At 39.8% G+C, this 288,358-nt stretch overlaps 12 protein-coding genes across 12 annotated transcripts; 7 read left to right on the forward strand and 5 right to left on the reverse strand.

The window, feature by feature from the left end:
- Positions 1-1,058: 1,058 nt before the first annotated feature.
- LOC146616433 (uncharacterized) lies at positions 1,059-6,780 on the forward strand. Its single transcript, XM_085374308.1, has 6 exons — positions 1,059-1,205; positions 1,713-1,772; positions 2,328-2,405; positions 2,586-2,696; positions 4,703-5,258; positions 6,302-6,780. The coding sequence occupies exons 1-6, from the start codon at positions 1,059-1,061 to the stop codon at positions 6,778-6,780; spliced, it is 1,431 nt and encodes a 476-aa protein (XP_085230434.1).
- A 1,813-nt stretch (positions 6,781-8,593) lies between these two features.
- On the forward strand, positions 8,594-9,538 carry LOC146616434 (olfactory receptor 10Z1-like). The gene has a single exon (XM_085374609.1). It carries the CDS (start codon positions 8,594-8,596, stop codon positions 9,536-9,538), a length of 945 nt encoding a protein of 314 aa, XP_085230735.1.
- Positions 9,539-15,131: 5,593 nt separating this feature from the next.
- LOC146616435 (olfactory receptor 11A1-like) lies at positions 15,132-16,073 on the forward strand. Its single transcript, XM_085374634.1, has one exon. It carries the CDS (start codon positions 15,132-15,134, stop codon positions 16,071-16,073), a length of 942 nt encoding a protein of 313 aa, XP_085230760.1.
- Positions 16,074-19,737: 3,664 nt separating this feature from the next.
- On the forward strand, positions 19,738-20,676 carry LOC146616436 (olfactory receptor 4B13-like). Its single transcript, XM_085374608.1, has one exon. It carries the CDS (start codon positions 19,747-19,749, stop codon positions 20,674-20,676), a length of 930 nt encoding a protein of 309 aa, XP_085230734.1. The 5' UTR covers positions 19,738-19,746.
- A 13,658-nt stretch (positions 20,677-34,334) lies between these two features.
- On the forward strand, positions 34,335-35,332 carry LOC146616437 (olfactory receptor 6N1-like). The gene has a single exon (XM_085374201.1). It carries the CDS (start codon positions 34,403-34,405, stop codon positions 35,330-35,332), a length of 930 nt encoding a protein of 309 aa, XP_085230327.1. The 5' UTR covers positions 34,335-34,402.
- Positions 35,333-41,303: 5,971 nt separating this feature from the next.
- Positions 41,304-42,289, forward strand: LOC146616438 (olfactory receptor 4B13-like). The gene has a single exon (XM_085374213.1). It carries the CDS (start codon positions 41,360-41,362, stop codon positions 42,287-42,289), a length of 930 nt encoding a protein of 309 aa, XP_085230339.1. The 5' UTR covers positions 41,304-41,359.
- Positions 42,290-42,658: 369 nt separating this feature from the next.
- Positions 42,659-43,054, reverse strand: LOC146616439 (GTPase IMAP family member 4-like). The gene has a single exon (XM_085374309.1). The coding sequence runs from the start codon at positions 43,052-43,054 to the stop codon at positions 42,659-42,661; it is 396 nt and encodes a 131-aa protein (XP_085230435.1).
- Positions 43,055-45,700: 2,646 nt separating this feature from the next.
- On the reverse strand, positions 45,701-46,735 carry LOC146616440 (olfactory receptor 6N1-like). The gene has a single exon (XM_085374876.1). The coding sequence runs from the start codon at positions 46,727-46,729 to the stop codon at positions 45,701-45,703; it is 1,029 nt and encodes a 342-aa protein (XP_085231002.1). The 5' UTR covers positions 46,730-46,735.
- A 5,568-nt stretch (positions 46,736-52,303) lies between these two features.
- Positions 52,304-74,234, reverse strand: agpat3 (1-acylglycerol-3-phosphate O-acyltransferase 3). The gene is made up of 10 exons (XM_085373832.1): positions 73,986-74,234; positions 59,949-60,006; positions 59,543-59,773; positions 58,720-58,889; positions 58,451-58,612; positions 56,874-57,027; positions 56,677-56,779; positions 55,499-55,574; positions 54,483-54,681; positions 52,304-54,187 (listed from the first exon to the last, which is right to left on the reverse strand). Exons 3-10 carry the CDS (start codon positions 59,718-59,720, stop codon positions 54,096-54,098), a joined length of 1,134 nt encoding a protein of 377 aa, XP_085229958.1. The 5' UTR covers positions 59,721-59,773; positions 59,949-60,006; positions 73,986-74,234; the 3' UTR covers positions 52,304-54,095.
- Positions 74,235-78,188: 3,954 nt separating this feature from the next.
- pdxkb (pyridoxal (pyridoxine, vitamin B6) kinase b) lies at positions 78,189-91,224 on the reverse strand. The gene is made up of 11 exons (XM_085374472.1): positions 91,045-91,224; positions 90,020-90,074; positions 83,338-83,442; positions 79,779-79,862; positions 79,666-79,700; positions 79,382-79,467; positions 79,170-79,215; positions 78,959-79,070; positions 78,700-78,836; positions 78,555-78,621; positions 78,189-78,316 (listed from the first exon to the last, which is right to left on the reverse strand). Exons 1-11 carry the CDS (start codon positions 91,123-91,125, stop codon positions 78,189-78,191), a joined length of 936 nt encoding a protein of 311 aa, XP_085230598.1. The 5' UTR covers positions 91,126-91,224.
- A 6,218-nt stretch (positions 91,225-97,442) lies between these two features.
- LOC146616443 (chondroitin polymerizing factor, non-catalytic subunit-like) lies at positions 97,443-107,051 on the forward strand. Its single transcript, XM_085374038.1, has 4 exons — positions 97,443-97,880; positions 102,770-103,334; positions 104,883-105,065; positions 105,222-107,051. The coding sequence occupies exons 1-4, from the start codon at positions 97,591-97,593 to the stop codon at positions 106,482-106,484; spliced, it is 2,301 nt and encodes a 766-aa protein (XP_085230164.1). The 5' UTR covers positions 97,443-97,590; the 3' UTR covers positions 106,485-107,051.
- A 6,327-nt stretch (positions 107,052-113,378) lies between these two features.
- asic4a (acid-sensing (proton-gated) ion channel family member 4a) lies at positions 113,379-210,711 on the reverse strand. The gene is made up of 10 exons (XM_085374055.1): positions 210,136-210,711; positions 128,796-128,940; positions 128,281-128,408; positions 127,997-128,150; positions 123,966-124,019; positions 120,706-120,859; positions 119,324-119,415; positions 119,060-119,139; positions 118,356-118,466; positions 113,379-113,528 (listed from the first exon to the last, which is right to left on the reverse strand). The coding sequence occupies exons 1-10, from the start codon at positions 210,709-210,711 to the stop codon at positions 113,379-113,381; spliced, it is 1,644 nt and encodes a 547-aa protein (XP_085230181.1).
- Between the last annotated feature and the right edge of the window lie 77,647 nt (positions 210,712-288,358).

Genomic DNA, 288,358 nt, shown 5'->3' on the forward strand with positions numbered 1-288,358 from the left:
GACGGGACAGGGGAAACGTAAACTGAACACACTCACATCAGACAGAGACCTTCACAATAAGACAGGAAACTCAGACACAGAGAACCAAACACGACACAGAACTAAACAGACAGATTCGCAAACAGTGGGGGGGGGGGCACCATAGACAGACAGAGACAGACCGAATATAACACATAGAACTCGAACAATAATAATCATCATCATAATAAACTAAAAGCGCTGGGTCACCGACCCAGGACCATGACAGTACCCCCCCCCCCCCCCCCCCCCTCAAGGGCTGGCACCAGACAGCCCAACACAAGAAAATGAAAGAAAAACACAAAAACCGCCCAAAACAGAAAACAACCCGACCAGGGCGGGCAGCGGGGGTCCATGAAGGAGGGCTCGAAACAAAACACCGAAGCACAAGAAAGTCCCAAAACAAAACAGGAGTCCAAAAAAGAACAGTTCAGGGGGCCGGCCGTGCGGAAGGCAACGGCGGCGATGTGGAAACAGTTCAGGTGGCCGGCCGTGCGGACGGCAACGGTGGCGACGTGGAAACAGTTCAGGGGGCTGGCCGTGCGGAAGGCAGCGGCGGCGACTCAGGCGAAAGGGGTCCGGAGGCCGGCCGTGCGGAATGCAGCGGCGGCGATTCAGGCGAAGGGGGTCTGGGGGCCGCCCACGACGGAGATGACGCCCGACCAGTGGCCTGGAAGGCGGCCAATAAACCACAGACCCAGACGAGGCTGGACCAGGCGACGCCGAAGGCGAAGACACGGAGGCTGGGCCAGACGAGGATGAAGCAGCTGAAGCGGAGGCTGGGCCAGACGAAGGCGAAGCAGCTGAAGCGGAGGCTGGGCCAGCCGAAGGCGAAGCAGCTGAAGCGGGGGCCGGGCCAGACGATGGCGAAGCGGGAGAAGCTGAGGCGGAGGCCGGACCGAGCGAAGCGGGCGAAGCTGAGGCGGAGGCCGGACCGGGCGAAGCTGAGGCCGGACCAGGCGAAGCTGAGGCCGGACCAGGCGAAGCTGAGGCCGGAGCTGGACCAGGCGAGGATGAAGCCGGAGCTGGACCAGGCGAGGATGCAGCCGGAGCTGGCGACGCTGACGATGCTGATGAGGAGGCTGCTGCAGGCGACGCTGATGCTGATGAGGAGGCTGATGCTGATGAGGAGGCTGCTGCAGGCGGCGCTGAAGCTGATGAGGAGGCTGCTGGTGGAGCAGGCGGCGGCAAGGATGAAACTGCTGCTGCAAGCGTGGATGAGGCTGCTGGTGGAGCAGCTGGTGGCTGGACGGGCTCCTCGGGCCCCCCAGCTGACGAGGCAGGAGGCTGGACGGGCTCCTCGGGCCCTCCAGCAAGAACAGTCTCAGGACCAGTGGGCTCTGGCAGGCATAGAACAGAACCAGCAGGCGCACGGGCCTCTGGCAGGGACAGAACAGAACCAGCAGGCACACGGGCCTCTGGCAAGCACATAGCAGGCTGCAGCTGCACAGAGTATTGACTCTGCTCAGGCAGCGACAGCCGGGTGCAGTCCTCAGCTGGCTTCTTAACCTCCAGGGGTCCAGAGTCAGCTGGGGGCTGAAACCCAGCCTCAGGGGAGGCCCTGGAGTGCATCTCAGTCTCAGAACTGGCCAGCCTTTGAGGAATGCTGACATTATTAAATTTGTCTCTCTGCTTGGAATGGATGGGCGAAGAACAGTGTTTTTCAGGTTGAATTGACTTGTATTGTTGTACAGGTGGAGAAACTGACACAGGATGCAGGGCTGGTGGCTGCTGAACAGGAGGCTGAACTGAGGGTGACTGACATAATGGTTGTGATGACAATGGTGGTGGAGTGGGAGACTGAACGGATGATAAGGCTGATGATTCTTCTGCCAACTGGGCTTCTGACTGGGCTAGGGATTGCAACATAGTTTGCAGTAAGTCTGGCTGTGACTGTAACTGAGCTACGGGTGGTGAGGCTGAATGTGGTGGAGGTGGCGACTGAGCTTCTGGCCAGGCGGCTAACCGAGCTTCTGGCCGGGCGGCTAACCGAGCTTCTGGCCGGGCGGCTAACCGAGCTTCTAGTAGATAGTCTTTTTTATTTTCAGATTCCGGATTAAAAGTCCTGGTTAGCATAACACAGGACTCGGAAGAGGCAGAATGAAAGCAGTCCTTTAAATCCTCAGAGCATGTGTTAACGGACCTTGGAGTATCTGACAAAGAATTAACAGTTTCTGAATTAATCTTTTCACATTTGAATAAACCTGAGTTGACTGGCATTGAATTACTAGACTCAGGATCAACTGACAGAGTGGTCATGAATGCAAGCTCAGATGGAACAGAAAAAACACTGTGTTCCTGACTCACAGAATCTGCCGGTAACTGACGGCCGCGTGGACGTCGCTTCCACCTGGGAGAAGGGGCTAGAGCGGCAGGGGAAGCGGGCGGTGATATGAGGCAGCTCTGAAGTGGCTGCTCCTGCTGTGGGGTGGATAGGCTGGGTGGAATGAGGATGATTCCCAGTGCTTTGTAAAAAGCCTGGGCTGGTGTGAGCTGGCCACTGGGGGGCTGCATGTACATGAAACAGTCACTCTAGCTGACCCCGAGGGCTTGCTTGGCGAGCGAAGGATGACGACGGCGTGACCGCCGTTTTGCCCAGAAGGAGGGAGAAGCCGAATGAACGGGCGGCATTTTGTCTGGCTGAGAGTCCTCTGGTGGACTGGGGAGAGGATCTTCCGGTAAGCCAGGCAGGTCAGCTGTCGCAGTTGGGGGGTGAAGATGAAGCGTGTTGAGGATGAAGTCCTGTACGAGTGGGTTAAGTGAGTCCAGCAACCAGGAGTGATTGGAAACTAGCCGCTGTAGTCGGGCCTCCAGAGCATGACGAAGTTCCTCCCCCTCATGCTCTAGCCACAGATTAGTCCATCTTGAAACTGAATCGGTTAATTCCTCCCGAAGCTCCTTGGAAGGTGCGAATGCCGCTGGGTCCATGTTTGGCTGGTTCATACTGTCACGGCTGCCGAGGCGAGCCGTGTGGTATTGACGGGAGAAAGGACCCAAATCGCAGGCAGTAGATGATAATGCTGGTGATGTTATATTTACACAGTGGTGAGATGACAAAACAGGCAAGAGGGAAGACAAAACTAAAGACCTAAACTGGGAAAGCTAAATGACAAACCTGAGAGGGTACCAGAATGGGGTGAGAGGCAGAGAGACACGGACGAGGAACAGGACACCGTGGACCACAGAGTAACGCAGACTGACACGGCGTAACGCAGAGTGACACGGCGTAACGCAGAGTGACACGGCGTAACGCAGACTGACACGGCGTAACGCAGACGAACCAGCAACAGGCAGGAGAACACACAGGGCTTAAATACACACACCAGTAATCAGGGGATGAGAGACAGAAGGGCAACACAGCTGGGAGAAATCAGAGCTGACGGGACAGAGGAAACGTAAACTGAACACACTCACATCAGACAGAGACCTTCACAATAAGACAGGAAACTCAGACACAGGGAACCAAACAAGACACAGAACTAAACAGACAGATTCGCAAACAGTGGGGGTGACACCATAGACAGACAGAGACACAGACCGGATATAACACATAGAACTCGAACAATAATAATCATCATCATAATAAACTAAAAGCGCTGGGTCACCGACCCAGGACCATGACACATTCAGAGAGTCTTGTATCTAAACTGGTTAATAATTAAACTTGCTTGTCCTGATGTTGACATCTTTAGAAAAAACATCAGTGCAAATGTAACACTTATTGTTTATCTGTGTCATTGGCTTTTTATAATTTGGACTTACATATATCTTATTAAAACATGTGTGAGGTCCAGAGAGGACAGGTTAAAGTTTACGTAGACCTGTGTGCCCCACCTGATCTCTTTGATGACTTTCCTGTTTTTTCTTGATCCAGTGTACATGATATCTGGCTCTACACGTTTACCTCAAAGCCTCCAAAACTTCATCACTATTGAATTTCTCATCATCCCTCCAGTTATGAATCCTCTCATATATGGATTTAAACTCACCAAAATACGAAACAGGATATTGGGTTCATTTTATTTTAAAAGAACTTCGAAATTAAGAGCTCCTTGTTCACCAAATAAAAATAGAGCAAAATAAAATTTCAAAAATGTACATTATTCTCTTGTACATGACAGCAAATGAAGGCCTCATAACATTAACTATAAATGCACCAAGACAACCAAGTCTCAGTAAAAAGCGTTATTGTTTACTTAAATTTGACCTTTAGACTATCAAAGATCTGAAGACAACTAACACATATTTTACCTTTTGAAAATTTATTATTATTGTTTCTTGTTTTTACATTTTTTCAGATGTAAACTAAAATGCATTTCCACTTCTGGTTTTAGCTTTAATCCAGGTCATCTTATCGTTTGAACTTAAGGTGTCATAATGCCATATCTCTAACACGTTCCATTAAGATGTAAATTGGTCAATTTATTGTCATTTACAGTAAATAGGTTTATGTTTCTCAAGTAACAGACTCATATTTATATCCTTTTTTCAATTATAAAATGTTTGAGTCTCATGAGTGACGTGTTTACTGTGGCTCAAAGTTTAGCCAGTTTTCCGGGTGCCTCTGTAGTCTCGCTCATTGTACACTTATATCACAAGGCTAATTCAGAAAATATAACTGACATGATGTCTATATTTAAGAGAATATCAGCATTATAATGTGAATGTATAATATTGTTGTCAGGCCTTTGACAGGTATATGGCTATATGTCGACCTCTGCACTACCACTCTTTCATGACTAAGAGGAGGCTTTCACAGCTGGTGTGTTTCTCCTGGCTGACACCTTTCTGCATTTTTGCCATCCATGTCCTGCTTACAGCAAGACTCAAGTTATGTGGTATAAAGATTCAGAGAGTCTTATGTCTAAACTGGTTAATTGTTAAACTTGCTTGTCCTGAAGCTGACACTTTTTCAAATAACATAAGTGCATATGTGATACTTGTCATTAATGTGTCTCATTGGCTTTTCATAATTTGGACTTACTTATATCTTATTAAAACATGTGTGAGGTCCAGAGAGGACAGAGTAAAGTTTATGCAGACCTGTGTGCCCCATCTGACTTCTTTGATCATAAATGTCACTTTAATAGCTTTTGATTCGATGTACTTGCGCTTTGGCTCCATAGATTTACCCCAAAGCCTCCAAAACTTCATCACTCTTGAATTTGTCATCATCCGTCCAGTTATTAATCCTCTCATGTATGGATTTAATCTCACCAAAATACGAAACAGAATCTTGAGTTTAATTTATTTGAAAGGGAAATGATTTGAATTCAAAAATATTCAAAACAGATGCAGCAATATAAATACAAGTCTTTCTGAAGGCACTTGATTCAGAAACATTTAGTCATGTTTGCCTTGTCTAAGGCAAACATATATTTGGACTAGACTAATTTTACTAATATTCTTTGTTATATTTGTCATAATATGACATATATTTGTCAAATGTGTCATATTTGCTCAATCCAGCACAAACATTAAATGAAAACAACATTTTTTTCATGTTTTTGACTAAGAATTTCATTTTTAAAAGGATTCTGCGTGGTTTTTTAAGTACTGTTGTAAAATTCATCTATATACCATTCAGAAATCATCACAAATTGACATTTCATTTCTTTGCCTTGCTGTGTCTTGATGTTCAAGGTATATTAGCTGATATATGTGCAAGTTGATTAAAAAGGTTTATTTCAAAGTGTTTTAGGTTTAAAGTAAACAAAATATTGTATGAAATATTCTGTTGTAAAGGGCTGGTTAGTGCAGGCATCCCTGTGTGTTACATCTCAGTTTATCACAAAGGTCAGTTAACAATGCTTAATGTTTCTTTTTTTTCAATAAACACGTTACATGTATAAATATAAGGATCAATGTTATTAGTTTGTATTTTTTCAGTAGTATTTATGTATTTATATAGGGTTTTTTATTATTATTATTTTGGAAAAAGTAGTAATACTAATTGAACTGTTACCTACTTTTATTTGGCTTTTTTTTTTGTTTTTAAATTTATATGTAAATTTCTCTCTGTACATTAATTAATGACACCATAATTCTGTACTTTTTGAAATCTGATCATATATCCCCATTGCTTGACATACTTTAGTACTTACTACTTTAAAAATTAAAGTTTTGTTTAGCATATCAAGCATAAAATTGTGCTGTTGTTGTTTGAAGTTTTTCAATCCCATAGCATAAAATTAAAAAATAAAAAAAAACAACAAAAAACAATGCAATAATAGTATTTTAACAGTAACTCCCTTCTCTTCTACTCCTTCCTCGCCTTAACTAGGAAGGAGGCTCTCTCAGCTGGTGTGTTTCTCCAGGCTAACGCCCTTCTGCCTTTTTTCCATCAATGTCCTGCTAACATCAAGACTCAAGTTGTGTGATATAAACATTCAGAGAGTCTTGTATCTAAACTGGTTAATAATTAAACTTGCTTGTCCTGATGTTGACATCTTTAGAAAAAACATCAGTGCAAATGTAACAGTTATTGTTTATCTGTGTCATTGGCTTTTTATAATTTGGATTTACATATATCTTATTAAAACATGTGTGAGGTCCAGAGAGGACAGGTTAAAGTTTACGCAGACCTGTGTGCCCCACCTGATCTCTTTGATGACTTTCCTGTTTTTTCTTGATCCAGTGTACATGATATCTGGCTCTACACGTTTACCTCAAAGCCTCCAAAACTTCATCACTATTGAATTTCTCATCATCCCTCCAGTTATGAATCCTCTCATATATGGATTTAAACTCACCAAAATATGAAACAGGATATTGGGTTTATTTTATTTTAAAAGAACTTCGAAATTAAGAGCTCCTTGTTCACCAAATAAAAATAGAGCAAAATAAAATTTCAAAAAATGTACATTATTCTCTTGTACATGACAGCAAATGAAGGCCTCATAACATTAACTATAAATGCACCAAGACAACCAAGTCTCAGTAAAAAGCATTATTGTTTACTTAAATTTGACCTTTAGACTATCAAAGATCTAAAGACAGCTAACACATATTTTACCTTTTGAAAATTTATTATTATTGTTTCTTGTTTTTACATTTTTTCAGATGTAAACTAAAATGCATTTCCACTTCTGGTTTTAGGTTTAATCCAGGTCATCTTATCGTTTGAACTTAAGGTGTCATAATGCCATATCTCTAACACGTTCCATTAAGATGTAAATTGGTCAATTTATTGTCATTTACAGTAAATAGGTTTATGTTTCTCAAATAACAGACTCATATTTATATCCTTTTTTCAAGCATAAAATGTTTGAGTCTCATGAGTGACGTGTTTACTGTGGCTCAAAGTTTAGCCAGTTTTTCGGGTGCCTCTGTAGTCTCGCTCATTGTACACTTATATCACAAGGCTAATTCAGAAAATATAATATATACGACATGATGATGTCTATATTTAAGAGAATATCAGTTTCACAGTTTGCAAATTAATTCAAAGACAGGGGAAGAAAGAAGTGATTGCTTAGTAGGTTATAGATTCATGCTGCTTTAAAACTACCTTCTTTCCACAGAGCTGCTGTTAAAAAATAAAGGCCTGACAGTACTATATATACAGCAAGTGTGTTTTTGTTTATGAGTTGGCACCACAGATTGTACAAGGTTCATGTTAGCACAGAATTCTGGGCCCTATGTATAAACAGTCTCTATATATGTGACACAATGTGATGCGTGGAAGGAAGAGAGGACTCAAACACAGGACTCGCAGGCTGGTGAAGGATGTGGATGATGTTTGTTGTGAAGCCAGGATGAACGGAACATGAGAAGACGGACTGACTATACCAATTGAATAAATGAATGAATGAGTGAGGAAGTGAGTGAATTAATAAATTAATGGTTGGCTGGCTGACTGGATGGACTGAACTGAAAACACACATGAGGAATGGACGGAATGACAAGACTGGGAACTGAGGGCTTAGATACACAGTGTGGAGTTGTGATATGATGTGATAACATTAGGTGGCTGCATTATAATGTGAATGTATAATATTGTTGTCAGGCCTCTGTGTAACTGTAGGAGAAAAATAGTTTGATAGAAACAGCATTAGAATAGAATAGAATAATCCTTTAATTGTCCCACAAGGGGAAATTTGGTTGTAATAGCAGCCAGAAAGACACATATAGAAACAAACAGGACACAGAACAGAAACATACACTCATCCCTGCTGGACAACATCTCCCACCCCATGCAGGAGACTGTGACAGCACTGAGCAGCTCCTTCAGTGGCAGGCTGCGGCACACACGGTGTGGGACGGAGAGCTTTCGCAGGTCTTTCCTCCTCACTGCTGTCAGACTCCACAACAAAGACTTTAACTGATCAAACACACACATCCACACACTCTGAGTGCAATACTCTTTTTCTGACAAAGTTGTATTTTTACTCAGTTGTATAAAGCATTTGCATTCTATTTCTATCCTATTGTATATTTTATTCTATTTATTGTACTGTATATAGTATTTTATTTTATTCTATAATTAATGGGAGGTGAAGAGGGACAGCAGACATTAGTCAGGTACAGACGCAGCAGCTCAGTGCTCTGTTATGTTGTTATTTTAAAAAGGTAGATGTGCCCTCTGATCATGGATAATCAGTCTAATGAAAGAAGTTTCATTCTGTCAGGATTTAATGAGACGATGAATTTCAGAGTACCCCTCTTCTCAGTTACTTTACTGTATTACTGTGTGATTTTGTTCTTCAATATTTCTCTTGTGCTGCTCATTGTCTTGGATGAAAGCCTCCATGAACCTATGTACATTTTCCTGAGTAGCCTTTGCATTAATGCACTTTATGGAACCACAGGTTTCTACCCCAAATTCCTTTCAGATTTACTGTCGTCTTCTCACAGAATCTCCTATGAAGGGTGCCTTTTACAAGCTTTTATCATGTATTCATGTGTGTGCTGTAATTTGTCTGTTGTAGCTGTCATGGCCTTTGACAGGTATATGGCTATATGTCGACCTCTGCACTACCACTCTTTCATGACTAAGAGGAGGCTTTCACAGCTGGTGTGTTTCTCCTGGCTGACACCTTTCTGCATTTTTGCCATCAATGTCCTGCTTACAGCAAGACTCAAGTTATGTGGTATAAACATTCAGAGAGTCTTATGTCTAAACTGGTTAATTGTTAAACTTGCTTGTCCTGAAGCTGACACTTTTTCAAATAACATAAGTGCATATGTGATACTTGTCATTATTGTGTCTCATTGGCTTTTCATAATTTGGACTTACTTATATCTTATTAAAACATGTGTGAGGTCCAGAGAGGACAGAGTAAAGTTTATGCAGACCTGTGTGCCCCATCTGACTTCTGTGATCATAAATTTCACTGTAATGGTTTTTGATGCGATGTACTTGCGCTTTGGCTCCAGAGATTTATCCCAAAGCCTCCAAAACTTCATCACTCTTGAATTTGTCATCATCCGTCCAGTTATGAATCCTCTCATGTATGGATTTAAACTCACCAAAATACGAAACAGAATCTTGAGTTTAATTTATTTGAAAGGGAAATGATTTCCATTAAGGTTAGATTTCCTTATTTAAAATAATTCAAAAATATTCAAAACAGATGCAGCAATATAAATACAAGTCTTTCTGAAGGCACTTGATTCAGAAACATTTAGTCATGTTTGCCTTGTCTAAGGCAAACATATATTTGGACTAGACTAATTTTACTAATATTCTTTGTTATATTTGTCATAATATGACACATATTTGTCATATATGTCATATTTGTTCAATCCAGCACGAACGTTAAATGAAAACAACATTTTTTTCATGTTTTTGACTAAGAATTTCATTTTCAAAAGGATTCTGCATGATTGTTTAAGTACTGTTGTAAAATTTCTGATGATTTCTGAATATACCATTCAGAAATCATCACAAATTGATATTTCATTTCTTTGCCTTGCTGTGTCGTGATGATCAAGGTATATTAGCTGATATATAACACGTTACATGTATAAATATAAGGATCAGTGTTATTAGGTTGTAATTTTTTCAGTAGTATTTATTTATTTATATAGGGGTTTTTATTATTTTGGAAAAATAGTAATAGTAATTGAACTGTTACCTACTTTTATTTTGGCAGTTTTTTGTTGTTTTTAAATTTATATGTAAATTTCTGTCTGTACATTAATTAATGACACCATAATTCTGTACTTTTTGAAATCTGATCATATATCCCCATTGCTTGACATACTGTAGTATTTACTACTTTAACAATTAAAGTTTTGTTTAGCATATCAAGTATAAAATTGTATTTTTCAATCCCATAGCATTAAATTAAAAAAAAAACAAAACAAAACAATGCAATAATAGTATTTTAACAGTAACTCCCTTCTCTTCTACTCCTTCCTCGCCTTATCCTTCCAACCAACCCTCAGCTCTATCATATCTTCTTTCTAATAGCAGATCCTCTAAATTCAAAGTGAAATATATTTCTAAAGCACGTTTAAAACAATAGCTTTTGACTAATGTGCTATCATGTAATAATAATAATCAAATGACAAAAAAAAACACGGGACAAAATGACAGAATTTAAGGAAGGAAAAATAAAAAGAGAAAACATGAGTAAGAAATACCACAAAAAAGTAATCAAATCTTCTGATTTAAAAGACAAAAAATAAAAGTGGCTTTTCAAATGGGTTTTAAAAATGTCTAATGTTGGGGTGATCCTGATGTGAAAGGGCATTTTGTTCCACAGTTTAGGAGCAGCCACAGCAAAGGCCCGATCTCCTCTGTGCCTTAATCTGGACCTCAGGAAATGTAGGAGCATGTGGTCTGCAGACCTCAGTGATCTTGAAGAATTGTACAAATTAAAAATATCAGAAAGGTACGAAAGGGCGATAATCCATGAAATACCTTAGAAACAATTAATGAGCTAAATAAAGCTTCTACAAGGATAAAGATCTGATATGATCCATTCATCTCACCTGCTGTATTATACTATTTCCAAACTGTTTGGTACAAAGATAAATCAGAGGTCAAACCAGATCATCAAGGAACTATTATTTGTAAATATAGTTTCATTTTAAAAATGTAATAATTTTAATCATTTTGAACAATTAAAACGCTTAAAATGTAAGACTTCCCTCAAAAAGAATGAAACCATCACTACCGCTACTCCTTCCATCTTCACAGTCATATCTATCTCCTGCTCCTTCACACACATGTATTCTATACATGCTATACATATGCATACTATACATTGCATCTAAAGTGCTCTTTCTTGTCATGAAGCCTGAAGTCATACTACTGCTCACACATCACTCTTCCACCTTTACAGTGCACCTGTTTTATTGTTTATTGCAAAAACCTGACTTGTTGCCTGCAAAACGCAAGTAAGTACAGGGTACTGCACCTTAGTCACTCCATAACAAGACCCGCACCCCAGAAAAGTACAGGGTACTTACAGTGTACTTGTTTCATTGTTTGTTGCAAAAGCCTGACTTGATGTCCTCAAATTGAACTTAAATACAGGGTACTTTCACCTTTGTGGCAGGTTGTGTTATAATGTGTTACCTTTCATTAGTTTACATAAATTCATTACATATGTTTGTGACACACGCTAGGCACAGATACACCCACACACAGGTCGTTGTCATCAGATCCCACATTTATTAAGAGTGTGCACTGAATTACAACAGAACACCGTCTGACAGCGGTCGGTTTCCCCAGCGTCTCTCTCCTCCGCTCCTCTCCACCTCACTATATAAAGGAAAGGAAAACCACCATCAGTCCAAAATCGCCATCAGCTGTTCTTACCAGCACCGCCCCGTTGAGCTCACTGCACCACTCCTCCCCTGCAGCCGCGCCCCGGACCACACCTCCGCCACAATGTTAAACTATAAACACTTAAAATCATATAGAGATCAGTCTCAATAAGCATATGCATCAGCGCGTTCTTCTGGTTTTTACACATTAAATAAAAAATGAGTGAAACTAAGCACATTTCCTGCACATTTTTTTAGGTTTGTGGTGGCAGATTTCTTTTCTCATGTATTAGTCACATATTTAATCATATCACATTAGTTACAGTAATATCACTTTCTCACTTTATTATAGTAAGAGCACTCCTGTCACCAGGTGCATGTGGAATGTTAGCACAATGAGGCCATTGTAATGGGAGACATTAAATATATAGAGGGACTCTATATCTAGAGTATCAGGGATGTAAATCCGGCTGCAAATCCTTAGGTGACAGCCAAGTAGAAAACAAGGTTATAATTCTCTCTGTGAGGGAGAAGGTATACACCCCCGTCCTTGGGAAGGACTCTTCTGTCCTTGGGTTTATTGTTTTTAGCACTTTGTACCAAAGCAAAGGCTGCAATGCCACTCTGTCTGTCTCTCTCATCATGGTCACCTAAATGCAGCGCACAGTAATGGCAGGTTTTGTAATATGCACTGTTAGTTGATTATTTACCTGCTGCATTAACGGGAGAGGACGTGCAAACGTTACCGCTGCTGCTGGGTTGAGTTTCATGAGTTCGGAGCGGAATTAAAAACACAACATTCATTTAAGGTTATCGCGTGTTTTGTGAACAAATGCTTTTGCATATTCGTAGTGTTTCCTCCCTTAAATGAAATATCTACTTTGCAAATATTGCAAGTTGCCCTGTTGTCATCCGTTCTCGTAAAGTATAACCAAACTTTTGAGTGTTTGAGCCACTTAGGCGCCGTGTTTCCTGCCAGGTAAATGAAGCTCCGCAACGTGGTGACATCATTCGGGGCGACTGGAATCGATAAGGGAATCGTTTGTTAAAATGGCCAACAATTCCAAGGAATTGAAACAGTGGGAACCGGTTCTCAACAAGAACAGGGTTTCGATACCCATCCCTAGATGTAAGCATCAGTTATTAATTAAAGCCAGAAGCAGTGACTGCAGCACTGCGTGGCAAGTTCTAATCCCTATAGCATGTTGTTTCACCTAAAAGCAAAACTTTTCCTGTGATGTTTCTGGCTGATTTTAGGGTTTTGTTTTAGTACCAGGCTGATTCTGCCAGTTAGGTTTGTTTTCTTTTTCTAAGAGAAAGACTGTTTTGTTTTGTTTTTTACACTCAGACATGTCTGGAACTGTGCCTAATATGTTTTTGGGGTTTTTTTTGCAACAGTGCACTTAGGAAAAAACCTGCCAGGTATTATCCCTCTGGTGGTGATATTTTGTGTGCTGATGATTTAAAAGCAGGCTTGCAAGATTGGGAGTAAAAGCGCTATAAAACACTTTAATTGAGAGCAAATATATGGTGAGCTTCTCTTTAAATTACAATGGGCTTCTGAGGAAATTCACCTAAAGGGGCGCTGACCATATTAGATGGTAAGACCTGTGTTTAAAAGGATTGTAGCAATTCAATCCATTTCAAAAGCAAAAAGAATTGATTTTATTTTTGGAATGACGTAATATTGCTGTCAGTGGATACTTAAATTAGGGCGTGGTTTTCCACTATCAGCAACGATTGGTAAAAACTAAGTCAACTAAGAGTGACCTAGACAACGCTAGGATGCAGCTGAACAGCTGAGGCAGTGGGGAGGTGGAAACTGGCCGGGGCACTGTAATGAGAGGAGAGCACAGTCAACTGGATCTGGCAGACAATCAGTGATCCTCCACAGTTAAACTGAGTTGCCTTACTTGGTTTTAGGTGGAGGTGACAGGTGGGGCGGAAGGCCCGGATACAGTCGAGGCGTGGGGAGGCAGGCAAGTGAGTGGCGGGCCAGTTGGCAACGTCGTACCAGCAGCAGGTGGCCCAGGTCCAGGAAAGCGGGGATGAGGGAGCCAAGACCCCCACTCCAGGAGCTACCTCTGAGGACAAGAAAAACAGGTAAGTCTTCACACGGGTTCTGGACAAAGCACTCAAACACCACTTGACTAACATGGGATAGCAGATACTCAGGCGATGAACGGTTGAGTGCGCAGGTCTTATATGCTGCCGGAATAATTGCCCACAGGTGGTCAGCCAGGGAGGAGCAACCAATCTCCGCCTAAAGGAGGAGGAGCCGCTGTTGGAGACCTGCAGGTACCCACCCAGACCATGACAATAACAGGTGCAGTGGCCAGAGTATTGCTGGAAAAAAATCATCCCAAGGGTGGAATCTCCAGACTGAGATTGAGACTGGGTGCTGATCAGAAGTCTTCAGAGACCCAGCGAGAAGTAGGAAATATTCATGGCATAGCTGACAGCCCAAGCAGTGGTTGAGGTCAAAGGTCCTACTAGTGATCATGAGAAGATTCAGGAACCACAGCAATAACCATAAAGCTGTGCTGGAACGAGAGAGTGAGGGGTGAAAAGAGCACCCTCCTCCAACAAGGGCGTGCTAAGCTCCAACTAAGCGACTGCAGAGCGAGTCTCTGTGCCAACCAAGAGGGATCAGCGAATGAATACAGATGACAACTGATTAATCAGTCAGGCAGTTACATATGTTAAACTATAAACACTTAAAATCATAGAGACATCAGTCTCAACAAGCATATGCATCAGTGCGTTCTTCTGGTTTTTACACATTAAAATAAAAACTAAGCACATTTCCTGCACATTTTTCTTAAGGTTATTGTTGAAAATTTCAGGGAATAAGTCATTTTTTCTGCTTCTTTTAGGGTTAAACATTATACAGAGGCCAGGTTGTTAGTGTGAAATACATTCTCATTTACAAAATATTTAAATATTCTTATCTTTTACAATCTAAAAACCAAAGGAAGACTCATTATAACACAGCTATATTGTGTATTTTTGAAGGAAGGGAAAAGTATGTTGCTTATCAAACATATAATAACCTTAGTCACTGTGCTGATGTTTTACACTCAAAACAAAGGTCCTAATAGACAATCTATTAAAGCTCTATAGAGAGCAGTTACATAAGACACAAAGAACTTTATTCGTAAAAGTGAATTTCATTTTTTTTTTATTATTCAGCTCAACAAGTGAAAGCACCACTTACATCATGCTGACCACGTAATTGTGGCTGACACACAGAGTATATAAACCTCTGGTGACATACTTTGTCACTTAGACAGTACACAGAGAGATTTCATTTCACCCTGACTTTAACTTGTAAAAATGTCATTTGCTCTCAGTTTGAAATGACACCTAGTAAGGTAAACTAATATTTTATTATGGATAATGTTTCAGTAATTACTGTTTTTACTCTCTCAGGTTTAAGTGATATTGCAAACTACAGGGTCATTCTCTTTGTTCTCACTTTACTGTGTTACTGTGTGATTTGGCTGGTAAATTTGACGATAATTGTCACAGTCATTGTGGATAAAAGCCTTCATGAACCCATGTACATCTTCCTCTGCAATCTGTGCTTCAATGGACTCTATGGGACAGCTGCATTTTATCCCAAGTTTCTCTATGATCTTCTGTCCACCACTCATGTCATCTCTTATGCAGGATGCCTTTTACAGGGTTTTGTATTGCACTCTTCAGTTTGTGCTGACTTCTCTCTTCTAGTTCTCATGGCCTATGACAGATACGTGGCTATATGTCGACCTCTTGTGTACCACTCTCTGATGACTACACAAAAAATTTGTATTTTAGTATTTTTTGCTTGGCTTATTCCCATTTACCTTCTCTTCATGAGCACAATAACAACAGCAGTGTTGAGGTTATGTGGCTCACACATACCAAGAATCTACTGTGTAAACTGGTTAATTAATAATCTGGCTTGCTCTGCCTCTGTAGCAAGAATTGTTATTCCTGCTTTTAATTACACCTTTTATATCGGCCATGTCCTTTTGGTTTTCTGGTCTTATGTACATCTGATCAAAACATGTCAGTCATCCAAAGACAACTGGAACAAATTCATGCAGACATGTGTACCACATTTATTCTCTTTAGCAGTTGTTGTTCTGTCTTTTCTTTTTGATATGTTATACATGCGATTTGGCTCAAAGGAAATACCACAAAGTTTTGAGAATTTCATGGCAATGGAAATTTTCCTCATCCCACCAATTATTAATCCCCTCATGTATGGATTTAAATTGACACAAATAAGAAACAGAGTTTTGAATTTTATATGTGGTAAAAGTTCAGCTTTGAGACTAAAGTCATGAGTGTTTCCGCAGAGAGGGGCAAAGAAATCTGTTGATATATGTACATATGTGATTTAAGCGAAATGTGATCTGTAGTGTAAATGAATAGATACTATGACAGATACACATTTCCAGACTGTTTTCATTAATTGAAATATAAGTAGAATTTCCTTTTGGTTCTGAAATTTAAAAAAAGAAAACAACACACATTGAAATTAAACACATTTCCTGTACATTATTAGTTTCTGTCTTGTATGGACAAAAAAAGGTTTCATGTGGTTACATCTTTTTCTGATGTTTAGCTTCTTTTTCTGGTTGACTACAATGTTTTTACTCACCTAGTTTTGTTACACTTAATTATAGTATCCTTGGGTCTAAAATTTTATTCTCAGGTAAGTATCAAAATGGTACTAAAGCTCTGCCAGAGGTGGGAGTTGAAAAACTCTCTGACCTAGGCCTCTGCACACCTTTACTTTGAAAACAGTCTTTTGGGTTTTCTTTACATCCCAAATTAAGTGGCTGTCATCACACCAGGCTACAAACCACTGTACAGGGAGTGCAGAATTATTAGGCAAGTTGTATTTTTGAGGAATAATTTTATTATTGAACAACAACCATGTTCTCAATATCAAAGCTGAATGTTTCTGGAAATAGTTTTTAGTTTGTTTTTAGTTTTAGCTATTTTAGGGGGATATCTGTGTGTGCAGGTGACTATTACTGTGCATAATTATTAGGCAACTTAACAAAAAACAAATATATATCCATTTCAATTATTTATTTTTACCAGTGAAACCAATATAACATCTCCACATTCACAAATATACATTTCTGACATTCAAAAACAAAACAAAAACAAATCAGCGACCAATATAGCCACCTTTCTTTGCAAGGACACTCAAAAGCCTGCCATCCATGGATTCTGTCAGTGTTTTGATCTGTTCACCATCAACATTGCGTGCAGCAGCAACCACAGCCTCCCAGACACTGTTCAGAGAGGTGTACTGTTTTCCCTCCTTGTAAATCTCACATTTGATGATGGACCACAGGTTCTCAATGTGGTTCAGATCAGGTGAACAAGGAGGCCATGTCATTAGTTTTTCTTCTTTTACACCCTTTCTTGCCAGCCACGCTGTGGAGTACTTGGACGCGTGTGATGGAGCACTGTCCTGCATGAAAATCATGTTTTTCTTGAAGGATGCAGACTTCTTCCTGTACCACTGCTTGAAGAAGGTGTCTTCCAGAAACTGGCAGTAGGACTGGGAGTTGAGCTTGACTCCATCCTCAACCCGAAAGGGCCCCACAAGCTCATCTTTGATGATACCAGCCCAAACCAGTACTCCACCTCCACCTTGCTGGCGTCTGAGTCGGACTGGAGCTCTCTGCCCTTTACCAATCCAGCCACGGGCCCATCCATCTGGCCCATCAAGACTCACTCTCATTTCATCAGTCCATAAAACCTTAGAAAAATCAGTCTTGAGATATTTCTTGGCCCAGTCTTGACGTTTCAGCTTGTGTGTCTTGTTCAGTGGTGGTCGTCTTTCAGCCTTTCTTACCTTGGCCATGTCTCTGAGTATTGCACACCTTGTGCTTTTGGGCACTCCAGTGATGTTGCAGCTCTGAAATATGGCCAAACTGGTGGCAAGTGGCATCTTGGCAGCTGCACGCTTGACTTTTCTCAGTTCATGGGCAGTTATTTTGCGCCTTGGTTTTTCCACACGCTTCTTGCGACCCTGTTGACTATTTTGAATGAAACGCTTGATTGTTCGATGATCACGCTTCAGAAGCTTTGCAATTTTGAGACTGCTGCATCCCTCTGCAAGATATCTCACTATTTTTGACTTTTCTGAGCCTGTCAAGTCCTTCTTTTGACCCATTTTGCCAAAGGAAAGGACGTTGCCTAATAATTATGCACACCTGATATAGGGTGTTGATGTCATTAGACCACACCCCTTCTCATTACAGAGATGCACATCACCTAATATGCTTAATTGGTAGTAGGCTTTCGAGCCTATATAGCTTGGAGTAAGACAACATGCATGAAGAGGATGATGTGGACAGAATACTCATTTGCCTAATAATTCTGCACTCCCTGTATATCAAAAAAGTAAATGGTTATGTTCTCTTCTTTGTGAAACAAATTGTGAAAAGGAGTAACCTGCCCTGTCCCTGGCACGACCTTAAGGAGCACTGGTACTTAATCAATTAAAATTAATAATACTGTTCCAGCTGATGATTTGTACAAATGATACCATTTATTTGAAATGTCTCCACTCAATTTGATTTGCTTTTGAATAAAAATAAATTAATTAATAAATAAAGACTGGAACGTCCTAACCACAGAGCAAAGATCAACAAAAAGCAGCCAAGCATAACTTGTGGGTCTTCAAGGTAATTTAAAAACAAAAATGTCATGCTATTTATAACATCAGCTGTACCCTATCCTTGTAAACTATAATGGATCTTGCCTTCTGTATACATTTTCCTTTAAGACACCTAAAACACATTTATTAAAACATTTTATAACTAAAGGTGTTACTGTTGGTACGAGTCTAGAGTCATTTCTAAGAGTCAATGGAATTTGCACTGAGTAGCCACATAGCCACCAGTAGCTTTCCCTCACTCTCACGTTCTTGTGTGACGGATTGTTATCATCCTCATCTAAACTACATACTGGTTGACTATTTTCATCCTCTCTCTCGGCTTGCTCTGGTTCAAACTGGAAAGGTTGAAAAGAAGCCATTTCCAGTGCACTGCTAACTGTGAACTCGATGCGGTACAACCGTGTGACGTCACTACCCAGAATGCATTGAGAAGTAAATGACAATGGCGGCCTACTGGTAAATCGGTTTTATATAAAATGTGCGTAAAAGGAAAACATTTGACGTATTTTAATGCCACATATATGTTGTTGAAAGCACAGTGCATATTTTAGCGCAAACATGTGTTAATAGGGTTCCCTTTAAGGGTGTCCTACTCCCTACCTTTACAGGGACTTCATTCTTCTATGTAGCGTCATATAAAATAATTTATTAACAACAGTCTGTGGTTCTCTCATGAGGCTGGATGAAGTGGGCAGGATGGAGGATCTAAAGTGCAGACTCTCATACGAAAAATAAATTAAAAAGCGGCTTCATTGCTGGACTTAAGAAATACAAAAAATAAACTGGAATGAACTGGAAATTAATCAAACAGTAAAACAGTGTTTTCCAAAACAGAAAGCACTGGATACAAGACCCAGGAACATGAGAGAATTTTATTTCTCTGCTTATTGAAATAATGAAAAGCTTCACCCCTTAATACTTATGGTTGAAGTAAAATGCAGCACTTTAAGCATTTCACATGGTGAAGAGCAACTGCGTATTATTCAATCTAACCAGTAAGTAAAGTCTATAGAGTAAGGCGTGTGCTGCTGTCATCACCATGGCACCATGAACAACTACAAAATTGAACTTAAATCCATCTTGTCTTGTCCTTTAGTCATTTTTTTTCTTGTTCCATAGACCAACAGAGGCTGAATTCCCAGGTGTGTGTTTTGTTGTTGAGCCAAAGGCAGTAATTAACAGGAGGTGTAGAGGAAGAGCAGATAGTGTTAGGGATGTAGCTACAGCAGCTCTTTCCTCTGTACACTCACAAGTTGTTACTTGTGAGTGTACATCAGAAAGTCTACATCAGAAAGTACGTGGTTTTTCATATCATGGATAATGTGCATAATGTAAGAAGTTTCATTCTATTAGGATTTAATGAGACGATTAATTTCAGAGTACCCCTCTTCTCGGTTACTTTACTGTATTACTGTGTGATTTTGTTTTTCAATGTCTCTCTTGTGCTGCTTATTGTCTTGGATGTAAACCTGCATGAACCTATGTACATTTTTCTAAGTAGCTTTTGCATTAATGCACTTTATGGGTCCACAGGTTTCTACCCAAAATTCCTTTCAGATTTACTGTCGCCTTCTCAGACAATCTCCCATGAAGGGTGCCTTTTACAAGCTTTTATCATGTACTCATCTGTCTGCTGCAATTCATCCATTTTAGCTGTCATGGCCTTTGACAGGTATCTGGCTATATGTCGACCTCTGCACTACCACTCTTTCATGACTAAGAGGAGGCTCTCTCAGCTGGTGTGTTTCTCCTGGCTGACACCTTTCTGCATTTTTGCCATCAATGTTGTGCTTACAGCAAGACTCAAGTTATGTGGTACGAAGATTCAGAGAGTCTTATGTCTAAACTGGTTAATTGTTAAACTTGCTTGTCCTGAAGCTGACACCTTTTCAAACAACATCACAGCATATGCAACAGTTATCATTTATGTGTCTCATGGCTTTTTTATCATTTGGACTTACACCCATCTTATTAAAACATGCGCAAAGTCCAGAGAGGACAGGGCAAAGTTTATGCAGACCTGTGTGCCACATCTGACCTCTTTGATCACATTCCTGTCTGTAGTTGTTTTTCAGTTTGTGTACATGCGATTCGATTCCACAGATTTGCCTCAAAGCCTCCAAAATTTCATCGCTACTGAATTTGTGATCATCCCTCCACTTATGAATCCTCTCATATATGGATTCAAACTCACCAAAATACGAAATAGGATTTTGGGTTTAGTTTGTTTTAAAAGAAAATGAAACACCTTCAGAGTTAAGAGTTTCAAAAATAAAAAGACAGCAAAATCACAAAAATGTACATTATTTTGTTGAATATGACTGATAAGAGCGGGCCTCGCAAAACCAGCTAACAATGCAACATCTTATAGAACTGTTTTACATGTTATATGTGTGAATACAATAGACTTTTGTATATTAAAAGCTTAGGTTTAGTGTGGTCAATTCTTTCAGTGTTAGCGTTTGTATTAATATTATTTTGTAAAGGTTTTTATCAAGAGGAGAGATGCAACACCATTTGACCTTAGAACTGAAGAAGCTTTTCGGATGAGAGGTGAAACGTCTTCAAGCAACTTAAAGAAGTCCAGACGCTTTTCTTTCCAAGCTCCTTAGACTACGATGACCTGGATGACTGAGAACCTTCACAGACAAACCAGGGTTTATAGGGTAACTCTAGGGTTTATCTATATATTCCCTTATTTAAAAAGTGTCTGTGTGTGTTTTATTGCTCTCATTTTATATAAAATGGAGATGTGATGTATTAGACACAGAAAGGGTTCATGTTCATATTTGTTTACCGTAGGTAGTTTAAAAATAAACTATAAACTGAGATAATTGACAATTTAGTCAAAATTAATTGAACAGTAATGTTGTTGACTGAGAGTCTGTGTCTTCAGAAAGAGTTATATTTTTATTGTTGCATGTAGTTTAAACATTTTCCCCTTGAGAAACACCACCACTAATAATAATAGACCCAAGCTTTTAATTAGATAATAATAAAACTGGAGAAAGCAAACTGGAAATGAACCAAAAAATGGCATTTTAAAAAGTAAAAAAAAGAAAAAATGAAATGAATGAAACATACAAAGCATATAGCATACATTATCTGAGGTGGTATATTTACACATACAACATGCTAATAAAATGCTATAAGATGCTGCATTTTAGTGTATCTTATGAGGCCTGCTCTTATCACTCGTGCAACAGAGTAATGTAAATTTTTGACATTGAACCTTATTATCTTTTTTCAAATTTGAAAATAAAAAATCTATCCTCTTTAAGAATTTCCACCTTACTATGGTGAAGTGGATTGTGTGTCCCATTGACTTCAGGGGCTATGTGCCTGGCTGTGTTTTTGCCTGCTGGCTGTTTGAAGGGCCAGGCAAAGAACGATTCAGATGAAACCTTATAAGAGGAAAATCAAAGGAACAGTTTACAAATTCCCAGGTGTTTGTTTTATTCTTGAGCCTAAAGCAGTACTTAACAGGAGATGTAGAGGGAGGGCAAACATTGTTAGGGATGTAGATCCAGCAGATGTGTGCTCTGTACACTCACATTTTTATTCAACTAAGAAGATAGATGTGTTCTCTTGTCACGGATAATGTGTCTAATCTAAGCAGTTTCATTCTGTCAGGATTTAATGAAACAGTGAGAATATAATACCCCTCTTCTTATCCGTAAGGCCAGTTATGTTGTGGGGATGGAGCTGGACTCCCTCAAGGTGGTGTCGGAGAGGCGGATGCTGTCCAAGATAAAGACAATGTTGGATAACACCTCCCACCCACTCCATGACATGCTGGTCAGTCACAGGAGCACGTTCAGTGAGAGACTGAGATTACCGAAAAGCACCAGCCTGTGGCTATCTCCCTGTACAACACATCCACTTAACACACTGTTTACTGCTACAGCTACACATGTTTCTTTTTCAACAATTTATTAATAAGTGATTTTATGTATATATATATATATATATATATATATATATATATATAGATATATATATATATATATATATATATATATATATATATATATATATATATATATATATATATATATATATATATATATAGATATATATAGATAGATAGAACAATATTTTCTATGAATTTGGAATCCACACAGTGGGTGGCTGCTGCTTTAAAAGCTGCCTCCCTTTTTTCAGATAGGGTGCTGTTGCAGAAGGATATAGACGTATAGCACGAAATCCTATAACCAAGTAGCCAGTATAGTATACAGGAACATCTGCACTGAGTATGGCCTGAAGGTCCAAAAGTTAAACATGAATCCAGCAGGCAGAACAGTGTGTGGTAGGGGTGGGAGAGGTCACGTATGTGTTTGTTTGCTTTGGTCAGGCATCATCCCAGATGTGGGGAAGTGGAGTCCCATAAGTATTCTCTGCTGTCCCCACCACTATATTCAGGGATTGCCAGTCTAAAGCAAAGCAGGCTCTTGACCAATCAGAGATGCAAAGAGAGTAGTAGAGATGGGAAAGGGAAGGTGACCTTTTCTTAATTGGGGCAAAAGGCTCTCTTTTACAAGAGCTCCACTGTGCAGTGAACAGGACAGGTCTATCTGTACGCCCAGGAGTTTCGTGCTGCTGGCCATCTTCACTGTGGTGTTGTTGAAAAGAAGTGATATGTGACTGTGCTGGCTCATGCTGATCTCCTTTTTTTATTCAGTATTTAGTGTTAAGGTGTTATTACAGTTCTGCAGTTGGTTCACCTGCTAACTTATTCATTGATGTCCTGGATGAGACTCACAATAAATTATTATTCTATTCTATTTTATTCTATCAGCATTCTTCACAATTTTGTTAGTGGGCCTCGCCTCAGACCCACTAACAAAAATGCCGGACTGGTACTTGTGTTTTTACCTTTTTAATATTACACACTAAAAAAAAAAAAAAAGGTAAAAACACTCTGTGTGTATGACTGAGTGAATGAGATGAGTACAAAGTGTTTTGAGTGCTCAAATTGAGTAGAAAGCCACTATGTAAGTACCAGTCCATTTAAAAGTACCAGTCTGGGTCACCTGTATGGAGAAAAAAAAAAAAACAGAAGAGAAAGCAAACAACAAAGAGCAACATAATAAAAAAATAAATAAATAAATAAATATTAATATTACACACTAGGGCAGCACGGTGGCACGGTGGTTAGCACTGTTGCCGCACAGCAAGAAGGTCCTGAGTTCAATTCCACCATTTCTGTGTGGAGTTTGCATGTTCTCCCCGTGTTTGCATGGGTTTCCTCCGGGTACTCTGGCTTCCTCCCACCGTCCAAAGACATGCAACTTGTGGGGATAGGTTAATTGGATAATCCAAATTGTCACTAGGTGTGAATGTGCGAATGAATGTGAGTGCGAATGGTTGTCTGTCCCTGTGTGTTGGCCCTGCGACAGACTGGCGACCTGTCCAGGGTGTACCCTGCCTCTCGCCCTATGACACCTGGGATAGGCTCCAGCGCCCCCCGCGACCCTGAAAAGGATAAGCGGAAGCGAATGGATGGATGGATATTACACACTCTGATGGATCCATTGGGGGCAACTCGGGAGGAATCTGGGGGAATCAGGGAACAATCCATCGATCTTCCAATTGATAAACAATCCAGTTTAACAACAGAGCCCGAGAGCGCCTGAGCAACAGTATCTGCTAACCTCTGCTAACTAGTGTTGCTGAACTAGTATTTAGTCTAGTATTGAGCACTAAATGGCCTGAGGGGAGAAGGAAGCCAAGAGTGTACAACCTGGTCTTAGGGTATTTGCTGGTGTGGTAGCCTCAGCCTCTATGGATCTTGTACCTAGGGCTTGTTCCTGTGCTGCTATGATTAGTACCTTTGTGCTGTCTTTCAGTCTCGCTTTATAGGATTTCTTGATACCAGTCACCTCTTCTATCTTCCAGTGGTACATACCATTCAGGGACCTTTGCTTCCATGATGATTCCTCTTCTTTTATCTCGGGTTTCTGCTGCCTGAAGTATTCACTAAGCACTCTATAGGTCGTGATCATTTTCCTGATGTACTCCTGGATCTTTGTTGTTTCATCCTGGATAGTGGTCCTGTAATTCTCTAATTCCTTTCACTTAGTTTAGTCTCAGGGTTGGGGTGGACTTGTGGTGAAACCATTCATGCCTTGTTAGGAGCTTCGATGTTTTGGGGTCCGTGGCTTCTTTCTCCTCCTTTGTCTCACTGATTATCCCAACAGGGTATTTGATGAGATGTTGATTGCCTAAATCTTGCATTCTTCCCATTCAGCTGTCTCCTCAGGACTTGCCTTACTTTCTGCAGATATTTGGTGTTTGCTGCCTCCCAGGGACTTGTTACTTTCCAGCTCTTTATTCTTGAGACTATGCCTTGGATATCTGCCACTGTGATGGTTACTGGAGCCTGTTCAGGGAAGCTGGTGTGGTCTTCACTCCGATCTCTCTAGTATACCTCTTCAAACGGCAAGCCAAGGTTGTGAGTCTTTGCTTGGCAGTTACCAAGTAGGAATGGGTACTGGTATCCAGTGCCATGATGGCACAGGTTGTGACATAAACGGTAGTAACCAGACCGAAAAGTAGAACACATTTCGGTGCTTTATTTCAGTGCTTTTTTTTTCCTGAGATGTCATACACTTCAGATTCTAGCCAATCATTTTACCTTTCCAAGGATAGTAGGCGGGCCCAGGTACGTACGTTCTTTTAGAGCAGAGCTACAGATTAAAAATGCCCAAGGCGAAGCAGTCAAAAGTCTGGCTGTACTTCACAGCAAAATATGCAAACTCAGCAGCCTGCAACAAGTACTTTAAGGTGATACTGTGCAAAGGAGGTAACTCCTTGAATCTGACGACGAACCTGGCGACTTATAGTGTTTTGTTAAAAGCTGAGAAATGAACCGTATTTGATAGCTTGCTGCGAGACCTCACACCGAGCACATCTACTGCGGGTATGGTGCCTCGGACCCGGGGTTAGCAACATCCCCCAAGAACCCGCGGAGGAGAGTCCAGGCCCCTAGCCCTGCCGGTGTAGCAGAAATGATGACGGATGATGATGGCAGCAGCAGCCGTTCTCCTCTGGGTCAGTAGCTTAATGTAGTTCGTGTTTAATTTACGTTGAAGGAAAAAAATGTCCATCCCGGTTTTCCCTCCAAGGCACGAGCGATAAGCAGAGTTCTGTCCTTTCCTTCTAAGATTCCTAATTATTTAAAGTAACACTCAGGTATGCCATTCAGCGTGTTAGTACGAGCTCGGGAGCAGCTTGGGAGAACAAGAAAACAGAGACTGCTTTAGGTTGCCTTCCCAATCGACTCAAAGGTTTATTAAGTATACAACAGCTTATATAGAGGAAAAAAAGGTTCGTGTGTCAGCTTTCCCAGTTCAAACCGGTACAGACCAAATAAGGAAACGTCTTCCTGCCTTGTGAGCAAAGAAGTATCCTGTGTGTAGTTTATCAGTTCAGCTACAATTTATGATCATCCCAGCAAAATACACTCCTAGACATAGAATACAGAGTTCTTTCATTAGTGAATTCTGAAACAAACCACCTGGCCTTTAACTAGCCTTTTTCTAAGAGATAAAGAAAAAGGGAGGATGGGAGTAAGGAAGTGGTCTCGTCTCTGTGGTGTTTTTGACCTTGGGGTACCAGCCTGTGAGTCTTACACATTAATTCTTGGGTCAGAGAGAAAGAGAAAAACAACTATTAAATGGGCCTTATTGAGTAACTCTTTTCTGTCCTGTAAATGCTACCATGGTATCAAAATATCACAACATACGTTGTGTAGGCTAACCACGTTATTAAATCAATGCATGTAAGGTGAACTAGCAAACACTGTCGTAGTTACATGCGGCTGTCTTCTTGTTTGATGGCAGGTACTCCCTTCACCCTGGCCAAAAAGGCTAAAATGACCAAAGAAAAAGTGGGAAACAGCAACAACAACATGAGAGGTTTTTGGACAAAGTTTGTGTTTATTCCATTGTTTAAGCACTGCCTCCAGCCAAGAACGATACCATATATGCCCTATAGCTGCAGAAAGGGCTAACATTGTTATCTTTTTACAAAAAACAGCTAAACATGAGAGGTTTTTGGACAAAGTTTGTGTTCTCCATTCTTTAAGCACCGGTTCGAGCACCGGTTCGAGCACCGTTTAAACACCGGCACCATTTCAAAAGTACCGGTTTGGCACTGGTTTCGGATAAAACCTAATACCCATCCCTATTTCCAAGGCCTCAAGTATGATTTTATTTCTTCGTCACACCTTTTTGCAGCTCCGATGTTTGGCTCACTTCCCTCCATCTTGTCTTGGCTTCTAGTCTCCTTCTACAAGGAGGGTACTGCTCCTTGTAGCTGTTCATCTTGTAGCCAAGCACCTCACTGATCACTGCTGCCATAGTGTAGATCAGCTGGTTGGTTTCGATGATAGTCACAGTAGGGATTTTCCATAACCTTCAGATGGTTCTTCATATGGGCTTTGTAATCAGCCATAGAGGGTCCAGGTTTCCAGCTTAGCAATGATCATATCTGTCAAGTCAGGTGTTCTTACAATAAACACCTCACACACATCAGTTGGCCTTGGCACTTGATACCCAATCTCGGAGGGTCGAGATGATATCACCCCCCTGACCTGACGACCTTGTTCCCCCCTGGTGTAGCATTCGTGTTGTACCTTGTCGATCTTTAGTTGTGATAGCAGTTTTTTCTTCCAGATGTTGAAACACTGAGCAACCAGTTGTTTCGCCATTAGTCCAGATGTTATGTGTAGTGGAAGTGCAAAATAAGTTGCAGGTGCGGATAATCACCACATCATAGGAGGGAAAGTAGCACAAAACACAAGACAGGGCCTAAGTAAAATAGGAAGTTAGCAATAATAACTAAACTGAGAAACACAAAGTAAAAGTATAAACTATAAATAATAAACTGATCTAAATAGTAACTGGAACAATTAACTCAATACTTAAAATACTAATACAAGAAAAAATACAAGATGAAAATGTAAACAAACAAACTAGGCATTAAACAAAGAATATTTAATAATAACAGAACAAAATTCTATACACTGAACCCAGGACCAGAACACCTTAACCACTGTACACTGCAAAAATCAAATTTATAAAACACTACAGGCCAGACATCTAGAGTTAACATAATCTAATTTTTACAGCAATTTTTACATAATTCATAGTTAGAAAAAATATTACTTAACAAGTTAACAATTCACAAATTCTTAAAGTTTTCTAATATCAAAAACACTCATCTGTGAAGGTTCTTCAGTTCTAGGCTAGACCTGAAGAAGCTCTCGGATGAGAGGTGCAACGTCTTCAAGCAACTTAAAGAAGTCCAGAAGCTTTTCTTTCCAAGCTCCTTAGACAATCAAAAATACTCAATTACTGAAACTGAATGCAATTTTTTTTATACGTACGGAAACGAGTTATTAGAGGACCGGCAATACACTGTAAACCCGAATAAGTTACCAGAACTCAAAAAAATTGAGGCAATCGATTGCCTCAATTTTTTTGAGTTGATCAACTCAAAAGCCAAATTTTTCCAGAACATAAAAGTTTGGATTACATGGTACTTGTATCTTTTGAGAACGGTCAACTCAAATATTTGCAGTTAATATGACTTAAAGTTTCAAGTTTACAAATTCAAAGAAATAAGTTCACAGAACTTATAAAAAATAAGTACACAACTACAACATTTTTATGTTAACAAAACTCAAATGTTTATTAGTTTGTGTTGTCATTATTTTAAGTACACGTTAGTCAAATATGTTGACTACTTGATACTTAAAAACATGTGACCCAAAACTTAAAATTTTTGAGGCAATTGATTGCCTCAATTACACTGAGTATCGGTAACTTAATATGCAAAAGTCATAAACATCTGCCATTGAACAGTATCTTGCCTGCTCCCTTTTAGCACTATGTTGAAATTAAATACATTTTAAAAAAAAAATTACATAAATTAAAAATAATTAACAAAAACATTTATAAATTAAAATAAGTAGACCAAAAATTGTTTAGTCAGGAAAACTGTCAGAGTAATGAAAAATAATAATTAATAATATCAAAATGTGCTTTTGGCTCTCTGGCTAATATCTGAATAAGACAACAAGGCAGCAATTTGAGTGAATTACAATGCTATTTGTTTTACATTAACCAGTATCAAACAGTGAAATTTAGGTCATCTTGCGCAGCCCACAATGTTTTGGAAATAGTATTACGAAAAACATTAAAAACATACAAAACATTAGTGTTGCTTTGCATTATGTTAATGAGAACAAAGGCACGTTGTATAGTTTGGACCTATTGGCTGAACACCTGTAGAGTAATCTAATAATGTTTTGAGGCATTATTTAGATGAAAGGAGAGAACTTTGAACTAGCCTTTTATAATGCTTCACCCTGCATCCTTCTTTCAGATGAGTTCCTACATAACCAAGTCATTCTTGAGGGTCTGTAACCTGGGTGACAGTTTACCACTTTCTAGACCAAATAAAATCTTTTGAGTAAATTCTAAAGTGTTGGTCAGGGCTTTGGGGTAGCTGAGGTGAAGTGCATAGATCAGTCCAAACATTACTAGGAAGGCTTCACCAAATCTGGGGAGACTGAACACAGCATCACTTTCAATGACGACAGAGATTTTCACAGGTTGGTAGTGAACTGGACTTGTTGTGTGATGGTCACTGATGACAGTGAAGAGGGCCACTTCAACACCATCAAGCTCCAACTCATCAGATTCGTCCTGAATTAATGAAAAAGAGATACTAATCACAATCTAACCCAAGAAATACAACAGACGACATATAATTTCTCATTTTACCAACTCCCACTGAGATCCAATACCTCTTTTACAAGGGAGACCTGAGTCTCACTGTAAGAGGTGAAAAACAGAAGATCCATGTTCTGCACACATAAATCAGCTAATTCACCAGAGAATCAAGTGGTGTGAGATAGACTGAAACTAAGCTAAAGGAAATACACAGGAGTAGACTAAACAAAGGTAAGTCCAAACAGTGCATCAAAATACATGTTTGTACTTTGATGCACTGTTTATATACACAGTAGTATCTGTTAGATACTTAAGGACACTCACAGTGCAGGTTCTGAAAAATCCAGAGACATCCTCATGCAGATAGACAGGAAGGGCGTGGAGAACGGTAGTGCGCTTGGTGTGGATATCATGGATTTCCTATTTCCAGATAAAAACAGAATTTTATATACTGGTGAGTTTACTGAACAACAACAAAAACAACAGTCAAATCAGAACATATGTCCACAAATAACCTGTTCACATCTTTAATACAGTCAGACAAATAGCAAACACAAAGTGGAGTAATAGCAAAATTCAAAAAGCTCATTTAAATCATTGAACCTGTCCAATGTTCCACTGGTTCAACCTATGAAATGTGTAACAATCTATTATTACCTGTTCATTGTGAATTCTTAGAATTTCAACCAGGGCATCTGCTGTCTTCCCAGTTTTTGATGCCCTGGCTGAATAAGGTCATCAGTCGAGGAAGATGGCGGTCAAGTTCAGCGTAGAATGTATTGGGCAGGTTCTGATTTGTAATCCGCTGAAACTCTGCATACAACTACAGCAGAAGGACAATACAGTTCAATTTGAAGAATCTCGCACATCTTTATAAAGCAGCAAAAAGCTGCCACATGAGTAAGAATTACAATTTTCATTTTAAACAGAGCTGATCCATATTACCTCAGACTCCATTTTTAGAGCAGGCCAGAGGTCCAAGAGCTCCTTCACAACCCTAACCCTGCACATATAGTTTAAAATATAGCGTTTCTAACAAGAAAACTGCTTGAAAGCACTCTCACTGCAGACAGGCATCTCCGTTGTGTAACTGCAGGGACAACGGGCTTGTTTGGACCCAACTATTCTGAGTCATGAGAGGGGGTTTAAAAATTTAGAGAGATTAAAATACTTTGTTTCATACTAGGCGACCGGGCGCCACCTCTAGAACAAGTAGTATCTAACTTTTTAAACCGCCTGCTACCCTCATTACAACAACTTAATGCTAGCTCTGCAAGCGCAAAGTTTCCTTCGGGGAGAGCAGCAAAGCACATAAAAAACACGGACCGACATTTCTGCTATTCTTTTCGACACGCACCCAAAATACAACTAAATATTCGTATTTTAACAATAAACTAATATCAACATTGAAAACTTACTGTAAGTCCAGTGATGCTAGTTGCTGCCGTTAGGTCCAACTTTCTCCAGTCGTCCATGTTGCCTCTTTGGTGCTGTTCCCGCCCATATACCTTTACTTCTTCTGTGTTTCGTATTAATGCTCATTAGCGCCGCCTTCCGCTTCGGAGGGTGAATCAGAGATTAACTCGGAATAAAAATTGATTCCTGGGCCCTGTTTCAGGAAGCCGGTTTAGTGGAAAAACTGAGTAAGTATACCCTGAGTTAACGAAAACTCTGGGTTTTCGGTTTCACAAAGCGAGTTCAGCTGCAGCCTGAGTGAGTCACTATGACGACACACGCCGTGAAGCTAACCTGCCCCCTAGCAGGTTTACCACAACTAACCCTGACTGTCTCCGCCCCTTTGTCGGAAACCTGACAGTAGGAAGTGTCGGACATGGCGTGCCACTTCCTTGAAGAGCCAGTAGATCGTGAAGCCCAAATTCTCCGCAGAGCTCTCCGCCGGGAGAGAGTGATCAGAGCGCGTTTGGACATTTTATCATTTCCTGATGATTTTCTGTGCGAACGTTACCGTTTCTCAGCACAATCTATAATTTATTTGGATAACATCCTCAGGCCATATATTACGCATGTGACACATCGCGGACATGCTCTCAGTTCATTGCATATTATTTGTATTGCACTTCGGTTTCTTGCAAACGGGAGCTTTCTGTATAATATTGGTGACGCTGAGCACGTTTCCAAGGCTACCGTCTGTCGGGCAGTCAGGAATGTTACAGTTGCACTGAAACGTCTCCTGTACTCGTCTGTGGTGTTCCCCGGTCACAGACCCACAAGATTTATCAAAGAGGGATGCCACAAAATTGCAGGTATCAGGATGACCAAAACTTAATGTATGATGTGGTGATACTTGGACTACTACTTAAATTGCACATTTATTTTCAGGGTTCCCAGGCGTGATTGGCTGTACAGATGGCACTCACATTCCAGTCATTGCTCCTTCAGTAAATGAAGGAGACTATGTGAACAGGAAGTCTTTCCACAGCATTAATGTACAGGTACATAGTTCCCTGTAGCATGTCAAACTAACAAATTATTTCATTATAGTAATGGATGCTAATTTGTGTTCTCTGCACTGTGAAGATCATATGTGATGCTGCCAACATTATCACAAATGTGGAAGCCAAGTGGCCAGGCTCTGTCCATGACTCACAAATATTCCGTGAATGTACACTGAGCACAAAATTTGGACATGGTGAGTTGAGAATACTTTAAAATATATAAAGACCAATTGCTTCAGGGACATTTGAACTGAAGTGTACCCTTCTGTCTTAGGAGAGTTCACTGGCTACTTGCTTGGTGATAGGGGGTATCCATGTTTACCCTATTTGCTTACCCCTTACCCTGACCCTGAACCGGGCCCACAGCAGCGATATAATCTGGCTAATTGCAGGACAAGAGCCAGAATTGAAATGACTATCGGAATGCTTAAGGCCCGGTTCCAGTGCCTGCAAAGACTCAGGGTCACCCCAGAAAGGGCATGTGACATTATTGTGGCATGTGTGATTCTTCACAACATTGCCACAATTAGAGGAGAACACTGTCCTTCTGAACCAAACATCAGCAGTGATCCAAACCATGAACATCCTGACCCTCCCACGGACATACAAGATGGAAGAGCAGTCAGAGACACCATATGTCACAATCATTTCTTTTGACCCATCACCTCAACATGTTGAAAGAAGAATAAACAGATTTTTTGTTCAACTGGCTTTATTGGTCGCCTGTATTTCCTGTACACAAAGTATTAAAAGATGTAAACCTCATAAAGTGTCTCTGTTGCTTCCTCCTCCTTAACAGCTGTCAATGTTTCTTCATTATTTTCCTGTAGTAAAGAAATAGACAACATTGCTGTTCTACTGTAAACTCATATAATCTGTGGAGTATTACTCACAACTGCATGTTGGTCTGGCTCAACAGGAGGCTGCACCAGATGCAGTACACCATCAACTGATAGAATATGAGGTTTATACAGGTCACTTATAACTTACAAGGGACCAAATGGCAATTAACAAACATACCAAGCACCTTACACTTCATTGTCATTATGCTCTCAAAGACAACCAAGGCTGAGGGAAGGCAAGATCAGTCGGAAAATAACTTCACTACAAAATAATCCATTATGGTAAAGAGTTTATCAAATGAATGAGCAGCACTGCAAAGGTGACTGTGAAGAAAGGATGTATGCACATCATGTATTATTTTGAATTTACCCCTTATGTAGGCACTTGTGTCTTGCGGGGTTATTGACTCAGAGGATGTCCCCGCAGAGATGCCTTCGGCCACAGGGCGCCCACTGTTTTGGCTGAGGGCCAACTGCTCAGCCTCTGTGAGTGGTGGTGGTGGAGGACCCCCACCTGTTTTTCGGGCCTCCGCTTTTTTTCTGTTGGCTATAACGGGCCACATTTGAGCATACAGAGTAAGCAAATATGTACTTGTAATGTGCTCAGATAATTTCAATAAGTGCTTACAGAAAGAAAATTAATGTAGCCTCTAACTGCAATTGATTTACATCGGACAAACAGACCAAGCACTACGGCTCATAATACAATTACACCTTACCTGTTTGGACTATATTTTTATATTTCATTTTTACTTGCTGCCAGGCACGTTTGGGGCCTGTTGGGTTGCACCTGCGCTCACATCACATCACAAAATAAAATGTATAAAATAACAAATAAAATAACATATGATAAAATAACGTGTTAAATGGGTGGAAATCCCTAGATCAATGTTTATATTAACACTCACGCATTGACTCTGTCGGCTATGTTTTGCCATGCATGCTTTTGCAGCTGTGGCTGTGTTACTTTTTTCCGCGGAATTTGCATGTTATCGGCATATGCTGCCATCAGAATTTCGGCCTCAAGCGCTGTAAAATACATTGACCGCGCCTTCTTTCCCTCCGTCTCCATGGTGACTCGCTTAATCTGTGCTCCGCTTATCAGGGCTTTATGTATCCTCGTCCGCGCGCTTCACTTGGGGTTAAAGCAACTCCGCGTTGACTGAACTAATTGTTATCAGCCTTTCTGAAACGGAATATTCCGAGTTGGACAGTTCGGGGTTACTCAACCGTGAGTGTCGTTTTTCACTCTGAGTTTTCCAAACCGGCTTCCTGAAACAGGGCCCTGCAGCTGCTCAACACTTACGGAAAAAATTAAAAATATATATGTAGGACACAGTGATAAAACAATGAATATTAAAATAAATACATTTTGTCTTCCACTAATGCATTTAAGACAATTTGATTTTACTTATTTGGTGAAACACTTTGAGATTTTATTGTATTTTAGCATGTGCTACATAAATTAAGTTTATTATTAAATCCTACCTACTTGAAACAACAAAAATAACAGGACTTTACCATTCTTATATGTCCTAACTTAACTGTGTTACGTTGTGCTTAAGTTATTATTTTAAGTGATGCTTACTTAATATAGAAATAGTTAAATTCAATCAAATATTATTAGTTTCATTTACTCAAAAAGAAGAACATGTTATACGAACTTGACATATTTAAGTTAACAGAACTTTTTGAAGACTTTGAGTATACACTACTTAATCTGTTTAATTACTTTGAACATTCGGGTTTACAGTGTATGAGTTTGAATTCCCAGCTGTTGTGCTGTCATCATCAAAGCGTTTATTAATAGACGGTGCTGAATGAGAGCGGAGTGAGAATACACAGCACAGTGTAGCTGCTCACTCTGCATTTTGAACACTCGTCAGGTATAATCTGAACATTTGAAATTGTGAGTATTGCTCTCTGATTATGGATAATGTTTCTGTTGTGAGAATGTTCACTCTCTCTGGATTTAATGAGACAAGGAATATCAGACTTACCATCTTCTCACTCACATTAATGTATTACTGTATGATCATATTAATCAATGTGTCTCTGATTGTGCTCATTGTCTTGGATGAAAACCTCCATGAACCTATGTACATTTTACTGAGCAGTTTTTGCATTAATGCAATTTATGGGACCACAGGTTTCTACCCAAAATTCCTGTTAGATCTGCTGTCGTCTTCTCACAGAATCTCCTATGAAGGGTGCCTTTTACAAGCTTTTATCATGTACTCATTTGCTTGCTGTGATTTGTCCATTTTAGCTGTCATGGCCTTTGACAGGTATCTGGCTATATGTCGCCCTCTGCACTACCACTCTTTCATGACTAAGAGGAGGCTCTCTCAGCTGGTGTGTTTCTCCTGGCTGACTCCTTTATGCATTATTTCCATCGGTATTCTGCTAACATCAAGACTGACCTTATGCAGATCAAAAATTGAGAAGGTCTTCTGTGTGAACTGGGTAATTGTTAAACTTGCTTGCTCTGACACAGACACCCTTTTAAATAGTGTTGTTTCATATGCAACAATTATCATGTATATTTTGCATGGGTTTTTCATAATGTGGACGTACATGCATCTTATTAAAACATCTGTAAGGTCCAAAGAAGACAGGGCGAAGTTTATGCAGACCTGTGTGCCCCATCTGACTTCTTTAATCACATTTTTGATTGTAATACTTTTTGATTTGATGTATATGCGATTTGGCTCTGCAGATTTACCCCAAAGCCTCCAAAACTTCATCGCTATTGAATTTCTCGTCATCCCTCCAGTTATGAATCCCCTCATTTATGGATTTAAACTTACCAAAATACGAAATAAAATTCTGAGTTTTGTTTACCGTAAACAAAAATAACCACTTTAATAAAGTTTAATCACTCAATGTTTTTCTCATTATTTCTTTGTTCATAGACAGTGACAAAACAGGGTGCAAATTCATGTTTCAGTATTTTGTCAGGGATACATCCCTGAGCCCCATCATTTATCCAGGAAAATAATGGGGATTTGTTTCAGCTCATTGTTCATTTTTATTGAAATTATTTGTTGTTATATGAAGTACAAGATGTTTTTCTGCTGCTGTATGCAAATCAAATTGAAAATAGACACACAAATACACATGTGGAATGTAAGAGAATTAAAAACATTTGTCTTAAACTGAAGCTTTTTTGTGTCATAGCATAAATAGAACGGAAAAGGGTTTGAGGAACTATTTTACTATTTTATTTTAAAATGTTCTTGGAAAAACATTTTTTCCATCAATAGGATTTTTGTCAGGCATGTGTCAGGTCAGAGATCAGGTTTCCTTATTAGAAGCATACAATCATACAATTGAATCAGTAAGACTAAGGAAAATTTCAGGCTTTTATCTTTAATAGTTTTTGAGATATTCATATTAATTCAAACTTTGCTTTAGATTTCCATGTGTGAAAAAAGACCTTGTATAAGTCAAACTTTGGAACGTACAATTTTCAGGCACAGAGTTGGGTGAGCAGAAAATCTTCTAAAAGTCTGATAGTTTAAGATGCCCCAACATTTCTGCCATATCCTGTACAATATATATTTTATTTTACCATCTATTTCCATACAGAGGACTTATGTTCAAACTACCAGTTATTCAAAGCCAAAATAAAGCACAAAAACTGTTGTGATGTGAGTATAATTTTGGCATCTGCATCTAGTTACTCAGTTGCTGTTAACATTCAGCAGATCAAAGTGTACAGCTGACATTATTTCCAATGTGGCATTAAAAAAATCAAATAAATGCACTTTGGGTTACTGAGTTTCACGTACAGAAAACAAAAGCAGTAGAAGCCAAGACCATATTTCGTCTGTACACTGAACATGGTCATATAATAGATCTTAGGTCTCTTGAATCAGGTATCTAATTTATTGGACCAATAAGCTGCCCAGGAGAGCCCCAGCTGCAGCCCAGCCACACTGATATTAAAAAGCTAGTTTAGATAAATATAGAATACCTGACATCTATATATAACAGTTCACAAAATAGATATAGATAATAGAACCAAAGATAGAACAATATTTTCTATGAATTTGGAATCCACACAGTGGGTGGCTGCTGCTTTAAAAGCTGCCTCCCTTTTTTCAGATAGGGTGCTGTTGCAGAAGGATATAGACGTATAGCACAAAATCCTATAACCAAGTAGCCAGTATAGTATACAGGAACATCTGCACTGAGTATGGCCTGAAGGTCCAAAAGTTAAACATGAATCCAGCAGGCAGAACAGTGTGTGGTAGGGGTGGGAGAGGTCACGTATGTGTTTGTTTGCTTTGGTCAGGCATCATCCCAGATGTGGGGAAGTGGAGTCCCATAAGTATTCTCTGCTGTCCCCACCACTATATTCAGGGATTGCCAGTCTAAAGCAAAGCAGGCTCTTGACCAATCAGAGATGCAAAGAGAGTAGTAGAGATGGGAAAGGGAAGGTGACCTTTTCTTAATTGGGGCAAAAGGCTCTCTTTTACAAGAGCTCCACTGTGCAGTGAACAGGACAGGTCTATCTGTACGCCCAGGAGTTTCGTGCTGCTGGCCATCTTCACTGTGGTGTTGTTGAAAAGAAGTGATATGTGACTGTGCTGGCTCATGCTGATCTCCTTTTTTTATTCAGTATTTAGTGTTAAGGTGTTATTACAGTTCTGCAGTTGGTTCACCTGCTAACTTATTCATTGATGTCCTGGATGAGACTCACAATAAATTATTATTCTATTCTATTCTATTTTATTCTATCAGCATTCTTCACAATTTTGTTAGTGGGCCTCGCCTCAGACCCACTAACAAAAATGCCAGACTGGTACTTGTGTTTTTACCTTTTTAATATTACACATTAAAAAAAAAAAAAAAGGTAAAAACACTCTGTGTGTATGACTGAGTGAATGAGATGAGTACAAAGTGTTTTGAGTGCTCAAATTGAGTAGAAAGCCACTATGTAAGTACCAGTCCATTTAAAAGTACCAGTCTGGGTCACCTGTATGGAGAAAAAAAAAAAAAAAACAGAAGAGAAAGCAAACAACAAAGAGCAACATAATAAAAAAATAAATAAATAAATAAATATTAATATTACACACTAGGGCAGCACGGTGGCACGGTGGTTAGCACTGTTGCCGCACAGCAAGAAGGTCCTGAGTTCAATTCCACCATTTCTGTGTGGAGTTTGCATGTTCTCCCCGTGTTTGCGTGGGTTTCCTCCGGGTACTCTGGCTTCCTCCCACCGTCCAAAGACATGCAACTTGTGGGGATAGGTTAATTGGATAATCCAAATTGTCACTAGGTGTGAATGTGCGAATGAATGTGAGTGCGAATGGTTGTCTGTCCCTGTGTGTTGGCCCTGCGACAGACTGGCGACCTGTCCAGGGTGTACCCTGCCTCTCGCCCTATGACACCTGGGATAGGCTCCAGCGCCCCCCGCGACCCTGAAAAGGATAAGCGGAAGCGAATGGATGGATGGATATTACACACTCTGATGGATCCATTGGGGGCAACTCGGGAGGAATCTGGGGGAATCAGGGAACAATCCATCGATCTTCCAATTGATAAACAATCCAGTTTAACAACAGAGCCCGAGAGCGCCTGAGCAACAGTATCTGCTAACCTCTGCTAACTAGTGTTGCTGAACTAGTATTTAGTCTAGTATTGAGCACTAAATGGCCTGAGGGGAGAAGGAAGCCAAGAGTGTACAACCTGGTCTTAGGGTATTTGCTGGTGTGGTAGCCTCAGTCTCTATGGATCTTGTACCTAGGGCTTGTTCCTGTGCTGCTATGATTAGTACCTTTGTGCTGTCTTTCAGTCTCGCTTTATAGGATTTCTTGATACCAGTCACCTCTTCTATCTTCCAGTGGTACATACCATTCAGGGACCTTTGCTTCCATGATGATTCCTCTTCTTTTATCTCGGGTTTCTGCTGCCTGAAGTATTCACTAAGCACTCTATAGGTCGTGATCATTTTCCTGATGTACTCCTGGATCTTTGTTGTTTCATCCTGGATAGTGGTCCTGTAATTCTCTAATTCCTTTCACTTAGTTTAGTCTCAGGGTTGGGGTGGACTTGTGGTGAAACCATTCATGCCTTGTTAGGAGCTTCGATGTTTTGGGGTCCGTGGCTTCTTTCTCCTCCTTTGTCTCACTGATTATCCCAACAGGGTATTTGATGAGATGTTGATTGCCTAAATCTTGCATTCTTCCCATTCAGCTGTCTCCTCAGGACTTGCCTTACTTTCTGCAGATATTTGGTGTTTGCTGCCTCCCAGGGACTTGTTACTTTCCAGCTCTTTATTCTTGAGACTATGCCTTGGATATCTGCCACTGTGATGGTTACTGGAGCCTGTTCAGGGAAGCTGGTGTGGTCTTCACTCCGATCTCTCTAGTATACCTCTTCAAACGGCAAGCCAAGGTTGTGAGTCTTTGCTTGGCAGTTACCAAGTAGGAATGGGTACTGGTATCCAGTGCCATGATGGCACAGGTTGTGACATAAACGGTAGTAACCAGACCGAAAAGTAGAACACATTTCGGTGCTTTATTTCAGTGCTTTTTTTTTCCTGAGATGTCATACACTTCAGATTCTAGCCAATCATTTTACCTTTCCAAGGATAGTAGGCGGGCCCAGGTACGTACGTTCTTTTAGAGCAGAGCTACAGATTAAAAATGCCCAAGGCGAAGCAGTCAAAAGTCTGGCTGTACTTCACAGCAAAATATGCAAACTCAGCAGCCTGCAACAAGTACTTTAAGGTGATACTGTGCAAAGGAGGTAACTCCTTGAATCTGACGACGAACCTGGCGACTTATAGTGTTTTGTTAAAAGCTGAGAAATGAACCGTATTTGATAGCTTGCTGCGAGACCTCACACCGAGCACATCTACTGCGGGTATGGTGCCTCGGACCCGGGGTTAGCAACATCCCCCAAGAACCCGCGGAGGAGAGTCCAGGCCCCTAGCCCTGCCGGTGTAGCAGAAATGATGACGGATGATGATGGCAGCAGCAGCCGTTCTCCTCTGGGTCAGTAGCTTAATGTAGTTCGTGTTTAATTTACGTTGTGTAGGCTAACCACGTTATTAAATCAATGCATGTAAGGTGAACTAGCAAACACTGTCGTAGTTACATGCGGCTGTCTTCTTGTTTGATGGCAGGTACTCCCTTCACCCTGGCCAAAAAGGCTAAAATGACCAAAGAAAAAGTGGGAAACAGCAACAACAACATGAGAGGTTTTTGGACAAAGTTTGTGTTTATTCCATTGTTTAAGCACTGCCTCCAGCCAAGAACGATACCATATATGCCCTATAGCTGCAGAAAGGGCTAACATTGTTATCTTTTTACAAAAAACAGCTAAACATGAGAGGTTTTTGGACAAAGTTTGTGTTTTCCATTCTTTAAGCACCGGTTCGAGCACCGGTTCGAGCACCGTTTAAGCACCGGCACCATTTCAAAAGTACCGGTTTGGCACTGGTTTCGGGTAAAACCTAATACCCATCCCTATTTCCAAGGCCTCAAGTATGATTTTATTTCTTCGTCACACCTTTTTGCAGCTCCGATGTTTGGCTCACTTCCCTCCATCTTGTCTTGGCTTCTAGTCTCCTTCTACAAGGAGGGTACTGCTCCTTGTAGCTGTTCATCTTGTAGCCAAGCACCTCACTGATCACTGCTGCCATAGTGTAGATCAGCTGGTTGGTTTCGATGATAGTCACAGTAGGGATTTTCCATAACCTTCAGATGGTTCTTCATATGGGCTTTGTAATCAGCCATAGAGGGTCCAGGTTTCCAGCTTAGCAATGATCATATCTGTCAAGTCAGGTGTTCTTACAATAAACACCTCACACACATCAGTTGGCCTTGGCACTTGATACCCAATCTCGGAGGGTCGAGATGATATCACCCCCCTGACCTGACGACCTTGTTCCCCCCTGGTGTAGCATTCGTGTTGTACCTTGTCGATCTTTAGTTGTGATAGCAGTTTTTTCTTCCAGATGTTGAAACACTGAGCAACCAGTTGTTTCGCCATTAGTCCAGATGTTATGTGTAGTGGAAGTGCAAAATAAGTTGCAGGTGCGGATAATCACCACATCATAGGAGGGAAAGTAGCACAAAACACAAGACAGGGCCTAAGTAAAATAGGAAGTTAGCAATAATAACTAAACTGAGAAACACAAAGTAAAAGTATAAACTATAAATAATAAACTGATCTAAATAGTAACTGGAACAATTAACTCAATACTTAAAATACTAATACAAGAAAAAATACAAGATGAAAATGTAAACAAACAAACTAGGCATTAAACAAAGAATATTTAATAATAACAGAACAAAATTCTATACACTGAACCCAGGACCAGAACACCTTAACCACTGTACACTGCAAAAATCAAATTTATAAAACACTACAGGCCAGACATCTAGAGTTAACATAATCTAATTTTTACAGCAATTTTTACATAATTCATAGTTAGAAAAAATATTACTTAACAAGTTAACAATTCACAAATTCTTAAAGTTTTCTAATATCAAAAACACTCATCTGTGAAGGTTCTTCAGTTCTAGGCTAGACCTGAAGAAGCTCTCGGATGAGAGGTGCAACGTCTTCAAGCAACTTAAAGAAGTCCAGAAGCTTTTCTTTCCAAGCTCCTTAGACAATCAAAAATACTCAATTACTGAAACTGAATGCAATTTTTTTTATACGTACGGAAACGAGTTATTAGAGGACCGGCAATATGAGTTTGAATTCCCAGCTGTTGTGCTGTCATCATCAAAGCGTTTATTAATAGACGGTGCTGAATGAGAGCGGAGTGAGAATACACAGCACAGTGTAGCTGCTCACTCTGCATTTTGAACACTCGTCAGGTATAATCTGAACATTTGAAATTGTGAGTATTGCTCTCTGATTATGGATAATGTTTCTGTTGTGAGAATGTTCACTCTCTCTGGATTTAATGAGACAAGGAATATCAGACTTACCATCTTCTCACTCACATTAATGTGTTACTGTATGATCATATTAATCAATGTGTCTCTGATTGTGCTCATTGTCTTGGATGAAAACCTCCATGAACCTATGTACATTTTACTGAGCAGTTTTTGCATTAATGCAATTTATGGGACCACAGGTTTCTACCCAAAATTCCTGTTAGATCTGCTGTCGTCTTCTCACAGAATCTCCTATGAAGGGTGCCTTTTACAAGCTTTTATCATGTACTCATTTGCTTGCTGTGATTTGTCCATTTTAGCTGTCATGGCCTTTGACAGGTATCTGGCTATATGTCGCCCTCTGCACTACCACTCTTTCATGACTAAGAAGAGGCTCTCTCAGCTGGTGTGTTTCTCCTGGCTGACACCTTTCTGCATTATTTCCATCAGTATTCTGCTAACATCAAGACTGACCTTATGCAGATCAAAAATTGAGAAGGTCTTCTGTGTGAACTGGGTAATTGTTAAACTTGCTTGCTCTGACACAGACACCCTTTTAAATAGTGTTGTTTCATATGCAACAATTATCATGTATATTTCGCATGGGTTTTTCATAATGTGGACGTACATGCATCTTATTAAAACATCTGTAAGGTCCAAAGAAGACAGGGCGAAGTTTATGCAGACCTGTGTGCCCCATCTGACTTCTTTAATCACATTTTTGATTGTAATACTTTTTGATTTGATGTATATGCGATTTGGCTCTGCAGATTTACCCCAAAGCCTCCAAAACTTCATCGCTATTGAATTTCTCGTCATCCCTCCAGTTATGAATCCCCTCATTTATGGATTTAAACTTACCAAAATACGAAATAAAATTCTGAGTTTTGTTTACCGTAAACAAAAATAACCACTTTAATAAAGTTTAATCACTCAATGTTTTTCTCATTATTTCTTTGTTCATAGACAGTGACAAAACAGGGTGCAAATTCATGTTTCAGTATTTTGTCAGGGATACATCCCTGAGCCCCATCATTTATCCAGGAAAATAATGGGGATTTGTTTCAGCTCATTGTTCATTTTTATTGAAATTATTTGTTGTTATATGAAGTACAAGATGTTTTTCTGCTGCTGTATGCAAATCAAATTGAAAATAGACACACAAATACACATGTGGAATGTAAGAGAATTAAAAACATTTGTCTTAAACTGAAGCTTTTTTGTGTCATAGCATAAATAGAACGGAAAAGGGTTTGAGGAACTATTTTACTATTTTATTTTAAAATGTTCTTGGAAAAACATTTTTTCCATCAATAGGTCCCTCTACTGTCCATTCCCGACCTCTGTGCGAGCTGATCGGTATAACCATGAGGAAAGCATGAGGTCCCGGTGGGCACATGGCCACGCAGGCTGCTGTGTTCATATTTACCAGGCTGGGGTCTTGGACAGAATAGTGAATCCATCTTTCAGGGGTACTGACCACAACCACTTTAAGTCCTTCATCAAGAATAGTTTGTCTCTTAACACACATCTTCACATCTCTGCTGGTGTCAAACATCTGTCTGCTGAGGATAGTGTTTCCTGTCAAACTCTTCTCCAGCCAGTCGTGTCCCAAGAGCACAATCCTGAGCTCCTGGAGAATGTGTTTGTTCTCTGCCAGCAGAGAGGACAACATGTCACTGAATTACCACAACTCTGGCATGCAAGCAGCTGATGTGAGACAAAGCCCTCCCACTGGTTTCACAACTTTCCTCTGAACTATGCAAAATGCTGAAATTCTCTTAACTGCAATGAATTATGTACAGAATAAGAAAATAGAACAAATTGGATTTAATATACTAAAATCAATCAGCCTTGCAAATGTTGTATGGATACATTTAAGACATATAAAAGTATAAGTCGGGAACATACCTTTATGGTGTCTGTGAGCCATTAAAACTTTATCAGTCACTTTAAAGATGATTCACTACAGTTAAAAACCCTGTTTTCCCAAAAACAAAGCGAAGTGGAAAAATATCGTCCAGCCCAGTGTCAGCCTGAGCCTTAATGCTTGACTCAGCTCTCTGTCTGATGAAAGGTCAAAGTCCAGCCCGTACCACTCTGCTAGTGGAAGATATCATCTAATTAGCTCACACAGGTAACATTTCTGTAACAGTATAATTACATCAAGGAGCCAAGGAAGCCAAGGCCTAAGTTCAGTGAGTGTATTTGAGGATCTTTTCTGTGTTCTTACATAGTAGTTAAACATGCTGTTAGTCCTCCAAAAAAGGTCCAAACTACTGAGGGAGGAACTCTTTTAAGACATCTGTGTATGCAGAACCCCAACGTCCTGTATACATAATATATTGCATACAAAAGCCAATATGTGTGCAATTCCAGTAATCTAAAGTTTACTGAAGTATATTTTAGCATTTGATTGATTGCTGTGAGATAATCATTTCCGTAATTTAGCAAAATCAATACATTAAATAGATCGTTTAATTGTAATCTTGGTAAAGGGCAGTATTGTAGTGTCTCCTTGTATGTTTTCGGGTCAGTTCATTTTCATTGAGAAATCTGAAATCTAAAACTGTTAAAATGCATTAAACACCCTTGCTTCCTGATTAACACCAGATAAACCTAGTTTTCTTACATGTGCATTACTGATGATTGAGTGGATCAGCTCTTCTGACACAGCCGAACCCTGATATTCACATTAGATTAACAATGCTGTTAGGACCAGGGTGAATCATTTTGGGGCCCTAGTTAAGATTAAGATTTTGTTCTAAACTAAGAAACGTGAATTTTGTCATCTACTTACATCTTATGCTCTTTACTGCTTTCCATTTATGTATGCTGTATATTGCACTAAGTAGATTAGACAAGAATACTTCACTTTTTCCCTCTCCCTCACCTTCTGAGACCTTATGCCTTAGCCAATCCTCTCTCTCTCTGTCTGGCCTACCTGATCACTAGAAGACCGCTAAGGCCAAATGTTAGCTTAAAAAGTTGTCTAGCAACCACATCAGTAGCAGCTTGAAACTTAATGCAGCATTGTTTGATAAAAGTAAAATCCAAAATGTTCATGTTATCTAGTTTGGCTTACTGAGATGTTTTATTGGTATGTGATGTGTCTGAGGCTGAGAGACCACGGAGCCCGAAAAACATGATTATTAGGCTGCAAAAATATTTTAACATAATAATAATAATAATAATAATAATAATAATAATAATAATAATAATAACAATTGGATTTATATAGCGCTTTTCAAGGCACCCAAAGTGCTTTACAATGCCACTATTCATTCACTCTCACATTCACACACTGGTGGAGGCAAGCTACAGTTGTAGCCACAGCACACAATATAAGCTACTAAACAACAGTTAGCTATTGTAGTTCATGAGATTAGTGTCCAGAAAATCCATAGTTGACATGTGGACCCTCAATATACTTTTGGTTTTACTCTCAAGTTTTTGATAAAAATCAATGCTTCATATTTTGTTTTTCGGTAAACCTGAAAAACCCACTTGTTATCATAGTTTTGGATTTTTTATTTGTTTTTATTGTTTATGTTTTAAATATTTAATTTAAAGTGCACAACAACTTGATTATACAACCACCCAATGCAAGGTTTATGCAACAGCTGATTAGATTTTTGATATAAGTGTACAATGTAACAATGTACAGGTAACAATGTAGCTAAAATAGCTTTCACTTGAATAGCATTCTACTTCCTACCCCTCTACTGCAAACAGCAACGCAAATTTACATCGTAATGAATGTGATGATTAGAGTCAGACACAACGACACCTCAAGTTCAAATAATAAGACAGAAAGGATTAAAGAATTAAAGATGAAAAATAAATGAAGGCTCATCTATCAGTCCACTGGCCTATCTAGTTCAGGGTTGCGAGTGACTGGATTCCATGCTGTATAATAGATGATTGATCATTATTCAATAATAACATAATTAATTTGTAAATGTGCAGAGAATTATGGATGCAAGTTTTTAAAATTTTGCAAAAGAAGATATGTAAGCAACAAGAGATGATCTTTTAGCATGATTATAGTCTATAAGAGCATGTCAATGCTATTGCTCTGGGATGAGCCATAGGCTTTGCTGACTGAAACATGGAGGAAATATTAACCACAGACGCTGTTTTATATATCTATTACCATTTATCTACAAAGTGCATAAATTAAAAAAGAAGTAAAAGGTAGAATATAAAAACTAAAAATACAAAACTCGATGGCACATTTCCTGAGAAAACAGAACATGGAACATTATCAATTGATCTTTGTCAAAAACAGTAAAACATAGTGTGGCCTTGTCCCTATAAGTCATCTACAACAGAATGGCTCACATAGTAAATTCTTTACTCTAAGGAAAATGCTGCATTTTACGCTTGTTTTTTTAAGTAAACTAAACTTGATGTAAGTTAGTTTCTTGTAAGATTTAAGTAAAGTCAGGATTCTGTTTTGTATTTTGGTGAGTTTGAATCCATATATGAGAGGGTTCATAAAAGGTGGAATGATGAGAATTTCAACTGTAATGAAGTTTTTGAGACTTTCAGAAAAACCTGTGTACTCAAATTGCACATATATCGACTGAAAACCAATCACAACTATAAATGTGATCAAAGAGGTCAGGTGGGGCAGGCAGGTCTGCATAAACTTTTCTCTGTCCTCTCTGGACCTCGCACATGTTTTAATGAGATGTGTGTAAGTCCACATTATAAAAAAGCCATGAGACACATAAATGATAACTGTTGCACATGCTGTGATGTGGTTTATAAAGGTTTCAGCTTCAGGACAAGCAAGTTTAACAATTAACCAGTTTACACATAAGACTCTCCGAATGTTTATACCACATAACTTCAGTCTTGATGTTAGCAGGACATTAATGGCAAAAATACATAAAGGTGTCAGCCAGAAGAAACACACCAGCTGTGAAAGCCTCCTCTTAGTCATGAAAGAGTGGTAGTGCAGAGGTCGACATATAGCCAGATACCTGTCAAAGGCCATGACAGCTAAAATGGACAAATCACAGCAGACAAATGAATATATGACAAAAGCTTGTAAAAGGCACCCTTCATAGGAGATTGTTTGAGAAGACCTTAGTAAATCTGAAAGGAATTTTGGGTAGAAACCTGTGGTCCCATAAATTGTGTTAATGCAAAAGCTACTCAGGAAAATGTACATAGGTTCGTGCAGATTTTCATCCAAGAAAATAAGCAGCACAAGAGAGATATTGAAAAATAAAATCATGCAGTAATACAGTAAAGTGAATGCGAAGAGAGGCACTCTGAAATTCATCGTCTCATTAAATCCTGACAGAATGAAACTTCTTACATTAGACACATTATCCATGATCAGAGAAACATCTACCTTCTTAGTGTAACAACATGAGTGTACAGAGGAAAGAGCTGCTGTATCTACACCCCTAACAATATCTGCTCTTCCTCTACGCCTCCTGTTAATTACTGCCTTTGGCTCAACAACAAAAAACACACACCTGGGAATTCAACCTCTGTTGGTTGGGGGGGGGATACGTGACTGGCTATTAGTGGAAGTTTTCCTTCTCTTTGCTGTTTATATTTGTCCATGTAACTGGATTCTCTTTTGCCAGAAGCCGAAAATGTCCACAAATGACGAAAACCTGAGACAGTCGTGAACCTTTCAAGGAGTGCCCAGTTGACCAAAATTACCCCGAGGATGCAGCGAAGACCGCAAAAGACCCAAGAACAACATCCAAAGAACTGCAGGCCTCACTTGCTTCAGTTAATGTCAGTAAGAAAGAGTTTGGCCAAAAATGTGTTCCAAGATGAAAACCACTGCTGAGCAAAAGGAAAATGAAGGCTTGTCTCAGTTTTGCCAGAAAACATCATGATGATCCCCAAGACTTTTAGAAAAATAACTCTGTGGACTGATGGGACAGAAGCTGAACTTTTTGGAGTGTGCGTGTCTGATAACATTCAGTGTAAACGTCACACAGCACTTCAGAAAGACCATCACCAAAATATGGTGGTGGTGGTAGTGTGATGGTCTGGGGCTGTTTTGCTGCCTCAGGACCTAAATGAAGGTAAACTGAACAATAAATTCTGACGTCTACCAAAATATTCTGAAGGAGAATATCTGGCCATCTGTTTGTGACCTCAAACGGAACACAGTTGGGTTCTGCAGCAAGACAATAATCCAAAACACACCAGCAAGTTTACCTCCGAATGGCTTAAGATAAACTAAATGAAGAAATTCGAGTGACCTACTTTAAGTCCTGACCTGAATCTGACTGAGATGCTTGACGCATCAATAAATGAGTTGATCTGAGAGGACCTACAAAGTTATTTAAAGGGTTTATCCTTAAAAGTGACAGGTTAAATAATAAAAACAGTCGTATTTGTAATATTGAGGTAGGTAATTGATTAGTGTGATTAGTGCATGCAAATATAGACATGTGTAGTGCAGAGTGCTAATGATTGCAAATTATTTCCTTTACACTAATTTCATTATGATTCTCTTGTCAGCTGGTGACAATGGCAGTTATGGTCCTTGGGAGTGTTCTAATTTTAATCCTTCTTATTTTTTCCTTTTTTCCCACATTTGGAATGATTTTCATATTTTGTTTTGGTCTGTCCTGTGGGTGGAGGAAAGTTCAATTATAATCTCTAGGGGGTTAAAAGAAAATGGTAGGTACATTCAATGATTCTTACCCAGTAGAAATGTGAGGGTTCTTTTGACCATTTGCACATTCATTCGGCTTAAAATCACCCTCTCCACAATATTGCACAATATCCACAGCATTGTTTTCCTCCACAGGGTGTCATTTAATTCCTCCAGAGGTCCCTCTACTTCCATTCCCGACCTCTATGTGGGCTGATCAGTATAACCATGAGGTCCTAGGCTAGGAGGAGGAGTTGGCCGTCCGACTGCGGTCTGGAGTGTGGGGCCTCCCTGCTGCTGCGGAGTCGGGGCGGTCTGCCTCTCCCCACCGCAGGGAAAAGGGTAACACCACCTGGGTCTGGGTGCAGTTCCCCCCTCCAGGGGCAAGGGTACCTAGACCCGGTTCGTAGAGTACGCTTGGGGAGTGTGATCGTGTGTACAGCGTCTCTTTATGTTTGGTTGAGTGTGGAGTAAGTGCATATGAGAGCATGAGGGTGGGAATGGATGTTTGTATATGTGTGTGCCTGTATGTCTGTGTCTATATGTCAGGTTGGGTATCAGACGCCACCTCTCTGGGGACATCTCAGGCCCTCCAAGGTTTGGAGGCCTATCTCCCCCCACCACCACTTCCCCTGCCAGTGGCGGACTCCCTCAGACATCGGTGCATTGGTGGTTCTTTGTGTCCGGGGATGGGCGTCCAGGTACACACCGGCTCACTCCTTGGCGGCCGCTTATCGGGGCCTGGAGCCTGGGGCTCGCTCGGGCCACTCCGGAGGTGGGGTGCCCCCAGCCCCTCGGCCTGCGGCTCGTCACTCAGGCACAGCTGGCTGCCGGCGGAGCTCACGGGCGCGTCACTGCAACTCCCCCTGGCTTCTGCTCCGCGGCTGCTGAGTGAGCCCTCATCTGGGACTCTCCTCAGCTCTTTCTGGGACAGTGGCGCGGCTGCCCCTCTGTTGGTCTTCCTTGGTCTCTTGTGTTCTGGGGGCCTCTGGATGTCTGGAGTTTTGATCTCCTCCATACCTGCTTCATGCCCTGGAGGACGGGGCTGTGGCCCCCCCACACCCTCTAGCAGAGTATTACATGAAGGAACCTTTTAAAAAAAACAAGCGCGTCCATGCTCACAGGTGTACACACGGGTGATCACACCCACAAACTACACCCTTTTTGGCTCCTACCTCAAAGCACACTGTGTTCTGTTGATCTTATGTGCTGCACAATAATGTTTAACATTTAGTATTTACTGTCATATTCCCATATATCATTGTGATGTTGTTTATTCTATTACTCTTGTTCTCTTCTGCTTGTTTTCTTTTTTCTTTCTCAGCAGGTGACCCAGGTGATTGATATATGCATTTTTTTTCTCTGCCCGTTCTGTTGGTTTTTGTCTTTTGCCCTTCTCCCCCGTCCCTCTTCTCAGCTGTTTCTCTTTCCCTCTTTCTTTCTCACCTTCTTTCCCCCAGTCAAGTCTGTCCCGCATTCAGCAAGTGAAAATAAAATAAACAATAAAAGGTGAATCAAATGGACCATTACGGCAAGGCTGGGATGGTCAGTTTGGTAAAGTAAATCCGTTGGGCATCTTTCTTTGCCTTTAGACAATAATTCTGATGGCAAAAGAGCCAAACGGGACAGGCAAAAAAAAAAAAAAAAAGGAACCTTTTAAAAAGACAAGCGCGTCCATGCTCACAGGTGTACACACGGGTGATCACACCCACAAACTACACCCGTTTTGGCTCCTACCTCAAAGCACACTGTGTTCTGTTGATCTTATGTGCTGCACAATAATGTTTAACATTTAGTATTTACTGTCATATTCCCATATATCATTGTGATGTTGTTTATTCTATTACTCTTGTTCTCTTCTGCTTGTTTTCTTTTTTCTTTCTCAACAGGTGATCCAGGTGATTGATATATGCATTTTTTTCTTTCTTTTTTTTCTGATCATTCTGTTGGTTTTTGTCTTTTGCCCTTCTCCCCCGTCCCTCTTCTCAGCTGTTTCTCTTTCCCTCTTTCTTTCTCCCCTTCTTTCCCCCAGTCAAGTCTGTCCCGCATTCAGCAAGTGAAAATAAAATAAACAATAAAAGGTGAATCAAATGGACCATTACGGCAAGGCTGGGATGGTCAGTTTGGTAAAGTAAATCCGTTGGGCATCTTTCTTTGCCTTTAGACAATAATTCTGATGGCAAAAGAGCCAAACGGGACAGGCAAAAAAAATAAAATAAATAAATAACCATGAGGTCCTGGTGGGCACATGGCCACGCAGCCTGCTGTTTTCATATTTACCGGCCTGGGGTCTTGAACAGAATAGTGAACCCGTCTTTCAGGGGTACTGACCACAACCACTTTACCAAGTCCGTTATCAAGACTAGTTTGTCACATCTTCACATCTCTGCTGGTGTCAACCATCTTTCGGCCAAGGATGGTGTTCAATCATTTCCTAAGAGGACAATCCTAAGCTCCTGACTGTTTGTTCTCTACCAGCACAGAGCACATGTCATTCATGTTAACACGCATTTTCATGTCGCTGCTGGTGTCAAACATTTTTTTAATCAGATTTGTAAAATTGTAAAAACTATTTATTAGTCTTGCCTTCTCCGAGTTGTCTTCGAAATGTTTTAGGGGCTTTTGATCAAACAAGACAGCTTTTAACAAAAGCAAAAATGACACTTTTTCAGCTTTGCTTCCTCAGAAACCCATTTTTATTAATTATTCCGATGCAGAGTTAATGCCACAGCTGCTGTATTGCCAGTCTGTAAGAGTCCCTGAGTCAGAATTAACTCGATTCAGTGACTGTGCAATATCGTACATCATGCAAAAAGTAACTGACTACAGTAAGAAACAATGATTAATTACAAATTGTGAAAAATGCTTTGTAAGCATCCACTGTGAGTACAGCGTTCCATCTGTGGTTTAATTAGAAGTGAGGCATCGCTGATGCTATTTACAGCTCCAGAGTGTTGAGTGTGACCTTTGCAGATAATTTTGTAAACTGCACCCAGGACAGCTGGGTTTAAATCTTCATCTGCTGTAGCATTTTCTTCACAGTTTAGTAAGATAAACTTGTGGTGCATCTATACCTTTTCTAAAGCTGAGCATCTCATAGTCATCATTTACATAATGTACATATTTATACAGACTCGATATCCCGTCACACCTTGGACATCCGATTGTTAATGTGTCATTCAAAAGGTCTAAAGAGCAACTAAATACATCTCTACAATATCTAAAGGTGAGCATGACATTCATCATTTGTGTTATATACATATGTTCAGTTTACACAGTCCTCACATTATGTCACACTTGTGACTTAATACTGCATGTCAAATGAAAATTGTGGATGTGTTATGATGAATTACGGTGGATGGATGCCTGTGTGAAAGTTCTTATGGAGAAGTGATGGAAGGTGGAAATGGTTAAATCAGATCCCTGTGTTGACTCTAGTGGACCCCTCCCGTCGTCTATGGTGTCAAAACTGAGTTCCTTTCACCTGAAGTGCTGCATGCACAGAGAAACTCACACAAATCCAAATAAGTCAAAGGAGTAGGAGTTGCTTTGTGATCAAATTCTTTAATATTCTCAAGTGTTTAAAATTGAAGAAAACATAAAAACAGCTGTAGAAAACAAAACAAAAGCTGAGGCGAGAGGTTCCACTAACTGGATTATCTTTGAGATTTCAGAAAATCGTGCAGCTAATCTAGTGTTGTAAATTTTAACGTCACATTTGATCGCATTTAGGAATTAAGAAAATGGGGAGGGAAGAAAAGACATTTGTAATATTTCTTTACTGAATAATAAAAATAAAAAAAAAGCATCCAGTGTTAAACGTTTTTGCAAATACTGGTTTGCACTTCTCAGCAGCGTCTTCTGCTTAAGAAACTGATTCATACTAAATAAGAGGATTTGATGGGCTGAATTTCTATCCGGTTGTTGGTTTTGATTTGATGGAAAATAGAAGAGACAAGTGAGGATCCTAAAGCTTTTACAAATATTTAAAGTAATCTCAAAGTATCTCTGTGTACAAATGTGGATTAATTAAAAACAGGTTTCCTCACAAGAGCTGATTACATCCATGCCAACCTCCCAGCTCTACTAGTACATATGTTTATGTACTTAAACAAAAACTTTCAGTCCTTCACTACCACAGCGGTTAGCGTCTATGTTTTCACACAAAAACATAAGCAGCACTAATTAAGGCTTGCATGAAATCTGTAGTTAACTAAAGAAAAAGGGAGGTATAGGACATTTAGCTGCTGAGACATTATGATTATAAAAAAAAAAAAAAAAAAAAAAAAAAAAGTAGGATAAACACTACATGTGGCACGGGAAGGTAAGGAGAGCACACAACATAAAAATACCCCCTCCCCATCTTTTTCTACCATTAGCTTTTATGTTGGACCTCGAAACATGGCTCAAAAACTGTATTGTACTGTAGCAGCCAAAAGATAATCTGAGATATAACTACAAGCAGTCATGTTTGGGATGCTAAAATCCAGAACTGTATGTGCTTAAGCAGCTGTCTTTAACTGATGTACACAGGATGCCTTTAAAAAAAACCAAACAAACAAAAAAAACGAAAACTGGACTGTAAGTTGTTTACTCAGTTTGGGGGATCAAACCAAACAAATGCATGCTGCTCCACCATGCATCACTGTAATGGAGGGAGGGAGAGAGGGTGGAGACGCAAGTGAGATGTTGGTGCTTGTTTTAAAGGGGTGGCGGATAAGCAATCCCTTGCCTGAGCAAGCCTGACTTAAGGCAAAGGTTAAAATATCAATACTGCAGTCTAAATATCAGGAGAGCAAATCAATATGCTTTCAGATGTGTGGCTACATGTTGGTGACCTTTTCCTGGATTCTGGCTCCACTGACAGGTGAGTCATGACTGGTAATCGGCGTGGGTGGCATGTTGAACCTTGCCAGTGTTTGGTTCAATTAACATCACATTTAGGAGGTCAATTGAAAATGAATGAGAACATGTATGCAAGCTAGTAAATGTAAAAAGACAGAAAACAAAAACTGAAAAGTGTCTGTGGGTTTGGGTTCTGAGGGGTACAAATGAGACCTGTAACAGATGGTAGGTATCCTTGATAAGGACGGTTTTCACATTCAGAGCCCTTGATGTAAGTTTGACACCAGCCTTTCCAAACCAGGATGTAAAAGGGGTCAGACCATCATAATCACAGCAGTAAGATGGAACAGTGATTTTACCACATGTACACCACTAAAAATGATGTGGAATTTTGATTCTCCGCCCACGCACGTCTGTTGCTATCCCAGTACAATCAAGGTGAACTGTATCGCATTGTTTGTGTCAAAATAATTACAAATTACAAGAGGGGGGAAAAAAAACAACTTTTTCACCTTCACTGTACTGGTATAGTTGTGCTCAAAGGCATATAAGAACCTTAAGTATGTGGCTGGCTATATACAGCTAAAACTGGTCAATTCTGCATGATTTTGGGTGAAGTTGACCCTGTTAAGGAAAACCAGGCTGGGCCTCAAGGCACCGATTCCCATTACAAGTCCCACTCAGTGAGAAAAGGGAGGGAGACGTCCTGTATGTTACACACTGCTGTTGTGGAAATGCGCCTCCGCTGGGATGGAGGTTAGAGATTAGAAATATGTATCGACTCGTGTTCTGTGGACAAAAAAGAAACAGTGTGTCACCCACTACCCATTGGCTGATGACTGTGACAGGGAAACGAGGTAGGAAGTGGTAGTTCATGTGAGCTCAGACATGTTAGAAGCTTAATGTTGGGTGTTACTGAGATTTAATGGGATCTGGATTGAGGGGGAGGTGGTGGCTAACTGGATTTAGAAAGATGCAGGAGAATACAGTGCTGCATCTCCCCCTCGTTATAATCTGTGATACACCAGAGAACTTGGACCCCAGACCCTCTATACTCCCTCACTCTAGTGCCACTAGAAATGTTAGGTCTGGCTTCTATAATGTTTTCACAGCTGGGACTCCTCCCCAGCCTACCAACTGACTCGACAGTAGGAGGAGAATGGAGTTGGGATGGGGTGAGACACCGCAGGGTGGCCAACAGAAACGGCCATTCACAGGAGGGAGTGACACTTTAGTTTTGTTTCTTGGCCTCTTGGTTGCCGTAACTGGAACCTGTTTTCTTCACCTCAGTGACCCCTATGAGGCGGCGGATCGCTATAGAGGCTGCAGAGAGAACAAAGGAGAAGGGGGGGGGGGACACAACAGGTCAGGAAAAAACCTCACGAGCTTTAAATGAAACAAGCTACATCAGTTTTCATTCTGGGCAGGTGACTGGTTGAATTATACATCCATGACTGACCAACTTCAAAACAGTCAAATACCCAAAACCACAGGAGCTAAAGAACTCAGACTTTACTCTTTTTGCAAGTACAATTAGTGCCAAAAAAGAACCTTGAAAAGTGCAAAACACTAACAGGACATGAGCACCAAACTGTCTAAAAGGTAAGGTTTGACCTACCTACGATGAGGAAGAGTATAAAGCCAATAATGAGGAGAGGGGAGCCACTGACGACCACTCCGCAGGCAAAATTGATGAGTGGTGAAAGCAGCAGTGTTGCCCAAAACAGGAAGTTGAGCAGCGTCCACAGCCTGCGCGGTGGGATAATTGTGGGTCCCGGGAACTTGCCTTCCTTATTGTACATTTCCTGTAAAGCATCCTGGGAGTTGGGAAAGATAGTGGTTACCTTTGTGCTTAATTTGATTTGAAACGACAGGATTTGCTGATAAATTTGACATCTGATTAAAAATAAAATAAAGATCAGGATATGAATTCTAGGAGAAAATAAAAAAAACAAATTGACCCTAGTCATGCTGTGGGGGGCAGTGTGTTGATATGGTACATAGTTCTAAGGGTCGTCACCACCTTTATTTTCACATCCTGCATAAGAAACGTCTTTTTCAGGATAGCAATACTATCAACAGGCAAAATTATGGGATAATGAATGGTTTTGAGTGTAAACATGGCTTCAGTTATGTGGCCTTCAGAGTCACAAACTGTGTTTTTGACATACAAAGTAATAGAGCAGTTTTCCACCACGATCTTCAAAACACCTACTGAGGTAACGTCTCTTGGAAGGAATGAATTTACCACACTTTAGTCTGAGATGAGTTCTCATGACCCAACACCTAATTAAGATACTTTAGTTTATCCTTTAATTTGTCACCTGCTCAGTATCCACAGGTTATGGTGTCTGAGTGTACCTCCTGTAGCTTAATGACGTTAACAAGTTCAAGAGTTGGTAATGTTTGGGAGGGAAAATAGATTGGGCTTGATATCAAATTAGAGAAAAAAAACAAAAAACAAAAACAAAAAACTTGTCAGTGAATTCTTTCAGCAACAATGGGAAGTGGAAGGAAAATTTCCATGACACTGGGTACTAACCCCCCCCCTTCCCCCATATCCCCCAAACAACAAAGCTGTTAACCCAAATTAACAGTGATCTGGCATTTTAGGAGTCTTTAATGTGAGATTACCTTCTCCTGGTACAGCTTGTGTAGCCAGTTGGCACACTCCTGCTCATCGTCTGGTATATCCTCCACAGAAAACCGCCTGGATGTAAAACAGCAAATAACCATTGGAAGCAGATACAGTTTACCTTCAGTGTCTCAATATTTGGAAACAGGCAAATAATGAATAAAGTTATGAATGAGACGATATCCTGCAGCTAGAGTCGACCACTTCAAAAAGACCTTGCTAATTTACGCAGCATTTTGCAGAGGAATGGACAAAGCAAAAAGTATTAAATTGAACTGAAATAGAGAAGCAGGAGATAAAAATATGTAGATTGCTGTGACCTTTATAGTCCATCAGGTTTCATTGGAAAGATGCATTAGATTATTAATGGCACAAAAAATGTGTTTGTTTTCCAGTTTTGTTCCTTTTCCACCTGTTAATTATTTTGCTCGTGATTCTGGTTGATGGAATGACAGGCAGCTAATGTGTGTCTGAAGGCCACTACACATTCAGCACAACAAAAAGCAAACCACAATCATAGCCAGCCACACCAAAATAATCACTGTCGAGATAAATTCACATAAACAGCACTCAGGCACTTTTTAAACAACCCCATCAGGTTAATTCAAAAATGTAAACATATCTGCTGAGCAGTTTGCGCGCACGCACGCACGCACGCACGCACGCACGCACGCACGCACGCACGCACGCACGCGAAAGAGAGAAAAAAACTCAAAGACATTTGGTCTGTAGTAGCAGCTTCTTGCCACCAGGTGCCTCCCTCTTCCCAAACACAATTCCCTCTGATACATGAACATTATCATACTAAGTGATTTCAGGTCACTAAAACAGTATTTTTACCCGTCTTCAGTCAACCTGACCTTGAAACTAAAAACAAAGTGTCCACCACCCTCCTGCTTTCAGCTTTATTTAAGTAAAATCACACTAGTGCTCCAATCTGTCTGTCTATAACAAGCTCCGAGCTCAGGGGAGCACCCTGGCCATTAAAGCTAATGTCCTGGAGTCTAGCCAGTCTCAGTGCCTCTTTGATTATTACAGGACAAAATGCAGTTGGGAGGAGGCCAAAATGCTTAAAACTCATTTATTCTAGTTTACTTGAAGAAACAGCTGAGCGTGCAGTGCCATATTACAAAAAGTGATTGTTCAAAAGTAGAGAGCGGGCATCAGCGGTGCTTACCTTACAGACATATCAGCTTTGTACTTCTTGCCATTGACAATGCCCAGGAGGGTGGGAGTCTGGTTGTCTTTGAAATTCAGAGTCACATCATACACAGCAGTTACTGTTGAGAGAAAGAAGAGCAGGCTGTAAGCAAAATACAAAATAAAAGAAATGCTCTGAACATAGTTTTTGTGTGACTTGCGCGTGAATGCCACCTGTGCCCTTAAGACACTGCAGTGTGGTGGTGAATCCTTTGGTTCGGGGTAATAGGTGATATTTGAGTATGGGCAGGCCTTTACTCTCTGCAACCTGCATACTGATTTGGTGCTTTTTCTCTGTAAAGCGGGTGCCCTCGCAGTACAGCAGAAACTGCAGAGAGAAAGGAGGAAGAGTTGTGTTAACACACACACACACACACACACACACACACACCAAAATTAAAAAAAAAAAAAAATCTCCAGCTTAAGGTGACCTCTTATCCTGACCCATCCACTACCCTACTTCTGTTAGCTGGAGTACAAATCAAGGTCAACTCAATTTAACAGTACGCTAAAATACAGTCAACTCAGGATACCCGTTTGTGCCATCAACTTGTTGTGTCAGTCTGGGTTTTCTGAATCTGTCCATTAAAAACGTGCAGTTTTTGGCACAAGATAATCATCATAGCTAACAGCAAGGTGCAGCTATGTTACTGCAGCCAGTATTACAGTAGATGCAGTTGAAAACATTAGATCTTTACAAGTTTATAGACTTGTCATTAGCATTCCTCCTTAATGAAGGCAGGCGCAGATCTGACTGGAATTACTATATTGTGTAAGACAATTTTCTTTCAGCTACAACCCTGACAGTGTTAAACGGTGTGAAGAGCCAGGTAAAAAAACAAAGATAATTAATACTTATTGGCTGATTTGCAAATCTTATTTCACATCACCAAGTATTATGTAGCTATACAAAGCCATATCGAACAACAAAAGTAATTTGAAGATGAAACAAGGAAGGCATTTGTTTCCTCAACTGTATCGCTAATTTGTGGTCGTTAGGGAAGCCACAGAGTGGCTCTGCACAAGCAGGACCTTCTGCATTTACCAAAACCACCCAAACCATGGAAATACGAAAAAAAACCAACAAAAAAAAAAAAACCAACGTGGAATTCCTTGCTAAACCCAAATCCTGCTTTTTACTCTAGGCCTAAGCTGTCACCAGGTAAAACGTGATGGATGTAGAGAAAATGTACGTTTTATTTATTTATTTTAAAGACAAAAGAGGCATTTGTGGTCTGAAGCATAATGAATGTCTATTCAGTCTGTTTACGCACAGTGGATACTTGTGTTCATGATGTCTGACAGAAAAAAACAAACATACAAACTCATGTTGAGGCCCTTCAAATAACGCTGCTGTACTCAGAACTATTCGTGTATCACTGCCTAGATAAATTCAGTAGAAAGAGAAACTGGGGCAAAGGGCAGAAACTACAGCATCAGATAGATTATAGATCATTCCCTTTAAAAGTCTAGAAATGTTTTGTTATGTATGTTCCATCTTATCTTAGTTTGGCTGTGCAGTGATTACTCAATTTGCAGGTGACAGTTGATGCAACGACTGGTTTAACTTAAAAGAATTTACAACCTTGTCTGAACTGTTAGAATCACAACACTTATGTATCTTGAAGAGGATATTTCACAATCTTGATTGAGCAACTGGGTTGCAATTGAGACACAAGTAGTTGTCTGTAAGATGAACTTTTACACCTAAACCACAGTCCAGGCGACAGACAAACTGTGACTGTACCTACCCACATATATTCAGGATAGTCTTTGAGCCTGTCTAGGCCTTTGAAGACAGTGTTTCGGTCCTCTTCCCACTTTCTTTTGCAGAAAACAATTTCTAGAAAGTACCACGTCCAGCCAATTAGAGGGACCTTCAGGAGCTCATGTTTGGCTAGCACTTTTGAACTCTAAAGAAAGAGGAAAGACATTTTTATACAACTCTGACTTCACTCTTAAGAAAAAAGCAAATACTGTTGATAAATGTTAATCATTTAAAGTGTGGTGCTCAACTGACCCCTAAAACGCCATATCTTTCACACATGGTCCATCCACACAGAAAGTCAATCTCAAAGTTGTGGTTGAGGATGATGATGACATGCTCCTTGCCAAACTTGTCCACCGTAGCCTGATCGGTGTATAGGGTGCATTCTGTGCCCGACCACCACTCCAGCAGCATCACCAGCTCTGCACAGTGACGATGACGCAGCAGGAACATTAGAAAGTTAGAGGAGAAAATTCATCACTTGGAGCATTTTCAGTGTAAACCATACACAATGTACTAAATGGAAGTATATTTGTGTTACATTATATTTATATTAATCCCTCAAAACAGTCTACCAACACTGCAGAGAATTATCAGCAAATCTTTGTGCGTTTAGGATTCGTGTAATTTTAGATAATTACTCTGGAGCACATTTAATGTCTGTCATAGGGTTAATAAAAGCAGCTGAAGTCATTAACAGCAAAAAGCTGACTCTAGAAAGCAGCTGACAGACAATTTTAATGAGTAACTGGTGAAAATTGTGGAGGCTGTAGCTGCTTAGGACTCATTTAATTTAGCTAAAAGGAGACTGAATATAAAGCCCTTCTACACAGAAAGTGTTTCAAACATTCAAGTGGAAAATGCAGCTGAAACCCTTTCTATGTAGACAGCATAATATCCAACAGATGGCCCAAACACAGCTCATTGTATGTGACACCATTGCCAGATTTGTAATTATTTGCAATCTGTGAATTTCAGAATCGACACTTGACACCTTTTCTTGTTTACATATTTAAAAGACAATTAGCATTTCTACATAAACCTGCAGCAACACATGAGAATCATCTATACTCACGGCTCCAGAGGGAGTAGGAGAGCCGGCAGTTGATTCTGCGATAGAGCTGCCTGTTGATCGGCCAGAGGATGCAGGTGCACAGCTGAATGAAGTTTATAATGAGGCCGCTCACCACAAACACAAAGCCCATCAGCAACTGCAAGATGAACAGGCTCTTCAGGTAGGCCAGCAGAGCCATGGCTGAGGAGCCTGGAGGGCTGAGTGGGCTCCTCTCTATACACTACGACCAACCTGAGGAGGGAGCAGAAAAAGAAGGTGAGCACAGTGAGTGCAAAAGGAAAAAAGACATGCAGGGTACTAAATAAGGAACAGATCAGTGTAAACACAAGGTTATCAGGTGTTTGTGTCAGGTGATCCTCAGGCAAACATGCTTTAAGATGTTCAAAAGGGCAACAGTGACTCTTACCACGGTGGAGTCCTTTTACAAGCCCCGTTTACACGGCCCTTCTGCCAGCACCACAGACCTGTGAACAACAGCAGAGGATAGGCTCAGGCAACAGTGATGGGAGTCGGACTAGACTGCAGAGCCATTACAGCAGAATTTAATAAATGTATAATGCCCGTTTCAAACAGGATGAATTCTTTTAGCTAATAACATAAGGAGGCCAGAGACCGATATTGTTCTTCAGTGTGGGTGAAAGGCGAATCAAAAGGGGAAGGCTATGAAACCTGGCTGACCAACCCGGGTATTTACAGACAAGTTTCGACACTGAATGTAGCTTCAAAAATTGCATCTACGTGGATGTATGTATCTCAGAGCTTGCACAGTATGCCAATATTAGGGCTGCCACAAACGATTATTTTGATAGTCGACTAGTCACCGATTATTTTTGCGATTAGTCGACTAATCAGATCATCATCCATTGGACGTACAGCGTACAGCTTATTGCACCAGCAGCATCTGGTCTTATATAACTATCATTAGCTTACAGCTTGAAGTGTTTGTGCTAACTAAAAATAAAGACAAGATGGTAGTTAATTTTTAATGAAATTTGCAGATTGTTTCGGTGAAGTTTAATAAACTCCTTGCTTTCTAAAATATAACAGGACACCAGAGTATATTCTCCAGCGTCTCACACTTCTGATAATCAGCTGTCTGCTTGACAGTTTTAGCTGTGCAAAAAACTATAACTTTAATCTCAGCCAAACCGATTTACTCAGGAACAAATAAAATACTAAAGAAAGCCAAACAATAACATTTTTAAGTTATCTAAGTGACTTATATATATGTTTAACCTGACTAGTGAAAGACGGCGGTGGGTTTGAAAACGATTTGCCGGGAGTCCGGTGTTCTCACGGCTCTAGTTAGCCTTGCCCCCGCCTAGCTAACGAGCTAGTGGGTAACAGACGTCTCCGAAAACGTCGGAGCGCTTTTGAAAATATGTGGTGTCTTGATAAACTGAGCAGATATTTGAGGTTTACACAGCTACATTCTCGCCTGAAAATATGTTAAACGTTTATTTTGTGACCCAGAAAGAATAATAAGAGTAAAGTTAAAACTAACTAGCTGCCGCCATTGTTGACAGCTGCGCTATGAATTCTGGGACACAGCTTCTTCTTCGGGGTTTAACGGCAGCTGGCATCCTTGTACATGCAGTGCTGCCATCTTCTGTTTCAGTCCGTTATTACACTCTTAAATCCTACTACTCATTCCTGCGTCCTTTGTGATCTTACAAAGCTTCAAACGATGCGTCGACTATTAAATTAGTCGTCGACGATTTTAATAGTCGACATAATCGTGACTAGTCGACTAATCGTGGCAGCCCTAGCCAATATGCATGTGAACCACTTTAGGACAAGTCTTGCAAAGTAACGTGTCACTATTCATACATAATTGATGTCAAAGATGAGCTGATATCATCATCATCATCATCATCATGGATGAATTTTCAGCAATAGTCACAGGAGTACAAAGCTGCATAGCCCTCAAATTTCAAAGTTTTAGACAGGAACCTTAAATGCAAAACAAATATTTCAACAGAGAACATCTTAAAAAATGTTTTAAACAAATAAAACTGAACTGACAGTTTCAAATCTCTTCTTCTATGGTGAATCAAATAAAAATGATAAAGTAGTCAGCATTTTGAAGACATCATCAACCTTGAACATAATTTAAGTTTACGAGCCAGAAGCCCACACAGAGACCCGGGTTACTGAGTCCTGTCTGGGCTTGTAATTTTCTTGTAGCTTCTCCATTTTCCTCCAGTAGATGAAGTGGGAACATCTGATTGCCCTGAGGTTAGGGCACGATAGTTAGCTCTGAGCTGCTGTATGCAAGTCTTTATGAATACACATAACCAGTTGATTAAAATGAATTGAACTCAGTATTATTCACAGAAGATGTAAATACATTAATCTGTGTGCTACCAGATGTTGTTCTCTTACATAGTGCTTTTCTACTCTGAGCACTTAAAGCGCTTTACACAACTTGCCTCATTCACCTAGTCACACAAGCACTTTTGTGCTTTCTAACATTCACACAGTCACACTCTGAGAGCAACTTAGGGTTAGTATCTTGCACAAGGATATTTGGCATGCAGACTGGAGCAGAGATCAAACCACCAACCTTGCAATCCTCTACCTCCAGTGCTACCTCATATAAGCCAAGTTAAATTAAATGTAAACATATAGAACCAAATAAAACTAAAAAAACTTTCTAAAGATACAATGGAAAATAATTGAATAAATAATTTCAGTGTATAACTGAAGTTAATCAGGAATCAAGTAGTGAACTTGAAAGAATTAATTCAGCAGTAAAAGTAAAACTCTTCTCATTATCAAAACTAAAGTTGTTTTTCACAAACATAACTATTTGTGCCAGCAACATCCACATGAGTTTTCAACTGCATAAACTAACATAACTGTGTCAGAAAACAAGCAAAAAGGGAAGCCGTGTACTGTCTGCCTGCATGCTGAACAAGGGACAAGAAAACACTGTGTGCTTGGTGAGCGTCCAAATGACAACAGTCTTCAACCACAGTCTTCAACATGTTATCCGAAACGACTTGTTTCTTGTTCCCATTAAATATACAAAGCATGTGTAACCAGTAGAGATGGCACGATAACACTTTATGCCCTATACCGATATCATAAATTTGGATATCGGCCGATACCGATATGAATCTGATAGTGTTTTTTTAATCAATAAAACTGTTTTTTTTTTTTTATATCTTGCTGCATTTTGTATAAGTTCATACTCAAGTTTAAATAAACAACACTAAAGCTATTCTGTTATACCTGTATGTAAAAAAATACACTGCACCCAAAATATTTCATAGTTCAGCAATACTGATCAATCTAATAAACTTAAACCTACTCCATCCTTCCTATTCTGGTATTTTAAAGAGTACTTAGCAGAAATATTAAGCAACCTAACTAATAGGGTTGCAACTTCCCAGCAAAAAAATAAAATAAAATAAAATAGGGAACCACCCCCCACCTCATGATGCTTAATCGACTTAATCAACTTTAATTTGATGCAGCGTGAAAAAAAAATGCACAGAAAAAAAATTATTTTTCGAGAATAATTAAATAGATTCAACATCTTTGCAGACTGCACAGGTGGTGTCTTCCCAAAGGAAAAAGTACTATAGCTTACTAGGGTATATTAGACTTAACAGTTACTATATACAGTAATGGACTTCTATATATTTTACATCAGATTAAAACTTTGGTTTAAGATTCAGATAATTATTTATTAAAAGCTAGACACAAACTTTGCTAGATCCGCCCCTGCACAGTTACCAGCCGTCAGCTACATAGAAAAAGATCCTGGTGTAGAAAGTTATATTAAATAAATTCTAACAACAGATTATCAAGCTTAAACGTGCTGCTGTTATTCAGCCGCTGGTTTCCTCTTTCTGGTGCAAAGTGGGCCAAAAACAAAGACAGACGGACTCGCGACAGAAAAGCCGATCAGCTGATCATTAATCAGTTTCGTGATTGAAGTAGCAGCGGGAGAGGGAGGGAGAGAGAGGCAGTCGCTCCATATATCGGTTGTTAAGCTTAACGCGGGAATGCTTTACAAACATTCAGAGATGAACTTACACACTTGCTTTACTTCTCTCTGGGATAACTTCCTCGGAGATGATATGCTGGTTTGGTAGAGAGCCTCCAAATACACACAGCCGCTCTATCACGTGAGCACACTGCTCCTACGTGCTACGGTTATGAGCTGAGTTACGCCATGTCGCAAGTTTTGTGAGGTGCTTTTTTGATATTTAATGGATCGGATTACATTTTTTAAATTTCTCTCCGATATCCGATCCAGTCATTTACGTCAGTATAGGACCGATACCGATATGCAATATCGGATCGGTCCATCTCTAGTAACCAGTACCCATCCTTCACAAATAACGTAGACTGAAGACAATGTGTGAATCAGTTAAGAGGGCTAACAAACTATATTCTAAATTGAGTACTTTATCAATTACAACAAATTATACAACTGTACTAAAAGAGGCAAAATTATGAAGTAACCCAATCTACTGCATTAGCCCTTTTCCAAGACTGCAACAGACTTCTTCAACGACCATCACAGTGAAGAGCAATCCAACCAGTTTTTCATACAACCATATTGCGGACACAAACCTAGATTACAGTTGTAGGCAACAAGTCTTATCTGGTGTACTCACTATCTCACACACTGCAACCATATATATCAATTTAGCAGTCTGGGTGTAAAGAAAATTAAATCTTAAATGCACACCTGCAGAAGTTTGGTTCAGTCCCGTCAGACCATCAACATAAACGTGTTTACAAATCTCTGGACATGAAATCACCCTAAACTTTTCCAAGCATGCACTAACTCTGCATTATGTTACAGATGTGACCTTTGGTCATGCATACAGCATGATAGGGAGGGTGAAGTTAAATACTGCATATTTGTCTTATGGCTGAGATGGGTTAAGAAACACTGTGGTTAATGAGGAAGTCCAGAATAAGTCGCCACGAAGCATTAATAGCAACTACACAAGTAGTCTATAATAGGCTTACTGATAAACTGCAATTCAAGCTTGAAGTTTATACCTTACCTGTGACTGTCAGTCAAATTAGAAGCACGAAAGAGGATTTTTATACGATTATTTTTATTTCTCTGTTTTAACTTCTAACTGCTAATTTTATAATTGAACAAATGAAAGCACAGTGTTTTTTTATGTAAAATAGTGAGTCAATGTTAAAAAACAAAACAAAACAAAAAACCTAGGTTTACAAGCCAAATCAGTGAGACTTTTGTTAATGTTTTTACAGCTAAACGCCTTAACCTTTTCTTGGAAGATTTAACTCTGCACACTGATAGCAGCTGAGTGTAATGTTTGGCCACAAGCTGCCGATGGGAGAAGTTCCCCAACCTTAATTTGCGTTGGCAACCCGCAGCGACTATGAGTGTGTGTGCATGTTAGCTCAGGCGAGTTACTTCTACACACATCATGAACTTTGTCCCAGTTTTACTCACAGCATATGTTCCCCGTGCAGCGCTGGAATCAAACTGAGTCACCTCAAACTTTCACTCAACTCCAACTCGCGGCCATGATTCACAGGACAAACTCAATTTTACACACCAGCAATCAAAAGACACACAGCACATTTAAGAATTAACTGGCCAAAAAAAAAAAAAAAGAAAAAAAAAAGAAAAGGAAACTCATGGGGCAATCGTGGCTCAAGAGTTGGGTGTTCGTCTTGTAATCGGAAGGTTGCCGGTTTGAGCCCCGGCTCGGACAGTCTCGGTCGTTGTGTCCTTGGGCAAGACACTTCACCTACCGCCTACTGGTGTTGGCCAGAGGGGCCGATGGCGCGACATGGCAGCCTCGCTTCTGTCAGTCTGCCCCAGGGCAGCTGTGGCTACAACTGTAGCTCGCCTCCACCAGTGTATGAATGTGAGAGTGAATGAATAGTGGAATTGTAAAGCGCTTTGAGGGGTCCCGAAAAGCGCTATATAAATGCAATCCATTATTATTACTCCCTAACTTTTTCTCATAAGCAGATCTTTTTAAAGCTAAACATGTGAAACTGTATAATTTACACATTCACTTCCATGCAGTTTTTATTTAACATTTTTATGGAGCCAATTAATTGGTTTAACATTGGTAGCCACTAAGTGTTTTTCTATTGTGTTATTTTAATTTTGTTCCAGTTAAATGTTCAAAGATGGTTTAAGGGAGACTTTTTTAAACTTCATTAAATGTTATAAACTTGTATAGCCTTGATCATCACTAAAAATCTAACTTACCTTCTACAAATATGTTAAGGAGATGACTTGAAACATGCCAGTAAACAAGACATGTACTCTTGACACAGTAAATGGTTTCTACATTTTTTTCAAACATCTTTGTGCAGTGAACTTTATTTTTCAAACAACACAATGATCATACGGTGTTCTGTGGTAAGAAACCTGGTCTTCTAAGGCTGTATTCAGTGAGAAATCTACAGATGACGTGCACCTCACTGGAAATGTAACTACAAGTTAGATCAACACAGCTCACTTTTGTGAGCGGAACCACAATTCATTCTGTACATTTCTAGCTATTTTTGCACTGCAGATTTACATTAATTGGTGAAAATGTCTATATACAGTATAATAATCATGGCATCAATATAAGACCACAAAGGTCAGCATGATTCTTGGAGGGAGATTGCTAAAAGTAGTGGAACGGATGTGAAACAATGTATAAAGAAGTGGAAACATTTGAGACAAATACATTTGAAAGAGAAAGTCACATTTATTTATTTATCTATCACAGCTAGCACTGGATGTTAAACGCCGAGACACCGCCACAAGGTAATTAACATCAGCCACATAGGTTACATCGTAGGTTCTATAAAAGGCCTGAAGTCTAAATCAGGCATTACAGACAGGATGACTTCGAGTCCTCTACAACATATATGTTCACTCTATTTGGACTTTTTTTCTGTTGGCTACTGTAATGTATTGGTACTGCAATAAAACCATGGCAAGGCAACTCATTCTGTCAGGTGAGCCGGCCAAGTGCCTGATTGGATCAGTGTTCGATGTCAGCTATTTAGGTAAGTAGTTCAGTGTTAAGACTACTGCTTTAACCCTTTAAACCCTTTTATTTTGTTATCGTTTTTATGGTTAACTCTGTTTTCCTGGGTCTTCTTTTTTCGGTTACCGGTACTAGTTTTATTTTGTTGTATTTATCCACGATACCTTAAAGGCCGGTCTGTGAAAATATTGTCGGGCATAAACCGGTCCGTGGCGCAAAAAAGGTTGGGGACCGCTGAGCTAGCGCAATAATTTATTTTTTTTTTGCATATGAAACCGGAGGAGTTGTACTTGCATCTTATGCCATCAGCTTGTCCTAGGTCACGGTTTCCTTCCACATATAGCTTTGCAAAAATTGCATAAAAAGAGCTTGCAGGAACAAAAACATAATGTTCCAGAAACACGCTTTGCTTATCCAATCAGCTGTTCGTAACACTTCCCACATTGAAATAGACGTCAGTGCGAATGATCGCATGTCCGCCATTACCTGCCCGAAACCGGAAGTGATGTCATTTTCGTGGAAAATGTAGTTTTTTACTTGTAGGCCTTAAAAGCCTATACTGGTGTTTTTATAAGTCATGTTTGACTTTATGCTTTTCTGAATAGTTGCTGGGATGCTTACAACTCGAACTGCACTGCTTAAAATAGTTTATTTTGATGCACATGCTGTTTTCTTTGCAAATTTGCATCATAGGATTGTTTTTCGTTTTTTCTGTAGTATATAAAAATTGGTGTATCTCAAAAATAAAACTATGAAGACACTCAAAATAAATTTCTTGTTGTTGTAAACTATTTCTTGCAACTTTTTTGTATTAAAGTTTTGAGGGATAAACCTCTTAAATTTCTCCAAGTAGAAATATATGTAAAAAAAAAAAAACTAAAAAAAAACTAAAACGATTTTCAATTTTTTTGTAGTTTATTGCACTTTTTTTTGCAATTTATGTAGTTACTATGGACTTAATGCATACATATTAAAATTTGGGCTATAACAGTTGTATTGATGTATAGCAACTTGAAATGCTCCCAAAAATGGCACTACAGCATGTAAAAATATAAAGCAAGCTCTGGCAGCCTTGGTTCTATGGTAGGTCTTAAAGGGTTAATGCTCACATTCACCCTTTCCCTCAATAGGATGAGAATCTCAACAATACTGAGCTTAAAACACCAACATAGATTTAAGTCAAACAAAACGTTGTTGTGCAAAAACCAAACATACTAACATAGAAATACTCTGGAAATTGAAGTTGGTCTGTCATACAAGACATCCAGAAAAATAGAGGAAAAACAGCTGGTGGATGTCCAGCTCCCTGAAGGTAATGGGCCCACCTGTAAGCCCACACAACCTGAAGGAAAGATTAGTACTGCTGACTGTGTTAAAGCTGCTTAAGGCTGGACAGCTGCTGCTGCTCTACATTACCTGAATATAACTTCTATACCAGCTGCTTGCTATAAGTTTTTAAAATGAGAAATGTACATTTAGAGACACTAGTTAAATTATGGAAAAGTTCAACCACATCTTGGCAGGAACTGCTCCTCTATCAAAGCATTTTAATTATAAAAACTTACTTTGGCTTTCAAACGTCTGCGCTCCACTTACAGCAGGGAACAGCCGAATGATGCCTAGGCTGGACTTCAACAGCTACTAGTCTCTAGCAAACACCTGGGTTTTTCCTGGCACTAAATTTGCCTATGGTGGGTGAAGTAACCACAAGTAATCTGACCTGACAGAAGTCTGTGCACTGCCTGTTATTTTTTGGCTATCTGATAAACATTTTAAGCTTAAGGAAAAAAAGCCCCACATTTGCTAACAATATTCAATATTTGGTGGAAGGCCAAAACCTTTTTGGCGGTCATGAAAATATACCTAAAAATGGTAGGATGCATATTAAGTTGTACCATTGCAGCATATTAACGTCTTAATATGCTGGGGAAACAGGACACAACGCTTGTCTCACATTCAACTTACCAGTAGACATAGTAGGCCATTGCCATGAACACCATCGCCCCACAGATCCCAGTGAAGATCATGACAGCACTCTGGTTCAGCATTTTGGCTTCTGGTATTCCACCAGTTCACAGCCAGAAAAAATATATACTAAAAACAAAACAAAGAAAAGGCCTGCAGATAGCAGAGGATAGTCACAAGCTGCCCTGCTTTGTCGCCATAATAATCCCACAGAAGGGAAGAGGGAGATTATGATGATGACAGCGAGAACACAGTCAGATCCCAAGAACCTGTAGGAGGAACTACCTAATCAGCACACGAGTTTACCAGGGACCAATGAACTCGCCCATGAACTCGAGAGTTATTAAAAAGCATAAATCTTCATTTAAATCAGCATAAAGTAAACACCTCAATGAATTGTTATCAGATTTGGCTAAATAATATCAGAAGGAAGTCTAGAAAGACCGACAGCTCACTTCAGAAAGGAAGGAGTCACACATACTGTTTGCAGTGTCTTACAAGCATTCCCATCCTCTAATCCAGTGTATCAGATTAGTGCTGATTAGCAGGCTATGGGTACCCTGGATATGTCACATTCAATTAACATTAACAAAGAGAAGGCCTAGTCTCTGCCCAACCATAGTGAAGTAAAGAGAATAGCATTGTTACGCTAAAGTAACCAATCATAATTTACTGTATTGTGATTGACCTTGCCATAAGCTGCTTGTTACTAACATCTTGCATCATGAAAGTGATGGGTTCAAAGAAATGATCAGCAATATCCTTGAAAAATCTCTTCATGTGATATCTAGTCGTGTTTTCTTATTGGTTTTTTACTGGCTGAAGATGGACCCTTCAGAGGATGGCTATTTGCGTTACCACAATTTGTCAACGAGTCTGATTTACCTTACTTAACAGACGTCTATGAATTTTCTGGTATTTTTTTGGTAATTTTGTTAAAACAAATCAATATATATTTAATCTTGATTAACTGAAATTCCACTTAATAAAACCAGTCAACTAGTTAAGTATATTTATTACAGCCCTAGTGGGTATTCTTTGATGGAAGCACAAAATTCTTTGATGGGATCTGTAACAAATGACCACAAAGCCTGAATCAGAGTTCAGATTATTGCCATGCCTTGGGGATACAGGTCCCCCCCCCCCCCAAACAAATGCACATAATCACCTATTGCTTATGTTGTTTCAAACAGTGAAACATCAGCAATAACTTATTGCTGTAACAACCAATCTCAAGCTATTGAATCGGTTAACAGTAACAAGTTGGTAGTGACAACAGACAGTTTTCAAAGATGGATGCAGTTAACATCGCGACATGCTTAGTAGCTAAAAACCTGTTGATCACAAGTCATGTGAAAATAATGATATCATGGACAATCCTTCTTTCTGAGACTTAGCATGAAACACCTCTGTAAACTGCATTCATATAAAATAAAACATTTAGTCAATTCTGTCTACACAATGGCAAGTCTGTCCACCTGTCAAAGCTGGTTGCCCATTAATTTCATATGCAACTCTAACCTGAATATAGAGATATTATATGCCATGCCAGCATCCTCTTTCCTTGACAGTACCTTGGGTAAGGAAAGGATTTACTACAGATCTCCATTACTCACCCACACAAAGATAGCACACAGGGCTAGCGGGCAAGTTACCAAAGGCTTCGGATACTTGCACACAGTTAATGTGGTCCGGACAAACTAGCAGACAGAGGCATAAATAAACTGTCAAGTGATAGCTGAAGCGAGTAGGTTGACGTTACAGTACAGTTCTAGGGTCTTACCACCGGGTGTTAAAGCCAAATACCAACGGAGATAAAAATACATGGTGATAGCTGGACAATGAAGGTCATTCATATTTCAAAGCATGAAGAGCTCTAAATCCCTGCACAGCACTACTGAGTGTGTTTTAAAGCCACAACACTTACTACACAAGAGACAAATGTAATTCTTGGCAGGTAAAAGAACACTTAAAGTGCATTTAGTTTCTTTAATTATGATCATGCACGCACAGGAAAGAGCATATGCTGGAATAATGATAATAATAATAATACAGCAAGGAAGATTAAAAGGTGAACTCAACCTGCTGTATTTGCCAAAAATGTGGCTCCAAATGTGAACCTGCCGGTTGAGCTCATGATCATATTAGCATATTTATACTGGTTTGTTTATGTGTGGGGGGGAAAAAAAAAAAAAACAAAAAAACAAAAAAACTATGATCCTACTAACGTGTATTGGCTGTGTAGCCATCTGGGACCATTTAAAACTATGAAAATAAAGCAATCTCACCTTTGCATGGTGTCAGTATTACAATAATCACAGCAAGCATTATGGAAATCTAGTCAAACATTTTATGCAAAGCTTCTACATATGGGTTTATCACTGAGGTTAGGTGAAAAGCTGGCTGATGTAAAGAGCCTTGGATCATTTAAACATTAGGTCCTTCAACACAAGACCATTTAAAGGTGGGAATATTATACTGCTACTCCCCTCACTGTTCTGTATAAGACTACAAAGGTTAACAAAAAGAGGGTCAACTAGTAAGAGCAGGGAGAGTTATGTGAAATTCTTAGACAGTTTGAGTATGAATGCACCAGGCTGAATCTGAATGCAGGTAATGAATGCTACAAAAGTTTGACATTGTTCACCCCGATGACACTGCTTAGATAAAGTCTTAACACATGTCTCAAAGTCCAATAGGACAATACTATGCTTGATTACTAGATAAAGGAGATCAATAGGTTACAACTTGTAAATGAGCAAGTCACTGCACTTTGGATCAACAGCTGGTTCAATTATTAATAGCATATATACGTCAACGATGCCTTTAGGTATAGGGCTGTGCGATATGACCAAAATCTCATATCCCGATATAAGACATCTATCGTCCGATAACGATATAAATCACAAAAATTTAACATTTTCTGTAAATTCTGTGAATCTCGGGCAGCTCGACTTGCGTGAAGTGTTTCCAGCTGGGCGTCGTGTACCTGGAATCGAGTGTTTTAACCGATGCATGAAACTATATATATTTTTAGACATAAGTTGTAACGGCCGCCGTTGTCTTTTTGAGTATTTATTGCACAGCGTGCTGCAGGGAAAAGCGTAGCACTATTTTATTGAGCATCCCACTCTGTTTAAACTATGAAAAGGCTGATTTTATTTTTAACTTTAGTGAGAATACACCTAACAGGTAAATGTGCCGGATGCAGCCATTTTGGATATTAACCTGCCAGCTCCCTAGCACAAAGTCCGATCTGATGTCCAACGACTCTGATGTGGAGATATCGTTTTTTTGAGCATTGACTGTAGCAGTGGGCAGAGCTATATTTTACCTAGCTACCCCAGCCTTCTTTTATTGACTTACTGTCGTTATCTTTGGTAGGATTTATGAATTTCTCCCTTTTCTTTCTTTGTACCATTGTCTTAAATCCTAGGAACTAGTGTTTTTACCCTTTTTTAAAATCCACCTTTTCCCACACTGAAATCAAATCGAGTCTGGCATTCACCTCCTGCACCATCTAAACAACCCATATGGAAAAGATATATATAAATCTTATAAAGTTTGTATCTGTCTTGTGTGAAACTTGTATGAAAAGCATATAAGTGTGAAAACAGATATAAGATCCCTTGAAAAATTATATAATGAAACTTGTATGTTTTGGATACTTACTAAAACAATGTATGAAAGTAATGCGAAAGTGGCCACTTTCATGAGTAAATCATGTAAGCCTTATATGATTTACTCATGAAAGTGGCCACTTTCATGAGTAATCACATACAAGTTTTTACTATTTCTTTTCCGTATGGGAAAAAGCACCATTAAAAAGGAAGAAAATCCATTACATTTTAGTGCAGAACTAGTGATTCTTTTAAAATTTCTATAACATGACACTAGTGCTTGTAGAAGATACACTTTTACTGCATTGTCAGCGTGTTTGGGATCATTGGTCATGCTGACAAATTTTTTGTAGAATCAACTAAACAAGTGTAACTTGTTCTAGTAACAAAGTGCCTAAAGATACTATTTAAAATTGTTATACAAAACAACTTAGTAGAATAAACAACACTGGTTCTTCTCCAGCCTTAGGTTCCTCTTTTCCCCCCCATTCCTAAATGATTTGTGTCAGTGTTAAGAGACTTATAAAGCAAAAACAAAAAATATCATTTCTCTGAAAATCATCAGGTACAAGGACTGGACTGAGAATGAGGGGGGGGAGCAGTCAATGTCCAAAGAAAAACTTAAAGACCTGGAGCACTATTGCTCTTTAAAAACATAAATGGCAGCTCAAGACTTATACAGGATTCATTGATCTTGTAAAATTACTAAATAATGAATAGCAGCAGTGATCCAGTCCACATATCCTCCTCTCAAGGTCAATTAAAGGCATGCATAAACACCAACAAGTGGCCCTATATGGCAGTGTGAAGCAGTGGGTGCACACTTTACCATTCAATATTTAATATAAAAAAGTGAAGTTTTATTAACGGACTTCCCTTTTGCCCTTCTGGTTTTACTCTTAGTAGTATGAGACCAAGCTGTCTCTTGCACCAAGCAGTCACATTATCAACACTGGTTTATTTAAAAAAAGGAAAAAAAAATCCCCGTTCTGGTATAAAAATGCTGAGAGTTACTTGCCTGTCACGCACTGCTCGTCCAGCTGGTTAAAAGTGAGGCTCAAGAATAAAGTTAGCACGGGTTAAAACAGCCGCAGACTTCAATGAACTTTAGTAACCTCAAGAGTCGTACGAGATCTGTACGCAGGTCAACTCTGAGCCAGCTGGCGCATACGACGTAAAGCGTGACAGAGCGGGGGTGCAATATAGCAACATTTAACTACGAAAAATGAACCCAGTCATAGTTTACCATGAACTCTAGCATATCATACCTTAGTGTCAAAGTGTTGCAGCCCAACCTACTGTATCTGAATGCAAATGCTTAAGATGTCTGTATGCACCAAATGCGGCATGCCTGGGCTGATAGATTCTCAGAGACCAACTAGCCAGCAGGTCCCTTCAATCCTACCACTGACACGGCTTATCTTTTGTCACACATGGCTCGGCTGCGGCCGTTAAGCTAGCTGCTCTGTGAAGTCAAAGTTGCACGCGCACACACACACACACACACACACACACACACACAATTCCCTCAGAAGAAGACGACATTAAAGAAAAAGCCACCCCAACTGTCTTAGCTACTGCCAATAGAGATAGTAAATGTGTGAACACTGGTTCGACTAAATGAGCCGAGCGGCACAGGAAAGACAGGTGCTAACGGTACAAGCTAGCATGCTATATAAGCAACATCCACACAGCGAGGCTAAAAAATGTTTTCTGGCGACAGGATGGCGTCTATTAGATTGACTCTTTAGCTGCTAATCCCTGCCAACTTTTCCCCCATCCTTTGTTAATAGGTACCCGTTATTATCTTAGGCTAGTTAGCCAGTTCTCGTTAGCAGCCAGTGTCAGCCTTACCTGAAGATTATTCGCTGGGGACTCGGTGGGTTTAGTTACACTTTTTCGCCGCTTTCTGGCCTTCTGGGGGCGTAAAATGAGCCTGTCAACAAACGTTGCCCTACTCCGTCGGTTTCCAGAGACGCAATAAAAATGACTTGAGGCAATAGGATTTGCAGGAGCTCTATTGTTTGTCGGTTAAAGCCCCACATTTCCTCCAAACCCATCTGAAGGTGGCCTGTCCTACATCCGGTCCAGCCCCTCATTCATTTTCACAGAGATGCACAAAAATACACAAAAACATGCACAGACGTACTGCAGCGCACTCCCGCCGCTGCTGCAAGTTTGGTTACAGGTAAGAGCAGATAAAGGCATATAATGTCTGTTTTTATTGATTTTTTGCTACCATTTGCAAATATATGTTTACTCCATACAGCGCAGCAGACTAGTGCAGAGATTTCTTGGCCAATCAAATTTAGGTTTTACCCCCTTAAATTTTCTGTTTCGGGAAGAAAACCTGAATCTTCAGTTTTAAAAAAATGATATCATAATGTAACATCAAAATAAAAGAAAGTCACTGTTTTTAAACTAGTTGGTTTTTTTTTTAACATGACTACTATTACTAACTGCCTACATTATTACATATCAGCCCTATACTCTCAGTACATCTTAGTCGACTTTACAATTTTGTCCCATATCTAGCTTTTCTACACCTTTTATCTAAAATTCTACCATTTTCTTGGCCTTGCATTCAAAATACTACATGAAGCATTTTATTCACGTACAGATTCCCGCTTTGCAGTGTCATGTCACTGGTTTTTTTCATTTCCTCAGCAAGTGTGCATGCTCGATTAACTTTAAGCCTCTTTAGCCCTCTGCTGGTGCATACCCATACCTGCAGCTACTCCGCACTTCTGTGGGAATCTAAACCTTCTGTCTCAGTCATATCTGGAATATTATTTTCTTATTTTTAATTTTTCAGATTAATTTCAGTGTAAGTGTGCTCATAGCTGTTAAGTATTTTACAGTCATAGCTTCAGCATTAGTTTTAACTGTGGGGTCTTTGTCAGGACAAGCTTAATAAACACATGCACCAGAGTCCTTGTTGCATTGATAAAATGAATCAAATTCATCTACAAGCTGCCTTCTGTTGCATTTATGCCAGCTTCCCAAAAATGGTTATCACAGCTTGTTTTAGCCAGCTTTAGTCTGTACTTTCTCATTTCTCTAGTGTATACTGGCCCCGAATAAGAACTCCTTTTCTTTGTTGCTGTGATCAGGTTACAGACATGTTGGCCTGTCTGGTTATCTGGGCTAATGCTGGCTATTCATACTGTGGATTAGTGACAAAATACAGCCCTGTCACCCAGCCCTAATCACACAATATAGTAAGCACCTGCCAAGACGTGCTGACATCTTTGTCTTTGTTCTTCCTTTCATATTCCCTTATTTCTTTTCATATTAAAATGTGTTCTCATTGAAGCACATGGATAAGATCCAGTTCAACTGTGGTACCTGATTTAAGCTGGTGAGCAATTACCTCTCCACAATGGCTCCAGTGTCCTCCTTTACTTAGACTTAACAGAGAAAAACTACACTCACTGGCCACTTCATCAGGTACGTCTGTTTAATTGGTCATTAACATTAATAAGAAATCAGCCATTCAAATGGCACCTGCTTAATGCATTTAGCCATGTTGAAATGATCAAGACGACCTGCTGAAGTTCAGACTCGGCATCAGAAGGGGGACGAAAGGGTTTTAAGTGATTTTGAGCATAGCACAGTTGTTGGTTCCGGATGGGCTGGTCTAAGGATTTCAGAATATACTGATCTGCTGAGATTTACCGAAACAACCATCTCCAGAGTTCACAGAATGGTCTGAAAAATGAGTGGTTGTTCCCTGAGCTATAATATAATGCTTTGACTGCTTCGAGCTGATAGGAAGACAACAGTAAGTCAAATAACTACTCACTACAACAAAGGTATGAATGTAGAACATGTCCAACTTTAAAGCAGAAGGGCTACAGCAGCAGAAGGCCACACCTCTCCTGTCAGCCAGTTCACACAGGCTCATTAAAACTGGACAAGACTAGAAAAAAAAGTTGCCTGTTATGACAAGTCTTGATTTTCAACATTCAGATGGTCAAAATTTGTCAAAAACAAGATGAAAACACAGATCCTGGCTTCTATCACCTGCTTAGTCTGAGGGTGGTGGAGTACTTCAGCATCGTTCAAACACCACAGCCTACCTGAGTGTTGTTGCTGAGCATGTCCAGTCCTTTGTGACCATCTTCTGGCTGCATGTTACAAATCAAATCATTTCAAACTGGTTTCTTGAACACGACAGGGAGCTCACTTTACAGTAACCAGATCTCAGTTCTCTTAGAACACTTATCTTGAAACCCAACAGACAAAAAAATAAATTAACACAAATGAAATGACAATTTCAATAAAAATATTATTATTATTTTAATTGTTTATGTATTGCTCTATAACAGAGCAGCAGCTCAAGGTTTGGCACTTGACTTTCTAACATTATGTGCGAGAATCAGATATAAGCACACAAAAACATTCACAACCACTGTTTTGCTTTCCTAACCTTGTTAAGGCTACAGTATAACGTGGTCTCTCATAGACGCTCCTCTAGAGATATGACAACAGTCATAAAAGAAAACAGTGACCATTAGTAAATATATTAAAGATCATCTGTGCAAATACCTCAATTTGAGATGCTTAAGACATGAATCTACCATGTTACACACCTGCAAGAAAGCATTGCGTAATTAAAAAAAAGGACGTCAAAACGTCATTTTTAGGAAAATTGATTAAAAGAACATTTTTGACATCAGCTATTACGATTATCGTTAAAGTTGCAAGTTTTCTAAAATAGAGTTGGAATAAAATGAGAACAAGACTACAACCTACTGAAACACATTTCAGCACTTATCCACTCGATCTATAAGGTGGCAACACTTGTCTTGAAATGAAGTGCATTTTAAGCACATTGCATGCATTCTTAACAGTTAAAAATAATTTTATAGTGGATTAACCCAGCGTGTTTTAATGTTATCACAGAGTCTACTGATGTTCTAGTCTCAAAACAAGAAGACGAATGGCCATGCATGTAACGCTGGTTTTGTGCGTTTTCTGTTCAGCTTAATAAATTATTTTCACAAATGATTCTTTAATATAAACACGAGCCCCTTTCAGACATGCACGTCTTTCGATTAATCTGCTGCAATCGCTTCATGGCTAAACACAAATCTGTATCCCATTATCGATTCCATTTCTATAGCTTCCTGCATTTTGCCTATTTTAATATTGGTTGTTGTCACTTGTTGCACTTTTTACTTATATGAAGAAATTTGGGGTGAGGGCAAAGCTATTAAAACAGACTTTTTCTCCTCAATATTGCCAGTTGATCAAAGAAAGTCATTGGGTTTCTCTGTATAATTCTGAGGGTCTAATCGGTACAATACAGAGTGCTTTGCAGCAGTTACCTTTACAAATCGCTTTGAACTTGGCATAGTTATGAAGGTTTGCAGTCACATTAATGGACAGGTTTGTTAGACCAGAACTGTGCATGCATCTCAGTGGGTCTCTCAACTCACCAGAGGATGACATAAAAAGCAGCCATTTTAATCAACCATTTTAAATTTGTTATGAGATTAAAACATTTCCACATGATGCATTTTTGCTATGCCAGAAGAGAGATCTCTTTCATGTCTAAGAGGGGCAGCGTGAAGCCTTCTCACCAGACCCACAAATATCGTGTTTGTAGCGTAGCTGTGTCTGTCACAGTCCCGAGTATGTCTGAATTCAATTGTTAGTGACATTAACTTAAAATTAACCCATGCCAGAATGCCACAATGCAATCAGCCGAGAGGCTGATGAAGCCAGTAATGTTTCGCATCCCGTGTCTGGAAAGGGTTCAAAACTGCCTGATGTGTTGTTTTTGTTCTGAATCAAGGGCAGATGTTGCCTTTGCTAGCCACAGAACAGACACTTATGGCAGTTATTTCAGTGTCTGTGAGCAGAACAAACAGAAATCCTGCTGACCACTCACGAAAAAATTAAAAACAGTAGTAACGCCCCCCCCCCCCAGTGATTCTGTAAGGCAGAGACACGTGACAGTCTTTGATGTGAAAATCCTATGTTTGTCTGGCGGACTGCCCAGATTTCTACCAGCTTAAAGTGAAAAGTTCACAGAGAACATTACAGTCTTCACTGTGAAGACTTTTGTAAAACCTTGGCTTCCACTACAATGGCAGGATTCTCGATGTCTGCTTTGCTCTGAACCATCCTCAGCTCCAGTTGTGCAGGGGTAGGCCTTTTCCCGGGGCCAGCCATTTCTGAAAAAGAGGGAGACATTTAAGGGAAACAAACAGGTTTTTGCCCTGTGGTGAACTAAACAAACAAGAACTCAAAGGATAGGTTATACACAGTCACAAAGCTATTTGTTTCAAAATATAAAAAGCTTTTACTAAATATAAACAACAGAAGCAAAAAGTGCCCCAGTAAACAACTTGAAGACAAAGTAAAAAAACCTGATGACAAACTGAAGTCACTGGATACACGCACAAACCCTACCATTGGCATAAGTAATGGTCCTCTTAATGACATGGTGCATGACAGAAACAGTCTTCTCACAGGCAGTCTGTTAAAAAGGAAGATTAGTTTAGCTATGATTCATATATTATCTGCATTTGACTGAAAACACTTATGTGTTGCTGACCTTCAGGTCCTTGGGGTGTTGATGAGTCCAGGCTAACATCAGGGCAGCAAAAAGGTCTCCTGTTCCCACAAATACAGCATCGACTTTGGGGATATCCATGCAGATTTTCTGATCTGTGTTGGTCCCATCTGGTTTCTCTGCAGTGACGAGGACAAACGGAGCCGTTATCCTAATTTTATAGGTTACTCTGTTGATCCTACACGAGGACTGCATCCCCACAGTTTATAGCCATTTTGACAAAGTCAGCCTGATACTTTACTTATTTTTTGGCTTCCAAGAGCCACCAGGAACTGGTCCCCTTGTTTCGATGGAAGGTCTGTACTAGTGAGGACCACGGTCTCTGGACCCATTTTATGAAGCAGGTCCATCACCTGCAGAACAGATAAAAATCCCATTTTCTCAAACTTTGTCATTCGTGATGCCACAAATTAAATCTAAACACAGCCAAACAAAATATTTCTGATATTCACCTCAATAGCATCTTCCTCAGTGTTAATTTTCCTCCCAGTTAAGAGCCTATGAAAAATAATGTCACAAAAAAGCAACAATGCTTGCCATTTTGCATCTTTTAATTCGTTTTTACAGCGTATTTTTAAGCTTCTGTAAAAATAAAAAAATAAAAATAAAAAAAGATCATTATTCTTTTATTCTTCGATGTAAAAACTGTTTAAAATGCACTCACTCTGCTTCAAACTGGTTGGGAGTCAGGATGTCAGCCAAAGGCACTACTTTGTTCTTGTAGACTGGCAGCAGGTTCTCTGGAACATACTGAGCAAGCAACAACAACAAAATACATAAATCTGATTTCCCAACCTGTCTACAAGTAACAAATGGAAATTGTTATACAGTCCAAAATGACTAAACAAATCCTACACTGTAATTCAAGAGTGCGCTGAAGAGCACAAAAAGAACATGACACTGTTCATTAAACTGTCAGCAGCTGGATGTGTGTGGATAACTGCTTACCATAGCACCCTGGTCTCCCATAACAGGATCACAAACTGGAAAGAAGAAATTTTAAAAATGAGGCTTAAAAAAAAGTTCACTTTTTAAAATGGAAAATCCAATCTGACACTCACCGTACACCAAGCTGGGATTGGCCTTCTTCAGCTCCTTAATAATATCAACCACTGTCACCAGGAAGGAGATGTCCCTGCTGTATCCTTTGGGAAGAAATTTTGGGTTAACCTGAACTGCAGCATTGCCACACACACACACACACAAGTTCTAGTTTCTGAGCTTCCTAAAGTTTGGTATGAGATTTTTGGACCTCGGTCACACAGACAACAACCACTGGTCATAAGGTAAAAATGTGTTGTTGGTGACACCTGCTGTGTAACTGAACTGTAAGCTGATCTAAAGTCCCAGTAATGAAGGCCAAAGACCAAGTCTGTACTAATGAGGACCGCAGTCTCTGGAACCATTTTATGAAGCAAGTGCATCACCTGGAGAATAGAAAAAAAATCAAATTTTCTGAAGCTTTGTTAATCCTGATGACAAAATTAAATACAAGTGCAGCAAAATGTGAAAGTGAATCCAAATTTTTTCTGATATTCACCTCAGCAGAATCTACCTCTTTCTGGTGACTGCCAGGCACTAGAGAAAACTCGCATCCGGGTTGGCAAGTGATTGCTGGAGGTTGCTAGTGCAAAATTGGTCACAAAAAGGTATATGCTGTTGCACCAAAAAGGTTTGATTGATTGATTGATTGATTGATTGGTAATTTATTTCAACATGTGAACAATATACAAGTACATTTAGAAAAGAAATGAGAGAAAAAAAATATACTATACAAATTACATACAAAAAAAACATTCTGATTAATTTACATGTTGAAAGGGAGTGGGAAGAAGTATACACTTATTTAATCCCACCCCTGTCCCATAAATTATCAGTGAATATTTAGTCAGCTTCCTTACTGATATAATTTGTAATAAAAATAGTGAACAGATTTCTGATATACTATATACTATAATATCACATCATGAATTTTTTGTTTGTTTGTTTTTAAATAGAGACATTCACTTAATTTAAATATTTTCCTTTTCTTTATAGATCGAGAAGATCATATTTTTATAACTCTTTTTGAACAGTTTTATGTTTGGACATTGCTTTAATTCCATATTCAGTTTGTTCCATAGTTTCACTCCTTGAACAGAAACACAAAAGCCTTTTCTTGTAGTACGTACCTTCATTGTTTTGAAGTTACAAAAACCCCTTAAATTATAACTTCCTTCTTTCAAAAAAAACATACTCTGAATATTACCTGGCAGTTCTTTATTTTTTGCTTTGAATAGAATTTGTGCTGTTTGGAATTTCACTATATCGTCAATTTTCAATATTTCAGACTGCAAAAATAGTGAGTTTGTATGTTCCCTATAACCTGCATTGTGGATGATTCGAATTGCTTTCTTTTGAAGAGTAAAAAGTGAATGTAATGTGGTTTTATAGTTATTGCCCCAGACCTCTGCACAATAGCTTAAGTATGGTGAAACCAGTGAACAGTAGAGAATATGAAGTGATGTTCTGTCGAATACCTGTTTTGCCTTGTTTAGTACTGCAATGCTTCGTGATACTTTGGAATGAATATATCTTACGTGAGCTCTCCAGTTAAGTTTTTCATCTATTATTACCCCCAGAAATTTATTTTCACTGACTCTTTCAATATCAACACCATTTATTTGAATCTTTGCATTTGTATTTAAACTACTATTTCCAAATAACATAAGTTTAGATTTATTCAAATTTAATGATAATTTGTTTTTATCAAGCCAGAACTTCACTTTACTTATTTCATTAGTCATATCCTCCAATAAATTCTGCAGATCATCACCAGAGCAAAAAATGTTTGTATCGTCAGCAAAGAGAACCATTTTTAATACTTTGGACACTTTACAGATGTCGTTAATGTACAAGTTGAAGAATTTTGGACCCAAAACTGACCCTTGGGGTACACCACAAGCAATGTCCATACATAAGGAGCAACCACCATTTATTTTCACAAACTGCTTTCTGTCACTTAAATAACTCCGGACCCAATCTAAAACTACCCCTCTGACACCATAACGTTCCAGTTTTCTTATTAATATATCATGATCTATAGTGTCAAATGCCTTTGTCAAGTCTATGAATAACCCAGCCACATATTGCTTTTTGTCTATGGAATTTGTGATGTATTCTATTGAATCTAATAGTGCCGATGATGTTGATCTGCTTGATCTGAATCCGTACTGACTCTCAGTGAGTAGTTTATGTTTATCTATAAATTTTTCCAGTCTGTTTTTAAACAGTTTTTCAAGAACTTTTGAGAATTGAGGTAGTAAAGAGACAGGCCTGTAGTTTGTGAAATGGTGTTTGTTTCCAGATTTGTATAGAGGTATAACTTTTGCTATTTTCATTCTGTCTGGAAATCGACCAGTTTGAAATGATAAATTACAGATGTATGTAAATGGTTTTATAATAGCCTCAATGACTCTTTTAACCACTATCATATCAATATCATTACAATCCAAAGATTTGTGATTTTTACATTTTTTGACAATTTCAAGAACTTCATTTTCATCAACGGCTGTGAGAAACATAGAATATGGATTTCTGTCAATCAGTGTATCGGGTTTTTCCTGTGCTTTCCCAGGATGAGTGATTGTTCTTGCTAAATTTGGTCCAGCAGTTACAAAGAATTCATTGAGACTATTTGCCACAACATCCATATTGTATTCTTCATGGTCATTACAAATGAAATACTTGGGATAGTTCTTTTGTCCAGTCCCACATTTTATAACACTGTTCAGGATTTCCCATAATCTTTTATTATTATTTCTATTTATATCTAATTGCTTCTTATAGTATTCCTTTTTACTAAATCTAAGTATATTAGTTAACCTATTTTTATATCTTTTGTATCTGATTTCAGCATCTTTAGTTCTCGTTCTTAAGAACTCTCTGTATAGAGCATTTTTCTTTATACATGCATTTTGCAGACCTTTTGTTATCCATGGACAGTCCATATATTTCTGTTTCCTACTATATTGCTTTATTGGACAGTTGGTATTGTACAGTAATGTAAATATTCTAAGGAATTTATTATAAGCACTATTAACGTCCTGTTCCTGATATACTTCACCCCAGTTTTCCTTCAATAAATCTTTTTTAAATGCATTCATTCTTTCTTCTGTTCTTACTCGTCTGTACTCTTTTTTACTGTCCATTTTATTGATCTTGTAATTCCTATCATAGATTGTAAAAATTGGAAGATGGTCACTTATGTCGTTAATCAGGAGTCCACTTACAGTCTTATTTTCAATGCTTAGCTTTGATCGCTAGTAGACTGCTGTAGTTGCTAATAGCTTGCTTGGACGTCTGTAGTTTTCGCTATGACTGAATGCAAATGGGAAGTATTTGCAGACAAGACAGCATTTTTCCATGCAAACAGTGGGTGACCATGGCAATCTTCTAGCAACCAAAGCAATCACAAGGAGGCTCCTGGTACAGCACCCTCTCTGACCCCTCAGTGATAAAGCCTACCTCCATCAGGTGTGTTGTAACGTAATGTCCCACCCAGCCTTATCAGATCAATGCCGCCCACAATAAACTTATACTAATAAAATAATACTGAAAGGAGACACTCCTTAAACTCACCTGTGAGGATGTAGTCATAATGGTTCACATTGTTGAGCTTAATACCCTCATAGAGCACATTCAGTTCTTCTGCTGTCAGTACTTGCCCCTTCCAGTGGCCGTAGCCTGGGCAGAGATAAAAAATAAATAAATAAAACTGATGAAATTTTTCCATTGCTAAATCTGATCTGATTTGGTTAACTCTCTTATTTCAAGGATGTTTTGTGTTAAAGTCTAAAACCATGATTTTAGACCTTTTGAGGATAAATGAGGAAGGAGGACACACATTTGCACTACTTAACCTAATAGAAGGGCTCATATATTGCATTAGCCCTACTGTGCATAAATCAACTTAGCAGACATTGCCATCCTTTCTCTGTTTTTCCATCGACCTAATTCCCTCTGCTGAGGTCCCTCTCCCCTTTGTACTTAGCAGGGCCTCCGCAGCTACTGAATGGAAAGCTTGTATCCTGGCTGCCAGCTCGCCTTTCTTTGTCCCTCTTTCACTATTAAACTAGAATAAACCCTAAAAAGCTGTTCTGACTACAAATGACTGCACACAAAATGGACACACAAACACTCCTGTATACCAGAGGAAAAAATATAAGAGCTCACACAGAGCCCAAACTTGAACACGAGCCAGCGAGTTAGCCTCCTGCAGAGAGGACTTAACAGAAAGCTCACAGCAAAGCAGCAGTTTGTGCTGTGGTTGGGGGCGCTTCCACTGAAACTGGAACATTTCAGAATTTTAATCTTTAAACATACCGGAAATAAGATGAAGGGTCACATTCAAAGTATGATCGAATGTTCAAAACTCATCAGCTTCCCATTTGTATTGGTTCAAGTGATTTCTGTGTAGGCCTCCTGCTCCTGCAGAGAAAAGCGCATTCTTTGCATACTTCAACACATGAACCCCAACTAATAATCCCATCATCTCAGCAGGTGTGTTGATTAGGGGGGAGAAATGCCAACAAACTAAATGTGGGGCAAAGGTTATATCTGTATGGGGTAATTTACTAATGCTGAGGTGTAAACTGAAACCTTGAGAAATTTCACAAACAAAAAAACAAAAAAAACAAAAAAAAAAGTCATGTAGGTTACAGGTTTTGCAACTACTCTGGCTTGTTGTGATAGGATGCAACTGTCATCATAGGCTCATGTATCATATCTGTCCAAACTGTCTTCCGTCTCCTCCTGAGCCACATGATTCATGTGGAGAGTCACATGTGCCCTGTTTAACTTGCTTTATCCCTCATCGTTTTCCCTTCATGCATAATTGAAAATTAACTTGCATAACCTCTCTGAGCATCGGCTTCCACCAGTAACACACATTTCCTGCTCTTTTCCAGCATTTTCATTTCTTTGTGATAGCTTTCACTGTAATCTGCTGAAGTCTGCACAGCTTGTGACTTTATGGCTACTCCTGGTTCAGTGCATCTTAGGCAGCAAAAAATTGTGACAGGTTTTGCTGCTTTCTTAACAGCTAAGTGTTTGTCCTGCAGTGCTGACTTTAAAAAAAAAAAAAAAAAAAAAAGTAACTCTAGCCTTGAGCCCACTAGTGTAACTGCCATATTTCTTTTCTTAATGACATTTTCACTGTCTAATTGTGTGACTATTGCACAATATACTTGTGAGAACATGCATGTATTCACAAATAGATTTTTTTTTTTTTAAAGGTAAATGAAAAGACAGTGGTTGGGGAAAAAAAAACAAAAAAAAACAAAAAAAAAACCCACATCACTCGCTTGAAGTAATCTCCAAGATCAGTAGCGATTGCAAGCAAGTAAACATTGACTTGGGATGCCTGTGGCTCAGGAGGAAAAGTGGGTCATCCACTAATTGGAGGGTTAAAGGTTTGATCATTGGCTGCTTCAGTCTGCATGCCAAAGTATCCTTGGGCAAGATACCGAACCCCAAGTTGGTCTGATGCATCCACCAGAGTGCCAGTGTTTCACAAAAAACACTTAAGTGTATGAGTCAGCCATGTCATATAAAGTGCTTTGAGTGCTCCGGTAGAAAAGTGCTCAATAAGAATCAGTCCATTTACTTTCCATTGCTGAGATTTCAACCATAGCATCAGGAATGCTCACATTTTTGCTTTGGGGTCAAACAAGTAAAAATCATTATAATCTGTCAATCAAAAATATTTTTCAAATTGATTTTTTATTTCATCCAGCTGCTTAGAGGAGTCTTTGAAGACTCCACAGATACTATTTGAACAACAATACATCCTGATCTTTAGACAGTATCTCGAGATACAAAATATAAAGAAATTAGGGGTAAGGAAAATGAGATGTGGGTATTGAAATGTGCAAACATCCATGGAAATACAATATAGAAGGCAAAAAACAGAGTCTGTACAATTCTAACGAGCTTGAAAATCAGTCAATCACAGTTTGAACGCTCTTAGGCAACTTTCTTGTAATTTAACTAGTCTTCAGGAATAGTCTTCCAAGCGTCTTGAAGGACATTCAAAGCTCTTCTTTGGAGGTTTACTTGCTTTTGTTCTGAATTTTCATTCATCACACCATAAGACTCATTGCCACTGATCTTCAGTCTAGTTATTGGGTAATTTGGCAATTTGACAGCGACCATTGAGACCATTTCTGACGAGGCTTCAGTGAAGAGTACACGGATCAACTGAAGGTCCAGATGAATCTCTCGGGTCCTGTGTCAGGTTTTTTCCTGGGTGTTTTTTTATTTTTTAAGGCCATGGCTTTCAGATACTGTTCAGCTTTTTTGTTTTTCCAAGACCTGCAAGTTCTCAGATTTTTAAGGACATACTTTTCCTGTTGAACAGGAGTTTTTCCTTCCCACTGTCACCAAGTGCTTGCTCATACGGGGTTGTCTGATTGTTGGTGTTACAATATAAAGTGACTTGATGAGACTGTTGATGTGAACTAGCGCTAAATAAAAACAAAAATAATTGAATTAATATGTTCATCTCTTTATCTGTTTATTAAGTGGCTGAACAGACAAAACGGTCTGAAAATGGTCAGGTACACGGAATGAACATAAGTGAAAAACAGCCAGTGCCCTTTGAAAAACTTTTAAAAACTTCTTAAGAAACTTTAAAGAACTGCTGCTCAAAACCTATTTGTCAAAAAATGACAAGAAAGTCCGGCTCCTTCGAAGCAAAATATAAAGAAAAGAGAGTGTGCCTCAAGACATTTCCACAGTACTGCAAATGATATTAGCAGAACATATTTCTGGTTTAATATATAAGGGATACAGACTGGGGCTACCAGATATTAAGCCAATACAATGATTAGCTTTCTGGGAGAGTCCTGGTAGAAGTAAGGCCTGTGGGCAGTTATTTTGAACCTGCTCTCTAACTGAACAGTGGGAGAGACAGAAGACATTTTAAAGGTTTTCTGTTTTTGTCCCAAAATAAGGTTGAAAAGTTTCACCTGTGCACACTGTAAGTTGCACAACATTATAGCTTCACAAACGGCTTGTTGTTGAGTGCGAACTAGACTGAGAAGCACCATGTTTATTTACATGATGGATACAGTAATCCAAGAAAAACAATAAGTAAAAGATATGCCAGCCGTTAAAACTGCTGTGAATCTCTACAGTCTGCATTCACCAACATGTTCCCTGTTAGGACTGTCAATCAAGCCTCTTTGGCGAGAGGAGTGAAACAACCATCGTCTTTGCCTTTGTGAAATTCTCCCACAGACGTCTATTCAGGACTCAGAGTGCTGTGTGTCTCCTTTGTAATGCCTGCTGTGCTAACCAGCCGCAGTGATTCTTTTAAGCTCTTAGCTGTTACTTTGGGGATCCTTTTAGCGAATTGAACAGTGTCCATTTGGTCTCTGGACTGGAGATATCTGTATGATAATCAACATCGATATGGTCATCTTTACAATGATCTTCTAGATAATGCTAAACAGTCTGCAGGTACTTTAATTCCCTTCTATCCTAAATCTATTTCTGCCATCTAAATATAACATCTTTAAAGTTTGTATAGCGATACCCTGTGTCCACTGTCTGGACTACTGCGTGGACATAAAATTCCTGTCCTACAGTAATTTAACCAGAATACAAATAGTTGACAGCCAGTTGAATTGAGTCCCCTAAAGTTGTGGTCATTGACAAAGAGTTATTCAGACTGCTGGCAACATGCTGACAATTTATCTGCATTTACAAATGTTACAGCAATTATTTGCAGCCCTTCAACAATCTCTCTGAGAGTGACTACAGTCACTCCAAGTCAGACTTCAACTGTTTGCAGAAAGGTTGCCTCCCATCAGGAAACCTGTGCAATTCCCTTGTGATCGGATGTGGCTTTGCAACAAGCTCAAGCTCTGGGCAACCACTTAGTCACCCAAAGTTACAATCGGTTACATAATGTATAAATTCATTACAATCAAGGGGCAGACACAGATTTTACTTTTGCAGATGCAAGAAGTGTTCGTTTTATCAGCAAATTTTGGTTTTGTTTTAGTTAATGTTTAGACTAAAACATCGATTAGGTTTGGTAATTTATCTAAATTCTTTCAGTTTAGTTTATAAGTCACCTAAAAAGTATAAACTTACAGTATCCTAAATCTAATACCACATGTCAGCACTTCTCTTCCTCCTAAGCGTTGACATTTTGTTGCACTTTATGACGAACAGGAAGCATGAAGGTTACCGTATTTTTCGGACCATAAGGTGCACCGGATTATAAGGCGCACTGTCGATGAATGGGTCTTTTTTTCCATACAAAAGGCGCAAAAAGCAAAACAAAACAGTCAGATAAGTCAAACTTTACTCAGCTCATTCTTCTCTTTATGTTATGCTAACATAGCTGTGTCGCTAGCGATCACGTTGCATATCATAATATACCAGCTAGTTCAATTTCAGTAACCCTACAAATGTCACTGCTGTTTAGTTTTCTGTCTTCATTTAAGTTGGAAGTGATAGCCGAGCTGTACGTCTTAATTTTTCCAGAAATCTCTCAGTCAGAACATGGTATATCATGTTTAGGTGGAAACTAGCGAGCTAACTTCCTGCTAACTTCTAACTCCGTTGAATTTAATAAATTCTGTTTTCATGAATGCCTAGATGTTAAATTTAATTGTTACACCTGGTAAAGCAGCAATGCTGATCATTTTATTAAAGATGAAATAATTTAGACTGTTTTAATTCTCAGTGATGCCGCATTATTCGTTTGACTTTGAGACCTGAAGCTGACAGAGTTTTGGACCCAGATTACTCCACGAGGCTCCTGACTATGGTAGCCGTAATGCTCCGACAATCCATCAAGCGGTGCGGCTTCATAGCTTACCAAAGTCGTACTAAAACATTTTTTGACAGATTTTTGAGCGTGTACCACAAAATCGGTTCTAGATCAGTAAGCACAACCAGAATTCATACATAAGGTGCACTGGATTATAAGGCACACTGTCAATTTTTGAAGAAAATTAAAGGATTTTAAGTGCGCCATTTAGTGTGGTAAATACGGTAGGTGAACCCCCCCCCCTTTGCAATGCTGTTTGTTGGGCACAGATCAAATTGTGGATGTCCTTGTATATGAGCCAATAGTATGGGCTCAAATTCCTCAAAAAAGTTAATATTTTGTACTTCTAAATCAGAATCTGTATGTGTAAAAAGAATTTGTGTGTGTGTAAAAAAAAAGATTTGTGTGTGGACTTAGCCAAAAAATACGTGCTTTTGTCCTCGTGCGTTAGTTTTCATTTATACATAGTCTTGTTTTTGTAAGGAAAAAAAAAGCTTGCTGGCTAAAACTACTGGTGAACGAAATTAAAACTGGATGCAAGGAAGTTGCTGTTCTATTTTCACTCGTGTGACTGAGCCATTCACTTGTTTGGAATTAGGAGGTAGTTTTGCGAAGATAGGTGCGTTGGATGGTTTTTCGGTTGAGATGATTTAATGGAAGTTTACTCGCCAAATGTTATCTAAGGATAGTGGTGCATGAGATGAGCCCTGTTGTTTGTAGTATTCCCAGAGATTTAATAAAATATTGATATTTGTGTCTCTGTGCCAATACAATATCTCCAAACAGAATACTCACAACAATCTTGTGTCAATTTTTACCCCAACCTTACACAATATACAGGTAAAGTCATCAAATCACACAGCGCCGTCACATGGATATGCTCAGAGTTTGGATTTATCTGCTTTTTCACAGCTGAGTAACCTGAGAGCTGAAGAAGGCGATTCCTAGAAAAACATTAACTTCTCTAGTTCTCCCCCTCTAAACCTGGCTGATGGTCACAGTGACTGTCTTTCACTGAGTCGCATATAGCAATACTAACAAGCCAAAGTATACAGACAGAGATAACTCCCCTGTACAGCTAGCAAAATAGTCCCAATGCATGCGTGCAAAGAAGTCTTCTTTTAATCTTTTGACCAACCAAAAAAAGTTGCATGTATCCTTAAATGCCCCTAAAATGTACTTAAATCCATCTACTCTGTTAAACTTAAGCCGTTATATTTTAACCAACTATGGCAAACTGGATGCAAGAGACCTAACTGGATGAGAACGGACGATTGTTTTTCCGCCCTTACAAAAGCTTTCAATAAATGATTTCCATATCCGATCCATGTAATATAGCAGCAGTGACAAAAGTTAATGGTCCAACCAACCAGCATAAAAAGGCTGAGTTGTTACACAAGTAGAAAAAGGAGTCAATCGACTTTATGATAATGAATGAAAAGCACTTTGCTGCTCCATTAAAATCACTCAGCCAACCTGTGTGATTGGAGAACTGCACCGAGTTGATGGAGTCCACTTCAAAGCCCAGCACCTGGGAAGAGAGACATGAAGCAGCTGTTAAAACAGAGAACAATGGGCTCCGTCTTGCACTCTGTCTAAATGAATCACACTGCACTGCGGGAACAGCACGCTGAAGGTGAACCACTGTGAGAACAAGTCAACATTCAGAGTTTCAAAGTTTCAGCTCCCTCTTTCTGACAGCTTCAACAGTTTTTTCCATTTCACAAAATCGCATGTTTGACAAGAACTTTTGCATAATTTAGTTTCTAAATAGCTCCTTCTGTGGACTGTTGACTCCAGTTATCAAACTTGTTTGATAAGAAGAACAATAAAGTGGATTATAATGTAAGATGATATCACGCAACCACAATTAAATAAGTTACCAGGGAATTCTGATCATTTTTAAGGATGCACTATTGTAAGGGGCAAACACAGACATTAACCAGTGAAAGTGAAGAAGGAGATTATCTGTTTCTTCTTATCAGTTTTGTTAAGAAAGACTTTGATTTCAAATAATTCCTATATATTCATATTTCTATTAAATAACAAAAGTTAATTTATTTTCAAATATCAATATAGATCAGATACATTTCCCTAACGTGTTAAATTAGATTTTTTTTAAAAAGATGAAAATGGGAACGCTATAATGTGATGTAATCACTGACAATGAGTGGTATATTAGTAACAATGAGAATCATGCTGGAATATTTCAGCTCCAGTTTAACTAATATTAAACAGCATTTGTTGTTGTATTTTTAGGTTTACAGTCGTTTAGTGGGATTAGGGTTAGGGTTAGGGTGGAAAATGGAAAAAGGGCCTTTGATGTTTCTCAGAAAATGTTACAAAATCTCATAAATCAGGAAGTGTCGCTGTGGACCGGTGCTAGATTTTCTACGTTTTCGTTACAAGTTAGATGCTGTTTCCCTCCCCGTCTCTCTCTCTTTGGACTACAGAGGGTTGTTTGAAACTACCACCTGAACGTTAGATCCGGTTCTTCTTACCTGCAGCGGGAATGTTGCCGACTTGTTCCCAACGTATCCCCTGACAACGTGACTCTGAATGGACAACACGCGACACTCCATTATAGTCGACCTGCGTTTTAAAAAAAACACCTGACTGATTCACTTTACCCTAAAGCAGTATTAAAGACGAGGGCAGACTGAAGCAAGCAGAAACTTAGCATGTGGGGAATAAGTCCCGCTTTGAAGGACAGCAGCTGTGCTGCCGAGTCACATTTACGGCCTTTTTTCTTCAGGCAGCTAGGAGGACTCCTAAGTGGAGCATTCACAGACTCACCAGGAATGTGGGGGAACTGGGTTGCAAACACAAAGGGGGTTCCCGTTGTTGACTGAAGTTTATCAGTGATTATTTTTTGTATGTGATAGGAAAACACCTTTTCCACAAAATAAACGATCGACATAGACATAGATATATTTTAAGACAACTGAAACAGCCACATACAGGCAAAAACAATAAATTTATTTCACAATCTCCAGAGAACATTAATTATATTAATATATACTGATGATTGAAAGCCTACTTAAATTTTGTTCAAAAATTTCAAGAATACAAAAAGAGCCCAGAAAAATCTTGTTTAACATATGTAACATATATGTTCAACATATGGTTGATTGGGGCATATATGAGAAAAATGAATCGTTTTCACTGTCATTTCACTATATTATTATTGTAGGATGTATAATTTGAAAATAGGTTTTGGTTTGAATAATTATGGATAAACTGAGCATACTTTGAATTATTATTTTTATGGTTAAAATAACTAACTTGGTTAATCGGAGGAGGATTTTTAATGGGGGACTACTGGTCTGATTGAATCCTAAGAACAGTTGTAGGAGGATGGGCAGGCAGGTGAGTTGATGAGATCTCAGATGAAGGGGAAGACCAGCTTGACCAGCTCAGGTGGGTTATTCTGGAGAAGGAACCACCCCTCAGTGTGATGGGGAACACTGGAAAACAGAGAAATGTAGAAACGGGAACACTTAAATGAACATGAGGAAGTTAAGGGCCTGATTACCACACTGACATAAAAGACAAGCTGGACGAGAGTGGATGTTAGAGCTGATTTAAATACTGGGTGAAAATGAGCCTTGATGAGCAGCAGGTGTGATGACCAAGCGTTGGAAACAAGGACTCCACCTATAAGCAGACCTTCACCTGCCCAGCCCTATGTAGACTTTGGACAAAGGGAAAAACACAAAACAGCAAACAGACAGGTGGAGGATTATGATGCTAAACTCTGGGTACTAACGGAGGGATCAGAGACACAAACCGCAGAAATGAGCTTCTTCTAAATCGTACCTGGCCTCTCCCTTAAAGAAAGCGTGAGGAATTTGGTTACTCAGGAGGGATTAAGAACAGAGCTGCTACTCCTCCACATCAAAAGAACCAGTTGATGGGATTCAATTATTGGGCTAAGCCTCTTGGAACACCTCCTAAGTGAGGTGTTCCAGGCATGTCCTACCAAGAGGAGACCCCGGGGCATACATGTTGGGGAGATTATATCCTTCAGCTGCTTGGAAACACCTCAGTTTCACCCCGAAGGAGATTGGGGAGGTGGACAGGGAGAGGGCAGTCTGGGCATCTCTGGTTAAATTGCAGCCTCCTAACCTGGACACAGACAAGCAGAAGAAAATGGATAGAGTGATGTCCAACACATAATTGGGGCAATAGCTAAGGTTAAGGTTTGGTGTTTCTGATCCAGAAACAACACCAACACGATGATATCAAATCGTGCGATGGACGGATGGATAGATTTTTATCATTTAATATTCTGTACCATTTATCTAAACTGTGTTTGAGTAAATGAGACAATATCATCTGTGTGCAAGGCTTTGCTAACCATAAAAAAGCTCAATCTTGCAGCCGAAAGTATTCAGTGTGTTCTTTATACTCTATATCAGTGATTTCTAAGCGCAGATTCGAAATTAATGACAAAAATGTTCAAGGACAAGCTGGATTTGTGAGTGAGATACTGCTTTGGAGACTCAGTTTTGACTGGTGACACAATAACCTCAAACCTGGCGCTTCTATATTTCATACTGGCTCACTTTCCAATGTAGTTGTAACTAATGTAATCATGTAGCCTCCATTCTGGGCCATGACATGAGTCATCTAATAAAGCTGGGTACTTTAAACATGTGCAGCTGTGCCATGACAATATCAGCTACTTCCACAGCTGAGGGAGTTATTGTGACGGTGAGGAAGGTCAGGGTTATCGTGTACAGACTGTGAACTGATTATTAAAACCTTGAGTAATGAAGATTCTCAGGAATGAGCACACAATCTTAATTCTCAACGACAAAGCACTTCAGTTTGAGCATGAAAAAAAAAGTATGATATACGTGCTTACATCAGTGATCAAATGTTCTGTTCCAGTCACTGCTGATGCCAAACAATATGCCATTCCTCCCTAGAATATGATGTAACTTTCACTTAACCAGACAGTAGTTAACATCATCAGTATTGTGTAATGTTTTTTTTAAACTTTATGCCAAGAAATCGAACACAAAAAATGCTCTTATCACCCTTCATTTACTCGGTGGGCTACAATGATTGTCTAAAAAGAATCAGACTATCAGACTAGCAGTTAAAGGTCAAAGGTCAAATAAATATATTAACTAATGCAAAGTACCAATGGCTAAATGCTGTGATATAATGTCTTCTATTACCACTGATTTACTCTTATGATCTACAGTAGATTCCATATAACTGAAGTGATGAGAATATTTGCTACCACCAGGGGGCCCAAATCAGCAGAGCTCTGTTTGGTATTTAAATGAATGAACAGGAGATGTTACCTGAAAAATCACAGAAGATGTAAAGCATGTAGTACACTGAAAGAGGAGACTTTAAGTTTATGTATTTTACTTTAGTATATTATCAACACACCCACGCGGGACTCATGACTGAGTGTTTTCCTAGTTCTGGTCCCAAGCCCAGATAAAGAAAAAGAACGGTATGCAGCGTAAAATCTTTGCCAAATCAAATATGTGGATCAGAAAAGATACAAACAGCTGTGACGACAGAAAAAAAGAGTAATGACACGAGGTAAAGACACAAGATTCAGTCACCGAAATCAGGCCTTATATAATCAAACAAGTCTCACTTTTTAAAGGGATACCTGGGTTTTTGGTCTGTCTTTACCTATTAATGTCTGTTCAAACAACGTACGCCCACAGCTATGACTCCAAGAGATGATAACACACAAAGAAAGCATTGCATGCTTCCGTGCAAGCAGTGGCACAAAGACCATATTGAATCATGTCAGGCTTTTAATGTCTTTTAAACTCCCCCATTAAAAATTAATCAGCAGATGTCAGAGGAGGAGAGAATGGAAGTCTCAGTGAGGAGGGTGAAATCAGGAGGCAGCTGAAGGGTGGACTGCACAGACCACAGAGCACGGAGCGTCCGACATCTGGACGAGGAGCACAGAAGCCAACAGAGAATAGCAGAACCAGGTGGATGAGCGGAAATTGTTAATAAAACGCACACGGGGCAGCGGCAGAGAGAAACTTAAGATACAGCTGGTAATGTTTTTCACTGTTACAGCGAAAAACAGGCGAGCCCATATCTGTAGCATCTGATATGGGTCCTTTGTCCCACACGCCATCAAACTGTTTAACTCCTCTCTGGAGGGGAGAGGGAGGGGAAACAGGAGGACAAAGGAGGGGGGAACAACTAAGCTGTAGTGCCTCTTCACCTCACTGTACAATACCTTGTGCAATACTTTTTGTAAATAGTCAACAGTGCAATAGACTCAATACTTGAAATGTGCAATTCACTTGTATTTTTATTTTTTATTCCTATTTATTCTATTTATCCCCTTTGTATATTTTATTTATATTTGTCTCTGTATTTATATATGTGTGTGTGTGTGTGTGTGTGTGTGTGTGTGTGTGTGTGTATATATATATATATATATATATATATATATATATATATATAACAATTCTGTAACTGTAACTTCGGTCGTTGCTGTGCTTTTTGGAAGTCGAATTTCCCAGAGGAACCCACCCGAGGGATTAATAAAGTTCTATCTTATCTCTTATCTTATCTTATATAAAATGAGGATTTAACGCCTGAATTTGAGGTTGAAAATCCTTGTTGGTGTCCAGCAGTTAATGAGTGGTTAGTGTGCAGCTTTTAGTGAGAAGAAAAAAGGGCCTGCAGTGGCATGTAGTGATACACCTGGGTGGTATCAGTGTGCTAATGAAGGTGTTCCTGTGTTTGGAGGGAAAGGCATGAAGTTGCATGTCGTGTAAACAGCAGTGGAGGAAGTTTGCCCTTTGAAGTGGAAAAATATTACATTGCAAAAATTCTCCATACAACTAAGTTTTGCATGACGACTTCTAGAAAATAAAGGTACATCAGTATAATAAAGGTATACTTCAGTATTATTATTATATTATTATTAGATGCAGAAAAATGCCTCTTGTAAGTGTTACATTTCAGCTTATTATATATATTCTAAGGCTACTTTACCTAAATATCTAATCAGCCAATTACATGGCAGCAACTCAGTGCATATTGTGGACCTGCTGAAGCTCAACCGAGCATCAGAATGAGGAACAAAAGGCAATTCACGTGACTTTGGATGCAGACTCGTTGTTGGAGCCAGACAAGCTGGTCTGGTTATAACAGAAGCTGTTGATCTGCAGGGATTTTCAAACACAAACATCTCCAGAAGTTACAGAGAATGGTCCAAAAGAAGAGAAAATATCCAGTGAGCGCCAGTCCAATGTGTGAGAATACCTGTTGATTCCAGACATCAGGAGAGAATGTACAAACTGCTTTGAGCTGACAGGAAGGCAACAGCAACGTGAATAATCACTCATCTCTGAAACTATAACAGGTCAAACCTTGAAGCAGATGGGCTCCAGCAGCAGAAAACCACACCGGGTGACACTCCTGTCTGATAAGAACAGGAAAGTGAAGCTACAGTTCACACGGTTTCAACAAAATTGGACAAAATAAGACTGGAAACATGTTGTTTGTTTATTTGATGAGTCTTGATTTCTGCTAAAGCATTCAGATAGTTAGGTAGGAACTCGGCGTAAACAACCTGAAACAACCATGTTGTTTTTATTAACATTAATAATAATAATTAATATATATTTTGGCACACTTTCCACCCAGTATCACCAACTGAGCATTGCCATCCAGAAGGAGAAAGCTCACGCTGGTTTCTTGAACATGACAGTGAGTTTTGCTGTGCTCAAATGGCCTCCACAGTCACCAGATCACAATCCAGCAGAGCAGCACTGGAATGTGGTAAAGATTGGCATCATCGTGCAGCTGATGTTATCGTGTCAATATGCACCAAAATCTCAGAGGAATCTTTCCAGGATTTGTGCCACAAATACTTACGGCAGTTTCAATTTATTTCAGAAAATTGGAACACTATATGAATTAGCAAAGGTATGCTGTAAAAGTAAAAAGGTCAGAAAACTGCAAAACTGTTATCTATTAACACAGCAAGGTTAACTGTTCTTTATTGTAATAATATCTAATCATTAATTAGATTGAATAAAATAAAAACAATCATTGTTTTCTCATTCTTATGCCCTTAATTTCAGCTATTAAGGTTACCTGTTTGTTACTTCGGTGTAAGCTGAATTTGAAAAAGGAAGGAAAGGGAGGGGGGCAGTGAAACGATGACAGCAGCTGCTGAAGTTCTTTAATTTGAGCTTGTGAAAAGAGGCCATCACCTGGTCCAGGTAGACAGGACCTTTGGCTGTGTTTCAGCTCTCCCTCACCTGCGTCTTATACCTGTCGTCAGTCGTAACTCATCGTGTCATGCTGGATGTCCAAGGCCATGAAAGGTGATCTAGCCCCCCCCCCCCCCCCAAAGAAAATCTGTACGTGCACCTGAACACAAATGGCCCTATTTCAGCATGTTTCCTGTCTGCAGCCCCTGTAGCAGGTTATCTAGAGTCTTTACCTGGAGAAGGGTCACCCTGGCAACCACTAAAAGGATACCCAGTTCTTAAAAATAAAAATAGCTTTAATCCTAAACTTTAATTTAATTTAGTTTCTTTGGTGTTTAACATGTAGCTAAGGAGGAGGCGTCGTTCCCACCTTCCCAAGGCGAACTCGTAATCGGATATCAGGAGTGGGTGTCATTATTTTGAAGTGGAAAATATCTATTAGGCGCTCATGGGCACGGAGATTAAAATTGTGTTCAGAGACACTAAAACAAGCGGGGTAAATCCGTGTCCCAAAACACGAATCGATAAATACGATTGGCCAATATCCCTCCGCCCCGCTCAGCACGCACACACACACATAAATGTGCAAGTAGTCCCGCCTGTGACACGCCAAGCAGGAGGGGGCGGAGCCAAGCATGAGCTAGACTGACACGTAAGAGTCCTGCGTAAAATTAAAGGAAGAAGCTGCATCTTTTCCTCAAGTTGTCTCTGGATGCTCCACTTCGATGAAGAGTCGAGCTGTCCCAGTCCAGAGGCCTGTTTGGACGCCTTGAAAGCGACCGAAGCGGGACTGCCGGACAGAGAGATCCGACGCTCAAGATGAGATTTTCGTTGTTAATTTCTGTGCTGCGGTCGCTCGGCCCGGTGGTGATCGGTATTTCTTTAGGCTTCACGCTGAGTTTACTGAGCGTGAGCTGGTCGGAAGACGCGTGTTCTCCGGACAGTAAGGAAGGGGAGGCTGTGTCTTTAGGTAAGGATGGACTGCTCAAAGGAGCCCGAAAGCCCAACTCTATTTCTGCTGTCAACGATGTGACGTCCGAAGAGGATTTTCAACCAAGAATAGTCCCGTACAAACAGATCCAGCCGAGCGCCCCAAAGAAAGTTTTCAGGTAACTTGTGTTTGTTGGTTCACTTTGACTGGGAGAGCACAGCCTGACAGCACGTTGCTATACACTACAGCACAGCAGGCCGCTGTGTAGATCATCCCCTCTAATGATGACTGGTCTCTGATGGTCATGATTATGATGATGTTGAAATCACTCATTGTGTGACTTCACATCATAACGCCTGCGCGGGTAACGTGGCCAGGTGTCCTACTTTCTGTGCACACCATTGTTCCTGTGTCCCATAAGTGGAGACAAAGATCTAGGTTTGGTTGGCGCAAGTTTACAGGCTCAAGTAAAGTGAGGACAAGATGCCTCACAAGAGACGTGCACATCTGTAGATGCGCACCAAACATGATTAAGAGGCAGAAAAGCTGCTGAAATTGCAGGTTTAACAGTTACTTCAATGGAGAAATGTGATTACAGGAGTTTGCAAAGAGTGTTAATTAGTGAGGGAGCTGAGAAAATTGCATTCAAAGACTTTTTTTTTTTTTTTTTTTACACATTCAGTCACTAATTCTCATGTAGCTATACGATTATAATTGAGTATCCTCATCATTGAAGCTAATAAGACAGCCAGTGGTAGCCACAGCTGATTCAGAGCCTGTTTCCTTCTAACAACGTGAAGTCTGCACCACTTCCTCTGCTGTTTTCCAGTGTAACCCTGGCCAGAGTAGAGCTAGTTTTTTTTTCTGTGCTACAGTATGCCTCCAAACTTGCATTTTTTTTCCCCTCTCTGAGTAAAGACCTTATTTAAGTGCTGGCCTCTGCACCCACAGTGGCTGAATTTCAGTTCAATTCCAAGAAAGGGTCTTTCCTCGTAAAGAAGTTCTGCTGAGGCTACAGATGAAAACGTGCAATTGCCGAGGTTTCAGAGGCAGCTTATGCCAAACGTTGGTTTGTTCAGTAAAGGGTGGTGCATCTTATAATTGTTCTTATGAATTATGCCTAACCCTAATCCCAATGAAGCTAAATGTGGGGCTAAAGGAAGTAGGCTTTCCCAGATCAGGTTGATACTGTCTTTTATAGCCATTGTTATTACAGACTCTGTTCCGTCTGGTAATCCTCAGTTTTCAGTTGCATCCTAACTTTTGTAAACTTGAGCCAATTAAGATGTGAACCACTGTCTTATAATGTAGAGTAGGGTGTGAGACTCCTGAGGACTGTACTACCAAGCAGGATTTTGACTTATCAAGGTAACTTTGGTGTTAACCCAGGTTGGTCTGTACTATTAAGGTGGTTCACTTTTTACCAAGGTTCATTGCTATGGTAACTTAAGCTGTGAACCTTGCACATTAAAGATCAGCAAGTACAAAGTCGCCACCTCCTGACCAATCAGGTTTTCTGAAAATAGCGCCAGCCTTCTTGGAAGATAACTAACCTTGATAACAGGAGGGTATAAAGTTATAAAGTTTGTTTTTAATGGCTCCAGTTTGACTTTGTTTTCCCGAAGAGTCAGTAAGAAAACTTCTAGGTTCAGTTGTCCTTGCCATGTTTTCTCTGTTGGGTGCAAACGATTTTACAACAGTTTTGTTGTTCTGCAAACATGAATACCAAAATCGGGAAACCTGTTTGTACTTGTGCGCTCTCTATCAATTGCATTTAGACAAAACCTACATTTTAAATCAGTTCTTTGTATCAATTCTTTACTGTTATCCATCATCAAGCTGGAGCTGAAAGAATAAAAACCAAAACTGTCCTATGCAAATTTAAACATTCATTTAATGGAATACTCGTTTATACCTCATCCTTAATGATATAGTCTGTTAACTCACACAACTTGTATTGTTGCAAGCTTTTCTTTCTGTCTTTAAACAGGCTTAACTTTGTTAATATAGTAGGTCTCTTCCAGTCTCACGGACCAAAACATTTAATGAAATCATGTATCACTTATAACACTAAACTACTGCACGGTCCTTTTCCTCTCACACTGCAGCAGCTGTTCATTCCATTATATCTGTGTAAGCTATTCATATTTTCCTAATATCATAGTTTACTCTTTCTTTGCAAAATCAGCTTCCAGTAAAATAATCAGTGTGACAGGTCAGATGTTGCCAAAAAACCCTTTTTTCATGTGAACACGCTGATATCTAGATTAGGAAACTCTGGGTTAACTTAGTGAGTTGATAACCAGCTTTGTGTGACTGCTTATCTCAATCACCAGTGTTATGTTAAATTAGTCCAGATAACAGAAAGATACCCTGGGGATTTTGAACTCGCTTCACGGTACAGGCCCAGGTCACCGATATCCAGAGCTCATGTAGATGTTCTCACATATACTGTTTGTCCAACCGAGAGTTCAAAATGCAAATATTTAATGTGGGACCACACATGTGAAGAGAACAACTGCAAATTCTCTTGGGGGAAAAATGTTGTTTAAAATTTGTTCCACTGTCTTGAGTGATCTATTGACCAACAGTTGCAGCTCTAACAACAGGCCATTATTAATGCTATGTGGAGCATAACAAGGAAATGAAAATCAGTTTGGCGTTGTGGTAAATGATGAAACACAATGCAAGTTCTTACATGTTTACTTTTCCGAAGAACATTAGTTGTTACTTGTGTGTCAAGATATTTAAATCATCTAATCAACAAACTCTGTTTTGGTGTTTTCTGTTAAGATGGAAATATTGCGAAAGCCTGACTGGACACTGATGTTTAGAGGATCTTCTTGCAGATTTGAAAGGGGAAGGAAAAAAAAAATTAGTCAGAAATGCTGTAAAGTCATCAGGCAGTCCAGTGTGATTCTCTTTTGAGACTTACAATTAGGGCTGAACGATATATCACATTTGCGATAATATCGCGACATGATCAAGTGCAATTTTCTAACCGCAAAGGCTGCGATTATACTGCGATTATATTATACAATTCATGGGCTGCATCCTCCTGAGGCCGCATTTGTAGACCGATTACGTCACAGCGACGCGCCGAAGGCTGTCCAAATTACTACCATATCCCAGAATTCATAGCGCGGCCCAGCCAAACTCCAGTTTCCAGCAATGGCGGCCGCTACTAAGTTTTAAAATTACTCATACTAATCTTTCTGGGTCACAAAATAAACTTTTAACATATTTTCAGGCGAGAAAGTAGTTGTGTAAACATCAAATATCTGCTCGGTTTATCAAGATATCCCATATTTGCAAAAGTGCTTCGACGTTTTCAGAGGCGTCTGCTACCCACCAGCTCGACAGCTAGCCGGGAGCTCGAGGGTTACTGATGCGGCCGAGAACGGCACAACTCCCGGCACATCATTTTCAGATCACCGCGGAGTTTCGCTGCTCGGGTTAAACGTAATATATAAGTCACTTAGACAACCTAAAAATGTTATTGTTGGGCTTTTTTCAGTGTTTTGTTTGTTCGTGAGTAAATCGGTTTGGCTGAGATTAAAGTTATTAGATTAGATAAAATAAAACTTTATTAATCCCCGGGGTGGGTTCCTCCTTGGTTTTCACACAGCTGACTAAACGTCAAACAGAAAACTTATTAAACAGAAGTATGAGACAGTCGAGAATTTACACCAGTGTCTGGTTATATTTTAGATAGCAAGAAGCAGACGGCCGAGTTTATTAAACTCCACCGAGACAGCGGTGACGCTAATCAGAAGGCTAGACCGTCCAATTTCACGCCTTTAAACTTTAAAGGCGTGTTTGTGTGTGTGTTTATACAATTGCTATTATGTTTGCACTTTATGTGTAATGTTACTGACTGCAGAGATCAGTAAGATGTGTGTATTTTTTATTTATTAGTTTTATTTATTTAATATTATTTTTTAATTGAATGACTGTCTAGTAGTTCACAGATGTCGAAAAACTGAGTGTGGTAAAGCCACTGATTTTTTTTATGTATATTTCTGCAATCTGCACATTGTACTGACTTTCATTTTAATGTTTACACCAGGGTTCCTTGTCAGCACTTTATGCTCAGATGTTTGTAAGCTAAAAATAAACTATTGTGTATGTTCAAATATACTGTTGTGATTGAAGAAGTTAAATAAAAATGTCAGTCATCAATTCATGCATCACCTCATGTCATCATAACAGAGGTCTGTCTTCCAGGAAAGAACAGTTTAAAATTAATGTAATATAGTATTGGCCATACTATATGATGTATTGCTTGTCTTTGTTTAATAATACAGAAGACAAATACCTTAAAAAATAATCGCATATCGCATCGCAATCGCAATATTGGGGCAAAAAATCGCAATTAGATTATTTTCCATAATCGTTCAGCCCTACTTACAATCCACCACTATAGGTCACTACATCATGTCTGTTTAGTCCTTGTTTTCTCTAATGATTTAATAATTTCTAGATGTTTAATGAGCTGAACAATAAATTACAAGACTCTACAACAGTTTTTGAGCCACACCTCAATAGTTTGCTTTACTTCAAAGGAGTCTGACATTCTTGACATTTTTTTTAACTGATTTTGAGCAATAGTTCTCAAGGCGTTCTGAAGGTCTTTTAAATGTTTCATTTGAACATTGAATGTGAATTAACGAGCAGTTAATCTGATCTTCGTACTTGAGCATTTTTCAGAGCAATGTTATTTTTGTTTGTTAAGCCACTTGACACTGACCTATGGCATTCTTTCATTCATTCATTCATTCATTCATTCATTCAAGAATAAAAGACACCAAAACCAGTCTTGTGCCTGCACATAACAGACAACTTGGCGCATAACCAATTTTAAATTATATCTTTAGACACCAAATTTGTTTAGTTAAATTTATTTAAAAAGAACAACAAGGTGATTCCCAAAGAGTCATTACACAGTACTTTACATATGCGAAATAATATATTATGATATAAGATCTATTTAGATCATTAGTTCTTTTGTTGGCAGTTTTCATTCAAAGCAGCATCGACTCAGTCACCGTTTGACATCTCTTTCAGGGCCAAGTACATCAGCACGGAGTTGGGGATGCGGGAGCGTCTGTTCGTCGGGGTCATGACCTCCAAAAACACCATTAACACCTTAGGTGTAGCTGTGAATCGAACCATCAGCCATCATCTGGATGCTGTGATCTTCTTTACTGGTTCGCGCAGCCGCAAAATCCCTCACGGCATGTTTGTGGTTTCTCATGGAGACGAGAGGCTGATATGGAACATGTTCCAGACCATCAAATACATTTTCGACCATTACATCAATGAATACGACTGGTTCTACTTTGTCCAAGATGACGCCTACACTGAAGCCGACCGGATCAAAGCACTGGTGGAGCACTTGAGTATGGATCGAGAACTTTACATGGGCAGGCCTGAGGAGTTCATAGGTGGGGCGATGGAAGGGAGGTACTGCTATGGAGGGTTTGGGTACCTGCTGTCACGTAGCTTGCTGCTACGACTCCAGCCCTTCCTGGAAAATTGTAGGAACGACATCCTGAGCGCCCGGCCTGATGAGTGGCTTGGACGATGCATCATTGATTACACCAGCATAAACTGCGTTGGCGAATATGAGGTAGGTTGAGAAGTGGATTTAGAATCCTATGACCCTATAGACTTCTATGCAATAGGACATACTGACAGCCAGAAAAGTCGCTGTCTGCTGGCTTTCCGAAGTAATGCAGGTTTAAAGCACTTAAATCTACGTTTGGGACACAGAAACTTTTATACAGTCTTTGAAAGACCAAACACCTTTTTAATAGTGCATTTATTTGTGTATCAAACCATAAAGAAGACTTGCACAAAGTCTTTCATTCAGAACAGCCATGTGATAGGTCATAGCAGTTATTTTAAAAAACTTTTTAGTTTTTTATTAGTTTAGCCCTCACAGTACAAATCATGCTTTGCCTCTGGGAAAGCACTTAAAGCTGATGGACAGCTAGCTATATAAAACTGTAATTACCATGCAAGTACAGAGATGGTATTTGTGTTACAGAGTGGTTTGCTAATACCCTTTAGCCTTGCATTTTTTGCATCTCCAGCAGCACTGTGGAATAAGCAAACAGGCAAAGAAAGCACAGCTCACAGTTCAGCTTAGATTCAATGGCGTGAAAATCCCCTGTGGGTCAACATGCTCTGCGCCTGTAATGTCATTAACATTTAAGGTCAAACAAGCTCTGTCTGACCACCCTTTAGGCGATTGGTTGTGTCATTCAGGAAGTCTGCTTCACCCATACTAAAGTTTTGGTTTTGTTTGTATTATTTTCCATACATGTAAAAATCTTTTTAGCTTCTATTTACCCTTACTTGGCCTTCCCCCAAAGCAGGAAACCATCTTGTACCATAGCTGAGAGTGAATAACTTGGCTATCTTAAGTGCCCTGAGCCAGAATAGCTCCACCAGAGTCCCCTCACACTCCCACACCCCCAAGATAAGGGGAGAAACAGAGGCAAGCTAAAAGGCCTCAAATGGCTAAAGAAAATAGCTTGAACACAGACCCAGGCATTTTTTTTTCTGCTAAGAAAGAGAACACTGGTGACAATTAGGCTTCACTAAGTCTTCAGCTACAGGGTGTAAGTTGGCAAACATTTCCAACAGAATTGCTTCACTGCTCAGTTAAGCATTGTCTCTGTTCTTTGTTCTTTTAATAGCTTGATCAGATTGGGTTCACTTTTTTTAATCACTCAAGCTCCTTAGGTGGTTACTTTGTTTTCAGCTTAAGTGACCATGTCTGTAAGTGGGATTCTGCCGCCTGTGTCAGTCACTTCTGTTAGTTTCCTCCTTTTTTTTTCTCCTCCTTCAAGCCTGTTACTAAAGTGAGAGACACCGTTAAGAGTGCCCAAAATAAACACATCCCTAAAAATGACCAAAAGTCTAACTGTAAAAATCTCCAGTTATAAACCGTCTTGTTTTATTTAAACAAAAAAAAAAAAAGAATCTGTCTACAGTTCACTGTGCAATTATGGTCAGCCTTGCAGCAGAGACGAGCACAAGATGCTGCCTGGATGGCATGTAATGTTTGTTTGAATGAAAGCAGCGCTGCATAACAGCTGACAGCTTGGAATAACAATAGGCGTGTTTGTGTCGTCGCACCTCATGAAAGGACCTGTGTGATTCCTTTCAGGGACTTCACTACCACCATTATGAGTTGGCAAAAAACTCTGATCCAAGCAAAGAACAGAGTGAAGAGTTTAAGAAAGCCCTGACCGTCCATCCAGTGTCTGACCCGGAGCAGATGTACCGCCTGCACAGATTCTTCACTGAGATTGAACTCCAGAAGACTTATGATGAGATTGCTAAGCTGCAGGTAAGCTGATTTTCAAGTGTCGCAAATCACCCATGGATCAGTCACAAATAAAAACCTGCCTGCTCGCCTCCATTGTTGGCACAAAAATACCACAATTTCAGTGTAGTACGAGCTGGGTTAAATGTGTCTATTTTAACACTTATTGTGTTTCCACAGGCAGAAATAAAGAATGTGAGTGTTGTTGCTTTTGAGGGGAATCGAAGCGCCCAGTGGCCAGTGGGGATCAATCCTCCTTTTGAACCAAAGTCTCGGTTTGAAGTTCTGAAATGGGAATACTTCACAGAGGAGGAGATTTATTCGTGCATTGATGGCTCACCCAAGTGCGAGTTGCGCGGCATTGACCGCATGGACGTGGCGGATGTCATTGACACCGCCATAGGAGAGCTGAACAAGAAGTACATGCCCATTATACACTTAAAGAAGCAGCAACTGATTAATGGCTACAGACGCTTTGACCCCATTAGGGGGATGGAGTACACCTTAGACCTTCAGCTGGAGGCTGTTAATCAGAAAGGTCACAGCCGCTCCATCACAAAGAGGGTTCATCTGGTGCGACCTTTGAGCCAGATAGAGATCATTCCCATGCCATATGTCACTGAAGCTACAAGGGTCCACATTATTATACCGCTTACTCTGCAGGACCGGAGCTACGTCGATCACTTTCTTGAAGTCTTTGCCTCGAATGCCTTTGAGACCAGCGAAAATGCAATCCTAACCTTCTTGTTTATTTATGACCCAGTGGAGGCCCAACAAGTTAGCCAGAATGATATATTTGCCAGCGTGAAGTCTCAGATAACCGTTTATGAACGCAAATACCCTGCAGTTAAAATCCCGTGGATCAGTGTTAAGACGGAAACGCCATCCCAGATCAAATTCATGGACATCATCTCAAAGAAGCACCCCGTCGACACGCTCTTCTTCCTGGCTGAAGTCAACACAAACATCAATTCGGAGTTTCTGAATCGCTGTCGCATGAATGCCATTAACAATTGGCAAGTATTCTTCCCCATTCATTTTCAGGAGTACAACCCCGACGTGGCTTATCACAACCAGCCACATCCAGACACACTTGATCTGGTCAAGGACGCGGGCCTTTTTGACCGCAGGTCGTTTGATGAAACGTGCTTCTACAACTCGGACTACATGACGACGCGCAGTCGGATGGTGGCGGACGTCCAAGAAAACGAGGAGATTCTAGAGAACATGGATATCTACGAAATGTTCGTAAAGTATTCAGGTCTGCACGTATTCAGGGCAATAGAGCCAGCGTTACGCCAGCAATACCTTTATGAAGTCTGCAACCCAAGACTCAGTGAGGACATCTATCACAGATGTGTTCAGAGCAACTTGGAGAGCATCGGTTCTCGCTCCCAACTTGCCATGCTGCTTTTTGAGCAAGAGCATGGAAACAGCACTTAAAAATAGCAGTGAAACCTGTGCTCCTGCACGTTCGCTAAAAAAGTCTCGAGGCTTGAATTTAGGGTGAAGAGGGCAACCGTTGTGCCACCACCCATCGCTTAAACTTTTTACCAAGTACAACTCCTGCTTAGGGGTGTAGGTGACTTTTAGTCACCAAGTCAGGTAACACAAGTGATTGTCTCTGTCTTCCTGTGTGCATTAAGGGCAGTTTGGATATATATAAGTGCAGTACACTCCCAATAAAACCTTTTCACATAGTTTTAATGATTGCGTCAAGCAGGCTTTGACCACTAGAGGGCAGAAACTTTGCAGTATTGACTTGATTGTTATGATTCAGACGTCCAATGCATTCAGTGGGATTTATAACCTTGATTTTGGTTCGCAACACTTGGATGTAATGCTTGTGCTTTTGACTATTTTGAATACAACAGGCATGATTGAGCTGATGTACTGGCTGCAGCTGCTCAACTAAACGAACCAAAACAAGTTGCAAAAACTTTTAGTATGTTGTTGCTTTTTCAGTGGGAATGTCCTTTAATTTAATGTCGATATCAAAGGTATTTTAAAGCGGAGCTGTCTATTTTTTTTTTTTTTTTTTTTTTTTTACTGGTAACCTATGTGTCCCTTCACAAGGGGGCACTGAAGTGTTGCACTTTGGTAAATACTCAAATCAGTAAATATCAAAAGTGCATATTTGCATATGTGCCTTGACAAAAATGACTCCACGAGGTATTGTACATCTATATATTTTTTTAGATTTATGAATAAAATCAATAACGCTTTGGATAAATGGGAGGTGTTACCTTTCACTGTGCATGAAGCCTGATACAGCGGTGGTTATCGCAGAAATGTCAGACCACCAGCTATCCACAGGCTGCACATGTGCCTCAAAGCAGGGAATGGAGCTTCTGAGAAATTGCTGCTGGAACTTTTATATAATAGATACAAACCTTTATTTTTATGTAGGCCAGCATTGTGTTTTTAAGTTATTCAGAGGTTGTCTACTTGTAAGTTTTCCAAGAAAACTTGCTTGCATGAGGCAGTAGATGAGGGCGAGGGCTCATTATTAAATGCTTGTAGCGATTGCTCAGATTTTTCAAGAGTCCCTTTTGAAATGTACGGTACTTTTTAAATTAGAATTGAATTAGTTTAGTAACAGCTGAAATAAAGAATGTATGAAGACATTTCACCAGGTGTAGGCAGTCTGAGAACTCCAAAAGAAACTGTTTTTGTTTTGCTTTTTTTAAAGAATTTCAACTGTGTTGTTAAGATATTGTAAGTCACTGGTTGGCATCATTGTCCTCCCATGCGGTGTGCTCAGTTACACAAATGGCTGCTTTCTCCCAGTTGTAACGCTGCCCAATGGGGGTCTTTTCTGGTGGAGGTAGCGGTACTGGACACCATAATGTCATTGAGTATATTATAATGTGCAATATTACAGATAACACAGCTGAATATGTCTGATGGAGGACTTTTCATTCGAAAGCAGTGTGTATATCAAAAATACTGTACGTGACTCATTCTTTCTGTTTGATACGAAGTAAATACACTGTAATTTCTTATGACAAGACCTTTTAATGTATTTTCTCTGACACTAGACACTTTTCATCATCCGGTTTACTTGGAAATACATAAAATCAAGGCAAGTCCTGTTATTTAACTGTAATTGGATTTGATGTATATGTTGGAAACACTACATCCACTTTGGTGGTCCTGAAAGGTGTTTTCTGTATTGTCTGCCATGTGAACATTTTATTTTTCCTTGACGCGTCTTTTTTCAAGATGAGTCTTTCTTTTTACCATTACGGTGCACCAGCTTGTATGAATGTTCGTCTCAATCCTTTGAAGAGTACGATGCTAATAATGTGCATAATTGAAAATATAATCTGTGAAAGATTGCTGAAAGTGCTGAGATTACAATATGAAGTTATTGTGGTGATCTGCGTCGTCTTTGCCTTCTGCAGACGCGAGAAGCCCAAAATTAAAGGAGCGGGCAGATTAATTATCACATCCGTCATCGCCGAGCGCAGTCTCTTAAGTATTTTGTCCATAATTTATTCAATCTGTCATATCTCCTAAATTATGCATCTTCTAAACACTTCAGCGCTAACAGAGGCTTCCATGACATTTTCTGTGCATCTATAAATATTTTATAGACACTCTATTTTTAAACTTTTTTTTTTTTTTAAGCTTTATTTACACTCCAGTTTCTATTGTATTATTTTGTGACGGAATCAAGTATCTGCTTTGTCCTTTTGCTTTCAAACAGAAACAAAATTCACTTTGGATCAAGCAAATTATTTAAAATAAAACATTTTTTTTCTTTAAAATTTTCCATTGCTGATTGAACCTGTTGGTTTAGTGTTCAGTGCACGTGGGTACTTGTAAAACCAAAGCAATACTTTTCAATTTAAAGTTCATCACATCCAAATGTGTGCTGTAATTACCAATAAGCTGTGAATTGTAATTTTATTTGTTTTTGTTTTTTTTAAATAAAGGATGTTTAAATATGACATTTTGTCCTTTTGTTGTCTGGATTGCTGTGATATAACATGGTTGGCAATGCAGGAACAGAATCCTTTTTGTCCTTTAGGTGTCAGCAGAAGAATGCGTTTGCTGTCAGCAGCGCAGGTCCCAGACCAGTAATGGCTACTGGTCGCTACAAGCAGAGGATTGAACGTGTAGAAATCACATTTCTAATACGAAGAAGACTGTTTTAATCTCACAGAAATAAGCAACATTTTCTCAGCAATATTGCTGCCCACGTTAGAACTTGGGTATTCCTGATGTCTGGGTTGGGTAAAAACAGGGAAAACGTCGCAACCTTAATTACAGCTTTAGTTATTTCAAGGGTCTATATGTACTGCCCCGAGGCATGCTGTAAAACCGCATAACTACAGAGCAGCTGTGAGTTAATTGTAAGCCATTATTTTGTACTTTATTTTATGTTCAATCCCAGGACTTTCTCCTGTCGTGTGAGGACAAGGTTGTTTTAAGTCCTCCAGAAAGCAGTAAAAAAATAAAAAAAATTAAACCATCAAAAAAAACCCCCAAACAATTCACCTTTTAACAAGCAGAATAACACATTTTTTACCATCTCTATCAATAATCCTGCTCTCATCTTGTAGGAGCTAGCCTTCGAGATGTCTTTATGCAACCTTAAAGGTCATTCAAAAGGAAATAAAAATGGCCAGAGTCTGAATTGCTATTCAATGGTGTGGTTTGTAGGGGAATAAAAAGACGGCATACAGTGAAATGGGATTTAAGAGGCACTGGTTTTTATCTAAACTTTAATATTCATTGTATTTACCATATTTAACATTTATAAAATGTGTTCTAACAGAAGAAATAATCACAAGATCACACTTATATACAAAATGTAAGCGTTCCTTGTCACTGCAGGGATAGTCCATTTCCATTTCTGTCAGATATAGGATGAAATTTCTCCTTTTGAATTCCTGACAGCTCCTTGCATCACCCTGCACTTATATTTTTCTCCGAGGCCTCAGCTGAAAAAAATAAAATAAAATGAGCAGGAAAATGGCAGATATTCAAAACCTAACATCTGTGGCTAGTGAGATTACATTAATTTTTATGGGTAATGCAGCAAGCACATACAGGCTGATTGGTAGTTTAAGCTTTTAAAAACATAGGTAGGTCCCCTATGTAAAGGGAGCTCGGAGTAGGAATCCCAGGAATGTGAGCTACATGTTGTTAAGAAGGGAAGTTGTCCCGTCTGCTACAGCACAGACCTGCCGCCCACCGTGTGGTCATGTGGCACCTCACACAGGCTGCTGCTGCTGTAAAGTTATCTGTGTTTTTTGACGAATGCAGAATTATCTGAAGTTGTGTTTTGCAGTGAACCTAAACACACTGTCTTCAGGATTAAAAAAGCCTTTCCACATCCACTTTAGGCTTTTCCGTTTAAATAAAACTCTACAGTAATAAAGCAGCCCTGTATTCATCTCAACACACCAACCCCTGTGTGACTTCTCTGAGGATAGCTACAATTATTGATGACAGAGGAGAAGATTGTTATGCATAGCCTGTACAGGATGCCATCAGAGACTCAGATTGGGAACCTTTTGAAAATGTCAAAGTGACACATGATTATGAATATTAAACAGCCATGTATAGCCCATGATTACTTGAAAGGAGGAGGGGATTTGGCAGATGGAGACTGGAATCTCACTGTGAGCCAAAGTGATGTATGGTAATATTGCGGCAACAGAATACACCTATCAAATTAACGGGAAAAATGATGTTGTCATTTGTTAACATGAAATTCTGTATCGTGTAAGGTATTCTTGCATTTCTCAGACACTGGAGTGTCTGCCACCTTCTGTGTAGGAACGAATTTGGTTCACACTCTGCACCAGCGCATTGCGTGATACCTATTCTGACACGTGTAAGTCCAAACTACAGCTTGAGAGCACACATCTGCAAAAACCTCACTCAAGATTAAAGGTGCTTGTGATATAAAACATGCAGTCCCATGTCACCGATCTGGATTAGCATATACGCTGACCTTTCTAAAATTTCTTAGAGGCTTGTACTAGCAAAGCATACAAAAACTTGTATCAGTCCTGAATAATTCTCTCTTTTGGGTGTAACAGAATGCAATTAATTTGCAAAAGAAAATAATGAGGAGCTCACAGCTAGTCTTTACCGGCTACTGGGTAACCTCATGTACAGCCCCCACTACTCTACTGCAGGAACTTAAGCAAAACAACAATCTAATCCCCCCGGTTGTTTTCTTCTCTTATTATAATGAACTAAAAGCAAATTCCAGCCTTTAGGATTTGCTAAAGTAAACGAAACACAGATTTCTTTGTCACAAGATTAAAAAGTGTGAGCAGCATCTGCCATCTTACTACTACAAATATTTCAAGAAAGAACTGGATATTTCTGTTCAAAATCACACTCGAGCTCCTATTTAACCATTAAAAACAAAGCACAGACACACGGCCAAACAGATGAAACGTCTGACTATGATGTGGCTGACAGCACAGGACCCCATTCTGGTTGAGTTGGTCCTACTAGTTCCCTGAAACAAAAATCCATATCGGCAATGCTTCAAAGGTTGTCCATCCCATCTCTGCTATCATAAACAATAATCTACTTTAGGTTATACGATAAAACATAGACAATGCTGTTGTAAGTTCCAGTTTCTTATTTGAAAAGAATGGTGCAAGAAAGAGCCTTAAATCAAATATGCATTTCTAGGTGGCTAAGGGAAGTCTGGTAAGTTCCTGCAGTGGAAAAAAAGAGACTAGTCGTGAATCAGTGAATCAGTTTATATTTCCCTTTGCTTACTTGTGCTCTTAAAAATTTGTGTTGTCCTCTGTCCTTTTTTACATAAACCAATAAGAATATATCCGGCTCTGCCACAGTACCTGTTTACGTTGCTGCCACATCTGCATCTCCAGAGGTGGCTTCAGCTGATAAAACCTTCCCGCCGCAGTAATACTCTTCCAGCTTTTTGATTGTAATCCCTCCTTTTTTCATGGATCAGCTCATCTGAGCTGTGTCAGTCTAATGTGCTCAGTCATGTGTGCAAAATGTTAAAGTGCGCATGCAAACACATAAACAAACACACACACACGCTGGGTCCCCACTGTAAATAGCTGCTGTACTTTTACAGTAGTTCTGAAGGAGATGAGTTTGCAAAAAAAATGTGTAAAAAATTCTCTTATTGCTTATGTCAGCTTTAAGTAAGGATGCTAACCAAGATGAAGAGTGGATGGTGGGCAGAAATGAGTCGAATAGGAGGAATACTTAAAGCGCAACCATGTCATATGTGAAAACATAACCCGATCCTCATCCGTAAGCAAAGCATGTTTGTGTTGTCTCAGACATCTTAAAGGAAATGATGGATATAATAGTCACAATGCATTCAGTCCGTTCTTGTTACCTGGACGAAAGTATCGATGTCTGGCAGTCTACGTATCTGCAGATTGTAAGTGTACAGTAATTGCTACAATCGTGATCGCTATATTTTCTTATAAAAATTGTCTCTAAAATTTATAAATAACTAAAATTAATAGTACATAAGATATATATTAACTAAAAATAAACAACAACCATCGAAACAGAACCTTTAGAACTTTCTCATTTTTACGTTGGACTTTATGTACAGGTACAATGCTACTCTCTAACACCTTAACCACAAACCAGACAAAGTGTATCATGTTGAAAGATGCTGATAGATCTTCTAAGCCAAGGTCATATATTTCAGCCTAAATAGCTCCCTTCATACTTTGGATGGTGAATAAGGTATGCTTACTGAATTATTGTCATCTTGTATACAATATAGAACATATAATAGTATCTCTTTAAATAATTACATAATATATTGTGTAGATGACTTGATATGGTACACTGTGTTCTCCTCGAAGTAAGAGAAACAGTTTCAAGAGACATACATGGAAGGATACAGACGGAAAAAAAATCTGAGATGCTAGCTGAATAAATAAATCTTTTTTTTTCTTATTTCTTTCTTTTTTTGGAATATAAACTGGATCAAGGTGACATGCAGTCCTCCTCTTGTTCCCTCGTAGTGATCATGTACCAAAAAATTGGTCCTGAAATCACAAAGTGTCTTGAATCATAACATGAAGCGGGGCGATGTTGAGTGGGATCCCATCCAGAGACAGAGAGAGAGATAGAGCAAAAAAAAAAAAAAGGAAAGGAGAAAAAGCCGTGTCCGTTTTGTGCCTACATACTGTACGTACAAGTGGTTTGTTAGCAGCACAAGTTTGGTGTTTGACTTTGGCTGTAGCTTTTCACTGGTGACAGCAAAGGAGTGACGGAAATGCCAAGGGTCTGTTATTGGTCTCAACACAGACAGCTCTTATCTTCTGTTGTCACCAAGACAGGAAACAATGGTTGGCTTTAGCAAGCGAAGTCCTCAAACACCCCATGGTGTCCGGCATGGTGGTGGTGAGGATGAGGATGGGGGTGAGGATGAGGGACGTGGTGGTTGGGGAGAATCGTGTTAGCATAGGCCCCCTCTGGGTGACTCCGTGGCATGTCATTGGGCTCCTGTTGAAAACAAAGCAAAGGGGGTCAGTAAGTATATTTATCATTAAATACAGGGAGTGCAGAATTATTAGGCAAGTTGTATTTTTGAGGAATAATTTTATTATTGAACAACAACCATGTTCTCAATGAACCCAAAAAACTCATTAATATCAAAGCTGAATGTTTTTGGAAGTAGTTTTTACCAGAGGTGTGGACTCGAGTCACATGACTTGGACTCGAGTCAGACTCGAGTCATTAATTTTATGACTTTAGACTTGACTTGAAAAAATGTTCTAGACTTGTGACTTGACTTGGACTTTTACACCAATGACCTGGGACTTGAATTGGACTTGAACCGGTTTACTTGAAAAGACTTGATATTTCACCCCAAATATAAAACTTAACATGCATATTATATAGAGATTGAAAATGTGATGTCATTCAGGGGTAAAACCGCAAAGGATTCTGGGAACTCGTGGCAAGAAGTACTAGCGCACGCAGGCTTTCAATTGAAATCAGTCACACAGCGATAAAAAGAAACACAAAAATGTCAAGAAGCTGTTGTATTATTAACTGCAATAGCCGGTCGCATGACAGCCACGGGAAGCCGACGGGTAAAGAGATCGTTTGTTATCGGATTACGACGTTGAAGAGAAATTGTTCGAGCCATGTTTCCGAAGTAACAAAGACGCGACGGATGGCCTGGATTTCAGCCATTCAAAGATCAAATATAACGTCCCAGAACACTCCAGCTCACAGGTTAGTCTGCTCCAAGCATTTACACGAAGGTCAGTGTTTTTTAGTACTTAATACGTCATTTTCATAACATAATTGGTGATATAGGTTACAAGCAAGTCTGGCGCTGAACAGAAATTGTCGCGCTATGCTCCTTTATTTATTGTGCATAAATAGTGAATTGTCCTGACACAATATTGCGTTTCGCTTCTGTTATTATGGTACATTGACAAAAACATATACTTTTATTCACAGGATAAAACAGGTTTTTGTATCACTAATTGCCCAGTACGATTACAGCATACAGTATTATTGTCACTGCTACATTTCTGTGATGCTACCAGAAATTATTTCCACTACTGACTAATTACCGTTGAGCTCAAAGGTCCTATTAATAAACGGTTAACGAATGTGTATTTATGACGACGATTTGTGAGACTGGTAAACTTATGATAGGTACGATGGTCTTTCGTTCTACACGGTGCGTTTCAAGGTCCTGTACCCATCCGTCGGTAAACTGTACCTGGGCTTGTTGCAGTGACCTGAAGTTACTAAACTTCATGAGTGTATGCACTCACTCCAAGAACCGTATAATTATAAATATGCATATAAATATGCTAAGATGAGATAGCTGACTTCATCTAACTAGCAAATGTTGTCCAGGCTACGTTGGTGATACAGTTTTTTTTAATATGTATGATATTTTTGTCATGCGATTTTAAAGCTGGTCCTACAACCGCATCCAAGAATAACATGCAGCTTATCTCAGAACTGTCGGTGAAAATTATTCTTGGAGCTAGGTTTAATTGAGCTGCATTTTAAAGAGGTGCAATTTCACAATTTGTGTATATTTTCTAAGTTCACTATTTTGTCATGTGTTGAGAAAAACACAGATTTTAAAATTACATGGTCTAATATTTACATTTAGCATATAACTGCAACATGCTTTTTTTCGGGGGTTTTTAAAGACTCGAAAGGACTTGAAATTCAAAGTTTAAGACTTGTGACTTGACTCGGACTTTTACACCAGTGACTTGAGACTCGACTCGGACTTGCCTGACATTACTTGAGACTTCACTTGAGACTTGAGGATAAAGACTTGAGACTTACTTGAGACTTGCAAAACAATGACTTGGTCCCACCTCTGGTTTTTAGTTTGTTTTTAGTTTTAGCTATTTTAGGGGGATATCTGTGTGTGGAGGTGACTATTACTGTGCATAATTATTAGGCAACTTAACAAAAAACAAATATATATCCATTTCAATTATTTATTTTTACCAGTGAAACCAATATAACATCTCCACATTCACAAATATACATTTCTGACATTCAAAAACAAAACAAAAACAAATCAGCGACCAATATAGCCACCTTTCTTTGCAAGGACACTCAAAAGCCTGCCATCCATGGATTCTGTCAGTGTTTTGATCTGTTCACCATCAACATTGCGTGCAGCAGCAACCACAGCCTCCCAGACACTGTTCAGAGAGGTGTACTGTTTCCCCTCCTTGTAAATCTCACATTTGATGATGGACCACAGGTTCTCAATGGGGTTCAGATCAGGTGAACAAGGAGGCCATGTCATTAGTTTTTCCTCTTTTATACCCTTTCTTGCCAGCCACGCTGTGGAGTACTTGGACGCGTGTGATGGAGCATTGTCCTGCATGAAAATCATGTTTTTCTTGAAGGATGCAGACTTCTTCCTGTACCACTGCTTGAAGAAGGTGTCTTCCAGAAACTGGCAGTAGGACTGGGAGTTGAGCTTGACTCCATCCTCAACCTGAAAAGGCCCCACAAGCTCATCTTTGATGATACCAGCCCAAACCAGTACTCCACCTCCACCTTGCTGGCGTCTGAGTCGGACTGGAGCTCTCTGCCCTTTACCAATCCAGCCACGGGCCCATCCATCTGGCCCATCAAGACTCACTCTCATTTCATCAGTCCATAAAACCTTAGAAAAACCAGTCTTCAGATATTTCTTGGCCCAGTCTTGACGTTTCAGCTTGTGTGTCTTGTTCAGTGGTGGTCGTCTTTCAGCCTTTCTTACCTTGGCCATGTCTCTGAGTATTGCACACCTTGTGCTTTTGGGCACTCCAGTGATGTTGCAGCTCTGAAATATGGCCAAACTGGTGGCAAGTGGCATCTTGGCAGCTGCACGCTTGACTTTTCTCAGTTCATGGGCAGTTATTTTGCGCCTTGGTTTTCCACACGCTTCTTGCGACCCTGTTGACTATTTTGAATGAAACGCTTGATTGTTCGATGATCACGCTTCAGAAGCTTTGCAATTTTGAGACTGCTGCATCCCTCTGCAAGATATCTCACTATTTTTGACTTTTCTGAGCCTGTCAAGTCCTTCTTTTGACCCATTTTGCCAAAGGAAAGGACGTTGCCTAATAATTATGCACACCTGATATAGGGTGTTGATGTCATTAGACCACACCCCTTCTCATTACAGAGATGCACATCACCTAATATGCTTAATTGGTAGTAGGCTTTCGAGCCTATACAGCTTGGAGTAAGACAACATGCATGAAGAGGATGATGTGGACAAAATACTCATTTGCCTAATAATTCTGCACTCCCTGTATAAGTCATTTTGATTTAAAGGAAAAGCCCCTTATCCCTGGGAAATACTTGCTGCTAGTCAGATCATAAGATTCTCTTGTGTCTGATGTACGGTGCCATGCTTACCCACCTTCTTGTTTCATTCTTCTTAGTTTTTCTTAGTCTTTTTGTTTTAGCTGCACATGTCAGTCACTCTAGCATACCTGCCTGATGTTAACCTACAAGTTGTCAAAAATGCCCTTGAACTTCTTCCCGCTTTGGGTCAATTTTCTTGACCCTTACTTGCTTTCTGTGTCCTGCGATTAGCCTTTCTCATCACATAAGGAAAGCTTTAGGTTAAGGGGGTTTTATTATGCTCATTTCCACCTCCATAATTTTTTTTGCTATACTTTATACTGGGGCCTTGATGCAGTCATTCACATCATCCGCAGCCTGAAACAAGCTGTTTTACCTCTTCTTTCTTCAAAGGCCACCTTCTCTTTAACCCAACTTTCTTCTTACGTGCTGCCCATCGCAACCATGAGGTTTGAACAGCCAGAGCTGTGTCCCAAGATGACCATATTAGGAATATCCCCTCTCACTGAAGTGATAAAGCTCTAAAAGTAGGGTAAAAAAGTACAGGTGGTTGCCAGTGCTACTATGGTGTAAACTTGAAAATCCTGGTTGATTTTCAGAAAAGTTGATCTCTGACCTTGATCTTAATTTCAAAGTTACTGAAACTTGCACTCGCCCGAGATTTATAGTAGATGCACGTATGGTATCAAAATCATACGTTGCCTCGTTCTGGAGTTATCACATTCACAAACTTGGGAGTCCAGGCAGCCCTACCGCCTGTCCGCCTGGCAGGGTGCTGACAATACCCCATCATCCTTTTACAGAGTAAAAACTGTCAGGAACTGGGTGTTAAGAGCCGACTGAAGCCTAAGGTTATGGATCACAGGGATTACTGGTGCATGATTAACATCGGCATCTCTTGCTGTAACAGTATAAATATTACAGAAAAAGCAAAGGAAAACACAATAGCTCCAATTTAAAGTACTTTCAGAGCTGTATGTAAGATGTCTAATATCTCCACCAGGCCAGCGTTGATTCATTTTCTGTAAGTTGTTAATGGATTTTAATGCGGTGGCATTTTTGCTTGTATTTATAACCGTTTCACAACCGCTTGTACCACTGACCTCAACAACAAAATACGATATTAGTCAACGTCTGACACAGTTTGTCATGGCATGCAGCGTGGACGTAAGACAGTCATAGTCGGATAAGAAGCCCATTGTTCACACAGAAATGAGCAACTTCCAAATAAAGTTGTGGAAGAGCTAATATGAACTCTGGGGGGAGGATGTGCTTTGCGCAGTGGTTAGGACTAATTAGGAACATTACACTCTTTATTGTTTTAGGATTGGGGGGGGGAAAAATATTAATTTGCTTCTCCCTTACGCACTCTTTTGTTGTTTTCTAATGCAGTTCCAGTGCTGCAGGAGAAGTTGTACACTCGGCATGAAACCACTGTAAGCATCATTTGTTACATTGCACCATGTGCTGTACCTTTGCTTTCATTTCCTCTAGACCCACTGTTGCAACAGTGCTGGCCTGCTGCTTGTTCTTCTTCTCCTCTTTCTGCGGCCTCAGCAGACGCTGTAGCCGGTGCTTGATCACCTGGTTTCACCGAGACCACAGCAGCAGGCAGGGTGAAAGAGAACAGATGAAGGAATGAGACAAGACACGCAGCGGTGTGAAAGGTTCATCTGACATGACGTCTGCATTACAATCCCTGCCTCTGATTTTGCTTTATTCATACATGTTTGGCAGTCAGCAGGCAGCTGGGTGTGAAGCTTAAAGGGGATACAGATGAGGCAGGAGTTCATTTCATGATCAGCATTAGTACCATGTCCTCAGCACCGACCTGAGCGGATATTAGTTTCTCCTGCCTGGGAATCAAATAAAACTTCTCACATGCATAATAAGTGATAAGATTCGCACTGCAAGGCCTCTCCTTAAAATTTCAGGTGATTTTGTCTCAGAAGAACATACTGACATGCTCAGTGGTTACATTTGGAAATTAAAAAAAAGGATGACAATTAGAGGCAACAATGAAGCACTAATGTGTTTTATAAATAGTGACTGTTGGTTGGTTTCTGAAAACCAGCGGGACAATAACTGTTAATTATCGCTAATTATACCGCAGCTACCGCAGGTCTGGTTTCATATTGTGATTGGCTGATACGTGCGGACTTGCATGCACATTGTACCTCATAGATATAATCCAGTATTTCTAAGACTGTCAGGATGCTGGCTCCGATGAATAAACCCATCTGTCCACCAATGTCACCTGAAAAGAAAGGACTTAAGTAGTGAAGGAGAGGCCCAGCGGACACAATACCCAATCTGCTCCCATTTTCTGCTAATGATAATGAAAACTAAGCAGCGCTGCAATAAAAACAGCTTTCACTCGGCTCCAGCGAGAGCATTTCATATTCTGAAAATAGAGGAAAAAAGAGGCAGAAATTACTTACCCAATAAACCTGCAACATCGTATGCCTTCTTCTGCTCAATCGTTTCATAGTTCAGAGCTTCGAAGAAGATATCTAAGACCAGGAAGTTGTCTCTGGAAAAACAGTGTGAATACCATAGAGAACAGTGAAATTCACTGGTAGAAATATAACGTAGTTTAAAAAAAAGAAGAAGAAAAAAATCAAGTCATCTTTATGCTCACTGTTAACTGCCAGGCCTTCAGCGCTTTACACAGATCTAACCAGCGCTTGCGAGATAATGAGGTGTTACAGGGTTTAACTGAGACGAGCTGAACGTGCGCTGACGGCATGCTTAGTCACTGCCACGTCCCCGATGTCTGCGGATTTAGAAAAGCTGGTAATATTAAATGTAGTGAGGCATCATACGCGCATTCGTTTAGCCATGTTTACTTTCTACACATCCCCAACAATTAGGCACTGAGAGGAACTGCAATGAATTACTTATAATTTAAATATTAGCAAATGATCTATATAAGATACTGCGGAACAGAGACTAAACATGTTTATTCACAGCTCCGTGTTTTGATTTGATCGATTGGCTGCCCTTCCAAAACTAAAGGTTGGGACAGCGGCTGGTCTCACCGGCAGAGCAGAGGGCCTGGGATGTCTGTTTTATGGACATTGGCTCTTATTGACATCATAAAGACCCCAAAGTAACTGTCTGAATGTGATTGATTACAGGCAAATACACTGACGTCATTGCTTCAAACTCTAGCCATGTTTAAAAAACTGTAACAATTGTAACAATACATACATTTTTGGAAAATTTATATATTTAAGGTTTGTCAATTCAAAGATTTTATACATCAGGATTTTATCAAAATAATAATAATAATAATATAATATCCGGATATCCAAAGTGTTGTTGTTCATATGAGTGTTATTTATCTAATTTTAAGGCCAGTTAAGAACCAGATGATTTTTATTATGTCCTGATATGTAAAAGAACTGACAGAGGGTCTTCTTTCTTTCTTTCTTTCTTTCTTTCTTTCTTTCTTTCTTTCTTTCTTTCTTTCTTTCTTTCTTTCTTTCAAATCATAACTGTACATGAGAGAAAAACCAAAAAGCAGCCGAGGTCACCTTTAGTCTTTAACATACAGACACAGAAACTTAGAATCTTATACTACAATAAATATTTCACATTGTCAGATTAAATAAAAAGGAAGATGCTCATACATCTACACACTACTGCACGACGAGCAGTTTTATAATACTGTACAAAATATAATTGAGTTTTGTTTATTTTTATGGGTGTGGGTCTGTCAGTGATTGCAGCCTGGAGGTCATTGTTTATGGCACTAGCACTGAGCACCACATCACTGCTCATAAGTGTGTTAGGTCCTGCTGAAGGTTCCCTGCCGTACCTGATGTAGTCCTCCGACTTGTCGTATTTCCTGGAGAGATAGCGAGCTGAGCCCTTGCTGGGGATTTTGACCATGGAGAGCTCTTTACCGTAGCGGGTGAGATTACAGGGCGTCTCACATGGACAGATGTCCCCGCTATTCTTCTGTAGCTGTGCTGCAACACAAAATGGCAGTGGTGCTGTTTAATAGACACAGACTGGGTCAGTTTCACTTCACCTCAGAAAAGAGATCCGCAACACAGATACCAGGTGGTAACTATCATTATGTACAGCTTTGTTCTTGCTTTATAAATCACTATTTGATTCATTTGTGCAGTTTTGTTTTGCCAGAGTCAAATTGTTACACTCAGTAAGACTAAGCGCACTTGTGTGCTAATGCAGTACAACATATACTTGTATATACTGGCTGATATGGATGAAAAGGCTTGTTTTTATGCTTTACTGGGTAGAGCAACACTTTGTGCCACTACTAAGCATCGTTTGATCATATTAATCCCGTGCCATGCAAACTTCTCTTTGCTAATGTTTCTCCCAACTGACACTGTTAGAGAGGCAAGGCTGAGATGGTTTGAGCATGTGCAGAGGAGGGATAGTGGATATAATGGACAAAGGATGCTGAAGATGGAGCAAGAGGAGGAGGAAAAGAGGAAGACAACAGAGAAGCTGCAGACAGTTGGTGTGACAGAAGGGAGCATCCGACTGAAGAAGAAGATGATATTTTGCAGCTTGTTGGTGGTTTGTGAACACTGATACAAAGTTACAGTTAATTCAGTTAACTTTTTGCCTTTTTGTGTAAGTAAATACTGAAAACTACCAGCTATGTGGGAGGAAAAAAAGCCATTAGTACAATTCATTCCAGTGATGTCACTGTGAAAAGCCCAGATCGTACATAATGGTTTATTGAGGCTGGATGTAAAAAAAGATGCATGTACAAAAGGCATCCATTGAAGTGCTGATGTGTAAACTGGAAGAATGTGCATAAAAATCTGTGGACGTCACGTGTATTTCACACTGTAGTATAAAAAACCCCACAGATTTCATCTAGCGTTCTTTTTTCTTTTTTTTAAAATCAAATGTATTTTGTTTCATTATTATTATAAATGTATCTAGTATTTTATAGATATTATTATATATAACAGCTACAAATGTGCTCGTCCTGCTCCTCGCCCTCTGCCAGGGTCCTTTTACTCTGCATTTACAGAGCTAAGAGCATCCATACATTTGTTCTTGCTCGCTTTTTTCCTTCCTTTTTTATCCCTTTCCTTGGTCGTGTGTCTGTGATTCCAGAACTGAGATTTCCATTTCCTCTCCTCCGGTGAGCGTCTCAGTTTCACGCTGGTACATGTGAGCTCCCTATTAGCTGCCGGCTTAATTCAAACATCTAATAATTTCAGGTGCAAATTTGTATACAATGAGGAAATAAGGGCGTGCCCACATCCTCTCCATGGATAAAGATAGGAGTGGAAATGAGGCTCGTGCATGTGCATAAAAATCCACAATAGCCGAGATTATTAAATGTGGATGCTGCATATGCATGGATTTCTAAATCTGATGAAAAAAAATATTAGCATGATTCTGCCATTGTGTTTACACACTGTTTTAGTCACACTCTGAATTTTAGGCGTGGTGTCAGACTGCTCAGACTCGCAATAACATTGCACTTTATTAGTCTTACTGACCAGTCAGAGAAATTTAGAAGCTGCTCTTGTCTGTGGGAAGACAGACAGAAGGCATCATAGCTTTTACAACATAACACCCCAAAAGTTGGGACACTGTATAAAATGTAAATAAATACAGAACACAATGATTTGAAAATCTCATAAACCTATATTTTATTCACAGTAGAACACAGAAGACATTTGAGACGTTTAAAAAGAGAAAATTTACCATTTTAAATGAAATATTAGCTCATTCTAAATTTGATTGAAGCAACATGTCTCTATAAAGTTGACACAAAGTCATGTTTACCATCCTTGCTGAAAGGTGCAAGAAATCATCTGATTGGGAGCACATGTTGCTTTAAAGTCTTATTTACCTTTCAGTATTGACGGTACCTTTCCAAATGCTCAAGCTGCCAACTCCATAGGCGCTAAAGCACCCCCGTGCTATCAGAGCTACATGTTTAAAGCTAAGCAGGATGCAGTTTCCATGTTTACCGAAACAGAATTTCAAGTTTTGATTCTTATAATCACGGAACAATTTTTCCACTTTGCCTCAGTCCACTTAAAATGAATTTTGCCAAGAGAAGATGGCAGCTGGCCATTTTCACACGACTTATTGTCTAAACATCTTAACAAAACTATCTGTTAGTCTAATCAAATTACATAAGAGACAGTGACTATAGTAATGGTGTTTCCAGTAATCCCGTGGCAATATCCACTTAGAGAATAAATGGTGAAGAAGGGCTACATTAGGCCTAATTAACATGCAGGTATGAAATGCTCGCACACTGGCAAATACGTTTTTATAGTCCTGACTTTAAAGCATCACAGTGCATGCAGGAGAGTAAATAGCTTTTCCCAGCCTGTCTCTTTAAATTGTAAATGCATTCAGTCCAGACAAAAACGGGTACGGGAGGCACTGAAAGCATAATTATAATTTGATGATTTATGAATTTTATAACTCAAACAATTAGGTTATTTGTATGCAGGAGCATGGTGGCATACATCATTTGTCTGATGTGGGAACAAAACATCTTTATAATATAAATATATAAATTACATCTTAATGTATTACCTTTCATGGGGGCTGAATCTATTAGTACTGTCTGATTCAGGAATATGACCCCCATGAATATGGTCCATTCTTGCAAGCTATATCTACAATTTCATTCAGCCATGTTTTAAGCTGGGTATGAGTTCGGTGAGAGAGACTTAATTAAATTTCTAGCTTATTTGGCTGATACATGATAATTGTACTTATGTCCACTATGGCAATAAAAAAAAGCCTTTCTTTTACTGGAATACTCTTACTTTGAAATCAAGGTTCAGTATCTGCTGCAGGGGCAAGGCTGAGGAGTCCAGATATGCAGGAATGAAGGGGTTTTCATATTAAGAGTTCAACAATGGAAGCAGAACAGTCATCAAGCTCTAAAGTGACTAAATCACAATGAGGAAAAGTCATTTTAAAACCCAGTCTACCTCCAGGTATTTGTAATACAGGGGAAAAAAAATCCTTATCATATTTACTGATTGTGTTTCCATTTCCCTTCGGGGGAGTCTATTATAATGAGAAAAGAAATGAAGGGAGATTGTTTCTTACCAAGCGCTTTGTCAACACAGTTGATTTTACTGGGAGGGCAGATATCTGCGGTTCCTGCAAAGGAGAACAGAAAATGAGTCTGATCAATCAGAAACAAAATGATCAGTGACCCGTGTCTGCTGCAATGAGGAAGCGTGGCTGTGAACAACACTCCACAGCTTATCATTCATCTCCAAATGAAGGCAGGCACACAAAGGATGACTTCCATCCACGGAGTCTGGGCCATCTTGGAAGTCTGTCCTTGATTGCACTGAGAAATGGAGCATGCTGGCTCCACCCGCGAGGCATATTTAGAAAGTCTTTAAAAACCAATCAATGAGTCACTTCCTGGCAGAAAAACATGCTGCCCAGGCCATTAATGACAGGTATTCATCAGCAGCACAATTAATTAGCAGAGGTGTGTTTGTCTGTCTGTGAAATGTTCATGGGGTTAATGTTTTGTGGAATTCTCCTTCCCAGACGCTAAGAAATGTTCATTGACAGGAAGCAAAATTACATCTGATGATCTGAGGAGTGTGTTTTTACACACTTTCACAGATATGCCTCTTTTCCAGGAGCAGAAATATCAAAAAACATCATTAAATATTATTCATTGTTAAACATTATCCTTTTAACTGCCTTGTGTATTTAATTTTTTCAGACGCTCTGACTTTGAAAGCAAAAGCAGTCCTGTCGTCACATCAAGAACAACTTAATAGCTTTTTTGGGAGGTCCTCTAAATATAGAAGTAGACTGAAAGACTAAAATATTAACACAGATCCAAGCAAAACACAATTTTGCTTCTACGGTTCACAGTTCAAAAGTCGTGAGATTTAAAATTGGCCACGACTTGACCACCTCAAAATGCAACAGATGGTGGCCATGTTTGTTTATTTTTCAGTGATACAGCAGGGTGTGTTCACTGAACCGCCTCAGCTTCCCTTATGAGTTTTGAACCAGCAACCCCAGAATTAAATTTAATAAGCAACAATAAATGTTATTCATTATTGATAAGTGCAGTGAACTAATGCGAGCTAGCCGCTACCTTTGCAAAGCTCTCATCTGCCTCTTCTGAGAGCAAATGACCTGGAAAAGCTTCCACATTTATTATTTCTGACATAATAAATATCATATCTGATGTGATACATCACCACAGAAAGCAATGTGATTCTGCTGGTTTTTCTAACCACCTCTGCTCTGTCCTTCCTGTTCACTGATTTAAAGATTTCCCTTTTGCTGTTGTCATTCATTAAATTGCATATATGGGCTATTCTGGCAGTTTAAAAAAAGTAGAATTCATGTGGATATTCTTTGCTTTTTTACATATTTGGATGGCCAAACATTTAACATTACAAAGGGCGATATAATGCATATTAATTCCCATTTTAATTATTTATTAAAATTAATAAAATAGCCACGTGAGAAAAGTAAACACGTGCTGCATTTATTACAGCAGAAATTAGGGGCTCCAGATTTGGTGCCAAAGATTAGATACACCTCAGAGAGTGACAGGTACAACCTGTCTTATTTAAACCTCTGACACTGACAGCCAGGTGTTGTCTTTGCCAATGATGTGTGTAGTGTCATCATGCCAAGATCTAAAGAGCTCTCCGAGGCCTTTGGAAAAAAAGATGCTGCTGAGTGCAGCATTTGAAATTCCAATGTGCACCAAACTGTGGAGATTTCAAACGATTTATCCAGGACTGTCTAAGAACCGCAAAACGTCATTAAAGGGAGCTCTTGCAGCTGCTAGTGTCAGTGCATGCGTCTACAACCGCATATTCCACAAATTAAACCTGAAATGAATCTGAGAATCTGGGGGGTTTGCCAGGAAAAGGCTTTTGTCAATGAACATATAAGCAAATAACAGGCCTGTGTGGCAGAGAAACGATTCAAAGATAGAGCTGCTTGGCCGCAGAGACAGCAGACGTTTTTAGCACAGACCAAAAGAGGTCAGAACCTCATACCAGCTGTGAAGCATGGTAGTGGAAATGTTTTGATTTGGGGGTTATTTTACTGCCTCAGGAGCTGGGAAACTCATAGTGTTTAAGGTTTAAAGTTTTAAAAAGACCTGATTGAAATCCTACTGAAAATTCTTAATAGAAAAAGTGTAAAAAACAGAAAAACAAATGAAAAAAAGACCCTGCAAGTGTCCTAACACAGCTTCTATGCTTACTATTCCAACAGGAGAATATTGCATCCAATAAATAATTGAAAAAGCTGTTTTCTCACAGTGTTATCCAAGTATATTACAGTTTTCTGTAGGCACTTTTTTTTCTGTGGATTTCTCATCTGCTGGGTTTTCAGAGTACAGAGTGTATGCAAATGCAAATGCAAATGTTTCTGGAACAATTATAACCAGGTTCCTCCCAAATCATGACATAGCAAGTTCCTTTAAGGCACGCAATCTCTCCGAGATCAGACCACCGCTTTGGTCTTGCCATTTCAGTCTGCAAATCCAAGATTAAAATGTGTGACTGCTATGTAAATGTGTAGGCTGATAACCACAGCATCGCTCTGTCAAAAAATGTGATGAATCAGATCGGCCTCGAATCAGCTGTCTCATACTTGTTTATTTAATCGGTTTCTGAATGTCAGCTGCACTCAATGCAAAAGTGGAAATGAAAAAGAATACATGATAAGTTTCTTGTCTTAACTTTAAATGTGACCACTCTCAGCATGCCTACTTGCTAGACACATCAAACAGCCAGCATCCAGTGACTCAGCTCTGTGACTTCCTGCTCTTTAGCCATGATGATGCACACTCTGAAAAAGTCCAGAGAGCTCATTTTGTGTTTCTGGTACTCAACTCTATGACATATCCTCACACTGGGAGGAAAACTGCTCAAATGGTGACATATTACTAACCAGTGTTCTCGGTTTCCTGATAGACCTATTTTTACATCATGTCTCAAAAATTTGTAGGTTTTGTACATCCATTCATGGTCTGCTTTCCCTCCAGTGTCAAAGTGTTGTGTGAAACAACTAATTACAAGATGAACTGCTAACTTTGGCCACTTCCTATTAATCCCATTCAACAGAAGCTGTCTGCAATTGATGTATAGGGGTGCTTAACAGAGAAAAGAAAAATTGCACTATGGAACTATGTAGTTATGCAGATAACTTAACTTGGCTTTAGACTCTTGTTATTGGCTTAAAACACTAACAGTAGTTCTAAATTCAGCTATTTCTGAGTGACATACACATTCAGGAATTTTTCTCTTTTCTTTAATGTTGATAAAATAAAGAGACAAAATCATACACAAAAATAACAGAGCTTTATTTTAATTTGTGCTTCATTAAAGTCAAGACCGAGTTTAAATTAGATATGTGCTCCTTAGGCAATATGTCATGATGTAAGTAAATAACCAAATAATTCAATATAAGCAGCAGTACTAAGGGCAGTTTGTAAGCAACCTACCAGTAGAAACCAAACAGGACCAATACCAGTAATAATAATCAATCATAATAATTAATAATGGCTGTGGGAGGACAACAGAACAATTCCAGGACAGATGGAGATGGATGAGCAAAAGTATCCAAACCTCATTGAGACTTTAGTCTGATGTGCCTGTAGCCAAAGTGCTGGCAGCAGAGAAGAGCATACCACTCCAGATATCAAGCATCAAGGTCAGGCATGTGGCAGTCCAAATTATATCTATGCTGGAGTGATTCAAGTAGGCCAAAAATTATGACTTGTTTTGCACAATGGTTCATCAAATCTCAGGCAAATACTGGGCAGACTGGCTTTTCAATTACAGCAGGTCAACAAGGCGAACAATTTTAAAAACAGAAGGAAATACTTGAAAATACCAACTCTGATTAGTATTTTTTCCTCCGCATATTGTTGTCGTGTGCCATTTCATGACCTGGAATGACTATTTTAAGTTCCAATCATACATTTAGTCATTACGGTTCACAGTTTGGCACCTTATACAACATGTCAGAGAATGAATTACTATTGTGTGTCCATTTGAAATGATGCACACAATCCTCTTTCCCCCTGAAACATGTGCCGCTCTGTGTAAAGATAATGTAGGGGCTGATCTTACCGGGCATGTGCACCATTCTGCATTTGCACACTCGTAGGACCTCGTTGGTCTCACAGAGCAGGCGACAGGCACTGATGCTGTATGTGTCGTATCCTGGGAACTTCTCTTTGCTGGTGGAGCGGCAGTTCCCCCAGGGCTGGGGCAGGTAGGTCAGCTAAGCACACAAAGATTTATTAGACGCAGTCTGAGCCACCGGGGTTGCTGGGAGAACAGTAATCTGGTGGTGGGTGGTGGTAGCGGGTCAGCGGGGGCAGGGATGGTGCGCTAAGATGAAGACGACCTACCCTCTGCTCCTGACAGGAAACAAAGGTCTGGAAGCCCGGAGAGACACCGAAGCCCAGCTGGTGGATGTAAGGAGGCTCGTCCTGACTGTGGATCTGAACACGGATGCCGGCCTCCAGGGATGTCTCATCTTCTCATCAGGATGAAATGGAGCACGGATCGTTGCAAAGAGAAAATACAAGGGAATTTCAGATGGCTGCCTCATCTGACAGCTAGGGCTCGGTTTGATGTTAACCGCAAATCATTTATCAGTCATGTTTAAAAAATAGGCCCGTAGGGATTAATTTTATATGACAAGTACAATGCATACACAAATCAAAGGAAGTGTACTGTGTTTAGGAATTCCCTTTTACAAATCACATTTGCAGGTGGAGCAAAACAATCAGGAAATGCATTATTTACAGTACATGACCAAGACAAATAGATGCAGGCGGTTATTGATTTAAACTGCAGCAGAGGGTATGTCACAGCATTGCACAGGATAGGATTACAATAGACAAATAGTTCTGAAGCTTACTTGTCTCTCTCCAGATTGGCAGATACTCATCCTGCTGAATATCCAACATGATCTCCAGCCCATTTCCCATTCCACCCTGCTTGGTTTTCCTGGATGTAGTCTTGTTGCCATTAAAAGTGTAGCATTTCCCATATCTGGTGTACACCTGGGAGAGAACAGATTGATATCATGAACATCACCATAAGCGTGACAAAGTCCAGATGCCGCACGTGACGCGCTCATACAGGCGCACTGAAATGAAATCAGAGATATGGAGCAAAAAATAAACAAGCCGCATCTCTGCCTGGACAAGTCACTGTATATTACCCACAAACCTCTGGATGCAGTGAACGGCTCAGTCCCTCGCGGATTTTGATAAGCAGTATTTGAATCAATTTCCAACACCCACCACACAAAACCTGCACAATGCTGCTCAGTAGTAGCACCATCCCACTGAAATATCAAATGGCATAAGAGATTCTTTAATCTCTCTTCAAAAGAAAACAAAAGACAATGAGAGAGAGGCTGCTTTAAGTAAGATATCACACCACCACCTATCAGGGGAGCTGTCTCAGTAGGGAACACATCATCTCTTTGTTTATACCTCTCATCTAAACTGCTGCACTGTGGAAAATATAATTCTTACCAGTCATTTAACTGTTATCTGAAGCCAGTTTTAAAGGCACAATCCGTGATCCACATGCAAAGAAAATGGTCCTGTAGCAGCACCACCAATATCCAGGATTGTAAGTCTTTCACAGACACTGATTAAGGTTTGATTCTAAAGGCAGTTTATTCCTTGAAAAGCTGAGTCCTTCATCTAAACAATGATGATACAATCATAGCTTAAACTCTGTCACCAGGTATGGCAGGTGTCCAGCTTTGGATTTCTTCTCACGTTCAACTAGAGGATGTCAAGCTCTAGTTCGATAGCCAGAGGGAAACTGTCAAGAGAGCTGAGGATGGCTAATTTTTGCCGTCTCCAAGGCAAAGAAAAAAAAAAGATACGGAACATTTATCTGTATAAATAAAAAATGGTAAACGTAAGAAACCAAGACTAATCCTACCCAAGGTAGTGATACTTGTGATATTTGGTACATTCAGTCTGATCGCACCTTTTCACTTAACCCTACGTACATATATTCTGAATGTCAAATCTCAACGGCTTTTCATCAAGTGGCCCAAAATACACAAAATTAAATATTGTAAAACTTCACACTGATCTTTTTAAACTGATGTTGTATCCATTCAGATGGATTTTAGATCCACCAGTGTAGGTCAAATCAAGGAAAACGATTGGTTTTAGGGAATCTTGAAACTGTGAAATTGTACACGTCATGCCTGCGTGTGTGTGTAGATGTCTGCTGGGCAGTCTGGCTTACTCACACAGTCCATAGACATGCATGTTAGGTTAACTGGTGCTTCCAAATTGACCGTGGATGTGAGGCAGATAAAGTGCTTCAAGTGTATAGCTGTATGAATGTATGGTTAAAGTGTGACTTCTATTTAAAAGTGCTTTGAGTGGTTAGTAAGGCTAGAAAAGTGCTATAGAAATACAAGAACATGACATAACATTTGCACCTAGATGTGCAAGCAGAAGCACCCACAATGCAACAGAAAACTCTAAATAATACAACAATAATAATCAATTTATTCTGAGTTAAGGGAGATTAAACTACATGGGATAGTGTGTTCTACGTGTTCTATGTGTTAATAAATGTTGAATTAATATTGATAATTATAGATGGTAGCTATACGGATTTTTAAGTATAGCAGTGAGGACAGTGTTTAATGGTTTTAAAAGTTATATAATAAATCCCAACAGTTCCTCCCAGTTTCACTTGCAATAAAATATATTTAAATGTTATATTTTCATATGTTAGGCATAATGAGAATGTGTGTTCATAAAAGTTTTTCTTCAAAAATCTGAACCACAGTCTAAATAGATCTGTGGTTGAAAATTTAATATAGATATTAACTCCTGGCCTGAGTCAAAAATGAAAAATTGACTTTACTGCTCCGCATGCCAAAGTATCCTTGGGCAAGATACTGAACTTTGAGGTGCTTCAAATGTGCTCATCTAAATGTGTGAATGTATGTGAAGTTCTTAGGTGTAAAAAGAGAGCTTGTATGAATGGGTGACTGAGACATGCTATATAAAGCGCTCTTTAAGAATTACCATACAGTGAAAGCATGACATATGAAGGGTTAATAAGCTACTTATTACAACTGAAGCCAGTGTAGAAGTAGCTCAAAGTTGCATTTTTTAATAGCTAGAAGGAGGTGGACTCATCAGATTTTCATTTATGATTTCAATACATCTTTTTTTGAAATTTAATTTGGTTCATCATTATATACTTTTAAGTCTCATTTAGAGTAAAGCAAGGTATGCTTAAGGATTTGGCAACCTTGTGGCATATAAACTGTTACCTTACGAGCATTCAGTGTCTTTGGGTTCTCATTTAGATCTACGCCTCACTAATTCAGCACTCAGTTGTACAAAAATACATTCAGCTGATGAAAATGTTCACCACAGCTGTCATTTCATCCAGTAAAACTGGAGACCACAAGCTAAAAATGAGAGGCCTGTCTCTGTCTACTTGTGTGAACTCAATGTTTCATGAAGAAATAATGATGGATTCAAACAGCACTTGTAATATAAGCTTTGCTGTGTATGCAGATCCCTAAAAAAATTCTCAGACTACAGCTTTCCCCTGAAAAACACCCATTTTTTTCCCCACTCAGAGTGCCGAAAAATAATCTGTTGGATTCGTTTTATCCAAACATCAAATAAAAGAGGACAGTGATGAAAGTATTCAAGCTTAGGAAATCACATGGCAGGAGAGGTCAACAGACAAGGCACTGGAGAAATGACAGTGAAATAACAATTGAGCTGAGCAGACAGCAGACATATCATTAAAGAGACAGTGACGGTCCCTGCATGCACAAAAACATAGAATGCCTGTGATCTGACTTTGATATCAGCTTGATCCACCTAATGAGTGCTGTGATGTCTAAATAAGGGACACTGACGGAACAACACAAGCTCTCATTTACAGACAAAAGCTGTTTAGACGGACAGCTATATTTTATGCAGTAATAGGCCTCGGGGCCTTTGATCTGGCTCTTTGTACATGCTAGTTTGCACTGAGTGTCTGTGTGTGTGTGTGCTTTTTTGAATGAATTTCAAATAGTTACCTTCAAAGTGCATCTTGGTTGAGGAGTCAGACAATTTTTGGACAATTACAGATCTCGGCTCGCGCTCTGTTGTGGTATAAACGGTTTCTCTGTTAGTTCTAGCAGCCAATATGCATTTTTGTAAATTGCAGCATCTTCTCAGCTGGTGTGATTAGATAATGGGACGTGGCAAAGTGTGGGCGGAGGCCCGTGGGAGAGACGGTTCAAGTATTCAAGTGTGACTTTTGACTGACATGTGCTATTAGGCTGAAATGGTTTAATCTCTGTTTGGCTGGTGCGGTGCGGCTGAGGAGGTAAGCTGCACTTATCATTGATTCCCCGCCCCCACCTGGGTTCATTGACACACTTAAGCCTCGACTGGCAGTCTTTATCTGATGGAGCAAGCAACAGAGGCAAAGGAGGATTTCACTTCAGAAATGCTCAAAACACCCAGACCAAGTGCCTGGGTTACGCTCTAAAACTTCAGGCTCTGGAGGACGCCGTGTGTTCACAAATGATATCCCCCAGAGAATATGAGAAACTTTTCCCATCATCTCACCCAGGAAATGGATGTTGGCAGAGCTTCCACTGGTTTATTTCTCAGTTCCCACCTACCCCTTCTCCCTCCCCTCTCCTTCTCCATCTCCTCTTCCTGCATCCACAACGTGATTGATGGAGCATTTTTCTCTTGTTAAATCTTGCACCAAATTTAGTAAAGGTAACAGGACTGACTTGGGCAAATCCCAAGTGGGGACCTGGCACTGCTGTTGACAAGCTGAAACAGTGCAGCGGCATTGTAGTTACAAACCAGATGAAAAGAAGCGTTGTATTCCTCTGAGTAGCTCAGGAGCTAAATTTTGCAGTACTCAATGCAGCATTGTTCAAAATATCTAAAACAACATCACCTATGTGACAGTGTTTTAGATGGTAATGAAAAATTGATCAAAACATGTGCTCAGTTTCTGCATTATCCTGTCAGTTATGTCTGCGAGAAACCTAAACTTGTTTCTTTGTATAGTAGTTGGACTATTCAGAGATGAATTACCAACTGAGTAAAGCGAGCTATATTCTTCCTTGAGGCACAAAAACCTCATACTTAAGCAAACTTTAAGCATAAAGTTAAGACATTTAGTGATGTCACCTAATGTACTTGAAAAATACACGTTTTAATGTCTTCATCCCACATTTGTGATCAAAAGTAAATAAATGAAATTATCCATACATGTTGCATTGTGTTTATTGAGGTCACAAACCCGGACATGAAAAGCATCACAGAACATTAGTAATGGCTCATTTCTGAGTCTCTGTGCAAAATTTAATAAAGCTATTAAGTGGAGCCTGCTGTGCGCACGAGAACACATCAATAGTACAAAGACAGCAGGAAGAATATGGCGTCCTATCCCTATATTTACCCTCTGCATTGACTATCTCTGGCTATATATGTAACATCTATTGTCCATCCAGTACAGGAGGGATGTTTTCTGTTAAAGGTGGATTTTGTGTTTTCTTTTCTCTCTAGGATAGTTTGTCTTATGTTCACACCATAAAGGCTTTGACACAAATCTGTTTCTCTTGGCAACATAAATAAAAAAAGTTGTCTCAACTTGAATAGATTAAGCACTAAAAGTACAAATGCATTAAGATGAAGTTGCAACATGGTTTGGAAAGATTCCCGTCATCATGTCATTTGCTTATCCTGTATCTCACCAATTATAATGCATCTGCTTTAAATGTCAATTCATTATGTGTCTTTTGCCAGTGTTTTTCTTCCGCCTAGAGTGCCTTGTTTCTGTCTCCGTCTCTCCATGCTAAATGCATTAAGAGACCAACCCCTTACCATGTAATTCATAAGCCCCGGTGGGCTAAACCCTTAAACACCCTCTTTATGACTGTGATCTGACAGTCCCAACTTTTCCTTTTAAATAACCCACAGGAGTCACTTCAGTGCTTCTCCAGAGGACATCCATTTCCAGGCAGGCTGCGTGTCATCGGGTGGCTCTCTGAGTACGAGGAAGGAGGATTTGAATTCATTTACGCAGGGTGGTAGAATATGCCAGAGCGCTGATTGGCAGTTGAAAACCATTAAGGCTGGCACATGAAGGCTTAAGGTTGAGACAGAGCGATCCTTGATTTAATGGCTTCATTACAACTTCCCAGCAGAAAGACTTGGATCACAGTGTGGCATAAACTGAATATTTACATGATATTTCAAAATGTTTTTTCAGGAAAAATGGTATATGCAACAGGGCTGGCAGTTCACTGCAAAAGTCTCTCTCTTTCATCCTCCTATTTAGTGTATATTCAGTGTATATTTTCATGTATTTTCATCTATAGTTCTAAAATTGTGATCAGACATTTAAATATATCGTGTGTATGAACGTCACAGTAATTTGGGGAGTTCAAGGATTTCATTGAACGGTTGTTTTTCTAGGGTGGAATAATTATACAGAATACATCTATAATGGAAAAAATACAATTTATTTAGGATTTTTTTAAATCCATATAGGCTCAAATATACACATACACTCAGTTAAACGTTAAATTCTCATTAGTTATCACGATTCACTACAATTAGGAGTTTCTCTTTGCCAGTATAAAAAGGATTTGTTTGACTGCACTGATTTGATTGATCAATTCTCAGAACAATACGAGTCAAAGGAACTCTTTTAAAATTCCAAGGAGAAGTTGAGAAGGTCTGTTAGATGTAAGTATAAGTTATTCAGCTGTGTCATCACTTTGTCAAGACCCTAAGTGTCACCCTCAGATGAGAGGAAATTGATTATGATATTCCGTAACAACCAAGGCTCAAGCCTGCCATGAAGTGGAAACTGTTGGAACACCAGTGTCACTGTCCACAGAGAAGAGAGTTTTACATCGAGCTGAGGAAGTGTCAACCAAGAAATAGCCACCAGCTCCAAAACCTTCAAGACTGACTCAGATTTGTCCACGTTTGCCAACATGGACAAACCGAATTACCTCTGAAGAAAGATTTTATGGTCAGATGAGAAAGACATTGAGCTATTTGGCCACAATGACAAGAGGTATTTTTGGAGGAGTAAAGTTCAGGCTTTGAAACCAAACGGTCAAGAATTGCGGTGATAGCATCATGCTCTGTTTCTCATTGCTACTGATACATTGTACAAAGTGGATGTAATAACAAAGAAGGAGAACCACCCCTTAAATTAAACTGCACCTCAAATCAACAGATAAGACTGTTGAATTTTAGCTGCAATTGGGTTTTCCAGTAGAACAATAATCCCAAACACACATCAAAACTGGTTCTGGAGTGGATAAAGCTGGTGAACATTAAACGTCTTGAATGGCCTTCACCAAAGGCCCGACCTGTAGCCTACTGAAAACTTGTGGACTACACTTAAAAACTGGATCTGTGCCACAAAAATCAAACGATTTGAATGAATTATACCTAAAAAGCATTCTAATATCCAACCAGAAAAATACCAGATGGTTGTTAATGGCTACCAAAAGTCTCTGGTTGAGATGCAACTTGCTAAAAGACATTCAACCAAGGTTTAGTCTATGTATAAATCTGAGCTTCTTTCTATATAATGAGTGTATGTAAACGTCTATCTACAGCTTAAAATGTTATATGTTTAATCTGTTTCTCGACCTGTAAAGAGAAGTACAGAAGGGACTAAGGGATCAAGGATAATTTTAGTTTAAGCTGAATATGAAATCCTATTTCAATGATTTTCAGTCTAATTACAAAATGAGAGGATGAAAAACAACATTTATTTCAACCAACACAAGTTACATGTTGGTGCAGCACAACAACAACAAACGGTTCACATTTTATCACCTTCTTACAAACGCTAAAGTCACGTAGCCATTTTAAAAAGCCTTTGTGGCGACCACTCAGCTCTTTTAAATCTGTTGTTGTAAACAGCCATCAGAAGGCAGACTAAAAATGCAATGTCTTATTCTCAAGGCTCCTTCTGAACACAGAAGAGCAAAGAAGAATGTGAGGAATGAGTCTTCAAAAAAATGAAACACAATTTACAGAGTGAACATAGCCTTTAAGTGCAGGGCACAAAGCCAGCTACCACATTTTTGCAGCATCCCATTTGTTCCTTTTGGACTTCCTACACAAAACCTTTCTCTATGAATTAACTGCTTTCGTCTCCCACTGTCACTACAGACGGAGCCCTCACCACCAGACTGCATGGAAAAGAACAGTAAAGGGTAGTGACATATCTTTAAATTGTATGTGATCTACTTTTAAACGACTCAGAGGTAGAGAAAAAGAGATTATCTCCACGGCTTTATCACTTGTATAAGCAGTTTTCAGCTCTACCCTTCACCTGCCGTCTTGCACTGCTCGGGAAAAAAAAAAACACTTATGTGACACAAAAGGATTTTTTTGGTATGCTTTCTGTATTTTCCCCCCCAAAAGGGAGAAAAGGGAAGCAATTCACAGGTAAGAACAGTGGAAGAAAAATCTGTTGTCTTGATCTTTTCTGGTGTTGGTTTAATTCAATAACGGACAAAACTACAGCCTGCTGAAATTCGTCCCCACACTAAAATTCAACGAGATGCTCTGCAGCACCTGTTTGCTCTTCCAAATACTTCTTGATGCAGTTGTACAATTTCCCAGAGTTCATCATGATTGCCCCAAAAGACTTTTCACTATAGTGCAGCCAGTTACGAGAGCAATAACAATACTGTGCAAAAGTGTAGTTTGCTTCCAAAGAGGCAGACTTGTCATTTTTAACTGCTCTTGAGCAGTAGCTTTTGAGGCTCTCCAAAGGTCTTTCAAAGTTTTTCTTTGGAAATTGTCTGCTTTTTCACTCATTTTCACCCAGGTCCTCCTCTGTGACTATTTTCAAAGGAATCTTTTTATTTTTTCGTTAAGTCACTCAACACGTACGTGTGAATCATTCAAATATAAAAAAGGCAGCTCTGACAATGGATAAACCAGTATTTTGTCAACAGATAACAGACAACTTAGAATTTAAAAAGCAGTTCTTTCTTATCTTTAGGTACTTTGTTACTAAAACCCTGCCATAAAAACAAATAAATAGTTAAAAAAAAAAATCACAAAAACAGGAAACTGAACAAGACAATGGAACAAGTAGCAGGCCTAAATACTGTCCACAGCACATGAACGCTATCTGAAAGCCACGTCCTTAAGAAACAGACATAAAATGCAGCAAAGACCTGACACAGGACCCGAGAAACACATCTGGCCCTTCAGTTGATCCATCTATCGTTCACCAAAGCCTGAAATGATCGCAGTGGAAGGGTGACTGTCATGAATGCAAGCTTAAGGAAGGGAAACGGGGAGAAAAGACTGAGTTACACAAGAACTGGACTGACAATTAGAAATGTTTCATCATCATCATCATTAGGATCTACAGATGAGGTTAAGACAGACGTACAACAATAAGAGTCAACAGACAGATTTTAATCCACCACCCAATAGCATCTGGATTGGCACAGGTTTCAAATGCACTGCATAAGCAATAATTCAATTCAATTTTTATTTCTATAGCACCAAATCACTACAGCAGTTGCTTAAATGCACTTTATATTGCAAGGTATTAAAGACCCTACAATACAAAAAGATACCAGGATAGAAAAAAACACAATGGAGCAGTGTCAGTCGTGGACTGGCCTCCACAGAGCTTGGACCTCAGCATTATTGATCACTATGGGACAGAAAACAAAACAAAAGGCTACCGAGAGCTTTGAATGTCCTTCAACAAGCCTGGAGAACTATTCCTGAGAACTACTTAAAGAAATTACAGGAAAAGCAAAGAGAGTTCAGGATGTGTTGACGAATAAAGATGATCATACCAATACTGACTTTCAAGCTTGCTAGAATTGCAGAAACATAAACTGCATTTCCACATGTTTTTCACAGTAATTTGCAGCGCCTATTTTCTTAGTTTCCTAGAAACATATACAGAAACAACGGCTGGCTTAAAAATGCACAATAGTGTTTATGACAGTATGCAGTATTTAATATGATTCCTTGTCAGTTATTGCAATTTCAACACATGGCACTGACATGGACATCAAGTTTTATCTCACTGTATTTTCTAATTAATCCAAAACCCAACAAACAATTTCCTTTAGAAATGCAGCTCATGTGATGGGAGTACCTTCTCATGACTGCGGCACAGCCTAAAAGAGACTTCAGAAGCCGCGAGCAAGGCTAACATCAAGGTTGCAGAAATTCTAAACATATTTTAGCTCAAGATTAGGAAAGAAAAATGATAGTGATTTGTGGAAAAACTGACATGGAGTGATAAGAACTCACTGCTAGACCTTTCTTCTTCTCATGCGCTGTGGTTAAGCTGTATAATTTATATATAATCCTCAATCAAATGTCAGACGGATTACTTTTATCGAGGGTCAGCGCTTTAAGATCTCTACATTCAACCATTGGGGGTAAATACAAATCTGGCCCCATCATAACCCCCCTTTCAGTTATATATGAGGGAATCACAGCTTGACTAAACACAGGCAGAGCTCAGACATGAAGCCCAAACAGTGCTGTGGTATGTGAAACGCACAAGTTTTGCATCATTAACCTCCATCGCAATGTCGGTCTGTAAACGCGCCACCAGAGACACCGCGCTCGCTTGCAATTCAACACATTACAGTTATTGTGTATCAATTCCAACCTTCATTACACAACTGAGTGCTGAGATCTCAATGGTAGTTTAATACAGCCATTCAAGTGAGGTAAACACTGCTCAGTCATCATGGTTGGGCTTACTCCGTGGTTGGGTAGAATAGCATGTTTTATAAATGTGACAAGTTCTGTAAAGAAATGCAAATGAATGTTTGATAAAAGGAATTTGAGGGGTTTCAGATTACACGCTGTGTTCGCAAACACCGAGGCCGGTTTACGTTATAAACTAATGATCTTACTTGATCATTTTAAGTAGTTTGCCTGCATCTTTTGCCCTTCACTCTGACTAAAGAACATAGATTAAAATGATGAACTGTGATGCAAACCTGCGGGGCTTGTTTCAGTTATTAGTGTAGGAGTTCTGACTAATCTCTTCTCTTTCTTTGCTGCCCTCCTCTTTCTGGTTGCCTCTGACAGAGCATCAAAAATTAGTTGAGCACCTAAGCCGGAGCTACGCATTCAGCCACCTCCCCGCCACCCCTCCACTCACCCCACTCTGCAATTCTCCACATATCCAAGCATACTCAGCTAATGGAGCGGTGAGGGATGCTCTTGAAAAAGCGGTTGAAAATGGACAGGCTCTCCAGCACAATACAGCAACTCGCAAACAGAGCAGTCCACAACATCCAGCACTCTCAGAGACATGAAAGCTTCCTGTGAGTACAGTCTGCCCTAACATCACAGCCATGGACCCATAAAGACCTTGTTTTATAAATGTGATTAGAAAGTACTGTCATAATGGGAGATAATTCATCTGGATCACCACAGTGAGACAGGTCCCTAATCAGTCTTTACACGTAATTATGAATCATTTCCTGCAGCTAGAGCTTGTGCCTGGGTCCTACAAAAACAGATAATTCTTGTCCTTAAAAGTCAAATAGGACCTATTAATTGTGCTTTCCTGGGAACAATTATCACTATTTGAAATGTATCACCGTTAAAATGGGTCAGCCTAATTGATGCCATTTAAGTCACGACATGTTTAAGCTCCTAGGAACAAGTTCGAGGTGTCCTGCAAAAGTCGTCCGAGTCACTTAGCGTCTTCCTCGTCACACCTTAACCGCACCTCTGCTTAAGCAATGTGTTTATTTTTTGACCTCCGGAGAATTACAAATTCTAGGCTTTATATTTCACAGCAAAGCTCGAGGGCACAGCTCAGAATAGAGGAGTAGAGCATAGTCATACTGAACGTGAAGTGTAATGGTGCTCTCGAGATGGAAAAGGACCATACTGCCCACTATACATGAGCCGAGTGTGCTTTACTTTTCCACTTCACCTCATATTGCCCACAGCTTGGATCAGTCATTCCTGTGTGTTATAAATTGATAAAGCCGAGGAGAAGCCTGCTCTGGGCGCTGCACCGACACACAGACCCGCCTTAGGCATTTGTCTAACTGTCGACTTTGTTTTTCTGCAGTCATTTAGATATTCAGGTTTAATTAGGTAACTGTCATTAACACATGATTTAATTTCCGAAGCGCTCAATCTCACGCCACTCTGCCTCTCTCAGACTCTGGCACCCACTCCAGAGCACAAACACTCCCACCCAATTGCCACTGAAGAAACGCCAGCACAGTTCCCTGGCCTACCTTTTATTTAGTATTCATCATGACCAAGACACCTGCTTGGTTGTTTTTCTTTCCCGGCGACTCGGGGGAAATGATATCTACTGGATTGGAGCCACATGTTGGGGTTGATGAAACTTCCGGAAAGGAGAAGCAGGATCTACTATCTCTTGACGTGAATCATCAATTTAATATACGGTGTCCCTTCGGGGATACGAGAGTGATGCCAATGCAAATAAATATCAGCTGCTAGCTCTTGTCAGTTTGTGACAAGTTATTCATAACCGAGCAACTATATGAGCATATACAAATATTTGTGATTGCACATGTTTTATGAAACGTGGCTTATGCATGAGATATTTTTTCCCTCCACCAGTGTGACAAGCCTATTGTCGTCGAACCTTTAATGACATGCAACACTTGCTTCATTCACAAGATGGTGCAATAAGTGCACTTAGTCACTTCTACTACTTACTGCCTCACTTATCTAAACCTTCTCCTTTTGTGTGCGCAACAGTGAAACAATATTTGCCTTTTCAACCGTGTAACATTTATGAGCATGGGAATTCAAGTTTTTCATGCTACATAAATCATTCAAGTAAACAAGTCTGATTAGTGTTTTTGCTCGGGCGAAAGAGCTTGTTCTCAGTCAAAAGCAGATCTCACAGTCCGTTAGACTAAGCTGGCTCTAAAGCCGGAGGCCAAGGAAGTTTGGCAGACACAGAGTTTTAAACTGCACACCTAAACACACCCAGTTTAATTTGGCCTCTCAAATGGCTGAGTTAAGGAAGGAGATAATGCAGCAATGGAACAAAGGGCAGGCAGATCAAAGAGGAATTGAAAACCTTGGACCATGGATTCTGTCCTTGACTGCATCTGATCAAAGTAAAAGTCAAATTTTTTTCCTTTCCTTTTCTTTTTTTTACATGACAAAAGGACCATATTTCTGCACAGTGGACCTGCAGGGCACTGATAGAGTTGATGATTAATTTCAGCGAATTAATGATTACAATTGAGGTGGTGACATTTCTGGCATTATAAACTCGCTTTCCGCTACTTATTCTATTCTGGAATAAAAACTCCACAGGCACATTTAACCACCCACCCACCCACATGCACACACAGAGCAGCACTGAAGTACAAATGAGCACCAACGACACATTTCACTCCTGAATATTAAACGCGTTCAGAAATAACATTACTCCGCAGTGTGATTAGTTCAGTTTCCATCACTTCTTTTTTGACATTTTTGTTCGATCTTTGATCGGTTAGTTCGCTTGCCTCACTATCACGTCCGTGCCTCGGGCTGATTTATCGTTGCTGCTGTGACACGTTTTGTTTGTCAATGGAGGTCGATAAAGATTACAGATGATTTGATGCTCTTTTTAAACCAGGTTATTAAATGTGAGTGCTGAGAACCACAGTAATCCCTGTCTGCACATCAAAGACAGGCAAGATATCTGGCTTGCTATTAGCAGAGTGGCTGGCTGCCACCTGCCCAGATGTTTGGCATGCGGAGTCCAGTTATGCCAAATGGGGATCAAGGGACCACAGGATGCCTTCCAGGAAGCATCTGAGGTTCCCAAACGTCAAGGACAAACCTGTAGTCATAGTTTTTTTTTTTGTTTTTTTTTTAAATGCAAATAGTTGCAATTTTATGGAATATTCCATAAACTTTCCACTTTTTTTTATACACTAATCAATTTGAAATGGATCTCTTTTTTTTTTTCATAAAATCAATTTCACATCTTGCTAACAAGCTAATTTACTTTGCTCCTGACACCTTTAAAAGGTTGATGCCACGGCTGCCTCACATTTACGTTTTTAATTTTCTGTGAACTTAACAGGCTCTCCTGATATCCTGCTTCAGGGACCACCAAGCTCAGCGTGGATTAGAAAGAGCTGATGTTGGGCTCTGTATATCCCACAGTCGTGACAATCCCAGGCCTGCTGCCTGGGTTCTGACTGTCAGTTAAAGAACTTGCTTGTGATAGGGCCTCAGAATATTGGAAGGCTTCCTGTGGTTAAAGCCCTGACTGTCAATGTGCATTTGATTTCCAGGGAGTTTAATTTACAGCCAAAGCCTCAGAGTAAGTCTGTGCCACCTGGCCAAGGTGATTGCTGCAATTATGTGGTGCATTACTGAAACACATTACTCAGTTTTTAAATTAGAACAAAGACCAACAGATATGCAACATTCGACACACAAAGTGGACAGATGGCCGCAGTCTCGAACGGGAGTTCTCGGTTCTGTATGTAATTCAGTTTTAGAGTCAAGGTTCAGAAGGCTACAGTTTCTGATTATGTTTGGAAGGAGCTCCACATGGTGTCTTGACTTGTACAGTGTGAGCAGGGAAGTTTAGTTTCCCACCATGTCGGAACGCTGATTAAAATGCTCAGACTGGACTGGCTATGAGCATGTTATAGCTAAAAAAATAACAACCGGTGAGCTGCCAAAACATTTTAAGATTTCTATTCTTGGAGTTTAAATATGTGCACATAAACAGACTTTTCTGACAGTAAACATTTGGAACCAGGAAAGCCACAACTTGACCAAGTCTGGGAGAAAGACAAAGACACTCCTACTCTTACTGTAACATCAAACAATTACTGAAAATGTTCAACTTTCCAGTTAATTTTTTTTTAAAACATCCCACGCATTTAAAAGATGAAAGTAACCCAGTGATGTCAGTAAAAGTTTCATCCGTGCTGGAATATCAATTAAGTGTCTATAGATAATTACGACTCTCAGAGAATCTCCTAGATCAGATCCACTGAGTCTTCCATTAAAGTGTTTCTAGTTTTTATACCACAGCATTGGGTGGGAAAATCTAAACCCCCTGTTTAGGAGTTCACAATGAGTCAAACAAGTGCAAATGTTTTTACAAAGAAAGCAAATTCCTCTTACTAAGCGTAAAAACATGAATTAAATATGACTTAAACATGTTGTAACATCTGCACTGCATGCATTAAGAAATAAAAATGAATGTTTCCAGCTCGCACCAATGAATGAGCCATTCCCTGTTTAAAACCTAAACTCTTTCCCTGAGCTTTGGTCCCCAGAGGCAGATTTTATGCATTCATACACTCAATGTTTTATTTAGCATTTTAGAACTTAAAACAAAGGGATGAGAGTATTCTTCCATTTTAAATATTGCTGAGAGTACAATTAAAACCAAATAAACACATCCACAAGAGATACAGCTATGTTACTACCACTACCACCATCATCACTACTACTACAATTACTACTACTACTAGAAATACCATTAATAATAATCACTATAATCTCACTATAAAACACCAAATCTCTCTCCGTGTGTTTGTTTCTTTGTCCGCCAACTCCTCCTACACTGTCAGAGGTTGAGCAACAAAACTTGGCACACAGATATATCATAGACCCCTGGGGGTACCTATCTACATCAGATGTTATGACATCATCAGGTTGCCGAGCAACCACCTACTTCTTGCCTTTATGCATCTAGACCATCTTTGTGGAAGCATCATATCGTTTTAATTTCATGATAGTAACGTCCTATTTATATCCACAAAAGCTGACTTATGCATTATATGCATGATGTCATCACGTTGCCTAGTGACCTGTAAATGCAGTGTTACGTTCTCAGTTTACATAATTTAATAGTTATCCAAATATTTATCTGCGGTGGAATTTTGTTAAAGTCACCAACAGGCTAAACATTGCTAGCAAGCTCCTGTGCCTTTGAATAGGATGATAATAATGAGAATAATAATGATCCTAAACAACATAATTCACTAGAATAACAACAGAACAAAGTTTAACCAAAGTTTCTAAAGGGATCTCCTGGCATTTTCAACTTTTAGTTAGGAGTTCTTTTTCAGCTAAGAGATGGATGGCTATGAAATTTGATTTTGACATTCTTGTTGCTCAATGAATCTCAGTGATTCATTCTATAGCTTGGTAAACAAAACCCCTAACACTCATAAACAGTGAAAACATGATTAGTCTATTTGTGCATATATGACAGCTACGGATATGTAATTTATTATGACCTGCACAATTCTTCACACGTTTAATCAGCCAGCACACTATCAGAAAACACACACGATACACACTAAAAGGAAATTGAACCTAAAAACGCTGACTTTAAATAATCTGATTACATGTAAATTTTTACATGTAATGTTGTTACATGAGTACAATGTAAAACTCTAAATGTAATGCAATCTGATGGGAATTTCACTTGAATTATATATATTCAGGTTATATCAAGAACATTTCCAAATGATTAATTACTGAAATAAATAAAACTCTGATAATATATATCTCAGCTGCATTTTACTCAGATTTATTGTTTCATGTTTATGGAGGGCAAAGAATGTTTTGAAAGACTCTTGTGATTCAGACACTCAGAGACAAATAAAAATCACACTGAACTTTGGCCATTTGTTACGCAGGCTTCACTACGTAAACAATCCTTTTGGTGTTTATACTTATTTAGTCAGTTGGACTGTGCTGGGTGAAAGACTGAAAATTACTTTATTTTCATCCGTAATAAAATCCTGTATATTAGTCATGAAAAACATTTATGTATCATTTCCAGTGAAAACTGAGGTATGCCTGATAAATTGCTAACTCAGAGAAAGGAAACTGATATATTTTCCCCCTCTATGTCACAGGTGAATGTGGCTTCAACATTTATAATACAAAAATATCAAGAGGCATGCATTTTTTAACACACATTTGCTCCACATGGATGAATCGGTGTCAAATCAATTTCAAAGGTGGTGGGCTCGACTTTGACCTTGTCCCTAGCTGCTCAAATTGTGACTGAGTTCCATTAATACAACTCAGAGCAATTTCATTGGATTTAACAGACACAAAGACATCCCGAATGCTTCCAGTGACAATCACTTTCAGTGGCAGGACTGAGGACGGAGGTGACGCACTGTAAGCATTTTACATATCCATCATATCTAGCAAGCGATGGATTTGGAAAATTACCAGCTATTTGAATTTAAGATGCAATTAATTCAGCTTTTACATTTTTATATTAGGTCAACAAGCGTGCAGAATTATTTATCTTGCTAGAAGGTCATTTGCACTCTTCCACCAAACACACATGCACACAATCAGCTTCGTTACCTGAAGGTGGGGAAGCAGCTGCAGTGCGCTTTGCTCTCGTATTCTGCCTCCAGAGTATGTGTTATCAGTTAGATGCAAGTCAGGCACACTGAAAACCTCTTTTTTATAACAAACAACAAAGCCGTACACCAAGAAGAAGAATTGTGACTTTTGCAACTCTTCTGGAGATCTATAATTCACTCTGACAGATGTCAGAAACGGAGCATGTTTATTTTAGCTGCACTGTGACAACAGGCTGCAAAATATACCTCTGAACACATCAGAAGCCTTAACATCCTGAATTCTGTGAATTCTGTGTTGTGCATGACTACATCATTAGTGAGAAACTGCTCCAGTGAGATGACTAAATTATGATTACAAATTGAAATGAATCACAGGCTCTTCGCTGTGACAAAAGAGGGAAGGCCCACCCCACTCTAGATACCTTTTTTCCTCTTCAGAGACTCTATAGAAATTTTAAACACGAGCAGCAGATTTTAATTGAATGACAGAAAATGCAACAGAGAGAATCGGGACCTTACTGTTTGTGCCTGACACCCTCAACATAATCACACTGGGTGCCATAGCTCGAAGAGTAAGTCAAAGCTTCTTTTCTAAACCGACTCCGACAGCATTTCACAGACAAACACAAGTCGAATTTTTCCTCGTGAAAGAAACAGAAAAGATCAGAGTGCTACAGTAAAAAAGAAATTAATATGGCCTTTGAATGGTGGCATAGTTTGATACAATTCTGTTCTCATCTTTCAGCTCCACCAAACAGAAACAGAATGTCTCTAACTGATCAGCATGGCAGTCAATACATCAGCGTGTGCATTGGGATGAAGAAATCAATGTCAGTCCACTCCCATGGCGCTTCCATCTCTGCCAGAAAGCCCTCATACAAAGACGGAAAGCCATCAACTGAACCTACCCAAAGGGGATAGCACGCAGCTGATATTGATGTTTGAAGGAGTGCGCCGTGGTGCCAAGAAAGGCCCTTGTAAAAGCCATGGTTAAGGATTACCCAAGCAAGCATGTCCTCCTTCGGTGCAGACGAGAACACTAGTTTCCACCCTTGGTACCATTTTGAAGGGTCATTCTTAAACACAGCGAGGGATGAAACAAACAACAAGAGAAGCTAGGAGGAGCCATCCATCACTCCTACTTGGCTCTACCCTGCTGTTTGTTGAAGGGGAGATAAAGTTGGCCTTATCTTCAATTAAGCTTGATCAAACATTGTTAAAACCTAATCTGAAATGCTAAACACAACAAATAGGCTCACAAGGCATACAAGACATTTTCATTGCAATATTGATTAACAGACAATTGCCACTTTATTATTCTGCAGTGATGAACATGATGCCCATAGAATTCAAAAATCAAATAATGAAATGATAACAACTGTACACAGTAAGGCTGTTAAGGTTCATTCATGTCCTCTGCATCAGTCGTCGTGTTAGTGCTACTATCGATCATCAGCTTGTTCCAGTTTTCCTCACTACTCTATGATTTATGATTCGACGGGGGAAACGGGTTCCAACATTTGTTGTTGTTTCAGCATACCTAATATGACAGATCTTAAGGCAAGGTGAGATGCTAAAATCATTCAAACTGAAGAGGATTACAATGTTTGCTGTACTTCTTCAGGCCCTGTGTCAGCTGAGAGGTTTTTGTTGAGATCTGGGATTGTTGCTTGCAGCTGAGCAGATAAGATTGATGTGCCACAGCTCTGCCAAACAGACAATGTAATTAAAGTCATGCAACCATGGTTTGTACCAGAACTGAAGCACATGTAGCCACATCCTTCTTCTCAGATTCTGTGCTGACACAGACTTCTAACATAGTTTTGTTTTTAGTGTGTCTGCAAATACATGCTTGTGTAATCTCAACATTTACAGCTAATTACCCCCCAGGAGACAGTGTTTTTGAGTCAGTTTGTATCCATCGATTATTTAGCCAGTCAGCTAATGTGAAGTTTAAGGTGCACTAATTAAAGAGTTTAAGAATTCATAGTACATAGTTTGTTTCCAGTACACTAGAACATCAGTAAAACCAGACTCAGTATAAACAGTAACATTACGAAGGAACAAGCTAAAACAGGAAATAAAAGACTGGAGTCACTAGTTAAAGAACAGATTAAAATACCTAGTTAACAACATTATTAACAAATGTATGTATTTAATCACAGACAAATACAAGTAGCAATAATAGCAGCAACAGTAAAAAAAAAAAAAAAAAGATTATTGCTTTGGCCACTTGGGGGCACCGCAACAAGCTTTAATTTCTCATTTCTTATTGTTAAATTCTGAGGGAATTTCTAGGGAAAGATGTGTATTTCGCATTTGCTGGATTTTCTGCAAGTCGTAAGGTCAAACTGGTCATAAAGATATACTCTTTATACAGCACCGAAAACCGCCTTGCAATTGCTTTGGTTGTTAGCAGATTGCAAGGCGGTAGTTTACATGGAAGACGCCGACTTGTCCACAAACACTTGCCAACTATTCTCAGAGTAATAATGAAACTGTAGTACAGACAGAAAAGGGAGACCATTCGCCTTCAAAATAAATCTTTAGCAGGTAACATGTTTCAAAAGGCACAACTTTTAATTGACGGCGAGTATTCAGGGTTTCCAATTTGCATTACACTCTTAAATTTCACTAAACTTGGTGAGTATTTGAACACAAATCGGTGTTTAACATACAAACTATGGCTGAAAATAGCAATCGTTGAGCAGCCAAAGAAATCATAAGGAGGATTTTGACGCAGCACACTGTTTACAGCAACATAAAAGGTGTTCTTATTTCAAAAACAATTCTTAAAAGATCCTGAGTAAGCTGTACGGTTCTTTACAAAGGCTGAGGCCGATAGCGAGTAGCTTCTGATACGGCTATTGATGCGTCTGTCAAGTGTGTTTACATTCATGCACTGAGCTGCTGCACTAAAAGCTCTTTTCTCTTTCTATTATGAATCTATTTGCAATGTAATGTGAGAGCAGTGGTAACAGTGTAGGCAGTGGGTTGTGGTCAGATTGTAGCTGGATAAAAGGGTTCAGAAAACTGAAAGAACAGCAACTGGATTTGCAGAAATGGAGCATTTTTTGATATTGTTTTGTTTAATTAAGGGCAATATTAACCCTCGTTCAGCTCAGCTTTGCTATTTGCTAGCTCCCGAGGGAAGTATCCGTCCCTTTAGCAGGTCACTTGTTATTATAGATCATATTATATTATTTTCTGTTGCCTGCTGTGGCTGAAAACAAGGAGGCACTGATGGGAGCGGTGAGAATGAACCAAAAGTCAAGTTGTTGGGAATTAAATAAAAATAGAGAGATAAAAGAACCAAACGGAGCCGACAGAGTCCGCCTGTAATGCTCCCAGGATTTGTCACCACAAATGCCACCTTTCACTTTACAGACATTTATTTGTTCCATTGTAAATATGAAAATACTGATTAGAAATGCTCTAAAAATGTCACTGAATGTAAATCAGGCTTTTTCCTCCCCTGAAACGCCCAGTATCAATGCTCTCTCTGGCATCAATGTTGAATGTAAACACTTCATTCAGGGAGCACTGAAACTCTTAAGTTGAGAGATGTTCATTGTTACAGGAAAGGTCAGGGATTTGCTACGTGCTAGGATTTAACCTCTGAAGGTCATAATTACTGACAAATAATTTCTCAGCCTCGGCCTTTAGTTTTAGTGCTTTCGAGGAAATTTAGTCCTCGGGAAAGTAAATCACCTAAATCATGTGGAACCATAAATGTCACCACCCGTCTCCATCAGTTTGGCTTTACTTCATTTTACATCATCAGACTTGAGCAATCTGTCTGACATGGCTGTGTTTAAACGGCTATGGGACAAAAAAAGCTGAAGGCATTCTTAAAACAGTTAAGTAGAATATCAGTCATGCACGACCACAGCTCTGCTTCAGACGGACCCACAACACACAGAGAAAAACAACATCTTATATTCCTCGCATATTGCCAGACAGCCAGAAATTCAACCAGTTAGGTCAAGGCTGGAAACAACAACAGCCACAAGTTTAGTCTGCAAATATTCAGCAGAAGGACACAAAGAAATGTTGCTTTTAGTTTTGTGAAAGCGCAGGTAGCTGATGAGGGATCATCGATGCAGCAGAAATAAAGACAGATTCAGAGCGATGCATGCTGCAAGCCTCATCAAAACGACTCTCACTGCACACCTTCCTAAAAGGTTAGTTGGACAGATGAGTTGATAACATTACAGTCTGACAATTATGGCCCACACAGCAGAATTTTACAAAGCGAATGGAGCGTGGCTCACAGAAAAGCAAACTTTGTCACGTTTCTGTTCGACGCACAGTTTATTTTTACAACCTCGTGGTTTTAGCTTATTGTAACACATAAATAATCTCTGTATCACATGTGACAACATCCACATGTTTGTTTTACCCATGAGCTGTGACCTCAATACACCAGTCTTCACAGAGCACCAAACCATGGATATAAACAGATAAATATGAGAGGTTGACCCTACTGAAATCCCCAGTTTAATTAATGCCAGGTCCCCTCTCTGTAATTTGAAGTCTCCTTTATTAGAAATTTTAAAAGTTCTCTCCCGAGGGATGTTCTGAGTCAAAGGGAAATTGTGGCACAATATGTTTTTAATTTCCCAGGAGGTCCTTGCACAGCAACTATTTAACGATGGAGCAGCTTGGCTGAATGAAACTAAAAGGTATGCTTTTTTTCCTATTGTCGTTATGACTGACCTTAGCATGAAATAATCTGCCTATATGCACAGTCCTCACTTGATCTTCTTCGAAGCTCTGCATGGGACAAGCACCGTAGTGCAGTTCTGAACTATTTTAGTCTTTTATTCATGCAAAAAGTAGGTTTCATTTTTTAAAACAGAGGTGATATGAAAAAAAAAAAAAATAACCGCCTTAAATCCCACAAAATAAATCAAATATACTATTATTCACTTTGTTTATTAAGTCTTTGTGTTCTTTGTAAACAATAGTTTCATAATGATCAGCTACATTCTTAATAATGTCTTTTGGAAATCTTACCTACAGTCCACCAATCACCCTTAATAATTCCTTCAAAACCACCAAGAGGACTGATCCCTTCAAATTATGGATATGAGACCTCTGGGAATGTTCTATTGGGATCCCCTGCGTGTGCCGCATCAGGTTTCTTCCATTAAATCCTGAAGATGCTCAATCAGATTGAGATCTGAGGAGATTGATGGCTGGATCAGTGACTCTTTGTCATGTTCTCTGGGACATTGTGGAGCAGACAACATGCACTGTTCTGCGGGGGATGTCGCTCCATGCAGCTCTGCATTTGGTCTGAGACGGTATTAAATTAAATATTAAGTTAAAGTAACATCCAAATGGATGACAGGACACGAAGTTTCCCACCAGAATACTTCTTTGTAACTATATAATCAAGCCTGTTCATTTCATGTGTCAGCGGTTTTAATGTTGTGGCTGATGTATGTATTCACTGAAAATTCACAAGTATTGTTTCAGTAGCGGTTTTCATGCATTTTCATGCCGAAATATCCAAGCATAGAAAAATTATGTCATTTATTTGCATAATGTTTTTGTAATTTACAGTTTATTCTGTTTTGGCTGCAGAAAGCAAATATCCCCAGCTCACTTCATTATTCACACAACTTTCTGATCAAGTGCCAGGTCAAATGTGTTAACTCGGAGGCATTCCATATTAGTTATATACTATGTAGTATAAACAGGCCACGTTTTGTGAGATAATTCAATTGTTTTCTCCTGCGTGTTAATGTGTGTGTGTGGAAGGTTAATGAAAATGATATTAAAAACCTCTATTTAGGCAATCCCATAAATAGTTATACTGAATTAACATCCAATTGTGTGAATGTGAGAGTGAATGAATAGTGGAATTGTAAAGCGCTTTGAGGGTCTCGAAAAGCGCTATATAAATGCAATCCAATCCATTAAGTCTGCGTTACATCAACTAAAGAAATGCAATTAAAACAAACAAACAAACAAACGAAAAATAAGTTTACAATATAACTTTCATGACTAGTTTCAAGTTTTCAGTGTTCAATATGCTGTTTTCTTGTTGAAATTGTACTAGTTACAATGTTTTCAAGCACATTTTCCAAGTGCTAATAATGTAAAGCTAAAGGAATAGGTGTGTATTTTCATAATGAACTTTAAAGTAATAAGTAGCCTTAGTCTGGTGGCCTTGAGTTCCTTCAACTTTGTTATAGTGAGCAGTGGTATTGTTAAGATTTTCATAGTTGAATGTTCAGAGTATTATAATCCTGATCAATATGTGGAGATGGATGTGTATTATAAGTCTATTTCCCAGAGGGTCAGGCTATGAACAGACAGCTGAAAGTAAAAAACACAAAACAAAACAAAACAGAAAAGGATAGAACTTTTATTTTCCCCTTCAAGGTTTCAGTTTGAGAATTTGTTAAAATCTTTTCAAGCCAATAAGAAAAACAGCTCAAAGACATTCAAGGTTAGTCACGTAAGTGCTCTCCAGTTAATCTGGTATTCATACTGGTGTCAATTCCAGTGGAAGCTTTGTTTGGGGCCTTCCAAGGTGCTTACTTTAATATCGCTTTCATTTTGCATTGCTGATAATGTCAATAAAGCTGCAATCAATATAATAAGCAACAAGAAAAAAAATCCGCAGACATTTTTTTCCTTTTCTGATAAGACATCTTAGATTATTTTTCCTTGAAAGCTTTAACACTGATGCTTCGATACCAAGTCAGTTGCTCTGCCGTTCGTTCACACGTCAAGTTAGATCCAAAGGATAAGGGTTCATTAGGGTCCTCACGCTGTGACAGTATCTTTTCTGTTTCATTTTCAGCTCACAGTTTGAGGACACATCCATAATCTGTTACTGCGGTGTGATGGGAAGCCTGCAGCTGCTGCTCTCAGTCCTCACCCTGTCCATAATACACGTCTCCTCAATGTCACTCAAATATGAGTTCAGCTCCCACATCTTCATGACAGCAGCAACCAATAAGAACCACCTAAAATTTACGTCCTTACATCTCCTCTTCAGTGTCTGACCTTTGCTTGTAAAACCATTGACCTAAAAGGATTTATTGTCCTTGTCGTTCAATTACATCAACAACACTGTCATCCAAGAAGGTTCCGGTGCTCATTTAGAAAAGTGTACACGTCAGTGCTAAGGCCAAAATCCGCCTGACGAAGCAGCAGCTGATGAGTAGCTCTGATCAAGTGTCTTGACAAAGACTTTAAATTAGACTGTGATTCACAGGCTTGAACTAGATGATGTCCATCATGACGGAGGTGAGCGATGCACTTTATCCGTTCTCCATCCTCTGAAAATAACCCAGAAGGTCATGTACTCTTCTCGTCATTATGACTATTCAGCCTTTTAGATTTCTAGTCAAAGACGCTGTTCTTCAAACAACTGAGACTCTAAACTGCACTTTTAAACCTTTTCCTCCAGAACAAAATGCAGGACTGTGCAAAAACAATTTAGTGTTTGCATCCACTACCTCAGCCAAAGCTCTTGCATTAATCTACATTAGCATCTGGGCTGGTCTGCTTGCATGATATTTATTTATGGTTAGCAATTTTCGTGTTACAAATTATACAACAAGCCAGCGGGATACTCCCTGTGGTATGTATTAGTGCACAATATGCATTATGATAACAGCCTTGCAATTGAGTTATGTTTGTGTTCTTCAATGATAGTGGCTGTTAAAATAATATGTTAAAGTCCTTTTATTACCATATTATCCCAATCCGGTCATTAAGTCTGACGTCACTAGCCGTGTCTGGGCCTAAACTCCGCTGCAGGTCCATATATCAAACGATCACTATGGCATTACTGAGAGTTGAAAAACGGTCTAAAGTCTTTCATCTTTAATAAAATGATCAGCGTTCTGCTCTACCAGGTGTAACAATTGAGTTTAACATCCAGGCATCCATGAAAACGGAATTTATGACATTTAACGGAGTTAGAAGTTAGCAGAGAGTTAGCTCTCTAGCTTCTATCTAAATACAATATAGCATGTCCTGACTGTGGGGTTTTGGAAACAAATTAAAACGTACAGCTCTGCTATCACTTCCAGCATAAATGAAGACAGAAAACTAAACAGCAGTGATGTTTGTAGGGTTACTGAAGTTGGGCTAGCTGGTATATAATGATGTGCTACGTGACCGCTAGCGACACAGCTATGTTAGCATAATATAAACAAGCTAACTTTTTTCCCACTCAATAAAAGTTACCGTGAGTGTTCTCGGTGGTCAGGAACAAATGTAATCGCATGGCAGGATGCTGTAAAAGGACCAAACTTCAGCCAGGAGAACAACTGAGATAATCCATCCACAATACGAGATTAGTCATTCATATACTGCTGCATGGGCTGGGCTGTAGTTACATCCTAAGGTTTTACAAACTGAGCTTAAATAAATAGCGGTAATAAAAGCCGAGGGAGGTCAACAGTGATCACTGACTGTTTTAGGAGCTTTTTGAGATTAAATAGAAGAAAATACAAAACATTAAACATGTTAACAACACAAAAGCCATATTAACTCATTCACTGCCAGCCATTGGCAGTGAATGAGTTAAACCCATTGACTCATTCACTGCAATTGACGGCTATAGACGTCAATGGCAGTGAATGAGTTAAACACAGACTACTTCAGGCCCGGAAGTAGGATTCGTCACATCATCACTTAACGACCATAGAACACTCAGCCTGCATCCTTCTAGTTCATAGAGTTTACAAGAGTAGAATGGGAGCCAGAGGCTTCAGGTAACAGCCCCCACTCCCTTGGAACCAGAGCCCTGTTTCGATACCCTGTCTCTACTTTTAGTTTAAGTTTTTGTAGTTGTGATCTAATATATACCATAGTTTACATCCTCTCAGCATTTTCTCCTCATCCCTAATGAGCTGTGGCAGATGTTTACCGCTGAGCACACAGGTTTCTTCCTGTTAACAGGGAGTTCTTCCTTCCCACTGTTGCCAAGTGCTTCCTTACAGTGAGCTATTGTTGTCAACTGGAGCCATTTCAATAAAAGTGGCTTAAACTGAATGAAAATAAAAAGTCTTAAGCTGCAGCTTGGATAAGCACACACATTGTTTAGCTTTATAGCCAACCATCACATACTGACTTTGCTATAGTTGGCTATATTTGCACCACATCAGCCTCTGTACTGATGTGACATGCATGACGGGTTTAACACATTGCAGTCAACACACTGTCAGGCCTTATAGTTTTTCACTGCCCAATGGGAGATTGTAAGCACACAAATCACTGATGATTGCTCAGGTAGAGAAATGGCTGCTGCAGTAGCACTTTCTTCATCATCCTACATTCTTTTTTTATTTTATTTTTTTTAAAGTTAGAAGAGTTTTTTTTTCTTGAGCTTTATAATGAAAGCAAAGAAGTCCCCAGCTGTTCCTAGTAAAGAATAGCTTTTCTTTTCTTTTGTGGCTTTGAGTTCTAATGAGAGCACATTAATACATACCTGTTGGGAAGAAACACACTCAGCAAATCAGTAAGCTTCTAAGCAGCCATTTGAAGTGCCCCTGCCTCGTTCCCTTTGCTTCACATTTTAATGTGGGGAGATACTGTCTTTTAATGTGCTTGTAATATACTCTGTGTTCCTCATGATGACACAAATCAATAGATATACTAATCCGGGAGTATCCAGTGGGGCATTCTCTTATCCTGCTGGATTTTCACACACTAACTTAAAACTCTGTTGAGTGGTCTTTAGAGCAAGTTTCTTATTCCTGTCAGAAGCAAAAGGGATTATGTACGATACTTAAGGCTTCACCCACTTAGAGCAGAACTTTTTTTCACATAAGTCAAAAAGAGAAAGTGAAACAGAGACCAGTTTTATATTTGCTGACATTGTGGGATGTGATAAACAAACCTAAAAAAAACACAGGTGGTGCAAAGATTGCCCTGTCAAACTGGCACAAAAAAATGCCTTCTTCTTTGGTGGTTGACATTTTCAAAACTAAGTGGTGAAGATGGGTGAATTTCTTTAACAGTGAAAGTGAATACACAACAAGCCAATTGTGGCAAAGAAGGGAAGAAGACACGCCGAGTGTAGCGATGTCAGCTGGAGGAAGCACCGACTGTACAGCTCCACGTTTTTCCCTGTAAGAACTGATTAAAACAGCATCTGCTGCATCTGACTGTGGCAGGCTGCTGTGCAGTGGTGGTAAAATCATATTTCAGCCGTTTATTAGTGAGCAGTTGAAGCACACCTGAGCGGCGGCAGCAGCACACTGCAGCCAAGCAGTGAGCTCAAATTGTTTTAGAAGACTGTCTACTCCCTGTTTAATTACTGCGTAAAACATATGATACGCTAACCGGAGCGCAAGTGAGTTCTTAAAGTTCAAATCACTACTTTGCTCTAAGTTTAACATGCTGCTGTGTTTGCCATTGTGAGCAATCATTGTCTATTTACTTTAAGCATCACCTACAATTCACAACACTACTATTCTGGGTAACACCCTGCTTTTAACTGACTTGTGATTATACTTACAGAATATATTTGACTTTAATCCACTTCTGTGTTTGCTTCAGTGATCCTCTTACCAGAAGTTATTCCACATTAAAGCTGTTTAGAGTTGACATATTCCTGCCTGCGCCCTCCTTCCATCAGTCTGCAACTCCAATGTGGCTGTTTGTTGCTATTTTAAGAGTATCCGAAGAGGATAAAATGAGGCACCTGACTGATGGTAAATTATCCCCCCACCAATCCTTGAACCAAGCGTCAAAGCTTAGATTTATGACTCAACTTGCATTTAAGAGAGCTTGCAATCTGACATTGTCACAGAGTAAAGAGATGGCGTGTAATTGAATTGAAAAGCACAAAGCCAGTGTTGGATCACACTGGAAATTCCCAAAGCCTGCAGATTTGGAACCAAGTCACGACCCTGGTAGCCATAAGTGCCATCCAAGTCAAATCCCAGTTGCTTGCATGTGTCTCTCTCTGTCACGCGTAATCCAAAGTCCCCCATCAATCGTGGTGGTGGGTGACACGATCCCTGACAACTTTTCACATCAGTCTGGGGATTAGAGGCATGAGGTTTACGCTGGCCTTGCCAGAACCCAGGATAACATTTTTTGATTCAGCAATTTAAACTAATTTCAAGGCTGGCTCCGCAGCAATTTTCTGGATCAATGGAATGTCATAGCTCACTTGGTCACTAGCCCTCTTATCGCAGGTACCTAACACAGGGGGATGCAATGCTAATTGCCTGGTTTGGAGAGCTGGGGATCTACATTTCCTCCATCGTTCTGAGCCCAAACCTGATATGACCGATGATAGTTATTGGCAGCCGAACAAAAGGCTAAAGGCACAAAAACTGTTAACATATCGAGTTATGAGCATTCTTTTATATTTTGAGTAAACATGCATTCATTATCATGACAAAATGTCCAGGCAAAACGCAGAGCATACCAACTATCTCATTTCCCTTTGAATAGCTCAACTTGGAACCCACAGGCTAACCTGGGACAAACAAAGAAAATGGATTAGATTAGAAAACATAATAACTCTTGTGTAAGAATAACAAAACTATTAGTATTTCAAATGTAGTTTTTATATAACTGGAGTAAAAGCCGTGGGCAAGGATAGTTGAGATGCACTGTCTTCTGAATTGATACTGGGTGAAGCAATACTGCGCCGTACACTTTATGTAAATATACACCATTCCATTTTAGTGGACTCGTTAAACATATACACTTTCTGATTGCTATCCAATAACCGTAAAGTTTGAGAACTGGACATGTTTTGTGAGAAGTGTGGCTGGAGCCCTGAACACTGGAGCATGAAATAAATATCTGCAAATCGTTTCTGTAGTGTGGCTTAAGGGTGCCACTGCTGAGGACATTATCTGTTGGACTATTTATTGGTGCTTTCCTTACTCCTTTGAACATGATAACTCAAAAGCAGCATTTGAATCTTCAAGTTATTAAGTCTGGCTCAAAGAAAAGACGCTGACAGGAATTGACAAAATTGATGTAATATTCGACATTTTCAGCAGATTCTTCCTTTTCTCCATATTCCTGCAGACATACTATTTCATGTCTGGCTTGGGACAAGACCAGAAAGCCTTTTGGGGCAAAACAGTAATGTTTTTTTTTTTCCTGGCAAGGCCTGCTCCATTTTCTTATGTTTCAATTGGCAAGGACAGAGCGAAGCCACATAGGGTTAAAAAGCAATTTCCCACATCATGACAACTGTACAAATGTATGGTGGCAAATGTTGGAGGAGAAAAGGAGGAGGTGGGGGGTAGATAAGGGGGTGAAAGACACCGTGGTGGCAGTGGTGGAGTAGAGAGGTTAATCCTGCTGTTTAATCTGTGGAGGTATGGGGGACCTTATCTCTGCCGCCTGCTGCCGTTGCGCTCTCCTTCAGCATCCAGCATTCCTGACTGTCTGACATCACTCAGTGCTAGGTGGTGGGGATTTGCTGGGGTGAAGGGGGAGAGACAGCACAAGCTAACTGCAGCAACATTAAGAGCCAGCGCTACCACAAGCACACGCCGTACCTCCCACCCTCCCTGTCGTGCGGCTTTGTGACGACCACAGAGAGCCCGATGCCGCCAGTTCTGCTCCTGTGGGACTGAGCGCCGACAAGCCTCGTTTTCACATTTATTTGGTGAAACTGCAATAAGGGAAAAAGTCGACGAAGAAACGTTGGAACTCGCTGGCCTGTTATCTGACAGCACTGCTGGCAAACCAAACAGCTGTCAGCTACCCTCAGGCAGCAAAGCAACCAAAAATATCCCACATGGGCTTGCATTTTAGCTAACTCAAACATGGATATTCATGTTTGACCAAAAGCATCTCACCACAGTTTATCTCAGCTACTACTTCAGGTCTGCCGCAAGCTCATCTCCACAACAAAACATCACGAAACAACTGACCTGCCTTCAGGAAGAGTGAAAGGAACTCGGATCTCAAAATCTTTTGACGATAGTTTCCACTTGACCTAACAACCACCATTTCGGCTTCAGCAGACTTTTCTGGAGGGCTCCAAATAATAACAGGATCCTGGATGGCCGCAAATGGAGAGTGACCTTATATTGTTTGCCTGTTTGGAAAAAATCACCAACAAGTAACCCTGCAGCTCTTTTACATTCAGCTCATAGATAATTAATTTGTGGGAAAACTAAACTGTTGAGTTTCTTTTCTTTGTTTTTTTCTTTTGCATTCCAAAGACCTACTCGATTGGGATCTCTAGCAATTAGTACTAAATGCGCATGTCGTCTGTAATCTCGTGTGACTCTGCCATCTACGCAACTTAGTAAAAATCCCACAACAGCTTTTTTCCTGTCTTTCCAACATGAGCTATGGGGGCTGCGTTGGCATTTATAAATGACAGTTTGGACAGCATTTTGGGTGCAAATTCAGGAGTGTGCAGATCCATCTCAGAATCTCAAATCTCAAAAGATGATGAGATGGATAAGATCCATTGCAGCACAGGGTGTTTCAACTGGCTCAACTTATTATCTTGCGGTCTATTTATAATGATTTTGGGTCTGTGGCAGGCAACCGTAGATGTAAATAAATTCAACTGGGTTCTCGCTTGTGAGTGCGGGACACAAACTGTGACGGTTTCCAAATCACTTCAAGTCTCCTGGTGATACAAATCCTTTGCCAACAGGGCTTCAAAGACTTCTTAGCACTAACCATTAAAATTTCTTCACAATTTTCTGATGCTTGCATGGGCATTGCAAGACTAATGCCAGAATATTTCTGTCATGCCATTTGTTGTGATTGAGAAAAGTATTTTCTGTTTTTTCTTGTCAATTTAAGGTGAATATTATGATATTGTACAACTCGTTTCTGCAACCCTTTTTCTTGTTACCAGTGATATGACTTAGTAGAAGGTAGAGAAGGTGGTTAAATGGGCAGCTTCTGACACAGTCCAATTTTGAGTCTCAATTTGTGACTCTTCTTCTATCTGCAGGAAATATTGGCAGAAAAAAAGTCCTGTTTTGGACATTTGGACCTAATTAAAATGGCCTGGTGCTTACCCTTTTCAAATAGTATATCCATGCAGAAAATGGGCGACCCTTAGCTATGATACTGAAAGAAACAAACAGACCAACAAAACAAATCTACGTCCAAGGCCTCAGGCAACAAAAACAATTACCAGAAAATCCATTAATACGTAGACAGCTTGCTATTCTTTTAATGACTCTATTAATGATAACATTTCATTGACTGGCCTTGGTCCCGGCTTTGTTGCTGTTTTTTTTCCCCTTGTAAAATGGTAGAAAACATTGTTTTGGCAGAAATTGTGCTTACAGACGAAACTGCAATTAAAACAGAAGTTGTGCATCAAAATGTCTGGGATTTGGGAAAGCTGAAGCCGGTACCGGTTTTGTTTACACTGATGACTTGTCTGTGTTATCTAAATGCCAGAATAAGGAGAACTGAGTTCTGAGCACAAAGTCATCTCCAAAAATAAGAAGAAGAAAGCTGGAAAGATTAAAAACACTAAGACTAAGACTGCAGAAAAATTAAAACACAGGCCAATCAGATACTCTAATGCAACAGAGATAAAAGTATTTACACAGCTGCGATGTATCATAGGAGGGAAACTGAGAAGGACGAATAGGCTGTTCAAATCATGGGACATTGAAACCAGTGGTAGCTTGTGTCTGATATTCTACCAGTTCGATCACCCAATTCGATTTCTTAATGTTTATTCAAACTTGTCTCCAAAAGATTGCATTTGCATACAACTGAACTTTATTCTGAATTACATTTCATGTGAAATTCAACTCCAAAGAGCTCCTCATTCTGCTGAAATCTGCATAGGGAGAAAAAATGTCATGGTGGTTGCACAAAAGACAAGAATTTTCTCCAGAAAAGAAGGTTGAAGTCCTGTGTGGGATTATTAGATGGGTATTAATTGACATTAATACAGAACATTACAACCGTCTGCCTGTTCTTGGTTACCCTGCACATCCCCACTGCATGATCGGTTGCCTTAAAACAGTGGTTCCCAAACTTTTTTTGCTGGGCCCCCCTTTGTTTTACATGAAAAATGTTCGCGCCCACCCACCCCCGTGCGCGCACACGCATGCACGCACAAACACATCCTCCAACCACACACACACCCATATTTTGCTCCATTGCGTTTTTTTTTCACACCTCAAACATTTAGTAAACAATTAAGCAAATACAAGTAATCAGCAATAAATTACAGGTAGTAAGAAAATAAACTACTAACTCTTTTACGCTACGTCCACACCTACACGGGTATTTTTGAAAACGCAGCAGTTTCGTCCACACGTAAACGGCGTTTTGAATCCCCGAAAACTGAGATTTTTTAAAACTCCTTTTTTGCGTTTACTGGTGGACGAGGAATACAGAGTTCGTCACGCAACGTCAAAGGTATGTGCCTTTTTTCACGTCATGCTGTGCGTCACGTTATTGTTTACATGAGATGAGTTGCAGAATGGCAGATAGAGACAAAATACTGTTTCTGTTAATCTGACTATCTTCAGATTTTAAACGCTTACATACACACACGCAGTTACTGTCCCTTCATTTAGAAAAGCAGAGGTGTCACGGTGTAATTATTTTACATGTAGTTGTTTTTTTCCTGTGTAATAATATTCAACATTGCTATCAATACATTTTTCAAAAAATGCCTCTCTGTGCAAAATGAGTTTAAAAACATAAACAGCTGTGGGATACCGTTTGTCCGTGATTTAGACAGGGGAACAAATCGTGGCAGGATCAGCCTGATATTATTTGTATCCCGCTGTAACTTTACTGTATAAAGAGCTAACATCTCCAAAATGTCAGGAGTAGTTAGTCATTACAACAAATGTTTGTGAACTAAAAATCAAGAATGTGGGATACTGTTTGTCCGTGATTTGGAGAGCCCAGCGTGTGCTCCCGACGCAGGGAAAACCAATTCTGGAGGGGAGACCTACCTTGGCACTTGTGCAGGTGAAACCAAAGGGAAGATATGCTTCACCATATTTTCTAGTCTTTGGCTTAGAATGAAGTTGGTTTGGAAACATATTCAGCTATGCTTCATCTCCTGCTTTGCGTTTTTGTGGGCACCCCATGCTAGCAGTGTCCAAGCCTTGTTTGTTTTTTTTCCCACGCCCCCCTGCAATGGCTCTGCGCCCTCCCTAGGGGGCGGGCCCCACACTTTGGGAAGGTCTGCCTTAAAAGGAGCAAAAGTAGTAATTTTAGCAATTTGTGGAAGATGAGTTGTTGGACCTTATTTTGTTAGGCAGCAAGTCATTTCCCCTTCATCCTTTCTGTTTCATGAATGAAGTGCATCTCCTGCAACCCAAAATTCTTAATATCTTTCTTGGTAAAGTGCAGATTAGATGAATTCAAAATGACCACTAACAACCAGCAGTGCAATCTAAATAAATGCATGATGTAGCAGTGAAGAGATTTGCTTTGAGAGTGCTAAACCATTTTTCAGCATCCTCTTTGTAATAAAAACTGTTTTGTGTTCGCATATTATAAAGTAAAAATAAAAAAATTACTTGAATTACATAATCACTTCTATAGTCAGATAAATCAATTAACTTTACTGAGCGCACTTAACAGTGCACACTATTATACAGACATGCCGACAAATTTGGGATGATTTTTTTTTTTTTTAATTGAGGCAAGACTATTTCTTCCTCTGTAGTAAGTCCCGGCTTGCAGTGTTAATGCACAGTTGATGGCTAATGACAGGTGTATTAAGTGATCATGGGATTTTAATGGCCACTTATCCCTGACTGTCAGAGGCAGAGTCCACAGAGAGTTGCTGGGAGCTGCAGAAACTGTCTGTCTGCCAAATGGGTGGCTTTCTGTTCTTTCCGCTGTTTCTTTTTGACTTCGTTCTCTTTGTCCAGTGGAACAATATCCTCATTTAATGGCAAAGAATATCTAAAGAACACGAAGCCACTACATAATTTTTCTATCAAAGTGGTCTCAAGAAGCCTGACGTTCACTCTTTCATGGCCTGTCAATGAGAGAGGACTGAAGAGTCACACCGACATGCTTTCAACATGCAGTCAAGCAAAACGCACATTAAGCTAATGAAATGCATTAATGCCCCTTTTTGTTCTTATCAGGAGTTATCTCCTTCACAGTAATCTACTGATAAGAGCTGTTTTCAATAATTATGAATGACTGCAAATATAACAAGACATCACTGTATTTACATTTAAATAACTTAAGGTTTTATCTAAGCAAAGCAAAACATTGCAGTTATATGTATGAGACTCGCTGCATCCTCTTATAATACTTCTGCTTGAGAATACAAATAGAAATGGTGCCTTTAGGAAATGTATATTTGAAAAATAAACAGGTGGAAATAGGCATTGAGCCTGAGCTTTGTCTCGGCTGATTCCGTGTCATTTATTTGCCGAGAAAGACCAAACAAGTGTTTGCATCGCATGCATGCAGATCATTGGTTTTATATGGCACAAACGTGAAGGAAGCAAGAGATAAGATGTTTTATTTTTGTGTTTTGACATAGCAAGAATGTTGTTTGTTCTAAAATAATGAGAAAGTGGGATGAGGAGGCTGGCAGCTCACCTTTGAACTGTGTATCATGGAGCAAAGAAGCAGAAATGCATTTTCTCTCTACCTTTCCTTCGGCAAAGAACATTTCTCACCGTAAACCTCAAGGGGGACCATCTAAAACACATCCAACACCCACATAACGTCAATTTGGGATCTGTATTTTAACTAGTACTATCATAGACTAACATTTTAAGGATTCTCGCCTAATGTTTTTCCTCCTTCCCGATGGTTATTTACCTGTTATTAACCCTGAGGCACTGGTCTTCCATGTCTCTTGGTTGGAATTCCCTATGGTAATATTTAAAGCTGGGACTTGACTTTAATGGTGTTTGGATGAAGGTGGCCTAAAGGTCACCAAACTCCTGCCTTTGCGAAACATTTTCCAGTGCCAGCAATATTCACGTGATCAATGGGTTTCTCCCAGTAACTTCCGACATGTCATCAAGTCACATTTGAAATGCCACTGATATCATTGATTTCCATTAACACAGTTCACATCCCGTGGGTGAGGCAATAATCAGTCTGGTTAGGATAGATACCAGTGCTTTTAGACATGAGTAAGCATACTGTGTCATGGTGACCTTCAGTGCTCCCTTCTCATAGGAGTCATAGTACACATTACTTTATTATGTCAAGTTTTTAAAAAAGCCAATAAATGTAATTTATTTCTTTGAAAACACATTTCCCCTTGTTTTTACCCATATCTTGTAGTATATTAGGCACTACAAATGCTACAGTAGGTGCCATTAATGCACCTTTAAGCTGTTGTTCCATCTCGATTAAGAACAAAAAAGGAGAAGAGCCCATTACTAACTGTCACTGTCAAATCAAATACTGCAAACCTGTAATAATTTAATATTGATATGTTAAATAATTACTACATTTCACTGTGTGTTATACTTGTATAACTATGCATGTGACAAATAAAGAACCTTGAACCTTGATTAGTGAGACTTAAATTGCAATAGAGCAATGACCTGTCCATGGTGTACAATGCCTCGGTGGGAGCTGCACCCCTCAGCTAGATAAGTGGTGGTCTATAGACATGTAGGCTATATATTTTTGCTCATTTGTTTAAATATGTTTTTTCCCCCATCATACTCTACTATAGTTGTTTTCTGCTGTTGCAGCAGACCTCTCTCTCTTTGTGTTGGTGTATGTATTTGTTTTTGTGAATCAAAGCCAGACTTTATGTTGATAAATGCCTCAGGGCCATTTTTAGGGGATGGCTGTGACTCCAGAGGCAGACTGGGTCGCCCACCCATGGGAAGGTCGGCTCAATCTCTGACTCCTCCAGTCTGCATGTCCTTGGGAAAGATACTGAACCCCTAAATCCATTCATAAGTGTGTGCATCAAAGTTAGAAATCGCTAAAAGGTGTTGAATAAAGACCTGATTGAATGTGTGACTGATGCTTGTGAAAAGTGCTTTGAGTGCCGAGTTAGAGTAGAAAAGGACTATATAACAGGACACTATATATCTACCAGCCCATTTACTAAATGGACTACATGTGTTGGAGAAAATATGCTTAATGTGAAAAATATACATTTATTTGTTCAGAAGAGGCTGGAATTTCTGTCATGAAGCAAAAGGCCAGAAAAATCATATTGTATACATTTCTACATTATGTATTTGTAGTAATTTAAATAATCATATAATTCATATATTTTTAAAAATTACAGTCACAGCAACTACTAGATATAAAACTACTATAAACAATCATAAAAATATAGATAAATCCTAAATTGTTTTGACATACTTCTAAATATATTAGTAAGAGTTCTCTTTAGAACCCCAAAAGTATAACAGTCACACAGTAAAATTCTGGGGCTTTTATTGTGAAAGGTAAGACCAAGAAGAACTATATTTTGTATGTATGTCTAGAACAAATCAGGTTTCAGGTAAATAATTCCACTGAAATGTGTGGGGTGTGGTGAAATAATGCTGTAGAAACAACAGAGAGAGAAACTGAACATAAGCTCCACTACAAACCCTGACAGGTAACGCTGCATAAGCAACTGTGCACAGTCATTTGGGTGCTTTTGGGAGGGGCGGCGGGGGTGGAGGGGTGAAACATGTGTTTGTTTCCCACAGTGACATTCATTCACACCTTTCCACATACCTGAGTAGCTGAGTAGCAGCTCTGTAGGGACACTCTTGCTGCGACAGTGAAAAACCTGAGCTCCATTTGAAAAGAAGAGACGATCGGTTGGTTCCCTGTAGGACAGCGGAGGGAACCGGAGAGCTGGGCCTCTTCTGGCACACAGCACTAAGAGCCATTCGATGGTCGAGGAGACATACTCGATGTCATGTTGGATCACATCACACATGCTGGGAGTAAGGTCAGCACTGAAAAGCACGGAAGAACTGAACAGCTATAAGGATGGAGCTGACTCGAAATGGGTTATTGTTAGAAAACCACAGCAGCTTCCCAAATATAGATGTACTCAAAAAGGGGATTTTCTTCACTTTCACGGCTCAGTTAACAATACACAAATTTGCTAATACAAAAAATACAGTCAAACATTGCTATTTCTCGCAATTATCGTGATCGCAAGACAAAACAGGGCTATTCTGGACCATGCAGTTGCTGCATGACTTGGTGAACCAAGATAAAGTCATACAAGAAAGAGAGCAAGAAATATGAACAAAGGTTATAAAATAATTTTAGTAGTATAGGACTGACTCATTACTAGGTATTAGTAATCCAAATTTGTAATTTTGGGTTAAAAATACAAAGAAATTAAGCACAACAAATTTTAGGTAATTCATTACAAGTACCCTGTCACCCCCTCCCCAATTTCTTTACTTAAATATACAAAAAAAAGAAGAAATAAAAGAAAAGAAACATGCAAAGGATAACACAGTTTGACTGGCATAGTAATATTTTATTACTATGCCAGCCTTTTAAAGGCAGCCAATATCCAAAGAAGAGCTTTAAATGTCATTCAGCTTTTTCATGAAAGTTTTAAATAAAACACCTTTTGCAGCTTTATCTTTTCCAGCAGAAATATGTCCCGTTAATGTAAACCACAAAACTGCTAAATCAACAAAAAAATCCTAGTATGGTGCTTTCGTCTCACCTGGTTTGCTCCTCTGACCGCTTGTGTGATGATCATGGCTCTGAGCTGTCGAGATCAAACAAAGAGCTATACGTGCCTCACCTTCCAAGAGCATTACTGGGAATGCTTTTGTCAGCAACATGAGCGCCTTCACTAAATGTCAGCTAACAAGGCTAAAGGAAAAAGCAATGCTTGCACACACAAGCTCATTAAGACGTGCTATGATCTCCCTGGCCTCCAGCAGTATCACTAGGCAGTTGTAAAGAAAATTTAGCTGGGGAGAAAGTCAATGAAGTGATGATGAAAACGAGCCCCCAGATGCAGCTGATTGATTTTTTTCAGTGAAAAATGGCAGGTGCGTGGGGAGTACTTGTCGGCACTACACGAATCGCAGAAGGAATGGGGAATCGTTTTCACTACGTATTCTCATGCTACCTGAATTTATCATGGAGAATGAGGGGAAACTGTAAGCTTTGAGATTTCAGGAGCAGAAGTGGTTTGACCTTGACTGAAAAATCTGAACCAGTCACAGATTAGAAAACACACTCAGAGAGGCAATTATTGCTGGAAAAATAGAACTTAAAAAAAAGGGAAAAAGCCAGAAAATCATGTTTGGAGAGGTAAATGTGTTTAAAGTGAGACGATGATTTAGCCGACAGCTTCAGAGCTGAGAAGAAAAAACAAATCGATATAGAGAGTGCGGCACGAGCAAGGGTTAACTGATGCCTGAGTAAATACAGCACACAAACAGCACTTATGTGATGTCAGCCTCAACTGTCATAAGACTGGTAATATCAGGACGAAAAGTTGAAAGGGGCCACGTTCCAGCAATGTGCCGCTGATTCAGGTGCTTCTGAGATGAAGGAGAGAAAACTTCACAGGGAGAATAGGGAGTGGAGGGCATTCATTGATTTCTAGTTCTGCTAGTTTTGGCCACACTTCTGGGTATTCATTATACACAAAATGCTAAAAAAAAATACTAAAAAAAATGTATAAAGAAAAATGTATAAAGAGAACATTAACTGTTTCTCACTTTCAACAATTTCTCACTGTTTGAGCTTTAATTGAGCTCCTGCTCTGCTAGCAGCAGGGCCCGGAGAGGGACAAATACTGAGTGTGTTGCGTAATGCTGCTTCATTTCCCATCAGCACACTACACACAACTCTCGATACAAGACATAAAAAAGGCGCATTAAGCTATTTGGAATTCATCTGCCAGAAAGTTGAATGCAGATTTTAAAATCATTGCCTTAATGCATCTCCATTTTGTTCCTACGCCTCAAGGTAAGAGAAGATTTCTGTTGACAAATTCAAATCCAAGCCTCAATGGACCCTGATGACATCACTATTACATCATTATACAATAGCCATGTTTTAAACCTTTAGATTCAGGAAAGGATGGAAGCTTTTTTCTGCCACTGGAAAAAAACAATAATAAAATTGCCATGCATAGCTTGAAATTTTAGTTACTTTCTAACTATAATCAGGAATCAACGTGAATGACATCATCCTTGTTACCCAGAAGCAGACTGCACAGGAACAGGCGCACGCAAAATCAGGCAGAGATGGCATCAGTGAGATACCAATGTATAGTGAACATGAACAAATTGCTGTTGTCCAGATAATGTCACACGATCCACCTAGTTACAAGGATGCCATCATTTGTAAAACCCCGCTGAACGTGCTCTGCAGTTTTAAATCATGGTCTGCAGCTGTCGCACTGGGAGCTGATGTCTTCTGCCTTCTGCTTTCGGGTAACAAGGAAATAAAGTACCTTCACAGAGATTCTTAATTGGCAGAGTTAACTCGAAATTCTGACTTATTAACTCGAAATTACAAGTTATGGATGGCATTTTTTTCTCTTCAGTGGCAGAAATAAGCTTCCATAAAATATGTCATAGCACTGTTTTCACAAGCTGACTTGTTCTGCTTGTGGTGAGTTAAATAAACATCTTTAAAAGACTGAAGTTTCTGGAACATTTGGGCTCTCAGACTGTTGGCAGCCTGGGGCTTTAAGAGAGCAACAGGTGCCAAAATCTACTTTCCAAACTGACAAGACATTTCTAAGACGTCCAGTGTCCAAAAGGTCGTAAATCCCAGTGAGCATCATGTCGCATTTTACACATTTACTGCTTGTCAGGCTGTAAAATCATCAAAATGATCAGCATGTTTTGAGCTGCCAGTCAGCTACATAACTGAGTGAAAAGATTAAATGCAACGCAACACATAGAAAGCTTCTCTAATGGCAGCGTCTACGAGCATCTTTCCAGCTGTTTCTTTCACTTGAGTGGGAGATGAGAAGTAGGAGGGGGAGTGGGAAGAGATGAGGAGGAGTGGTGGGGGATGAACAGATGAACTGATGGCCTTTTGCTGTGTTTTACAGGACTACAGCCTGGCCAGGATTGTTCTCCGCTTCCCAGAAGACAGCAGTCAGATTCTGGAGGCTAATGTTAATTAGAGCCTGTCAGCAGAACAGCCTTTAAAAAAAGGGTCAGAGAAAAGGTCAGTGTGCTACTTTATAATTATTTAACATGTTGAAACCAGAGCTTGTTTTTTTTTTTTTTCCACCCACAGGAATAAGACACCACTATGATCTGATACAACGGAAGCTTCACCACCACTGACTGCTGATAAAGCTCCGCGATTCATTATCTGAATCTGAAGAGGCTGAGAAGCTGTTGTTGACTGACTTGACTCATGCAGCCATAGTGATTGATGTCTTTTCAGTGAGAGTAAAACATTAGCTGTATACCGATACACGATGGGATTCATCATTCATTATTCCACTGATGGAAACTTATTATTCATTTTATTATCCTTAAGAGAAAAACAACAGCATTTATCACTCGTTCAGAAGCCCCGATATAACCTGCCTCCAGCTGCCGTTTGAAGCATGACCCTTGGCAGTTTGGAGCAAAGGCATTTTCAAAGCGTCACAAATACTTGTAGAGGTCAGGAGGGTAAAACCCAGTGAGAAGATCAAAGATATTTGACAGCTCTGCAAAAAAAGATAGCACAGGGCCACTACAGCATGGTTAAGATAAGAGATAAGATAAGATAGAACTTTATTAATCCCTCGGGTGGGTTCCTCTGGGAAATTCGACTTCCAAAAAAAGCACAGCAACGACCGAAGTTACAGTTACAGAACTGTTATATATATATATATATATATATATATATACACACACACACACACACACACACACACATATATAAATACAGAGACAAATATAAATAAAATATACAAAGGGGATAAATAGAATAAATAGGAATAAAAAATAAAAATACAAGTGAATTGCACATTTCAAGTATTGAGTCTATTGCACTGTTGACTATTTACAAAAAGTATTGCACAAGGTATTGTACAGTGAGGTGCAGAGGCACTACAGCTTAGTTGTTCCCCCCTCCTTTGTCCTCCTGTTTCCCCTCCCTCTCTCCTCCAGAGAGGAGTTAAACAGTCTGATGGCGTGTGGGACAAAGGAGGTTAATGTAAGGGGGAGATGGTCATTATAGCAAGTAAGCTCTTATTTTAAATGCAAAGCAGTAGGTTTATCCTAACTGGTGGTTAAACAAAAACCACCAATAAGTGGTAATCTACCACTTTCGTTGCTCTAAGCAAACCCCGTGAATGGCTCTATCCCAAAATAGCAAACTCATCCCACCTCATCTAAGTGTAAAAATGACAAGTTGTGGTTTTACAGCACGCTATTAGCAAGTGCTTAAAGTTTCTTGTCATCAGCTGAAGCCATAAACCAAACTTGCCCACCATATTCCTTATGTTAGACCACTACGACTTTAGTGGTCAGAAAATATCAGCTGCAAATGCCACACTTAAAGGTGCAGAGAGAAGTAATACAAGCAACGTACAATGTAAAAAAAAACAGCAGAACTGAAAGTAAAGAGCACCTGGAAATAACAGGTGGGGAACTTAAACAAGATGAAGCCCTGTGATTAGCATCAGGTTGAGAACCTGCAGGTTCATCTCCTCTCTCTGAGATCACTGCTTTTGTGAACGATCCTAAACTATCATCGGTAAAAATCAGCAATAAATAACATGACTTAACTCTGTTAACCCTGAACCATGAAACAATTACCAAAACATGTAAAGTGTTAACGTATATAATAGTAATTAATAATTTAAAATACATTTATAACTTTTTAGTTTCTCTCATATTTGCCAAGTCCAACATTTTTTACTATTTATTGCTAAAATACAAAAAATAAAATAAAAAAAATCACACTGATAATGTTTCAAAAACTAAGACACGCTAGGCATTAAGGGGTCAAGTGTTTCTCCTGTTCTATATTTTATGTTTACTCGGGTTGAAAACCAGCAGTCATATATCAGATGCATCCTGCGCTGTGTTCGGCCGCTGCTATCGCTCGTTTCAAAGCTGTGAAAAGTTTCACTCGGGACCTGCGCGCTTTGTGCTGCCAGTGGATATTTCACCCAAAGTCGCTTGAGGTCACCAAATGTCATTAACTTTCAGTGGTGTCTGGTTGCCACATTGCTGCTGGTCACTTCCTTTATTGGGTGAGCAAAATGCCTCTTTGGGTGGCCCCTAGCTAAAAACAAGCTCAGAGTCTTCTTGCAGCTCCTCAATCCCTATATAAGCCCCTCCCACCAGACCAGCACGGACATAATAAACATCGGCTGTTTTCAGTCCCGGCAAGATGTCGTTTTTACTGTTAAGCATTGCACCAATGACCCAATAAATGTAATCAAACCTTAAACACAAGCTCACAAAACTGATGCTACATTGAGACTGACAAGTGACAGAAACAGAAACATTTACTCTCAGAAACACAGGGTTGTTTTTTTTAATGTCTTTACCATATGGCTTAAAACAGATTATTTAATAATAGCCAGATGAATCGGTAAATTACTGCCATCATTTGTTGTCTTGTTTCCTTGCGTTGTAGCCTGGACATAGATCGGCCGAACAGAAAATTAGTACGACAGGATTTCCTAGAATCAGTCCCGTAACATCAGAGGCATTCAGAGGAATTCAGCTTTGTTTCACTGATGTCTCTGTTGTGGTCTGAACCGATGGCAACATTACTCGGAAGCTGTTAACCCACAATACATCAGGTGACACCTGCCTGTCCTGTGCTGACCTTCCCATTTTGTTCTCGACCCTCTCCTGTCCATCCTCCCTGGCCGTGTCAGACAGAAATCTCCCAGGGCCAAACCGTGCCATGTCCGCTCACCACTTCCACCCCGTCAACCAGCAAACATCTTCAGATTGGATTGCCTGACACCCCCTCCCCCAACGGCTAAATAGATTTCCCCCCCTCCCCCTCCCGAGACAGGTGGAGACAGGTAGAAATGTGCGTCTGTCTCTGCTGGACATTCATCACACCTGCTTCCCAATGCAGCAGAGATAATACAGCATTAGAGTCCTCACCTTCATCATGCTGACATTTGTTACGCCTCGGCAGAGCCGCTGTTTGAGCCAGCACATGTTTCAACATCACATCTTTAATCTGTGTAAACAAGTCAAAGGCCAGCGTGGCTTAGGAGGCAGAGGATGGAGAAACATTATTCAGGCTGAGGCGCGTAGCACGCCGGGCGAACCCTGACGGAGATTAGAGTGTATAGTCGTGTCACGAGGAGTCAAGACAGTCACGTCCTGTGTGTGCTCAAGTGAATGTGGCTCCAGCAGGTGTTTTCTCTGTGACATCCGAGTGAAGAGTCCTTGCTCAAATTCCTGTGTGCGTTTCCAATCCTGGGCTGTATATCACAGAGCAGAGGGTGACGTCTGAAATTGACATTTTTAATCTGCAGTGCCTCTCCCTGTGATGTGATCTACTGTACTGTCGACAATAACTGAGAGGTAGGGGAGACATTAATCTAAAGAAAACACATTTAGTTCCCATCATAAAACTTTTTTTCTTTGTCCAATATATGTAAGTGATAAAAAAAAACAAAAAAAAACACAAACACACTGCTTCTATGAAAAACATGCCAATCTAATGAGATTTTAGCATGTAAAACACACGCCACAATAGATTTATAAAGAGGAAGCCATAAACATGTCACAGCTTTTACATGCAAACGGATTTAATTGGTCACAGAAAGTGTAACAAATCATTCAAGGGTCTGGATGCAAGAGAAATATGGACAACACATTCTTCATCACACTGGCGGCTTCCATCTCTGTAATGTCTGTTGCCAGCTATTGTGAGCATTTGTCTATGATGACTAATGCCATGAATGTTGATAACAGGCATCATAACAAGCCATGATGCATGGGGACTATTATGCTCTATTATTACATTTGTTCTTTAGTCCATTTGTATTTCTTTTGCTCTGCATTTGACATTTTCAAGTCTCAAGTCAAAGCTGCAATTACCCACGCAGTTAAAATGCCACAAAGAGCTGCTTCATTGGCAGATTGGTTTCAACCTGCGCTTTGTCCGTCCCAAATAGTGCCACGTTGTCTCTGTGTGACATTTTGCTTCCTAAAACAGAAAAACAGGCTGCGAAGGCTTCATGTCCCCAAGAGCTGTGGAAAGTCAGTGCAGCAGGTAAAAAATAAAACACACAGAATCGCATGTGCGCTCAAAATGAAAGTCTACAGCTGCACCAGATCAGTCGGAGCCCTGCTGAGAGTTAACATATCTATGCAAAAACACTCACAATTTTTCACTGACCAGAGATAGAGTGTGCATCTTTCACTGAGCAGGACGGTGAGATGAGAACATCAGTCAGAGCAGAGTTTCTATTTGAGGTTGTCAATTTGTACAAAGTAAATAACAGGCTCACACACCACTAGCTCCGGCGTTTAATGTGCTGCGGCTTCGACTGAAGCCGGATCCTTCCCGCCGCTGAACATGTAATCATTTCAAACAATCACGAAACAGTGACCTTTATTAAAAGACTCACAAATACATTTTATTGTCGGATAAAACAAACCTTTAAAAAATGGTATTTTGAAACTCATTTGGTGTATTGAACCAGGAATTCTCTGTGGACTCAAATACCTTTGTCACATATTGGACAGATTTCAATGAAATTTTCCTCAGCTTTCTGCGCTGCATTCAATTTGTGTTGAAAAACAAAGTTTCACTCACATGGAAGACTGTATAAGCCTGTTCTCCTTCTCAATAGCTGGATTTGATCTCTGAAAAAAAATCTGCACAGTGTTCAGTTGTTATTTAAAGCATCAATAGGTTTATGCAACTTTAAAAAAAAAAAAAAAAAAAAAAACCTCCCAGAATACAGATTGGAAACATAATTTCAGCTGCTAAAAAAGTCCTAAAAACACAAGCTTGTTTTGGCATTGGATCATGAAAAGCAATTTGGGAATGTCAGCGTTTACGAGTTTCCATAAAAATCAAAGATTACACTTTTAACGTAATTCACTGTGGAAAAAAAGCAAAATAATAAAGTACGATCGCTGGGTAGAACATACTAATTAGTATCACCATATTCGTTAGGTAGAGATCAAAGAAGGAAAAGCTGCGTTGAAGCTTCATCACTTGGTCTGAAGGCTTAACTGAGAACATGAATATCAAGCCAGAGTAAGACAGTTTTATGGTTTGTTAGTAAAGGTCAGGCTGGCACATTGATGATGTGCCTATTATCTGTCTCAGCGGCAATCTGTTTAAAATTACCTCATTATGTTGATGACCAAATCAAGTGCACCCCTGGGTCCCATGCACTCTTCCTTAGATACTGCTTATGCCAAGTCACGGGTAACCAGCGCTGTCATGTTAGACTTGATTGGAGCTGTAGGGTGCTTAATGCAACATGTATGCCAGCTACGCTATGACATGTTATTAATTAAGTTAGAGCCCTTTTTTGTCAGGCTGCCAGATCGCCTTATTAGGATCACAAACAGGTGAGGCTTCAGGCTGCTTCCGCTATTCTGAGCGTGGAGTGGTGAGTGCAGTGAGCTAATGTATTGAGCTTTATGAAAATGTCACTATGTAGGAGATTAAAAAATGAATTAAATTAATTTAATTCAAAATGCAGTGATTTGGGGACTTTTTAAAGTATTGCCATAATGAGCCCAGAATCCAGACTTCTGTTTGCATATTTGAGTCACGTAATTGTTGTTTTTGTACAGTGTTTAAAAGCAGGTCAACACTCAGGAGTGCAGGTGAAACCGCCAAAAAGAACATGCAAGATGAGTAGAAAAACAAACATGAAGGGTAATGATATTCCAATTGAAATTTGGTTTCATGCAGCACCTGTTAGCATCCAAACCGCGGTACGACTTTAGACTGAGAGTTTAAAAGACGAGCCAAAGCTTGATTCTGGCAAATAGACACGGGATGAAGAAACAGAAATGAATGCAGGATGCAGTCTTTCACTAAAACTACTGCAGGTTACATTTCCATAGGTTATAGTGAAGTGTGCTGCACACATCAAGTCCAGGAAATTGCTGCTTTCTGTAAGAAATGGCTGCACTGCAGTCTCGATCTAGTCTATATTAATTAGCGGAGTCTTTTAAGCCAGCACGGCCTGGGAATATTAAAATGCATCACAGAGTAATAAAAACTTCACTATTATCATCATCATTATGTCTCGTGGTAATCTGACCAACACACAGGCACATCTCGCCACTGCCGAGAGACTAATACTGAATGAACAAAAGGCAAACAACCACTTTATCTGATAGCAGACTATGGAAAAACACCTGGAAGGTCTTTTATACCATTATTTGTATTATTTATAAAAACCTTGCATAAGGAGCACTTGATAGACTTGCTCACCTTCCAGTAACACTTGCTAATCGCGCAGAGTGAAGTGTGGCCTGAAGAAAAACTCACATCAAAATCACATCAAAGGGCTTTCAAGGCATATTGAATTAATATTCACAGTTTTTCACCTGCAGGATCGCAGCTGTTTTTTTCTTCCTACCAAAATTCATTCAATTCGTTTGGTGCTTTGTTTTCAAAGAACTGTAGCCGAGTGAATGGCTTCATGCAGAACATGTAGGTGGCCACCCAAGTTCTTATTGATTAGGCAATAGCGTACTGAAACACCAGACACTCACAACGCTTTCAAAGAAATCAAAAACAGTCAAACCTTGACACTTTGCCCACAGAGATCTATACTATTAAACGGGCTATTTGTTTGGCAGATAACATCTGGCAAACACAGAAAGAACAATCTGGAAGTGGGCCTAAAAATACAGCTGATATTTAAACAAAGTAAAGGTTAAAAATGGCCACACAGACACAATAGGGACACAAACGAGACATACACAAAGCGGTGAAAAGCGAGTCTGCGGGGTGTAATCACACAGCAGCCACATTAAATTCAGGATTTTTAGAAGACTGTGCAGAGAACCACCCAGGTAATTCTGACCATCATTAACCTCTGGCTGACCCTATTTCAGCTTCACAATCCCCCGGATTCTGAGGATTAATGCTACATTTAAATAATTAGGGTCAGCAATGGACAAACACCACATATATAAACCCTGAGCTGATATGACTGCTATTGAATTTAATAAGACTGTGCAGCCACAATGAGCTGTCATCCTATATGGAGCTGGTGGATAAAAATGAGGTAGGAAACAACATGTTGATTAGGCTCTTTCTGCAGCAAGCAGCACTCTGTTTTATCACGATCCACAAATACTGAATCCCATTAATATACAAGTGAATGTTAAAAGGAACACAATCTTAAAGGTGTCTAATATGATAATAATTCAGCAGCAAAGCCTTCTATTTATCAGACAATAACTTAGTAGCAGAACACAAGCAAAAGGATTGCTCTGTTATTATAATGTGAATAAACGAGTGCAAACCTTTAACTAACAACTGGTGATGCAAGTGTGGTAGACAGCAGTTAATGATTTAAGAAAACAGCAACTAAAGTGGTCAAAGAAATCAATGTTTTGTAAACTGATCAAATTAATGCGTAAGCTAAGCCAGAGATTGCTACAAGCAAGCTAGGCCCACCTACGAGTCTCGGTGACAAAATTTAAAAAGATCGATTTAAGCCAATAGAAAAAAAAATGCAATTGTGCAGCCTACAGCCGCCTCTGAGCTACCCACTGTTCACCCCTTCTTCCCCCAGAGTTTGTTTAAGCAGCACACACAGCTCAAGGTCCCACTGTTCACGAAAAATCACACATCTGCCTCCCTGTTTGCCCACCTATTATTTCTACAGGCGTTCCTACAGAGCTTTAGCTTCTTTCAGCTAATTATTTTGGCTTTATTGCTTTAACCTAAGGGCTTTGGTTAATTCTTACTGCTCTCTCGTGTGATGTTTCTGGAAGCTGAAAACGGTTGGCCAGCTGGTGAAACATTTAATAACTAAGCTGTACAATTAAAAAGTTGAGCCCATTTATGTGTTTTCATTTTTTTCTCCTGTTTTCAGCATTTTTTTTTTTTTTAAGTATTAGAGGACATGAGACAAAACTCAAATAAACACAAAAGAAATAAAAGAAATGTAAATATCTGCTAATGTCATATGCTGGATGAGTAAGAGTTCTGAGAACTAATTCAACACATCGGCATATTTTATCATGTGATAAAATGTGTTTAAAGCCTCGGATGCTGCACACATATCCTGCCTAAATATGCTGTTAATGCAGGTTAAAAGCCCTGTGGAGCAATCGTTTTCTTATATCTCGTGCACACACGCATTTTCTCTCGCTCGGCAGAGTATGCAGGCCCGTCGTTCGTTTGACGCATTTCCACTGCAAGGTGGAGATGGAAATGTGTAAGTAATACACGACAAATGGCAAAACATGGAAGAAGGGCGAGGATGAAGAAAACCGCTAGCAAGAAATCATGGATGTAAACAATCGCTTCTCCTAATTTGCTTTATTTCACGTTTCCTTGCTCCTCGGGTGGCCTGGAAATCAATATGGTCTGCTACAATGAGGGATGTCTCCATTTCCAGTCCTGTGAGAGGTTGGCTGCTCGAGTGGAGGCGTGCGTGAGAATACAGGAGACCATCCTTTGCAGAGGTCTTAAAAGAGACCGAAACCGCCATTTTTAGTGTCATTACTAGCGACGCGATGTTGAATTTTCTTTTTTAAATAAATTGCACTCCCCCTCTCTTACCGAGCACTCAACGTGCTTTTACACTACATATTCATTCTATGCACACATTTAAAAACATCTCAAGAAACTGAGCTGAAAAATAAATAAATAAATAACACACAGCCTTGCAGGTTTATGTGTTTGACTTTGGTTTGTTGGCTCTTTTCATAACATTAATACAAAATACAGATGATTGTGAAAACACATTTCCCATTTATTTATTTTTTTCCTTGTTGGACGATATTACTACACTGTTGTGCTGGGAGTAGTAACCAGGCACTTACACTATTGTTTGGATAGTACATTGCATTATGGGTGCAAAAATACAAACTTCAGGGCATACAGAGCTGCAGCTGTGCTGCCGTCATCAGAAACAGCTCAGTTCAAGTAGGTGGGCCCGGCAATCAGCAGCCAGAGTTATACTGGCTTTTGAAAAAAGTCTCCTAAAGATTGTAATCTAGGAAAAGAAACTCTTTTTGGATTCATACAAGTCACACACAGTGAGGCCACACTGTTTAAATACTAATAATATGCCATAAAGCCCTTTTAAAATTTTCCTGCTTTAATTATATGTCTCCTCCCATGTCAGGACCTAGAGCAATTATTAATTAGTTATGGTCCTCGTGTATTTTCTCCATTTTTTATAGGATATTTTGTTGTATTTCGTCTTCTCTGTGCAGGCAATATGTTGTTTGTGTATAATTTTGTATAATTGTTGCTGTAGCTGTCTTGTTTTAATTGTACACTAAATATAGACTGTTTTGTTCACATGGATTTCTTTCCATCAGGTCAAAAAAGCGCACTAATAAAAATCTGTGTGTGGACAGACTCTGCTTTACCTCTAATCATGAACAGGTTTAATGGACAAAAATTAAAGAGGAGGGAGGCAACTGTCACGTAAGCTTAAACCTCTCATTTGAATTCATACTATTGGCCAAAAACCAACATACATTGAGCAGACACTGTAAAACGACGGTATGGCATGCATAAAATAACCTCCTGCATAACACAAGCCGATACCTTTATAGCATTCCTCACACTGAATCTCATTTAACACCTGTAGGTGGTATTTGCATCAGATTGACGTACAGCATTAAATTCCACTTTCATGTAGCTAATCAAAACTTCACAATGAGAGGTGCGTGCGTCGGGGCTGGGCCACATATTCGACTACAGTAAAGTTAATGCAAAGTTAAGCAGCCTTTTAAAAGACTACGATGCACAAGGTGAAATGGCACTTCAAAGAGCTAACTGATCCACTCACTGGAAACCATAATCTAAAAAAAACCTGACAAGTACTTCAGTCTTCTTTAGATGTGTTAATTAAAAATATTGATCCCATATAACAATATTTAAAAAGACAAAAACAAAACAGGCTGCAAGTCTCACACCATATAATTTAGTGTGAAAGTGTGCCAGCTCACCAGTTTTGTGAAGGGCATTTTCTCCCTGAAAGCCTTGATGATATAACGCCCGCTTTGTTTGTGTGTGACGGGATGATTAGGGGGAGTGGAGTGGGTTGGTAAACATTTCTCCTCTCACTTCTATCTTTCCGTCCTCCCCTCTTTGGTCACTACCAATGTCTTTCTAACTATTTAAGGTTAAAATCAGTGTAGCCTTTGGGTCTAATAGCCAAGTGAGTGACAGGTCAGTGACAGAAAACAAATGTGAGGCTTCATCACACTAGGCATCCACATAAACACTTGGCAACCCCAGTGCAACGCTCTGAATTGCTAATTTGTTTGTGATGAGGGCGATGGGAGACGTGTTTTGAGGCGTGGGGGTGGGGGGCATATTGGTCTCACAAAGTCTACCCCAGCTTTCATTTACAAAGTCATCAATTCAGTGTGTTTTTCACTTCACCCACTGCTCCCAGACAGAATGGACAGTTTTCTGTTTTCAACAACACTGATCAGCCTCTGAGCTGCTGGGACCGAGGATATTAGAGGGAAAATGATCAGCTAGGCTTGGAGAAATGGCTCACTGCTGGGAGGCTTTGATTGACTTACCTTGTGGAGGACACTGACTTAGGACTACTTTGAGGTCTCTGTTTATATACTGGTCCATGATGCAGCTAAAGCAGGTATATATTTTTGTGTGTGTGTGCGTGTAATGTTGGAGAATAGAAGTAACAAAAGGCCAACACAGGAGAAGGTGAAATGTCTGGCCCACTCTGTGTGGGATGTAAACGAGTTTTCTATTCTGGGTAGAAAAGGAAAGCTGCCATGCATTTCATTTTTTAGCTCAGAGCTCCAACATGGAAAATAAAGTGTGTACAGGGTAAAGAAATGAACAACACAACGTGAACAAAGTGTAAGAGCCAATGCAATCCAAGGCTTACATATCAGGACTGCAAATTCATCTGAGAAGCCAAAATCCACAATGTTCTTTACTCAAACAAATGCACCGCAACTCTTTTTTTATAACATGCAGTGATACCACAATGAAGTTTTCAGACTGCCATATGGTTGCACAGTGAGTTTCAGTGAGGGCAACAAGACATGAGACAAAGATATTGAGCGAAGGAAAAAGAACAGAAGCCTGCCGGCCTGCCCAAATGCCACAGTTTGCCTCAGAAACTCAGTCTGCTCTGAACACTCAGACACGATACACATTGTTTTACTTTCCAAGGATACTGTTCTGAGAATCATTCGATTGAAAAACATTCAGTCCTTCTGAGAATTATCTGGTTTTAAAGTTTTACACACAGTGATGTGATGCACTTGTCTTTGAAATTTAAATCCAGCAGTTCTTTAAGCACCAGACCAGCAATTAGCTGTTGCTCACTTTAGCTCCTGTCCATCATTGACTTCTGACTCCTATGCCATTTTCACACATGCACAGCCGCCCTGAATTACTCTAACCATTACCCACCATAGGTGCATATGAAATCTGATGCAGTTAGATTGACATTAATGGATGTTTAACCTGGCAGCTTTCTAAGTCCAAAATCTGTGTGATGCCAGATTTGTGCTCATGGGACAACAGTGTGGTGTGTTCACATCGAGCTTGTGGGAATGTCGCCTCTGGTCTCCAGGTAGCTGTCCCTCCAAAACCCAACAATGTATTTCCAGTAGTGAGAACGAGTCTCTCTCCACTTCCTGATTCTCTCAACACTGCCAGGAGTTCATGTGTGAATATAGGTTTAAGAAGCTTGAGTTATGATGTCACATCCAGGCTAGAATCAGTGGTTTCAGTAGTCTTAAAAAGTGGAGCATGTTCCTGAAGATTACCTTCCACAGACAGGTCCACATTCATTTGCTAGAATCGCTTTAGAGGAGATGATGTATGAATATTTTGTGTTTACCTGAAGTTTAGCTTAGCATCTACTAGCAGAACAGCACAGGTATCACCATAATTGTTCATGTCCACATCTATTCACTCAGGCCTGCAGAGAATTTAAACAGCATACTTGTCGGTTGCGATGAACACTGAATTTCTCACCTAAAGAAATTTTCCAAATTTTTAGCTCTACTTTCTAAACTTAAAAAAAGATAGATGACACATTATTCAACCTGTATTTTCACTTTAATAGCAAAAGTCTCTCTCTCTCCTTCTGGAAAAGTTTCACTCTCTATAAGCCACAGATGCATTCATCCATTCAAAACAGCTTGATTAATCCAACAATTGACAAGTAAACTGTGCAAAGTGCACAACCGAAACGCTGCAGCAGGATGCGCTTAATTCATTATAAATGACTCAATCCATGATCTTGCATTTACTGAGCAGAAACAATCTTAAGATAGGCCAGCCAAATTAATGAACCTCGCTCAAATGATGCATTTGTCACTTTATCTAGGAAAGGCTATCACATTGGCATCTCTGTTAGTTTATGTTCCTGTCTAGCTCCACAGTGTCAAATTACGCCTCTGAACGAGGTGGGACTTGGGATGCAGTGAGGCACACAGTGATTTTGGACTCCCAGTGCCCGACGCGTGCTATGTGGAAGCATGATAAGTCCTAATGAAGCAGAGAAGAGCGTTTACCAGGTTTTTGTCAAAATTGAAAGTCGTTTTTCAGGAAGATTTGTGCTCTACTGATGCATGTTGTTTCGCTGGATGCCAAAGTGGAGTAAAAGGTTCTGCACATAAATCTCCTTCCACCAAACACATATATATATAAAATGTAAAAAAAATGTGGTAAGGTTAGATTGACATGATGCCAGCTAAAATCAATATTATGCTAAACTGTCTACTTCACCCCAGATGTGTGCATAAAATCAAAGTTTTTTAAACTTACATTTGATCCCAACTTACATTTTTAAAGGTCAAATCCACTCTCCATATACCTACCTGTGTTACAAAGACCAGGTCCCTTCCACCTTCTGCTGTGATCAATAGGCTTGATCTTATAGAATAATGGCTTTAAGCTCCATTTATCAACTGAATGCTGATCCTTTTTAACTTTTGGTTTTATCCCTCTCCCTAAGGGACTAATTTCTTTTGCGAGCTTCCAGAAAGCTACCATGAGCTAACACAGAACACAAAAATACCACCGTCTTCCTGATTCAGTGGCACAGTCGAGCCTTCATTTACACAGATTTCATACTGAGAGGTAAAGAGAAACGGGAACCAGTCTAAATGCAGATGTGTCATTATTCGCTAGCCAATCAACCTTTGGTTTATAATGACATTTATAAAGCAAATAACTTTCCCGGTGCCAGCTAAACATTCAAATACCACTTTTATTTGTATTGTTTTGGTTCTTTTAATCTGCACGGGCACAAAAGTCGCTCAGTTGAAAATTCGCAATGTTGATGTTTGTGACTAATTTTCCCTTCCTGATCTGTTTTCAGTCCCAAAAGGAAAACTCTTGATCTCTTAACGTACGTATCTATATGTGTCTGCATACGTAGATTTGCAGGTCTATTCATTCTCTCATGCTTTTATTCTCCCCCTGAAGGGAGCATATAATCATTTCAGTTTGTTGTCTGTCAGTCTGTTTGTTAGCAGTCTAGCATCCAGAATTTTCAGGATATGATTTTCTAATTTTGTGTGATTGAAGATACCAATAACAGCTTCAGCTGATTTAATTTTGTTGAAAATTGGGTCAAAGTCAAGGTCACACAAATGTGAAAATCAGTAAAGCCCTTATATTACCCACAGTTTTTATGGAAAGTCATCAAACTCCACACCAATATTACTAGGACTTGAGAGACACGAGTACCTAAGGTGACTAAGCGTTTGACTTTGACCTTCATCGTCAGCCCACAAGGTCAAAAGTTGGCCTTGAAAAAAATATGAAGAAACCATTTAGCATAAAAAGACATGCAGATGCATAAGATATACAACACACTTTTTATTTTTTCTATTTTTTCCAATATAATGCCAAACAACCTCACAATGATGCCACAATATCTATGTCATCATACTATAATAAAAAGAGGCTGAAGTCAGCATGTTTTAATAAAAACCAGCTTAAAAAAAAAAAATTTTAGTAAAGTCACTGCCCTTCGGGAGGACTTGTGCTCTCTGACTGCTCTTGTTTATTATAGTCACAGGTTCCCCCAGAGTTCAATAACATACATAATATGAAACTGTACCGTTGTCAAAATAAAACTATTACAGTTAGTTTGATGCATAGAAAACAGAGTCCTACATGCACCTGTTACTCTTTCTGTTTACACATGCACACACAAATACACATCATATTATGATTATAATTGATATTTGTGCATTAATTTAGACACCACTGTTAGATTATAAATGCACTGAATCCAAACATGCCACAGGGTTGCTGCATATGCTGTATCTGTATGTATTTCAGTAAATGGGCCTTTGTCAGGTTTGCGTCCATATTTAATTGTTGAACAAATACTGTTTACTGTTTTATGCCTGGTCAAAATTAGACACTGAATGCAATCACCAGTGGGAGTTATCTGACACATTTTTTCTTGATCTAAAGCACCATCGTGGCTGTAAATCAGCCTATTTCCATTCTACACCAGCTCTCTCATTCTAGACTAATGGCGAAGGATCCCTGGTGGTGCTGCATCTTTTTCCATCTCACTGCCAATTGTACAGGACATCTTTCACATTCTGTCTCTTCTTTGACATTGTCCCTTTGGAGTTGCCAAAGAAAGCAAGAAATGCACAATACATAGGTGCAAGCTAGGCTGTCTGACTGAAATACATATTAAGGAAAAGTGTACATGTAGAATATATTACCTTGACTTTAATATTAATACAGTTCTCGAACACAGTCATTTGTATACGCACACTGAAAGTGAAAAACGCAGTGATCCCATTGCATGTAAAGGTTGAGGGGGTGTCGAGTTCTTATAGTTTTGTATATTTAAATAGTTTTGTTTTAGTTCAGTTTAGTTTCCAAACTTTAAGAAATTACGAATGCGGCAGATTTTGATCCACCAAGCAATATCATCTAGAAAACATCTGAGTGGCTTCATTTTTCAGCATGACAATGATTACAAACACAAGCCAATGCAGTAAAAGCATACCAGAATAGAAAAAAAAAAAACACACAGAGGAACACTATTAGTCCTGGATTGGCCTCCCCAGAGCCCGGATCGCGACATTATTCAAGCAGTGCGGGAGCATCAGAACAAAAAGCAGCAAACATCGAAAGAAGAGCTTTTTGAATGTCCTTCAAGAAGCCCAGAGAACTATTCCTGAAGACCATTAAAAGAAATTACAAGAAAGCTGCTCAGAGAGTTCAGGCTGTGTTGAAGAATAAAGGTGATCATACCAAATATTGACTTTTAAGCTCATAAGAACTCTAGAAACTCACATTGCAATAAATTGCTTGACATATTTCCCATAGTTGTAATAAAATATACACAAAATTGTATCAGGTTTCAAACTCAGTTTTAGTCAATCGGGGTTGTGGCCCAGCTCTGTATCAGCAGATGAAATGCAGGTAATGCTGCATTCAACTGTTTCCAAGAGGCATTTTAACTATCCGCATGCAGCTGCTGACATGGTGCAGGGAACCAAACAGAATGCAAAAATAATCAAGCATCCACTCCCTCTCACTCTAATCTCCATGACTTTCTGCACTATGGCTGATAAAGTCCATTAGAGTGAAGTTAATATATCGAGACTTGACACATTTGGCCTCTGATGTTAAGGCACTGCATTTCACCCCACACATCATCAGCGAGTTGACGGCAAGAATAATGTTCGGCACATATGGGAGCAGTCCAGTACACGACACAGTAAACAGGCTCAGTGCATGATTCGGAACAAGACATGTCTGTAAGGGGTGTAGCGAAGGCCAATCTTATGCGAGTAGCTGAAATGTGTTATTTACGCTTCGTGACAAGAAGTGAACGCAAATGTTTTGCTCTGTCATACAGAAAGCGGGAGATTTACATCAGTGTCCATGACGACTCGTCTGACAGGGGGCCGGATTGTGTAGAATTCAAAAGAAGCTTCCTCCCAGTAGACTGCACCTTACGTCAAGTAAAGCCCTGTTAACATTCAAATCATGAGCCTCTTGGCTAGTTTTAAAAAAGAAATGTCAGGTCATTATAGATCGCAATTTTTGCCAGGGTAAAACGAATACATGAAACCTTTATTACCCACAAGGCAGAGCAGCAACAGAGAAAAGACACCTTCAGAATAATTCCTTTCTTCTCCTGGTTTACTGGTCATATCATATGCTCTCCCAGCCCCCTCTCCCCTTCTCTCCACACTTCTTTTACAAGTTGCTGGGCCAGTCATGTCAGGGTCACTGCCTAATCACATTAGAGCTTGATCAAAGTTGCAGGAGCAAGGAGGAGAGGCGAGAGAACCTCATTTCTCACAGTGCCGGGGATTAAACCTCAAGCAACATCTCAGGATCATCGGCACCAAGCCATGTGCCACAAGCCCCACAGAAGGCTTCAGCTGAGCAGTGGGCGGCAGACAGGCTGCTGAACCTGGTGTAATCTGGAAGACAGAATACAGAGGGCAAATCCAAGCTCCATGTGCCAGGCCAAGATAGATGATCGGCCGGATAAAATATAAAATAAAATACAGGGAGTAAATCACTGCCGGGGATGTCTCTGAGGTGGGTGATCAAATGATCTTAACTTTCCAGCATGGGGAGACTAATGGAGTAGCAGTTCCCAGACACAATTATCAATGTTTCACAGGCGGATGGTGCAGCTTTAAGATAGTTTAAATCTCACCTGCTACATTGATCCCACTAAAGTGAGGTTTGAAGATTATATTATATATATACAGACTCTTTACACAATTCTACTATATAATAATAAATGTTTAAAGATTGTGTTCATGTGCAACTCTTGCATAAAAGAAAGAGATATCAGAAGCACAGACAGTGACATTTCTTTCAGCTCATTTAAAACCTCCATGCTGTTGCACTGTTTTTTTTCCTTTATCTTTTTGGAAACACAAATTCAAAAATGTCAATTTTTTTTTTTAGCCAATTATGGCTAATCATGACCCTAAAAGCTCTAACTGGTGTATCTATTACCGCTTGGTAAAAAGAACAGCAGCATTTGAATGTCTCTGTTCTCACTCTTTGTTCTTCGTTGCCTCCATGCACTGTCTGCTAGTTACATCAAAGCAAAACAATGACTCCGAGTGGCTTTCTATTATTCAGTCCATACAAAACCGCAACGTTTAAACTTCTGCTTTTCCACCGCCTGGTTTTGCTAGGCAACTGGAGCCTTTTGATTTCAGTTCCGTCCCCTTTGATAATGTTTCACTGTGCCTGTGAATCTAAAAAAGAAATTACATGGCTGGCCTCGAGAGAGGATGATAGTGCCTCCCACCACTTTCCCATCATATGATCATGGCCCTTCTCTTTCCTTTTGAGTTATGACAATAATACATTTTCCAGCTAGCATGATCCCGAGTAATACTAACCACATAAACAAGCGGAGAACTTCATTATCATCTCTACATCTCTGATGGCACAAATATTAGCTGATAAAATGGGTGAAATAGTTACAAGTAAGAGGCTGAAAGCGTTCTTGATTCCTACCTGAGATGATAATTATTACTAGTTTTACACTGTAATTCTTCTTCTTCAGAGCTTTCTTGCATTTACAGGAAATCTTACAGATGCACAATTTCAATGAGGCCTTTACGCAACCATGTTTTTTTTCATAAAATAAGTGCATCTCAAGAGGCTTTAAATGAATAATTAGTAACATAATAGACAGTTCTAGGTAAGGATACAAAACAGAAGAAAAATAGAGCAGTTATTAAGAGATGCTTATTCCACGGATAATCTCCAGCATTTCCATGATGATCCTGCAGTATTTGTCAGATATGAAAACAAAAACAAAAAAGATTAAACTAAAATTGGTAACTGGTTACTTGCTGCTAGTGAAAGAGGACATGAAAAACAGGAAGGCAACATTCAGCTATATTGATCAAAAAAGATAAAAGACAATTTTTTAGAAAGACAACTGATTATTTAAAAATGCTTAAAAAACTCATTTTCCGTGTACATGAAATGACTGTTACAGATGTAATTCAGATGAAATTATTCTGACGCTGCTAATGTTCAACTTTAAAGCACAAAAACTATTTGGCTGATGTCAAGACGCCCCAGTTACAAATAAGCTGACATGACACACGATGCAAGTTGTGGTTTTCATGTCACAGATGTAAGCTCTAGTATGTTTGCCATTCTTCCTCGAATACCACAGAAGATTAATGAAGCCATAGAGTGCAGGCTCGCTGTCAGTCACCAGAATAAACTGTGTTTTCTGCTTTTCCTGCAGGTCCTAACAAAGCGAGGTGATTAGTGACCAGTACTATCAAATAAAAGAGTCACCTGCAGTCTGCGTATCTTCCTGTCTAGCTCATGTGGTCTGTAATACGTCGCTATGACCCAAAGAATGGACACAACTCAAGGACGACAGTGCAGCCGCCTTCTTCGGTGGCCAGAACATTTACGGACCTCTCAGGCTATCTGTTTCCATGGCAATGAAGGATCCACTGCGTTCCAGAGGTGAGGTGGAATAATTCGAATAGGTTCTGCCACGACACCAAGTTAGGACATCCCAAAACAGTGCAGGATTTCTAATTTGAGACCAAAACAATTGTGAAAATGGGGGGGGGGGGGACGTAAAACCGCTGCTACACGGCTGACTGCTCCCACTCAAGACAATACTTTTCCACCAGAAGTGCCACAGCGTGTCCTGGAACTGCTTTAGAAAGAGCTCTCTGCTCTGTGTCGCTAAAAGTACACAGCGAGTCTATTAATCTATTTTTGATAGGAGATAGGTCAGACTGTACAAAACAGACGAGGAGAGGAGGAAGTCGGGAGGAGGCATGGAGAATGTGGTCAATTTTCTAAATAAAAGACCCTTTCCGGACTAAACTCTCAGCTTCTGAATTGCTCCTGCTTTGATACAATGAATGAAATAAAACCTTGGCATCGGTGTGCATGGCAAATTTTGTGTTTTTGATGGCAGTTATTTGAGAGACCAGCAGTCTGCTATTTTTCATCTTGTTTCTGATATGCTACTGTTTTTTGGGTTGTGTTTTTTTTTAAAAAAACATAATACAGCACAAAGTCCTGCTTGGAAAAATTTCAGGGCTGTTTAGGAGCACTTACGCTGCTGTAGGTACTTTTTTCTCCCCTGAAAACAGCCTTGAACGGGCTCCTAGGAACAGTCCCTGCATCACAGCACCAACCATGATGCAGGGAAATTTGCTAAAACTGTCTTTGGTGAAAAACAACTTATTTTGAACCTTTGTTCCAGCCCAAAGAAACCAAACAGAAGAGACAAAGTAATAGCCAACGTATCCTGAACATCTTCTTTTTTTCACTACAAGGCAAATGAAATGGCACACATTTTTAAAACACCACATATGTCTTTTCCATGGTAGACACAGTAGTGTGCACACTGCTGTTCCAGTGTTTTGTGTAATTCTGGGGTTTTTTCTTCTTCTTCAGTGTGTGAATGTGTGTGTGGATGGGTGGATGACTGGATATGTAAAGCGCTTTGGGGTCCTTAGGGACTAGTAAAGCGCTATATAAATACAGGCCATTTACCATTTACCATTTACCATTCTTCGCCACATTTGCCCTTTTGTATCAGCTTCAAAAATCTTTAATGGACTGTTCACTGTGTGCTCAAACAAAACCCTTTCCAACCCGTCAGCAGGAGGGGAGGTTTAATATTTCTCTCTGCGAAATCAACTCGTGACATATTTTAGTAAATCAAAACAACTGAAAGCCTACTGTTCAGTGAACCATCGAGTACAAATGTCATATTATTAAATTAATGTCATCTCTCGCTTAACAGTATCCCACCGATTACTGTTCGTGGCAGGTCTGACACATTAAATTATTATGGGAAAATAAGTGAGGAAACAAGTGCTTATGTGAGTGTGTATTAAAGCTGCGCTTCAAAAAGGCAAAGAAGTTACAGGGTGATGTACTTTGATGAAAAAAAAAAAATTATTATTTTGCCTGATAAGAGGTGGTATTCTTGGCAGGTAATTCTTTTAGTTTACAGCCTTTGGAAGTGAGCAAAAAAGTTAATTTCAGACTGCCTACAGGATGACAAGAGAAGGCAGTTTAACTTCAGTGAAATTCAAAGTATGATTCTTGTGCTGCTCGTGGTGACATAAAGATTTTTATGATACTGTTGCACACTAACGAGGAACAGTCCTCACAGTTTGAAAGAGATTATGGCTCTATCAACAGCCAGAGGTAAACATGCCGTTGCCATTTCAATCTAAATACGCCCTACAACATAGAGTGCCGTAACTATCGTTTCCCCTCTGATATGAAAATACATGTTTCACAATCCATATGGGACAAAACCCCTCCGGTTAAATCTGCTGCACGGCACACCTGGGACTTACATGCTAGCATTAACCTTCTTCTTGCACTTTTTTTCCATGCAAGTCTGCAACATTAACCCGGCCATGTAAAACTGCAAAGTGCTGTTTGTACTGCAAAACTGAGGTGCTGTTTGGGATAGTCCGGGCTGCCAAGGCATTTCATAATTCATTCATATCTGTCAGGTATAGTCCATCTCTCAGAGACATCTAGGAAATCAGAACGATATAAAAGTTCTTTGCTTCGTAATCTGCAGCCATGCAGGAAGAACAAACTGACAGCAAGTTTTATCTTAATAAATGAATCGTCCCAAAAATAAAAAATAAAATCGCGTTTACTGCCGGCTGACAATCCGAGTACCTGAAATCTTCTGAATCTCTGTGAATTAGGGTTTGAATTTGTCTCCTCAGCCAGATTATTACTACTGTCTTTTGAATGCTTGTCCTTTGTAGTTTACTGCTCTGCTGAATGTGTTTACTTATCCGTGGGGAGTACAATCAAGGAGAAATTGCATGTTCATGGCACAGATAACACAGACTGGCCACCAGCAGGAGACACTTTTGCCGGGGCCAATTTATCTCAGAAGCAAACTGTCACTAAGTTTTTCAGCGCAAGTATCAACTAGATTGCACTGTCTTCTTAGCTGATTGGGTTTAAGCAATAATCTTGCACTTTTAAAGAATGACAAGGGTGAATTTTCCTTTTGTGAAATGGTTCGTACCCCGAGCCAACAACTCTCCCAGAGCATTTTTGAAATAATGCAGCTGGTATAACAGAACAGGAGATCAAGCCTCTAACAAGCTCGACATAAAAATTTGATCTTTTGCAAAGACACTGGCACAAACAGTCTCTTTTTCTCACTTCTTTGTCCACGTAGTGCAAGTGCAAGTTCTGTCTAATGAGATGCTAATCCGGGAATCTTACACTCTCGTTTCAAAGAGTGAGGGTTTTATTTATTCAGTGGCATCTACTCTGTACAAAGGCGATGTCTGGTGAGATCAGACCAGAGTTTGGCCATGAGAAAGAGCCACAGTTAAAGGTGACCTCTTCCGAGGATCATCGCAACCTCTGTGAGGATCAGGTCTGGTTCATTTTTCCACACCGTAGCTTTTAGGAGTGCTGATTTCAATTATTCAGAGACGTAGGAATGAAAACAGACTCTGTTGTGGTCCCATTAAAAAAAGAACTTTAAGGCTTGTGTGAATGGAATTGATGGGCTTTCAACTTTGCTGAACTGTAGCATCAAACCATAATAAATAACAAAAATAACAATAATAATTTCTGCATTTAATCATTAGTTATTATTAATTTCTGGTTCTCTTTTACAGATTGTCTTTCTTCCATCTTCCTCCCCTCACTCACAACCAGTTGGACAGACAGCTGCCCCTCCCTGAGACTGGTTCTGCTGGAAGTTTCTTCCTGTTAAAAGGGAGTCTTTCCTTCCCACTGTTGCCAATGCACTTGCCATATGATTGTTGGAGTTTTCTCTGTTTTAATTGCATTATTGTAGGGTCTTTACCTTACAATATAATGTGCCTTGAGTCAGCTGTTGTTGTGATTTGGCATTGCATAAATAAAACTGAACTGAATCAAATCTGTAGCACAAACTTGGGTGGGCTGTACCACACAGAAAGCCACATATTAGTCTGGAAATCAATTAAAAATGCTTCAAAATTGAACATGAAAACAAAGCCTGCTCCAGTGACTAGTCAATTAAATAAATCAATTAGGGGGATGATTTATTTAAAAAGAAATAGCCCAAGTAGAGATGTTATAAAAGGGGAAAACTATCAACAGAGGCTAAAACTATATTTTTTACCAGGCTGTAAAAATGCATTAAGCTATAAAGTTGCACATATTTACATAGAAGTCTGCGGAGCTGACTTTCCTTTTTGCGTAGCTTCATCTGGCACCTTGCCACTGCAGTTTTTGCTACTTTCGCATTGACTTTGTTTTTGCAGCTCTGGAGGTTGGTCCTTGCTTACTACACCTACTGGTGCTATACAGTAACATATAGTTTCGCTTGCTAGCTTTGCCTTCTTAATGCAAATGCATTTTCTCATGACGCTAGAATTTGCATCAACTCAATGTACTGAATTGAATTTCCCAAAAATGAGACAATTAATGGAGAGTTGAAAATCTCCACCAGCATCCCCATTTTATACTGATACTGATCAATAATCCACTGCTGCTTCATAACAGGACAAACTGAACGACATCCTGATATCCCGCCATTATCTGCTGTCATCCAAACTACACATCTGCTAATGAGTCTAAGACGCCTTATTGTTAAATATAGGTTAAAAGCTACTTTTAGCTGCTCCCTTATCCACAAGAGGTCATAACAATGTGCCACAGCTTTAATTTGGCAGATTTTTGTGTCAGCTGAACTTCCTGATGAACTCCAATTTGTGTCTCTTTCCAAGATCGACCAGGGGGTTTTTTTTCTAGCTAGATGAATCTGTAAACCACCACATTATGGAGTCATGAAGTCAGTATCATAGGGAACAAGGTCCACGGTGGCTCTTTAGGTTCAGTAACTGTGTTTTGATAAGAATTTATGCATTTAATGTTAAATATCAAGAAATCTTCCAGTGACATCATCAGCAGTTAATTTTTCAGGGTTCTGCATGTCCCACACTCGAAAACATCTGCAAATATTGCACATTTATTGCAGGTTTGCAGGTTAGTGCTGTTCATTTGGGCTGATTGCAACCTGTCGATCAGTGGCCTCAAAGCAGAATTTTGAACACCAACTACAGTTTATAGCAGTTTTTTAAATCATTAGAATTAGGCTGCGATACTTTTTTCGAGGCATGACAAACATGAATTACATTTATTACCCAGACTTTAAAGAACACACTTCATCCTGCTGTTTTTCCTGTTGTTTGTAGTTAAATAAGTGTGCTCTGTTTTGCCTTTAGATTTCTTTTAGACTTATCTTTCAGAATAGTCACATGTCATGCCACGGGGTGGGCAGCTGACTTACTTGCAAGCTGAGTCAGACAGCAAGGAAATGAAGCAAATAATGGCTTGATTTGGAACACTTGAGCAGCATACGGCAGGTGGAAACAAGGGGGGAGGCTCTAATTCTGCTCTCCAGCCAGCTGGTCCTAAAGCAGGGCTGCAGCCAAGCTCGCTGACCGCTCTGTTTCCCACTGAGCTTTTTCAGCGGAAGGAACTGTGCCAAGAGGTGTGGCACCTCTCTTCAAATCACCTCTCTCTCTCTCTCTCTCTCTCTCTCTCACTCTCTCCAGTGTATAATCGTAACATAATCATGCCCACTACATCTATTGATCTGTTCACAGCACACTTCCACTGAAGCAGCCAAATAGTATCCTTAGGCGAAGCACTTGCCAAGAGAGATATGATGACACCAATTAGATTACACTGATATTCAAATACACAATGGATTTATGTGGTGTGGGCTCACGTCTTAGGCTTATTTAGCCGATCTTGGAGCTTGGTAATTTATCTAGTTGTTGCGCTGTCCCAGAAGTCCCTCAATGTCATACTAATTAATTATTTATCATTACCTAAACGCACTAATTAATTGTCAGTTTAAGGGCATGCTTTTATGGAAGACATATTCAATCTGTCTCTGGGGATCACTTTCATATACCACATACCAATTATTTATTAATATCCTGCTAATTCTCTTTAGAGTAGACAAAGTGAAGGTCAAACAAGAAGAAAAAAGCACGGCGATTTCTCAGTGAGGCCCACTGACATTTATCCCTTCCAGTGGACTTTTAAGATTTGTTTAGAAGGATGCTGTTAGCCCCCTCCCCCCCCCCCCCCCCCTCTCCAAGTGAATGTCAAGGACATGCATAAACAGCGATGCCATAGTTCATTACTGGTCATATTTATTCCAAGACGCTGCCCTTATCACAGTGTTTGTAATTAAACAGATGAGATCACAGTTAAAGAAAGAAGAAAGACAAAGATGTGTCATTTTCTGTCTCCAAGCTCCTGGGGTTTGCCTAATGAATAAGCTATTTGTCTTTTTCTGCCACAATGCATGTTACATGTATTTCGTCGCGTCGTAAGATCAGACAATCACATTATGAGTGGGTGTAATTATCGCAGCCTCCCCTGAGTTGGCATTAGACTACAGCCGCACGCAGACATCTGGTATTCAAATAATTGGCACACTTAGAAAGGGTGCGTGGCATTTTACAGATGTTCTCGTGAACCATTTAAAATTTGTCGAGACACCCATTAGTTGGATCTGAGATGATTAAACGTGAAAAATAAATCTATTCGAGAATTAAAGAAATCCTGGTCTGCAAATGCTCAGCCTCCTTTTTAACCACACCTTCAATTCCACATTTCTGAAGCATAATAAAAAATAGAGACAAAAAAAAAAAGGAAAAAAAAAAAGAGTTTATAAACAAATCTGATAATGCATAATGTAATCAATTTCAAAACACACACAAAAAAAGTTCCCAAAAATTAAAATCTTTGCCTATTGTCTACCAGTTGGTTGCAAAAACTCCCCTGGAATTGGTCACTACATGCAAAAACCCCCAATCAACTCAATCATAAGGAAATCACTGTTTTTTTTTTTCCTAGTCCCACGATGGTTGCTATTCTGTTTTTCCTCTGAGCCATTAGCTTTATGTTGAGGTCAGCCTCGTACTCTGACTGTGAGGATAAGGCTACACCAAATGTCAGCTCATCCCTGTGTTGGTGTTCTCCCTGCAACGTAATCAATGCTGCCCCAGTATCATCACTACAACTGATCAGCCATGCTTTTGTTATAGCTTTGAAACCTGGTAGAAAAAAAGACTACACACGCAAAGCATTCAGGGCTTTGTGCCAGAAGGCCAAGCCAAAAACACTGTGGATCTCTCTAAACACAAACCATTTCATAAAAAGTTAAGTAATTTTTTGTAGCTATGCATAACTAACATGCGTCTGAAAAATGAAAATATTTTTGTAAACAGAAAATAAGAGGTTCACCGAGTCACCAAATGGGACACACACCCGAGTTTTCAAGCTGGTCAGGTGCTGAAGCAACATTAATATGACTTTGTAGGAACAACAGCAACATACCGACACCAGACAAACATGGTAGCACAACAGATTTTTCAGAATACACATGACTCCCAATGCTACAATAACAGCATGGTTAAGATTTATATGTGTGCTCCAGAGTAATCTTTAAAACATTGTACAATCAGCAAAGATGTCATGCTAACAGATGAGAAAAACAATATGGGCTAAAGTATTACCTGGAAATGAAACGCAGAGCTCCCAGGGATAGCCAAAAAGGTTGGTACTCGTCTTCTACATCCATAATGCTTTGCAGTATTTGTCTCATAAATAAAAGCATTTTATATGGTCTAAGTAAAATCTAGGACAGAGGGCTATTAATGGCCAAGGGACTCCTCTCCTGGGGCAGCAGTGTTAATCGGAGCAATAGGTCTCCTTCCTGCTGGATCAATGTCAGCACAAATTTCAGATTGCTTTCCTGATGCGCGCCAAGTTATCTGTGATTCAACTTTAATAGGATATTGAACGGAGCCAGCATTTAGGGAGCAGAGCCGTATTTCACTTTATTGACAATCAAATGCACACAACTTTCTCATTAGCATGCATTAAGAAAACAGAGAATTAATCTTGACAACACCATCGGATAACATGACGACAGTTACATGCTTGTTTAAGCAAACACGCCTAAGAGTGACTTGGTGATGGCGAGGTGAAAATATCGGTAAAAGCAGCTTGACAGACATTATACTGGACAAAAAGCTACTACTGTGCCAACTGAAGGAGAAGCATAAATTAAGAAAAAAGGGACGAGCACAGGCAGCGATGTTTCATTTATATTTAGAAAACACGCCATCCACAATATCATCTTCAATGTTTCAAGACCTGAGTGCATCATGGCTTCCCCCTCTGTCATTTTGGATAAAATCACGCGTTTCCGCCTGAACGCCACTTCAAAGATTTGTAGTGCATAAATCTAGTGTCTCTGTCGTGCTGGGGGAAAAAAAAAAAGAGGTCGAGATGTTTCAACATTTACTTGACTTACAAATCACCAAAGCTACCAGACAATGTGAGTTGAATATCCATCATCGCATTCTTTAAAATTACACAGAAGCAGATGCATAAATATACAGTAACAGCTATTTAAATGCTACGTTGAAATGATACTAGAAATCCCCATTGGCGTGACTCTCCTTTTTAAACAGGCTTATTTCACTGTAATGCATTTGCTCTGACACTTGCAATCCAAAAAGCAACGCTTGGATAACAAAACGAGTGGTGGCAATTCAAACTGGCCGTGCTAAATCAGATGACATTTCACCACACCTGAAGGTCAAGTGTTTTGTCAGCAGAGGACAGACCCAGATGATAAAGCTGCCAACATCAGGTGAAAGATTTGATGTCGTCATATTACCAAAACAGGGGCGTGAAAGTATTGTGTTTAAGAAGAAATCCTGGCTGGGTGACGGCTGCTTTTTCTGCACTGAGGGAAAAAGAAGGGGATGCTCAAGGTACATACTAATGTGCAGCATGTGCTACAAGTGGAGAAAATGTTTGAATGACTGTATTTTTGCCCTTTGCATTCACAATTTCTTTTACATTAAATTGGCAATGCCTTGTTTTTATATTGAAACTTGCAATTTAATTGTAATTTAAGTGTCATTACAAGTTAATAGCCGGTGTCTGAATTGATCATATTAAGGACATCCCCTTGCTTTGATTTCATACACATATATAACTGATAATAGCTATAAAAGAAGTGTTTTTAGAGAATGGTTTTTGACTACCAGCCCTCAATATTTGAAACTTTGTCCATGTTTAAAACAGGCATCAACCACTGCAACAGTAACTGTAATTAGTGTGAATGCTTGAAAAGCATTCACAGTATTGTTCTTCTAATCTTTATTAGTGTGAATGCTTGAAAAGCATTCACAGTATTGTTCTTCAAATCTTTATTATTATTCCATATTCCGTACGTTTTTTGGCATCTAACTCCTTCAAAACCGTTCAACTTAGAAAAACCATTCAAACATCGTTAGATTCCTATTATTTTGGACATGACTGCTTCTATTTTTCTCATTTTTAACATTTATATTTTTAATTTTATTCAACTTTATTCAACAAAAATTTCCCATGTATTTCAATGGGGAGACCCTTCAAATTCTCATTCAACTTACTCATTTTTAAACTCTTACTACTTCCACATACATTGACATAGAGCCACCATTCAAACTTTAAAACGAAGACAAGACATTCAACTATTCAACTTGTATTTATCTTTTCAATATCTATTATACTTTTTCTTCAGTTCCAGTTTAAGTTTCATGATGTTTTTTCACCCGTTTCAAAATTTATAATGGGTGTGTATGGGACGGAATGTTGGGGCTAGAGTGAGACAGCTCAACTGCTAGAGTGAGAGGAGCAAAAAAATTAATCTTAAAATCTTTTTTAAAACTGCTGCTGTGTCTGCAGCGTTTGCTCTACAGGTATGATTTTACCCTCAAAACGTAGCCATCGCTGTCCTCTTTCATCCAATGTGTTTACTATTGTACTAGGTGTTATGGTTCTTTCATAAATGTCACCAATGCACAGCCTCCTCCCTCCAACTCTTCCATAGACTCTAATGTTAAAATGGCTCAGAAGGTTCGTTTGAAAATCAGAAGAGCATGGTGTCTTTCCACTGTCACCACATCCATATAATAAACTCCACAGACATGAAAACTGAGAATTTGGTAGACTAGACATTGCTGTCGCTCACAGTGAAAGAATTTTGTCAATACGACTTTTACTTTTCATTTGGGAACGATTTGTTTCGGCCTGACTTTTCTGTTCATTTTAAGCAGCAAAAGTGAGGCGCATGTCTGTGTCCGTGTGTATGGAGCCACTGGGTGCAGTCACTATAGCAACCAGGCTCACACCTGCCTGCTTAACGAGCTCTCTCTGCCACTCTGCCAAGATTCATCTTAAACACTTCTCTTTCAACTGCTGCTGTGTCCACAGTGTTAAAGCCATCATTTTACCCTCAAAACGTCGCCATCGTTGTTCTTTTTCCAACACCTTGTCTTTCAAAGCTCAGAGATGTAAACTTTTTAAACTGTGTGGGTCCAAGTGGAGGGATCACATTTTAGTCATTCAGTGATTCAAAGAATATGACCTTTTAATATTCATTCAGATGTTTTCTGACTCTAAATGTTCTTTTCTCATTTCTTAGGTTTTTCTAATTTACAATTAAAACATTTTCAGCTTTTTTCCAACTTCTTCTTCTGTGTAACCTTCAGCTTTTAGCAGTTCAGCACTTTTGTTTTCAGGTTAAATTCGGACTTTTTTTTATCTCATTCAATATTTTTAACTCAAAATTCAGCAATTAATTCATTTCAGTGCATACATTCAGATTCAAGCATTCACACTGCAGTTTCTTCAGAAAATGCACTTTCTAGTTATTATTATTAGTGTGAATGCTTGAAAAGCATTCACAGTATTGTTCTTCTAATCTTTATTCTATTTTATTCTGTATTCCGTACGTTTTTTGTACTCCTACTCCTTCAAAACCGTTCAACTTAGAAAAACCATTCAAACACCATTAGATTCCTCTTCTTTTGGACATGACTGCTTCTATTTTTCTCATTTTTAACATTTATATTTTTAATTTTATTCAACTTTATTCAACAAAAATTTCCCAAAATTTCCCATGTATTTCAATGGGGAGACCCTTCAAATCCTCATTCAACTTACTCATTTTTAAACTCTTACTACTTCCACATACATTGACATAGAGCCACCATTCAAACTTTAAAACGAAGACAAGACATTCAACTATTCAACTTGTATTTATCTTTTCAATATCTATTATACTTTTTCTTCAGTTCCAGTTTAAGTTTCATGATGTTTTTTCACCCGTTTCAGAGTTTATAATGGGTGTGTATGGGACGGAATGTTGGGGCTAGAGTGAGACAGCTCAACTGCTAGAGTGAGAGGAGCAAAAAAATTAATCTTAAAATCTTTTTTAAAACTGCTGCTGTGTCCACAGCGTTTGCTCTACAGGTATGATTTTACCCTCAAAACGTAGCCATGGCTGTCCTCTTTCATCCAATGTGTTTACTATTGTACTAGGTGTTATGGTTCTTTCATAAATGCCACCAATGCACAGCCTCCTCCCTCCAACTCTTCCATAGACTCTAATGTTAAAATGGCTCAGAAGGTTCGTTTGAAAATCAGAAGAGCATGGTGTCTTTCCACTGTCACCACGTCCATATAATAAGCTCCACAGGCATGAAAACTGAGAATTAGGTAGACTAGACATTGCTGTCGCTCACGGTGAAAGAATTTTGTCAATACGACTTTTACTTTTCATTTGGGAGCGATTTGTTTCGGCCTGACTTTTCTGTTCATTTTAAGCAGCAAAAGTGAGGTGCATGTCTGTGTCCGTGTGTATGGAGCCCTTGGGTGCGGTCACTATAGCAACCAGGCTCACACCTGCCTGCTTAACGAGCTCTCTCTCTCACTCTGCCAAGATTCATCTTAAACACTTCTCTTTCAACTGCTGCTGTGTCCACAGTGTTAAAGCCATCATTTTACCCTCAAAACGTCGCCATCGTTGTTCTTTTTCCAACATCTTGTCTTTCAAAGCTCAGAGATGTCAACTTTTTAAACTGTGTGGGTCCAAGTGGAGGGATCACATTTTAGTCATTCAGTGATTCAAAGAATATGACCTTTTAATATTCTTTCAGATGTTTTCTGACTCTAAATGTTCTTTTCTCATTTCTTAGGTTTTTCTAATTTACAATTAAAACATTTTCAGCTTTTTTCCAACTTCTGTGTGAACATCAGCTTTTAGCACGTTTGTTTTCAGATTAAATTTTCTTCTTTTTATCTAATTCAAAATTTTTAAATTAAATTCAGCATTTTATTCATTTCAGTGCATACATTCAGATTCAAGCATTCACACTGCAGTTTCTTCAGAAAATGCACTTTCTAGTTATTATTATTATTATATATTCCGTACGTTTTTTGGCATCTCACTCCTTCAAAACCGTTCAACTTAGAAAATCCATTCAAACACCATTAGATTCCTCTTCTTTAGGACATGAATGCTTCTATTTTTCTCATTTTTAACATTTATATTTTTAATTTTATTCAAATTTATTCAACAAAAATTTATAATGTATTTCAATGGGGAGACCCTTCAAATTCTCATTCAACTTACTCATTTTTAAACTCTTACTACTTCCACATACGTTGACATAGAGCCACCATTCAAACTTTAAAACGAAGACAAGACATTCAACTATTCAACTTGTATTTATCTTTTCAATATCTATTATACTTTTTCTTCAGTTCCAGTTTAAGTTTCATGATGTTTTTTCACCCGTTTCAGAGTTTATAATGGGTGTGTATGGGACGGAATGTTGGGGCTAGAGTGAGGCAGCTCAACTGCTAGAGTGAGAGGAGCAAAAAAATTAATCTTAAAATCTTTTTTAAAACTGCTGCTGTGTCCGCAGCGTTTGCTCTACAGGTATGATTTTACCCTCAAAACGTAGCCATCGCTGTCCTCTTTCATCCAATGTGTTTACTATTGTACTAGGTGTTATGGTTCTTTCATAAATGTCACCAATGCACAGCCTCCTCCCTCCAACTCTTCCATAGACTCTAATGTTAAAATGGCTCAGAAGGTTCGTTTGAAAATCAGAAGAGCATGGTGTCTTTCCACTGTCACCACGTCCATATAATAAACTCCACAGGCATGAAAACTGAGAATTCAGTAGACTAGAAGCTGCTGTCGCTCACGGTGAAAGAATTTCGTCAATACGACTTGTACTTTTCATATGGGAACGATTTGTTTCGGCCTGACTTTTCTGTTCATTTTAAGCAGCAAAAGTGAGGTGCATGTCTGTGTGCGTGTGTATGGAGCCATTGGGTGCAGTCACTATAGCAACCAGGCTCACACCTGCCTGCTTAACGACCTCTGCCTGCCACTGTACCAAGATTCATATTAAACACTTCTCTTTCAACTGCTGCTGTGTCCACAGTGTTACAGCCATCATTTTACCCTCAAATTGTCGCCATTATTGTTCTCTTTCCAACACCGTATCTTTCAAAGCTCAGGCATTTAAACTTTTTAAACTGTGTGGATCAAAGTGGAGGGATCACATTTGAGTCATTCAGTGATTCAAAGAATATGACCTTTTAATATTCATTCAGATGTTTTCTGACTCTAAATGTTCTTTTCTCATTTCTTAGGGTTTTCTAATTTACATTTAAAACATTTTCAGTTTTTTTCCAACTCCTTCTTCTGTGTAACCTTCAGCTTTTAGCAGTTCAGCACCTTTGTTTTCAGGTTAAATTCTTTTTTTTTGTTGTTTTTTTTTAATCTCATTCAATATTTTTAACTCAAAATTCAGCAATTAATTCATTTCAGTGCATACATTCAGATTCAAGCATTCACACTGCAGTTTCTTCAGAAAATGCACCTTCTAGTTTTATATATAAATAAGGACACATAACTATCTTCACAAAATGTACCCAATGAAAATGTAAACACTGTACTGCTCTAGTTAGCTTAAAACCATAGAAATCTTGGGTGTTGTTTGATTAACATTCTGTCAGTATGCTGGTGCATGCATTATAAACAACTGGATAAAGGCAAAGAAAACAAAGTGATAAAAGCCGTATCTTTTCTGTTACAGCATACATAAACAATGTAAACAACATCGATCATGGCCTTACATATATTACGGTTGAGCAGCTAGGAACCAGCTTGAGTTCCCAAGTGTAAGTGACAGCTGAACTGTGTTGAAAATCTCAGTTAAATTTTTAAAAACATATCCTTCTTTCATCTCCTCTTAAAAGTTTTGAATAAGGACTTCCAGGAACTGTGAAAAAGCTTCTCCTGTCAGTGTGTGAAGGTAACGCCAGCTCAGCCGGCTACAGTGCAGACCTGTCAACAGTGAGTTGTCAGCAAAACCAACAGCTTTTCCATTATGATATTCAGCAAATATGGTTGTATAGTGCTATATCCGAAGGTTGTGAGCACAGAAGTTGACTGATTGGTTCATAAAAGATGAGGTTGTGAGGATCTGAACAGCAATTATGGTGTTTTAGTTGATCATATTCATCCAGAAATAAATTTGGTTTAAATGTGTTGTTTATACATAATGTGCACTGGTTCACTTCATAGAACATATTTGCAGACAGATGATTCCCACTCGGCTCTGTAGCCGACTGGACAACCAGGGTACAGATGAATTCTTCTCATCTCTGGATATTATGAATCGAGTGGCTCTGTTCTAGCTGTCTAAGCTGTGTCTACAGCAGTGCAGTTGCTCTTGAAAAGGTGATATTGGTGGAAAATTTTTAATCTTTCCCTCCAAGCTGCAGCCTATAAAACTGCATAAAGACTTAACAAAGGTCCCTCCACAGCAAATGGTCTCAAAGATGGCCACCAGGAGCTATTGGCATTAGGAAAGCATTAGCTTGAATAATTCAGCATTTTCTATCAGAGCATACTGTTCTATAGGCAGGGCGTACATTATTAAGCAATATACAATGTAAGGAACCGATATTAAACTGAGGTTAAAAAATGCATTTAGTGCTTTTGCTGGAAAGCCGGCCCCGAAGCCGTTTGACTAATCATTGCTCGTGTCTCCTGAGAGGAAACAACAAGGTATACCAAAAATCATCATACTGGAAGGGCTGCTCAGGTGGTGCACAAAACAAACTCAGATTCTGACAAAATATCACACCCGTCATAACACCTTAGCGTTTATGTACTAGACTTCTAACCTTGTTTGCATTAACTGTAGGAAACAGTAACGAGGGAAACTGAGTGTAGAATAAAAAAAGAAAGCAAAAGGATATTAATAAGCATGCTTGTTGAGAAAACATTGCATATGTGGACGCAAACTCTAAAAAGCAGCAAGGGGCACAGCCAAGTGTGTGACATTAGACATAATTCAGAATAAGGGCCAAGTGTCCAGCCAAGCGGATAGACAAGGCCCTCATGTTCAGACTGTGCCAGGGGTAAATATTCGGTATGACATTTGTGCTGCGTGCGATTTCCATCGGCTGAATTGTAGCCGACTGACATTTTTATCCAAGTAACGCTGGCCACGATTTCTCCACTTCTGTCTATTTAAAATATCAGACAGAATGGGACTGCACACATCGAGACCACCTAACAGTAGAAGTAGCAATGCAACGACAGCCTCAGAAACAGCCGCAGTTTTCATTTAGTATTCAAAGATTTCATCTAATTTACTTTTTAGTTTTCCTCCCTTGTTTCAATGAAGTTTTATTTTGGAAATACATCAGTTTTACTTCATTTTGAAGTCAGGATGGCTTCAAATAGTAAAACAGTTATTAAATTATATTAAAAAGTAGGTTTGCCATATCTATGCACAATCATTTGACAGTGAAATGGAAACTTTGAATAGTTTTTAGTAAAAACTGAATTGCATTTCTGGTTGAAATACCATCTACACTTTAGTGGTAACATTAAACCAATGCACCAGTGTGCATTATTTCATATATTCTGCTAGACATCCATGGTATACTATACAGAAAGTCACTACAGCTGTTTTCTGTCTTGTATTTCCCCTCCTAAAATCTTTTAAGACCTCATTACTGGGGGAGTGGGGATGCATTTAAAAGATATTATGTTAGTCTTTCAGTTTAAATTACAATCCACAAATGGCTGCCAGAAGGCATGCTCTTATGTTAAATACAAATTTTGGTCCATACTAAAATTATCCCACAAAAATAAATTCTTTGAAACCTTTAATTTGGTAGCTCAAGCCCATGATCTCAAGTAATATCAGTCCTATGAGACATTTTTTTCCAGTGTTTTAGGATGAGGCTTTAAAAGAACAAAGAGAAAACCAAGACACTTTTGTGTTGTTTATTTTACCACCACTGTAGCATTGCAGTTTTCATAAAACCAATGTTTTCTTTTTCAGAACTCTACGTTACTTTCTACTGATTAAAATAATGCAAGTGTATAAAACAGAATTACTTTGTAAGGTGTCTCTGTTTTTTTTTGTCTACCTGCATGTGCTATCTCTCTCAAAGTAATTAAATCTTGGGGGGATGAAGAAGCACCAACCCATTATGTGGTGGCCTAAAAGCAAGCTTGGTTAATTTTTCAGAGGAATTTCCACTAATGTATTCAGAGCCCAGGAAACATGACAAAATAAAAGGCTCACATTGGCAGCTAGGAAGACAAGTGTAGATTTAAAGTGTCTCGGCCAAAGACTTTCATAATCATACTTATCTTCACAGTGAATGCCATTCATCATTACTGCAATGTATTTTAAAAAGCCTTATTATGACACATGTGCAAAAATACTTCATTAAACTTTACTCAAGAAAATGCATACTTAAATAACTGATTAACTTTTTCCAAAATCACTGCTTAATGAGGGTTCTTTAAAAAAAAACAAAAAAACAAAAAAAAAACCCAGAGGAACAGCAGCAGCAGTACTGCTGTGGTTAAGCTGTATGGGTAAGTCTATGGGTATTTGGACAGTGACACAATGTTTGTAATTTTACCTCTGTACACTACAACAATCAATCAAGATGCAATTCAAGTGCAGACTCCCAGGTTTAATTCGAGGGTTTCAACAAAAGTATTGCATCAACTGTTTAGGAATTAGAGCTACTTTTATACACAGTCAACATTTTCAGAGTCTCTAAAGCAGGGGTGCCCAATCCCGGTCCTCGAGAGCTACCGTCCTGCAGCTTTTAGATGCATCCCTACTCCAACACAGCTGAATCAAATGGTTTGATCTCTTCAGCATGCCATCATGTTTGTCAAAGGCCTGACAACAAGCCATTCATTTGATTCAGGTGTGTGGGAACAAGGATGCATCTAAAAGCTGCAGGACGGTAGCTCTCGAGGACCGGGATTGGGCACCCCTGCTCTAAAGTAATTGGAAATTTTTGGTGAGGCCTGTACTCACATTATTCCATGACAAAATAAGTAGACAAAGAGCAGGAGTTTAAGTGTTGAACTTTTGGTAGCTGGATCTCCAAAAAGCGATGTTGATGCAAATAAAGGAAGCATTATTAGGCTGGAAAAAAAAAAAAAAAACCCCAAACAAACAAACCAAAACACTAGTGCCGTAAGCGTTAATCTCGTTAAAATGACGTTAACGCCATACCCGCATTAACGGGGCAAACCCCAGTTAGCGAGTTCGCACCGAACGCACGGGGCTAATCCATTAATGAGCTAACCACGCTAACACGTTGACACCGTGCATGCACTGGACAATCCATGCTAACTCGCTAACGGAAATTTGCCGCGTTAATGCAGTTATGGCGTTAACGTCATTTTAACGAGAATAACGCTGACAGCACTAACAAAAACTGAAATAAAAAAAAATAAAAAACCTTGCTCAGATCAGCAGTCTGTAAATTCTTAAAGCAAGTAATGCACTAACCAGGTCTGCAAAAACCAAACCTGAAGGACCATATACTGCAACTAAAGTGAATGATCACAGAATTGTTTCCAAGGTTAAAAAAAAAAAAAAAAAAAAAAAACGTTTTACAATATCTAGTCAAGTCCAGGACACTCTTAAGGAGGTAGGTGTCAAGGTCTACATGATTTAAATACAGCAGGTTTACAACAAGGTGCAAACCTCTGGTTACGCTGAAGAACACAAAGGCCAGAATAGATGATGTCAGAAAACATCTAAAAACAGCCTGGACATTTCAGGGGAAAAATTCTTTGAGCGGGTGAAATCAGAATCAACTTCTAGCCGATTTAAAAAAAAAAAGAAATTTATTAAAAAAGTATGGAGAAGGAAAGGCAGTGTTATGGTCTAACGCATACCTCACTGTCAAACATGGTAGAGGCTGTGTTATGGCATCGGTATGTATGGCTTCCAGTTTAATTGGGCCACTAGTGTTTATTGACTAGTGTTTTGTTTTCTTTAGGTCACGAGCAGTTGTCCAAGCATTTCACTACATATCGTACTGTGTATGACTGTGTACGTGACAAATAAAATTTGAATTTGAATTTGAATTTGACTGCTGATAGAAGCAGCACACTCTCTTGTCATGTTCAGACAAATGCTATAAAACTAATCTGACAGACCCAAAGCATACCACAAAATCAACCCAAGAGCGAAAGTCTGCATTTGAATCATATCTCGAGTAACTGATTTAAAACCACTGTGGTGCTGTACTGAGGAAAAACTACACAAATTGTGGCATTTTTTCAAAAATCGATGGTGCAAACCGTGTTCATATTGCAGAAGAGCTGCAAGAGAAACTTTTTAAATTGGTAATGTGGACATACCCAACTTGAAAATATCACACCTGCTAATATGGAGAACATCTGCGATATGAAAATTGGGTAGACAGAAAAAGATTTTTGCTTAGATGCTCCATCACCTGCACAACGTGTAAACACATGGTTTATTTTTCAAGAAAAAGACTTCCATTTAATCTGGTGGAGCCTGAGGAGCGATACCCGTTTTAAGACCTGTTTGTAGAGGGGGGGGGGGGGGGGGGGGGGGGGGGGAGTCCTATAGCTGTATGAAAAATATGCATTTTGGCTTTCAGATATGTCTGTAAATTTTATATTGCTTTATCAAAACGCTCTTTCCTCCTCATCTCAGCTCAGCTTTAGTCGTGAGTCATCTTATATTGCTCGATAATTTCTGCGCCCTTTAGGGGAAAGGTAGACAGTGTATATTGATTGATTTGGGTTGGATATTTACTAAAACAAACAGATATCTTGTTCCAAAGATCAGATTCTTCACTAACTCTGGCAGCATTAACAAATGCAGCTGAGACTGGGCCCAAAACACAAGCACAAGATAATTAGTCACACCAGGCTTGGAGTAGGAAGGGCAGGGAAGCAATCTGACTGAAGGATGTATTGATCCTCTAGAGAGGGAGGGGCACCCAGTCAGGAGTCATGATCAATCTTGCAAGCCAACTCTCTCAATCTGTGATGAGACCTGTGTGTGTTTGTGTGGGGAAGTATTCCATCTACACTATACACCCTTTGGTACACATGTTTGTGTGTGGGTGCCTACGTGCATGCGTGTGTTGTGTGCAGCCACATTAACACTACCAACAGCTCAGTGTTATGACTTGTCAGAAAGAGACAAATGTCTGTGTGAGTAAAAGACTCCCAGGGGTTAGAGAAAGGGGGTTTAGCTGTACCACAACATCGGAAGCCTTTATCGTCGAGTTAAAAGCCACCGCCATCCCTGAGCCGCAGATTCTCCTCATCACGCCGAGCGCTCTAAACCGAGGCACAGTTAGAGGTTTTAAAACCAGCTCAGGGAGCGATGGAAAAGGTAAATCTTCCCAAATATAAACAGTTTGCATATTGGTGTTATCCATTGGCTGGTCACAGGTGGGTTTAATCTGATTAGACAGTGGTGATGCATATCAGGAGGAGCAACAGACCAAATGCACTGTAATTCATCTTCCTCTGATACACTGGAGGAGGAAGAGGAGGAGAAGGTGGGAAAGGAGTGCAGTGGCACTGAATTGGGTTGCAAAAGCAGCAGTCCCCCCTTTAGCCTCGAAAAAATATGCGATCAGTTTTTTGTTTTTTTTTTCCCTCCTGCATTTTGCAAGAAGAGTAAAAGATGATAAAAAAAGACAAGAAAAGAGTTGTTTGTTTATGGGTGGTGGAGGATGTAATAACGCTCACCGCTGGCCTCTAGGGTTGAATCCGATATCAGACAGCATGTTAAGCTGCAGGGACTCCCACAGCAGTGGAACTGTAGATGGCTAATTGACAGGCTGTTGAAGACGAAGCCAGTCCAGATAGCCAGTCACTTTCACGCTCCCACACTCCTCGCTCTCCACCAGGAGGGAAGACGGCAGGCTGGGGGAGAAGAGTGTGTGTGTGTCTGTGTGTGTGTGTATGTGCTGTTACACTTTGGAGTCTCTAGGGAAGCGGATGTCACTCCTACAGTTATCTGCACATATACACAGATTTTCACACGAGCGCAAACACATACACACACACACACATGCACACACACGTATATATAAGTGAGAATGAAATCCTGTAACTGAGTTTTTGCGGGGCTCAAAGACAACGCCAAAGGTCGGGGATGTATTTCTTGTTGTAACATGGAATGTCACACTCATGCAAGGGCTCAGGAGACACATTTTACACATCAGGCCCAAGTAGGAGATTGTGGAGACTGTGCATGGCTTCAGCATATCAGAAAAATGTAAAAACTTGTTTTGAAAGTCGGCTCTATGTGAATCCACGCCAGCTACATATAAAACTCTAAGTCTAGGTGTATGCCAGTTCTGTAGCTTGTTACCATCGAGACTTAAATTCGCTTCCCTATTTACGCTCTCACTATAATTTTTCATTGCCTCCCATCTTTCTCTCATGACCCACACAGGAGCAGTACAGTTATTGAGATCAACTCCCAATTATGTCTCTTTTGTGCCATTTTCTACATTATATTGATTTACATTAATGCGGCTTCGGATTTTGTTCTACTATGAAGGATATGACGGGGGAAGGGGGTGAAAATCATCTGTGGCTTACACCATTACACATTCAATTATCTATAAAACACACAATGGAGGCTTCAGTCAGTGAAATGACAAATTGCAGGCGGAGAGCTCTTCAGTGTTGTCCCCGTTAACCCAGGTTTTTATAGATCACCTCGCATGCCACCCTATAGCTGTTTAGTTATCTCCATGAATATATGCAGAAGGGATCTGTCCTTGCTGAGAGCAAAATCTGATAATGCAGCAGCAAACACAGCTGAGAGTCAGAGCAAACCAATTCAGAGCTCTGTTTAAAAAAAGCCAAAGGGCTCGCTGCTCATCTGTGCGACAGCACCACACAATAGATGAACAATTATTCAGAGTTAGACTGGAAGAAAAATATTAATCTATTTATTCATGGCTTGTTGAATCAGCTTTATCTTCTGTGATTAATCCAAGTCAATAATGTAATCTTTAATTATAAAGAATGGCCTTATTACCTACGTCAAATAATCACGCCGGTCCACGATGCTGGAAAGAGGAAAACAAATTTCTCTGCTACGTGATTATGTATTTTTCTGCCATGAATTAGAGAAGCCAGACCTTTTTTTTTCCTGGCCTTGAGACTCATATTTATTTGACTCTTTCATCAGTGAATGCACAGAGGGCAAGTCATGATTTCTGAAATAAACAAACTTAAAAAAAGAGAGAAAAATATTGATATATTTTTGAGATTTTAGTGTTTTTGCAGAAACCGTTTCAGTCATGGCTATTTAGATTTGGGATTTTATAGTAATTCAAATAAAAAACCTAAAAGAACATAATAAAGATTCTGAGAGAAAAATAAAAGGAAAACTGGAAACCGGAGGTCTATTACACAGAACACGGTCTGGTTACAGAAAAGCTCAAATGTCAGAAAATGTCACAATTATTTTTCATCATACAATTTTCCCAAGAGTCCCGCATCCATGAAGCTTTTATCAAAATATAACATCTGGAGCTCCCAGAATGATCAATCAAAAGAAAATACATTTCGATCCTGAAGCAGGGCCCTATACGAGGAAGAATAATGACCAGTTTGTGCAGGACTCTAGTTTTTTTGAACATGCTTGCATGTGATTAATAGCACATCACCTGTAATAATGGCCTTCTTGCTGCATGCAATTTCTAGTTAGAAATATACACGTGCACAAATAAAAACAGAGGCACGCATGCATGTAAATGAGCTTCACTGGCATTGTCCTGTTTTGCGTTCTGCCCACCAGTCTGATCCCACAACTCCCAGTCCTTCCTCTCTTTGCACTCCCAGTGCAGATTCCCACCAGGACTCAGAGTAAGTGATTTTTCATGCGTGGCGGCAGCAAGTAGTCTGTAACAAATCTAACTGACAGCCCCTGAAAATGCAGATCACATAGTTGACAGAGAGGAAACAGCAGCTTAGGGAACTTCCAACAGGATCCTAATCTGTGATGAAGTCACCCAGTGTCCAAAGAGAGCTACAGGACGTTTCATCGACATGGAACAGACATTTCCTGGATGTCAGAATTGTCTGCTAATTAATGTACTTGGAGAGGAGTGAGTGTCAAAGTGTCAGAGGATATTGCCGTCAAACCTGCCAGAAGCACGTTACAAACTTTTAGAGTCGCGATGCTGCATCAGACTGAATACTGCAAAACTTTTTGGGTACCCTGAGGAGCACAACATTTTCTTTTGCTCGACAGAACAACTGAGAACATTTTCTGGAGGGGAATCCACGCTCATGTCACAGGTAATTTTATGTGTATATGTAAAAGGCTGCCTTGCCAACAAAATAAAGAAAAAATAAATACCGTGCTAGAGTGTCGGAGAAATCAAATGAGAAGCAGAGAGACGTCATTATTTCTTCAGCGTAATTTGGCACATCAGACATAATGTAGTGCCATCTCTGTGATAAGACAGAATCTTCAGGTCTCAGAAAGGTGAGCATATCAATGTTCAACATACCCTATTAAGACTTGACATCCCCACTTTATCATCACTAAAGCAATTGCATATTCCTATTCCTGCAGGAGAGATGGGGAAATCCATCTCCTGCAAGGACAGTGCCTTTAATAAATAGTGCACAGAACACAGGCACAAACTCTCCCTCTTTCACCTGATCCTCTCTCTCTTTCCATCTCTCTCTCTCTCACACACACAGACACACACACACTTTCCCTCTCATGGAAATTGTTTCATTCCTTTTAGTCAATCTGGCTAATGCAAAAATCATGTATGTCAGTCTTTAAATATTTAATCTTAACAGCAGCGAGATTGAAATACAACGTTGAAGAAGCATTACTCCTTCCTTCCCTCCTGAAAGGTACAAGAGCCCAGCGAGAGGGAGAGCGAGAGAGAGGCAGGCAGCTGCTCTGCAATGTCAGGAAGAGAGAGTGGAAGCGACAGGGAGAGATGGAAAAGAGAGGAAGAAGAGACTCGGCTATTTTTGATGGCAATTTTGTTGCCATGCACTCTCAGCTAGTAGGGTTGGAGGCAGCACTAAAGCGCAGTTTGCCTTGGAAAAGTACACAACCACATACAACAGCTCTCTGTTTTTCTTCTTTGGGAGCAGCCTTTGTTCTTTGACATAATAGATTCTAGTGGAGGCACGGCTGAAGAGAAACACTGTTGCTGCTTAGAACTTAGTGAGAAGAGATACAGCTCGATGACTGAACAAAAGACATGAATCTTGCATGCAGAACTGTACCGTGGGAACCACATGGCCCCAAGAGATGAGTAGAAACACAAAGAGAATTTAAACCGCTCGTCTTAACGAGATCCTACCGCTTTCATCCTTACAGGTAGTTTTGTGTGAACAAGGATATTGTTCACTTACACACTTGTGGCCCCTTTAATGTTTCAAATACTTGTTTAACAACAATAAAAGCTTTTTTCTGAAGCCAATAAATCACAACTGAGTGGTGTCACTTTGTAAGAGCGAGCAAAACACAAAACTTTGGGAAACTTTTACACTCACCACAGTGAAGTCCTCGGCTGAGCAGTTCTGTCCACTAAAATTACAGCTCATGAGCATCTCTTCTAACTGATGTCCTGTCCTGTTGAAAATGTCCTGCATGTCAGGAGCAGGATACATTAAATCAGTGGGTTTGTGCCCGTCCCTGTTTTTGGGGGGCAGACCTGTCAAGTTAGCCAGGTGGTAGATGTCAGCATCGGTGAGCGCTGAGAAGCGAAAGCGGTTTATGTTGCAGATGGTCACAGCGGGGAAAACCATCTCGGGGGTCGCCTCTTCATTCAGAGCTGTGACGTGAGGGTGCTCCAGGTAAGAGATGGCACACTTAGCTGCTTGGTACAGAAAGAGTGCCAGTGAAGTCAAAAAGGCAAGAGCCCAGAGAGTCTGCCGGATGCCCAGCCGACCAGAGACAAAGATATGGTTAATCCCATGAAGGGAGCAGGAGTTAGCAAACCCGGCCAGGTCCTTGGCCGGAGGTGTGCAGCTCTCCTCGATCAGGCTCTCCTTGTCCCCATCCTGCTTGCTTTTCTGCTTCTCATCCTCCTCTGCAAATTTGATTTTGCAAACAAATTCGATAGGCATGGGGGCAGCCAGGTCTGCGTTTTGGTTTTGTTTTTGATGACAGCTATAAGCCCTGGATCACTTCTCTCCCACTTCCTCGCCTTTTGTCGTCTGTGCAGGAAACAACTCCAAAAAGAAAAAGACGGGAGAGAGTTTGTTGCTGCTGCTGTCGCTGCTGCCTGTGCTGTGACTGATAGTGCTGCTGCTGCTTCTGCTGCCACGGCTCCTAGTGACTACAGCGCTGCTGCTGCTGTGCTGCTACTGCTCTGAACGCTTGTCTCACTACTTGATCAGCTCACACAGTCTCGCTTATCAGCAGTAATACAGCTGTCAAAAAAATAAATAAATAAATAAAAAAATACCCTTGCACACAGCCTCAGACCCACAGATGAAAATGCAGCATTTTGAGTCGGGCTAAAATAAGAACAGGGCACTTAATAATTCACGAGAAGGTAACATTGTCATTATTTCCTCCTCACTGGCGCGAGTCGCAACTTCCCCCGGTCATCCCCATGCTTCCCCGCTGACAGACCACCTCCTGCTTAATCCACTTGTTTGGATGGTGCTTTCACTTCTCAACCTGAATAAAGTTGGTGTCAGAGGTTCTCCTGGCAAACATCTGGTGTTTGATGTGAATTGCAGAGGGTCACGGCATTTTCATGCCACACTGAATAAGGTCTCTAGAGAATGCCTAATTGAAACAATAATGAGCGGTGCAAGCAGTGGAATTGAGCACGAGCTAACCCCTGGCAATCAATCTTGTCTTTGCAACAAAAAAGTAAAAGACTATCGATCGAGCGAATGTGTCTGTCAGAGATTAAGCGAGGCAGTACAACGGTGTTTCCTTATCAGGAACTAATAGTAGCATCACAAGACTCCAGCACGAATTTGAATTAGTGAATGCATCCTGATCTGGACCCCGATGCTGCTAAAGACGTTGAAATCGAGTATCGATCTGCCTCCGTCCCTACCCTTTACAGTGCGTGTCTCAGTGCTGTTAATGGCCCTTTTCCAAGTTGCCAAACAAAATTATGCAAATGGAAGGCAGAAAAGTGAGAGCCCTAATGCATGTTATTCCCCTTTAAATGGAATTAGTCATGCGGGTCACATCACAAGGGGCTGGGACCTCTAGAGAAAAGGCATATTTAAAAGTGAATTCAACCGCTCTAAACACACGTGCCAAGTCAAGTCTGAAAGAGCACCAGAGACCAAAAGGAGCAAATAAGGGGACTTAAAAAAAAAAGAAAAGAAAAATGCCCTGCATTTTCTTAATCAGCTTAAAGAGGTCTTGTGATTCACATAAAATGTGAAAACCAACAGAAGAATCATTTTTGACATAAGATTCTAGAAATAATCAAAATAAAATTGTAATCTGTTTGGCTGGTTATAAAAACAATGTTCCTCTTTAGACACTGAAAAAAAAAAGAAGAATTTCCCAATTTTGCCATTTTCTCTCTTTATGTCTTGTTTTGTCATTTCAGATCTTTAGACATTTGTTTTTATTGTTGTGTTTTTCGGCTAGATAAACAGATATATGTAGAATATTGCTTTTACTTGATACAAGTTAAGCATCCACGGTTTAGCTATGCCTCTGGCAGGCACAGAGCCCTTCTAACCACAGAGTGTTTTATGTAGTCACTCCCAGAGGATGCTGGGGTTATTTACTGTCTCACAGAGGGAATGAAGGCTCACAGTCCACGCCATGACTAAATACCAAATGTGAATAAAAAGCATGCAGACACATCTGGCACATGAAAACTATTCATGGAGTAGATGGCATTACATTTGTCATGATGTTTGTCAGAGTCAATTACACTCCAAACCCCAGGCCTGCTTTGTGTCTGATGCCCTAAAAATGAGATACAATGGATTAAATGTCACTGACCTTCAAGTTATTTTTGACACTATGAATAATGTCTCATTTTGCAACAACATCAGCAGGGGCTTTTTGTAGGGCATCACGGTCAAGTCATACACAAAGTGCTTTTTCTCTTTTTCAAATACAAGGTACAGTTGAGACAGAAAATGCTTCAAAATGGCTGTTGAAAATCGCTCTTTTTGGTCTGTTTATTGAGAAATGAAAGCAGTTTGCAGAGCTGTAAGATGTGGATACATGATGCCTTCCCTTAGAGAAAAGGCTGATAGCTTTATCATTTTGTCCAAAAAGCTCCATCTATTGGATGTCTCTGTACTCAGTGTTTGCTTTGATGTCAACTGAGTAACAGAGTGAAAAATGTCCAAATCATCAACTACAGTTTTAAGAAGATGGTTTTGGGCAGTCATTCCAATGATAACCAAAGAAAAAAAAACAATTAACTGATTGTATTTGCATATGAAAACTACAAATGTTTAAAGAAACAACATCTGGCATTACACTGAAAACTTTTGCACTTAAAAAAATATGTTTTTATATTTGCTTTAGACTCTCTATTCCAGGTACCGTGGTAGGTGGCCAGCTAAGGATCCAAATCAGGAATACAACGAATTAGGTGTTGGAGAGCATTTACCGCAACAATCAGTGATGGACTCAAAAACGACTGCATTGTTTGTAATACCGTTTTGATGATTGTGAAAATTGCGTATCGGAGTTGTTCTTTGCAATTTCCTGTTGTGCGGTTCACTTTTGCAAATGAACAGAACAAATCCACAGATGAAATGACAAAGTTTTCTTATTCCTGACTCACTTGTGTGCTCCCTAAATGGCTACACCCTTTTCTTGTTTATACTCACCCTGTGTATCTCAGGTCCACTCAGGAAAAACCATGGCTTCCATTCTTTGTGTATTATGTATATCAACATGAAGTAAAATGGGCTGAGTTTTATATAAAGACAAGCAGAGAACAGAGCATAGGGAGCTTCGTGGAATGGGTTTCCATGCCACTATAAAGCATGCCACTACTGGACTCCAGAGCAATGGAAATGTGTTACCTGGAGTGACAAAAAACGTTTCTCCATCTGCCAAACTGATGGACAAGTTTGGGTGCCTGGAGAGGGGTACTTGTCTTCTCTGTACTTGGCACTGTGCCAAGTGTAAAGTTTGGTGTAGGTGGGATTATGGTGTGAGGCTATTTTTCAGTGAAGTTCCAGTGAAAGAAACTCTTAATGCTTCATCATACCAAGACATTTCGGGCAATTTCATACTCCCAACTTCGGGTAGCAGTTTGGGGATGGCCCCTTCCACTTCTACCGAGACTGCGCACCAGTGCACAAAGCAAGGTCCATAAAGACATGGACAAGCATGTTTGGTGTGGAAGAACTTGACTGGCCTGCACAGAGTCCTGACCTCAACCCAAACTGATACAATATGTGGGATAAGTTAGAACCACGACTGCAAGTCAGGCCTTCTCACCTATCATCAGTGTCTGACCATTCTGAAGGAATGGTTAAAAATTCCCATCAACATTCTCCTAAACCTCATGGAAAGTCTTCTTGGTGTGGATCATCAAAGTGCTTACTATTAACTGACACTGACGAGTGATGGACGAATGTCTTTAGAACCGTTTAGAGCATTTCACTCGACGTTAAAGTATATCACTGGCAAACTTTACATAAATGATGAAAGCATTTATTCTGCAGAAAAATGATTCTGACTAATGAGGGGGGGGGGGAATGGTCAATTTTGTAAATCCTGGTCATACAGGATAATTATCTGTGGTATGCTCATTGACAAACCAATGCACAAGTGGTTTCACATTCACACTGAACTCTTCTCATCACATCATTTTTTTTCTAACCAAGATGGAAACAGTGATATCACGGTAGCTATGCTTACTTTTATACTGTCTATGCTACTTGGCTTGAAAAGCTCAAGCCAGTGTAAACGGGACATGGTCATGGTCAGAGTCAAACAGAATTAATCTTGCTTCCAGGGAGAACAGCCAACACTTCCTACTAGATGGCAGTAATTTAATAGATGGATGCAAACAAGCTAAACGGTTTATGACAAAATACTGTTTGAGATGCACGACAAAATACTGCTTTGCTTTAGGTTTTAATTAATGTCTGGTTGTAGATTTCACCAGACAAGTAGCACTTTGCTTACACTACAAACGTGTAGATACACTGTAGGAGCTGTAAAGTTTGGTTGAGAAACCAAACATTTACCTATGGAAAATTCTCCTTGACACATCCGCAAAGCCTAAACCAGCGCCAAATGTGAAGCCATGGTCGTTGTAAAGTTTTTTTTTTACCATTCAAGATCGATTATTGCTAAATTGTGGTTTGAACCTCAACTTTCACCGCCTTAAAGCTAAACTACAGGCAATCTACAAGCTCAAAATTTACACTGGATAAGACTTAAAGACTTGGTTAAACTAAACCAAACAGTACCCACCTGTGTGAGCTGATGGTCTTGTATTCCCAGAAAGCTGTGGGGGAAAAGCAGAAAATTAAAAGTTTAGTCAATGATGGACTGAAAAGAATTTTTAAATTTAAAGTATCCAAATATGAGGATGCATAAAATGCACACGGTGTGTAAATTAAGGGAGAAACTAAAGGAAAAGTGAAGACATTTGCATTATTTTGATCTAGACTGCTGAATGTGAAACCTGTGGGACTGTTCAGTTCTTTTCAAGTTAAAAAGACACAGCGTTCACCCTGCGAGTGACCGCACTAATGTACTGTAATTTTTCCTCACTAGCTTTCCCAGGAGGTTGCAGTGTTCATTAAACTTTAAAGAGATCTTTCAAATCAGATGTATCTATCTCCTTGAGAGCATGAATGTTTTCAGCAAATTTCACTCAGTTCATTCATTTGGGAAAGTTCAGACTCACAAATGACTGTTTGATCGTAACTATGGTGAAGAGGATCTGCTGAAGTTCAAACCAAGTATCAGAAAGGTAAGAAAAGTTGCTTTGAATATGGCATTGTTGGTGGTGTAAGACAAACAAGATTTTAAATGGGTATAAATAGATGGGGCATTCTTCTTCTTTTCTCATTCTTTTAATAATAATTTTAAAAATAAAAATTTGAGTTTATTTAAATACCACTTATAAAAATAAAAAAAACCAGCATGTTTCTCAAAAATACATGAACAATAGGCTTAGAAGAGGTAAAGTATAAAAAGGTGGATATCAATTAAAATAGGCCATGCAAGACTCAAGTGCAACATCTAAAATTATAAAGAAGCTACAAATGCCTGCATAATGAAGAGTAAATTGAAATTGACCTAAAATTTAAAAGTCAAAAAAACAAAATTGACATAAGCTAAGAATCTAAACGATATAGGGTCTATATTAAAATTTATAAGAAAGTCCTATCAGTCTTTAACATCGATTTACAAGATGACAGTGAGTGTGAGCTGGAATTAAGGTGGACTATTCCACAACCAAGAAGTCCTAACAGGAAATATTCAATCACCTTTTGTTTTAAGGTGTGCAATGGGAACAGTTAACACGTTTCTGAGGATCGCAGGCTGCACAATAATAATGGACTTCAGTTCCAATATGGATGCCAGAGCCAGACTGTGAATGGCTTTAAAAGTAATGAATAAAATCTTAAAATCAATTTCAAAAGTAATGGACAGCCAGCGTGGAGTCAATGAAACTGATCTAATATGTTCACTTTTTTAAGAAGTCTATTTATCGATTTATGTCCCCTATAGCTGGGATAGGCTGCAGCCCCCCCCCCACGATCCTGCTAAGGATAGGTAGAAGAGGATGGATGGGATGGGATTATTGATACCTGTTACAAGGAGGGCCAGGTGATAAAAATAGCGCACATCCATTTCTTAATATTTTAATGGGAGCTAGTGCTGCGTGTCATCAGCATACAAGTGGAAGAAAATGTTATTTCTCAAGATCGACCTAATAAACCTATTTTGTCATTTTTCAACCATGTGACATTTTTTACTTCGCCCAAAATGGTTGAGTAAGGTCACGTGAAGCGCACATGGTAAAATATAGGCGGACCTTACTCTTTCTGTCTGTGTTCACATTGCAGTATTTTATGCCTTGTGCTACTGGGATACATGAATTTCTCCATAAAGCAAATTTTCTCTTCTTTACGAAAACAACTGTAGTTTGTCTCTAGCATGTGGTAACAATTTCAAGAGCACTTATAAAATGTTTCGTCTTAAAGGGTTTAAGAACAAAACATTAGATTTTCCATTAAACTGACAGACAGTTAATGCAAAGTGTATTTTTTTACTCTTGATTACCTTTGTTAAAAGCACTGTTTGCTAAAAAGACTTACATTCACTCGATCGCCTAATAATACAGTCGTTTCTTTAAATGTCGATGCATCATGGATATTGTGAATCGCCTGTATTTACTTTTCGTCAGGAAATGAAGACAAAGCACAGGTGCCGATTGTTATTATAGATCTATTCTGCTTATGCCTATGGCACAAGTATTTTTTCTCTCACTAAAACTGAATGAAATAAAAATCATTTTATGCACTGCAATGTGGAGCCAAAAGATATGCCTGTGCACTTTTTTGACATGTAATGTATTTTCTATTCAGATGAAGAGCACAAACAGCCTAGCTCTTAGACTTGCATGTGTGTGATTTGTATTTGATATATTAATGTGTTGATAACAAATAATGAAGACCCAGTGCAGCAGAGGCTGCTCCTACCTCAGCACCAAAACGGACAGGTATCTGTGGTCAACAGCAAAACCCTGCTCTGTGGAGCCAGCAGGGGAAATGTCATATTTGCATAAATGCCACAAAATATTGTATTTCTTCTTTTTTTATATCATTCATATTTGAAGATGTAGAATTGTAGAGGCCGCAGACAGCGGGTTGATATTTGTTCTGTTTTTCCTTGAGCAAACATCAGAGATCTCTGCTCAATGAGGGGGAAATTTAGATTGAACTGTTACAATCTAGGGAGGAAATACACTGAAGGGTACTTGAGTTAAGTTACTGAAGTCTGTCTCCACGAAGCTTCTCATTGTGATTTTTTTTTTACTGCATTCCCACCTGACATCTGATTTTAACCTGGACTCACCTTTTTTAAAGCCTCTGTTTTAAGGATATTCTGTATTATGCGCAACTTCTTTCATCTCTAGAACTGATGTAACATTTTCATTAAAAATCAATGTCATAGTTTTTGTAGTTTTACCTCTTCAGTCTATTTTGTGGGTAGAGCTTTATACACTGAACTCTATTCAGTATAATTATGTTGTGATGGAAATTTCCGCTGTTTCTGAGCCTTGGGGGCTTCAACTAAAAGCAACCAGTTTCAGTCTTGTTCACAAAAAATGTATTTTCAACACGACGTGCATAAACAAGCTATGATAAACAGCACTGCTCGTGCAAAAAGCCATCTTCATCACTGTGTGAGCAAAAAAAATAAGAGAGAAGTGCATCCTGAAAACCCATTTATATCTGACCCATGCAAAAATCACAAAAAGATCAGTGGTCATGACAGCCATTGTCAATGCAGACCTGCACAATTATATTTCAAAGGATGTTATATAGACAGTTTGACAAGTCCACCTGCTTTGGATGTTATCATCCTTTTGAGTGACTCGCATCATTTGTAATCACTCACATAGATAGTGGCTAGTAGGTGCCCTCCTGCACCTACCTCCCTAAAGATGTGTTATCATTCACTCTAATCCCTGATAAACAGAAAGAAACAGAGATTATGTAAGAGGCGCCTAGAAGTTGCTGGAATTATCCTAGAAATGTATAAAAACCTGAGCTTCGTAACGTGTTATGTTGTCAAAGGCCAAAGCACAATCTTTTACAAACCCTAACAAAACGCTTTCACAAGCAAGTCTCACAACAATAGCTGGTTACTTTGAAGCCCTAATGTAAATGAATAGGGAGAGAGACATTATTTTAGTTGTAGTGCTATAAAAACCACATCTATTCAAACATTAGAAAAATCCCATATAAACCACCTCTTTCTCTCTAATACTTCTACTATGCATGCAGGTATGAACCTCTATTGTTCAGTGTAGTTGTCAATGCAGCATGACTGGTTAAAATTTCCTGTTTTGACTGATGATCAGAGATGGGCAGTAACGCGTTACTGTAATCCGATAACTTTTTTCAAGTAACGAATAAAGTAAGGGATTACTATTGCAAAAACGGTAATTAGATTACCGTTACTTTCCCGTAGGAACGCTGCGTTACTGCGTTACTAAAACCGTGATTTTTTTGCAAGAATGTCTCATGACAGTGACGTAAGCGACAACAGCTGTGTGCAGATCAACAATGGATAATATATCAAGTGCGAGAGAGTATGAGCGTGCAGCGTTTAAAGCGTGGAAGTACTGACCTTATTTTGAGTTTGATTCCATAAAAAGTGACAAAAACATTAGCGTCCATTGTGCGTGGGAAGAAAACTTCTTTTTACAGTGAAAAAAACCCTAAACTTCCAAGCAAGCACCGAGTGCGCTATGAGTAATGGGAAATTCACAGAGAAACTCGCGGATTCTTCCACTGACCGCTGCGGCACACCTGCACCAGGGTAAACCTCCGCCTACCCTGCTCCTGCTTTACAGGTGAAAATAGAGCAACAGGACCGCTAGTCTGTGACTTTATTTATTTTCTGCTGTGTTTTACTTGCATCTATTTGAAAGAGTGAGTGTAAACACACACAAAAAAACATTTTATGTGCTGGAATGTGCAGAAAATAGGTTTAAATGTTAAACTAATTTTTTCAAGTCAGAGAATGTTGCATATAATTAAATTTTTGCTTGATGCATAAAGTTAAAAGATTAAAACTAATAAAACAAGTTTTAAAAAGATACTTTTCCATTTGATTACATTTTGTATGATGGATTATGCAGAAAAAGTAGAATTGGCCTGACAGATCTATCGCTTTATTACCTATTCAGGTTGTAAATCGTATTTTTAAAAAGTAGCTAAGTAACTAAGTAACTAATTACTTTTGAAAATAAGTAATCAGTAAAGTAACGGGATTACTTTTTTGGGTAAGTAATCAGTAATTAGTTACTGATTACTTTTTTCAAGTAACTTGACCAACACTGCTGATGATTGGCTCTTTGGGGGCAGTGCTATGTCTATTCCTGATATAATGTTACTGCCATAACCAAATATTTGCGGTGCCTGAAAATAACTGAGCAAACAGTGTGTCGAAACAAAACTTGGATTCAAAAATGTGTCTGCTAGTTAATTTTTCTTTAACATGTTTTTCAGTTTTTGGTTGCAGAGTTGTTGGATATAGGAAAAAAAATAGGCATAGATGTATATATTAAAAAAATGAAACGGTGCTATTACACGATGCGTGGCAGAATACAGTAATGGCAAAGTAAAGACCTTCCATCCTATTTGTAATAGATCTTATGCTCAAGTTTAGCAGATAAAACTGATAAAATTGCTATTCCTCCTGTCCCCTTAAGCAGACTTCAATTTCTCTTTTAAAACTCTGGGGCCAACATAGCCACCTTAAAATGAGGTAACAGTCATTTAACTGGATAACAACATTGAAAATGGGGTACTAGCAACAGCCATTTCAAGGAAGCTACAACATCTGCAGCATCTGTTGTGTTACATTAATATTTTTCTTCAGGTTTAACATGAATTTCCCATGCACTGCTAAAATGGCAGCATGTAGAGCATCACAGCAGTAAAGGACTGTGACCACCGTAGAGCTGCATTACTCTAGAAACAAAAAAAAGCTCTGCCCCCTTTCCCATACCTGCACTAAACTGGATTTTTTTTAAATATATATATATACATAAAACTACTTAAAATAAGGTAGCAGTTATCAGCGTTTAATAGTTTGTGTGGAAAACTGAATATAAATAATAATGAGTGTGCTTTTCTTCTATACATGAATGTAATGATGTTTGCAGAAGGAGGGAAATGGAGGAGTTTTTTTTTTTTCTTGCCGCTGTAGCAAATCTCACTATTTGATCATGCATCGGTGCATTGGCAGAATTCCTGGTACAATGGTTCTTTATGTTTTCCCGGGAATGTCATGTTCATGTGGTAAGTCATGGATGGCATGTCTATTTATTTATTTTTATGTGTAAATACTGAAAGTTGAGAAGCAACGGTAAATGCCACTGACAGCAATCATTCAGCTGATTACACAGGCAGCACCAGCTGCAACTCTGCAAACAGTACAATTAATTGACAAGAACACAAAATCAGCTCTGCAGATCTACTCCTCCTCTACTTAAACAAATTTGGGGAGTTTTTTTAACCATAGTTTTAAGGTTTGTGCCATCAACTGGGTTTGAATATAAATCATACTGAAAATGTTTGTGCCTCACATAGTTTGCACATCACTGCACTGGTAATATTTATTTAGCCAACTGGTCGGGTTTTGAGCCTTAGAAATGTTTATTTGATGGGTTGGTTCAATTCAAAACTATTCCGCTGCAGTGTAGGGAGTGCACACAGATGCTGAGCTTTGCAGTGGTGATGCTGGTGTGGAAAACTTGAAATGTGCAGAAAATTATAAATGCCTCTGGATTACAATTAACATTAGTAACTGTATGTACTGCAGACAAGTTCAGCTTTACTTTTTTTTTTTTTTTTTTTTTTTTTTTATATACAGATTTATACAGGTGTGTTTTAAACAGTTATGATACTTGATAGAACAAGAGGCATGTTGCAGCTAAGAAAAAAAATATTATTTTCCATCATTGCCCCTCCGTGTTTTTAAGAGGTAGGACAGATCCATTATAGCAAACAGAGTTCAGTCAATCTCCAGACGGTGTGAAGACTATTTTTGACACCGCTTGACATGACCTACTAATAAAACTATGACTCATGAGTTGTGCTTCTGTTTTGCATCTGCCTTCTAGGCAGCTGTAGCAGCACTGATGCCTCACAGAAAGAGAGTCCTGGGTCCCCAGGTGTCGCACAGTGGCTGCTCATTGGTCCTACTTCATACAGGTAAAAGCAGAGAATAAATTTCCCTGAAGGCATTAAAGAGTATTTAATCTTATTCTATGACTTGTCCTTTATATGGACAGATATTTATATAGTTGTGTTTATTTTATTAGGATTTTCTTACTTTGCTTTTGTTTTGCTTCATGCCATAAACAGTCTTAACAGAATGTGCAACCACCAATTTTGCTTTGGTTAATTCATTTTGCAACTGATTATTTTCTATAAATTCCAGGTCAAGATACCGGCTTTTTAACTTGCTGTCTGTATGCTTGTTTTATTATAAAAGGTTAAGGTGGTTAACACAAGCAGCTTTGCAAGCCACCGATATTTACACTGAGCAAAAGTCCCAAAGCAGATCAAGCAAAACATCCTCCCAGTTAAGAGAATGTAAAAGAGGAAGGCCGTGGATTTTGTTTAAATTGCAGGATTAGGTTTGCCATGACTGCTTGCACAGTGATGTAAAATTATCTGAGCAAAGCATATTGTGATCCTTCGAAATTCTGTTCATTTGTTCATTTTGGTTTAGGCTGATTTCACTGTGCATCTGCAAAAGAAAATTTGGAGCCATTTACTCACCACTTCATTACAAATTCAGAACACTTGAGTTTTACTGTACCTTTCATCTCTGAAAATGCTGAAATGACTGGTGTAGCTTGCTAGGTAACATATCAGCTTGCATTAATGCTGAGATTGGACATGGTGTGGTTCAGTAGCTTAGTTCAGCCTTTGCGAGCACAAATTCTGCTACCATGTAATAATAGTAGATGAAAGTCAGAGGTTTCACTGCCTAATGAGAGCTCTCATTATTAAGGTTGTACTATCTACTGAAGGACCATATGGGTACTCATATTTCTGTATATGTAAGAACACACTGCCCAAAGGGAAGGGGAAAATATGGGAAGCTTGTGCAGTGGACTGAGGAATTGCCATGCTTTGCACATGAGTGCAAGGAGCAGGGTTCAGTGATCTTTTTTATAGCCCTGAGGATCACTTCTCTTCAACTACAAACAGATTGCTGTTCTATGCGGCAATGCAACACAATGCTCAAAGACACCCTCAATAGTTATGTGCCCACAAAAAGGGAAAGAAGTTAAACATTCAGTTCAACCACACTGTCATTTGCAATAGTGTCTCCACTGAGTTGAATGTACCAACTTGTTATATTCCTGGCACTAAATATACAACAGCGCTTTCTTCTAAATGATTGACAACTGTTCCCTTGACAACAATAAATACACAATAAAAGTAGTTTATTTCAACAGTAAATACAAAAAAGACAGCCTTTGTCAAAGGGCACCAAGTAATCGACTTGCAAAATAGCAGGGAGCTACCTTCATAACTGAAGGTCATGGCAGCAAAACAGGTAACTGAGGCGAGTCTCCGCCTCCTGCTTCTAAAGTGCATTTGTTAGTTCTCTAAACTGACCCCAGCATAAAAAATGAAAGAAATCCTCTTTCCTATAAGCAAATAAAAAAATAAAAAAATAAATTCAAATTTTATTTGTCACGTACACAGTCATACACAGTACGATATGTAGTGAAATGCTTGGACAACTGCTCGTGACCTAAAGAGAACAAAAAAGGAAAAGGCTATGAATAAGATAGGAAATAAATATGAAAAATTAAAAAGGGTAAATTTAACTAGGAAGGAATAAAATATAAATTAAGGTTAAAAATGAAATAACTATACAACACAAATTAGAATGAAGGGTAAATTTAACTGGGAAGAATAAGATAAAGATAAATATATAAATTAAAGTTGAAAATAAAATAACTGTACAACAAAATACACAATACACAATATAGAACTATATAAGAATGTATGAAGAAATCTAAATATAAATAAATATATACACAATAACAGCAGCTGTACAAGTATTAACCGGAAATGAAGAATATAGTGACCAGTGTTGTGCAAAACCAAAGTCCAGAAAGTCCAGTGTGTGTGTAAGAACCATATGTGTGGGTCAGTACTGTGTGGTGGTGTGATTGAGAGACCGTATCGCCTGCGGGAAGAAGCTCCTCCTCAGTCTCTCTGTGTTGGTCTTCAGGGAGCGGAATCGCTTTCCTGACCTCAACAGAGAGAACAGTCTGTTGTTGGGATGGCTGAGGTCCTTCACGATCTTCCTGGCCTTGGTCCAGCACCGCCTGCTGTAGATTGAGTGCAGGTCAGGGAGCTCGGAGCGGATGGTGCGCTCAGCTGACCGCACAACCCTCTGTAGAGCCCTCTGTGGAAGCAAGTGGAACAAAAGCTAAATGTCACCACTGAATCTTTTCTGACTGACAAACCAACGATGCGAAACATCTACAATATATGAAGTTTATCGTAAATAATAAATGAACTTACTTCCCAACAGCCTGTTAAGAAAAGCACACTAACACACACTTTTCAAAGTTTATGGTGTCAGATTTCTTGAGTCACAGTGGCAAAATGAGGAGATAGAGCTGGGAGAGAACACAACCGGCGCTATAGCTAATTTAGTTGGTTGTAAATGAGAACAAACCTAGAAAGACAATTAGACAAGATGTAGGGTTCCTATGGTCTTGGAGTCAGAGAGGAGCTTGCTTGTTTTTTACTTTACTATTCTTTTTGAAACTTAAAAAATAACAGGAGGTTTTATCTAAGTAATTTATGTATACCAAGTATAGATCTCGCTGGTTCTATCCAAACTAAAACCATAATCACATAGCAGCTTTCAAACTTCCTAATTAACATGTCCCATGTGTTTAATGCATCCACTAACAGAAATGCAAAAAGGCAGCAGGTGGCCACAGTGACTGTGTAGCCTTATCAATCGTCTCAACAAATAACAAGTGTATATCTAACAATACTAAACTACTTGTTCTGAGTCGGCACAGTTCTGAAAAAAGAAATTCTTTGGTCAGTAGTGTTTATTGATGACGTGACTGCTGATAGAAGTATCAGGATGTATTCTGTACAGGGTTATACTCTCTGCTCAGAGACAGCCAAATGGTCAGATGGCATTTCACATTACAAATGACCCAAAAGCATACCGCAAGGGAACCTAAGAGCTTCTCAAGGCATAAAACATTGGATATTGTTTGATGGCCAATTGAGTTACCTGATCGCAACCCAAAGGAGGATGCTTTTTAGGTATTAAAGATAAAACAAGCCAACGAACAAACAGCAATTGAAGGTGGCTGCAGTAAGGGTCTAGCAGAGCATCTGAAGGGAGGAAATGTTAGATGAGATCCACTGGTTCTTTAGATAGTCAATGACTGCAAATAAGTTTCATCAGTGTGCAACAATAATTCTATTTCAAATGATATTAGTTTCTCAAACAGACTGCTGTGTGAATGGACGGTTTGTCTGCTTTTGAGCCTCTGAGAACTTTAATTTTATTGTTTGTAGCTTGCAGGGAAAACTACAAAATAAAATGTGTTATTGTCCAAATACAAGCTGTATATGTGCTTGCCTAAAGTTATAGTCTTTAAGCGATATAATATTTTGTTCCACTGCTGTGCAGATGACTCACATTTTAATATGCTTTGGAGAAGGTAAAGCCATGACCTATCTGAAGGCCTTATTGGACTGCCTGGAGGACATCACAACCTGGATGGTACAAAACATGCCTAATCTCAATTAACAGATGTGTTGTTTCGACCCCCTAACCTCTACGCCATCCTAACTGATGACATTGACCCCTAGGGTTATGAAAAGCCTTGGTTTTACAAAGAAAAACAAACTGTAGGACATTTGTGAAAATACTGATACTTGATAAACAAATAACTGCATTTGAAAGCGCCAGTTTCTTTTAACGTATCTTTTTTAAAGGTTAAGCTTTTTGTGTTCTTGAGCCTTTTATTTTATCTTAGCTTGACTACCCCAACACAGACACTACGGGCTTTACACAGTCAGTCTGCTTTCTCACCCATAAGTGATCTAAAATGCTGTCGCTCAGTGCCTAACAGGCTCATTTCACATGAGCTTCTCCACATTGGCTCACTGGTTTTATTTTTTAAGTCAATGAATGGGATAGCACCCACTCCCACACCTCTTTGATCTTTTAACGTTGCACACTTCCACAAGATCACTGAGGTCTGTCAACCAGATGCCCCTCGCCGTTCTAAGGTCCAGGCCTAGGCTGGAATTATGCTCGCTTACAAACACAGACGCGGACAGCTGCTGTGGATGAGTAGCTGTTCCTACTGTATTATTTTCAATTAGAATCTGTCTGAAGGACGCATGGGGAGCTGGTGCATTGTGTCTCATGGACAAGTCCAAAACATGGTGCCTCGTGTTTGCCCTCTGAGGATAAAATTTGCATCACTCGTGCCCAAGAGCTCATGTCCGTACACTCAGACATGGAAACACTGGTGTAAAGCAACTACGGCACAGATCAGAGCCTCACCAACACTGCACTTTAAAAAAAAAAAAAAGAAAACGTATTTGAAAACTTAATTTGATTTTAATTTGGTCTGTAAATCAGGCTGACTTTGAATATTTATCTTGTACTTTAAGTTTTTTTGTCTTTTTTAATTAACACATGTAGGATTATGAAACATTACGGCTTCTTTTCTAGTGCTTAGGAATAACTATAATAAAAGATAACTGTGGCTTCCTCCCTTTTCTTTTTGGTTGTACCACACTTTGATCAGCCTTTAAGTGTGCTTATTAGTACATGGTCTTGACTAAACTGAGTGAGTCTAAATAATTACAATCATCTACCTGTTAGCATCTGATATCTTGATGCTGAGCTGGGAACCTCATTATTGGCCAGATGCTGACTTGTTATTCTATGCACATCTTGTCAGCGCAGCACAGATGGGATGGGGGGGACAGGATGGGTAGCCTGGGAGGTACCACCGACCCCCTTCCCCATCAGCTGCACCAACAACATGCCACATGCTTCACGGGTCCGACCCATCCTCTCCTCTGACAGAAGCTCACCTGCCCTCCAGCCCCTCAGAACAACAGCGTGAGCTTTGCCTGCCACCTGTGTTGAACAGCCTGAGCTACTGGGTCGCTGAAGCCTGAACAAATTCTCTGCTCGCCACTGGGAGACTTCCCGTTCATTAGGGATCTGACATTTTATTAACCATGGCATAAATATCTATTATTGGAAAAAGACTGCAAGGGGAAAAAAGGGCTGATGGTGCAAAGTAGTATCATATATATTTAAAATAAGCTCATTTAATGATATATTTGATTGAATAATAGTGATAAACTGGTGTTTGTCCACTGAAGGAAACATAACAGAGCTTTTGGTAGTTCAGGCAGGCACAGAAGTTGTTTTATAATCACGTTACACTCTCCAGTCATGCATGTCCGTGACCTCTCTCGCTTTCTCTCCACTTCCTCTGCATCCTTTTGTATTATCATTTAATGCGTTTGTTCATGTTCATTAAATGTTGTGTGCTTGTGGGTTTAGGGACAGTCTGTGCATTTTCCCAAATGCTATTTCAGTGCTGTTTAGATCATAGGCCTACTGAGTAACTCACAAAGTATTTTAAAAAGAAATAATATTCAAAGTTAAATCAAACTGGTCATATTTCCATCTCGGAAATAAATGTTGCATCATTGCATATATAATTTGTTCATACAGCGCGCTCGCTGTCGTGAACGAGCCGCGCGAGGTTTTTGTGGCACCCCGATGGAGCTCTCGCAGACTAAAATGTTTCAGCTGCTCTTCAAACAGCCTTAGGCATCATATGGTCATTTCTAATTATTTATTTATATATTTTTCAGAGCGAAAACCTGAAATTGTTTACTGTCAGCTCTGCAGAGCAGCCTCATTCACTGCCCCGCTGAAACCTGAACAAATTCATTGCTTGCCACTTGGAGACGGTTTGATTTTGTGTTCATTACGTTTCTGAGATTTTCTAAACAAATGGAATAAGTACACTAAGTAAAACATCCGCATGTAGTCAGAATGTCTAATGCAACACAAATTAGTTTCCCCAAGTGATGAATACTAATGTTATGTTGACAGGTTAGATTGTCATGTTTTGGTTAAGGCCTGTTTTTGTGAAATGGAAAACTGCTTATCTGAATGCTTTAAATTTTTCCATCCACAGAATGCAAATTATTCCAATAAAACGAGAGACAGAAAGCAAAAACATTCCTCCATCAACAATATAATATGTTAGCTTTCAAGCTGTGCCGGGATTTATTTAAATAGTTCTTCTTTCTACTACCTTGTCTGCCTCTTGCTTTTGGAAAAGGTGAAGCTGTAGGCTATAAAGAGGGTGTGATACTTAGACAGAAGATGAAAGCACACTGGGCCTAGACAGCCGATTCCCAGAGGGCAGTCCTGACGCAAGACATTAGAACCCAAATAAATCATGTAATGTTGCTGTATCATCCCTCTCTTGATCAATCTCACCTGATCAATATATCAGTCTTCAGGCACAATATCTGAGCGACAGTACAGCCGGCAACTGGTCATTAGCATCAGGTGAATAATTGGCTGACAAAAAGCTTGGTGGGGGTTACGCTGTTATATCAAGGGCAACAAGGGGTGAAAAGCAAAACACACTAATAACAAAACTTGCTGTTACAAATAGAGATGGGCCATTTTACTCCATTTGGTCTGTGCATCAGCCCTGTGCAAACTTTAGAGAAGGTTGCTGTGTATTATTTGTTTGAATAATACACTACTCGAGGTCAGTTGTTAATAACAAAATGTGGCCATTCACAGCATGATGTTCAGTTATCTGACAACACCCCATATTGTTCGGGCAGGTTATGAATGCGTGTCGATTCTTATTTTGTTCTGCGGAGCAAAGATAAAGAAAGCAATAATCCTGTGTATTAAAAGTATTGCTGTGGCTCCTTCAGTTCATCAAAGCACTCTGTGAAATAACAACACACTGTGCTACTAGTTGCCCATTAATTCATGTCACACTTGCTCACAGCAGGAACAAAGAGTCTCACTCTGAAATCTTATTTTCTTATTTTGCTCATTAGGGAACATTTTAACTTTACGGTGAATCGTTTTGCTTTTTATTGGCATTGGCACACTGCTCAATTCGGGGGCTTTATACTTTTTAAAAGGCAATACTCTAAGAGGGTTTACTTTGTTTGTTTGTTTGTTTCCCCAATGACATCTTAAATTGTCATCAGTAATTTGTTCCTATTGCTCTTCGGAGAAGATATTTTGACAAGTCACAGTAGAAAATCCCAGGTTAATAACATCAGTATGGGAAGAATTCCATTTAGCTACTTCAGTTTTAGATTCTGTTATTGTTAATGCAAGGTCACTGGCATACTTGGGCAGAACAGAGCCATCACTGATCAAATTAGTAACACCCATGAGTGTTTACAACTGTGAAAGTCGCCTATGACCTTTTTGTTCCAAAAAGTAAAAGTTCAACAATGCCTGGTTGTTTACAGAGCAAGAACTTTCTATTTTGTAAAGGCAAACTTTTACCTTTAGCATGGATGGATTATATTTTAGCCACTGTTGAACTGACATGCATAACGGACTACAGGCATGGAGGAGCAAATCCCGATACATGACTATGGAAAATGGCATAAAATATGTATTCTTGAGTAAAGGTTTCCGTTATCCATGGAAGTGTTGTTTACAGAGCCTGAAACCCTAAAAGCAACTATGAGGGGACGCAGACTCTACAAGCTCAGTTAGCATATTCATGTAAAATCTCATGACAGTACAATTACAAAATAATATAAAAAGACTGAACATATAGCATGGTGGTTAGCACTGTTGCCGCACAGCAAGAAGGTCCTGAGTTCAATTCCAACATCAGGCCGGGGTCTTTCTGTGTGGAGTTTACATGTTCTCCCCGTGTTTGCTTGGGTTCCCTCCGGGTACTCCAGCTTCCTCCCACCGTCCAAAGACATGCAGCTTGAGGGGATAGGTTAATTGGATAATCCAAATTGTCACTAGGTATGAATGTGAGTGTGAATGGTTGTCTGTCCCTGTGTGTTGGCCCTGCGACAGACTGGCGACCTGTCCAGGGTGTACCCCGCCTCTCGCCCTATGACAGCTGTGATAGGCTCCAGAGCCCCCCGTGACCCTGAAAAGGATAAGCGGAAGCGAATGGATGGATGGACTGAACATATATAGGTTGTTTGTAAGGGTTGCTAGGAGACAGCCTCTTCTCTCTAAAAGCAGCAGCACAGCTTAGGTTTGCAAAGTTGCATCTCAACAAACCACAAGACCTCTGGAACAATGTCCTTTGGACAGATGAGACCAGAGTGGATACGTTTTCCTAAAATACGCAGTAGCACATTTTGGTTTTCACCAAAAAACAAATTTTGCCAGTCAAAGTCCAGATCTCAACCCAGTAGAAATTCTGTGGTGGGACCTTACAAATGCCTGCAAACCTCAACGCACTGAAGCAATGTTGTAAAAAGAGTGGGCCTAACCTGTTCCCCCAACAATGATAAAGTCATACAGAAAACGAGTACTTCAAGTTATTGCTGCTAAAGGTGGTTCTGTAAGCTCCTAAATCATGGTGTGGTCTTTAAAACTTTTCCTTCTACACACATTTCTACATTTTGGCCAAGATTTTGTTAAATAATAGCTATGTGTAATATGTCATGTGTTGTTCATCTAAGAATGTATAATGTCCTGTATATGTACAACCTTAGAACTGAATGAGTGTGTGCTAGCTTATTGACATGACTGTATGTCTGCTGACCATTTGGTCAGATCAGACAACCAAAGCTACTTTGCTAAGTTTTTTTTGGGTTGTTGTTGTTATTTGGGGGAGGTGGGGGGGGGCATCACAATGTTGAAAATTTTTGCTAAAGGTTATGCTAAAACTTGATGTCAAGATGTCCTGACAGAGTGTCCGTAAGTGTTGACCAAAGGCCTTTGCTCTTAAAGGTCATTAGAGAGGGTTAAACCCCCCGTAAAGTCCGTGGGATGAGGGAAAGAAATCTAAAAGTACTCCGGAGAATAAAAGAAGACAGCAGAGTTTTATTATTGAATTACTGAGAGAGCTTCGAAAATGCTTCTAAAACTAACAAATCAAAAATACTGGTCAAACGAGGGTCATACTTTGCCCCAAACACGCTGCCCTGAACTACACTGGCCCTAGCCATCTCATGTGCCTCAACTATATGTACCCCCCAGGCTATTGACTGAGTCGAGTCAGATTTGGTCAAACCACCAACCCCACAGGAAGAAGAGTAGTACCTGAGAAAACACAGGAGGGATAGAAGAACCACACACGCCCACACAACAGCCCAAAGTAGTTAAATAGAGCTATATCAGAAACTGAGGCCATGTTACATAACCACAGCAGCCCACTGACCATCGAGCTTCTCCATCAAAGAATATGCCTCTAAGAGCTCACATTAGGGTTATTTCTTTTTAAACAAATCCAGTTTAAATTCCTACTTTAAGAAGATACATCTGTGTAGCTCAGTAAAGACGTGAATGTAGTATACACAAATTACAAGTACAGCCTTGTTGCCAAGAATAAAAGATTGATTTCCAATAAAGCAATTGAGAAAGAAAGAAAGAAAAAAGCACATATTAAGAACAAATGGGTGGACAAAAACACAATGTTCATGCATTCAAAGACCTTAGCAACATTGCTGACAGTGTGATTATATTGTTGCCTTAACAGTGATATTATTAAGTCCATTATACAGTTAGAAAAAAAAAAAAAAACCAGAGTTATTTAAATAAAATAGGAGTGTTTCTTATTGAAAGAGCCCTTACTTGTTTTCTTAAAAGACACATTTCTCCTCATGAATTGAAACCCTTATTATTGTTATAGCATTCGCTTTATTCCCCTCCCATAACCCTGACCCTTATAAATTATAATTAATAGTAAGTATTCCTGCAATAGATTAAGAGTCGACACTGCAGTATCTAGTTTAATCATCAGTTACAGCTCATACAAGACTCAGTCCAGTCTATCACCCTGAACCTAAACACAACGCACTTTTTGCTGCAACGTGTTCACACAGAAAGTAAAGCAGAAGTTTTAAAAGGTGCACAATTATATTCGTGAAATGAGCAAAAACATATTAGATTTAATGTGAACGGAAGAAACTTAGTACATATCCCGGAAGCACATGCAGTCTCTAAATGCAGGGAGACAAAAGCAAAGAACAGCACTCGATTAAAAAAAAAAAACCCCAAACAAACAGCTGGAATCCCTGCTAAGTTCAGTCTCGGGTGTCACGTCGCTTCTTCCGGCTCATGTATTCTGCAAAAACTGACACAGTCTGACAAACCGAAGATTCTCTGTGGTTTTTATTTATTTATTTTTTGTAGTATCCACCTAATGATGCATAGTGATGGATGCTGATCTGGGATAATTAGTAAGCAAAGTAGCTGGAGGGATTTTATTTCAATATTTTGCTCAGCTGTTTGGCTCAGTTTGTGTGTTCTGCCTTGCTGACATTTACTCCAACAGGATTTAGCCACGCAGTCAGACTGAAAGTCGTCATTCCAGCATGATAAATAAACAGCTGCAGGCCGATAGGCTCAGCTTAATATTCAATTTAGCAGCACCGAAATCCAGCCTTTTATGGCTGATAATCAAGATAATTTATATTTGAATGTTTAATGTACATTTTAAAGAAGTCATTAATCAACAGTTTGATATTTGTAGGTTAATAATGAAAGAAGACTATATTGCACAAGTACAGCTACTTGGTTTAGTGTTTGCTTATACTGATAAAATTCCCACAAAATTCTTATAAAGAACGATTTGTGTGGACACAGGAGTAAATTGATCAAATAGTACATCACTAATTTGGTGGATTTGCCTTTTTATTTTAATTCAACTGCAGAAGGTAACAAAACCTTGTTCGATGGAGAACTGTGTAAGTGGTTGGCAGCATTTACTCGTGCTTCCAGTGAACGATGAAATGAGAAAATGGCGTTAGAAGCTCAAGAGCGTGGCGTTACTCGTTTCACCAGAGTAACCCACGCTATTGCAAGAGTATTGTGACGTGCATACACTGCACATGGTTGAGTGCAAATGGTATATTACAATAAAAAGTATATGCCACAGCTACGTAAACAACGACCCAGCTTGTTGGCATGGCTATGGCCACTATGAGCAATACTGCTGAAGACAGTCCATACAAAGATTTGAAGGAGCTGATGAATGAGTTCACACCAGAGTCTGACAGAAGAAATAGAAAGTTTCAGTCTGAATGTCACTGAAAATATCTTCAAGTGATTGATGATAACAAGAAATTATTGACAGGGTAAGACAGTGAACCAAGAGTTCAGAGCTGTTTTACAGCCGATCTATCACGAGTTGCCCTGATTTATGACAAATTGTACGCATTTATGAACACAGACGTATTTATCATACACAACGACTTCGTCTTTCTATGAAGACGTGCATTTCAGCACTTCAGTTTTAAATCAAAGGCATTTCAGTAGGAGAAATGTTAATTCTTAAATGGGCTTTTATTGTGAGACATTTGCTGGTAAAAACATTTTTCCCTGCCTGTATTAGAAGATTGACTGTTTGTTTATGTCAGCCATGACCCAGGCATTATTAGAGACTCGGCTTTTAATTCACTACTGCCTTTATTTGAGGAAACACATATTCATATATATATTTTTTTCTTTTTTCCTTTCTCAAATTGACATTAGCACTACAAAAGAGTCAACTATTAGGAGGTAAGTGGGCATAAAAAGATAAAATTCAAGGGGACTCTCTCTTTGACTAGGAGGTCAGAAAAAAAAAAAAAGATTTTCTCACCTAAACAAGGCTGACTTTAAATCAAGGAAAGACACTACAGTTTAATCCAGGAGGTATTTTCGCTATGAATTAATGGTAGGTCTTTTGATGGACTGCTGCACTAATAAGATCAGCACAATGCATAATGGCATGTGACCTTTTGCTGTACTTCTGGATTCACCTCCAGATTGGAACATTTAGCTGTGGCTGTGGCCAATTATTTCACAGGTACCTCCTGTTGTGCAGGATAATAACACTTAATTAGCCGGAGAATGCAGGGCGGGCTCTCTCTTTTGCCCCCTCGTCTCCCACTCGCTCTGTCTGTCTGTTGGAACGCAGCTCTCCAACAGGGTTTGCAGTGAGAGTCAATCATGCCCACTCTACTGCCTCAACACTCAGCTGCACAGCGAGGGGTCGTGGGCCTGTGCAGTCTGGCCTGGCCATAATCGGGGTATTCACAGGTATCATGCTTTCAAGGGATGGTGAGGTCAGACCAGCTGCGGGCAGGAGGGAGGGATGAGGGTCCATCTGCCTCTATAGCCCCAAGGCTCCTCTGATTATCATCTTTATCATCCAGCAGGGAAGAAAAGTAGGAGGAAAGATTAGCCAGCAGCCACAGAAATATGTTGTATGAAATCTGTTCCAGAAAACTGTGCAAACTAAGGTCATAATCAAGATAATGGACCAAAGCGGGTTGAAAATTAGTCTTCAGTGGGAGTAAAAGGAGAAGTAAAGGATCGTAGACAAATGCTGACCGATTTGAATGCACGGGATAAACCAAAATCCTGTCAACCGATGAGCATGTTAAGGCCACAACTAGGGATGGGTATCGTTTAGGTTTTATCCGATACCGGTGCCAAATCGGTACTTTTGAAACGGTGCCGGTGCTCAAACGGTGCTCAAACCGGTACTTAAAGAATGGAGAACACAAAATTGGTCCAAAAACCTCTCATGTTCAGCTGGTTTTTTGTAAAAAGATAACAATGTTAGCCTTTTCTGCAGCTATGGGGCATATATGGTATCACTCTTGGCTGGAAGCAGTGCTTAATCAATGGAAAAAAAACACAAACTTTGTCCAAAACCTCTCATTCTAACTGTTTTCCACTTTTTCCACACACGAACAACATTAAGCTACTCACGCAGAGAAGAACGGCTGCTGCTGCATCATCATCCTCATCATTTCTGCTACACTGGCAGGGCTAGGGGCCAGGACTCTCCTCTTCGGGGTTTTTGGGGGATGTTGCTAACTCCGGGTCAGATAACAGGCAACCCACGCACAGTAGATGTGCTCGGTGTGAGGTCTGGCAGCAAGCTATCATATGGCGCATTTCTGGGCTTTTAAAAAAAACGCTATGCGTCGCCAGGTGTTTCATCGGATTCTTGGTGTTACCTCCTTTGACAGTATCACAGTATCAGCTTAAAGCACTTGTTGCAGGCTGCTGAGTTTGCATATTTTGCTGTGAAGTACAGCCAGACTTTTGACCGCTTCGCCTTGGGCATTTTTAATCTGTAGCTCTGCTCTAAAAGAACGCACGTACCTGGACCCGCCTACTATCCTCGGAAACGTAAAATTATTGGCTAGAAGTGTATCACAGCTCAGGAAAAAAAAGCACCGAAATAAAGCACCGAAATGTGCGCTGCTTTTCGGTCTGGTTACTACCGTTTATGTCAGAACCGGTGCCATCATGGCACCGGACACCGGTACCCATCCCTAGCCACAACCCTCAGGTAAACAAACATCTAAAACAGCCATTGATGAGATTTAAAAGTAACCACTGCATGTAAGCAGTGATGTTTACTGAAAATAATAACTGACAAATTATTAATCTCTTATGCTATAGCACTGCAAATATTCTCTGGGCTGATTTAAAACTAACTTCTGCTGGAATACCGGAAAATTCCCACATGCCCTGCGTAAATAATGATAGTGACAGGAAACTGACACATTCTCTCAGCAGGTTTGTATTCATATGTGCAATAACAAGCATCAGAGGCTTTTAAATATTTAGTCTCAGCTTGCCAGTTAACATCACCTCTAACAGTTACTTCACAATCTTCTCCATGGCATTTTCCAAGCTCGTCCAGCAAACGTAGAGTACGATTTAATGAATCAAACTCAGTCACTGACTGTCTGATTTGTTCACGCCTTCTGGTTCACACTGTTTACTTCTCGTTACTTTTGGCACCCGAGCTACCAGAGGGTCCAAAGCTCTACAGTAAGTGGACAGTTTTAAAAAAAAGAAAAAAAAAGAAAAAGGGGGATGAGATTAATTTCTTTTTGGGTCAATGTGCAACAGCGTGATTATTTTACAAACAGGCAACCATCTGACTCACTTAAAACTACTCAACATTGAAACTTTCCTTACAATAAATTGAGGCTACGGAGAAACACAATCTACCGCTAATAAGCCAGAAAGACACTTGAGCATGAGGCAATTACACTCAAGAGAATGTGCGCTGACACAAACACAGAGTGGATGGACAACTGCAATGCAAAGTCAGTATAAGGTCTTTGAGTTAGCATTGACTTGGATGCATTATTTCTAAGCTTTTCTCTTATAAACTTTATATCTTGGTGCAATGCTTGTTGGCGATTCAGTAAGAAGTCATGTCTGTAAATGCAAGCTAAGAATTAATTAAACTCAGACTTAAATTTGGGGCCATGAAACAGTTTCTCTGAAAATCTCACAAAAAGTTTGAAGAATCTTTACACCCTTTCTTCCTATTGCTTTTATTATATACTGTAATTGTTCTACAGAGCTGAAGACGTAAATGAAGCTATAAGATTACATTATTGCTGCTCACTGAGAGCTCCTAGGGTTAATTCAACTGGCCCTCCTAAAATAGCAGCTGCTCCCAGTCTGACACCTGTAGATTAAATGGGCCACAGAAACCTCTGATTATATTATGTAAGTGTGATTAAAAGTCTCTTGTGCAAATTATTGCTTTATAGCATTAAGATTTAATTAAGGGACTGTATAATTCACCAACCTATTTACGTCACTCCTCTCACAACTGACTAGGTACTCTAGCTGTCTCTGCACGTGGCATATTTCCTCCTCCATTAGTCCTCAAGACGGAAAAAAATGAATGTGGGCACCATCACCTCACCCACTGGTTTGTGCAGGCATATTTGGATTTCATTAATTCAGGTATGTAGTTATGCATGTAGGCAGGAATGCCAAATCATCAACTATAGCAAGCAAGTCTTATTATCAAGCTCCATCCCAAAGTTATATGGCTGCTTGTCAAGTAGGATTCTAAAACAAAACTACAATTTCAGACGCCAAAATGGAAGCTCAAACTTTTTGTATAGACAATTAACCAACAACAACATGGTCCAGAGCTCCAGTTCAGTGACTCCAATTACCTGAGGTGACCTAGCAGACAGCTAGTGGCCTAGCCGACACCCACCCGTCACTCAAAATAGCCTTAATCTGCATAACTGCAAAGAGTAGACTCTATAAAATATGGATATGATGCCACCCATTACTGGTTTTGGACATTGATCTTTTTTTTACATTCCTATATTAGATGAAAAGACAGAGTGCAAAGTTATCGGTTATCTCCAGCATACTTGGCTTGCAAGCTGCATGCATAAACTGTGTAGTTGCAACACAACACTGCTAAGAAACGGACCAATAAAATATTCGAGGTTTACTCACCAAAACAGACGCACAAAATTATGGGACAGCTTGTTCCACAAAGCAAGCGTAATATTTGTTATGTTACCAACAAACACAATGAAGAGGCGTGGCCTGTGAGGCTACAACTACCTGAAGCTCCACCCCTAAGGCCAGTATCCAGGTGGATGAGTTATAAATGTTTCACCCCCCTGGAGCTATTATGAAGACAGAAATGATGGTTTTGCAGCTTTTTAACAAGGCTGTAAACATGTTTTTTAATAATGTAAAATGGAGCATTTTAGCAAGGTGGAGACTGACTGACCTCTGGGACTAGCAGCTAAACGACTTTTGACAATTTAGCATTTCACCTCAGGTTACCACTTGCTTAAAAATTGCACATTTTGTGTAATACTGCAGTGCAGACCGAGTAAAGCTTTAAAAAATGCTTCCTCGCCGCAAGAGTTGATGTGTCTAGTAAAACTCCCACCTGAATCAGATCGATCAATTATAATTCAAAACAGAAATAGTGTGTCAAACATATCCTTACACTAGGGACAATGCTTCAGTGTTTGGCTGCACTTTTCTCTGTATGTGTTTGAGAGTTTTCAGCATATTAGAGAAATTCAACATTATTCACATCTTTTCAGCCAACCCTGGGCTAAAAATAAGGCGTAGATAGCAGAAATTGCTAAACAGGGCACACCATTTTGCTTTTGATGTGGCCACAGTGAAAGTCAAAGCCGTAGCCAACTAGCTGATGTCTGTGGTCTCGGCCAATCATTGTGAAAACGGCATACAGCAGGACTGTGATCAGAACAAAAGCACAGACGGTCACTAAAGGACTTCAGTCAGTCAGTCATCAATTACCCAGAAGACTATGTGGGAAGTACAAAAGCCACCTAATTACATTTAATCTCAACTCTAGATGTAAAACAGGAGGTTAACATAATATCACTTAACCATCTTCATGGTTCAGTGATGCCAAATGACTACACTAATGAAAGCCAGTGTGCCTCACTAACACCCTCTGACTGGTCATTTTTTGCGAGACAAGGCACTCTTGAAAATCCAATTTTCTGTGTGCTTGGTTTCTTTTTTATGTCTGTTCACTTGTCGTGTCCTGCGTCAAAGAGATTATTATTTTATTTTATTTTTTGTGCAGTTTTTCTCCCTCTCTCTAAATCTATCATTTACAGCAGGTACAATACTTGGATAGGGCAAATCCTTTCTGCATGAGCTCCCCTTCTGTGGCAAGGACTTGAAAGGGGATGGAAACTGTTGAGCAGAAGGAATGAGTTCTGCGGTTTTGAATATGTCATTGGCTTTATAATCTCAGGAGGTAGGGCCACGCTGTATAGGGGGGGGGGAAAAAATCTCAGACATTAAGAATTTAAGTCTTTGGGGGTTTAAGCAGGAAAACACTCTACAAACTGAACCTTAAAGAAGGAAAATAAACAAAGCTTTAAAACCCACAGTGGGAACATATACATAAGCATAAAGCTAACACGCCTGCACACGTTTCACGTGTCTCATTGGTTGCTATCTAACTGTCATAGATCACGAGGCGTTACTGCACTTGTAGCTTGTAATGGGTCTGTACAAGTAATGGGAGAATGGCTCGAATGTGACTGACAAATTGCCAATTTTCTTCCCAAACGCAGAGGGCCTCTAATACTCCCCCCGTATAGTTTGTGCTCTCATAAGACACATTGCAGGACTCATTCTAGGCAGAAAACTTCTAGTAAAAAGCACCAGAAAAAGGAAGACGTATCAAGAAAATGACACATGAAAAATCATGTTGTTTAAAAAAAAGAAAAGCAGGTGGAAATAAATTGACATTAAAAAGCATATCAAAGTTGAACCCTGTCTTATTCAGACAATTACCCCAACAATGTTTACAGTCTCTGTCAGCGTGTCGAGGCAAACTCTTCAATAACCTAAGGCAGTTACAACTGAACTGTATAAAAAGTACATGCACAAACTCTTAAATTAAACTACTGTAAACATGTTTCTAAATAAGTACCTTGCCTAGAAGCTGACATTGACAGCAGCCAGTGTACTGATTAAAATGAATCTAAATTAAGCTTTCAGGCAACAACAGGTAGGTTTTGGGGGGGCATTTTTTAAAGATGTCAGCTTTGTAATGGGGGGGGGGGGGGGATCAATGTTATCAACAGCAATAACACAAATTCACAATATGTTGTACTGTATGTTGTACTGTAGGAGAGTGGGCTGCACCAGGCTTGCCCCTTATTTACAATCCTGTCTGTGATCTTCTTTTCCAACATCTCAAAGCATTGTCAGGGTGAGGAAGGTGTTGGTTTGAGGGGCCTCAGAATAGCATCTATGCTTTTTACTTGAGGTGGCTAAGCTACGCCATAGAAGTAGGAGCTCAGACATCCTGAATGATATCAAACTAGATCCCTTGTTCCATCACCTCAAAAGGAGCCAGCTCTGGTGGTTCAGGGATCTGGCTAGAATACCTCCCTTTGTAGGCTTTCCCAGACATGGAAAACTAGGAGAAGACGAGGAGGTAGACCCAGAACTCACAGCAGACATTATGTAGCTCACCTGGTCTGAGAACATTTTGGGATCCTGCAGGAGAAACTTGGAAGCGATGTATGACCCGACTTCAGATAAGAGGAATATAATGGACGTATGGACTGATTAGTAAAATGTGTATATTTATAATTGTAAGCAAGTTACTGCTAGCTAGAAAAAACCTGCACATTTTGAGAGACACCAATCCGGTTGTGTGGATTGGTTTGGCACAAAGATTAGAAAAGGGAAACTATCTGTAAAACAGAGCATTTAGTGCTACCTAATACTTGAAAACAGAAAAACATGTAAGTCCTAAAATTGTCAAACTATGCATTTGAGAGACTGGGATCTGATTTAATTAAACACTGAAGCTCTTAGTCAGTGTGAAGCTGTAAAAAAATCCAAATTCTCTGATAAAAATTAACCTCATCATTAGTATAAACCCTCTTTCTTTTGATCCTCTTCCCATTTTGTCTGTTTTCCTCTGATAACCTGAAATTTGTTGACCTTTTGTGACAAAAAATCTCCTTCTTGCAATTCAGATTCCACCCCCCCCCCCCCCCCCAAAAAAAACAACCCCCCCCCCCCCCCCCCCAAGATTAAAGATAGAGGGGTCCCTAGACACCTTCTTCCAATACTGTGCACCAGCTGTGGGGTAGTTGAAGCCTCTGGGGTTAATCTGCTATTTAGCAGCAAACAAGAAGACATTAAGTGGATTTCCACTCAGCACAGTCCTCTGCAAGAAATGTTCCACAGGACTCTGATTATGCTCAAGGGCTTACATTACGCTTGAACAAAAGGCCGCCTTGTGCCAAGACTCCACCGATTTTCATTCAGAGAATTATGCCATCACTGGCATTGGGGCAAGAGCTCCTTCCCTTTGCACTCTGTGTGCTGAAGTGCTCGGCTTTAGAATAAGCTTTCCTGTTAATGAAGAACGTCTTGTTTTATAGTTTTGTGTGACATATGTGTCCAACATATCATCACAATGTTCAAAGCCTGAATTCCTTCATTGTGCTTTGCAGCATCCCCCCTCTACATGAAGGATACAACCTTTTGGACATCAAATATATTCGAACATTATATTATTTGAACCTTGCATTTAGAGCTTTCTGTAGGCCCCTAACAAAACAATGCATGAGCCTTAAGCCTGTTGTCCAGTTGTCTGTAAATTATACTAACATGCACACACACATAACATAATGTGGTCTTATATATAAAGGTTGGACCATTACACGCTGTGTAACATGTTGTGTTCACTGTAGCTTAATCGTTCCCTCATCATTACCGTGTCACATTATTGACAGAAAATAAAAGATTAATGTGCTCTATGGCCATACCTTCAGCATAAACCTCTCCTCTAATCCAAAGTCCATTGCTTACAGGCAATTGTACATGTGAGCAGAATACTAATGTCACTCCAAGGACTTGATGGCTTTGAAGTGTCCTAAGAAGCTGAAAAGAATAAAAAAAATCATATATTTATAGGAAAATGCTTATGAGGCAATAATCAACATCTAATGAAATGCAACTCCCGCACATACTCTGATTATTGGTTACATTTTCTGTGTTTTACTCTGGCCCTGCCCTTTTTCTTACGCTATGTTAAATACAGTACCCACAAGAGGTGACAAGCAGCACCCAGAAAAAATGAAATGTCAATGAAATTCAGTGTCTTGTGGAGATGAAGCTACAGGCAAAATAAGTGTTAGTGACGTAATGCAACAGAGAGCAGGATAAATTGATCTTCACTTTGAGGTGAGAAAATCAGAAGAAGCAAAGGATATTGTTGGCTAAAATATGAGAGTTACTGTACAGTACATACACACAAGCGTAGCCTGTAACGTCATCTACGGGGCAAACAGGAGCCAATGAATGGCCTTATATGTGGACAGAGTTTTACTGGGTTCAGTGACTGCAAATGCTTTAGCTCTAAAATATGCCATTATTAAAAAAAATACAATTATAGCTGAATAAATTGCTTAAAGACCATCCTCATGCATTTAAAGCAGGTCCAAACTAATATTCACAAATGAAAAATAAACAATAACATTTAAAAAACAATATAAATAATGATATAAATAATAAAAAACAAAGTAACTTTAGACACAAAGACAAATCACATACCAAAAACAGCATTACAGAGACAAAACTGTAAATACACAGAACAATTAAATAGTGAATAAAAAGCAATAGCAACAATGTTGCTTTTACTAATAACAAAAGCAATTTGTTATTGAATAAAAAAACAAAACAAAACCTTTTTAAAAAATGTACAATGATAACTAGGAGGTGATATCTGAAGGCAATTCATTCCAGTCAGAGGAAGCCACACAAAAAAGAAGCACAAAAGTTTTATTAACCAACTTCATCTCATCACAGCTACTTAGTGCATAATAAAGCATAATAAAGCATAAGGAACAAACATTGTTCAGGCTATTGCACTGGAAAATGAATTGGCACCAGTTAATAAATTATTGTAATAGTGGTTGCTCGCATTTTGGTGAGTAATTTGGAATACTGCTAGACCTGATGCATGTTGTATGGCTGTGACAGGATTGTTAGATTAACTAATTAAAGTACCATTATCCCAACCGCTTGAAATTATGACAAGATATAATAAGATATCCTGTCAGAATATCTAATGTAGGTGATACGTGAGATGGCTGACTGTCAAACTTAACTCCAACAAGAAGAGCTTGCTACCTTCAACGACCTGAGAGCTCGGGGCTATAAAGGCAGAAGGCTGCTTTTTTTTATTGCATTGTTCTCACTGGTTCTCACTGGATCCAATAATGGCTATACCGTGTTACAGCAAGAAGAAAAAAGGTGAAAAACAGATTCTGTAGAGCGTTATGGATTTGTAAAATCTAAATCTATATTTAAACGGTGTAAAATAAGTGATCAGATGTTTACTCAGTTCCTAAATGTGCACCCCTTAAGGCAGCTCTGCAGTACAACCAAAATGAGCTATGTGTGTTTAGCTTGTTGCTCGCTCTAAGAGAAAGGTAACGCCCATCTATCTCTATCGCCTCTTGGTGGTTTATTTTCAGGAGTGCCATCTTTAAGGATAAAAACATTTGTAATCAACACCGCTACCATTTCATCAGCTCAGTTATTTCCTTTTTTTTATAGTCCCTGTTTGTCATCTATTTCTGTCACTATAACTGTAAGTTTCTTCCTTCCCGAGTTGTTTCTATACCATATATGTTAAATTAAGCAGTATACTTTTGTAGCCATTTTTCAAATTGCACTTGGCAGATCATATTTGTACTCAGCCTTCAACCTGAGTATAAATACGTGCTCTGTTTTCAAGCTGTTATTCCTCGTGTTCTCCTATTTTTCCTGATGTATTTTATGGCTTTGTGTTTGTAGTATTTTTTTTTTTTTGGCACTTAACCTTTTTGTCTGCCCCTTGCGGGGATTGTTCAGCCACACTGACTGATTGCTTGTGTATGACCATTGCTTGGTGATTAAACATTTGGATTTTACTCTGCCTCCGGTGTGCTCCATTTGGTTCCTCTCATCCCGTGAACCGTCGCAACAATGGGAAAGTTTAGGAGTGCACAAAGCCCCAGTCGATGATTTTGAAAAATTCAATTTAAAAATGACAGGCTAACAGTTGGTGGCACCCTCCTGTCCTCTGTCCTCCTCCCTCTGCTGCTGATGCGAGACTCTCTGTTGGAGAACAGCATGCTGCTAGTAGAGAGGAGGAAGGGTTGCTTTGCATCAGTCTCAGTGAGAATTCATATATATTGCTAATTAGAAAGCAAAAATTTGCATTTGTTTTCTGTTTGTTCACATCAAACTACTCAATTTTGTAAAACAAGCACCACAGGGGGTGTGTAAAACATACCGCTTCAGTGGCGAAGAAGTGATTGTGTTCAGCAGGTACTTGATAAGTAGTGTCACTATTAGTGGATGTCACGGACGAGAATGCGGTGGACTCAAGAGCAGACTCAATTTGCTTAGAACTGTGTATAATTTATTGAAAAGAACAAAACGTGAACGGAACTGGGTTTAACAAAAACCATATGCAGAAAACTAAAGGAAATCCGTGGGCGGAGAAACCGGCGTAGAGCACGGGGAGACTTCTAACGGGAACTTCTGTAAACACAGGGGAGAAATGTTACTGAATGGGAAACAAACGAGTAAGGGACAAAGGTACGGAGTGCCAGTGAATAGTCTTGGGCTTACTTGGCGACCCTAGTCATTTAACGGGGAAAAGGCTGCCAGGGGTGTATTCCAAAGAGGGTCAAGAGTGGAGAGTCCGGTCCAGATTTCGAAGAGATGGAGAATACAGACTGAAGGGCAGGCTGAGGAGAAGTGGAGTATATAATCCTCGGGTTCCGAGCAGATGGGAGGACAGGATGGAGACCAAAAACAGCACTACTGGTGAGTGCGATGGGTGGAGAATCTGAAGAATACAGGAAACAAAAACATATTAACCCAAGGTCCAGATATACAGAGTCAGAGCTCAGAGGAGGCCGAGTTTACCACAGATGGTAGCAGGACGAACTGGCGAGGAGTGGCAGGCCGTGCTGGCTTAAAAACCCTCTAGGTGGAGCCCCGGAGATTGACAACAGGTGATGAGCTGGCCAACTCCACTCCCAGGGACAAATGACAGGAACCTGGACCACGCCCAACCAGACACTCCCACAGCATATGACAGTACCTCCCCCTCAAGGGCCGCCACCCGGCGACCCCCCAGACCGGGCCCTGCGAGGGGAGGAACGAAACGCAGCGATCAGAGACGGGTCCAGAACGAGCGACCGGGGAACCCAAGAACGCTCCTCAGGCCCATACCCCTCCCAGTCCACCAGGTACTGGACACCACGACCACGGCGGCGCACGTCAACGATCCGCCGGACCGAATAGGCCGGATGACCGTCCACGAGCCGGGCGGGAGGCGGGGGAACAGGTGGTGGACACAGAGGACTGCTACGGACCGGCTTGACCTGAGAGATGTGAAACGTCGGATGGACACGCCAGGAAGCCGGGAGCCTGAGACGGACCGCCGAGGGGCCGACGACAGCAGTGATCTCATAGGGGCCAACATAGCGGGGAGCCAACTTTTGAGAAAGCGACCGCAAGGGAATGTCCTTAGCACAAAGCCACACCCGTTGTCCAGGCCGATACGCCGGAGCGACAGAGCGGCGACGATCCGCATAATCCCGTTGCCGGTCGACAGTTGCAAGGAGAGCCCGCCGGACCCTCCGCCACACCCGCCGGCAGCGTTGAAGGTGATGCTGGACCGAAGGAACAGCCAAATCCGCCCCATCCTCTGGGAACAACGGTGGCTGATATCCCAGCGAGGCCTCAAAGGGCGACAAACCCGTCGCCGAAGACGTGAGAGAATTATGGGCATACTCCACCCAAGGCAACTGAGACGACCAGGCCGCCGGGTTCAGTGACGAGACGCAGCGAAGAGCGGATTCCAACTCCTGGTTCAAACGCTCAGTCTGGCCATTGGTCTGCGGATGGAAACCAGAACTCAAGTTGACCTTGGCACCCAGGGCCGTACAGAAGGCCTTCCACACTCGGGAGACAAACTGAGGCCCCCTGTCAGACACAATCTCCGAGGGTATGCCATGAAGACGGAACACATGGTCTGTAAGGAGCTGGGTGGTCTCTGCAGCCGTCGGCAGCTTGTCCAGGGCCACGAAGTGAGCCGCCTTGGAAAACCGATCAACTATGGACAGAACCACCGTCTTCCCCGAAGAGGCTGGGAGGCCGGTAACAAAATCCAAGGCGATATGAGACCAAGGCCTATGCGGGGTACTCAGCGGTCGGAGTAAGCCAGACGGGGGCCGATTAGAGGTCTTGTTACGGGCACAAACGGAACAGGCAGCTACATAAGCCTTCACATCCTTGTCCATAGAACGCCACCAGAAATACCTCTTCAACAAAGCCGTGGTCCTACTCACTCCTGGATGGCAAGTAAACCGGGCTGTATGGATCCAATGGATAACAGCCGACCGGGCGGCAGAGGGCACAAAACGCCGACCGGGCGGGCCGGTTCCCGGATCAACGTCGTCCCGTAGTCCTTGGCGTATAGCCTCCTCCACATCCCAGGTGAGGGAGCCAATCCTGCAGGTGGAAGGGAGAATGAGCTCCGGGTCCCGGGAGTCCGAGTCCGAGGAGTACTGGCGAGACAGAGCATCGGGTTTAAGATTCCTGGAACCAGGGCGATAGGAAATATCAAAGTTAAATCGAGCAAAGAAAAGGGACCACCGAGCCTGGCGGGAGTTCAGTCTTTTAGCCGTTCTGAGATAAGTCAGATTCTTGTGATCTGTCCAGATGATAAATGGATGTTCCGACCCCTCCAGCCAGTGGCGCCACTCCTCCAAAGCCAACTTAATGGCCAGGAGCTCCCTATCCCCAACGTCATAGTTCTGTTCGGCAGGAGAAAGGCGTCGAGAAAAATAGGCGCAGGGCTGGAGCTTGCCACGAGGACCAGAACGCTGAGACAGCACAGCCCCCACCCCCACACTTGAAGCATCAACCTCCACCACAAACTGCCTACTCGTGTCAGGATGGACTAAAACAGGAGCCGAAGTGAAAAGTCGCTTGAGTGTGGCAAAGGCCGAGTGAGCCTCGGGGGACCAAACGAAGGGGACCCGGGAGGAAGTAAGGCGAGTGAGAGGCGCAGCCACCCGACTGTAGTCCCTGACAAAACGCCTGTAGAAATTTGCGAAGCCAAGGAACTGCTGCAGCTGTCTACGCGAACCAGGAACGGGCCACTCCACCACTGCCTTAACTTTTACAGGGTCCGTCTTCACCTGCCCTTCCGCCAGTAAGTAGCCCAGAAACGAGATAGACGAGACATGAAAGTCACACTTCTCGGCCTTCACATAAAGGCGGTTCTCCAACAGTCGCTGCAGCACACTCCGGACATGCACCCGATGTTCCTCAAGGGACTGAGAAAAAATCAGAATGTCGTCCAGATAAACAAACACAAAAACATTCAAAAAATCCCGGAGCACGTCATTCACCAGTGCCTGGAAGACTGCAGGGGCATTGGTGAGGCCAAACGGCATCACCAGGTATTCAAAATGCCCCAGAGGAGTGTTAAAAGCAGTCTTCCACTCGTCACCCTCCCTTATGCGGACAAGGTGGTATGCATTCCTCAAGTCCAACTTAGAGAAGACAGTGGCCCCGTGGAGGGGTTCGAAAGCTGAACTGATCAAAGGCAGGGGATACCTGTTCCTAATCGTGATCGCATTAAGGCCCCTATAATCAATGCACGGCCGGAGCGACGCATCCTTTTTAGAAACAAAAAAGAAACCAGCGGCCACCGGTGAAGAAGAAGGACGAATGAGACCGGCCGCCAGCGAATCCCGGACGTACGTCTCCATAGTCCCCCTCTCCGAACGGGACAGGTTATAGAGACGGCTGGAGGGCAGAGGGGCACCGGGGAGGAGATCAATAGCACAATCATAGGGCCGATGAGGAGGCAGCGACAGAGCCCTGTCTTTACTGAACACTTCTTGTAGATCATGATATTCAGGAGGGACAGAGGAAAGGTCAGGGGGGGAGACAACCACTGGAGGAGAAACAAAAGCCCCCGAGGGCAGAGCTGACTTTAAACAGTTGGCGAGACAAAACAAACTCCAACTCGCTACTTTCTTCCCTGCCCAGTCAATGTGCGGATTGTGCTTCTGCAACCACGGAAAACCAAGGATCACTGGCACGTCAAGGGAAGAGGTGGCAAAGAGAGTTATGTCTTCCTGATGATTACCTGACGTGACTAACTTGACAGGCGCGGTCCGGTGAGTGATCATCGCGAACACCTCATTATTCAGAGCGGCGGCCGGGATCGGAGGCTCGAGCGGAATGAGGGGCAAATCGAACGATTTAGCCACCGCAGCATCTATCAAATTCTGCTCCGACCCGGAGTCAACGAGAGCACGGAGAGAATGAGCCTTAGTACCGGACATCAACGAAACCGAAAGCAAAAAACGGGGTTTATCACTCTTAAAAACACTGCCCACCCGTAACCCCGGACTTACCGGCGGGCCACGCCTTTTGGCCGGACTGGGCAAACAGCGATGCGATGGCCGCTTCCCCCGCAGTAGAAGCACTCTCCGGCTCGGAAACGCCGCTCCCGCTCCTCAGGAGTGAGCCGAGCGCGGCCAATCTGCATAGGCTCAGGGGAAGGAGATCGAGAACGGACGGATGATGTCACCGGAAGCGACGGGGGTAACGCCGAAACGGCCGCGGGTCGAAACAGAGATGGAGAGGGTTTGGACCGCCTCTCAGCGTCTCTCTCCCTCAGTCGACTATCGATCCTGAGAGCAAGAGAGGCAAGCGCTTCAAACGTGGCCGGCTCGTCGTGCACAGCCAGCTGATCCTTCAGTTGTTCGGAAAGGGACGCTAGGAAAATACCCCGCAGCGCAGCATCCGGCCAACCCGCTTCAACAGCAGCGGTGCGGAACTCGATCGCATATTCCGCAACGCTGCGTTTTCCCTGGCGGAGTCCCAACAGCCTCTTAGCTGCAGTACCCTCAGAGATCGGGTGAGCGAACGTAGCCTTGAATTCCTTGAGGAAGTCCTCATAGGAACACGAGGCAATAGGATGAGAAAACAAAAACGCCTCAGCCCACGCAAGCGCCTTACCCCTAAGCAACCCAACAAAATGGGAAATCTTGGCAGCCTCATTAGGAAACGCGTGCGGCGTGCGATTGACGAACAACGACCACTGAAACAGGAACCCCCCACACAGCCCCAGCTCTCCATGAAAAGGCTCCGGTGGAGGAGAAGAGATGCCCCGATAAGCCAATTCAGGACGCGCAACGGCGGGTGCAGGCAACGGTCCCGGCTGACTAGGAAAAACGGGTGGATTAGGCTCCCTGATTTCTGACAACCGGGTAAGTAACTCCTCCTGTTTTTCACTGATAGCATTACACTGGTCCATTAAGGACGTCAAAGTCTGTTCATGCCGTCCTAACACCGCGCCCTGTTTGTTAATGGCGGCGCGAATTGGGTCCGCTGAGTCCATTAGTGGCCAGTTCGTTCTGTCACGGACGAGAATGCGGTGGACTCAAGAGCAGACTCAATTTGCTTAGAACTGTGTATAATTTATTGAAAAGAACAAAACGTGAACGGAACTGGGTTTAACAAAAACCATACGCAGAAAACTAAAGGAAATCCGTGGGCGGAGAAACCGGCGTAGAGCACGGGGAGACTTCTAACGGGAACTTCTGTAAACACAGGGGAGAAATGTTACTGAATGGGAAACAAACGAGTAAGGGACAAAGGTACGGAGTGCCAGTGAATAGTCTTGGGCTTACTTGGCGACCCTAGTCATTTAACGGGGAAAAGGCTGCCAGGGGTGTATTCCAAAGAGGGTCAAGAGTGGAGAGTCCGGTCCAGATTTCGAAGAGATGGAGAATACAGACTGAAGGGCAGGCTGAGGAGAAGTGGAGTATATAATCCTCGGGTTCCGAGCAGATGGGAGGACAGGATGGAGACCAAAAACAGCACTACTGGTGAGTGCGATGGGTGGAGAATCTGAAGAATACAGGAAACAAAAACATATTAACCCAAGGTCCAGATATACAGAGTCAGAGCTCAGAGGAGGCCGAGTTTACCACAGATGGTAGCAGGACGAACTGGCGAGGAGTGGCAGGCCGTGCTGGCTTAAAAACCCTCTAGGTGGAGCCCCGGAGATTGACAACAGGTGATGAGCTGGCCAACTCCACTCCCAGGGACAAATGACAGGAACCTGGACCACGCCCAACCAGACACTCCCACAGCATATGACAGTGGAGGCTTTTGTTGCCGATTTCGTTGTTAATTTACACCGCCATCGGAGTGCAAAGTAAAACAAAGTAATTTAATTCATTTGCTTTGCGAGCACCACCTCATTTTTATGGGATATACAGTATGTAGGACAAAGCATAGGAAATTCAAAGGCAGCAATCCATGCATCTGAACCAGGGTTTAAGTAGCTTTATTAGTTTAAAGCATGAGCTGTATTAGCAACTGAAAATTATTTTCGTTATTGATTCATCTTTTCTTTTTCCAGATGATCGTTTGGTTCATAAGACATCGACAAGACTGAGTGAAAATGTCCATCACAGTTTTCCTGAGGCGACTTCATAAATCGTTGTGTTTTAATTAATCGACTAATCAATATAGCTCCATTTTTCCATGTGAACAGACTACCCCACCTTCTTACCTGCTGAGGCTATACATTGTGCTTGTTACTGGTTAATTTTTTCACACACAAAAAAGAATATCCAAATAATTTCTAGAATAACTGTATGACAGAAGTCAAAAAGCACTTTGGTTAAAGTTTGGTAAAGAAAAAGGTCAAGGTTCATGCTGGTAGTCCCAGGCTTTTCTAACCCTCTGTCAGCCAAGTGGAAGCTAAATTGGCTAGTCTTTTAGCCTCAATTCATATGTAAATTAGGTTGTTACCTGAGAAGTGGGGGTGTGTGAATGATTGTTGATTTCTAACTGCCAACTGCCTCTTTGTTTGTGTGTGGGGGTGGGGAGCTGCTAAAAGCTGTGAACTTCCTTTTGTGTTGAGGTGGATGCAATTGTCATCTTGCGGGGGTTTACTAGGGTTCCATCACTACATGACTGCTGGTCAGCAAACCTGGGAAACCCACAGTATAACCCTAACCCTGACAAGTTTGGGATCAAGTTTTGGGTGGCTTGCGACCTAAAATCCAAGTACATTTGCAATGTCTTCCCATATCTTGGCAAGGACCCCAATCGTCCCAGTGGGGAGAGACTGTCTGAAAATGTAGTGATGAGGCTGATGGAACCATTCCTAGACAAGGGCAGAAATGTTACCACGGACAATTTCTTCACATCGCTTTCACTTGCACAAAAACATCTTAGACGGAAAACCACCATCCTCGGCACAGTCAACAAGATTCGCAGGGAAATTCCTCAATCCGCTAGACAGACAGATCGCAGTGAATTCACCACTCAGGTATGTTGCAGGTCTTTTGTGGTTCTATGTTTATGTGTTTCATTGTGTGTAAAAGGGCTATGGAAATAACAATTTATCTTATTTCTTAGGTGTTTTCAACCTCTGCTGCCACGCTGACGCGTATGCGGCCAAGACAGTCTATATTCTTAGCATGCACCGGGACGAAGGAAAGACGGGTGGACTTCCTGGTGGAGCTTGCAAGAGAGTTGGCTCACTCTCATGTAGCTGGGAAGAAGGCAAGAAAAGAACAGGTGCTTCGGACACAACCCTCCACACCTTGCCCTGGAAAAAGAGCCATGTGTGAGGTCAAACACAAATGCAAGAACAATCATGCCACTGTGCGATGTGTTCACTGCTACAGATACACATGTGGTAAATGCAGACTACAGATACCATGGTAGTGCCAGGATTGTGAGTGATTGCTGAAAATGTTGAAATGTACTCACTCACTTTTTATTATTATTTGTAAATATGTGTACAAATGGTTGGTTTTTTGTACTGTTTTTATCAATAAATCTCAGCAACAAGGAAATACACCCATGTGTGTTGATTTCTCCCTAAGATGGCAAACTGAAACACAGGTTTCCTTGTGGCTCAGGAAACTAACCACTCCAAGTTGGTGACTTTTGGAGATTTATTTTCCTGGATGATTGAGAATGCATCAAGACGAACACAAAAGGAAGTTCACAGCTTTTAGCAGCCCCCCCCCCAGACAAACAAAGAGGCAGTTAGAAATCAGCAATCATTCACACACCCCCACTCCCCTCCAGAATTCTCAGGTAACAACCTAATTTACATATGAATTGATGACTAGCCAATTTAGCTTCCAGTTGGCTGAAGCTAAAGCCTAGCTAAAAGCGGGAAGGCGGGTTTTAAAAGGTAGAAAGGCCAAATGGCTGCTCTCTGGGACTCTAAGTGTCAAGCCAATATTTTACTAAAAGTGTAATCGTCGTGGATGTCGAAACAAAATATAGAAAGTGTAGATGATACTTTTCTCGACGCCACAGCGATTAAAAGTAAAATTAGTAATATTTTAATGATTAGGTATTACATTTATACATTTAAATCGATATATTTGGGTCAAAGATGTAAAATCACTGCAATCAGATGCAAGTGTAAACCACTGTTCAAGGTAAAATCCAAGCAGCATCGGCCCTTCGATAAATACAGCTGAAAATCAATTTGGTGTGGTTTTTTTGTTTCAGACTGAGTGAAACAAAAAAATAAAACAAATATGATTTTAAAAACAAGGTATCTGATTTTTTTCTTTGTTGGAGTTGGAACATTTATATAGCACGCTTTTAACTGCTCACTTGAACCTTGGACAGTTATCCAGGCTTTCAGCATGTTTTCCTGTGCAATCAGTAGCCACTTTACAAAATATCTGAAAACAAAAAAGCACTTGTTCATAGCCTTGTAATTCTTTCTTTTCTACATTAAAGCTTGAAGTGGGTAGAAGAACAGAGGAATGACACATAAATCCCTCTGCATTCTCATTAGCACACAAAAGGCATCTAATAAAAGGCTGACCTTCACACCATGTTTTTGAGGGAACTTGCAGTTTTAAAGTCAAAGTCTTTATGCCAGATAAGCAGTAGTGCATTTTAATCCTCTCTCTGCTGAGTGGGGAATCTGGTTAAATAACTACCTTTTCACCTCTTCTCTTTGTAGTGGGGATTTCTGTTATGGCTGCGCTTCCCTCCGCAGATCCCCAAGACCTCAGATCTACCCATTGTATAGGCACATTGTGTCAAGCTTAAGCTCCCAGTCCAAATAGCCTTCACAGGCTAGGGCAGCATATTCCTGTTTGTGGCATTACCCAATCCGCATTTCCAGTGAGTTCAGGTTATAAAACTTTTTTTTTTTCAATATTTCTGTTTCCGTGCTATGTTTACAAAAGCTGCTATTGGTCAGCTATGGTTGAATCTCAAAACCAATTAACTTTTTTCTGCTCTCCTCACTGAGCTGATGCTCCTTCCAACATTATCTGCTTGGCGCTTCCAATCCAATGTTTCCAAGGCAACAAGGCATCAGCAAGATGCTGGTAGTTTGCCATTTCAGGCATTTTCAACTCCACCACTTCAGCCAGGCTAATTACTTATTAAAGATTTAAAAAGTGCGTACTGACATGGTCAATACATGCAGTGAGAAGTGGGTGGATTCCTGTAATGAACCTCATTATTCTTACTGTGCGCTCCACACCCTGATACGAAGCATGTGAATATGCGCCCTATAAATATGCATGCTCTGAACGTTTGACTGTACTACCTGGTAGGCACTACGTCCAATCAAAGCTGTCTTCACTCCATATCTGTAAGATCACAGGAGGTGTCAGTGTATGACAGTTTCTGTGCTGCCGACTTTGGTGATGCTGTGGTGATCTCCCCCAGGCAATGGATTTTCAGCCAGCTCCTTCAGAGCTGATATATGACTCTTGGAGATGATGCAAACTGGTTTTGCTAAGTGTCACACAAGCAAACTGTATTCGGCACCTCACCTTGCTGAAAAGTCCTCTTATACTCAAAACTTGAACTTCCTTTTGAAAGTCTTTGTGAAATGTGATTTGAGAGAACTAAATACACAAAGTGCAAAGCAGTATCCACAAAATAAACTGCATACGGCCAAATTATCACTACGGACGGCATATTAAAATTGAACATGAGGTGGGTATTAACTTTGTCCCGGTTGGTATTACACTACATGCTGTATGACGATGGTGCCTGGCCTCATTCTCTGGTGGCTGGCAGAGTAATCTCCTTCTCTGCAAAGACTTTGATACGAGGCAACCCTCGGAAGGATTTGCACACAGATTATTTTCCTGGTCTGACCATCCATGTGCTTAAGTTACTTGATAGCTGAAAACTGAAATTTCAGTCATACTGTTCAGTAATGTTGCACATAGTTTACTTGGTCAGGAAATGTAAGACAACCGTCAAATAGTGGATATAGTATTGTGAGAAAATCTACATTTTGAGTAAATTTTTTTTGTTATTCACTTTTATTATAAATTAGCAAATAATGCATTTAATTCAGTGCACTAGAAGCATGAATGTATGTAAGACATGAAGTGACCACAAACATGGTTTTGGTTGTGATACACAGTGCTGTGGGTTGGAGGAAATAATCAGGGTACCTATATTGTTAATGACAGCACTAACAGAGCCAGGGGAGAGGTCATACTGTTCTAACAGCTATACCGTAATGGATATAGGGGTGACTGATGCAACACATAACCTGAATGCCTGACCCACAAAAAAGGACTACATCAGAATGGTATGGTTTTAAAGGCATATGGGTTCCATTTCCACAACACTGTTTATTTGGATTCTAGACTTTGATTCAGGTCTACACTGTGTACTGTACATTTCTGATGACGTACTTTGAGGAAATGTTTTTGAGTATTTATGCTGCTGGAGAGTTTGGTGGTGATCCAGATTAATATCCAACATATTAGAATTAGATGGCTCTGCAAGCGTGTTTATAAACTGCTTCATTCGATTATTTTATGTAGGTTTGTAATTAATGTGAAGATTAGCAAACATGACCAATCCAGTCTTTGGACTTTAAACTAGGGATAGGCATTTCAGGCAAAAATATGCATGCATGTAAATAGTGTGAACAGAAGCACGGATGGTTGCCTGCACCTGGGCGTTGACCCTGTGGTAGACAGGTGACCTGTCTAGTGATAGCTGGGATAGACTCCAGCCCCACCGTGACCTTGAAAGTGGATGGATGGTGATAACAATAATAAAAATAATTAATATTTAATGGTAAATCAGAGACATGAATGAGGACTTTTACTCTACTTCTTGAAGTCCTCTGCAAAAAATGTTGGCCAAAGCTACACTGAATTTATTGTTTATTTTTAAAGAACTATGTCGAAGCCATAAGCAAACCTGTGACAAGACAAAGTGATGGTTAACCAAACAAAATCAGTAGTAAATCCACTTACACTCCACTGAGTGGAATAAAGATTTTTCTCAAAAACAATCTATTCTCGCCAAGCTCCATCTTATACACAAAAGAACAGCAACACCCCCCCCCCCCCCCCCCCCAACAACAACAACACAAAAATAAAGCACCTGTTTTTTTTTCACGCCACAAATGTGTACATCACCCTTTGAAATCTCTCGGGATAAATAGGAACCCTTTCTGTGGCGCTCACAGCCCATCATTTAGAATAAGTGTGATGAGAACTTGTGAGAAATTCCAATTAACATTTAAAAGCGGCGTGTACCTCATTGGTAATGGCTGCGGCGCCTTGGTTCTGTATGCCCGTGCACAGTGCAAATATTTAACAAGGTCTTCCCTGAAACTGATGAATGTAAAGAGGAGGTAGAATTGAATGTTTAACACATGCCACGCCGCATGTATTTTGCTCATTGGTGATGTTTAAAAATATCGATCTTCACTAAGAAGAAAAATGAAAACATTTTGAGCAGATTTGAAGAGATCCTGTAATGGTAGCAAAGATTTACGCGACAGTATAGCAGATTTCTTCCTGGAGCTTTCAGAAAAGCAACACAATTCCTAATGGTCATAATGGATGACTGTATGGAGCCCCCTACAGATCACAGTGAGATAAGCGCTAAGATTTGTGTTAGCTCACAACACTTTTGCACTTTGATCAACAGAGAAAGGCTGAGCTGTACTATAGTACCATGTAACATTATAAACTACAGCCAGTGTACGCTCAGCTGTGGTTGCATGCTTGGGCGCAAGTCTGTACCACTGCATTCAAAAAGAAGAGGAGCTGTTACAGATACTCACTGACCACTGCATATGCAGACTGGAAACATGGGATGACACAGCTGTCAGTGATTGTGGCCACTGCCATGCGGTGCTTGTAACGATTATGGCTGTGACATGTTTTTTAAAAGGGACAGAGGTGGGTGTGGTGGCTGAGCGTTGTATTCAGGAAAACATCTGTCACAGAAGCACCGCAAGTTCAAATAGTGTGGACATTTCCTTAGCAACATGGCTGAAGCACAGCAGCAGGAGAAATTCGAACACTAAACTCTTCCAGCCACAGTTTCATCTGTCACAGCTGCAACAGCAGCTGTAACTATGCTCACAGCCGGAGATTATCCTTTTAAAATGAGTAATAGCACTAAATGCATCACATAAAGTGTCACATCGTCTTTCCATGTCACGGTGTTTGCTGTCCTTCCCTTAAAAGGCAGTAACTGTACTGGACCAAAAAAACCGAGGATTGCAGACGTGGTCACCGTCTTGAAACAAACCAGGACAATATACTGTAATACCACACAGCCAATATGAAAAGTAATGTACTTCCAATTTTATAATTAATCAGGGCATGTAGTGTGAAAACCACTTACACGGGTATTCTGAGTTGATGTGGGGCTTTGCATCAGTCAGGTTAGCAAACAGCACCAGTGGCACTGCAATAACCCCCAAAGATGGGATATGTAGTATTATTAATAGTGTTTATTAATAATGGCACTGTCATGATTACCTGAAGTAATTCCAAATGTATTTTGCTTGTGGAATATAAATTTCTGTTTGACTTTCATCTCCTTCTCATGGAAATAAGGGCAGTGCTGTGATCTATAAAGCGATGCATTTTGCTAAATGGGAAGATGACAAATTATAAAAAGGAGAAGATATATGAACTGACATGATCTTGCTGATCCAGTGAATGGTGCTCTGGAGCTCCCTCTCTGATTGACACTTCAATGCTAAGGCCTTACTTTTGGGCAGTACTGATGAATATGAAAAGAGCGCAGTCAAAGCAGGAAGCACAACTTTATGATTTTGGACCACTTGCATCCATCTTGTTTGACAGAGGCATTTCCAGTAGAGTTCATTCCTACATCAGCTGTAGTTCTTTGATGTCAACAGTGAGAATTAGTTCAGTAAAACGTAAAGTTTTTGGAGGAGAGTGAGTATCCTGGGCCTGCTGTCCTTCATTGCCCATTGTGAAGGACATTTCCCTCTCCCTGACTGCCCAATCAATCAGCCTCCTGCGAAGAGGGAGCTTCCTTGTCCCTGTCACAACAAGTGATTGCCTTGGCTGCACTACTAACAGAACACCAAGCTCTCAACAGCTCATAATCGTCCTTACCTGACAAAAACTCAGGTCTCAGCGGATGAAGGTATGGGGCTGAATGAAAACAAAGTTATTACCAGATATTTGACTATGTTGGTTGAATTCTTATGTGTCAGAAGGCTGATTATTTTTCAGGTTTTAGAAATGCAAAAGATGCAGCACAGAATCCAGATCAAATCATGGAAACTTGAAACTTGGTAGAGAAATATCGCAGCGAGCAATGTGTACAGATGATATTTTTTACTTTAATTTACCTTTTATGTTTTTTTCAGATTTCATATCACTGCAAGACTTGTAGATAGTGGGTATTTTGCCTTTAGTAGTTCTAGTCTTTTGCATAAAGTTCTTACTCATAAAGCTCACTCAAGAAGCCACAACATGCCAGACACTGCCTGGTGCCCATAACAGCAGACACATCCAGATCAAATGAGTAACACGAAGCAGTCAACCTGTAGTTGCACGTCTGGCAGGAAAAGACATTCGAATGCCACTGGAGTACGATGTTAGCCAAGTGGAAGGCTCAGACAGCAACAAACAGGTGCGCTGACTCCACACGTGTGTTGGTTTTGTGAGTTTTCATAGAGACTTGTGGGAGCTGCACAACAAAACAGGTCGACCTTGGCTTCAAATGGTCCTCTTCGGCAAGAAACGTCATCCAATGAACTGCTCGGTGTTAGATCCAAGAATAAAAATGTAGACTGTGGAGTGGCTGCAAAACAGTTGACTTGCTCTTTCCCCTCGCAGAGGTTACAAGAGGAGTTGGCCCATTCACTCTAAAGCTTTTGTAGACTTGGAAAGGGATTATCATCGTGTCCCAAGAGGTGTCTTGTGGCCATCTGCAGGATTATGGTATATAGATGTTGGTACAAGCCATCCAGGCCTTATATTATTAGATAAGAATAAGAATTGCTAGGCCTGGAGAAGCATTTATGGCAGCATCAGTAATATTTTCTGTTTCAAGGTCACTATTGGGACTATGAATACAACATCTGACACAATTAATTTGCAGTGTTTTTCCCAGATGATTTTCAACAACAGTGCTTGAAGCTGGGAAGTTTAAAATGTTTCTCTTTAGTCCTCATTTATTTTGTGAATAAAAATAGAGAAAAGTGAAGCCTTAAATGGCAATTTGGGGGTATCAGTTATGCACACACCCAGAATTAATCAGATTAAAATAAAAAAGGTATAACAAGTCTGAATCACTGAGCAGGCATGGCATATTTTCTATACACTCTTGGCTTTTATATTTAAAAAAACATTAGAAAAAGAAAGGAATAGAAGGTGCAAAAGGATATTAAAATAAAATCAGACCTTGTTTTTCACAGGATTATAATGAACATATGTAATAAATTCACTGAACCGCTAACCTGCAAGATTACATTTTTTGTAAATTTCCACTGAGTACCTCAAAGTTTAAATGACCCCTGGCTATAATGTGATGGTGAATAGCCTTTTGGGAAATGAGACACAGGGTGCTCGGCTGCCATGAAGGTAGCCTAACGCGAGAGACAGGGAAACAAAAGAACAGTTACAAAGTGAGAGTGGGTGCTTTTAGTGCTATTTCTGTCCTTTTTGAATCCAGGTGAGTGATGTGAAGCTGTTGCTTGTCTGCTCTACTCAGCCTCAGGCACCATTCGCGCCTTTCTTTCTTTCTTTTTCTTCCTCTTTTACACTGAATTGTCAACTGAGGCCTACTGTTAGAAGCAAAAGCTTTTTCTTTAGAAATTGAAGCAAATAATTCCCCAAAATAATATGTATAAGTGCAAAAGCACACAGATGTCCTGCAAAATATAAGACTGGTATTTAGAGGGAAACATTATCCTATTCAAATTTGTATTTATCCCTGTTCCACTTTCACTGAAGTAAATCTGTGAAAGTAGTGTGTTGCAAGAAAGCAGTAATCTGACGGTTTGTGCAGGCTTGCAATTATTATCTTTTTTTTTCCAGCTAATGTTCCTCTATACTGTGTTTGCTGCGCAGGGGTGGCTAAAAGGGTACCCTAAAGGTTTCTTGGAATCACCAAGAGGTTTCTTTTTCATTTCAGACCAAAATGCATCAGAGTTTTGTTGTGCTCACTGAAAAGAGAATTATGGTCACATAAGTGCAGCATGTTCGTGGTGGTCATAATGAAAAGCAAAGCTGAAATGAGTTTTGGGGGGAGAAATGCTTTCCTGTTTTTGCTTGGCAGTGCATGTTATACAGAAACATGACTGCGATCCAGATAACCTTTGGTACGTATCAGACAGGAAATCCTCTTTCACCAGGATAGAGGTGTTGGAAGGCGCATGTCCCCACAATGCCGCCATATCCCTGCGATGATGGGTGGACAGAAAGATCGGGGATAAAACAAGCCAGTCCGACAAGTAATATTTCCTCAGAGGCTGTAATGTAATGGCTTGGATCTTAGCTGTGATAGATTTTGCCTTGACATTGGGTAAAGAAAATTTCCACACTATCCAGTTTCCATTTGTAAGTGCAAACAATGCTGAGATGGGTCGCCAGTTTATTTGTTTCACGTTTGTTCTCTGCTCCCTGTGGGTAATGGTTTGCAGAGAAGTGTCATTGAATAAAACAAACATTTAAGCTGAGAGCTGCCCTGACTGTAAAACAGTCTCTGAAATCAGCTGTATTGATTTCTTGTCCTGGGCACACAACCACAGTAGCAGGGTAGAGTACCGCCTTTATCTCCACTTTTCATCGCTACCGCGACTGATAGGAGAGGCCCTTTGCTAACAGGTCTGTCCTCTACATACGTGGACAGTTCAGATCAGCTATACATTGTCCTCTGCACACACCCTGCCAGCACCTTGAACCGGCAGTTACAGTATTTGACGAATGGACTGATGCTATCTGCCTCAACAATACTCTGACTTCAACAAAAAGCAATTCACTGGGACATTTCGGTATTTATAAATGTCAACTTCAGTGAAAGCTGAGGTCTCCCACTGCAAAGGTTTTGTAATTAAAGGTCAGCATTTGTGATAAAGTTGTTTTGTTTTTTTTTTCGTTTTTTTCAAACTATTCCATTTTCTTCTGCCGCGCTATGGGAAAGGCGTAAAAACAATCTTAGATTAGAGTTAAATGTCTGCATTCAAGCAAGACTTGGGAAGCATAATTTTAGTGTGTTAGACATAAAAGAAATACATATCAAACTGTGACAACTACACAAAGCATTTAAAATGAACACAAATGAAGGACGTGACTAAGAATAAAAAAGATTAAATATATATGGTGACAGCCTCTATGTGAAGTATCTGCACGATTTCTGACGGTGACCTTCTGAGTAAATGTCATCTCCTGTATGTGTGTTTGTCTGCTGCCCATCAAGCTTTTTGACATGCCCGGCGCTGTCACCCACTCAGGAGAGAACACTTGTGGGAGGACCGACTCAATCCGTGAGAGGGCCATGTGCAGTATCAAGGCAAAAAATAACTAAATAAATAAAAAATAATAACATCAAATGAGACACCTGTTTCCACCCCAGTAATGCAGTGACAGGTAAAAAGGGATGGCCTGCCACGGCACAGGGGGCCACATAATGATGACATAACAACATGTTACCTTCAAATAGAAACAGCAACGAGCTCACATGCATAAGCTGCAGAAGTCGCTTTTAAGATTTGATTCAGCTTTATTTATTCATTTATTTTGTCTTTTAACACTGAGATAAACAGAAATAACACGAGTCTTCTGTTTCACAGTCATACATGCATGTTAGATGACGTCTAAGCAGTCTAAGTAAAAACTGACATCCAGTGACCATTTGTGCATTTTCATCAGACATCACATCATGTAGTGAATCAAATCAAATTATAGAAAAAATAATAAAATTATGGCCCACATATCTTCAAATAATCGCTGAGACTTCCAACAACAAATAGCAGGCTTGTGAATAATATATAATAATATATAATTGAAGGGTGCATTGTCATTTATTGTATTTATTTATTACCAACAGCAAAAGACAGAAAACCTTTTTAACCAAATGCTTTGTGTAATTATTTGTTTGTGTGCTATTTGTGATGCTTTTAAATGACTAAAACCTCAAAATGACACTTTTCAGTACAAACAATCAGGCTGCAGATTTTTTATTTTCCATTGCGTGCACGTGGAAAAAAAAGACGCCAGCGACCGGTGAGAAAGGACTACACAAGAGGGATGTCGAACCATTTGACTGGAAGAGTAGAAGGAAGCTGACGTAGAAGGGATTTGTTTATTTCCAGCTAACTCCAAGATATTTAAAGCTTTTAAGATCTCACTGGTTGTGGCAGATTTAACATTGTTCCCAACCAAAGGGAAGTACTACAATTACAGTTTGTGCATTCTTATTTATTTATTTTGCTTTGAATAGGAAGTGTGATCGGGAAGTGCTGGGTAGGCGTCTGTTAAAAAGGGATTGGGAGTTACTGGGGAGGGCAACATAAACAGTTCCTCAAAAGCTAGCCTTGAATCTATGGGCTGTGCACAGCAATTTTGTTTGTTATTAATTTGAGCCAAAAGACTGTGATTAATCATAATATTCATGAGGCTGCGGCGTCAGAGTGGGAGTGACCTTGACTTCTCTCTCTCTCTCAACATGCTTATTCAAGCCCCGGAGTCAAGGAATATCAAAGGGGACAAAGTCCTCGAGATCTGGGGCAGAGACATCACCCACATCTGTCACGGACCTTTGGGCTAAACCAACACTCGGAAAGGCTGAGCCACACTCTGGTTAAAATATCAGGCTTTAAGTGGTCTTCCTAACTTGAGCTACTAGTTAAATTTGGGTAGAGCAAAGCAGTGTGTGCGCTTCGTGTGTGTGTGTTTCAGCAGTGAGCCCATGAAAAATAAGATGAATGGATAAAGCTGGGCAATAAAATAATTTGAGAAATACACCACTGAATTGTTTTCTTGATTAACGAAGTTCATATTAATCAAAAGTTTATAATTAATGTGATTCTCTGAGTGTATTTTTTTTTCTTTTTTTTAATCATTCAGCCAATCAAGCTGAAGCCAATCAGGATACAGTTTGTTCTGTGCAGGCAATCAGACTTAAGTTTGCTTGTACAGTGTCAGCAATGCATATGAAAATTAAGCAGTCACTGACTGAAAAGGCAAACAAGAGCGATATATGATCTCTTCGTGTAATTTTGCTTCTGTGAAACTAAAAAAGCACAACCAAATTTATATGTTACACCCAAGTTTTAATGGAGGCAGGAAGAATAACTAATTACCTTCCTTACATTGCGCAGATACCATGCTAGTACATTAAGGAAGATTTATGTTAATGACAGTACAGTAAAATCCTTGCTGTCTCCTTTCATTCAACTTGTGCTCACCGTCTCTGTCTCTGATTGAGAAAGGCACAAGGTAATTATGCAATCAGTAAGTGGGCCTCTTAACAATGTGCATTTTATGAGTGAAACACCACTTCAAACATGCTTTTAGAGGCAGGAAAAAAGGAAGCTCAGAAAAGAAAAATGAAAATACAAATCGGAGCCATCTGAATACTAGTGGTGTTCATTTAGACACAATGTATTTAATTCTAATATATAAAAACACACAGAAAGAAGTGTTATACTTAAAACCATCATTAATTTGACTTGATGCAACAAACTACAGCTTGGATTTGGTTCAGGTAAACAAAACCACTGTACAGGATTCTGACGAAGCCCCATATGTTTTGTGTTGTACTATTTATGTACCAATTTAGAGCCTCATAGTGTCACATTAAGAATTTTATTAATAGGGGGTGTTCATTTAAAGCTATCTCATCTATTCTGGCTGTCTCCCATTTCTGTCAATTTATAGCACTCCGAGGGAGGCACCTGATGACCAGATAGACCAGCTCAGCCTTTCTCGAGGTTCACGTTCTGCTGCGCCAGCATTGGCTGTCAGGGACATTTAACAAAGAATTTGCATTATTTATGAGGCTACCTTTGAAATGCTTTCTTTAATTATGTTCCAAATTTCCATACAGGAGTCAGAGGCGCGTTCTAGGTACTTAAAATGTTCTCAAAACACACACCTACCTCAGCAACTGGAGGAACAACAGCTTAGCGTCTCGACAGTTTGAGTTGTGACACAAGTCCTGATTGATCATGTTTACTTCAACCATCTTGCAACTCGCATTACAGATAAACTAATTTTAACCAATTTACAACACTTAAAGCAGTATGGTTTCCTTGGTTACTTTTTGGTCCAATCACAAAGCACAATGCCTGTCCTCGCCCCCTCCCTACATGTCAGCCTATAAATGGCAGATTAAGTTAGGGGACTTGGATAGATCCATTCTAAATAGCCTTGGGTTACACTAAAACAAGCAAAATAACGCAGGAACTAAATTACCTTTGTTTGTGCCTGTGAATGATATCACTCAAAGTCACTTTAATACAGTGTATCGTGAACTGTGCTGTGTGTCTGAGGGTGTGTTTTATGATGCAAAATTATTACATGTTGATTCTGAATGTAGATCAACCTACAAAAAAAGATCGCATATCAGTTGTTTTCTGTAGCGTTTTTATGCTTTCAGTTATAAAATCTACCCAAATAATGAGACAGACACATAAAAGAGTTAAAGTGTGACACTGAGCGTGTTTACAGTGTGTCAACAGAGACTGAAGTAGTTATGCATTTCTGCATATCTAACACAATAGACTGCATATGAAATATTGACATAGTCACTGCGACGTCTTCTATTTTTTTAAGCCATCTATGAAATGTCACTGTTAGCATTTTGGCCACTGCGTTTTTTTTGGGGGGGGGGGGGTTTGGCGCCATGACCGACCATAGCTAGAATGCTTACAGGGTGTAGCTTGGGAGGTAGAGCGGGCCATCCACAAATTGGAAAGTTAGTGGTTCAATCCCTGTCTGGAGACTGAACCACAAGTGTTCTGTGATGCATCCATCAGAATATGTCTGTGAATGTTAGACAGAAAGCACTGCAGCTTGGGTGAATGGATGAATGGGATAAGCATGAGGCATCTTTGAGTGCTCCACTAGCACTATATAAGAGCCAGTCCATTGAAAAAAGCACAACTATAGACTATAGTTTTGCTACTGGCTAATTACTGCCTAACAAATTTGAAGAATATACTTAGTAGCTGTATGTTTGTGACTGTGGGGATGAATTAGCTGTTAGAGCCAGTCTGAAGTGGCCACTTGAGGAACTGCATTTTTACTAGAAGCTGTGTTTATTGTCGACCGGTTATAAACAGGCAACAGTGATGTTTACAACTAAAACCTGCAATTTATATAGTTAAATTCAACATTATAGCGATTTATTTATAACCAGGGATTAAAGTGGGCCTGAATGATCCCGAACAGCATTCCAAATTGCACTGCCTAGACTTTCTAAATCAGCCATGATGGCTCAAGTAGCATCTGCGTATGTTTAGCTAAATTCAGCTGGATAATCCACAGAGACAGTAAATCTCAGAGCAGCAGCAGAGGCACAGGTCAGCTGATTACAGCTTGTATGCAAAGAAAACACATTTACTGGAGCTCACAATACAAATTATTATCCAACTTCCTAAGTTATTCCTTTCCCCACAGCACATCTGATCTTTGGTTTCCTCCACCTTCTAAATCCTTTATAACCTTTATTAAATAAATTTAAATGACTGTAGCAATAGACTTGACACGATCCATGCTACCTCCTTTAACCTCTCCTCTGCAGTAGACATATATTTGCATTTCCATGTTTTCCTTCCATTAGCATGTGTAGTCATGTGAACAAAGTAAGTGGAAATTGTTAACTTTGACACATTTAGTCAACCAAACCTTTATTCTTGTTAGAAAGTGTTTAATGTATAAAAAAATGCCTTTTCAACAATTTTCAATACATTGTCAATATATCAATAGATGTAACACTTATAGGAGAAAAAGCTTTTCGTAGAAATTGTTCACATTGGCTTGTTGAAATTTTTTGACCACTTTTCTGTGTGGAATTCCTTCAGTGTTTTCTTGTATGTTTCAAATTCCCCCACAAGTGGGAATCAAACGTCCCCTTTGACTTGACCATTTTCTTCTCTTTAATCCTTTTTGGTGCATTTGCTTGTGTACTTAGGCTCATTACTGTGTAAAAAGGTCCACTTGTTGTTTAACTGAAACCTTTGGAGAGATGGTTGCAAATTACTCTGTACTTCCAAAAGTATTCCTTGTCTGTCTTCAGATGCTACTCTTCAGATTGCATTCTTAATCATTTGGGTTTAATATGATGTCAGCCAATCCTTTGCGGCTACAGCTTCAACTGTGTTGGAAGGCTTTCCACAAGGTTTAAGAGTGTGTTTATGGTCATTTCACAGCATTCTTCCAGAAGCTCAGGATAAGACCCTGATGTTGGACTAGAAGGCCTGGCTCACAGTCTCGGCTCTAGTTCCTCCCAGAGATGTTCTGTCAGGTTAAAACCAGGACTCTGTGCAGGCCAGTTAAGTTCTTCCAAACCGCACTAGCTTATCCATGTCTTTATGGGCCCTCGCTTTGTGCATTTGTGCAGAGTTATGTTAAAATAGGAAGGGGCCTTTCTCAAACAGTTCTCACAAAGTTGGAAGCATCAGATTGTCCTAAATGTCTTGGTATGGTAAAGCTTTAAGAGTTTTTTTCACTGGACCTAAGGGGCTTAGCCAGGCCACCAGATCAGGTGGTATCCCATCACGGTACCACGCAGGAGTTCACTGACCTCCTGAGATCGACCCATTTTTTCGCAAATGTTTGTCGAAGCAGTCTGTATGCATAGATGCTTGATTTTTATAAGCCTGATCGGAATGACTGAAGCCACTGAATTCAAACCTTAAGTGTGTATCTTAAAAATAATTATCGAATATGACACAGAATTTATAGTCCAAACAATCACTGAAAGACGCTCAAAGAATTCCATTGTCATATTTCACAGGTAGCATGAGGTTCTTCTTCTAAAAAGCCAATTTTATTCTTTTCCAAATATCTTATGGTTTCCTGGGCAGATACCTTCCTTTTATTTGTCAATGCAGATCATTTTTTCCAGCTTATCATATATGATCAAATTTGTATTTTTCACAGATTTTCACTCTTTAAAGAAAAAAATCTTTATGTAACTCCTATCTGCATTTTATTCTTGTAAGTTATGATAATGATAACAAAATATCAAATAAATATATTGTAGATTTGAATACTGTATAGCTGTGAAGGTGAGCTTCAGCATTAAAAATAAATAAGTAATAAAAAAGGATAAGATACAACAGCTTTTTTAGGTTCTATTAGAGTAATGCTCCAAGCATAAAAAGCTGAAAAGGGGCTTATGCACTTGATTTCATAAACCTAATCATAACCATGACACTTGTACACACGTGAGACCTAAATTGCGCTTGCATAGTAATTTGAATTGAAAGAAAAGCACAGAGAACTACACCAACATCTTCTTTTATCAATGTTTATTAATCTTCTTTTTTAGCAGAAAGGATAACGAGTTAAAGCTGATATTTCAGTGACTGCAAATGTTTCGTCACTGCCAAGTAAAACATTTGAGGCAGCAACACGCAGCTCACAGCAACACACGGTCGGGGAGAATTTTGGGATTAAAATGTGCTGTTTTACTTACTTCAGACTGCGAGCAAACGTGTTCAAAATGTGATAGTAATATTTTGTAGAACAGATGCTTGAAAACTACGGTCATCAAAAATTATAGAACAAATACAAGAGAAAGATAAATGGTACTCATGTGGAAGAATATTTGACAGTATTTTCTGGATGCATGACTACATAATATCTCCTTTCCAAGTCACAGAGAAGTAATCAGGTGCTCCTTCAGCATCTGGCAGAATGATGAATTCCCTCATCGGATCCTTCAGTGAAGTGTTAACGTATTTAACAAATTGCATTCTAACACAGAGATACTGTGGGGAAGGGGTGGCAGCTGGGTAGTTGTGTTGTGGCCTTTGAGCTACTTTTTTCAATTCTTTCTCATTTCTGCTTTGCTATTAAGCCAACAGCAAGACATATAAAAAATATGACCTGATATTTTTTTCTTTTAACATGCAAATGCAGTTTCAAGAGATAATTCCCATATTCATACACATATCAGGAAACTCACACAATCTCTATAGATGGAGTCATAATCACACAATAAAAAATAGTATATTTAAAAGGGTTTATGGATGAAATCAAAGTGGTATTGCGGTACTATCGGGGCGATCGTGGCTCAAGAGTTCACAGTTCATCTTGTAATTGGAAGGTCGCCGGTTCGAGCGCCGGCTCTGACAGTCTCAGCCGTTGTGTCCTTGTGCAAGACACTTCACCCGTCGCCTACTGGTGGTGGTCAGAGGGCCCGGTGGCACCAGTGCCCAGCAGCCTCGCCTCTGTCAGTGCGCCTCAGGGTGGCTGTGGCTACAATGTAGCTTGCCATCACCAGTGTGTGAATGTGTGTGTGAATGGGTGAATGAATGTAGTGTAAAGTGCTTTGGGGTCCTTAGGGACTAGTAAAGCGTTATACAAATACAGGCCATTTACTACTCAGCATATACTTTTTAAACAGTTCATGGCAGTTTGATAGAAACCTTTGCAGATCTGGATGAGCCGTAGCAAAAGTATTGGAGCTTATCACGGCCTTTGCAGCATTGATATTGACCAATATTTTTTTTTAAAACAAAACAATATTATCAACAATATTATCCTTTTAAACAACGTTTACCCTGGAGCATGGAAGGTTTGACAAAAAAGAAAGTAATGGGAAAATGTTAGTAAAAATGTTAGAAAATGTTCCCAGAAAATATTTAACTTAGATGTTAATTAAACATAATTTTTCACTGTCTATTTCAGCAAAAACTCTTACAGTTTCTGAGAGTGTGCTGTTTATTCTCTCTCTCTCTTGCCTTAAATTCCAGCTGTGCAGAAAGCCCAGTCAGCCCTGACTGGTCAGCTCCCACAAGTCTTCGCAAAAACCCAATCTCTCCAATAAGGATATGTTAAGCAGAGCTGGATATTGCACTCGTATATGGTGCCCACTCACTTCAATATCAAATTGTAAACCTGGCACAAGAGCCAAAAAAAAAAAATCTAGCCTCTGGGTTTGCATCCACATTGCGTGGCCCACTGCACAACAGGCATTAGTGTTTCCCCCGATGGCCCTGCCTTAATGTTTCCACTCAAACTTTAAACTGGAATCTATTATCAAAGTGCTGGGAAAGTTTTACAAACATGAAATGTTCAGGAATTAAAGATTCATAATAGAAACACTACAAACTGACCTTGTTTGCAGTTTGAGGTATACACAGCTTCTTTTTTTTTTCAACATAGTGTTTTTTGCTTGAATACTGTGAATGGCCATGGGAAGCAGCAAGGGTATGTGAATAGCATCATAATAACCACTTGCAAAATAAAACCTTCACAAAAGCACATGGGCCCTGTACTATGAATCAAATCCAAAACGCTCAGGAGATGTTTCCTTTATCTGTCCTCACTTGCGCTAAGATCAGTAATCAGGCTAAGTGGTCACACGTCAGTGGTTATATACTCGATAATATAACCAAGGTTTTCCCACTCTAGCTACGAGTGTGTTCTCATGTAAAGTGGTGTTGGTAACATCTGACCAATCACAACCATGGATAAGTTTACTTCAGCAGCAGAGTGAAAAAAAGAAAGAAGTTAAATTTAATACAGCCTGAAAAGCAACATGGACACTGCAGAGAAATTAGTGCTATGTGTGAATATAGCAGGAGAAGGAGATAAGATCATTATTAGCCCCACAGCTTAGAAATTCACAGCATAGTTGACACACCAAGAATAAATAGATACAGCATAGCCTAAGAGCAACAATAGCTGTGTTATACTGGAAGAAAGCTACCAATATTAATAAAGTTTAGCCCACTTGATACTAGAAAGAACAGCTTGCAAAAATGCTGATTGTGTTAACAAAGGTATGAATATCACATGTCTATCATTAAGGCAGAGAAGAATCTGACAGATTGCAATTACGGTTACATTAAATTAATATTTAGATGCATGTAAGATCGTAATATAATTTATATAATCGAAGCATAAACTGTTAGGTGTGGCTGTGTGCAGACAGGAATAGGACCCAAGGTGCAGACTCCGGAGACAGTCGTGAACTCAAAATGGCTTTAATGTGATACTCAAAATATATCATAAGTGAAAAAACTCAAAATAAACTTAAACTGGAGGAATGACAGAACACATAGCAAGGTAAACGGTAGATCGCGACACAGACACAGAGAAACACAGGGCTTAAATACACAGAAGGAGCAATCAGGGAATGAATAACAGGAGGGAAACACAGCTGGGGCAAATCAGAACTGACGAGACAAAAGGAAGCGTAAACTGAACACACTGAGATAAGACAGAGACCTTCAAAGTAAAACAGGAAACACATAACACAGACTCACATGCAGACACTACAGAGGGAACAGAGACGTGGGACCAGGGCAGACACAAACACTGACTGAACACGGGGATATAGGAACTAAGGATACACAGAGACGCGAACTAGACAAGGGGATACAGGTGATAGGGGAGACAGAGCAACTAAAGAAGACAGAGACATAAACCATAAGACAGAACTCAAAGAAACCAAAGACTAAAAAGTATAAATAATATAATAAACTCAAATACCCTGGGTCAACGACCCAGGCATCCTAACAATAAACATAAAAATCATGTCCTGTTTTATTATCACGTATTAATAGTTATAGAACAATAACATTTCTGTAAAGCTGTTTATAGCGGAGATTTAAAAAAAAAACAATCAAGGGATTTGCATCTAAGAATCCGTATTTATTACTGATGTCGATCATGAAAAGACTTTATATGCTATTTAAAAACAGATCCTAGTATCTGTGTTCAGATGTCCTGAGATCCAGGACTTGGATAAGCCCAAATCCTGTTTTTAACCTGACTTGACCTAAGGTGGTTAAGCGTAGCAAACTGAGTCACCTTTGTGACACACAAAACTCTGGCTTTAAGGTCAACGTAGGTCGCTAACCCATTAATCTGTCTTTGTAGTATAACCATCTGCTGTCCAGTCAGCCCCGAGTGTATAAATAGTCCTGTCTTGCTTTTGTCAAAATATCTGTTCTGTTCACCGGTTACATACTCTGTGATCTCCAGTTTTGCCTCGCTTCCCCTGTTCTTTGGATTATTACTTTTCTTTTTCCCCATACTCTGTTTGTACTTCATTACTACCTCTTCCATAAATGTCTTTCTATTTCTAAACACGATAGCTCGACTTTGTAAGGGTGTAGAGTGGGGTCACATTAACAATCCATTAAAATTTGGCATACATCCACCACGATCTTCAAGGTCAACTTAATTAATTCAGAAAAATACTTAAAACTTGAAAAAAAAAATCTAGGATTTTTACAAGTGTGGGTCTATTGTCACTGTATAAAAAGTACCGTTTAAAGATATGAAATATCATATTGCATTTGTCCTCTGAAAGATACCGATGTATGGGGATACTAAATGTCACATTAATTTTTTTCAGACATGTTGTTCCCATCAAAATCAAAATCAGCTCATGTTTTTCACCAAATAGCAAATTGTCGCTTTAATCTCAATGCATTCTGTGTTCTAGTGTGAATAAAATATCTTTTTATGAGATTTTCTAATCATTGCATTGTGTTTTTACTGTTACACAGTCTACCAACTTTTTGGATTTGCCGTTGCAACACATCATCACATGAAACTATGCAGTTTTAAACAATATAATCTGATCCTTTATATGATTTTCAAACATATCAGTATATGTGTATCAAAAATCTAATGTATCACCCTGCCCTACACATGCAGTATCCTTTATTTATTTTTTAATTTGACTGTGATTTCTTCAATATGCGACATCCTGTGTGACAGTGGCAAAGACGTGTGGACGACACCCAAACAGATGGCATGATGCATCCAGTCTTTGAGGCATGTTCTTAGCTTTGTCATTAGCCAGCTAGTTTCTAATCACATGGACTGACTGCAACCCCTCTTGCACACCGCCTTTACACATTTCACACATATTCACTAATGACAGCCTCTTAACAGTGCAGCTTACAAAACGGGAGGGGAGACAAGTAAATCAACTCGGAGTGGGTGGTATGACTTTACTTTGCGGGGACAGAGCCAAAGATGTAGTGAGGATGTGGGGAAGACACGAGGTGCAAGAGAAGCCTCCAAGAAAATGGACATGGACAGAGAGAGAGAGAGAGATTTGGGAGATCTAAAATAATAGTGACATTGTCTCTAGACAGCACTCATTATTTCTCTATTCAGTGAGCCCAGTGCTGAGGGGACATGGCTGAAATACAACTTCAGAATACATTTGACAGCAGGAGCAGAGATGAGGCGGTGGATTTACAGTGCCATACAGTATCAGCATAATATTCAACTCCTGTCATCACAAATCACAGCGCACAGCACACTAGATAAAACCTACAACTTATTTGCAGAGAAGAGATATTTTTCTGTTGGTTTAAAAGGAGAGGTAGGAAAGATAAAGCCCATTTGATTTTGTGCTACAAACATCACGCCAGCGTACGCAATCTCATGCCAAATGATATGTGGGCCATCATGGCACAGACACCTCTCTGAATCTGAACTTACTTCAACAACAATTTGACCTGAGAGTTATCTACATCAACTGCTAACTGAAACAGTGGGCGTAAAAAATACGAAAAAATAATATCAAAAGATTTTTAAAGAAAAAATGAAGGTCTTGTTTAAAGATAGCATCGAAAAAATGTTATTTTCTCCACAGTCAGCACGGTCAGTCATTTGCAGCTCAACACAAGAGCTACAACGCAAGAGCTACAACGCTTTTAAATGGTCAAGAGATGCTCGGCTCCAAATACAGGTGACCTTACAATGGTTATGTGACATAGATCACAATTTAAAAACAACAACAATATATGATTAACAAAAAAAAAAATAGCTTTAGGACGAATTCCTATAACAGGCTCATGCTTCTGGATTAGTAGCCAACAACTGTAGCAATAGTGTAACTCTATACAGTGGCACAGTTTAACTCCATCTTACCTGAAAACCAAGCAGCTTTTTAGACAAAATGTAAAAAAAAATGTGGCTTTTAATTTTTAAGGTCACCTCCACTCTCCCTGTCTCTTGGATGGCTGGAGAGGCATTGAAAGCGCTCTTGTCTTCAAAAGTGCTTAAATGGATCATTGCAGTACAAATACAACAAACATGCTTACTGAACAAATGACTGCTATGAATATTTAGTTGAAGGACCTTGTGGGTAGGCAAGCCTTAGATTTACTGATTTATAATTAAAGATGATGCTGCTGCTCTTTGTGATTTTCATTTCTTGAGCCATGACTGTTCTCTGACTCTGCTTGCAGTTGCTTTTTTGTATTTTTCCAGGAATGTATGTGTTTTCCCTGTTTTGGCCTTACATATGTCAGTTATGTAATCCTGTTGCAGCAGCCTGAGAGACTGACTAGGCTGCAGATGAGGGCTGACCAAAATAGGACAGACTCGATTACTATAAACATTTTTCATCATTACTTTGGTATTTTTTTCCCAGTAATTATCAAGATTGTACTATTAGCCAGACTCAAAACAGATCATGGCATCTTTAATGCCAGGCTCCTTTTTTTCTACTTGTATGTGAAGCTATTCTACCCTGACCTTTGTCGTCTTTTTCATTTGTAGTCTAACTTAAACTCGTATATTTAAGTTTGCAGTCTTGCAAATTGCAAACTTTAAATGATAAAAAAAAAAAAATCAAGTAAACTTGTGCTTAAACCTAAAACAAACCAGGATGAAGAGTTTTGCAGGTACCTAGAACATCCACAACTTCTGTTTTCATATTGTTATCCATCACAAAAATAAATACCAATATATTCTGACCAGTCAGCATGAATATGATAACAGTGACAGCCAGCTGATCTCAGTGCTTTGCAGGAGAGCTGATCTAATTAGCACCATCAAATTACAGCTGATGTTTGTCAGGCTGCTGTAGAAACGTCTCTTCCAGCTCTGTCAGTTTGTCAGGTCTAGATTATATTTTAAGATTGGTCAGATACTCGTTCTACACTTCTGGCGTAGACAGTAAGTTGAAAGAGAAAATTATAGTGGCACACTTCTTGTCTGAAACACATTTTAGGCTGCAAGTAATTACTATTTTCATTATGGCTTAGTACAATGATTATGTTCTCAATTAGGTAATTGTTTGGCCTATTAAAGACGCCAAAAAAAAAAATGCTCATTCCAGTTTCCAAGCTTTCAATGTGATGTCTTAACACATAGTGGTTGGATGCTTCAGTTTATAGATGCAAATATTCAAGAACCAAAATTGTTGCTGATTAATCAAATGAACTACTTCTTTCAGCTTCAGGGTCATGCACGAAAAGTAAATGCAAGCTTTTTCCCCCGATATAGCAGAGGGCCTCAAAAACAAGAATCCTTCTGAATCATGCAGCAAAACATGCATGTTGTACTCACTAATACACTGTCTTTCTTCCAGTTATATGTTGTTGTCAGGGACCAAGCAGTAAAGCATAAAGGACACCGGTGGTTTTAATTCAAAAAACGGGTTTTATTGACCCAAAAATATGAAAATATATTTAACAAAGCCAAAACTTAAACAGGCAGACCAATAAAAGAGGTCAACTCAACAGACTAAACTCAAGATAATAATTAACAAAACCTCAAAACATATGGTAAACTGACCTGCTGAAATGACACACAGGGGGACTTAAATACTGGTTTAGCTAAACCAAATGACACACACGGGGGAAAACAAGATGGCTGCCATATAACCAACTAATACAAAACATTTAAACAAACATGAAACACCCCCCAGGCAATGAAGCATGTGGTGCAATCCAATTAGGCTGTCAGCAGTACTTCAGGTCTCCCAGCCCTTTGCCACACCTTTTGCCAGACAGGAGGAGACACCAACCCCCAGGTAACTCAAACAAAGAAAGATGTATTAATATAACAAAACAGAACTTTGACCTTGCAAGGTTAATATGTGTGCACGCCATATAAACATTGGAAGGTGTGATGGAAAAATGAATACATTTAATAAAGAAACGATATTGAACAATAAATAGAATATTTTAAAGTAGTGACTGTAAATTAAACTAAAGTGAATCAACGGGTGATGAGGTGTGGAGCTTACCATGTGTGGCATGCCATCACACACCTCCCCTCTTCAGAGCTCTCGCTGGAACAGCGAGAGAGATAGTCAGCAGTAAGGTTCTCCTTGCCTGGTACGTGGTGGACAGTGAATCGGAATGGCTGTAAGGCCAGGTACCAGCGGGTAATTCGCCCATTTGTGTCCTTCATCTGCTCAAGCCACTGTAGTGCTTTGTGATCAGTTTCCAAGGTGAAGTCTCTTCCCAGTAGATAGTAGCGGAAGGAGTCCAGGGCCCACTTGATCGCTAAGGTCTCCTTCTCTACTGTGGAATACCGAACTTCCCGTGGAAACAGTTTCCGGCTGATGTAAGCCACTGGATGGCGGCCTTCCATGGTTTCCTGAAGGAGGACAGCTCCCAGGCCCCGATCTGAAGCATCAGTCTGTAATATGAATGGCTCATCAAAGTTGGGACTGTACAAAACCGGTTGCTTACTTAGTGACTGTTGTATGTCATGAAACGCTGCCACTGCCTCCTCTGTCCACTGGATGTAATTGGGGGAACGTGATCCCGTCAGGTCTGTGAGCAGAGCTGCCCTGTTGGAGAACTGAGGGATGAAACGACGGTAGAAACCTGCCATGCCCAAAAAGGATCTCAGCTGCTTCCTTGTTTGGGGCAGGGGGGATGATTCCATGGCCTCGATTTTGCTGACTTGTGGCCTGATAACCCCCTTGCCGATGACATGGCCCAGGTATTCTGTCTCAGCAGCGGCGAAAACACACTTTGACGGATTCACCGTCAACCCAGCTGAGTGCAGGTGGTCCAGAACAGTTCGCAGGTGTTCCACATGCTCCTCCCAGGTGTTGCTGTGGATAACAATATCATCCAAGTAAGCAGCAGCAAAGTCAGAGCAGTCATGTAATACCTGATCCATCAGCCGTTGGAAAGTTGCTGGAGCTCCATGTAGTCCAAATGGCAAGACTGTAAATTGGAAAAGCCCCCATGGTGTTCTGAATGCTGTGAACTCTCTGGACCGTTGAGTGAGTGGGACCTGCCAGTAACCCTTACACAGATCTATTGTGGTCAGGTACCTTGCTTTTCCCAGACGTTCAAGTAGATCATCAATTCTTGGTGTCGGGTAGGAGTCAAACATGGATATGGAGTTCAGGTACCTGAAATCAATGCAGAACCTCATACTCTCATCCTTTTTGGGTACCAAGACCACAGGGTTGCACCATTCACTCTTAGATCTTTCAATGATCCCTAGAGATAGCATCAAATCGATTTCCTTCTTCAATGAAGGCAGCAGACGTTCTGGGATCCTGTAACTTAATCGTCTCACAGAGGCACCTTCTCGTACCACAATATCATGTTCGACAATGTCAGTTCTCCCTGGATTCTCTTGAAAGACTGCTGATTTACACATTTCTCTCACCTGCTGCTGCTTGTCCTCTGGGAGATGGCTGAGATCATAATCTAGAGAGCCAGCAGGTGGTAGATATTGCTCATCTGCTTCATCTTCTTCAGGCACTCGCCGTATGAGCATTGCATCCGCCTTGTGTTCAATACGCTCCACCCACTCCTTCAGAAGGTTTATATGCAAGACCTTGCTGGAGCGCAACTGCCCTGGGGTGGACACCTCATATGTGGTGGGTCCCAGCTTCCTCATGACTTCAAATGGCCCCTGCCACTTTGCCAACAATTTGTTGTTGTCACTGGGGAGGAGCACGAGCACCTTTTGTCCTGGCTCAAACGCACACTGACGAGCAGATTTATCATACCAAGACTTCTGCTGCTGCTGGGCCTCCACCATATGTGATTGAGCAAGTTCACCCATTTTCTCCAACCGTTCTCTCATCTAAATGACATAAGACAAAATGTTCTTGGATCCCCCCTCCACCTTGTCTCCCTCCCAAATCTCCTTTAACAGAGTTAGAGGGCCACGAACCTCATAACCATACAACAGCTCAAAAGGTGAAAAACCTGTGGAGGCTTGGGGGACTTCTCTATAAGCAAAGAGTAGATATGGCAGCCATTGATCCCAATCGTTACCACTGTCGTTGACAAACTTCCTGAGCATCTGTTTCAATGTCTGGTTAAACCGTTCTGTCAGCCCATCAGTTTGAGGGTGGTATGGTGAAGTTCTCAGACTCCAGATGCCCAACAACTGATAAACTTGCTTTAACAGAGTAGACATGAAGTTAGTGCCTTGATCAGTTGGTATTTCTCGTGGAAACCCAACTCTTGCAAAGAACTGCACTAAACAAAATGCAATGGGCTTGGCCTTTATAGATTTTAAAGGGAACACCTCAGGATATTTTGTGGCATAATCTGTTACAACAAGCATGTAACGATTTCCTGCTTTGCTCCTCTCAACAGGCCCTACAATATCCATTCCAAGACGCTCAAAAGGAGTGCCAATGACAGGGAGAGGTTAGAGTGGAGCTCTATGGGGGATTTTAGCAGATGTTATCTGACACTGTGGGCAACTTTTACAAAACTGAGCCACATCTTTGCTAAGACCAGGCCAGTAGAAATGATGTTTGATGAGAGCTGTGGTCTTGTGTTTACCAAGGTGGCCAGCCCACGGAATAGAATGCCCTAAGGTGAGAATGGCGTTTCTAACCTTCTGGGGAACCACCAGCTGCAGCACCGACCCCTGCTGACAATAGAGAATGTCATTTTGCAAGATGTACTCACTGTTAACCTGCTCCACTCCAGGTTCCTTTTCTTTGGCCTTCCAGAAAAGAGATATTAAAGATTGATCAGATTTTTGGAGTTCAGCAATTTCAGTTGGAATATTAAACCCTAGGGGTGACGGTGTTGGCTCAGCGTCTGTTAGTGTATCCACAGGTGAAAATTTGAATTTCTCCTGCCTTCTTTGTCTGCGGGTCTTCCGTGGCTTCACCACAGTTGTCTCAAACTCCTCATTAAAAAAAAGGCAGGGCACTCAGGGTCTCAGAGTGGGTACTGACTTGCTTAGCCTGAGCTCTGGTAACAGCTACATTGCACTCCTCAGTCTGCTCAGACTCCAACAAATCAAAAAGCACAGGAAGGTCACGCCCTAACACGGCAGAGTAAGGCAAACTGTTCACAACACCCACATTCAGCAGATACATCTGGTCCTGAACTTTAATGTAGATGTCAGCTGTCGGATATCTTTTCTCATCTCCATGGACACAACAGATTGAAATTGTATCACTGGTGCGAACAATATTAGGTGGGGCAAAATCTGAGTGAATAAGAGACCGAGAACTGCCAGAGTCAAGAAGGGCATTGAGTAGAACCCCATTCACTTCAATCTGGCTCATTTTGATGGATTTGTCACTCTCCTGCTCAGGATCAGCATTAGAACGAGGAGCAAAACACATTTGCACCATTTTAGCAGAATTTCTTGGGCACATAGGTTTTGTATGGCCCTCTAATCCACAAAGATAACAAATGAGCTTCTTACCAGAGGCCTTTGGTGGTCTAGTGGTAGACTGAGAGCTCTTACTGGTGCTTGTATTTGCTGAATCCAGATGGTTTTGCTGAGGTATCTTCCGGGTGTCCCTCGATACCTTCCATGCATTATGGCTCCATGCTTGCCCCTTCTTTCTGGCAGCAACAAAAACATCAGCTAACCGAGCCGCTTCCATTGCTGAACCAGGGTTGTGTTCTCTGATCCAAACCTGAAGCTCAGGAGATAACATTCTGAGAAACTGCTCCAAGATTATAGTTTCACCAATGTCATGAATAGTTTTACCCTTTGGCTGGATCCATTTCCCATAAAGCTCCTTCAGTCTCGCATATAGCTCACGAGGGCTTTCATCTGGTTGAACGTCCAGGGATCTGAATCTTTGCCTATATGTTTCAGGGTTAATGTCATATTTTGACAGAATAGCTGATTTCACTTTATCATAGTCTAATGAATCATCAATGTCCATGTGAACATAGGCACCTCTAGCTTTACCAGTAAGCAAGGGTATCAAATGAAAAACCCAATCTGACTTCTGCCATCGATAAGCTGTAGCCATACGTTCAAATGTGATCAGGAAATGTTCAATATCATCAGCTTCAGTTAATCTTTCCAATCTGCCCTCTATTTGTAGGGGAAACTGAAATGCTGGTGAAATGGCTGGATTGGAATTAGTCATAACTGGTTCAGCCTGGGCCTGCTGAACAGAGGAAGAAGGATGAATATCAAACTCTAATGATTCAGAGCGAGCTTCTGCAGAATCTGATGGTGATGTTCTGACTTGGATTTCTGACTGCAAAAGTCTAAACTGATGTTGAAAGGCTTTAAATCGCTGTTCTTGTCGTGCATTTAACTCACTCTGTTTTGCATCCCGGATGTCCTGTTGTTCCATGTGAGCATGTAGCATATTGACTAGATCAGACAAAGTAGGCTCCTTTTCAACTCTCTCCACAACTTCAGTGACTCCTGAGGCTCCATTTTCCTCCTCTTCACAGGTTTGCTGAGCAGATCCCTTTTTCTTTTCATTCTTGCCACCACGATGCATTCTTCCTCCTCATGGGGAAAAACAGAAGAAAGAAAAAAAGAAAAAGAAAAAAGACCTGTGTCCAATACTGGATGATCCCACTGCTGCCACCAATTGTCAGGGACCAAGCAGTAAAGCATAAAGGACACCGGTGGTTTTAATTCAAAAAACGGGTTTTATTGACCCAAAAATATGAAAATATATTTAACAAAGCCAAAACTTAAACAGGCAGACCAATAAAAGAGGTCAACTCAACAGACTAAACTCAAGATAATAATTAACAAAACCTCAAACAAACATATGGTAAACTGACCTGCTGAAATGACACACAGGGGGACTTAAATACTGGTTTAGCTAAACCAAATGACACACACGGGGGAAAACAAGATGGCTGCCATATAACCAACTAATACAAAACATTTAAACAAACATGAAACACCCCCCAGGCAATGAAGCATGTGGTGCAATCCAATTAGGCTGTCAGCAGTACTTCAGGTCTCCCAGCCCTTTGCCACACCTTTTGCCAGACAGGAGGAGACACCAACCCCCAGGTAACTCAAACAAAGAAAGATGTATTAATATAACAAAACAGAACTTTGACCTTGCAAGGTTAATATGTGTGCACGCCATATAAACATTGGAAGGTGTGATGGAAAAATGAATACATTTAATAAAGAAACGATATTGAACAATAAATAGAATATTTTAAAGTAGTGACTGTAAATTAAACTAAAGTGAATCAACGGGTGATGAGGTGTGGAGCTTACCATGTGTGGCATGCCATCACAGTTGTGCAAACCCAGAAAGTTATTGTCCTCTTAGATTCACTTTTGTCTTGCTTCATCTTTGTGTCTTTCTTGTAAAGAAGTACTTTGATTACACTATTATTCCACTGATTTGGGATGAAAATGAATGTCACCGTCCGGACAGTAAATAGCACCGAACTATTGAATGTGCCGCTCTGAATGAATAACAATGAAGTATGGGCATAAGATCAAGGAGAGTAGCACTCTGTGAAGACATGAATAAGTAAGTAAAACAAATCTGTATGCTGTAAATGAGTAGGCCATATTAATCAACTAAATGACTGCGTATGAGCTGCCCTTTAAAATCACATCTGTCCCTGGGGAAGTGCTAACTGTTAATATTTAATACATACATGTGTAATGTCACAAATCAATCTGTCATACAAATTAGTTCAAATTAATTCAATTGGTGGTCAAAAAGCCATCTGATTAATACAAAGTGCTGACGAGTTTTTCTCGTTTTGTAACATAAAGCAGTTTTTCCACTTTTCTTTCCAAACTGCACCATGATGATGATGAAGTATTGCATTTCTGTGCTACCTTAGATATAAACGAAAGGGCAAAGTCATTCTGTGGTTTGTTAAAGTTACCGAGGCACAGGCACTATTAGTGCCAATGGATTGTTTTGTTCCGGCTATACTTTGGTAAGCACCTGAATAGGCCGGGTGTTAAACAGATATTTCTAGCTGGCGTTTAGGTGGCAGCACATCATAAATATGTATGTACCTGAGGTGCTCATGGAAAGCAATAAGACATCATCATCACAGAGATCACCCTGCTGTCACTCCCTTCTGCAGGGCCCATTAATAAACACTGACAATCAGAGCCCTTGACCTGCCCCTGCCACCCTGGAGGGTTGAATGAGAGGAGTGGCCCTATTACCCTGATGCCCCTAAACACTCCTTTTAGGGGTTTGGCTCCAAGGTTCTTTACATTTAGATTAAATTTCTCTGCAACAATTTCTCTGATGCCCATTACCAATTTGCTACAGGAATATATTTTGATGATTATCATTACTTATTAGTTACTTGTGGCAGTCGTGCTGAACTAAAGCGATCGATCGATAGCGAGGTTTTCTCATGACTTGACTTAGATTGACAGATTTCAGATAGAGGATTAATGTGCTAGCACAGTTCCAGGAATAAATGAGAATGTAGAGACAATCACACACACAAAAGATAACATTTAAGCACTGTGTGTGATTTACAGATAGTGGATAGACACATGGATTCTGTCCCATAGAGTGTACTTTTTTAAAGTACACTTTAAAAAAATCCCTTCAGTACACAGAACTATTTCTGCCATCTGTGTGCACAATGACTCCACGTGCTAGTGGAAACCTGTCAATATATTGTTCATGCTTCAAAGACAAAATCGTCACATCAATGCTAACCAGCAAATACACCACACCTCCATGTCAAATCAGCATCGGACTAGTCTGAGTCTCTTTGGAAACTTTATTTCAGATATCACGGTCCATCTTCATATAAAAGAAAGAGAGTAAAAGCAGCACAAGGATAAAACAAATTCCAAAAGCGAGACTAATATCTGATTCAGAGCAAGTTCAGTTCAGGCCATTGTGACCACGTTTTCAGAATCCCCAAAGGTTGAATCTCTTCATCTGGACGTAACGTTTTCAGTGGGAGAAACGTTTTGTCACTCATCAAAGTGACTTCTTCAGTCTCAGCTGACTGCAAGTTTCCCCGATCTTATAAACAATACATTACACAATGACTGAAAGCCCACTGAATGAACAATGGGCTGTGAGGTCAGTTCCTTGATCATTATTGCGCAAATGATGATTTGAGCATGCATCAAGACATTTTCAGAATCAGTCAATGAGCAAATAAATTCATGCATAAAATTTAGGAACATGAATAGTTAAAACACATTTTAGTGAGATCCGTTTATTTATTTATTTTTGCTGTAATATAAGTACTGTATACAGAGGAGTACAGTAGGCTCTAAAAAGAACTATTTCACCATCATCTGCACACATGCAGAATTCATGGGTCAGAATTTTTTGCTTGTGCATTCAGTTTACTGCTCTGGTGCTGCGACTCAAAATCTGACTTTAGAATCAGAATCAGAATACTTTATTAGTCACCAGGTTTAGAAGCTGATCGCTCAAACATGATTAAAGGAACAATTTGTTTCTGATCCTTCTTAAGCTGTTCTTACTTCTTCTTCTTTAATGCTTTAGAAAAAGCGTCCATACACAAATTGAAAAGAACCAACTCTCCTTAACAGTGATGCTATTTTTGGATTCATTTATACTCTTTTCTCGGTCCTCTGTTTGTTGCCCTTTCTTCTTTGGCTCGTTGACCCTCTGCAGATTTTTTTTTTCTTCTTCTTCTTCACCCCAAAGCTTGCTGTTGGTTTTTCCATTTCCTCTGATGTATTTGTTATGGTCACCTTCCTTTTCATGTTTAATACAAGCCAGGAAACTATGATATGACTCACGAACACCACCCCCCGCCATTGAGTGCGTCATTGGTGTCTTTGATTTTACATGTTTATGCTCAGTTGCTTGGGAACACACGTATGATCGTATCTCTCAGCCAGCACATCCAGAAAGCGGTCGCAATCAAATGTTTCAGAAAAAGCAGAACAAAAACTAAATACTGGATTTAAAAAGATTTATTTTCTTTTACATTTTAAACATATACATCGATCACATAGATGTGATTTTACCAGTTTAACTGTGCTACATTCATGGGTGACTTTATGATAGAGGCAGGAATAATGTTTGAATTCCACAGCAAAATTCAACACTGCATTTCCATTCACTCCAGGGCAGCAAGTGTCTATCCAGGTTTAAGCAAGTAGCCTTTATGACGAGACAGGCAAGATTTTGCCTCTAGGTAGCAAACGCATTGGTGAATGAACAGGAGGGCTGTCACACCTAGCTGTTCTCCTCGGCCTGTCTAAGAGGATTAACCTTTGTTTATCCTTACCTCCACTCGTAGGGCTTCCACAGCAAGCCAAGAGCCCCTGGGAGCACTGTTGGCATCATCACCATCTTCCTCATACCTCCACCTACTTCTCACCATCTCAACAAGATGTTTCGTAGATGTGATTTGTGATTAAAATTACTGCAAGTAAATTAAAGCTGGACTTTAAGTTCTCTAAATATAACATAAGTAATTGATATACACTACATGGACAAAGGTATTGAGCCTCACTTTTTAATCTGTGAATACAGGGGCTTTCGGTCTCACTGCCACAAGGATATAAAACCAAACACCTAGTAATGTAGTCTGTCTTTATATATCTAGTTGCGAAAGAATGGGTCGTTGTAAAAAGCTCACTGAATTTGAGTGTGGTACTGTAACAGGATGCCGCTGGTGCAACAAGTCAGTTCATGGAAAGTGAACTTCCGAGGTATACCATGATCAGCTGAGGTATTAGTGGTATTTTTGCAAAGTGGGAGCTTTTAGGAACCACAGCAAGTTAGCCCGTAAGTGTCACACCACATAAAATTACAGCTGAGGTGCATAGTGTACAAAAGCTCCAAATCTCTTCTGACATTAACATCAGCACAAAAGCTCTGTGCTGGAAGCTTCATGCCATCGTTTTCCATGGCCGAGCAGCTCCTGTTCTGTATTTTTTTTACTTAGTTTTATTTATTTTGCTGTATTCAAACAAATAGTTGATTCTGTTTGAAACTGTGCCCACAGACAGTTTATGGTTTCAGTTTAAAAGCAAGATAAAAAGAAAATAAAGATTTTTTAAAAAGTGTTCCAAGTAAGGATTTTCCCACTCCTCATTAGGAGCCAGTTAGTTCCCTTTAAGGGGTGTCAGGAGAGATTTGTCACGTTTAAACCTCTAACGTTTAGTGTGGGGTTCTCGTTGGCACTGAAATATGTGAAATATATGCAAAAAATTTAAAGAACTCTTCAAGGCCCTCAAGAAAAAGATGCCTATGAGTGTGGTAAGGGATTTTAAAACACCTCCGTATTACTTTAAATCAACAAGTGCCAATAAAGGTCCAGTTCCAAAGTAGGACACAAGAATCCCAGAACATCAAACCAGTAACTGCTGATATCTTCTTTTCAAGTCTGTCAATTTACTTGTTTGCAAATCTACAATAAACTTCCTTTAGATTCCCTCAACTTGCCTTTTTCCTAGCCGTATGACTGTACAGAACAAGATTTAGTGCATACAATCAAAGTAATTTTATATCTTAAGTTGTAAAACTTTGAACAGATATAAGTTAACAGGCCAGAGCTTTTTTTTTTCCATCTGTTTCCACTTCAAACAGATGGAACCACAAAGAAAGCAAAACAGAGACAGAGAGATCTCCAACATGTTAAAAAAAAATACTATAAAAAATAACCACCAAACATTTACCGAGAGGTGCAAAACTTCTGCAAGGCAGAGCTTTGTGTGTAACAGTATGCACCTTTGTTTTGATCGTTTTTAGAGACATTGGTAATTCTTCATATGTTTAAGACAGACTTGCATTGTCTAATAATATCGCGAGTCATCCCTCCATGCATTTTATCCCTAACTAGCCACACTCACGTCCATAACCAAGTTGGAGACAGCAATCACACTAATATGCAGGTCTCCTGAAGGACACCCGAACAGGCACAGGAAGAATGTGGAAAACCCACAGTCTCTAGATTCCAACCGAGACAAGGCGCCAGTGCTAACCTTTGCACCATCATTCCACCCAATTACATAGGCATGACTAGTTTTAACAACAATCTCAGATTAAGTATTTTAACAATGTTATAAATCCTATGAAGATAATAATAAATATTTCCTACAAGAAGACCCATGGTACAAAGTCTAAGTGCTGCAGCTGTAAATTACTATATAATTAATGCCACCATATAATGCTCACTTAATTTTTAAGTGTGCTGCAACCCAGATAAAGACCTGAAGTAAAGTTGTTGGTGGGCAAGTGTGTTGATTTAAACAAAAAAGAAAGAAAAACAAGGACTTTTTTAACGTTGCTTTGAAATGATAGATCCAAAAGTACAGGTTTTGTGTAACACCTACAATTTCACGCATTTTACTATGAAAATAGGCCAACCACTACAAGTTATCTTTTATGAGGGCTACTACATCTACTTCATCTGTGCTTTACGAGTCTGACTATGATATCTGTGAGGAATTCTTTTTAATAAATTAACTAGCAATGGACTTGAGACGACAATTCCACGGAGGTACCACTTGTCTTTTAGCTTCAGTTCGCTCTCGTTCCTATTAAGCTGTGATTTATAGGTTCATAAGCATAATTGCTGAAGGGCAGCTGCTCCACTGCATGATTCAACTGAGTTTTCAGGGTGTCAACTGCATCACCTGCTGTTCTGCTTGGAACTAGACATCACAGGTAGGAGGCTTCTGATGAATAACATAATGCACAGCCTGGCTGCAGTCGAGAAAAAACACAGCACGAAATGACTCAAACTGAAAAGGAAGAGGGAAAAAAATCACCAGAGTGGCTGCTTTCATTTCATGCAAGTCATCAGATATGAAGACTGGACCCCCTGCTTAAGCCTTGTGACTTAAAGAAGTAATTAATGAAATTGCTGGATGCGTTCTAATAGTAGGAGCAGAATACAGGAGATGACAGCCTGCTGCGCGCTCTCCTATTAATACAGGTGCACATTTAGAAATATCAAATAGGACCTTTGTGTTAAGGTTTGCATTACCTTGCAACTGCTGGCAGCTCAACGGCCTTAAAATGTTTGCCTCGTTTTGCATTTCAAATGCAATCATGGATAATTCTGTCGCAATTTATTTGAGTGACAGCATGACGGTGGAGTAATGACTGTGAAAGAGCAGTTCATCACGTCGTATCTTCATATTCCAAATTACAGACATAATCCAGAAATCCAGAGTGTGGCAGTCCAAATTTTGGATCATTTCACTGTTTTGAAGGAAATGTTTTGAATATTCCAACAATTTAAGGGTTTACTTGCAGCCAAACTAACAATTGCAAACGAAATCTTCAGCCCGTGAACTTGATTTTTTTCAGCTCTTTTTGACCGAAATGATAAAGCATAAAAAATTAAAAAATAAAAATTAAAGGAATATGACAGAGTTTTTTATTTCTTGGGCCAAAAATAAATAGAAGAAATTCAGATTTACTAGATGGTTAGGTATTTCTATACATATAACTTCTTGAGCATATTGACATAGAGTTACTTTTAAATGACCTTCCCGTGAGAGCTGTAAACTTGTGTGCTCGCTGCCTTTTTTCTTGCATTACATCAGTTAAAGCACGCAAAACAAGAAAAGGTCATTTTCTGCCTTACTTTTTCAGTACACGAGGAATGCTAAGAAAAGCTTTGCAATATCAGTAAGTAGTAAGTAGTACCCACAGTGTAGGCTTTAAAAATGTATGTTAATGCAGAATTTAATTTGGTAAAAAACAAAATAAACATGACTACTCTAATGCCACAATCATTCAGAACATCTCCAGTTGATTACCTTATTTCAGCTTATAGTAGTTGAGGTGATGTCTACTTAAAAGTTAAATAATTAGACAGATATTGCTATTGTTTCAGTGGACAGTCAATTGTGATAATATTGGCATACTGACTTTTTAAAATATAAATGATTAGATTTTGTTAGGCAGGGCTGTGTGCAGGCAGGAATAGGACCCAAGGTGCAGACTCCGGAGACAGACGTGAACTCAAAAAAGGCTTTAATTCTGAACGCAACATGACATAACTTGAAAAAACTCAAAATAAACTTACACCGGTGGACAGACAAAACACACAGCAAAATAAACGGTAGATCGCGACACGGACACAGAGAAACACAGGGCTTAAATACACAGAGGGAGCAATCAGGGAATGAGTAACAGGAGGGAAACACAGCTGGGACAAATCAGAACTGACGAGACCAAAGAAGCGTAAATTGAACACACTGAGAAAAGACAGAGACCTTCAAAGTAAAACAGGAAACACATAACACAGACTGAACAAAGACACAGCCTCACATGTAGGCACTACAGAGGGAACAGAGACGTGGGACCAGGGCAGACACAAACACTGAGTGGACACGGGGATATAGGAACTAAGGATACACATAGACGCGAACTAGACAAGGGGATGCAGGTGATAGGGGAGACAGAGCAACTAAAGAAGACAGAGACATAAACCATGAGACAGAACTCAAAGAAACCAAAAAACTAGAAAATATGAATAATATCATACACTCAAAAACCCTGGGTCAACGACCCAGGCATCCTAACAGATTTAAATCAAGACATTTCTCTTCTGAAACACATCACATGTACAAATGCATAGTTTGTACAGACATATTTTTGTACCCACTCATCTATTAGTGCTATTGACTGCTTTTCCAATTTATGGAGGCAATGACAACTTAGAGCGTGTCTTAGCCTAGAAAGGTCACCTGCCTATCACAGAGCTAATACAGAAAGACAGACAAGTCTTTCATGACTGTGGGAGGAAGCGAGCATACATGGAAAGAACCTGTGAAGACACGAGGAGACAACACAGGGGAGCTGTATATGCACCAAAATCTGAGGAATGTTTAGAGCACATTGTTGAATCTACGGCACTTCTAAAGACAAAAGACGTCCAACCCATCAGTAACAGAGTGTATCTGGTGTACCCAATGAAGTGGCCAGTGACTGTATAAACTTCTGAAAGTATTTAAACGCCAAGTCAACTCCACTTACTCCAGCACAAAGAGCATAAGAATGTTTATGTAGTTATATAATATAAATAACAGCTTTAGATTTGCTGACAGAGATAACAAAGGCATGTTAATATCTTGCACACAGTTCTGGATCCATTATGACAGAAGTTATTTATCACTGGCAAAAGGATAGCAGCACAGTACTGCAGCACATCCATTTAAATATGCAGTAACTGATCTTTTTTATTTCTTATCTAGAGGTAACAGATTGCTGATGTTGTTAAGTTGGAGAAACAGGTAGTCTACCATGACTTTTAAAGGGGTTAGGAATCTGCTTCCTCTGGTTAAACATGGTGCCATAAATACAATAGTTCTCATTCACAGTGATGCAACACATCTGTATATAAACTTAGGTTATCTTTCTTGATAAGCATCCGCTGCTAGACATGACACTGCAAGGTTTAAGGAATAAATAGTTTTAGCAAAATTCCAGACAATTAAAAGAACACAGATCAGTTTTCAATACTTAGCATAAAAAAGACAGACATACAGGAGTATCTTATTGAATCATTCATTAGGTTACTTCCATCCTTGCTAGATGATATCACTTACAGTCTAATTTCAATCATATGGGTGCTGGATGATATGGATTTTTTTGTCAGCAAAAGTAGTGAATCTCATGTCGGTGTGATAGATTAGGTGCTGCTGTTCTGTTACAGCAGGTTCTGTTACAGTTTCTGGAGATATGTGTCTTTTCTAGCCTCCTCTTTAGACACCATTGTTTTTGTTTCTTTACTTTTTTTCTCCTTCATCCTGTAAATGGAGGCAGATTGAAAGTATCGAGCATGAGTGTAGCTGTGTGTAATATTTCTCTGCATATACTACTGAATAATGCTTCGTGACAGTGAACAAAAACAGTAAAGAGAGAAAGCAGCTGTCATACAATCAAAAATGTTTCATTCTTGCTTGCATATGCAGTTTGCATTCACCTTAGTGAGCATTCAAGAATTACTTGAAAGTTCCTTAAATAAATCTTAACCACATAACTCCGTTTGGACGGCATCGGAGTAACTAAGTTGTGGATATGGTGATGGAAGAGAACTGTGACAGCTGTGGAGACCAACAACAGTTCACAGTGTTATTGCGCACAACTTAAACGTGCAAGCTGGCATTCAGTAAATTAAACATTTTGAGTCATAACTGAAATAATCTCATTAATCTTGAAAATAAATTGATCTTGTAATTAATTTATTTTCAAGATTAATCAATTTTCAGTGTTCTTTGTTTAATTCTTTCCGTCCCCCTTTTTTTTCCATTTTGAAATGTCACACAACAGGGTGTTATTACAGCTCCACTAAATTACACTCGGCATAGACACTTCAGTCACCGTTGTAATATTTAGACACATAACAGTGCCTAAGGTTGTATTCTGCACTACAAACAAGGCTGCCCGATGAGTGCTAAAAGTGCTTCATTCATTCATCACATGGACTTTTTGGTAACATGATGCTGCACAGTGATATATAAAAATACTATTGAGATTGGATGGTTTGATGCTTAATTAGAAACTGTTTAAAGTGACACTCAACCACCAAATTTGTCTTTTATTTGACTTAAAGAAACCCATGACAGGCAAAGCCCTTTGATATGTAGCAGCAAATCTTCTGTAAAATTCAGTTTGATCAGATCAAGTTCACTTCTTTGATTTTAAGGAAAGAAATCCTCTCAAACCCAAACACTTGTACTCAAAAGGTGGCCATATTTTACATAAAATAAGCATTTCATTCTAGTTGCATGTTTGTGTTTTGACAACAAAGCTCTTCATCCTCTCCGAGCTTACCTACTGGCACACGATTTAAAGAAGGATAGTTTAAGCATTCGAAATATATACAACATTGTCATATTATTCTTGGAGTAAAAGGGGAGTGTCAGATAACTAAAGAAGGAACAACTTAAGAAAAAACCCATCTAGTAAATTAGACTTTATTCCACTTCGTCAATACAGTGCAGGTTGTGGAGAAATTACACCTTGTACCACTGA

Source organism: Diplotaxodon limnothrissa, linkage group LG16 (genome assembly GCF_057381915.1).
Source record: "Diplotaxodon limnothrissa isolate DT_005_m linkage group LG16, D_limnothrissa_male_GT1.1, whole genome shotgun sequence".
NCBI classification, from domain to species: Eukaryota; Metazoa; Chordata; class Actinopteri; order Cichliformes; family Cichlidae; genus Diplotaxodon; species Diplotaxodon limnothrissa.

Bases quoted from the DNA above. Each gene is read 5' to 3' on its own strand.
- LOC146616434 (XM_085374609.1), top strand. From the start codon at position 8,594: ATGTGCCCTCTGATCATGGATAATCAGTCTAATGAAAGAAGTTTCATT.
- LOC146616443 (XM_085374038.1), top strand. From the start codon at position 97,591: ATGAGATTTTCGTTGTTAATTTCTGTGCTGCGGTCGCTCGGCCCGGTG. The intron at 97,881-102,769 runs GTAACTTGTGTT...CATCTCTTTCAG, and splicing joins GCCCCAAAGAAAGTTTTCAG to GGCCAAGTACATCAGCACGG. The intron at 103,335-104,882 runs GTAGGTTGAGAA...GATTCCTTTCAG, and splicing joins ACTGCGTTGGCGAATATGAG to GGACTTCACTACCACCATTA.
- LOC146616439 (XM_085374309.1), bottom strand. From the start codon at position 43,054: ATGTTGTCCTCTCTGCTGGCAGAGAACAAACACATTCTCCAGGAGCTC.
- LOC146616440 (XM_085374876.1), bottom strand. From the start codon at position 46,729: ATGGATAATGTGTCTAATGTAAGAAGTTTCATTCTGTCAGGATTTAAT.
- LOC146616436 (XM_085374608.1), top strand. From the start codon at position 19,747: ATGGATAATGTGCATAATGTAAGAAGTTTCATTCTATTAGGATTTAAT.
- LOC146616438 (XM_085374213.1), top strand. From the start codon at position 41,360: ATGGATAATGTTTCTGTTGTGAGAATGTTCACTCTCTCTGGATTTAAT.
- asic4a (XM_085374055.1), bottom strand. From the start codon at position 210,711: ATGCCTATCGAATTTGTTTGCAAAATCAAATTTGCAGAGGAGGATGAG. The intron at 124,020-127,996 runs GTAAGATCAGCC...TCTCCTTTGCAG, and splicing joins CAGAATGGTGCACATGCCCG to GAACCGCAGATATCTGCCCT. The intron at 119,140-119,323 runs GTAAGTAATTTC...CTTTCTTTTCAG, and splicing joins CGATGTTGCAGGTTTATTGG to GTGACATTGGTGGACAGATG.
- LOC146616437 (XM_085374201.1), top strand. From the start codon at position 34,403: ATGGATAATGTTTCTGTTGTGAGAATGTTCACTCTCTCTGGATTTAAT.
- LOC146616433 (XM_085374308.1), top strand. From the start codon at position 1,059: ATGCAGCCGGAGCTGGCGACGCTGACGATGCTGATGAGGAGGCTGCTG. The intron at 2,406-2,585 runs GTGATATGAGGC...TGGCGAGCGAAG, and splicing joins AGCGGCAGGGGAAGCGGGCG to GATGACGACGGCGTGACCGC. The intron at 5,259-6,301 runs GTTTAATTTATT...CGCCTTAACTAG, and splicing joins AATACGAAACAGAATCTTGA to GAAGGAGGCTCTCTCAGCTG.
- pdxkb (XM_085374472.1), bottom strand. From the start codon at position 91,125: ATGGAGTGTCGCGTGTTGTCCATTCAGAGTCACGTTGTCAGGGGATAC. The intron at 90,075-91,044 runs GTAAGAAGAACC...CTCTCTTCCCAG, and splicing joins CGGCAACATTCCCGCTGCAG to GTGCTGGGCTTTGAAGTGGA. The intron at 78,837-78,958 runs GTAAAGTATCAG...TCGTCACTGCAG, and splicing joins TCTTGGAAGCCAAAAAATAA to AGAAACCAGATGGGACCAAC.
- agpat3 (XM_085373832.1), bottom strand. From the start codon at position 59,720: ATGGCTCTGCTGGCCTACCTGAAGAGCCTGTTCATCTTGCAGTTGCTG. The intron at 58,613-58,719 runs GTCAGTTGAGCA...CTCTTTCTTTAG, and splicing joins AAAGATATGGCGTTTTAGGG to AGTTCAAAAGTGCTAGCCAA. The intron at 56,780-56,873 runs GTGGCATTCACG...TTCTCTCAACAG, and splicing joins GCAGTGTCTTAAGGGCACAG to TAACTGCTGTGTATGATGTG.
- LOC146616435 (XM_085374634.1), top strand. From the start codon at position 15,132: ATGGATAATGTTTCAGTAATTACTGTTTTTACTCTCTCAGGTTTAAGT.